Here is a 284,552-nt window from a genome sequence, read left to right as displayed (position 1 = left end):
ATTTTATAATCATAAGGAGACATTTGCCTGTCATGGACTTTCTTTTCTTCGTCTTTTGTGCTCTCTGTCTCTCTCAGTTAGCTGCCGGCTATTTGTTTTTCGTTTTACGGTCGCGTCTCCTTGTTTCTTTACATCCTAAAATGCTGACGGACTACGGGACCATTACAAGTCTCCACTGCTCAGCACGAGGTGTAATTAGTGCTTTTCCCATCAAAATTAAGCCCCAGATACCAAGTGTGGATTTATGCTCCAGGTAGCAGTAGTTTAACCTGGCTATTTTGGGCCTTCGCAGAGACAAGGCTGAATGAGTTTCCCCAATTATCTAAGCTCCTAGCACAGCACCCTTTAGCCTGCAAAACAAGGGAGAGACAAAGACAAAAAGAGTGGGCTTCAGGAGGGGGCCGAGAAAAAGCCCACAGTGGGAAAAAGAACACGTGAGGCAAATGCAATCGCTTCTTGTTTGAATATGAACGCATTGCATTGTGCAAAGGAATAAAAAGCTGTTTGCCCTCGCTTTGCTTTTCTCTTGCGTGCAAACCAAATGCCACCTAAAGAGCGAGACACTCACCTGTGCTGAAAGATGGAGGAGCTGTCCGTGGTACCGAAGCCAGGAAGCACCAAGGACAGCAACAGGCTTTTCTCTTTTCAGTGGGAATCCTACATTACACGATCACATTTACAGTAGCTTATACTCTATCCTGCAGACACCATGTACATAGTAAAAGGATTCTGACACCTGCAGATTGAAAACTATGACCTCAAGCCAGCGATCATAATAACATGACATGGTATTTCATCCTCCTATAGGAACAAAATCAATTTTTTGCTTTTACAGAACATTTGTAGTTTTTTCCTTCAAGGACATTATACCTTTAGTTCCCTTTGTTCCCTCTTATGATGTTTTCAGGTCCCAAAGATTTATGTCAATCTGCTGAGGCTTTTAAACCACACTCATGAGGGCTTGAAGGTGGGTTTCCTGGCTCTAGTTTAGTCTTTTTATAGTCTTCATAACACTCAAAATCAAGTGGCCCAACAGAGCACATTGGTGTATAGGTCATTATAAGAACACGCTGACTAGAAAATGCAAACCCTGTTTCCAGGAATGTTAGAAAGTTAAGTATAATATGAATAAAAAGAGAATGCAATTATTCATAAATCATTTGAAACCTAGTTTATAGTACAAAAACATGGAAATAAATGTTTAAACTGAGAATGGTTATAAATATTCTAATTTTTGAATTCAATCCTTGCAACACTAGAAAAGTAGTGTAATGCTTAAAACCCTGATTAGGTATAAAAAGAGCCTATAGCAACTGAAAACCTATGTGCATTTCTCAACATGAAATTGCAAAGAATGTGAGAATTTCATCATCTACAGTTCATAATATAATTAAAAATATTCAGAGAATCAGAACAAATATTTACAGACAAGAAACGAGGCAGAAAAAACAAAAAACTCAACCCTAAATGGCTGCACTGCATTAAAAACAGATATGATTCTTTAGTAGAAATCGCTGCTCGGACTCAGGAACACCTCTGAAAACCATCATCTGTGAACATCATCTGCTTCCAGAGAGTCAAGGTAAAACCATGCCATGCAAAGAAACAACCACATATAAACAAGATCCAAAAACACAGCTGGGCTCTCTGAGCCTGAGCTCATTTAAAAAAGTGGACTGAGTTCAAGGGGAAAACTGCAGTCAGACAAATCAAAAAACCTGAAATTCGGTTTGGAAATCACGGACGCTGCATCCTCCATGCTAAAGAGGAGAGGGAGCATCTTTGGTATAAGGGCACAGTTCAACAACCAGCATCTGTCATGCTGTGTGTGGTACACATCTTTGAAGGAACAATTGATGCTGAGTAATACAGTTTATACATAAGCAACATTTGCTGCCATAACAAATATTCTGGTTTGAAATTAGTGCAATTAGTCTCCTCAGCTCCTCACTTACACAGTGTTGGTAAAGGAAGTGGTAATGTAACACAGCGGTAAACATGCCCCTGTCCCAGCTGGTTTGAGAAGTTTTGCTGGCATCAAATTTTATCAAAATGTTCAGAAAACAACCTTTAATTAGTGTTAGCATTTGATAAGTTATCTTTGTACCATTTAAAATCAAAAAATAGGTTTCAAATAACTTGCACATCATTGCATTGTTTTATTTAGCATTTTAGAAAGCAGCCCAACTTTTATGGAAGTGGGGTTTGCATTTGTATTTTGTTAAAATAGCTCCAATGTCACTGAAGTAATAACAGAAAGTGTATTACATTATTATTATAACATTTAAGGTATATTAGTTTATCTATCTTTGTATCTTGGGTATCTTTGTCCAGCCATCATACAAAGAGCACAGAGTCGCATCACTTCACTAATGGCAAAACACAGGTTTGTCTTTTTGGACATGTTTTACAGGAAAAGGTGTCTTACTAAAACTGCAGAAGTGCTTACAGCCATAAGTACACAAAAGTAAAAGTAAATTACCTATACCCTGGAAATGTATATTGAGTTATGACAGTTTCAGCGCTAAGTGGTAAAATCCTGTCTCTCTTGGCTGTTCACAAAGCCCTTTAGAGGAGCCTTCACAGGCTCTGGAGCACAGGAAGGGGGATTGTTGTCATTCACCACATGGAATAAAGATCAGAAAGCCTTCGAGCCGAGTAAAAGTTGCAACTGCAGAGGATTTATAAAGCCGTCCAAATCATACAAGAATCATTTTGATAAACTATTTTATAAATTACTTAAAACACTTTTTTTTTTTTTTTTTTTTTTATGGAGGGTGGGAGTTTTGTTAGTACACTGCTGTTTATGCCTGCATACAAACAACACATATTTTTCAAGGACCAACCTCTGAAGTGGTTTGAGCATCAGTCCCCTTTCTTTGCTGAGCGGCCTTCATGAAATATCTCTGCAGCTGCAGTTCTCTGTCTCTCTCTCTTAGTCTTTGTAGTTGTTAATGCACAGGAGTAAAAGGAGTAATTTAAACACTGTAAGCCACGTCCACAAACCCTGAACTCTGTTTGTCTTTTCTCTTCCGAGTTCCTACAGAACATGCATTGCTCAGGATGAAAGAAAGAAAGGTTAATGCTTCCAGTTGAATTTCTGAAAATGTTTTTGTGAGAAGTAAAATCGAGTGCAGCAGCTTGGTGTTGTGTGCACCGTGAGCTAAAATGAAGCCAAAAAGAGAAAAGCTGAAAACAAAATGCAAAGATGAATGGGAGACATTCAGTTAAAAAAATAAATAAATAAAAAAATTAAAAAAATCTACTCCTGCACTTTATATGCACCCCCACCCACACACCGCTCCACTACACTCTGCACCGTGACAGCCCGGACACCTGAGCAGGCCGGTTCCGCCCCCTTCTCCTCCCTCCTCTGCACTCGCCAGTCGACGCATGTGGTGTCACCCCGGCCCCAAAGACGCACACATACGCGCCCTCACACATGTATGCTCAAGACCACCTCCAGGGCCCCTCTTTGGCAGGGCCAGCCCCAAGGGAGAGGTTAGTATGATGGATGTCTGATTGGTAGCCCTCCCTTAGGGCCTCCCTCTCCGTCACCTCTCTGCGCTCTGAATTAAAAGGCCGTTTGTCTCCTCCGAGTCCTCAGCTGTAGAGCGCCAGCCTGCAATTTCACAGCACTCAGAGAGAGAGAGGGGAGACCATTACAGAGGAGGTTGTCAGGGGAGCCATCAGAGCCTGGACATGCCTGAGGGACTCTCTCTTTCCCCTCTATCTTGCCCTGCTCCCGTCTCCACCTGCTTCAGCACCACCAACACCTCTATCCCACTTGGGGCAGCCAACCCTGCACTCCCAAATATATAAATATTCATGGCCTCAGCTTGCATTCAAGCATGTGTGCACCTATATGTACCTAAGCACGCACACATCGATTGGATTTAAATCCAATGTTCTCTGCTGGTGCTTAAACAAATTAACACACCTAAAGTTAAAACAACAAGAAGAAATAAGATATTCCACTTTATAGAAACAAAGACCTGAATTCATAAGCAATTAAAACACACACTTGCTTGTATACACACACAGGAGATTTGCTGCAGCTGCCTTGTATGACCAGTAACTGTTGTCTGCAAACTTGTGTTGCTTTGATTATGACACTTCACTACTGTTACACAAGGCTTTTCTTTTGCACAATCGTGGCCACAGTGGCTGCTGCTAAGCATTGGTGGCATGGGCCAGATTGGAAGGAGATCTATGTCCAACAGAATATAACCAATAATAGAAGGTGTTGATATTTGTTCTGAATAAGCACAAATGAATGTGTGAATTAATTCCTCCTCATGTACAGCTGAAAGCCTTTAGTGCAGTAGATCTCGGGCTCGGCGGTGGGATAATGGTGCATACTTTTAGTCGCTGTCTGGTGGAAGTCAGTCCCGGTGTCGCACTCACATTTTGTACACGCACAATTGTGTGAATAGTAAACACAGAGCATTGAAGGAAACTAGCTGCTGAAACTTTTTCAACAGTGAGCTCCGTAATTTGGTAAAAGGAGGTGCAGATTACTCATATTTGTTTTTAATGTGTTTTAGTGAGCGACGGGGGCCTGGTGCCTCAGTGGTAGAGCATTGGGTTGGGTTTGAATCCCACCCCACCAGGGGTGTCTCCACCCAGCCACAAAAGGAGACCTTATAAAACGGCCCCGATAAAATGAGAGGGTTAAACCAAACTATTAACAATCTTCCTAGACTCTAAATGTTTGCCTGGGTTGCTTCTCCTCATGGTACACTTACATTTTAGCTAATTCTCAAATACCAATTGGCTTCATTGCGGCTTCATGCGATGTTTCCAGCTGAGCACAAAATGTGATGGACGCTGCTTTGTTGCTATGGAGACTAACTCCTGATTCCTGCAGTTAACTTGTGTTGCAAATAGAGCCAACATGTATGTTTTACAATTATTTGTTTTAACTTTATTACAGCATGTTTTAAATATTGGACTTTCTGTTCTTGCCCTCAGGACACATTTCTTTCTCCAAGTGAAATCAATTTATCTCAGGAATAAAGGCCATCCTGCACACATCCACATTTACAATAACAAAAAATGCAATATTTTATGTGCATTACCAAATGCACACAAACAGCCAGTTTCCATGCAAACTCAGTTGACATGTCATTAGGTCATTCAAGTGTTTGTATCTTGATACAATATCAAATCATATAAAAAAAAAACATATCTTCTAATACACAGGCTCTTATTTGATTCATTTTTTCAAAACAGAGGTGTATTACTCCATCTTTCTGTTTCTAGCACTAGGTTATGACCTGAACACCTGAACAAGAACAATGACCTTACTTACTGCATACTACATGTTTTTGTCATCCGTGTTATTGTCCGTGTTTGTTTTCTATTTGCAGTGCATTTCTGTATTTTGTGGTGTTTTCTGGATTTAAAGCAGCTGTGCCATCTATCAGCGTGCTGCACTGTGTCGAGCTCTCAGGGCCACAGTCAAGCTCTGTGTGAAGTAACCTTTCACCCTGCAGTATTTCACATGCTTTTTCCAAGCAATTTCTTCGTATTTTGAATTTGCAAGTCCACTGTTTATTGGCCACAAAACAATTTTCTTTCTCCTCCAACGCATCCAGATTTTCCCTTTCACCTTCATCTTGTTAAAACCTACTCCGAAATGAAATGTGTGCATGGAATTATTTTCATGTGAAGCTTTTTTTGCTCAACACAAATCTGCACTTGTATGAATAAATGTCTTGTGATTAGAAGGACAGGCACAACGTGAAGCTGTCATCAGGGAAAACAAACATGGAAGGAATCTCAACTGGCAAACATAACCTTCTAAATTTCCCAGCATAAAGGCCCAATTCAAACAACCAGGTTCACCCTTCACCTCATGAACACAACAACACTCATAATTCTGTGCACAAACAAACACATGCAGACAAATACCCGATGCTGTCCCGTGTAGCACTTGTGAATACATAATTGGAGCCTTATTCAGCCTCGGGTGAACGGGAGTGACAACTTGCTGCATGCAACTGTTCATTGGGCTGAATTTCCTTCCTGCAATCAACTGCTGGGTAAAGTGGTGTGACTTTATGTGGAACAGTGTAAAAAGACAGGTGGATGGGATCGGGGTATTTGTAGAGAGTAAAAGCGTGACTGGATAGCTCACACTGTGTTGAGTTCAGCTCCTGTCATTGAGATATAATGAGGGAGATCACCTTTCAGTGTGGGCCATCCTAATGAGGTAATGAATGGGGGTGTGTGTTGCACCTTTGCCCTCACCTACTCTATTAATCAGAGTAGGGTCACACACAGCTGCCAGTACCCAACCTCCTCCATGTGGCAGCACTAATGGACCAAACGATGGATTGAAGGTGCTTTTAGTTAAAGAGCTCTGCTTAGTAACCAGGAGAGGAGAGGAGAGAAGAGGAGAGGAGAAGAGGACAACTTCACTTCCCGGGGAGGAGAAATAAACCGAACTTGAATCGTCTGACTGGGAGAATGTTTTACACCTCGGAGGCAGTAAGAGCAAGGAGTGTGTGCGACGTTGACCTCTGGCCTCATCTCAGCCACCTTGAGGCAGGATCAGGAGGGTCAGCCCACTATCTGGACTGCCCACGGCCGGATCAGCAACTGACAGGCAGTCACTGTATGAACCACAATGAAGGACAGTAACATTGTGTTGTATATCTCAAGGCAGAAAGTTGGCTGCGGTGGTGGATCGAGTACATTTCACCATTCTCTGCCCTTCGAAGCCATAAAACAGTAACTTCATAGTAAAGTCGATATTTAAAAATTGAGTTGAAAGCAGAAAATGATTATGTATTACCTTCTTAGGGTTCCACTGTGAGAAGAGAAGAGTGGATCAGTTTGACTGGCCTGAATGTCATGTTTGTGTCACCTTAAGGTGTCATGAGGCTCAGGAGGTACTGTAGACCACAGTCAGCAGCTCCATCCCCATCTCCTGCTGCTCATGTCAAAGGTGCTGAACTTAAAACTGCCCGAGTGCTTTAAATAGCAGCCACACTACCACTGAATTCCTCCATAGAGATCAATAGAGTGTTTAAAAATTAACCTTAGCTAACTCACATTTTTAAGCCAACATGGGAACGCGTGTCTTTAACTGGCTGGAAAATATCCGCAGTATGAGGAACATGAATTTCTGGACAAAATGTCACAGCAATTCATCCAGTAGTAGTTGATGCATTACCCTCTGGGCCAAAGTGCTGGAACGACTGCCATGATTTTCATGAATTGACATTTCGTATACCAGTTTGTCATCCCGCACAACTACGTGAAATCGGATCACGGTGGAAAAACTGCTAAGCTAGGCCTACTGAAAGGTAGCTAGACTCCGTTGGAAGAGAATCGGTAACTGCTGCCTTTGCTTTGGGCTCTAGTGTAAATCACATAAGCCAATGTAAACTACTCACCATAATGTCTGTATATCACCTGCTTTAGCTTATTCATCTGTATTGTACACTTCTAGTGTTTATCAAAAGCTATTAAAAGAACATCAGTGAGCCACACTGGAAACGTTTCCTAATGGGTTTTTTTATTTTTTATTTTTAAAGATGGCTTCATAGTGTCAGTTGTTGCTCTCCGTTTCTCTCTCTTGGCAGATCCCTGTTGAAGATTTTGGCTCAATAAGTCTGTGTAAGTCTTTGCTTGTACTCTAGACTCCTGCCTACAGTGTAAGTTTGTCAAAAAAGCCTAATCCAAGTTATGTGCAACATGAGGGAAGCAGAGTGATCTAAACAGGGCGGGCAGATCGTATGTATGCACAGATGAGTCTTTCGCAACAATGGGGCTAAATCGGGGTCTGAACTTGCAAACATTGCAGTGAGCACATGCATTTCAGTGTTGGTTTTAGTTGTTTTATTGGATGTTTCAGAAATAACAAAAACGTGGTAAATAAAAATATCTAAATTATTATAATTTAGATATTTTTTTTACCATGTTTTTGGGTTTATACAAAATGGTTTAAATGCACAAAAAATGCTGGAAGAACTATCAACACAGGCTCCACAAAACAATCTCTAAAAAAAAAAAAAAAAAAACTCTTTTAATCAGCTATTTGAAGGTTGTTTCCTTCAACTGAATGCCAAAAAATGTTCAGTGTCAAAAAAAAAAAAACAAATTCTAAATTTCAGAAAGAATTTTCCATCATTGGAGATACTTTAGAAATGGGTTCCTACGTATCCCTCCAAGGCCGAGTGGACAAAGATTCAGCTGGATTACTACTGGTTGCACGGACAGAATGAAGATGACATAAGTGCTGCATAAAATGTAAACAAACATCACAGAAATTATTGCACGCGCCGTATTAATCGTTGATTTTGCTGTCAGATTTCACCTATAGCGAATTATTCAACAACCTATGGTCAGCAGCGTGCAGACGGAGAGGCTTTGTCGGTGAACTGGACGGCAAACTGAAGGCTGGGCTGTAAAAGAAAGGAGGAGGCAGAAGGGAAGGAGAGGGCTGGAAATAATCTCGGCTATGTATGTGTTCTCAGCATCCAGTACTCCCCTGGCTAACCGCACTGGCGGCCACTTGAATTAGCAGCAGAGGATTATGGGCAGAGAGCCTCATTAATCTGGGCAACAAACAGTGGCCAGTGTGTATATTTGCACCCAGAAATTGAAAAGATTAAGTCCTATTTGACAATGACTGGCAGGCTCTGTGCAGCAAGAGGCTACTGTTAAATATTCATATCCTGGACTCCTTCTCTTTCTCTGTCTGCCTGACTCTTGTGTCTGATGTTTCCTGTGCTAATGTTTAAATGCAAGTGTTGTACATAAATAAATGAAGTTCTGGGACGGCCGCCATTCATTATGAGCAATGAAATTGAATGTTTTAATAAGAAATTGGCAAAACAAAAAGATTCGCACATTTTTGTGACCAGCAGAAGAAGAATGGGGCGACATCAATGGATCTCTTTGCAGGAATATTCAGAGAACGCCCACCTCTTAAAAACGCATTTACGCACGCACGCACATTAATGACCAAGAAGATGGGAGGGGGGTCCGCTGTGACATCCCATCGTTCTGCCTGCCTTGTCAGCCTGGCAGGAGATTCTCTCCTGCAAGCACTCAGCAAATACACCTGCTATTCATTTCCTACAAGGCAGAGAAGGCTCACCAGACCTGACAAAGCTATTTACCCACCTCCAGCCCAGCCTGTGCAGACGCTATCGCTAATGTTTTCCCTTCTGCAGGAGATCAATATGTTTGGAAGCAGACAAACAACCCTGCCTCTGCCAGGCAGGCTCTTCCCGTTTAGCAGGCCACCACTGGGGGCCCTGACAGCAGATGTACACAGCCGAATCAACAAGCAGTGCTTCCTCAGAGTCAACACTGGACACAATCAACAGTGCAGGATCTACAGTGCTAAGAATTAACACCACAGCCCATATGCGCCATACACAAAGATCAACACTCGTCCTTGCCAGTGTGCCAAGTTATGTCAGCTTCCAGAGAACGAGCTCACGGAAGGAATATTGATTCAGGCACGAGGAGGGAGAAGCTGGAGGAATAAACAGGAGCCTGGATACTAGCTTGTGAGCTGGATGGCTGCACAGTGCCTCATGCATCCTTGAAGCTTAAGATGGTCAAAGCAAAAAACAATTCAGAAAGACTCAGAGCAGCAGACAACTTTCCACCACATAAAATAGCAATATTAGTTTGAGTAAACAACAGCAAGCACAGCAGACACTGCAAACAGAGAGAGTGAGACTAAACCAACATTCAGGTCCCCTGATCTTCTCGTCTGGATAAGCCCTCGTTCTCTCCAGGGCCTCTCTCCTCTCCTCTCCTCTTATTTCCTCCCCCTCAATTCTCTCCATCTCCTCTTGTCCTCTCCCCCTATTGTTTTCTCCCCCATCATTTCCTACAGGATTTCTTGCTTCCTCTTCACTTCATCATAACCACTTGTTTCCACTCTTATTGTATCACCTGCCGGTTCCCCACTCGTCTCCTCTCCTCATTACCTCAATTGCAATTCATATTTCATCATTTAAGCAACTTTGTGATGTTTTCATCCTTTCAACACAAAAACAACAGAACCACATTTTAACTGGAAATTACATTTTATATCTGCAGGAAAATCATACTTCTGTTTGTCATTGTTTGTGTGTGTTTTTTTACGATGGTGAATCAAAGGTAGGAGGATAAATGATGAGGAGATAAGCGTAAGCAACTAATTTGTGTGTGCGCGTGCTGTCGAATTGCTCTGATCTAGAGGAAGAGATGCAGCGATCGAGTCAACGTATGCGCATTTGAATATTCCTTTTGATGGAAGAAGCCGTGAGCGAGGGTGTGTGCACGCACTGAAGGTGGCCACAAGATTTTCTTTTTTGGTTTTACGTGCACGAGTTTGAGTTTGTGTTTGTGTGTATGTGTATGAGGGGGGGGGGGGGGGGGCGCGGGGATGACGTGGTGAGTTTGTTAAATTGTTCTGTGTTGTGTAGATAACACAGGATCACTATCAGCTGCATCAGGAGGCTTAAGACCCCAATGGGCGTGAGGGGAGAATGAATTTTCCTCACTACTCTGCATATTACAGGATTACACTGCACCTTTAGATATGCTTGGGCTGAGCCTATCTCTGCCTTATGGCTATATGCATGTAGATTATTGAAATAGACTGTCAGACAGTGAATGAATTGAAGCATCACCATGGGGACTGCACCGGGTCCTGAAATGAAATGCGCCAGAGTGAGATAACTGTGATAGGATTTGGGTTTTTTGACATTGTTCGGACTGAATGGTGTTTAATAATCTGGGTTCGTAAGTTTTTTCGACAAAAAAAAAAAAAAAAAAAAAAGGGGGGGGGAACAAATGTGCATTGTTGTGGCTTTACTTTGTTTAAGCTAAGAAAAAGAAACAACATTGTTCCTGTAAATGTAATGTAAATGCAGACCTGTACTGCAGCCCTGTAAACAGCACACTGTGGCCCCTGAAGCTGAACACATCTGCACTCACAGGTATATTCAAGACGCCGAAATCCTGCTGTAGGCCCCCTCAGTCATTCAGTCCCCTCACATACGCAACATGCAGAGGAACAGAGCAGACCTGGGTTTGATGGCATACACGAAGGAGGAGGAGGGTGGCAGAGAGCAAAGGGGGCACATCTTCTCCTTCTCTTTCCCTTTCTACACATCCTTCACTCAGCCCCATCTCCCCCCCTCCCCCCCACCAACACCTCCGCGCAGCCTCTGGCTAATTACTCCTTTTTTCAAATGCAAAGCAGCGGCAGAAAGTGAGATGATTTCTCGGTGGCTGCTTTAGGGAAGAAGCGAGGAGAGAGGAGAGAAAGAAAGCCACGGCAAGAAAAGAGGAATGAGAAGAGACCAGAGAGAGGTTGAATGGAAGAAAGAGGTGACTTTCTTTCCTCGGCTGGCAGGGACCTTTGAAGTTGGGCAAGATGGAGAAGGGAGGGGGGGGGGGGGGGTCTTTCTATGAGGGGACAGAGGTAAGAAAAAAGCGAGGGAAGATCGTGTTAACGAGATGGCCTCTAAAGACGAATTAAATTGTGGGAGAAAAGAAACACGATCAGGCCTGGCCCTACTTATAGACTCCTCACAGACTCACTCTTTTCAGCACCCGCAGAGGTGTTTCCAAAGCCTGAATTCCTTAGCTCAGCTCTTTAAAAGGCTTGGAGTGTGGGGTGTGCGAGCGAGGGGCTGCATTGGGGGCAATAGGGTGTGTGTACGAGTGCAGATGTGTGTGCGGGAGGGTCATTCGTCCTTTAGTCACACATCCCAGCCCCTCAATGGGGAGGTCAGGGACTTACACACCGATGGAGGGTCAGAAGTGGCAGGGATTACACGTCTGCTCTAAGCCCCCTAGATCCTAGTGTTTTCACTCCCTCTTGCTGTTTGTTGTTTTGTGGCAGAGCAGACGAAGGAAAGAAAAGGAGACGGTCGGGGAATTAGTGTAAAGCTCGGGAGATGAATGGGCATCTTATTCGCACCTCTTGTTGGCTGTTTTTCAGCCCCCCTAAAACAGCCCTCCCATTCCTTGTCGCAGTGAAAGCGCGTTAGCGGTTGCCTTTGTGCGGACAAAAGGAGACTCCCCTCCTGGCTTTCATGCTCCTGGTGGAGCAACAAGAGGATTTGGCCCGCCGCGCAGCACCCAGAGCTGCTCCAGCTTTGATTGGACATCGGCGGGAGAGAGCTCTGCCTCTCTTTCTTGATTAATCAAGTGATTCCAGTGCTCTCAGTAACACCTTCTCTTTTTTTTTTTTTACACTTGTTCTGTGTCTCAACAGTCCTGTCGTACCCCTCCGAAACACCCCACCCCGACAACCCAACACGTATGTCTTTTCTCCCCGAAATGAGGAACATTTTGTCATGTGATTTTTTTTTCTCCCTCTTTTTGCATGTCCCTAATGTGACTTTGTGCTAATCTGATGTGTGGGTGTTTTTATTTCTACGTGGTTATCACCACTGACATATGAAAACATTAGTGGGACTAATTTAGAGGGTTTTTTTTTTACAAGAGTTGACCAAGAGTTGACCCAGTGTGTCATTCAAAACACAAGTGCCTTCAACTGTTTGATTTTGGATCATTATTGTGAACAGGCCTGTATTTTTATTTCTGTAAACAAGAATCCAGGGGTTTGAGATTGTTATTGGGGTGTTTTAAATACAAGTCCGCTCGGCTCATGCATTATTCTGCTCTTGTATATGATTTATATTCATTGAAATGTAGTCACACTCTAAAGATCATTCTTTTATTATTACTGATGCCGCATCAGACCACCAAGCACATCCAGTTCAATTCAATTAAATTCATTTTATTTCAGTTCAATTCTGAGGCTAACACACGCCGTCACCAATCATTTGCTGGTGTGAACAGTGTAAAGAATAAAACAGGGAGGGCTGAGCACTCAAAGCTGCAAATCATTTTTATTATTATTAAGTGGCTGACTGGTCATTGTACTTGATCTGCTTGAGCTACAGCTCTCGCAGGTGCAGAGAATAAATGTAAAGAATATGGTAAATGTGTTACGCCTAACATTGTGAGATCTGATTTTGGGATGTGAAATCATTCGCCTCGTACTGTCAAAACGCAGGGAGGCTGGCTGTGAGAATAATTGCAGAGAATTAACCAATATACTGGCAATGTTTTAAACACAAGCATTTCAAAATGTGTCCACATGTATTTCCTGGAGCTCGGGCTAATGTCAACAGTCGAAAGGAAATAAACTCGGACGCAAGCTGCTTCCTAGCAACAGAATTTCTGCTAATCTATTACCACTCAGCTGTTGAGGGTGGAGTGCTTCGCTAAAAGGAAACAAAATGGTATTTGTTCATCTTCTGCATTAAAGTGATAAATAAATGTTCTGTGGAAAAACTGTCGCCAACACACCTCTGACCAAAGCTACTGGTCGGGTTCAGTGATCCAAAAATACAGTGGACTGAACAAAAAGTACATATTAATAAGTATATTTGACGAGTTCAGGATAAATCATCAAGACTTTCGTAATGTTTTACGTGAAAGGGAAAGGATGTGAATTTTGGTGTTCAGCAACATGAAAATATTTTTATTTTAATGTCTTTCGCAGGAGTTGCATCACAGTATTGTAGTATACCAGTCTACTCTGAAAGGCTGTGAAACACAGTGTTCCCTTTGTGTTGAGATTGGGGTCCAAATACCCCTTCTGCAAGTTGAATGCTAATCTTCAAACCACTGTGCAAAGTATGTTGATTCAGATCATTTTGGGAAATTTTTTTTTTTTTTTTAAACTCAACAAAAGGCAGATGTGAGTCTTATAGCACAGATGAAGAAGCTACACCAGGTTGCAGACTGTCAAACGTTACAGATGATAAAACATTGCAAAAACAAAAGCAAAAAAATAATAAAAAAAACCACAGATAATAAATGAAACATATTAAGGCTGAGGTTTAAAGTGAAGTTTCACTGCAGTGTTGAAAAAAACAAGGGGAACCTTAACCTTACAAGTTTTTACTACTTTAAATGGAAATGTGTTTAGATACATGTACTGTTAAAGCACGATATGAACTGACGTGAGAAGAGCCATGACGTAGGTCCACTTCCATTACACGTTATAATCAGACTTTTACTATTACACTTTAGGGCCAAGTAGTATTCAACTGTAGAGAATATACACAGCTTACAGAGAGTTTCAGGAAAAGACTCTCTCTTCTAGACAAAGCCTAGAGGCACAGTACCATGTAGAAGTCAGACGGGGGGGGTTTCTCCTGTGTGTGTGCAGCCGACTAAAACGGCTACTTTATCTAATATCAGCGCTGAATATAATATATAATAACGCCTAGAGACAACGTTGACTATTCAGACTTAATAATTCTAGAATGATTGGGGTGATTTTGTAGGTTAATGTATCTGTTGACAAATGCACTCCAGGTTCCTGCTGCATTCTGTCTTTCTCCTCCTCCCTCGGTCTCCACCTCCCGTAATTCATTCAGAAATATGAAACGTCTCAGTTGTAAAATTCCGACAGCGCATGAAGCATCGCTTAGACGTGCAATGCGGACACTGACTGGAGCTGTGGAGTTACTCCCAAGCTAACTAATCCAATTCGGAAGCAGTGTTTACTCCAGAGAGTAAACAGTAATGGTAGCTTCAGATGCTAGTGTTAGCAGACTGTGCATGATGTGTTTAATTCATTTGACTTAACTTGACGTTGCACATCCTGTGATGAGGCTATTGCGCATGCACACATGGCGCTGATGACTTTCGACCATTCACATCTGTGTTACTTCAGGTTTTATTTTATGAAAGTGTTGCTATCCATTTCCACTTTAGGTTACTTTATCCTGTTCAAACACAGTTTCATCTATTGTATTATAGTAGATCTACACTGCGCTACAAGTGACTGCAGCTTGAGAAATCAAGAAATTGAAAGGCAAAAAAAGATCCCTATGCAGCGAACCATGTCCAGATGTTGCCATCTTTAATCTGATGCCCTGCCTAGTTGTCTTAGGGTCACAGTGTTTCCAGTCTGTCTTAAAACAACAGTCAGGTGCCCGTATGAAAACTAAACTGCCCCACCACTTCCATTCTAAGGGCTTCTAATATTGTTACCTTTCCCAGTTCGGATCCTTTTAATTTTCAGACAACAAGCCAGTTTTGTGGTAGGCTTTCTTTAAAAACGGCTCAAAACAAACCGAACGAAATGAAAATGAGATTAAACATTAGCAAAGCGCTGATCCTCCCATTAGACAGATAAACAACACGTAACTGTCAACCATTCACAGTTATCCAGCTGCCTTAAAACACACATGCAGCATCTTACCTGTGCCTCACTGCGCTCACTCCCTTATAGTGTATAAGCCCAACGCCTGTTCAGCACGATATCACTTTGTTCTCAACTCTGCATTGTTGGCTCAAACATTTCTTGGCCTTATCAGCTCAGCAGCTTTGTATCTAGTTGGGGGATTTTCAGCATGTAGGTGGGTGGCTGTTATAGATGCTACAAAGACAAGAGAAAAACAGAAAGAGGGAGAGAGAGAGAGAAGGGGGTGAGAGGTGGTGATAAACAGAGTTGGGGGGGGGGGGGGTGCCTTGCAACGATAAATCAAGTTCCAGACTAATCTATTTAGCATGCTCTCACCATTATCCTGTCAGTGAAACAGCTAATTAATTAACTGATTCCACAATGAAGAGGTTTTGAATGAGCCCATTTAGATAATTACTACAAGGAGCCGATCGGGCCAGTCATTTACAACTGTCACGCAGGTTCCAGCGTTGGCAGCTGCCCTTCACTCTGGCCCGGTCCTCGCTGTCACAAATACTCATACTGCATGGTGACGCCAGCGGCGATGCCGAGAGGTTTACACGTCTGAGCAGGGCGACGGAAACCCTGAGCTCGTTGTATTGGTGGATTTTTGGACGACCACAACAGCATCTTTTTGTCGACCTATTCGAGACGATATTCGGCAGGTTGCTCTTTTATTTGCGTGTTTTTCAAAAATCGAGCAAAGATGAGAGAAACAAGGCAATGCACTGCCAACGGCATCAGACAGAGTCTAGTTAGTGTTGTCTTTAGGGGACACGGTATCAGCAATAAACTGGTAAGAGAATCAGGTGTGGTCCTGATCAATGAATTCTCAGAACTAATTTTCCCAGAAATGTTGCAGTTTAATAAACTAACAGTTGTACATTTCATCTGCAGGCAACAAGGGAACGTACCGTGTACACACAGCAACACTTCTGGGATTACTGATGAATAAAGATAATGAGGAAAAAATACAAAAGCCCCATAATGAGTTTTCCTTCTACCAACGGTGGCTGTGGCAATTATCAGCATCATTGGCTGCAAAGTTAATAAAAGCTGTTTAAATCTTGTTTTAGGTAAATTTCATTTCACAACACGGTGGTTGGAATGGCGTATGGATTTGAAAAATTGAATAAATAGAGATAATTCTTTGCTCATCCAAAATGACACTGATAATATGTGATTGCTTTAAAGTCACATAGTGATAGAAGTGAACATTTTACATTAAAAATCCCAAGCTGAAATCTGTTAAATTTACAACCGGAGAAAGACACTGAGCCTCCTCAAAATGTGGATGTGAACATGACTGACTTCCACAAGTGACAAACTGTACTGCGTGGTCTAGAAAGACACATACTTGTGTTGGCAAGGTCTCCGTGAAACAGTTCTGGCAAGGCAAGGGTATAAAACTATTTCTAAAACATTAAATATTCCCAGGAGCCCGGTGACCTCATTATTTGTGAAATTGGAGAAGTTTAAATCTACCAGGACACTTCATGTAGTCAGTCATCCAGCCAAAGTGGGCAGCTATCACCAAGCATCACTCTAACGCCGGCTTCAGACTATGCAATATGCTATACTGTCAGTTGGAAGTGGGAAGTGAACTGCTGTCTCCCACTTGAAAGTCCTCTGATTTCATGCCCACCCATCCATCTGGACCTCGTGCCTCTGCAGACTTTCTGTCTTTAAAAAAAAAAAAAAAAAACAGTCACTCTTACTTCTTGAATACCTACTACAGCAGACAGATTTTGTGTCTCTATCACATGTCTTAAAAAAATAAAAGGCTCCCCACTGAAGATGACTACAAGGTGACACAGCCAAGATGAAACTGGGGTGTCTTTGGGACAAGTCCCTGTCCTCAACTGGCCAGATATAAACACCACAGAACATCTGTAAATAGACCCGGAGATTGCAGTTCATTTTTTAAATGTCCAAATCTTTTCAAATTATGTGTCATCATTACCGATCGGTGATTATCAGAGTGATGAACAAAATGACACTTTTATCCTTTAAAACTTAGGTCTACTACTCAATAGACTGTGCAGCAGTGAAGGTGTCTAAATAAGTTCTGAGGCCACTGTATAAACAAATATATTAAATGCTCTATGCACTTGACTCGTCTAATCTGAGTAGGTCAAATCTCAAGCGCTCATAAGGAATTAAAGAAAAAAAAAAACTAAACATCCATCATAGGAGGTTAATTCGCTTTGTGATGTCAATACTTAAGCTAAACAATTACTTGATCAATTCTGTTTGATTAAAGAAAAATGATTTGCACAGATTTTTCCCTAAGTGCATGGCAGCTAATTACTAATGTGGATTATATTTAGAAGCTTTGCAGCTCATCTTCCCACAGAGTTGGTGTAGTCGTAGGTGGCTCAGTATTTGACTCCTGTGCAGCCTGCTCGTCTTAAAAAACTAGTGTCTTTCTTATTAAGAGTGAGAAAATAAGTGCCGAGAATCACTTTATTAAAATTAAATTACAGGTATTACTTTTTATAACTTTTTTTCGTACATCCTAATTTGTATGCATTTTAATATTGTAATGAATTCTCAAACTGCAGCCAGGTCACTGCGCGAGTGTCCCCGCTGAGAGTGAATGAACCGTCAGCCTGCTGTGACCATGTGAGCTGATGAGGGGCACCGCTGCTCTGGATTCACAGGTCACTGTGGTCACATCACCCCTCATTTCACACACACCGTCCAGCCCTGTTCATAGTGTGGGAAAGCCCAAGTTAAATCCAGAGCACCAGTGTGAGCACAATGCACCAAAGGTGGTTGTCTCATCGCCTGAGTCACTGATCAGGGTTTTGTCTTGTCACCTTTTTTCACCCCAACAGCAGCAGACAGCTCAATCCACTCCATCAGATCAGAGCTCCTCTCTCCATATCTCCATTTTCCCCTCCTTTTCTTTTCCTCTCTCTCTCAATAATGGTCAATCCCACATCAATACACAAGGCCCCTTTCACGTTGTCTATTACCAGAGGTGGCCTTATTACCCTAGGGCGTTTTGTTTGTTTGTTCCTCCGTTAAAGAAGCTGAATTGAGCAGCCGGCAGGGGTGGACTGTAGTGAGAGGAGGGAGTAAAATTGTGGCTTCTGGGGGAGAACAAGGAGCAGAGGACATGGGGGTCCCCATTGCTCTGAAGCGAGCAGCTCAGCAATCGTAGGCCAAGAGCTCGTTGCTGCTAATGATTGCATCAGTGATGATGATGATGACGATCACAAAAAAGATGCCACTTAAGATAATGGAGGCAGTGACGGTGACTTTTGTTGTATGTTCTGATTAGTTTTCAGTTTTCATTGAAAGTGGCTGCATTGAAACATCAAATTTAAGCTCGCCACTGTTAACAGGTAGACTGACACAGTTTACACGCATGTCTGCACAGATACACACACACACACACACACACACACACACACACACACACACACACACACACAACCACTCCAGACAATTGCTTTGCCATAGAGAGGCTCACCATGCCAGCCCCATCCTGCAATTCAGCCTCCGAGCAGCAACCGGGGACCACTGCCAAGGAGTCCGTGTTATCAATCTAAGAGCCGCCTGAGTCGAACCACCTTAGCCTAAATTCTCCACCTATCAGACATCTGCCTACTCTAAGAAATCTGCACAGAGGTAGCTTTCACAGCATGGCCATAAGCATAAAATAATTATTCATCAAGGCCTAACACTGATCACCTGATCAGAGTCACTTGTGTTAGGATACATAATTCATTCATCACCAATGACCAGTGTTGGGCTCGTTACTCAATATACGTAAAATGCTACTCATGAACCGCTCCAATAAATAATAGTACTATAGTTATTAGGCCTGCTTTGTACTGCTTTTTGTAGCATCTTGCCTCCAAATGTAGGCGCCTCCATCTTCCACGCCAGCTGCACGCACAGCGACCATGAATATTACATGTCAGATTTCAAATCAGTCTTTGCTGTGGCAACAACAACAACAGTAACATTGTAAGGATGTGTTTTTGGAGCAAGGAACTGCAGCGTCATTACAGAATGGTAATTTCTTAATTTTTTTACCCCACGACCGGGAAAAGTAACAATATTAGGACAGTAGCATGTTTTTAGTGACGCATTACGGCGCAGCACTGTCAATCATGCAGCGGCCGGAAACGGCTTTCAACACGTGACTGATACAAACTATTAGCCCAAAAGTAACATTTACTCACCGATTAGCGTCCAAATTCTTGACCGTGCTACTGTGAGTGTAGCCCGTCCACAGTCTTTCCGTCCCATGCTAGTCCTTGAACACGTCTTTAGCAACCTGAAACACGGCTTTACTAATGAAGCTAATGTTAGCTACCGTTAGCCTCCAGCCGCCTGCCAACGCTGCTAGCTAACGTTAGCAATCGATGTTTGCTCGGTGTAGTTGTTTACTCATCTCGTTCCATTGTCCTTCCTCTCCTGAACATTACTTTTGGGTTTGGTCTTGCTACACACAAAGAAATAATAAACTAAATTTTAAAAAAAAATGGTTAAACTGAGTGTATCCCAATCAGGAGAAGAGGTGAGTGTTCGAACACGTGGGCCTCTCGCAGCACGTCTTCATCACCTGTCTGGTCTGAGAAGAAAGCGACCAAATGCAATGGGTGTTAGACATAAAGGATATTTCCTTTTAATAAAACACGCACCTTTGGAACAAATAACAACAACAAATACATAAGAACACGCTGGGTGTGAAGATGGTGTGTTCACATCTCATTTTACCGTAGTATAATGTATTATACTTGTTCTGATGTATTATGGGAAAACACATTTTTGTTTTATGGGAAAACACTTTTTTTTCCCTCACACACAATCAGCAATTATAATTTAACTGCATGTTTTATGCAGGGTGATATTACTGAATTACATTGCTTACTTACTTACTTACTGCACTTTCCTGCTAAAATGTAGATGCTAAAATCATTTTTTATGTGCTTGTTATAACATGAAGCAATGTATGCATGAAGCCAGTAGTGGATTTGATCGGATTATCGTAAAGAAAGGAAATTGGGTTGATATTTTGCTTTAATAAACTTTGGTAAACAGGTCTGTAAAATCTTCACATGCATCCTGCAAATGATTTTTTTAGACAGTCCAAGAAAATCCAAGATCCTATTTTCTTTGATGACAGCTAATAATTTAATCATTTTAATCAACTCTGGCAATTAATGACTGCTACTTAGGAATATTTTGCAAATTACATTCTCAATGAATCAGTTTAGTTTAATCAATTTAAAGCTACAGGATGAATGCAACTTAAGCTGGAAGTAGCCCTAAGCCTGCTCTGCTATGCACTTCTACAATCAGCACAGCCCTTCAGTTATTACTCATTATAGGTTTGCTGTAAAGAAGAAGCTCCAAACCTCAATAGTTAGACAGAAATAACTGAAATTCTTTGATTGGTTAGAAGGGTGAGGCTCGCTCAGACACTTCTACATGTGATTATTATGAAGTTAATGATGTGAAACAACATGATTCTGGATGAATTGTCTATTCAGCAATTAAGCGACTGATCTGTGCAGCTTTCATTTACAGTTTGCATTATTTGTAACTTTTGTTATTTTTAACTATTTGTTATTTTACATTTCTGGACTTTTGTTTCTACTTCATACATATAATTCATACATTGGGGAATTGATACTTTTACTTTGGTGAAAATGTGACTACCTCCTACAGCACTGAGGAGAATTTAAAATTCTAAGGTCTGTGTTATGTGGTGCAAGAATTCTCAGCCCAACATCATATTTCAGTGACCGATTCCCTCTTATTCTTAGGATTCTGAATAGAGAATTACACAGTCATACCCACCTACACACACACACGCGTGCACACACACTTTACACCTTGTGAAGGACACACAGGCCAATTAATTACTAGGAGCAGGGTGTTTTAAATCTGGCGGAAGGACAGCCTGTTGTTCCTGCAGAATGGGTTGTAATTAAAGAAAGCTGAGCTGCAGCCGAGGAAAAGGCCACACATCAGCCCCTCATGGGCCTGGACGCCAGTGATGGAAATTTATGGTTCACCCTCGCAAGTGTACGTGCTCACTGTGCGGCTGCACGCCAGGCATTTTAACTTCAAAATGCAGCCGCTCGCAACACGGAGTTAACCGTATGTGGACGCAAAGAAACTCAAGGGTTTGATGAGCACACTTTGTGAAAAATGTTACGAAATGTTGGCTGCTCGTGTCACGCCGAAGTAGTATTTAGGAGAGGTTACTGAGAGATCATAAGCAGCTACAGTCAATGGGAAGCCACGAATCAAAGCTCACATACAACAAGAAGTACAAATTTGGAATAGACAAATCGAAGCGTGCTCTCTTCCCAAACAAAAAGTGAATTGATTTTATATGACTCCTCTTCAGCAGAGGGATTTATTTGAACAAGCTGAAAGTGTCTACTTCACTAGGCAATGAAAATACCCCCCTACCCATATTTAACTACCCTTCTCTCTACCCCCCCCCCCCCCCCCACCTTTCCATAAAAATGATTTCATCTGCTTTTCCTCTTCCTCATTTTCCACTTTTCTCTCACGTTCTTCATCACCGCGTTCGGTCTCCTCGCCCTTCTCACTCGTATATCCTGGCCTGTGTGTACGGCTGCCTGTTTTTACCTCTCTGTGCATTTTTACACCTCTATCCCTCTCCGGTGCTGTCCGCTTCCTTTCCCTATCGCTCCATAAAACACTCCTTCTACCTCCTGCTTTCTGACGTCTCTCCTTCCACCTCCATCCATCTCCTCCTCACTCTCTCCCTCCCTTTCTCCCTCTCTATCCCCTCAACGACACCCCTCCCCAACCACCACCACCACCACCACCACCACCTCACTCGCTCTCACAGACGTTCACTCCATTTTTCTGCACATGAGATTTGCCTAACAATAAGTGGCTCTGCCCAAGGTCAGATAAGAGAAGCACAGCCCAGGAAGCCACAGCCACTGTTTCTTTCATCCCTTTTTTCCCCTCTCTCTCCTCGAAGCTTTCGAATTATCTCTGCAGCACATAATAATAATTACTGAGGACGGCAACATAGAGATAAGAATGCAGCAGCTGAAATGGCGAGAGAGAGGGAGAGAAAGGGAGAGGAAGTGAGAGAGAAGGGGGACAGGTTAGAAAAACTATAGAAGCAAGAAGGAGCCCAGTAAAGGTATATTAGAGAGAGACTGTGAGCCATGAGAGAATAAGGGTGGAAGGGAGAAGGTAGACGACAATATAGAGAGAAAGGAGAAAGAAATAGAGCTGCGGAGAAAATTGAAATTCTAACAGTAAAACACTGGTGTTGTACAGTTTTCCTATTCAAGAAGTCAGATGCAAAATCAACTATATCTGAAGTAATAGTGCAACAAGTTATGTTGTGTCTGATTTGTGATGGTTTTGTCTGATATACACTTCATCCCATGACAGTACATGCGCCTTGGATGTTTTATCACTAACCTCCTCACAATGACAAGTTGCTATGTGGCTGAATCTGACACACTTCACTTATCAAATGATGGTAATTAATAAGTGATAAATACAGACATTACATTACCTACAAAAGGTGGGGACAGTAGGTTTTTAAAAATGTGCTTTTACTGGGGATAATAAACATATGGATCCCGGATTTACATTAATACTGGACTTTGAATCCTGCCTCTATGTTACACACCAACACTGGCAGTAACGTGTCTCATATGACGCCAGGAAATAAGTGAAGATTCTTATTTTTCCGCTCCTCGCCATATCCTTTTCTGTTAACCTTAACTTTGTTGCTGCGAATAGTTATTGTAGAGAGCAAGAATTAAAAAAAAAAAACATTGTTATTGTTTAATCCAGGGTTTTGTAGAACCATCTCTCATCTCAACATTCTTGTCGGGAAAAGATAATAAAACAGCATGTCACACACGGATATTGTCCTCATGTCAAACACGAGTCTGTGTTTGTCTGTGGCGCAGGTTATTCCAACAATTAGTTATGTTATAATAGGTCAACATTTTAGAAATGATAGTAATATTAATATTAAGTAACATTAAGTAATATAGTATGACAACAAAGGGAAACAGCGGCTGGAAACCCTGGCACATGAGACAGGAGGCTCAATGCAATGATCAACACATACATTATATGTCACTTTTCAAAGCGGTTGTTTGTTGAGTACAACTTGTCCATAAATGGATTCAGTGTCTTGTGAGCAACGCGTTCACGTTAAAAGACGTTGGAGGGACAACAGCGTAATCTCAGGTTGTTTCGCTGTAGTCCACACCGGAACGTCCCCCTAAGAAATGATCCCTGGTGTCTGGTCTCACAACAATCAAAACTTTGCACTAACTCTCGAAGCTACATTTTCCCTTGTATATTAACAGTGTTTGTCACCACGTCCTGTGGAGGAGTAAAGAGGAGGTTATTGGTGACCCGGGGGGGGGCGACTCATCCTGAATCTTGAATAAAAGTGTCTTATGACATGTGCAAAGGACGGGAAAGTTGCGTGACAGTCAGGTCAGGAAGGGTGGATGCGTAACACAACACCAGCTTTTAAAAAAGGAAATTGATGTTTGATTCTACTCTAAAACAGCATGACTTCTTTCCACCCCCTTAAAAAAATGACAATTGTTGCAGCAAATGCCCCCAAATGGCATATGTTTATATTCAAGTGACAAAGATTTACTGTAGTTGTTTTGATGGCTACACTTAACCAAACCATAACCACAGCATAAAACCTCTGCAAATGTGATTCTTAACCGTCTTCGAAGGCAAATGATGTCGGATCAGATGATAAGCATTGCTGTCTGGAGGGCAGTTGCACACGGTTTAGTCATTTAATTTGAAGCGCTTGTTGTTTAAAAGTGAACCAACAGGAATAATGACAGTAAATGTGCATTTTTTTTTTTTAAAGCTTATATCCTCGTATACCCGAATAAAGATTGGCTGAGATAATAATTTTTGACAAACTTCAGCTCGGTGTCATTAAATCCCAATGTGAGAAAATGTGAGTGGACGCCAAACAAAGGAAATTGCTTTCTTCCTTTTTAATGCTGGCATGCGGCTCTGTAGCATTTCTGCACCTGTGACAATACACCGCTCAATGTCACATCAGACCTGCTCTCTGCAGGGGTCAAATTGCCATTTTGCTACAAGATGAAGTATCTACTGAATTGATTATATTTCCACAATCACTCGGGGAAAAGGGAGAAAAGAGGAAAATTTGTCTTTATGAGTTGTTACACCTGTGCACACGCTCATCTGCTGGGCCGACTGCTGTGAACTCGTCTGTAACCACATGCAACCTGCAGAGTCTCAATCGGGATACACATATTAAGATTTTCAGAAGTTGTGATTACACATTTTGAACAAAGAGTCCGTGGATGGAACATACACTCGTGCAGCTACACAAACACATGCAGCAGTCCTGTGTTCCTTTGCAGCACACTGGCCGTGCTGCACCACCTAACCCCTGACCTCCATATCTGAGGGAGCAGGGTAAGCCTCCTAGTCCCTGAGCCGCTGCTCCCAAACGTCTACACACACACACATACATACACTCACCCCCACCACCTCCACCCACCCATGTCTCACCCCTCCGTACTCCACCCCCAACCCCCAGAGGATCTGCTATCAGCTGGGCTGAGCCCTTCTGCACCAGCCTGATATCCACACAGGATTGGAGGGAGGGGCAGCAGCTGGGTGGAAGTACAGAGAGCTGTGATTTACAGTGAGAGACAGACAGAGAATAAGAAGCAGGCTCTTTTCTGTATTTGTGTTTGTTGTTCCTGTCTGTCTGTCAGTCTCTGTCTTTGTGTGCAGCACCCATGTGTGTATGTGTGTGTCCTTCTTCTCTCTTTGCATGTAGTGATGATTATCACTAATGTGTTATTACTTCAAACGATGGCAGATTAGCCCCCACCGCCACCGCTCAATCCCTCCCCTGTTTCATCCCATCTCTCCATCCAGCCACCGGCCCAGCATCACCCTCAGCGTGTCGGGTGTGGTAATGCCATTCTGGTCTCGTCTTATCTCCCAACTCAGGCCCTGTCACCTGGGTGACCCGTGAACTAACCATCAAGAGGGGAAGAGGAGAAAGAAGAGGAGGAAGGGAGGTGTTCAGGGAGGTTAAATGGCTGACTGGAGAAGCAGACAAGGAAGGAAGGAGAGGATGCTCAAAAAAGGCAGATGAGGAGAAGAAGAGTGAAAGGCAGAGTGAGTGGTTTTGGAGGGAGGGCAGCTTCTTCTGTCCAACCTTGGATCCGTCTATAAATATATATATATATATATATATATATATATATATATATATATATATATATATATATATATATATATATATAGAGAGAGAGAGAGAGAGAGAGAGAGAGAGAGAGAGAGAGAGAGAGAGTCATATTTTGTGATAATGATATTAATAATGCTGCAACTGTGCATATTTTTTTTAAAAAAGTGTGTTTGGATGTATATAAAGTAATAACTTTGAAGACTGAATCTGCTGGACGTGTGTCTTCTGAGGCAGCTGATCACTGACATCTGACATCTGACAAATGTGTTAGCAAACAGCAGTGGCGAAGCAAAGTTAGAGTTGGGTTTCTGATGACATGATGCATGTCAGTCCAAAATCCTCCTCGTTTGCTCTCTATTTGTGAGAAATTCATGAGTCCATTCAGACCCTCGCAGAGAAAACTGATGCCACAGATACAGACGTGGGTACACAGGTACTCTGACTGCTGTTCGGTGCGCAGCAGGTGGTGGGTTTTTTTGGGGCTTTTTCGCTGAAAGCACCGGCCCACAGCAAAAACGCGGCTGTGACAAGGAACTCAAACATAACAAAAATGACATTTCATCCAACGTGGATGATAATTCTAGGTCCATCACTATGTTCGACACACTAATAACATGAACAGCATTATTTGTAAGCCACTCCCCGAAAGACTAGCTTGCTTAGACGGATTCCCACTATACAGTACATTTTGTTCAACACATCATTGAAATGAAGGGGCTGCATTAGCTGTCTCTGTTTCTTGGGTCCACTTGAGGTGGAATGACCAGCACAGCAATGGGTAGAGCTGCCACCTCAGCTCGCTGATTCAAATCATGTTCTCACGTCACGCAGCTTCAGCTACAGCTAAAGGAATATCACAAACTGTTTGTAGTGGTGCTTTTCAGGACAGTAACCAGTTGAGCTATTTGCCAACGCATGTGCGTAGACAACGGCAGCATGGTTGGTCATTGGTCATAATTCATACACTTCCTCGCATGCTTTGGGTACGTCTGGAGGATTTAAAAGGTTTGCCATGAGGGGGCAGACTCGGGCCCAACTGTCCCTGACTGCCATTTCTGTTCCTTGAACTTCCGCTTTTCTACAACATGAACAGAAGCCTCGGCAGCACCGGAAGAGGGAGAAACCATCGGCGACAACTTAAATGGAAGAAATGCAGATTAGTGGTGGAGAAACCGACGCTCTGTGAAGCACTGTTGATATTGGTTCGCTGTTTCCAAGCACGCGACACGTGAATGGGCAAAACAAATGATGCAACATCTGGTCAGGAGACAAGATGTTTTTCTACTGTCATCAGTGCGATTTTGTTCGATAAAGCCTGTTTTGTGATCTCACATCACATTAGAGCAGACTCTGCGACTCTGAAAGAGCTGAATGAGAAGCGTACTCACAAACACCAAGACACCTCTAATGCGAGTGTGATGTCACGAAGCCTCATTTGACATCTTTCTGCTTTGAGGGTAACATCACAAATGTAACAGTGGGAAGTTCGGGACAAGATCACTAAGTTTTTCCCTTAAACTTCCAAACTTTCTTCGAACGTTGTGGTGATTCTGCAGAGGATTGCATATCATGTACACACAGCATTACGTTCTAAGGATGTGCACAACTAGATTTATCATCAGCTTAATCATGTCATGATAGTGATTGCACCTTATTTGATATAAGCACAATATCCATACGGTGCTTAAAATGTCTGCACTTAAAACAAAGGGTTAAAAGGTAATGAAAAAAATCTGCAGGTGAAGAGACTGTGTTTATGTAAGGTCTAAAATTTTGAAGCAGATTACATGAAATAATTCAGATCTGTCCGCAATGGCACAACAACTACTTCCCAGGAGAATTACCGCAAATCAGCTAATAACAAAATTGCAGTGGATGTGTTCAGAAATCATCAGGCGATTGTTCTTACATCCTATTTGCATTTTTGCACGTTCCTGTCTGATTTGGGGGGGGGAGACCTTATCTCTGTGTATTTTAGCTGGAAATCTGCCAGACTGTTAACCCTTCAGAAATTCATCATTTGGCCGCATTGATTAAAAGATGACTGAACTTATTATGCATTAAAGCGTCATGTCAAAGCCCTGGCACGACGAGATAGCGGCCTTATCTCTGCTCTCCCTGATAAGAGACAACATGGGAGGGAGACAGGGCAGCAGCGGCAGGGTTGGGGTGGAGGTGGAGGTGGAGAGGTGTGATGGAGAGGTAGGGAAGGAAGCAGAGCAGGGGGAGAGATACAAGACGGGAGGAAGGGGTAAAGGGTGGAGGGAGGTGGAGAGGTGGCGGCTGAGGACTTGTAATAGGGAGGCAGAGAGAGGAAAGGGAGCACATTTAGAGCAGAGGGGAGGGAAAGAAGAAATTGAGAGGGATGGCAGAAGAGATGGGAGACTGTGCTGGGGCCTCCATCATGGCATCAGCCTTTCTTCATTCACTACGCTTCCTTACATTGGCTTTCTTTTTTTTTTGCCTCCATTTGCATTTTTTCTCCATTTTCTTCTTCACTGCTCAGTGGTCTATCTCACTTTTTCTCTTTTATATTCTTCTCTCTCACTCTCTCCCCGCTCTCCCTCTCCCTCCCTGGCTGCTGCTCCCTCTCTTCGGTAGGTCTTTGAAGGGAGGTCATGAGGGAGACAATGCAAACACAGGCCCTCTGAATAGAGAATGGGAAGAGGACAGCTGTTGGAGATGACAGCGATGGCTGTTAAAACGCAATCTGTCTCTCTTCCCACCGGCCTGTTGCAGAACACACACACACAGTTGCACACATATACATAGGCTGTGGCTGACGTCTTTTCACAGAGGCCGTAATGTCAAGGCGACACTCCCAACTGTCAAACACAAGTGTGAGAGCACACACTTACAGGCATGTGTCATCAAACACACATATGTAAATGCACACACGCTGCATAATGCGCAGTATAGCTGCATGAACAATAAGCAAACGGTGAAACACATCTGTGCAGAATAAAGTGTTGTAGAGATGGATTCCATGTAGCGCGGCGAGGAAAGAAATGTCCACGTACTTAAGGAAAATGTCACACTGAGAAAATAAACGTCACAGTGCAGCACATCACGGAATATTTTCTACAGATTGTAGAAAATATAATGTTTGCGGTTCTATACAAAATAAAAGGCAGAAAAACGACCTATATCAATACTGTGACTGTCACTAAACTACTAAATAGTACATTAATATGTAAGTAGCATTTCAATGTATTCAAAAAGAGTCACTTTGTTGTCTTAATATGTGGGCATGTACGGTGGCCTGTAGGTGGACAATACACCAACATTTCAGAAAGCACATTAATATTTCAGATGACAGCCCAGGAACAGCACTGCTTGCTCTTGATTGGACAAAACTAAAGTCAACCAAGACCTGTCTGTCCAATCAGGATCAGCCAGTATCGTCCCGTGTTGTAGCGGGGCTGTGATTTTGCACCTACGGGCCACCATATGCAGGAGAGACGCTGAGATTCTTTGCCCACTTGGAGGCAGTGGACCAAGCGGGGACACTGCGAAAGCATTAGCAAACCGTGGCTTACTGACACTTTAAGGTGTTTAGTGAGTCCAGGGTTGCGTTTAAAGGCATTTAATCCAACCAAAAACAATTTATTTGAAAATTCACCGACTCATAAGTCCAGTACCGATTCTTTGTTTAGCATATTGAACCTTCTTTAAATCCCCATTTTTGATGCTATAAATATTTGACTGGACACCACCCACACTCAGCACCCATGTTAAAACATTTTCAGAAATCTGAAGGTCACCATTGGCTTTTTAGACAGAAGCAGCTTCCCGTCTGTTAGATGGCGAACCACTGCACAATGTGCTGTTCTGTCTGCTCTCGGTTATATTGTGTACGTAGTCTCTTCCTCCACCTTAAACCTTAAACCTTAAACCTCGGCGTATCACAGCGCACTGTGCTTCATCACAGGAGACGAATTCCTCAGTCCACATTGTTTCTTTTAGGAAAAGATCGGATGCTCCTCTTTAACTGAAACAGGTCAATGGCAACATATGTTATTTACTTGTACCAACCTGGTAAAACAAAGGATTATTAATAGTATCTGATTTTATGATTCAATGGTTTGGTCTCTGTGGAATACATTTAATTTAGAAGATGACGTTATTTGAAGTCCAGTACTGCCATGTGCGGATGGAGAGACAATGAACCCCTGGGCCCAGACAGAGGAAGGTCCCCCACACTCCCACCCTTTCTTTATTGGCTGGTTGTGTCTGTTTTTTGTTTTGTTTTTTTTGGTCATTTTTTTGTCCTCTTTGAACATTGTGACTATTTAAGCCATCTTTTGGATAGATTTAGGTAATTGTTCAATATTTTTAAGTCGTTTCCATGTTCCAAGTCCGTATTTAAATTTAGATTAACACTCATATCTAAATCAAAAAATTGTAAATTGTAATACTAACATTACCTACATTTATTTTGCTTTTTTAAAATAGATCTAAAAGGATTTTCAAAAAACAATTCACCAAATAACTGCACCTGTGTGCAGAGGAACAGCAAAAACCTTTTATTATTCAATACTCTCCATTGAAGAATTTGAACTTTATGTTGTTGGGTTTTTATTTTGTTGTTGTGGAAGTTGTATCTTTGTGCAATTAACTGAATAGTTCTAGTGTCTTTTAAGTTGCTATGGCAGCAAACATACTTTCAAGCACACGGGCTTTTATAAATGTATCTGTTGTTTTAATTAGGATTCATACACTTGTGGTGTGGTCTCATTGACATTTACAAAGAAAAGCAGCCCTGTACAGAAATAATCTCATTTATTCTGATACTGTACATTTCTAGTGATTTCAGGTGCACGTGCACCAATAATGTTTGCATTAGACTAGGATTTACAAACTTCCCTGCATTTTTTTGGGGATTACAGCACAAATAAAAATACATTTAGCAGATATCACGATTTTTGTAACTCAATATTATAATAAAATAACACAACTAATTGTCTATTGAATAATGCATATTCCATCTATAAACCATCTACTGTGGTCTCCATTATCATAGATGTATCTTTCAACACATAATGGGGTGTGCAGCAACAACATTTTGGCTTTTTGATATAACAAGGCAACAGAAGAAAAATCCCAAACACCTGTGATAGCTAGCAGCTATTATCTTGTTTTTATCGAATTTCCAATTGCAAGCTTATAAATTTTCATAACAACCATGCAAAGCTGTGTTGTTTTCCAGCATGCACCACGCGTTAAAACAGAACATACACAATGCAGCAAATTTACATCAGGCAAACTTAAATCCCATGCAGACAAATGTGATAATTTAGCTTGTTTGCGCATCGAACGAATCATTTTTAATTAGAAATGTCCTTAACTATAGAGAGAAGGGAAAAGAGAGGGGGAGAGACTGGTTTAAAGTCTATTAGTTAACCACAGTAATCAGCACAAACAGCTGAATGATGGGATTTGGGGAGGGGGGTGGGGGGGGGAACAAAGCAAAAAAAAAAAAAAAAAAATGGAGAGGTTTGCTCTATCTCTGGCCTCCACATCCCCCCTGATGGAGGAGGAGGAGAGAGGGAGAGGATGGGGGGATGCATGAAGGAAGACGGCAAGAAATCTCAGGTAACAACAGCCCTCTGTCGTTCGTGTTGATGGCTGTGTGTGTGTGTGTGTGTGTGTGTGTGTGTGTGTGTGTGTGTGTGTGTTTGAACATGTGAGCGGTATCTCAGGCCCCATACTCCACTGACAGCAGGAGATAAACATAGGCCTGTACCACTGACCACATGATTTATCAACATGATTTTCACCCCCCCATCCACTATCTCTCTCTCTCTCTGTCGCCCTCCTTCACTTTCTTACTCGCTCTGTAGACTCAGACACAAAGCTCCCATGAAAACACACACACACACATACACACACACACTAGTTCACCCATTAACTGTCAAAACGCACTAATGAGGAATAAAGAGATTATCGAGGTCTATTGGATGGAGGTGAAGGAGCAGCATACCAGCAGATAGAAGAGAAGGGAATAAAACAAAGACAAAGGAAAGAAAGGAGGTGGCAGACAAAAAGGAAAATGTCAGAGAAAATATATTTCAGCACGATGGGATTAGAAAAACAGAGTGGGACTCTATGCAGGTACATTTACTGCTGAATTCATGTAAAAGTTAAGTCTAAACAGTTATGAAGAGATATCTAAAACCATAAAGAGATGCTTGCATTGAAGCTGCTTTGCCTTTCAGTGAAAGAAATATTCACAGCTCCAGAGAAAGCCTTGATGCACACACACACACGCACACACACACACACACACACACACACAGTATTATGCATCTATGCACTCAGGCGCACACACCTTACAATTAGACGGTTCCCTCTCCTCGGTTTGTGCGAGGGGGCTCTGGTGTTGAAAAGGGTGTTAACAACTTGTCTTCCTTCCTCCTCGCTCCTTCCTTCTTCCCTTTATTTCGCTTACGTTACCCCTTCGGCTGAGCTACCCCCACCCACCCCCCCCCAGTCGAAGCTAGATTTGGGCAAAAGGTGCCAGACACCCAGAACCAGACCAGAGACTCACTCTGCTGGAGATGGAGGTGGAGAGGAAAAAAGAAATAATGATGTAAAGAGGGCTGGAGGTGTGTGTGTGTGTGTGTGTGTGTGTGTGTGTGTGTGTGTGTGTGTGTGTGTGTGTGTGTGTGTGTGCGCGTGTGTGCGTGCGTGTGTGCAGGAGTGGTCTTCCATGTGTCTGGCTCATAAAAGTGTTAGCTTGTTTACTTATTGTTTGGACCCTGTTGATTGTCCCCCTCTAACCTTGCTTTGCTTGATCAGTTTGACTTTACAAACGTGCTAACTAGCACCCAGATGCTTTACTACGATAAAGAGACCCCCCCCCCCCCACCCCCCAAGCTGCTCTACTTCGTCCCCTACTAGTGATTAACCATTCAGATGTACCCTGACCTATTTTGTCAAAACAACTGATGATGATTTAAAAGAAAAAACACCAATTTGCAACATAGGAAAAAGCCCTTTACTGCAATTCATTTTATTCCTCATATCATATTAATTGATTGCAGTTCCTTTATTTGCTTCTATATTACAGACTCATTTCTGCTCACGTTCGCATGCATGCGATATATGCGATATATATATAAGTCAAGTGAACCCATTTCCATGTGAATTCCCCTACACATATTTTTAATTCTGCATACTCGAGTACAGTTAATTCTTTGCATATCCTATATTTTAGTGTCATAATGCCAAACAAATGATGGCGCAGTGCAGCATCAGCCCCGGTTAGATGGCAGATGTGTCGGTGTGTTTGCAGTCTTCACCTTTTGTCCGTATTTCCACCCAGCAGTCACCGCTATTGACAAGTCATCACTGTAAAAACAACAAAAAAGTCAAGCCGCTCTATTTTTGGAGCTTATCCCTTTCTGCACACACTGTGTATTGATCAGGGCTGTTTTTAACAGACTGCTGTGAGGTCCATTAACCTGCGCTGATGACAAAGCATTAAGAGACTAATGTGTCCCTGGGGTTTTGAGGGGGGGCAAAGAAGGATGAGTCGGACAGTTCAGCAGACAACGCCACACTGCTGCTTTTATTCAAAGTACAATGAGTTTGAAGTGATGGTTACAGGCTTAGAGGTTGTGATGTACTGTTACGCAAATCTTTTGTGCACGTGTTTGTGTAGCATTGCAGATGCACTGACCGACAAAAGTCAACACTGGTGCAACTTCCACTTTTTACGTAATGTTACCTGCATTAAAAACACAATGGCTGATCTGGTCATAACTGGCAAATGAGACTCAGCTGTGAACTACCAGGGAGCGATATCATCTGTCTTTGCCAGGAACTGCAAAGAACATTATAAGTAGACGACTATGTTCTGATGCGTCAGGCTTTTTTTCATTGAATGAAGTGTTAAGTTTATTTGGTTAAGGTTAGAGAAAGATTGTGGTTTGGTCTACAAGCAAAATGCCACACTGTGTTAATATGCTAACGGGGAAGAGACTCAGTGATTATAGTGTTTGGCGAAGGGGGTCCGACTTCTGTTTTAAGATGTCGACGGTCAAGTGGATCTGTCTCATCGTTTCACTGAGCTGATGGTCCTGTGCTTTCATGAGGATCGTCTCATGATGGTGGATCGCAGACGTAGGCTCGTCGGTGTGAGGCTCTGCTGTCTGCATCTGCGGTCGAAGCGTGGATGACTTCTCCAGTCCTGTCCTTTCACATTCCCACGCCAATTTAAGGGTCTTTGCCACCGAAGGTTGCCGCAAAATTGTCGGTGAAGATTCTTGCTCATTCAGGTTTGGTTATCTGAAGATTGGATCGTGTCAAGTGAACATTTTGCTACTCATCCAATCGTTCTCAGTCTGACCCAGATGGATTTAATGCTGCGAGTGTCCAAACACGACCATTAAAACGTTTAATACAGCTGTTGTCACAAACACTGGATGTTATACTGCAGGGCTGGATGTTCTGGCTGAGAAATACGTATAAGTTCAGTTTTAACGTATAATGTTGCAACTTGCCATTTACATTAGCTGTCAGCATATCGTCATTGTGTGAATTCAGCTGCAATAACACAGAGATGTATTAGGCTCAGGAGGCAGGTGTGTCATATACATACAGTAAATTTCACCTGTCTCCGAAATCGCATTTATATATATCACTAAGTTGCAACAATGAAAACATTTTGAAGGAAAAACTGATGATGGCTGCATCAAAATTTGTGTCCCTCTAGTGACAGTACGGCTTTTACGGGCACTGACAGCACTAGGTTGACATTAAGGAAAGATTGTGGTCTTGTTAAATATTCAGTGACTCGACATTGTCCTGATGCACAAGGCAGCACACGTCTGCTTTGCTGACTTCAAGCCCAAGTCCTACTCTCACTTCAGTCTCCTCATCTGAATCTCGACTGCTTTCCAAAAACATCAAACTATGGCCATGAGCGACTGTGATAGATCAGCTACAGTTTGACCCTTTTGCCTTCAAACAGTCAATGAGTCTTTGGGTTTTTTCGAATGAAGGGATCTGTCACCCAGTAAAGCTGCATTCTTTGCTGATGTGTTTTCAATAGTTTTTGGATAACAATGGAGCCTCAAGATACAGATGAACAAGCTACTTAAAACTGACAACTAACCAAACTCGAGAAGAGAAGATTCCATGTTGGTGTCTGTGATTGTGATCAGAGACTGACCGAATTTATTTTCGCATTTTGTGATTTTACGCCCCACTCACTTGGTTTATTCTATCTTTTGCATGTCTTTAACTAGATCGGGTCACTAGAAGAGGGAATATGAAGTGAAGTGAATATGTATGTGTTCGGTAAGAGCTGGGCGCGAACATCCACGGCCACTCTACCAACTGAGCCAATAAACACCAATAATCGTCCAAGTGTTCCTTAGTTGATGACGAGTGGACGAGTCATGAAGAAAGAAAACAGAGCTTTATTCTGTATTCAATGATCCTAGTTTTTATTTGTTTGTTGTCTTTGCCCTGATTTTTAATGAACCCGTCCTCCTGCCATCCACTCTCCTTTCATATTTCATGCTCTGCTAGGAGGCCATGTTGTCTCTGTGGCTGTATGATCAGGCATTCGATCAAAACATCTGCTCTTACTTCAAATTACCTCTTTCCATGTTTTGTTGATTACACTTGTGAGAAACATGAGAAGATGTGCAGCGATCGCAAATCCTTCCCATCCTTTCACACTTTTATTCTTTTTTTTTTTTTTTTTTTTTACTTAGCTCGGACTCCTTTTTCAGCCTCCGCTATTTCCTCATCAGATTCCCTCCCTCCATAATTACCACTTATTAATTTTAAATGAGAGCCCTAACACGTTGCATGGTTTTAATACAGCCTGTTAATATGAGAGGTAATTTATGGGGTGTGTGTGGGATGGAGGAATGATGGAATGAGTGTCGTCCATCACAGAAATCATTAGAGACTGGAAGCTCACTTTCACTCTCACTCTATCAAAGACACTCACTGGCTGCTACTTAACATGACACACAGGTGAGTGTCAGGTGACCCTCAAACAAACACGAACTTGGGGCTGTAACTGAACGCAAAGCCTTAAATTTAAACATTTTATACAGTAGGAGCATGTTCAAGTGGGAGTGAAGCAAATATATTCCTCCGTCTCTGCTTTCACTCTTTCTCTCCTTCTCCTTCCCATTTTCCCTTTCTTCTCCTCTCCACTCCTGTCTTTGTGTTGTGTGCCCCATTTCAGAGGCTTTTCAGGGGCTGAAGTGGCGCTTGGCTATGTTGAAGTGTCTGCACTGCTGTGCCTGAGCCTGCAATTCACTGACTGCATGTGTGTGTCCGTGTGTGTGTGTGTGTGTGTGTGTGGGTGTGTGTGTGTGCCCGAGCCTGCAATTCACCAATTTCACCGCTAATTAGCCCACAAAGGCTACCGGCAGGGAGGAGCAGAGGAGGAGGAGGGAGGAGAGGGTGGAGAGGGGCGGCATATGCGGGAGGTCCAGGCCTGAGGAGTTTGGGGGCGGGGGGTGGGGGGGGGGGGGGGGGGGGGGGGGTGATGCTGGCACAGCTGAGACACATGGCACGGGACCAGACAGACGCCTTTGTGTGTGTGTGTGTGTGTGTGTAGGGGTGTGGCAGTGGAGAGTGTTTCTGTGTATCTGTAGCCTGTGTCAGAGCATGTGTCCCACGGACACTCTCTCTTGCTCTTACGATGACTGGGTTGGTTGCAGCTGTAGTTCAGCGAGTCTTAACTCCTGAGGCTGGTCCCAGCATGCCCAGTAGTTTCACTACACCCACTGGCAGAGACTGCTGGTCCTCAGCCATCACCACCTCTCCCCCTGTGTGTGTGTGTGTGTGTGTGTGAGAGAGAGATTCACATCCCTTTTGCCAATTGTTTTACTACGTATCAGACAGGGGCCTTCCAGGGAGACAGGCTGCCTGGCAGTCAGCCCACAGAGCTGTGGAGTTTGTCCAATGTTTTGTTTTGCTTTTTGTTTGTAGCTATGTAAGCCATATTTACATATATACACACTTTCACATGCATATGTCTCCCTATATACTGCATGTATAGACAAGGCAATTGGCTATTTACAGCGTGTGTATATGATATCATTATTTATACAGTATATATATCTATATATAGATATAAAGATATCATTATATACATATATAATGATAAGCATGAATAAGTATGCATATACACACATTTACGTATATACAATATAGTGTACACACACATCACAGTATGTGCACTGAATATGCTTTGTCACTCGTTATATACATAGATTACATAAACTTCAGAATATTGTACAGCGCATGTAAAACATTTCCTAATAATAAAAACAAATCAATAAATGTCCAAAATAAACACTGTGCATATACTTTTATGCACCTACATATGTCCATACTGTACATATGCATATGTAAAATACAATATATGTCAATATATATAGCCACACAAAGACACAAGCTGCTGCGTATATATATGCTGAATGTACAGTTTAAATGTATATACAAATAGTTTATATATTTACAATTTTATATGTATACAATTACACAATTCAGCATAAATAAATACTAAAACTTTTATATACATAGACTGCTTAACACACATGCACAGAAATGTACACAAGCATAAATACAATATATATTTCCATACTGTGAATATACAAATATATTTCCAAATGCTATTGCAAATATGTACTGTACATATGATGTAATTATACAACACTATGCAAATACTTTGCACATACTTTCACATATTACACATGTAGACAATTACATAATATTAAAAGTAAGTAACAGTGATGTACCTACAGTATATGCATGTATAAATAAAATGTATTCACCTAATATATAGCACACAAATGTACATGCTTTTACATGTACTTTATATATTCAGTAGTGTCACTACTATACACTATACACATGCATGTGCTTTTTTATACATTAACTGCATGTACACTGTTACTATACATACATGCTATACACATACTTTATACATATACATAGTTTGTACATGTAGACAATTACACAATGCTAAGCAAAAATAAATACAGTAATACACATATACATACATCCATTAATATATATATGCTTATATGTGTATGTACACATATCTATGTGAACATACACATGTACTATTACAATTCATTATTGCAAACACGCTATGGTTACTGCAGGTACGGAAATCCATTTCTTCAAATAGAAATTGTTACAAAGCATCATAAACCTGCAGACAGACACATGTGGCTGAATAAAAAGAACTTTGTAGATTGACAGTATTCTCCAAATGCCCATTTAGCCGGCTGAAGTAGGAAGGAGCTCAGGTCTGTGTGTGAGTGATGGCTTCCTTGCCCTGTCTCTCCTCCCAGCTCACCACTGATGGATTAAAGCTCTGGACAGGTTTTAGCCCTATTGATCTCACCTGCCATGGCTGCTCACGTCAGGTGGTGCAAAGAGGGAGGGGGGGTGAGGGGTGGGGGGTTCAGAAGGAATAGAGAGCACGAGCACTTGGCCAGATTCAACTTCTTAAGTGAACTCAGGATGCTTAATTCACACGTTGCGTCAGCGTTACGTGACAAACATTGCACCTTTTGAACAAGGAAAATCCGAAAAGGAAATTGGAAAAAAGAGAATTTGATGCTAATTATAAGGTTTTCAGAGGGGATGGATGGAAGAGGTTTACTAATAAGAGGATACATTTGTTCATTCTCTACATTACTGTATTATTACTGTATTAAAGCCAGCACTGCATCTTCCACACTCATGTTTGGTTATTTGTCAGCCTGCAGCCTGAATTCATTCATTCATTCATTCATTCATTCATTCATTCATACCATAGGCCTCCTTGGAGTCTCTGGGATTCCACCTTAAATGTTGCGCATGTGCAGTTTACTGCGATACAAGGAAGTGCCGAACCAGAGCCGGTTATGCTTAAGATGAAATAATTAGCTTTAAAGTATTTAAAGCACAAAAAGTAAAAGTGGTCTTTATGCACAAGGCCTCATTCGCCATCAGTGAATATGATATTATTTGAATTCATTTAGTGATGCATTCATGTGTCTATCACTTTAATGTTACAGGTAATGAAGGAGCTGATTTTAACAACCGTGCACTACATGTTGTTTTGCATCGAACGATTATAAATCTTTAAGTTCTTCTGGGTAGCTGGTGAAATTGCACCATAGATCAATAAAGTCCTGTAATTACATTCTGTTTTGTTTTATTAAGCAGATTCTTTTTCTATTTGCTTCTGAAATGAAGTCAAGTCAAAGTATAGAAGAGCAAGAACTGGAAATACTCAAGTAGAGATCAATCATAATTGTACTGAAGTACAGTACTTAAGTAAAGCAGTTTCTTTCAGCCTCTGTAGCTGATAAAATGCTTCAGTCTGGACCAAAGTGCTGCACTAGTCCAACTTTTCCACCGCTGGAGCCACACGGCTAAAATAAATCGACAGAAAAACAGAAATGTCATTAGAGCTGGGCTGAGTGAGAAATATTCCCAGCAATCCTCAGTGACGACTCCCTTCCTCTCGCATCACTTTTCTTGGCCCACATGAAGATAGCTGAGTTTTGTGAGCGCACGTGAAAACGCGCCCCGGGGGGCCGTGTTTTGTCACTGTAGATTCAGTATCGAGACTCATTTTCACGCGGTGGACTATCACCATCTTCCATGCCGGCTTATCTAACTAACTGATAAATAACACCGTCTGTCACAACGATAACAAGGTCAATTCAATGGGCTGACCAACAGCAATGTTTTTCCTGAAGCGTCGAGCGGCCGCCTCTGATGCCTGCGCTGACCTCCATGCTAATGAACAAAACACAGGGAGAGAGAGAGAGAAACACAGAGCAAATGAATATGAATGAAAGGCAAATCTATCAGAAACACGCCTCCCTTGAATAACCCCCTCCCTCGCTCCCCTTCCTCCACTCCTTTCCTCGCGCTCCCGCCTCCCCCTCCCTCCCCTTCCACCCTGTTATATTTTATTCTCCAACGTATGGTGAATTTAATAAATATATGCAAATGTGTGCTGTGGAACATGACGAGTGTAAATCAGGCGAGGATGTTCTTTGAGCGCTGCCGAGATTGAGGCTGAGAGCTGACCCCGGGTTAATCATTTTTCACTTCCCTATCGCATTCAATTCTGCTGCCTGTGTGCGTGTATGTCCACGTGTTTGTGTGTGTGTGTGTACATACGTGTACTACAATGTTGCATGCATGTGTGTTTGTGTGTGTGTGTGTACGCGCGCGCTGGTGGAGGCAATGCACAATTCATTATAAACTTTGTACACATGATTGGGATAATATTTACTTTCAAATTTATGCAAAATGTGTTGTCAGCTCTCTAAAAATGTTAAATCAGAATTTGGAAGTTTTCGTTTCGATTTCCGTCTTTAAGTGACGGCTGCTCTATTTCAACTGCATTGAGGCCGTGATTTCAAAGGGTTTCAATGCAGCAATCAAAGGTTAGGACATCTAACAGCGGCTGAACTAATCTCGTCCCAAAGCAGCCGGGTAACACGTTGAATAGACGGAGATATTTATTTAGACCCTTTGTTTGTTCCCTGTTTGTTCCCCTGTAGGTAAATGAGGTAAACAATCGGTGCTAACACGCTATCGGGGCTTTAAATGGACCAGGTGTGTAATGACGGCAGCCTCCTGGACCAGTGCATAATTACTTACGTCTTACAGTGCAAACCTGCAAAATGTTCACACATCGCCTCCCAGTTTGACAGTGTATAGTGTGTCTCACCGCATGTTGAGTTTGCTCCAACATTTACATGTCAACTAGTAATTTAAATGTGCCAGTGGCCGCGGTAGCAGCCGCATCCTACGAGTAGGCGGCTTGAATATTTGTCCTCCTTTGTATAACTCTTGACGACCTGCAGCCGGAGTTGCACTGACTGTGAGGTCAGTTCTGGAGCTTTGCCTTAAAGCTGCGATAGCCGAAATTTGGCTGCTTGCTCGGAACACGCCACCAATTCACTTGTTAGCAGACAGCGGCCTATTTACGCATGCGGCAGACACGTAGCCACATTAGCGTTCATTTGGACGTGTGTTTGTGTCCAACCGATGAATGCACGTCTAACATTCCCTCGCTTTTTAGCTCCTTGTTAAGTGCTGAGGGAAACACTTTAGCCGCTAAAGGCTCCATTTTGTTCAGCAGCGTGTTGCTAACTTTGTCTGCTGTCTGATGGTGGACGGGTGGAGTCTGTGAAACCAGCTGACTGCTACACTGTGAAATATGACCTGCTGTTTCAGCTCAAACAGTCTAAAGAGGTAACTGCAAATGTTATGTTGGTCAAATGTGATTTGGATTTGCTAATGTACATGTTTGCACTCACACATTTGTCAGCTTCATTATAACTTTGGGATTAGTTCATTTTAACAATTGTTAAGTTATTGGAAAATTGTTGGTGGTTCTGTAAACGTAGGTGTCAAATAGATGAAAGTCTCAGTTCATTTGAAGACGCTGGTAACGCTGGTGATTCAACGTTAACCAGGACTGTTTAAGGCTCACACACACCTGTACACATGACTGTGAATGGGATTTGATTATGACAAGATTCGAGTCCTTAGTCTGGAGACCAAGGTTGTGTCGGACATCACCCCCTACTCACTCAGTCCCTACTCTCCATCTAAGGTGCACTAAGTAGTTCACTCAAAAATGAGCAGTCGGGTCAAGATATTGCGTCATCACTCACAGCTGTAAATTTCTCATCTCTAAAACGGGGAGCGTTGCATTCTGGGATTGTCACCAGAAAGTAGGCTACATGCTGTGTATTCTAATTTTCTGGCTGCGTTGTGGGACACTTTGGGTCCATAGTAAATAGTGGATAGAGTTACACACTCAACATTGGGACACTACTACAAAATGGCGAACACACTATATAGTGAGGAGGGGGTGACTTCACAACCAAAGTAGACCTACAGTAACTACAACCTTGTTTTATAAAGTTACTTCCATCTTTGGGCTCTATAGTTTACACATCCATGATTTTGCTGCTTTTTTCCCTCAATGCATGTTGGGAAGTCTTTTTTTTTTTAAAGCAGCTTAATTAAGATGAGTTGAGTGAACTTTTATTCAGTCAACTCATCTTTTTAATTTTAAACACTTGAAGTCCGAAAAACGTCTGTTCTAACATTTAAAACAAGCTTCATATGTAACGGGTGTATATATTTATATATATTGTAGTTATTCATTGTTGCTTACATTTTAATATGAATGTAATGAACTAAGTAACTGACTGTGTGGCAAATCATTTAGTTTTAATTAGCAACTTTTAACTATAATAATTGTAATCGTCCCATTTCTGTACTGATGACATTGTGGTTCTGGCCCTGATTTATCATCATTTTCCCTCATGTTTAAGGAATTTCTTCTTCTTTTTTTTTTTGCCTCATCCACGACAATCAAAGGATTGAAACCAGCAAACGAAGAACATTTGTAAATTTTTAATAAAAGCAGTTTGGCAGTGTGAGTTTCGACAACATTTAAGGCTGTGGTTGAATTTAAAAAACTGGAATTAAATGGATTTTAATCTTGCAAACGTGGCCCGCATGTGGCCCACATGATAATAAACCCAGAAAGAAAGGTTGTGTTTAGAGGTCAGCGACGTTGGGATTTTGCTGCTAATAAAAGCCTGTTCTAACTTTTCAGTTCGGATGAATGAAGCCTTACTGTTCTGACCTCTGCCTTTTTGCCATGTCGTATTTTTGGAAATGTGAGTCTATTCAGGTTCTTGATTTGCTCCTACCACCTGTTCAGAGCCCAAAATCTGCAACCTTTATTCAGAAACAAGTTATGTTTTAGTGGTTAATCTTGTGACAGCTGCTGTTGCGATGCCACGGCAAACTGCTATCTTTGTATTTATTGTCAAAAGCATATTGTAAGCTTCATTTGTAATAGTTGTATTTACATTTAGGTTGTATTTATGATGCATTTTCCTGTAAGTCCAGACAAAAGTTCAATTGAAAATCTTTTTTTTTTTTTTTTTTACATAAAGTCGATCATATTTTCTGAAAGATAAGAGTGTTGGAGCATGAAGCTGAAAGACGACAGCAGCATCCCTGTCTAACTTAAAAAGGTAAAGACTTACGCATTGTGGGCACGATGTGCTATATAATATTGTGTAACTCCATTGTTGGTTGATGACATGCAGAAATGAGCAGCACGTTCATTCTGTGCCAGATCACTCTGGTCCCTCGCTCATGGTTTGGGACATTTCACCACAACTAGAACTGTTAAAGGAAGCTACCTCTTTCAGTCCAAAACCAGCAAAAACCAGCTCCTCCAAAAACTATTGAAAACCCTGTTGCACCCATGAGATGTTCCTCGATCCCATGAACACACATCAATCCCACATCCACCATATTTGATTTAGTCACTAGAGCATCTCTGTAACATTTGCAGCATCCACCTGTTTTTTAAGCTGTCAGTAACAATACTGCAGCGACAAACATATACAATAGAACCAATTGTATAATTTTTTTTTTTAAAGTTCGGTGACGACTTTAACCTTATTTTTGTAAGTTCTTTAAATACATGCATGCACATACATTTCTTCTTCCCTCCTACCTCCCAGATGACTAGTAAACAAAAGCTGTTCACACACACACCAAATAAATAGCTTTACAGTATACAAACATATACAGTTACGTATGAATGGTTTACAGCACAGTATATTGCAGTTGTAAGTGGATAAATGTGGGCATCCATGCATTTGTCAACACATCCTCCTGCCACCCATAAGTGGAAGCTGCTCCATAAACCGATGATTGATGATAATAAACATAGTTGTAATAATCACAAAAAGCATCATGTCGCTCTTCTTACACGTATCACCAAAATATCCCCTGAGCTGATTTTGATTAAGGCTGTGACGCTTTGCAGCACCCAACAGAATTAAACCACACCGGGTTTGTTTTTTTGTGGCCTGAAACGCACTCTAGTGTTTCTTCAGGTAAACATTACCACTGACAACACTTGAGGAAACCCTTAAGAGCCACATCTGTCCGTTTTTGGAACCTCTGCAAGCAGCGCATTCCTGCCGTCCGTTCGTCGATCGCTGGATGCGTCACCACTGGCTTTTTCCCTGCTCTTTTTCAAATAATTGAGCTTCTAATCAAACATAATTTACTCACTATCTCAGCCCTCGCTGCAGCCCTCCTCACCCCGCTCTCACTCACCCTTACCCATCGTCACCCCTCCTGGTAGCCCCCTAGCCCAGGGCTTGTTGCCAAGGCAACCAGCATCTCATTTCTAAAGTGTCAGTTTTCATTATTGTCTTCACGCTTTCCAGCAATAACCTCTTTCTCTCTCTCTCTGTTTTTTTTCCTCCCTCTCACTCACACACACACACACACACACACCCTTTTCTCTCTGTCTCTGGTCTTATTGTACACTGTTTCTCCTTTTCCTCTCCACCGCCTTGCACTTTATCATTCAGCTATTTTTTTCCCCCCAATGCTAGCCACTTGAATTCCCCCACTCTCCCACAGAGGCAATGCAACACAAACAAAACATCATGCACAGACCTGAGTAAAATACTTTAGGTTTCCATTTCCAACATGTATGTTTTCAAAAATGTGTGTCATAATCTATATTGAATTTGGAACAACAGTACGTAACTTAAAACTGTGGCCATTGTGTAATTTAAGGAAAACGAAACGGAGATAAACGTTAATGCATCGGTTTAACTTTAGGAAACAACATTTGACAATTAGAAACAGACCTAAAACACGCTAATAAGAAGCGCATCAATCAAATGGGCGATTTATTCTCTCTGTGTGTTTTTAAAGCAAGATGGTGGATCTCAAGACGTTTATCCTGAGGTGATAATCAAAAATATGTCCATGCTGCACACTGTACACTGTACGTGCTTTTGTTTAGAAGGTAGTAAAATACACTTCATGCCAGTGTGATTTAAAGGTTATGTTCGTCTATGTCTACAGCACATAGCCTTAAAATGAGCCCGAGCACAGAAATGATCATAAAAGTTATCAATGCATTTGTTTAAGATGATTTTAAAACTATTGACTTACACGTGAGCGGTGTACAGCTGCAGCACTGTTCAGTGTGTTGAACAAAATGTTGTGTACATCTGAAAGTACAGTGTGGTCCAAAGCAACACCACAAAGATGCCACCGAGTTCAGTCAACACATCTGCTATAACAGTACACAGGAAAACTGGACTGAAGGCGTTATTAAGGAAATTCTACAGTTTAAATAGAAATGGTTTTACCCTCACATGTAGTACTTGCATTGATAGCCATGTTCTTTTTTCACTTTTCGTTAAATAAAATTAAAAAGTCTCTTGCAGACCATTCGTTCCTCACATGGAATTTGATGTTATCTCCCATATGATGAAGCTTTTTTCTTCTGTACAAGCTGTACAAGCCATCTTCAGGCTATAATGTGATGTGTGATATTGGGAGCGGAAGCATGTGCCTAGACCTGCAGGATTCAAGTCTAGGCAGGACCCCAACATCACTTGCTCACATCCAACTCACAGCTCTAAGGACACAGCACCCTCACAACTCCAGACAGCTCCAGCTGAGCATTGTTTGGTCCACTGTCCTGTCGTTTTCTGTGACAACACACTGTGGCTCCAAACGAGTGAGATGATCCTCACCTCCACCTCCAGCCACTCACACTGACCGAGAGGTTTCTCTTATTAATGTTTAGCATCATATTCAGCATCCTTCTTTATTCTGGGATAATAACGGTATTTTGTCATTTTTTTTCTCATGAAAGCAAACAAATTATTTTAGGAAATCAGTTCATAAATTCGGGAAAATGAAAAGGTGAGTGCATGTGGTAGTTGTGATGGAAAAATTCAGAAGTGGGTATAATTAATTTTCTTTCATGGAATACATGATTTTAAAGAGTAATTCCTGTTTTGTAATTTAACTTTGTATTTATTAAGTTGTTTTGAGCATCTACACTTAAAATATGCACGAGGTCCACCACTAAATATTGATGGGAATATTCTACATCACTTTTCTTAAAAGCCGCTTTAGTTTCACCCAACTTCTTGTACATGGCCCCTGGACTGGGCCACATTTTAACTTTAAGGAATTAAAAAAAATGATCTAAAAAATGTATTATTTCATCTGAATGTTGTGAGCAGTTGTTGCAGCTGTTTGATCATGATTCTTATGTAAGCTTCAAGATTGACCGAGGGGTGGCCCCCTCACCCCTTTGAACCACACTTGCAGTGTCTAGTTTTTAGAGCCTTTTCCCTAAAAAACTGGAAACTGGTCAGAACTGAGAGTAAACCAAACCAGTAACGCTGTTAAGACCAAAACAATAGGCTGAAAGACACTATAACTGCAAAGTCGGGTGATAATTCTCTGAGAACTTAGTGATTATTAATTCGAAGGGCTAATTCATTTCAAGCGATTGATTATTAATATAAATATATTGATTGCTGCTCTACCATAAGGTAGAATTAGATTCTTACCAAGCCACATGCTAAACTAAAAAAAAATATGCTCTTAAAATTCTTTTATACCAACAGCTAATAAATAATTTCAGTGCTTTTCCTAACTGGAAGTAAAGTCTATTAAAAAAAAAAAAAAAAACCTGCAAAAGGATGAATGCAGTAATTAGGTTCAATGCAACAAAAATGCCAGACATGTAGATATGAACCAGAGTCATACAGGCATTGTGTGTAAGTATCACCAAACGTAACGAACAAGCACTCCCCGGGTGCGTGCTTGAACATCGCGAGGTGCTTCCGCAAAGTGAGCACCAGCTCATAAAACAGTTATGTAAAGTGGAGTGTTTTTGAAGGTCTTAAATGAACATTACCTGTGATCTCATTCTCATTAGAAACTGAGAACATTGTGAAGTGTTGATAGTCCCCGCAGTCTGAAGATGCGTGTGAATGTGTGAGAACGTGTCGGATGTCACAGGGAAGAAACACGCCGGCTCCACACATCAGCCGCCGAGAGGCAGGCAGGAGGTGAAGGAAGCAGGAGGAGAGGACCACTGCTTTCCATGTGATGCGCGTGACCCGTGTGGACACAAGTGAGAACGCAGGGGAGATGCTACCACAGGTTTACGTTTGGTTTATGAAGGTTTTCCCGGCCGACTCTTTCGCAGCTGGAGCGCCAGGTAAGCATCTGGTTAAAAGAAGCACGTGACCAATAAAACACAGCATAATAGTTGAAGTCACACAAGATGAAAATACTAATATACTGATTTAAATACACTTGAAAACTTGCTTTTCTGAGTTGTGTGGAAATAATAACGTTGGTGTTTACAACAACTTATTTTTGTGTGTCGTGTAAACTCAAATGTCATGGGTGTAAAATTAAACTTTATAAAATGGACTTGGTAACTCTTTGGGGGGCGGCTGTAGCTCAGCTGGTAAAGGCAGTCGTCCACAGACCACAGGGTCAGCGGATCGATCCCCGGCCCCTCCTCCATCCACTTACTGTGTGATATAGGATCTGCTGTATGTGGCACAGAGATTTAAACATTTAGAGCTAAAACATTAGAAAATATGACAAACTATGATACAAAACAGGGTTATTGACATGCATAATATAATTATTTCTGACAGTGATGGAAGTACTCAGATCTGTATCTATCTAAGTACCACAGTATAAATAAGTATTTAAAAGAAAACAAAGTTGTTGTTGTTTGCTTTAATAAAATGTCATAATTTAGTTGTCGATTACATTTGTAATATTATTCTGAAACCTAAAATTTTAATTAAATAAAGCGGAGTCATAGATGCAGTGGTCGCACAAGATTCCCTTGTGAAATGTAGTGGAGTTTTTTTTAATATTCAAGTGCAAATACGTCAAACCTGTTGGGTTGGGACTGACAGGCCTACAGTCTTTGAAAAAAGTACTTAGTTACTTTCTGCCACTGCTTTCTCTGTAGTAGCCAGTCAAAATAGCTTGATTGTTCCCAGTTTGTTCTGCTTTGAAATACTACTCTACAAATCTGATACGGTCGTTCAATTTCACTAATGGACCAATAATTTAAACTTGAGATGTTTACACACAGATGTCAGGAAAAGTAGAACTTTCCCTGTAAAACCAGTTGAATAATTTCGAAGGCTCGGACAGTTTGTAAATTATCAGCAGTTTAATGAAAAACATGACAAAACTATGCTGGTTGAAAACAGGAAGTACTGAAGAGATGTGACCCTGGACTCTGTCCCTCTTCATTTTTCTACAACATTTTGGACATTTTATACACCACACAACTGGATGAATCGACGAACGAATCAGAAAAACAGCTACACTTTAATTTATGTCCTAATGACAGTGCTGTTTATCATTTACATTATGATTTAAATGCAATTTACATTTACATGCACAATAATGAGCTGGAAAAAGTAAAAGTTCTCCTCATGCAGAGACATGTCACGCAGTTTTATATGAAGTGTTATATAATTGGATTATTGTTGGTTGAGATGGAGCTTTTTAAATTATTGTAAATGTATTTAGATTAGTAATGCAGTGTATTTTTAAAGCTTATTGTAGTTTTTGTCTTCAGTCTAAAGATATCTACATGTCAATAACTCAAAATTGCGCAATAGTAGAGGATTAAATAAAACATGAACTTATTGAAGTAAGTTATATATGAACACAATAGTTATAGCTTTAAAGCAGCTTCAACATAAAAATAATTTGTGTTGTTAAGACTCTTTCCTGTACTGAACAATATCAAAGTGTGGAAAGTAAAAGTCCCTCGTCACAAATAGTCCTTAAGTAAAAGTATCAGCTCAAAAAATACTTTGAGCTACCAACAGACTTTATGCAGAATGTCCTATGTAACATGAGTTTACACGATTTATTAGATTATAAATTGAAAAGCATTGTGTTCCTCACTTTAATGTTGTAGCTGGTAACGATTGAGCTCATTTTATTTACTTAATTCACCGTTTTTTATGACCTTATGCTTTGAATCTAATAATCAATAATGCAAATTACTTCACATACTGCTGAGTACCTCGTAAACTTCCTTGGTAAGTAAATGTTGATAGCAGGACTTTTAATCTAAACGTACTTTGAAACAGTGGAAATGCAGCTTTTTCGCTGTAATGATGTAAATACTTCCTTCTGCCCCCTCAGCCTGTGACTAATCTGCTGCTGTACACACAACCTGTCTTTTTTTTTTTTTTTCACTTGACAAATAATTGATGAACACATTAAGGTGAAGCGGTGGAGATCTGGCAGTTGTGTCTTTATGGGAACCACGTACGGTTTTTCCCCTATGATCTCAGCTCCGTGGCTCCATCCAGGCCAGCCAGCCCGCAGCTGAGTCATCCGAAGCCTCCCAGGACCTGGAAGGTTAATATTTGAAGGAAGGATGGTCCATAAATATGAGCAAAGGGACTTTTAATTAAATAAGCACTGCTTAAATATTCTCCTGGGCCTGCTGCTTTTGTTTAAAGGTGATTGATTGACTGCTATCACTCCAGGCAGGACCATTAGTTTCGCCACTCCCCGCAACACTCCATCCCTCCCCACCTTTTTTACTATTTCTCCAGCTCTGCCAACATCTCTCCCTTCCCATTCTCTCTTTCTGTCTCAATTACCCCCCCACCCCCCCACCCCATCTCTTTTGCCTCCTCTATGCGGCTGCTGTCAGTTCTCCTTCCTTTTCTCTTTCCATCAGTCCACGTCCCTGAGCTTCTCTCAGGAGGCCCATATTTCTCCAAACTCATGACAAGGTAATGAGGCCATGCTAAATCCTACCACGCCCTGGGGCTACATCAGAAGGTGGAGGGGCAGGGAGGCAGATCTGGCCTGGCCTGGCCTGGCCTGGTCTGGCCTGGCTCGGCCTGGCCGCACGCCTGTTCCATCCACACTGTGAGACATCTGTTATTGCCTGTGCTCTAAATAAAACTTTCTGAGCTGCTGAACTATGCAACCAAAGACACTCAAATTAAATTCTAGCACTTTCAGTTATTTCTCTCCTCTTTTTTCTTTTGGTTTTTTATCTCCTTTCTCTCTCTCCTTTCGCCTCCTTCCTTCAGAGCTGTGCTGGAGCAGCAGTCTGCCATGCTCTGCTGATTTCTAGCTGGAAGATCGGGATCGGCGGGGGAGCTCAGTCTGGCTGTGGACAGCTGAGCCATGTACAACACACACACGCAGAGAAACTATGTGAGGCACAGGAATCACATGAATTGTGGGTGCTAGGTGTCTGTGCACATTTGCATCTTGTCATCTTGCAATTATTACAGCTTCCAGCATAGGCTCTCCTTGTGTTTGCAAAACTATAAAATATTCTGTCTGCCTTCACATTGCAATCAGGTGGGAGGACAGTATATCAGGGCATTGAATGTCATATTTATTCAATTCTTTCATTTAATTCTTGATTCTACATTGCAATTTGCAGCACTGAGGTATTTCTTTCCTTGGTGAACACCATCAATATGCCATGCATTCCTTTTATTCGTCACCTTGAGGTAAAAGAAAGACTTGCATTGATGATCGGCACTTTGCAACAGAACAGAATTCCATTTTGCTTTCTTTTCATGAGAAGCAAATACAATCATTAGCATTGCAAACAGACATTAGTCATAGCCAGTTAGGAACTTTACATTGTGCTGAAATTAATTAGGGTGAAATACAGTATGTTTGTGATTTCTGGCTGTGGATGCAATTAGAAAGAAAGCGTGCAGAACAGTAGGGAAGACGTTTGTGAGGTTCTGCGGCGCACGTACGAGTAAAAACAACTACAATTCACTTGATATTATGTGCAAATTATATCTCGTTTAAAATAAAATCTTTAAAAAAATCTGCCGCAACAGCTCACTGTGCATTCGTTGCTGATTACAGGAAGTGAACCGCGTGTTTACCAAACACTTTAATGATACTACGGAAAAGTGACACGCAAACAGAGACGTTGACATGAATTGGTCCGTGTGTGGGATGGAGCGACACTCCACAGAGAGGAGGAGAGCAGCGAGAGGAGGCAGGAGAGGTGATGGTGTGATAACGGAGGCGGTGGAGAAAACACTCGGAGGCTGCACAGAGGGATATAGAGACGATGGTTGCACTCCAAGTATTGGACAGAGAAGCAGGTAAAGTAGGCTGCAGGTGAGTGGAGGAGGGGGACTGTGCATTTGAGTGAGAGAGTGAGTGAGTGAGTGAGCGAGAGAGAGAAAGTGAGGAGGGGGGTAGGCAGGCATATTAAAAATGCAGCAGTGGGGAGCAGGCCGGGGATTCACAGTAATTAGATGACAAAACGGCAGCGGGCTGGAGATGAGAGAGAGGGGTCACACACAATGCCACTGCTGCCGGGTAATTTGTAAGTGTCAATCACTAGCCTGCCAGGGGAAATGCAAGAGGGAGAGAGGGAGTGGGAGGGTGAGGAGTGGAGAGGGGTTAGTGTATAGAAGGGAGGGGGGCAGAGATAGAGGTAGTGCGACAGAATATGAGGGTGCTAGCGGGCTGCAAGAGACAGGATGGGAGGGTTTTTTTTTTTTTTTTCTAATGGAAAGTCAGAGAAGACAGAGTAAATTTAAAGATAGAGAGAGGACAGCGTGAGAGGAAGAGACAAAGAGAGAAGTGACATCTGGGCTTTAATATCTAATATTTGGCTTTTTCAAAAAAAAATAAATGAGACTCCTGAAAAGTGCTTTGTTATTTCAGTCATTATAGACTATTTTCAAAAACAAATACACACTTTCAGACAACAGTGTGTCATCATACAGTACACACACACAAACTACATTAAACCACCTATATATACACCTTAAAGACTCAATTCACCCAAAAGACGAAAATAACCAAACACATTTTCTCACTCACACTCTTAAATGTCTGGACTGTATGTGTTAGAAGTACTCAGATTATTTACTTAAGTTACTTTTTATTGGGAATGGAACCATGTACGATAACTTCCACAGGCTTTAAACACGTCACCCCCATGTCTCTCAAACTGCTTCAGGATTTCAGTACCATGAAGCAGGAAGGTGATCGAACATGATCACACTGCTATGTTACTAAGGTTTGTATTGACACCAGTATCATAAGTTCAAAAAGACATGTGTGATTTTTGAAATAAATGTTCCTTCATCTTTATATACTCTATGTATTTTTGCAATAATTGATCCACATATTAAATGGTAAATGGCCACATATTTTCCCCCCCAAATCTGAAACCTTTTTTCAGAAAAAAAAAATTACACTCCAGGATTGAAATGTAAAATTATTAATTTAAAAAGCATTTCAATGAGTGGCCCATAAAGGATTAAAAGGATAACATCATCATTTTGCAACTTGCTTTCTATGGCTTTAGGTTAGGAAAAACTCCTCCAGGTAATGTCATCTGGAGGTGCTTTTCATTATTAAGAGTTCAGATGATGTGGAGGAGCTCTGCTAAAACAGGTTGACCGTGATTACAAAGTTCGTCGTGTGAGCAACGAGATGACGTAATCTGAACTGAAAGTACCTTCAAGTGATGTCATCTCTGTCCATTTTAATATAGGGAAGTCAGAATGATGTTTAATGATATTTGTGTACATGTACTACCCAAACTGGAACCAAAAGAACCAGGTTTATTATCAGCGAAGGCGTCCTTTAAAGAAACAGTACATTAGGGTAGAAATACTCTTACAAGTAAAGGACCAACAGTGAAGACGGGAAAAGTACAAAAGTATGAGTAAAAACAAACAAAAAAAACCCCAAACAAACACACAAATGAACTGAAGTATCAAAAGTGTGAAGTACTCATTATGCAGAATGACTAATTTCACATCAGTGAATATAATATTGATGCAATAATGTGATTATCACTTCAATGTTGCACTTGGTGACAACAGAGCTGATTTTAATGACCTTATAAGCTGTTTTGATGATCGCGTTTCATAAAAACAGTTCTGTAGACACCATTTCTGTAAAGTAGTATGAGCTGCTTTGAGTTTTATTCACCTGAACTATATTGGAGTATTGGAGGCATGATTAGATACGGAGAAGTGAGAAAATGGAATACAAGCACAGAGAGAGCAGAGACATTCCTGTGGATCTGGGTGCACAAACCCTTGACCTTTTGTTTCCTGTTCGAGCTGGGCACCTTTGTTGCAAGTCGTATCCCGTCTCCCTCCCTCTATCTGCCCAGCGTTAATAAACACTACGGTCACTTAATGCTTTGACGCACCAGGATGCATCAACCTTTATCAATGAAAGTCTGCAACTGCAGACGTTCAGATCCAGGCGCAGCGGCGTGGACGAGCTGACATTAACCTCGACGGGGTCGGCAACGTATGTAAATATTCATCGCGGTAAAGCAGAATTGTGTGGCTTTTACCACGTGGCTTGACAGACAGGTAAAAGGCTGTATGCGTGACAGATAGAGAGGCCTTTTGCTCTTTCGTGAGTGGGTACAATAGGGTAGTTGTTGGCACGCTTCCAGTGAGCCAACACAATGGGCCAGCAGACAGCAGTGTGTTGGGGAGCACAGCCAACACATGCATAAGACACTGTACTGTATGTGCATACACACAGTCACATGGAGCAAATAATGTACATAATCTGTCTTTACACATGCAAAACAGCCATGCAGGTATTGTGTCGGGGAGTCGGGGCAGTGACATGACATGACACCGATGACATATAATAGATTCCTCAGGGGGATATTGTCCTGCAAGGCCACTGAGCTTTTATTTTGTTCATTCATTTTTGTTATTTTTTTTTAATCTGCAGGCCTGCACACACCTGGAGAAGCACAAACATGCATTCACACAAAGTCGTGCCCAAAAGGTTAAATTATAGCACAAAATTAAAAAAAACACTCTTACAGATAGTTCTTAGACAATAAACAATAATAACAAAAAACACAATAGAGGACTAATAAATAAAAAAGCAAACTCGCAAAGCTCTTAATTGTTATTTGTTCTTCCACTATTGGTTCACATCCCATATGCAAACAAGAGTATTAAAAAAAAATAAAATAAAAAAACATTATAAAGCCAGAAATGATTCATCAGGTTTAAACATTCATAAACTATAAATTGAAGGTGTACTAATTAAATATGAATAATTAAAGGCAATTAAAATCTTCATAGCTGAAACACACAGGACAGAAAATTCAGGAAATTCAACCGAGACAAAGATAGACTTGTAACCTCTGTCTCCTCCTTAATTAAAGGAATTTGGAGAACTGTAACACACACATGAACACAAAACACCTTTGGAAGAGCCTTAATTGGGAAATGATTAAACTCCTCTTTTCTTCCCAGTTTATTCTTTAGTCAACAATTAGCAGCTTGTAATCCAAAACACTGTGATTGTTACTTCTTCTTTTAGCAGCTCCAACACTTATGCTTCCTGGGGTGACAATGCACTTTAAATGGATTTCGTCAAGTATGTTTCAAACTCCTTCGCACCGTCTCAGGGACAGAGCTGAAATTTTAGAAATACAGAGGCCATGGTCGCTCCATACACCCCTCAGCACTCTCAGAGGTTCTTTCACCAAAATGGCTTCAGGTTTTCCAAATTCAATGGGTTCTAAAGTTATAAATACTCAAACCTCAGCCCACACACAGTTCAAGATTACAAATAACATGAGAACTAACAAGCCATAATAACTTGGCGATTACTGTATATTTTTTTATTACCAGTCTGACTTTGCAAAGTATTATTGATCAAAGATCACAGCATTGGAGTAAAAATGAAGTAAAAATGCAAACTGTGTATTAGCATAGAGAATGTGAAGATGACTTTATTCTATGTTAACTGTATGCCGGACGCAGGCGCCATCTTGTCAGATTTCCCCTGACTTTCTGTTGGCGAGTTGGAGGATGTGTTGTCACTTTCTGTCGTGATCCTGAAAAGCATCACTGCAGTGGGTCAGTAGACGGGGGCGGCTTCACCTATGTGTGTACATCTGAACTGGAATTAACCGACCTTGCACAGGGTAACGGAAACTTCTCCAAATGCTCAAAATTCTACGAACCATACTCGACAATGACATTGTGAGAGAAGTTTGTTAGAAATCTTTGCAAATTTATTAAAAATAGAAAACAAAAAAATGAATAACAAGTGCATAAGTATTCATGGCCTTTGCTATGACACTTCAAAATTGAGCTCTGGTGCTTCTTGTTTCCACTGATCATCCTTGAGACGTTTCTACATAGGGGGGCGGCTGTAGCTCAGTTGGTAAGGCAGTCGTCCATGGGGCACAGGGTCAGTGGTTCGAACCCGGTCCCAGCTATATGTTGAAGTGTCTCTGGGCAAAATACTCAATCCCCAACAGCCCACTCTCAACCCCAGCTGTGCACTGATGGTCCAAGCCCGGCAGAAATTGGGGAGGGTTGCATCAGGAAGAGCGTCCGGTTTAAAAACTTGCGGACAATGATCCGCTGTTGCGACCCTGAACTCATGGGATAAGCCGAAAGGACAAAAAATAAATGGATAAAAAAATCCTTCAGATGTTTCTAAATTTGATTGGAGTCCACCTGTGGAAAGCGTTCAACTGTCTATATAAAGTCCCACAGAGCAAACGAAAACCATTAAGAAAACCATTAAGTCCAAGTGTGGACAATTGTATGGTAGAGTGGCCAGACTGAAACCACTCCTCCGTAAAAGGCACATGACCGCCCACCTGAAGGTCTCTCAGACCATGAGAAACAAAAGTCTCTGGTCTGATGATGTAGAGATTGAACTCTTTGGCCTGAATTCATGTCTGTAGGAAACCAGGCACCACCTGGCCAATACCATCCCTACTGTAAAGCATGGTGGTGGCAGCATCATGCTGTGGGGATGTTTTTCAGCAGCAGCCATGCTGCAGCCACGCTTGTGGCATCATACTCAAAAAGACTCGAGGCTGTAACTGGTGCTAAAGGTGTTATGTACATGTCATTTATTTCATTTATTTATTTGTAATAAATTTGCAAAAAGATTTCCAACAAAATATTTCAAATTGTCATTATGGGGTATTGTTCGTAGAAAATAATGAATTTAATCAACTTCTAAATAAGGCTTTGACATAACAAAATGTGGGAGAAGCACTGGGAATACTTTCTGGGTGCACTGTGACGATCAGCTCACAGCAAACCAGTCGTCACAGGCTGCATAACTTTTCTCTAAAATACGAAGTTGCACCTGGTTCAGCACCCAGTCACACGTTACACAGTGTTAATATTAAGAGCAGACTCTTAGAGGCACCTCCCTACTGTAACACTGAGCTGCAGCCAAAGAAGTGATTTCAGAAAACAATTAATCTAAGACAGAACTCTCAGGCAGCTGTGCGAAGGTGCATGAGTGTTTATGGGTGTGCAGGCGTGTGTGGAACCTGACAGCCTGCCACACAATAGGGGTCCAAGTGAGTGTGAACTCTATTCGTTCACACAGCTGCCATTAACAGACGGGATGAACAGCCTCTTGCTAATAAAGTGAATAAATACAGTGCATAACGCTTAAGAGGCTGTGTTTACCTCCTCGGTCTCTGTCGATTAGTGCTTTTGGTTTCAAATTCTCCATTTGTGCTTAAATGTATTTGTCTGTATACGCAATCATGCCGTTACTACTGGGACTATGACGACATTAAGATGGAGGAATTAAAAACTGCTTTTATTCCAAAACGACATGCAGCTACACTAGCGTTTCAGCTCGTTACAGCATGTTTATCCCTCCAATCCGCAAACAACAACAACAACAACAACAACAGGTAATCCGGAGGCCCTGGTTGCAGACCAATAACGGTGGACTGCGACAAGCCAGAAGTTGTTGATCTCTGCAGAGAATGAACTTCATAACATAATTGCATTGAGTTCGGGAATCGGGTCTTGGCTCTAAGCCCAGAAACATCCTAAAAAAAGCCTCCAGAAAAAGTTGACAACTTCCGGCCGACCGGGTGTATGGAGCGACCATGGCCTCTGTATTTCTAAAATTTCAGCTCTGTCCCTGAGACGGTGCGAAGGAGTTTGAAACATACTTGACGAAATCCATTTAAAGTGCATTGTCACCCCAGGAAGCATAAGTTACACTGAGCAGGCTGCAAGAATTTCAGGGGATCATCTGATTTGCAGCTGCATCACACAGAAAGCGGAGAACAGTATTTGGGAAGGAAAAGCAAAACTGACTTCTTTGTCAGTTTCAAAGCGTGGAATGCCGTGCTACTGCCACCAGCTGTTCGGTCACTGAAATAACCGTCGCCCCAAACACCACAACACGAGCCAGCGCTTTCAGATTCACACACTTCGGTCTAATAGTCTGGGTAAAGAGCTAAAACGGGGAGTCAAGATGTGAATACAAACACATCTAGCTTAAGGTCGACATAACGTAGTATTAATAAATTACACTGGAGCAAAGGTAACTAGCCATGTTTTTAAATGTACGATAACCAGCAATGCAAAGTAACTGTACTTGATTATTTTTATTTTATGACACTTCTGTTAACTCTACCATAATATTGTAGTTTTACTCTACTACAGTTATTTGACAACTTTATTTACTAGTGTTTGTGTTTTTTATAACAAGTAAACTAATAATTTATGATGTATATTTATTGATTACCCAGCCGTCAGTACATAAAGTGGTTAAAGCTCCAGTTCCACCACGGTAACATTAGTAAGTTCTGTACATGCATCAATAAATATAATCAAGTAATGCATAACATACACACACACACACACACACACAGAATATTACTGTGCATAAAGACTACTTTTACTTTTGGTATGTTTTGATACTAACCAACACAAAGAAGGGAGTCAGTTTAGATATTAAAGATACTTATGATCTTATGATGAGGCCCACGTGGAAGAACCGTGGTTTTATTATTCTTTCAGTCAGTCAGATTGATGCCCAGAGATTTTACTTTCTCACTTAAGTACTTTTGAGTACCTAAAGTAAAAGTTAAAGCATAAGTACTTCTACTAGTACTTGCACTGAGTATTGAGTTCGTGTACCTCTGGTGACAGCGATTTATGTGGGATTAAACACGATACAGTGTGTGTCTGTGTGGGTTCAAGGTAAAAAAGGAACATGTCAGCCAACAATGCCACTAGGATCATGTCAGGCTTTGAATGAACAATACTGGTTAGTGGGATCGAGTCATTGTTGGTTGTGGGATTCGGTGACGTGAAAATCGAATAATTCACTATAGGTTTTTACATTTTTAAGCTATGTAGGTCCTTGACATGACTGTTCAGTAAAATGGAAAATACGCAACGAGGTATTTTATGATCACGCATGGTATCTGAATGTTTTAAATGTATTTAAAGATACTGCACACTCAGATTTCTCCCCCTACTTCAAAGAAAAGTGAACTTCTTTGTGGTTTTCACATTTAGAGCTGTTGCAATTGAGGAACACTGATGTCCCCGTCCCTGGGAGGTACTCTGGTACTTGGGTGTTTTAGTGACCTCCAAAGTCTACGTGTAGAAGTATTTTTTGTAAATGTAGAGTTTGAAAAATGCTGTATATTGTAAGTCCATAATTCTTCCTTACATTTCTTTTTCCCTCTGAAAGAGCATTTAGCCTAATAGGAAATAAAGTAGAAACGCTCAAATTTAATTCAAGTTTCTCTCACTACCTTTTTCGGAGTAGTGCATTGGATGATGTATTTTAATCTTTTTTCCACATCTCAGGCTTTTTTTTTTTAAATTGTGGAAATACTATTTACCTAAGTTGTTGCCTAGAGTCAAGCATGTAATCTAACTACACTAATTATAAAGTAATTAAAAACAAAGCTGTATGCCATTTTAGCCAACAGCTTGTTTAGTTGAATTGAGTTTATGAGACAGATTTCTTACTATAAATAAGTTGGAACAACTAATTTAATAAATACGATGAGATAAGACATCAAAAAATTAAAAGGGTTTGGACATTTTTTAACCTCAGAATTTGGTCCCACTCACAGCTTTAAAAAAACAAACAAACTACATTTTAGAAATTAAACAGAAAAAAATCATTAGAGATCTGAACAGTTACTCTAAAGACTCATATAAATACATTAGTATAAATTCAGTACTGTAAAAAAGGTACAAGTAAGTAAATATCACCTTTTTCAACACAGCCTGGGCTGCAGTGATGTCACATTATAACTTCACCAATCTGGCATAACATTATCACCACCTGTACTTTGCAATGTAATCTAATACAGCAGCTCTGCCATGAGTTCTACTTTTACACTGTTATCATTTCTCCCTTTTTAGGTTGGAATAGTCAGAAAGGTGATAATTCTACTATGTGTTTAATACTGAGGTCAAAGTGGGCAGTGCAGTTGGACTGGTGTGCAATATAAAGAGGTGGTTCTAATGTTTTGGCCCCCTTTTTGTAATTTCGGTGAACTGACCCTTTAAGGATGTTGGCTCCATTTCTAGCTTTGGAAGAAATAACAAGAAAGAATTAAATTGACATTTATGCCGTTAAAGATGCTGATCCAGCTGCAAGAGGAAGAATGATGGAAGGAGGAGGATCAGGGGGAAAACATTTAGCTGCTGGTTGAAAGACTATAGTGCGTAACAGAGTGGAGAGAGAGTGAAGATAGAGACAGAGGATGGAGGGAGGAGGTGGCGGTGGTGGTGCTGGAAAGGAGGTGCAACAAGATGGAGAGTGACTGCCTGCACATACTGTCAAGGCAGTTAATATAAGGTGTGGAGATAAGGCCCCACAGACAAACATTGACCAAATCAGGCATTTCAGCAGCACAGCCCAAGCTGTCAGTCAGCCTGAGAGACAGACCAACAATCAGCACTCTACCTCTGATAAGGGCTCTACTGGGCGCGTGCAGGAAATAGCCAATCTGCAGCCAGGCTGGCAAGGAGGGTGATGGCGGGGGAGAGGAGGGGAACGAGAGCGGTGTGATGATGGAGGGAGAAGGCGTTTAGAGCAGGGGGCGAATGTAGAGAGACAACAAGTGCGGGGAAAGTGGCCTATAAATTTAGAGAGAACTAAGAGTTAATACCCAAGAGAAAGAGGCAAGAAGGAGGGAAGAGAAAGAAAACAGGGTGATATACCTCCGCACCCCACCCGAGTGCTCTCACAGAGAAAGAGATTAAGAAGGGAATATAAGTGATGGTAGTAAAAAAAAAAAAAAAAAAAAATAGAGAAAGAGAGGTGTGACATCAGCTCTTAAAATAGTGTCTCTCCCCAGTTTTTTGTCACCTGGGAACAGCTTGCACAGAGAGAGTGTGAGAACTTGGTTTAGACCAACACCTTACATTAATGATTTGCCAACAGCTTTGACTAGCTCATTCTTCAATGTGCCATTCGCCCTGCCTCGCACACAATAGCATCATTTCATTGTCTCTATTGATTAATGGTGCATATGGTGTGTACATGCACGAGCACAAATTCACATTCAATGAGTGTGTGCGGTGCATCTGAGAGCAGGATAACACACTATTTAATAGAAGAGTCTGCACTGCCTATGAAATTCCCCCATAACAAAATAAACACATCGGAAATGCTGGAAAGGATGCCAACGGAAGTCTACGGCAGTGGAAGGCCACGTTGGTACCTTGGATCCACACTGGCCCCTACGGTTCATATTGGGAACCACAGTCTGGCTGCAAGTTTGAAGAAATAAATTCCCAGCCGTTTACCTTTGTCAAACACATTTAGGCTCCTCCGAGCAAAACAGCAGAGAGCACTGACAGCTGGCGAGTATTTATTTTCGGAAGTGGAGTCAGAGGGGTGTCTGCAGCTTCCTTGATCATGAACCAAACTGCCATTACCATGACCACTGATAACAGTAGGATTCGTAAACAAGCTAATCACCGAGGGCCTGTTTGTATTCACATTTGTGTTTGCATGCACTGATGTGCAGGGGAGGAGGGCGCAAAGACCGGAAAGACAGACGAAGGGTGGTGTGTGGGGAACTGGAAGAGACATGGATGGAGGGTGGAGGTGGGGTGTGTGTGTGTGTGAAAGGGTTAAGTTTCCTCCCTGGTTGCATGCTGCTTTCCCTTGCTCTGTCAAGCCCCATTAAACCTGCTACACCACAGCAATATGGTCCCATCAATTACAGGCACGCTGCCATCAATGCTGAGCGCAGAGGAGAGGAGAGGAGAGGCAAGAACACATAAACAGGACAAACGGCCACATAAAAGACCTGCAGCTACATAAAGTCCTGCAGGCTGCCTCTAGACACACACACACACACACACACACACACACACACACACACACACACACGGTATCTTCTCACTGTGTGTCTCTGCATCACCAAGTACTTTGCTGCTTTGTTTCAAATACACACAGTAGAAAATACTAAATGCATGACTTTTATATTCACTCTCTTTCATTCATGCAGATCCCCCCCCCAAAAAAAAATAAATATTTTTTTATATATGAAAGATGCTCCAGCATGCTCCAGTTTAAAAAATAAAAACTGGAGCATGCTGGAGCATCTTTCATATATAAAAAAAATAAATATTTTTTTATATACATTTATTTATTTTTTTATATTTATAAAGGCACACTACAACCTAAACTGGAGCATGCTTCTACTGCCCCCATGTGATAGAAGTCGAACAGAGGTATGATCATCAAATTTTCGAACTTTTAAAAATACATCTTCTCCTCACACCCACACATCTTTTCCAAAGCGCAGGAGAGAGAGACAGAAAAAATAAAAATAATAAAAAAGAAATCAATGAGACCATGACAGTTTGAGTGAGATCAATAGCAACGAGTATTTCTTAAAAGTGACACATTTTCATCGCCGCCACAGAACAACGTGCATTCCTCAAGGTTTGATTATATTATCAGCCATTCAAGAAGAGAAAGACGAAAACGCCGCAGTCACTCAGTGCCAGACCCAGAAGAAAGACAAACTACCACTTCGCTGAGATGGTGTCAACTAGCAGAGAGAAAGAAACGCGCCATTTTTTTGCCTATTGATATTGTAGCATCTTAAAAGATTTTTTTTGTGTGTGTGTGTGTGTACAGTAATGGTGATCTGAGCCAAGATTCTCTGAGCAACTAATCAAATAACCGAATTTTCAAAGTATCTAAACACTAAAAGCAGCAATGGCAAATCAGCATCCGCTCTGACAATGACAGGATTCCCATGCCATGACCCCTCCCCATTAAATACTGTTTTCTTTATAGAATGTATTTTTTATATATATATATTTTTTATTTAGCAGAAATAATAGAAGGGGAAAAAAAAAGCTGCAGACTTTCCACCCAAGGTTAAGCATCACAGAAACCCCTGGCCTCATTTTACCTTTCATTAAAAGTATTCCATTGACTTTCACACATTGTGGAACACAGATTTTAAAGCTTCCACAAATAAAAAAGAAAAGAAAAAAAAAAGTGTTGCTTCAATGTTTGACCTTCACTCTGCACAATGATGTATGATCAGGGTTTAACACTAGAAGGCTGCTTTTACTTTCATTTGCTGAAAGGAGATTTTCTGTGCTCACCTTAAAACAGCCTGTAAGACATTTTCAACGGATATGTGCGGATAAGGTTTGGCAGCCGAGTCCAAACTTTCCAAAACACTTCAGGGTACTTTTGTAGTGTCCACCACAATTCCAATTCTTTCCTGAAGCTGAATACATGCTCTAACTGTCCTCCAACTTTAAACAACTTTACAAAGATTTTCTGGGCAGCAATCTGACTGATTTTAAATACCGTTGAACTTGATGCTGTACCTTACTTCCCACCACTTTTCGAGTGCAGTGGAAACCAGCTGTGACCATAATTTACCGATTGAGCAGGCAGTGAACCGTGAATTTTTAAAAACCTTTTTTTTTTTTCTGAAAATGTTTACCTGCTGCAGAAGACACAAAAGTCACAATATTTCTATGTATTTTCACGGATTTGGCTTTTTTTTTTTTTTTTTTTTTTAAATATAAATGAGGGACCGTGAAATAAATGTTTAAGAATTTCTAGCTGAGCTTGACATTTTGTGTGGACAAATAACAAAAATCGCAAGCTCTTATTTATAGCAGCATATTTAAAATACTATCACTACAAAGCAAATTCTGTAAGTATTTTTTCGTTGGGTTTATTAAAAGATTAATCATAATATAAATACTGCAATTTCAATACAGACATTTTCATTTTTACACGTTGAATCCTAACCCAGACAGACTGGAGACTTTTATCACTTGCAGTTAACATCTGCCAGACAAAATCTGAGGTGGCACTTCGGAAATATTAAAGAACGGCTTCACCCAGATGTTAGAAAAACATACAACTGTATTCCGTCTAGAAGATGTGTAGCTTTTATTTTATTTTCCAGGTTTTTGAGATGTGTCCCTCATCACAGACCTCACTGTAAAAGGTTTTCATTTATACTATGATGAATTTAAAAAAAGAAAAGTTTACACTGAGATTATATGAGGAGGTGACAATATTCTCAAAGCTACAGCAAATACATTTTTTACCGAAGATGAGACTGTGGGTGAACCAACCTTCCTTAACAGGTAAAGCAAACACGTTGTTTAAACGTCAAAAAAAAAAAGAAGACATATTTACAGATGGTCTCACATGGAGTTTTATGTTGAGTTTATCTGCGAGGAGGAACTGCTGCTGCCGGAGCTCTTGGTCTTTTGTCCTCTGGTGGCGCTGGGCTGCCGCTGCACTCTCTGGCTGGAGGCCTCTCTACTCTTTTCACCGTGGCTCGCTCCGGCTTTACTGCGCACTGCTGACAAAGTCGAAAAATAAGGTAAAAGGAGGAGGCAAATGAACTTTAATGTAGCCTCACACGTTCCAAGCACCTTGGCACTTTTAATGGTGCAAATGGCGATGATGAGGAAAAAGCGCAAATGAAAAGTCAGAGGACTCTTTCCTGTCTCGTATCCTCTTAAAAGTACCGTTAATAACCTTGCACAGTGACTAGAAGGAGCTTTTAGCAACTATAAACTTTGATAATTAGTTTCTTTGGTCAGTTTTGAGACAAGAAACAAGAAATTGTTCCTCATAGAAATTATATGTTTCATGAACATGTGATAAATAAGTGAAACTACTAACAGACTTTAGATGCATATTGCTGTGTAATTGACTCAACCAGTTGAATGATTTTATGGCTACTGTTACAATATGCTTCACTATTAAACTATAGTTTTGATTCGTAGCTGCTGCTTAATGAATAAACACACAATCAATTTAGGGTTTTGCTGCTACTGCTTAATTTTGTTCCAGCTGATATTAAAAGCTGCTCTGTTTAACAAAACAAAATTAACAAAAATCATCATCATCAAAACCCTTAATATGTCAGTGCCCAAAAGAATGTAGCAAGACACTAAATCCAAACAGCCCACATTGTACTTGACATGATTTGTATTCCCAATGTGTTCTAATGTGCTGCTTTTATTAAAGATCAGGTTTTCCATGCTGCTGCACGTTTTGGTCAGGAGGGATGATGATGTCGTTATACACGAAACGTATCATTTGTTAATTCATTCAGAATCTATTCAAGTTTTCCTTAACACATATTAAGTCCACAACATCATCTGATGGTTTCTTCACCAACTTTCTAGACACACAAACAAAAAAAAATAACTAAATAAAAATCAATCATGCAGAGAATATGTCCACACCAGCACGCAAAGGCAGGATCTTTCTAGGCCACACATGCATGCATACACACACACACACACACACACACACACTTTCCACTCGGCTCATTTCACAAGTTTCCTTATGAAAGGGAGAAAGCACAGCAGGAAGTCTTGGCACGTACCTGGAGCACATTAAACACACACAACACTTAGTAATAAGAAAAGCAAGCAAGCAAACAGATGGACGTGTAAGACACAGTGCACCAGAGGGGACCTTGAGCGTGAGGAGAGCTACTGTCTTGGGGGCCGTAGACCACAATCTTAGTGTTGACTCTTGTGGCTCTGGGGCCAGACGCTGAAGGGGGAGCGGCAGGAGGCTTAGGGCTCTTTCCAGAGACCAAAGAGTCCTCTTCTTTAGGAAACAAGAGGCACAGAAAAAGCAGAATTCATTGGGGATAAAATAGGAATTACAAAGAACCATGACAGGCGCACAGTGAAGATCAGCTTCTTTTTTTAATGACAGTCTACTGTATACGCTTAGTCTTCAGGTTACCTCCACTTAAGTGGAAAAGCTCAGTGTGGGGTGAAGTGAAGAGGGACTTTAGTGAGGGGGATTAGGTGGCACAGAGTGCTCGACAAGAACCTCTAGTACAATATGTACAGTACTGTATTGGAGCCATGTGAATACTTCACATGCTCAATAAGGGAGGGGAGAAGCAAAGAGCAGAGGGAAATAAAAGACGGAAAACTGAAAGGTAAAGCCTGAAAAAGAAAACATTAAAACATTCTGAAAGGTATCGTCTATTCTACACTTTGTGAAAAGCTGGAAGTCTATGCTGTGCCGACCTTGAGCTCTTTCATACTGCCCCACATAATGACCCACACATACAGCCAAGTTGGCATCGCATCAGACATATACCTTATACTTTCGATTTACTATAATTTGTTTTTATACTGCATAAGTCACCGACATAAATTAGTGAAGCTTTGGAGCATCTTGGTAGGCAAATGGTTAAAGCGCATGTCAAAACTGCAACATACAACTTCATCTACTGCAGAGATGCACTGCACTGTATCTTTAAGTGATACTGTTTTTCCGAGTTACGGTACGAGAAGTTATTAGCAGGAAATGATAAACTACTGCTGGAATGAATGCAAATCTTAAGAACTCAGTGTACAAGTTGGTTTTGTTTGCATGGTGTTCCTGAAATAGTTTAGTAAGAAATTTAAGTTTAATCACACTGTGGGAACCATGTTTCATGAACTTAACACAATTTCCAGAGGTGACCACATTTTTCTTGCCCGCAAATGTAGTAAATAAGCAGTGTGTGGCACCCAGACCAGGAAATACCGAAAAACACTAGGACGACTTTGTTGGTAAGTTGGTTAAACCTGCTCTATGCTGACATTCATTTTTTGTAAATGCAAAAATTAAAACAGAGTGCTGTTATTTATCCAACCTTAATCAAGTCACTTCAGGCCTCTTTGTTTGCTGTTGAACTTATGAAGGCTACTCAAACTATTCATAAACTCACAAATCGGAAATTTCTAAAGACAGTTTTGTTCAGTTTGGTAAAGACCATACAATCATGACATAAGCAAGTTCAGCTTGTCATTTATTTAAGTTAGGAAATTAATGTTGGTTAACTATAGCTGATCTGACCTTCTGTTTGACATTTTACCTGGAAACACTGGGACACTGTGGGAATATAATAGATATAGAAATAGATATTTTTAAAAAAAGTCTTAACGCTCCTGACCTTTAAAATTATCTATTGATGACAAAGCCTGTTCCGAGGCAACTCGCCCAAGTGGGGAACCCGCAGGGCACAGTGTCTGTCATGTTCGATATTTAAACTAAAGCCAATAGTTTTGCAAACCGACGACAGATATTTCTGTCTTTTCAGAGATCATGCCTGGACTGTGTGGACATGTACTATACAGACAATGTTTTAGTGCTATTGTCCTGTGGAATATATTGCAATTGTTATACTACAGAGTTGTGAATTTATTGGCACCTATAGGTCACCATGAAGATTTTTGGAATTCTCAGACCGTGTTAACTGTTGGAAGACGCAAGCACAATCTTGGGATCTAGGCTCAGATCGTTTTTGTTGTTCAAATCATATTCATTTGATGGACGATGTGACATCGACTTAAAAAAGCTGAAAGTCAACCTCACATTCTCAGTGCAATACCAACATGATCCAACTTCAGCCTGGGCCTTGTAATCCACCACATTAATGATAAAGAGCTCAGAGAGTTTGCAGGGCCTCTGGGTTAAAACTACATTGTTCATGCTGCCTCCCTGTCTTCAGACACTAACCTCTGGCCTCTGTAGGTGCTGGGTTGATACTAGTTGTCTGGGAGGCAGATGAAGACTCCCCAGTGTTGCTCTCAGCTAGTCTCTGACCTGCACACATTGCCTTAAGAGTCTGGAAAACTGCTTGAGGGGCCACATTCATCTTCAGCAAGTCCACTATGATCCTAGAAAGCAAAGAAGAAGGGTGTGGGACTGAAGCTACATTATCTCTGAGGGGAAATCTGTTTATGCAGGGAGGCAAAATACATATGAACTCTAGCAAAACATAATTTATATATAAAAACACAGAACTCCAAACACAAAAATATTAAACCAGGGGTACAATGTGGTAATGATTACTTCAGTCAGTCATCCAGTAAAACATAATCATCATATCAACTCAAGATGCAAAACTGAATCCCGTCAAAGTAAGAGAAAAAATAACATTTCATTTTTGGCACTTTCAGCATCCATGCGAAGGGGGAGTCAAATTAATCAGTCATAATTAGTCTTCTTCAACAAGGTGTTAGACAGCTTAAGCATTTTAACTAGACTGTGCCATCAGTTTGCCAAACATCCAAACCATATTTTTTAAATAGACTGTCACAGTTTTCTCGTTAAAATTCAGCTTACATTTTCAAAGATCAACAGCTTTTGGCTTGTCTCTTCAGGGGGTCGCCACACTTGGTGGGATTCGAACCTGGGGCCTTCTACATCCCAACCCAATGCTCTACCAGTGAGCCACCAGGCCCCCAGCTTACTGTCTCAAAGCAATTTATCAAATTCAAATCCACTCAATGAGTTCAAATGATTTCAAAACCTGTATAAAACATATCTTAATCCATTACTTTAAAAACCTTTATTTCACATTTTGCAGAACTAAAACAAAGTGTTTTGCACAATATGAGATATACCTAATAGTTTAAGAGCCAACCTGTTTCTCCTCACAATAATGACACATTTGGTAAGTTTTATTATGATATAGACCAACCAAGCGTGACACTGAAACTAATAGCCAAGACAATAAATAGCTATCAGCCTAAGTTATAGACATTCTGCTGAGAAGACAAGTCTGAATGCTCCGGGACATTCATTGACCCTGTTGTCTCCTATTTTTCTCCGCAGTGGGCTGTGCTGCAGCTCCACATGTAAAAACAACACAGAGAAAATAATGTCAGTTCTTGTCGAGTAAATGTCAAGTAAAGAATACTGCTGACTTTTGCAACGTTCACTTAATGTTACCTGAAGGTGATCTAGTTGTTACACTGCTACAGGTGACAGAAAACTCACAATGAGTGAATCAGTCATCATATGTAAAATAAAAAAAAAAAAAAAGGTGAGCATTAAAACACACATCACGGTCTGCTTTCTGTTGGTTACGCTTACTTGAAAACTTCTTGGTCTACTGTGATCCCTGCAGCCTGGGTGAGTTCAAACAGCTCGGCTTCCTCCGCACTAAGGACTTTCTTCTTCTTAATGGCATATTTCTGCACGTTTGAGGTGACGACCACCGCCGGAGAGTCGGGGGCGGAGGGAACAGTTTGTTGTGGTTGTTGAGACATCAGAAATTGATTTCTAAGAGGATGTGCAGGGACAGAATAAATGAGATTAGATTGGCTAGTTGACGTTGAATGAAGCTGTAATGTTCCAACACTGAGCTGCCCGCACAAAATGAAAAAACTCACTTATTCCGCACTCATGTTTAAAACATTAACGAACACATGACTAACAAAACTAAATATTGTGAAGCTACAAAACATGCGTTTATTTCAATAGAAACATCTACCTTTGAATGATCAGTGAGGAAGAATAACCATCACAATCGCTTCCAAGTGAGGCGCGCAAAATACACGTCATTACAAAAAGACACCGCGTTGCTTTTTGGGATTTGTTGTATTAAATAATAGAAATATTGTCCACAGAAAACTTTAAACTAGGCTCATGTGCAATTTATAGCAATTTTTTGGGGTATTTGTGCGACTTTTACATTTCTTTTTTTTTTTGGCCAGTTTGCGTTTTTTTAAACGTCACGTTTCGATTTTTGTTATTTTCCAACCGTTTTGGGTTCATTTGTGTTAGGTAGTCATAAGGTAATGTTTTTTTTGTGTGTGTGAGTTCATTTTATGGCAACTTGTAGTCACTGGGTTTCCTTTTTTTTTGTCACTTTTGGGCAATTTGTCTGTTGTTCATTTTGAACCTGTTAGTGATTTTTTTATATGTATTTATTTATTGTCATTTGTATTTGTATCTGGATATAAAAAAAATATATGTTTGTTCTTTAGTACTTCAGTAGACTAACATGTGACATTGTTTGTTTTTAATTATTGTATAAAATTGTAAAAGCTAAGACAACTATTCAAACTGCGCTTGCGCTGTAAAAAAAAAAAGGAACTAGTTAAAATTGTTCATCGCTTGATATGTTTCCAGCTAAACGTCTAGTGGCGGCAACTCCGAATTATGTTACATTATTTTTATTGTGTCAAAAAGCCCGTGACACTATTATAATTATCGACGTGCTCTTATTGAAAACACAAATAAGCTGCTTTATTTGCTAGTGGTCCTTAAAGAACGCATCCGGAAGTACTCGTGGGATTGTCCTCTCGCACCTGCTCCGTCGTCCCAGAATGGCCGCTGCTGCAGCAGGAATAAACAAGCAGGGCGCTGTAGCGACGATGGAGCCCGGTATCCGACACGGGAGGGGAGCTAATGGAAGCTCGGTTAAGGTTGTGATGTCGCCTCTAAAATACAGATTTGCGTTGCTGTCGCGGGGAGAGTGTTGCTCGCTTAGCTTTACGGAGGGTTGACAGCAGGGTTTGCCTTCGTGGCTTCTGATTTTGTGTGAAGGTTGCTGCGTTGGCGTTTGGCAGTAGATGCCGAACAGTGTTCAGAATTGGATGAGGACTATGTGTAAAGGCCTGTTTAGCGCTCAGTATGAAATCAGATAGATCTTTGTAGTATTACGAGGGGGGTATTTGCGCCTGCACTATGCTAACAGAGCTGCGGGGGGCGGGGGGCGGGGGGCGGTTAGCAGCCCTTTATAGCTGTGGCTCACTGCAGCTTCTCTCTGGTAACATAATCAGCAACACGATCGGCTTTAAAAAAAAAAACACACTGCACCGAGAGCGTGCAAGTTGGAGCATGCGTCTGCTAAAATACTGTTTACCAGACCGACTGTTTTTAAGGATCCCAAACAGGAGCTTATTCATCTGGAATAGCAGAGTCAAAGTGACTGTTAATGTGACCCATCAGTAAATTCCTTTACATTACAGCAGTTCAGCAAAGTTGATAATAGATGCTTATAATAGATGATGAGTCCCGAACATGCTCTGGCATCTTGGAACACCCCTGTACCACCCCAGCATTTAAAGATTTCTGCCCTCTGTCTACAGAATTCTCTCCCCAGCAGTGACCAGCACAGACGCGGGGAGGGTTTCTGGCAACTAATGAAGTTTTCATTTCCAGGTGCTGGAGTGTGGCGTGTGTGAGGACATCTTCTCTCTTCAAGGAGACAAAGTCCCTCGACTTTTGCTGTGCGGTCACACAGTGTGCCATGACTGTCTTACCCGGCTGCCCCTCCACGGCCGAGCGGTTCGCTGCCCTTTCGACAGACAGGTCACTGAGCTGGGTGAGTACCCGGATTTCTGTTACGTACTTTAGTAACATGAGAAAAATATGAGTTCCATCTGAAAAACCCGCAGTTCTAGTCCTAACATGTCATTTTGAATGGGGTTATTGGCCCGTCCTTGCAGCTTTTCTAAGCAAATGTCAGACAAACCTTGTGTTTTACAGTGAAAGAGCTGTGAAATAGTGTTAAACAGGTTTATCTCTCCATGAAAAGGATTATGTTGAGTGATGCATAAGAGCTTTGGACACAGAGAAAGACTGAAAGTCCCAAAACTAACCGAGAACCTTGAAACTAAATCCCAGGGACCTGTAGGGTTCTTTTTCTTTAAATTCAGCGTAGTTACTAAGCAGAAACTACTATGCAATTATCCTGATTTTCTTGGGCTCAACATTTCATGCTTAAGTCATGTGTGCGACAAAGATAAAAAGCTTTTCTGCTCCAAGAACTGATGATTTGATGTCAGAGAAGCACAAACAATAATGTTTGCATGGAAAGATGTGGTGTTATTGTGTAGGATTGTAAAGTTGATTGCCATTGCTATAGAACACATTTCTTATTTTTCAAGGTGGGACTTCAAGACTTTTGTATTTTCTTGTGTCTTAAAGTGTTTTCTTTTTCCCCTCTGTTTAGGTGACTCTGGAGTTTGGGGTCTGAAGAAGAACTTTGCTCTGCTTGAACTTTTGGAGCGACTCCAGAACGGAGCCACCAACCAGTCGGGGATGGCTGAGGATGCTCTGAAAGGGATGGGAGAAGTAAGGGAACTTGCCTTTTCCCTCTGTTAACCAATATGTGACCCTCACACCTGAGCGCCTCTCATTCGCAATTTTATTTTCCCCCAACTAGTGTATAATCCGATGTGATGAGGATGAGAGCCACACTGCATCTATGTACTGCACAGTGTGTGCCACCCACCTGTGTGCCGAGTGCTCCCAGCTCACTCACTCTACTCGCACGCTGGCCAAACACCGCCGGGTGCCGCTGGCAGACAAGCCTCATGAGAAGACTCTCTGCCCGCAGCATCAGGTCCACGCTATCGAGTTTGTCTGCCTGGAAGAAGCGTGTCAGTCTGGGCCTCTCATGTGCTGTGTGTGTAAAGAGTATGGCAAGCACCAGGGACATAAGGTAGTAAAAACCCATCAGAGTACCTCTTTGTTAGATTTCCTCAGCCCACGAGACACGTTCACGTATTCTCCAACTTCCTTTATAGCATGCTGTTCTCGAGACTGAAGCCAATCAAATCCGTGCGTCCATTTTGGATATGGCCCACTGCATCCGCACCTTCACAGACGAGGTGTCAGAGTACTCGAGGAAGTTGGTGGGCATCGTGCAACAAATAGAGGGCGGAGAGCAGATAGTAGAGGACGGAGTTGGCATGGCACACACAGAACATGTAAGACACGACACAAAATGTCTTTTTAAAGAAAGAACAATTGTGGCAGTTGTGGGCTTAACATCTTCTCCACGTCTTCCTCAGGTCCCTGGCACAGCAGAGAGCGCCCGCTCCTGTGTCCGAGCTTACTTCGCAGACCTCCACGAGACTTTATGTCGGCAGGAGGAGATGGCGCTGAGTGTGGTGGACGCTCACGTCAGGGAAAGGTTGATCTGGCTGAGGCAGCAACAGGAGGACATGACCATCCTGCTGTCTCAGGTCTCCACTGCCTGCCTGCACTGTGAAAAAACACTTCAGCAGGTAGGAGACATCATGAATGCTGGTGCCTTGACACCCCCACCCCCACCCCCGAGAGTTTTTGGGCTGATGCACACAAAGTCCATTGTTAGGCCTGATGTTCGTTCTCCTTGTCACCCTGCAGGATGACTGTAGAGTTGTGTTGGCAAAGCAAGAGATCAGCTGTTTGCTGGAGACACTTCAGAAGCAGCAGCACCAGTTCACTGAGCTGGCAGATCACATTCAGCTGGATGCTGGCATCCCTGTCACCTTCACCAAGGTACACACAGTCCCACTTACTGTCAACTTTGGACATTTGCGTTGATGAGCAAACGTTCGCTCACTGACATCTGACAATTTGTTTGAAAATGCCTGCAGGACAACAGAGTCCACATTGGTCCAAAAATGGAGATCCGCGTAGTGACTCTTGGGCTGGACGGAGCTGGAAAAACCACCATCCTCTTCAAGCTGAAACAAGATGAGTTCATGCAACCCATCCCAACCATCGGTGCGCTTCGTCCACAAGAACACAAATCTCTTCTGTAGTTTTCTCTACACTATAACTTGTTTTAATCATATGTTCTTTTTTTTTTTCAAGGTTTCAACGTGGAGACTGTTGAATACAAGAACTTGAAATTCACTATCTGGGATGTGGGTGGGAAACACAAGCTCAGACCCCTTTGGAAGCACTATTATCTGAACACTCAAGGTAGCGTCTGTGCTCTACATACTTCAAAAAGTATCCTATTTTGCTGACATATTTAACAAGCTTTGCTGCAGTGTTACCTTAGGGAAAATTGAATTGAATTACATATTTCTAATACATGTTTTCCTGTTATATTTTTAGTATCTTAAATCGATTTTATAAATTGTATGTATCTTTACTTTCAACAAGCAGTAAACGTTTTTTTTAATTTCATGATGGTTCGATTCTAGTCATTAGTGTATTTGAACTAAAGCTCACTTACATTCAAATAAAGCTCCGCTGTTATGTGGTGAGAGGAACAAACGTAGGATTAGATTTTACCGGTTATCAAAACTCAAAAAAGTTTTTTTTCTAACTATTTTTAAATAGTGTTTAGTACATTGTGCGTATGCATGTTATTCATATACACTATTTTAATCCTGAAAGTTCTCTTTTTGCAAAGCTTATATATTTGCAGAAATTTGAGAATATTATACAATATGTCCCACAGTGACACCATATTATTTAGTTCCTCCAGGATTTTGCAAATCTACTTGTGAATGTTGCAGCCTAAAAGTCCTGATTTTGATACAACTTTTCTTCAAAACAAAAAAAAAATCAAGGGATGCAAGTTGTGATGTCTTTATGATGTTTTGAATTGCAAGGCTGCCCAAAATGTAAGAGGGAATTGCAAATTCACTTTGCAAATTCCTGGAGGGACTGATTGTTCAATGCATGTTCAAGGACTACCTGCAATGCTTTCATGGACCCCCAGAGTTCAGTGGACCACTGGTTGAAAATAGCTGTAAATCTCTCGCCTGGCTCTTGTCTGTTTGCAGCGGTCGTGTTTGTGATTGACAGCTGCCACAGAGACAGACTCATGGAGGCTCACAGTGAGCTGGCCAAGCTGCTGACAGAGAAGGAGCTGAGAGACGCCTTATTGCTCATCTTCGCAAACAAACAGGTATAACACAGTGCGAAAAATGCACCATTACACTGTAAATAATAGCAATGACCTCAGTGGATCATCAGTTTCCCTGTTGTCCCGTCTGCAGGATGTTCCCGGCGCGGTCTCTGTGGAGGAGATGACGGAGCTCCTGAGTCTACACAAGCTGTGCTGTGGGAGGAGCTGGCACATTCAGGGCTGTGATGCCCGAAGCGGGACGGGTCTTCACGAGGGGCTGGATTGGCTCTCTAGACAGCTGGTGGCTGCTGGCGTACTGGACGTAGCGTAAATGCCAACTCCCTGCCTTCAGTAACTCCCCCGTACCACCACCAACTGAACCCAACCCCCAACCTCTCAGCCCTCTTCATCAATCGACTCGAATGACTTCCAAATTTAAAGACTGTGGCTTTGAGCTCTCCATCATTCCTTTCTGCTCTTTCTAGCTTTAATTAAAAAACAAACTAGTTAACATATGTGCAACCAATTACGAAACCTTCCCATCCTCCGAGATGAAACCCGAGTCAAGACTACAAACTCCCATCCTGCTTCATCTCTAAGGCAGCTTACACACTTTACGGCATTTTAGTTTTCTTTGGTTTAACCACTTCCGCACTAAAAATCAAATCCAATGCTAGAGATGCTTTTTGTGTTTGACAGAATGGACATTATCTGCATTTTTGATTACTCTTGACAACCACCTCGTGTGACAGTGATCTCCTGTAAATGTATTGTAATGACTGTTGACACACCTTCTGTTGCTTCAGTAGAATTCACACAAATGCCGAGAAATAACTAACTACATTCAGCAAATTCAGTGTATTTGCAGGTGAGGTGGCACAGAAGTATTCACCCGATGGACTTACAGTAATGGTCACATGCTCAGATTTCGGCTCAACTTTGCCTTGTCATCTAACGTAAGCAATAGCAGTTGATGTTCCACGGGGTCTTTAAGTTATGTGTGCTGTTTTTTTGTCTTTTGTTGTTTTTTTTTTTTAACTGTACGAACCTATTTAAAGCCACAGCTGGTCTTGGAATGGCACACCAGTATAGTTTTGGTTTGAATGTAGTGTTTTCTGTTACAGAACAAACTGTTTACTGAATTAATTTATGAGCAAGGAAGTGGACGTTACTTTGATACAAGTCAAATATCACCGATTCTGCCTCAGTGTTCGTGGAGTGTCCTGCACGCAGAATTTGTGAGATGCACTTATTGGCTGCTTCACTACCCGTTTTCATTTGGAAGCAAATCTGCTGTTTGTTAGTAGACTGAGTATTAACCTCACTGAGAAATGAATAAAACACGTCTTGTGAAACTATTTAAACATCCCACAAAGCTTTCTTGTCTGCTTACAAGATGGTGCACATTTAGTCTTGAACTTCTAGTAATGTAATGTGAATCTTAGTGAAACATTAAACCTAACACTGACACTGGTTATCAAGGAACCATCATTTGATTTAATCTTTACTCATTGCTATGTAATGTTTACTACTTGTACCCATGTATAAAAGTACAAATTTAAAAAAATGCACGTGTAAAAGGCCTTCCCTTATAGTTAGTAAAAACATCAGTTTTTGAAATGTAAAAGCACAATGCGCATTGAAGCCTTTGTTACCAGTGGACTTGATAATTGCTTTTGTAAATTATTCATGATGTGATGCTGTAAAATAAACAAAATGCTCCTATTTGTTTGCCTGAAAGCTTTTTTTGTTTCTTTGCTGCTGGATTGTGCTGCTTTTTGATCTACAGGCGGTTCAGTAATTATACAAAGGTTGAAACTGCGTCCTGCAACTCACAAATCATCGCTACAATCAAAGCATTCTTTAATAACTCAGTCTGGTAAAAAAAAAAAACATCACTGTACAGGACACGATAGACGCACAATCACTTAATGGTGATGTTGATAATGCTGATGTCTTCGTACGGTTTGTCGGTCTTGGGGTTAACTTTCACATTGGAGATCCTCTGGACTGCCTCCATGCCTTTCGTACACCTTCCAAACACAGTGTGCTTGTTGTCAAGCCAAGGCTGAAGGGAAAGAAAAGAACATTTATTCAAGTTATTATTTCTTAAAGGTTAACTAATCATTGCTGACACATTTCATATTTTAAAAGCCCATATGCCATGTTTAATAAGGTCACAAACAGGCCCTAAATTGTGACTGGCCTGTTCAAGCACACTTTTCAGCGATAATGAAAAATGGCAAATAGGGACGAGGTTGTCTTGGGTTAGCATAAAGACTGCAAACAAGGGCATAAGAATAAAATAAATGAATGCTTAAATCATCGGTTCTGACATGTCGTTTACCTGTTTACAGTCTTTATTCTAGGTCAAGCTACTGTCTGGCTCTAGCTTCATGCTCAACAGCTGCTCTTTTTGCGATGGCTGTTGTGAAGGTCTAATGAGGCAACTTACAGTGGGTACAACAGTGATAAAAAACTGGGATCCGTTGGTGGCGGGGCCTCCGTTTGCCATGCTGAGGGTGTACGGACGATCGTGCCTTAGCGTGGCGTGGAATTCGTCTTCAAACTCCCCTCCCCAGATGCTCTCGCCTCCCATGCCTGTGCCTGTCGGGTCCCCCGTCTGGATCATGAAACCCTGCACACAAAAGGAAGATTGAGGCAAAGCAGATGATGAAAAGTTTGGTGATATCTAATCAGGTTTTGCCTCAGTAACAGATTAAAAATGTACCTTAATCACTCTGTGGAATATGTGACCGTTGTAGTAGCCATTCCTGCTATGGACGCAGAAGTTCTCCACAGTTTTTGGGCATCTGATAGCAAAAGGGCAAAGTTCTTTTTATATTATGTAAAGTGATACAGGAGATTTATGATCAAAGCTATTGTGTTAACAAAAACCTACTCCACAGGGAAGAGTTTAATGTGGATGTCTCCCATTGTAGTGTGGATGATGGCGCTGTCAGACACTCTCTTTGGGCCCTCAGCCTGCGTGGCAGCCATCACTTCTTCCTTTGAAGGCTTCTCGTTAAAGATGTCTCTGTCCGAGTCTGCACTCTTAGTATCCTCCGGTTCTCTCTTCGTGAACTTACGTACAGAGGAATAATAAAAAAAAAAAAAAAAAAAAAAAAAAAAAAAAAAAAACATTAATATAGACGCTAACACTTTTTTGGCCCTTTTGGCTGATCCTGGGAGCTCAGGGTCACCACAGCAGGTCGTTTTTGTCCACATGTCGATTTGGGACCGGCACTGCACGGCTGGGGATGGGGATGGACTGTTGGGGGTTCAGTGTCTTGCCCAGAGACACATGTGGTCAGGAAGAGCGAGGGAGCGCCAACCTCCGACCCTATAGTCAGTGGATGCCCACTCTACTAATGAGCCACTGTCGCCACAATATAGATGCTAACACTAGCATAGCTTTATTGTTTTGACCGGATGTTACCTCACCATGTAGAAGCGGTTCTTCTTGAATGCAGTGCAGAATATGGTGGGGTCAGGCTCTACGTTATCTAGCGCGGGGTTGTCAGATGCCTTCATTTCCACAGTGGGAGCTGCTGCTGCCATTGCCTTTGCAACCCCCTGGAACAGACTTAGCTGGACCACACGAATGTTCTCCTGCTTGCCGAGGATTCGCACACACCTGAGGAACAACATCCAGAAACACGTGTTAGATATTTGCCTTTGGAAGTGGGACAAACAGACAGGATACGGACTTTCGGGTTTGATTAATCAATGAATGCTTCATTCTAGTAACCGTTCGGTATATTCCACAATCTACTTGTAATGAGCAAGACACTGTCCCGTCACAGAAGTACTAGAGTAGAACCAATAGTTAGATCCAAGTGACCTGGCAACCTACTCTTGTAATACTTCATCTAAATGTATTTTTCTAATACATATTAACTTACCTGTTGGTCTCCACATTGATGACCTTGATGCCCAACATGGTACCATAGAGCACAAAGTGTCCGGTCTCATCAAAGATGATGTTTGTCAGTCGAATACCATCCACCTTCTCCAGTTCTCTCTCTACAGCCATCCTCCTCCCGAACTCCATGTCGGGCAGCTGCTGCCTCATCTGCTGCAGCTCTGTGAACATCTAACATATGAAGCAGTTGTGATCAGCATGAGAAACAGCAACATCAGTAAAGAGATGAAGACCAAAACGATGTGTAAGGACTTACAGTTAAAGATTCATCAAACACTCTCATCAGTTTTCCTGTTAGAAATCGGAAAATCCTGACTTTCCTGTCAGAAGCAATTGTGGCCATTTTCTTCCCATCAGGAGAAAAGGCGAGGCTGGTGGGGTACGTTTTGTTTTTTGCAAATTCATACAAGTCTGTGTCCGTTTTGTATTCCCAACCCACGTGTTTGGGGAACTTGAATTCATTTGGGAGGCCAGTCCAGTATTCCAGCATTCCTGCTTTGTCAGCTGAGACAATGACTCTAAATTTGGGATTCAGGCGGATCTGGGACAGTGATGAAGAGTGCATTTTGTCAAAAATGTGGAGGGGCTTGTTGCATCCTCTTCCGTCATAGACAAATATCTTCCCAGTTGATTTCTCTGAACAGGCAACTGTGGAAATTGCATCCCCAGGATTGTAGATCCACTCACACTGTCCTGGATGGAAACTTCAGAGAGAAGAGAAACAAAAGTTACACTGGGAGCGGTATCACTGCAGGTGTCCCCTGTACACTACAACTCTCTAATTTGGACTCACCCTAACTTCAGCATGTTGATCATGTCAAAGTTCACCACATCAAAAACTTTCATGGCCTGATCATCACCGACAGAACAGAAGAGGGCTCCTTCAGCACTGACAGCAATGCTTTCTATCACACCTGATGACACAACATAACATAATACTCATCATACCATACAACATAGGCTATATGTGTGCATACAGAGTCATGTGCAAACGCTTTAACAAAATGTGAACTGATCATTTAGAGATTATGTTAATTTAAACACGTACCAAGATGACTTCTAAAGTGTTTAACAAACTCTATTCCCTCCTGCTCATTCTTCTTCCAAAATTTGACATGGCCATCCTGGCTGGCTGTGAGAATAAAGTCTGTCCTGAAAGGAGGACAATTTCGTTTAATGGCAAACGGACTGTCCTTAGAAGCAAATTTGTAAATTTAGTCTATGTAAATAAAACTCATTATATTTATATTGTTCAATATATTAAACACATGACCCTCTAAAATATAGTACGACTTTAAATATAGTCGTGAATGTATTTCAAACCAACTATTTTAAACTTACTTGGAACAAACTATGTGTGTGATAAGGTCTCTGTGCATGTAGCTCCGCTCATACATCGCAGCTGAAGGAAGGTTGTCCAGATAAACGCGCTCATAATCGAGCACTAAGACAAACAAAGCAAAAACAACAGAAAGTTAGCGGGAGTTCGGTTAGCACTGATTAGCATCCATGTGCAACAGTCACAGAAGGACGAAGATGTGATGATGATGCTATTCATTGTCAACCAACCTTTCCGTTTCTTGGACTTTGTGGCCTCGGTTGGCATGGGTCCGACCCATTCACTTTCTTCTTCAGTTCCATCTCCTTCCTGATTAACATCAGCTTTTCGCTTCAGCTCCGCATTATTTTCAGACGCCGCCATTGCTGCCGATTTCCCGTGTGGTCCTTTCCTGGGTGCGTCACTTCCGTTCGGTGTCTATAAAGTTTACTTTTGGCTTTACGTTTTCGCCGTAATACTCTATAAAAAGTTCTTAGAAACGGCAAGTTATTTATTTTACGATAATATTTAGGCATCTGTACGTTTAGAAGTAAAACCGTTCTCTTTACTCGCCGTAAAACGCAGGAGCACTAATAACTACTAATAAATAGTATTTTACTTGTCTAACGAAAATAAATGTTTCAATCCAGAGCTGCAATAGTCTAGTTTGGGTTTTTAAAATATGTCTGCATGAGGTTTAAATTATTTTAATTGATCTATTGCGGAAGTATTTTCTGCCATGGAACGAACGTACTCTATTGTTTCTGGGAACCCGATATCATGAAACACTTGGATTGACCCAAGCGTCACAGTAGGGGAGTCGATAAAATTGCTTTTTGTTTCTCACTGGCGTGCTTGTTTGTTAACTGAAAACCAGCTAATTGTTTAATGTTTGCGATTTTAATAGTTTAAAAATAAGTAATATTTTTTTGAGAAACCCCCTCACGTATTCGCAGGTAAACATTAGCCTCACATCCGCAACCTGCAATATGGCTGTTGGCAGAGAAGTATGAATGTTTGGCCGTTTACTGGTTAACGTTATATTTCTCAAGGAGTTCAGTTCTCACGCTGTGTGAACATTTTCTTTTTCTCGCTCCAACAAAAACCGTAAACCAAGAGGCAGAATGAGCAATATTTACATTCAAGAGCCGCCAACAAATGGAAAGGTAAGCGCCTGTTCTCTGCATCAATTTCTGTCTCTTTCTATTAACATTTGGATTTCATTTGGGCGTTAAGTTAAGGACGTTCATCTACGCGGAACAGTATGAAAAAGCATCAACGTAAATTAATCACAAGTTGCAAATGTGATTAAAACCTTTGATACACTATAACTTTACCATCATTATACGTCCTACAGCTAATGTGATTTGTTTCAGGTGAAAAGTTTTGAGTTGTGGACCAGTAATTGCTTTACTTACTACGGGTAAAGGGAAAAAATGTGCTACGTTATGATCATTTCTTAGGTCCTTTTGAAGACCTCAGCAGGAGATATTGACATTGAATTGTGGTCCAAGGAGGCTCCCAAAGCATGCAGGAACTTTGTGCAATTGTGCATGGAAGGTAAGAAGAATCACTGCCAATTAGTTGACAACTGTGATACACTGCGCAACATGGAAAAACAATGTCGAGCCTTGTTGTTAACGCTAAACTAGTCACCTAGCTGTCCTCCAGTTTGGAAATAAGTTAGCCTTTACACTTTGTGTCAATACGTGTCAAATGTACGCAGGAATATTTCTGCTTACACGGTGAAATTAACCAAATTACCAACATTAGGATTAATTCATTTCTTTTCCACATATCTTAGAGCCTATGTTATTTTCCAAAATTACATGAGCATATGCATTTATTACATTGAAATGATGGTACAACAGTAAGGCTAAAATGTACGTGTTTATTCTTTCACAGTCATGAGTGGTAACATTTCAAACTTATCTTTTATTAATAATGCTGTCCTCAGACTATGGCTGGCTATTATGTGCCCAAGTTCACCAGCAAAAGGAGTCACTTTAAATCTATTTCAAGCCTCCTGAATATCTGACACTGCGGAAAATGTATAAGTGAACCTCTTGGGCTTTTATTCAAGTATTGTTGCCCTTTTCTCTAGGTTACTACGATGGCACAATATTCCACAGAGTGGTGCCTGACTTTATTGTTCAGGGTGGAGATCCCACTGGACTGGGTACAGGCGGAGAGTCCATTTATGGCCGTCCATTCAAGGTGAGACTGTTTTTCAACTTCCTTTTGGTTGTTAGGCTTAAGTATAATAAATATTCAGATTAACAGGGTCATGATGATTAATACTTGGGACATAACAACAAACTAATCCATCTTCCTGGTCTAGCTATTGTAGCTTAAAGTGAATTCTCAGCTATAAAGAGCTTAGAAACTTACAAATGAATATCGCTCTTTTTTTAATCTTTCAGGATGAATTTCACTCCAGATTGCGCTTCAATCGAAGGGGCTTGGTTGCGATGGCAAATGCTGGGCCACACGACAATGGCAGTCAGTTTTTCTTCACTTTGGGACGTGCAGATGAGCTCAACAATAAACACACCATTTTTGCCAAGGTAAGTTTGGAGTACAGCAAGAGACATATGTGTAAATTCAGTTTTTAACTTTATTTTCCTGCAACTAAAATCTTTTTTTTTTTTAAAGTTGGCACAATGTGTAATACCTAAATAAAAACAGAATGTGATAATTTGCAAATCTCATCAACCATATTATATTCACAACAGAATAGAATAGAATAGAATATCAGAGGTTGAAACTGAGACATTTTATTATTTCATGGAAAATATGAGCTCATTTTGAATTTGATGGCATCAACACATCTCAAAAAAGTTGGAACAGGGTGATGTTTACCATCATGTAGCATCCCCTCAGTTTAACAACTGTCTGTAAACATCTAGGAAGTGAGGAGACCAGTTGCTGGAGTTTTAGGAGAGAAATGTGGCTGCTAGATTTTTATTATTTTATGATTCGCCAGATGCTTTCATTCGGTGAAAGGTCTGGACTGCAGTTATCAGCACAATTTTACATCAAGGAACATTTTTCTGAAATGGTTCCACGATTTTTAGATGCAGTTTGTCACAGATTGGTGAATTTACATTCTGGAGGCTCTGCCTCTCTGAAATGCTCCTTTTTATACCCAGTCATGTTACTGACCTCACACCAATTAACCTAATTAGTAAAATGCTCCTCCATTTGTTTTTTATATGCAATTACTTTTTCAGCCTCTTGTTGCCCCCGTTCGGACTTTTTTAAGATGTGTTGCTGCCATCAAATTCAATATGTAATCATATTTTCCATGAAATGATAAAATGTCTTAGTTTCAACATCTGATATGTTGTTACTGTTCTATTGTGAATAAAATATGGGCTGATGAGATTTGCAAATCATTGCATTCTGCTTTAATTTACGTTTTACACATCAAATTGTCCTAGCTTTTTTGAATTGGGGTGGTGGATTAATTACTATTTATATTTTTTTCACCTCTGTCCAATTGTAGGTCACAGGAGACACGGTTTATAATATGCTGAGATTAGCAGACGTTGACTGTGATCATGATGAGAGACCACACAATCCCCACAAGATAAAAAGCACTGAGGTATTTTCTTATTTCCCTCTTTTTTTTTTTTTCTTTTTTTTTTTGTATTCACTTGTAATTTTCTGGGATTTAGGCACAGAGATAAAAACTGTGTCTGTTCCAGGTGCTTTATTCTCCATTTGATGACATTGTACCTCGTGAGATAAAGAAAGCCAAAAAGGATAAAGACAAGGAGGAAACAAAGAAATCACAATCAAAAGCCACAAAGTGAGTTAGACTTCAGCTTTCCTTGTAATAAGTCCGTTGTTCTGAACATTCATTATCTGTGTTCTTCATCTTTTTGTGCTGTGTCAGTTCATCTATCTGAGAGGTTTAATAATGGATATATGCAATTATAAAGTCCAATCATATATTTACATGAACCTCACTAGTACCTTCCGTATTTTTTAAATTAACTTACAGAACACTGTTAGACAAACACGCCAGCCTTGCTTTATTTTGGTTTATAGAGATGAAACGAGGACAAATTAACCCCAAGCAAAACGGCAAGATTGTCACAGTTCTGCACATTTTATTTTGTCAGATTCTCTTGCCCGAATATCTTAAAGAAGCCATGTTATGCAAATTTGTCTTATACTTTTGAAATAGGAGTTGGATTGGTCATTAGAAGCTGAAGCCTGCTGCCTCCATTGCTAACTTTAGCCACAGATGTAATATAAAAGCGGGCAAGTTTTTGGACCCAACACCAAAGTCCAGACAGCATCCAGTGACATGAGATTTCGTTTTTTTCGGTGATTTCTTTGACACGCGTTCAGCTGATGCATTGTCACATTGGTATTGTTTAATATGGACACCCATCATCGCAACAGTTGAGTTGCAGTTATATATGCAAACCGTTCCCTCTGCTTCACTGAGCAGCTCACCCCTCGCATAGAGATCCCCATGTTCCCCATGTTGCTTTTGTTTCTACACCAAGACTTTACTTCTTTTGCTGAATGATTGAATTCAATTTTTGGGTGAGTATCATTGTTGCAGATGCTTCAAGGCCAGTGTTATTTATTTTTATTTGTAGAAACTTCAGTCTGTTATCATTTGGAGAGGAAGCTGAAGAGGAAGAGGAGATGGTGAATCTAGTCAGCCAGGTACCGAAACAACTCTTTGTCAGATCTACCATTAAAACCTGGTTAGTTTCAAAATGTGTAAAATCAAACTCAGTTGCTCAGGGTTGTTTATGTCTCTTTAGACATTAAAAGGAAAAAGCAAAAGCAGCCATGATCTTCTGAAAGATGACCCCAGGCTGAGCTCTGTTCCAGCGGTTGATAAGTAAATCTAACAACTAAATAATATTTATGCAATCAGCAATTTGACTTTTTAACCATTAAACTGTGTTTCTTCCACTTTAAAAGGAAGCAAAAGAACGAGTCATCAGGACACGCAGCTGAGGTAAAATGGACACAGTGAGGAAATAAATTCCATCTCTTCATCTTTTCCTCTCACCAAAGCTGCCAGTTGCTCTTCTCTGGGTTTTAATCTCTGTGTGTTTGTGCAGTCAGACGATGAGGACATTGATGATGACCTTGAAGATGACAGGCTTGCAGATGAAGACTGTGACTCGGATAAGAAGGTGAAGATGAGAGAACTCATCAGTCAAAAACTAAAGAAAGACAAAATCACAGAGCCGTTTGATGAAGAGCGAGGAAAAAAGACCACCCGCAGGTATGACTACACCCTCAGTATCATGCAAGGTTACTGTAATTTAGGCTCCAAAATATAACTTTTTAAAATATATTTGTAGTAGAAATGTCTTTCAAATTTTATTGTGGAAAGTTCCTTTTGATGGCTTCCATGACTCTGAGAACATCTCTTGCAATACTGCAAAGACTCAAGCTTCTAAACAGTGAGAGAATATCAACAGTTTGTACTTTATTAGTACCATTATCAGTTTCTAATTTATTATACTTAATAATGGCTAATACCTGAAGGGCTCTTAAGAGCTTTCCTGGTGCAGAGCAGGGAGAACGAGGCCTGTGATGAGCAGATTGGACTGATTTTAAATCTCGTAAACTGAATTTAAAACTAAATTCCTATGTTATCTGCTATGTAACATATAAAGCAATGTTTAAAAATGTAATAAAACTAAACTGAAACTGACTGATGCAGTCATAAAGCAACTGAAATTAAACCAAATAAGAATTAGAAGTGGGGAGAAAAATAGAAATTAATAATAGTTGTAACTATAATGAAACTTTTCTTGCTTCAAGTAGAAATAAAAACTACATATTAACAGATGGCAGATTTCTGCTTGTAATACAACATGACAACCTGTCGGGGGAGCTGTTGGACAATATAATAACAGTAGACGAGCCAAACGTATCTATTGTTGTATTGTAACAGTTTCTTAGAATCATTTTCTTTTTAACCCTCAAACTAAAGGAGCACAGTGAATGACTGTTCTTAACTACACCACTTGTGCATTGAGCTCTTTGTATAATGTCCAACAGTAAGTACACACACACACACACACACACACACACACACACACACACACACACACACACACACACACATCAGACACGCATACCTACATATGTATATTCTCATACAGCTATTTTTAACCAGGCATGTAGGTAAGACTCATTAAATGACAGGAGATTCAGAAAGCAGAAATAGCTTTGTATGAAGTTAGTGAACTTAAAACAAAGCCCTCAGTAAATCCACATGTCAACATACATGACAAAAAGGTCTTCAAATGCATTTTTCCTAAATCCCCAAAACATTCTTTTTAATGGTACATATGACAACGCAAAGCAACAAATCCACATATTTGAGAACGTGGAGAGCAAAAAAATGTTTTTAGTTAAAACAATCGGTACTGTTTAATCGTCTGCAGATTAACGGATTGTTTCAGCTCAACGCTGAATTACTCTTTTAGGACTTGTGTGACCACAAGAGTCAGGAGTGACATCACAACAGATCCACAGAAGATCACAATAACTTATGTATTACTTAGACACTCAGAGCGTCCAGACACACTAAAAACAGTCATTAAAATGTTTTAATTATTGCCTTTCTGCAGCAGCAAATCCCTCAAGAACAGTGATGTTTTGTTTTCTGTTGCGAGGTTGGGGTTGGATTGACAAAGTAGTCTGAAGAGCAAATTGGTGTGAAGTTTGAAAGTTGTATGCAGATTTTAAATGCCACAAGTTGATCCCAGAATATGAGAACGCAGTGTGAAACCAAGCACATTAGGTGTAAAATAGATTGGTTTATGGTGGAAAAACTTTAATAACTTTATCAGCTCTATGTTAACATTATGTGAGAAAAGTAATTCTGATACATTTCAAAAAATGCTAATGAATAGAAAAATCTAAATGTCAGGTTTGTGGATCTTTCGAACCCTTCTGCCAAAACTTAGTCGATATAAATAGTTAAACCAAGGATTTCCCTCATAAATCAGTGTGCTGATTATTTTCTAAATCCTTCCCTTTTTAATATACTGAAAGCAGCATATCCTCAAATCTTAGAAGCTGTAACCAGTCGACGTTTACACGCGTTTCTAAAAAAAAACAAGTGACTTAGCAGAATACGTTCTTTTGTCAATCAGCTGATCTGTATTTTAACTCCACCTATAGCTCGTAAGTTGGAGACATTTTTAAAAGAAAGAAAGGTTAAAGGTCCAAACTGAAGCCAGAGACTGAGGTTAAAAATATGGATCCTGAATTCCTCATAATGCAGCTCAGTCGCAAAGTTTCTTTCAAACCTCACTCCCCCGTGTTGTAACGCAGGCCGTTTGTGAAAAATGTAAAGATTCAAGCCTGAAAAGACGTAAGCACAATGGCACCAGGGCTCCACACTTGTCAAAGTGATTTTCTCAGACTTCCCAAAACCTCCTCCAGAGACGCAGCCGACACAACTGTTCTTACAGGCCGAATACCTCTACACGATGAGCGAACTAAACTTGTGTAACTTTTTTTGAATGGCTGGGTTTGCATCCAAAGTTTCACTGTTGGTACAGACACCTTGACTTTGATGCAGCTTCCTGAACTATACGTTTGTAATTTATTTGATCTATTTATGTTTTTTTTAATTTGATAATCTTAAGTGTAGCAGTGGACAGGAAACAATAGAGGGAAAGTGACATGCAGCAAATGTCCCCAGCCACACTGGACATGGACAGTGTGAGCAACATCAGTGGACTATTTGCAATTTGCGCTGGCACTCAACACAAATTACTATGCTGAGGTAGAAGCGAACAGTTCGTCTGTCTGAGCCAACCGCCTGAGTGAAGTGAAGGTGAGAGTGGAAGGTGATGGTGTGCGAGACAGCATTAGTATGAAAGTGACCCACGGAAAAAAGGGAGGGAGCCATTTGTCTTTCATCTGCCTTTGATGCTGTGGGTTTGGCCAGTTACCTGGGTTCCACATACACATAACAGGTAGCTATCAACACACATAATCAACATACCGTTCTCTCATAAGTGCTAATGGGATAAGGAGCAGTGTGTGTGTGTGTGTGTGTGTGTGACTGACAGCCAGCCCAATGGAGGCAGACTGTAGTATATTAAACACAAGCGCAGATTGTTTTGCTACAAGAACTGTAACCCAACACATTGGTTTGTCTTGGCAGGGAATCAAAGAGCAGGCTGGTAGGTACAATGCAAGTCCGGGACAAAGGGGGCATTGTTGCAGAGTGAGCTCTGCTCTCCCACTGTTGCTTTGCTTTGGGCTTTCAGTCACTCTCTGCGCAAAGAGGATCACCAACTAGTGTCGGGTCACGTGGGAAAAAAGGGGAGAAGATGTTAAAAGCAGCCACTGTTTGCAGTTCTGTCTGATTGACTTTACTGAATTTTGTGTTTGATCTCTAATTCGCCTAAAACCAGATAAGCTGCGTGTGATTACAGTGAGAGAGAGAGGCCTCCGGTGTCTGCAGGGCTCAGTCAGCAGAACAAGTTACTGTATCTGTCTTTCAGCCTTAAAGCTGCTAAGACAACCCTGAACTCAAGAGTCTCCCTGAAACCAGAATAGTTCCTACATCAGGTCAAAACTATCTGGTGCTTCTGTCCAGCAGCCAGATGATATTGCACTGTAGTACTCCATGATTGCAAAATGCTTGGAGTTGTTAACATTCAGGGGCACATCGCCAAATTTAGGACCAAGAGGATTTTAGAGATCAGCCACAATCAGTTTGTCTCCACTTACTATGATGTTTCATGTTGTTAAGAAATCTGCTTTTCACACTTTGACACCTTGTGTATGACTTTTATTTTGTTACTATTGATCAAATGTGCTTGTGCTGTGAATTAGGCCTCTATAAAGGGTGGGGGGTTGAAGCGGGGGTGAGGCGCTTTATAAAAGACGTTACTGAATGAAGTCCCAACAGCAGTGTATGTGGTAGTCTCTACTTTAGTTAAACCCGACGGGTCCCATGACTGGGAAGCAAAACGCTTCCATACGGTTGTGGGACACAGTGTGAGCTGTGGCCTGGCTGCCTGTGCTGTCTCTGCTAATCTCTGTTCAGTTACTGCAGGCTGAAGACAATAACATATCCTGGTATTTACACTTGTTTCACATGTTTAGGAGGTGTTCACAGTACATGGCTCCTTTTTGTTGTTTAATAATTAAGGTGAAATGAATTGAGGTGAGAACACAGTTATTACATCAGCTACAGGGTTTCTCTATATGATATGCTATATGTTGTCCCATTCTTGTCTGATGAAGGATTCTAGCTGCTCAACAGACCTGGGCCTTTTTTCCTTTTTACTCCTTAGGTTTAATAATGTGATTCTGAATGACCAGGATTTTTTGTTTTTATGATGAGCCAAATGTTTTCAGGCCAGATCAGCACCTAGACTCTTCTGCTATGAAGCCATGCTGCTGTGATGGATGCAGTATGTGGTTTAGCATTGTCTTCCCTGAAAGAGACATTGTCTGCTCACGCCACTGGCACAAATACATCCCCATACCACCAGATATGCAGGCTTTTGAACTGTCCACTGATAACATGCTGGATTGTCCCTCTCAGGCCATTTTAAGTGAACGTTGGCCCAGAGAACACGTTGGCATTTGTGGATCGTGTTCCCATCTGGCTTCTTCTTTGCATGATGCAGCTTTAACTTAAATTTGTGGATGGCACAGTGAACTGTGTTCACAGACAGAGATTTCTGGAAGTGTTCCCGAGCCCATGCAGTGATGTCCAGGAGAGAGTCAGGCCTGTTTTTAATGCAGTGCCGCCTGAGGGCCCCAAGATCACACACACACACACACACACAGTTTTGACCTTCAGCCTTGTCCTGCTGCCATCAAATTCAAAATAGCTAATGGCATGAAATGGTCAAATGTCTCAGATTCAACATCTGATACGTTGTTTATGTTCTATTGTGAAAAAAATATGGGTTGATGAGATTTGCAAATCATTGCATTCTGTTTTTTTTTTTTTTTTTTTTACACATCGTCCCAACTTTTATTGAGTTGGGTTTGTACTTATATTGCCTAATGATTAATTGACTAATCACAGCATCTCTAGGCTTAATCTTGTTGTTTCTGGTTTCTCTTTCCAACTCTCAAACATGCACAGCGCTTTAAGAAGGCATTATTTCAGCCTTGTGGCCAACTTAAATGGGACATCAGACACTAATTATCCTGACCAAGCAGCCGTGCCCTAGATGCCGTGTGGCTGCGTATTAATTGGCTGCACCTGTCTCTCGTCATCGGTCATAACCCAGCACGTTCTTGGGGAAAGGTTGCAGAGATCAAGGAAGCATTCAGCACTGCTTTTGTGCAGAAAACTACTTGAGATAATCCAGTTCTTGGCCGCAGGATTGTGTATGTTTTGGAACCGCCAAGTTTACACATCTCAGGCCCACTGTAGCATGTCTGCCCCATATGGGGCGCTTGCTCACTGGAAAGACCTCGAGACAGCAATGCATGTGTAGGACAAGGTTTTTTTTTTTTTTTTTTTTGAAAACGGATAAAAAAAAAGTATGTGACAGTTTGCACATTTACTCCCAAACAAGCAAAGCATTTTGTATGAATGGAAAGATTCTTTACTTTTTTTCCATCATGAGTAATTAACAGGATGGAATCAATAAGCGCAGGGCAGATGGACCCCTCCAAAAGAGGAACCTTGGTCCACTGCCTGGGTTATGTGTGTCTAGGTCACTCTGCAAAGTCATGCACATTCCTGTGTTGAGGTTGGATTCCTCCACCACAGCTCACAGTTCTCCTTGGCTTCTGACCAAGCCATTGAGTGCCCCCTGAGGGGAGTTCACCCAGCCATCTTGTTATTCCAGCACATTCATCCACATCACTTGCTCACTCGTTAGACGGGGTCCACCAAAGCAGGGAGAAGCTGTGGCTGCCATCCCTGCAGTTACTCTAAATAAGGCTTCGTTGTTACATTATATTAGTATTCTTTAAAGTCCCTTGAAGGCTGGAAAATGACAATGCGGAGAAACCCCAAAAAAGGCAAAGATGCCTGCTCGTGCATTGTAGAAAATGATGAACCTTGCAGTCATTACGGTTCTGTTTTTAAGGTTGTTGAGTTCCTGTGTCTCAGCCTCAGACTCCTGCCAGAAGCAGGAGGTTCTGAAACACGAGCAACTTCTTGGCCTACTGCCAATCACTTCATATGCTTACGTTTTCCTAACGAAAGCATATGATCATCTGCAGCTTTTACCTTTTTATTTTTATTATTTTATCTAAATAATGTCTATAAAGGTGACCGTAACTGGCAGCACCCAGGGAGACTTGAGCCCCGTGGACTGGTAGGGACTCTCCAGACAAATTAGTCTTTCAGTTTATTCGATCGACAGCAGCTGACTGGCGTTTCGATCTCTCCTTGGCTGTTTATCTTCTCTGTGGCTTTTTGGTTGGCAGCTGTAGCTCAGTTTGTAAGGTAGGGTCACAGGTCCGCAGGGTCGGCGGTTCAGTCCCCGGTCCCGGCTACATGTAGAGGTGTCCTTGGGCAAGACACCGGACCTCCTTGCATGGCAGCCACCACCATCGGTGTGTGTGTGTGTGTGAATAGGTGAATGAGAAGCAACATTGTAAAACGCTTTGGATAGAAGAGGCCATTTAACATTTACCGTTTTCTAAATCTCCTTACATTCAGGATTGGACAATCTGTTGATCCTATGTCATTATTGTCTCTTTAACCGTGTTTGTGTCAAACTCTGAGAAATGTTAAAATATCCCGAGTTTAGATAAACAGTCTAGTGAGTGTGTCACTGAATTACTACATAATAATTTGTAGTGATGTTATGTGAGGGTCTCGAGAGGAATTTTCTGAGCCTCCAGCTGTGTCTTAACAGGTGGTGTTGGGGCTTTTCCTGTCCTTTCTGGCCTCCCTCCCTCTTTATTGGCACTCGGGTTGTGGAGCCGATTGTTTGACTGTTGCCTCGGATACGTCTCGTATTTGCCGATGGCAGCATGTCAAGGCAGGCAGAAAATGATCACCGAGTCCAAGGTGTTCCTCACTGCAGAATACAATTCTGTGCAAAAGTTTACATCCCCAGAGTTGTTTGAACATTTAGTTGGTACAAATGTTCAAGTGAATTAACCTCCAAGTTCGTTTTAAAACAATTTAAAAAGGGGGATGCAACTTTTGCACTGATATAATTGTCATTATCATAGTATCATTTTTTTCTAATACACTTCTCAAACATTTTAGTATAAAGTAAAAAGACCATTATTTGTTTCAACATGGCTCTAAAACAGGTTCAACAAAAGCAGAACATTATCACCTTCATGAAGCAGGATGTGTTGCCGGACAGTACTGTCAGGCTGTATTAGTCTTCGACATCTTTACCTAATAATCCTGCAGCTGTGTGTGTGTGTGTGTGTGTGTGTGTGTGTGTGTGTGTGTACATAGAGCCATAACAAAAAGCTGTCTAAATACAATATACAGTAATGCAGTTGAAGACATCAGGCATGTTATACTGCAATTATGAAGCTTCTGTTGTGCGCTACGTTATTTTTGAGACTCAGGCGTAAGATTATTTGTGACCACTAATCACATTAGACACCTGCTTGTGACCACGGCTCTTTGCAGCTGGAAGAACAGACGTTTTGCAGCTTTTTAGATTCCTCGCTCTTTGGTGACGTTTGGTGACTTGTAATTGTCTGTCTGTACAGCAGTCTTCAACCCTAAACAGAATAATATAATGTTTGGATGGATGTAGAACTTAGGGAAATGTATTTAGTTAGTAATTAAGTAATGGTGTCACCGTAAACGAAGCTGCATTTTGGACAATCCTTCTTAAAACTGACAAATGCTGTTCATCTACTTTAGTGGGTATTGACAACTGTGGACTAACTTTCTAATTTTGATTTATAAAGGTAGAAAAAGAGAACAAATTATCGCGCATAGTGAGTTTAGCTGCTTCTTTCACCTGAAATTCCGAAAGAAGGCGATGCTGTTTGAATTATGGTGTTATTTTGCCCACCTCCGCTCTGTCACAGCTGACTCACGTCACCGTCATCACCACGCTGTCTGAAAAATGTGTTTTACAGAAATGAAGGTTTGTTGTCATTGCTTCTAGACAGAACTGAGCAGGCGACTTCCTCACGCAGGCCAAGTCTGTCTGTGCCAACCAGCTCTGCTCTTGGCAACTCACTCTTGACTCAGCTGCAATAAATTTTCTTAAAAAAAAAAAAAAAACCCAAGAGGACCAATAACTGTTCAGTTGGTCTGACTGATTCCTCAAGTGTGTCCCCAGGAGCAGCAGGGAGGCTAATGAGGAAAAGACATGGAATCCAGTCACAGCTATTAATATTTGCTGAGCCACTTACAGTTAAAGTGTCCCTCAGTGTGATGCCTCGGTGCTTAGCCACAGCGTCTGAGAATTAAACAAACGGAACGTGAGTGTTGGAAGCCTCCAAACAGATGAATGAAAGTTCCAGCTAAAGCAAAAGAAAGGGATAGAAATGAATGTGAGTCCAGGGATGCAGATGGAAGACACAAAGGCAGCCACAGTTTATGGAGATTCCTCTCGCCCAGACTGTTCAGTTACCTGTGCTTTGTGACTTGGCTAGAAACTTCAAAAAAATCCAAATACTCTCTTTGTGACTTGGAAGTTGCTTTGTGACTCATTAGTCTTGACTTCGGACTTAATTTGTGATTTGTTTGCTTGAGTTCGGGACTTACTAGTCTTGACTTTGGTGCAATTTGTGACGCATTCGCGACTTGGGACCTGATATACGCGTCTCCTCTGTCTTAACTCGATTTGGGGTCTGTTGGTCTTAACTTGTTTGTCTTGATTTACGACTTGATTTTAGGAACCTTGGTCTTGATTTGGACTTCATTTGGAAGTTGCTTATCTCATCGTGGTTCTGGCCAATATTATATTGGAACCTAATGGAACTTGTTGGTCTGGACTGGGAACCTAAAATTCAACTTACCTTTATTAACGTTTGACCTGCCTGTGTTGACTTTGGACTTGATTTGTGATTTGTCTTTACAAATCTTAGAGTTGTTAATAATGTGAAAAACAACCTCTGTGCTCACGTAGAATAAAGTCTACAGAACAGCTTTCTCATTCAACACATGTAATAGTAACTTAAGGGAGCACTATGTTCTTAAACACTGCAGCCACATGTACGTTTACGTGCTATTATGGTAGGTTTTATTAGCATTTTCTTTAAAATGTGTCTCTTCATTCCCACCAATCAGTCACAGCATTTAGATATTAAAACCTCTTTGAGACTCATTCTCTGTTCCTTTTCGTCAATATTACGAGTTCTGCTTCAGTGACAGTTACTCATCTCTGAACAAGAAACGCTGATATTTTCCGAAGTCAAGTCTGCTAAACCTCAGGCTCCCGAGGAGCCTGGAGGGAGAAACAATCATTTTATTACGGCTCCATTCAATTTATTGGAATAACACAAGCTTTTAAGGCGCATTCTTCATTCTGACACTTGCAAAGAGGGCATGTTTTATGTGGCTACACAATTGCACATGAACATAAAAGCTACAGAGGAATAAAGGCTCAGAACAAATGGTTTGTAAAGAACAGCAAAATTTAATGTATTTATGCATATTTTTTAAGTCAAGAGCCAGTGAAGCCAAAAGCCTGTCACTATTCTTGTGTTACAGGTGTACATCTTTACAACAGTTATATATGTTGAGTTTCAATTCTAAAAAGCTTGTTTCTTCCCTCAAAGTGATGAATTGCGGAAAGAGGTGCGGCAGCTGAAGAAGGAACTACAGGCCATAAAGCAAAGAAAAGAAGAAAGTTCTAAACCTGCCGTAGATGAAGCCAAGGAGGGTATGTGAGCAGCTTTTATTCCCTTTTTATTTATTCATTGTTGTGTTTTACTCTTGCCCTTTATACTGTATATTTATTGGTGTGTGATAATATACTGTGCTAGGTACTGTTTAGAGAGGAAGAGAACATATTTTTCACAGCACAGCTCCAAGTATGAAGAAAGTCTCAAAGAGGGTGGTCTGGGCTACATTCTCTGCTAATGGACACTAAGACAGTCAAACCTCTGATTTTGTCAATTAGTTGCAGACGACGTTCTTTTTTTTTTCTTTTTTTTTCCCGCCTCAAGGGTTTGCATTTTTGTGTTAGCACTCACAGATAATTGTGTGGGTCAAAATTGTTAAGTGGCCACCACAGTTGCACATCAAACCCTAATGTAATGTTTGTTAGTTTGCAGCTTTGGCAAATGGGATTCTGTAAAAATTGGCCCCCACGTCTCCTCTGGCCTTCACCACATTGCACTCTATCATATTCCCGTCAATCTTCTGATTTTTGCTCGTGCTTAAACACATTTGTATAAATTGCAAGAACCGCTAAAGCACAGAGGCTAACTTGAGGTTTTGTGCATATTGTTGTGCAACAAAACAAAATAATTTCAGGGCATTCTGCAGGGACCAGCTTAATTGTAGGATTACCACCAGCCAAAATTTATAAATGACTATGATGGGCTTTTGTTACTCAAACATTGTTTTTGTCTCCACAAACACTGATGGTTTTGCGTTTTTAAACACAGACACTGAGCCTAGTCATGACTTGCTTGTTCAGGAGTTTAGGTTAAAGAGCAAAGAAATACAAACATGACATTGTTCTAAGATTAGCTGAGATTGTGTTGGTGTCTCTTAGTTTGTTGCCCTTTGTCATGTCTGCATAGAGATGGGCTGTTTCTACGAACACTCTAAGAAGAAAGAGGCTTTGTCTAGACAGTTCTAAACTCAAACGTTGAGTCAGTATCAGCCCTGCATTGTTATACCAAGTGGCAACTGGAATCTTCCGTGTTTTGTGCTTCTCCGGCATCCAAGCCAGAGGCAGGAGCTCCTTTCAAGAGTTCCTCATTACATTTCTGTGTTGGAAGCTAAAGTTAATTCCATTAGATGTCATGGCCCAGTGGCTGCTGCAGGGGAGACGGATGTCTGCTCATATGCTGTAAATCCTAAAACTCAATTCAGCCACCAAAGAACATCGTGGTGAGGCCTCGTTTTATCTCGTCCCCCCTGGAAAAGGTGTGCAGCACTTCACACTGACACTCAATGACTTGTTCTGTGAAGGTCAGCCTCACTCATGTGCCTCTAACACAGGCAAAAGTACGTTCATGTGGTGGTGGGAAATATTAAATTTCACAGGAGTGAAATATATTTGGCTATGATAATATGGCTATAGATAGATAGATATTCTCAATTCATAAATGTCCAACATGTAATTCATGCATTTTTTGTAGAATAAATTATTATGCACATATTATGTTATATTTACCATCATCTTCTACAAATCAATCAAAAATCCAAACAATATTTATATAGCGTCTTTTGTACAGATGTAAGCTGTACAAAGTGCTGAACAGATGATTGAAATGAGAAAGACAAATAGCCATTTTTGCCATCTGAGAGGATGGCAAAAATGGCTATTTGTCGTGGGTAAAAAATGGCTAAAAATGGAATTTTCCTATTAAGAATTAAATTAGTTAATTGATGAATTCGTGCCAGTTACTTTTGCATTTCTGAAATAAGTTTCCGGTTTGAAAGTTTAAATTAAAAATGTATGATTAATATAAGATTCTTTGATTCTTCAAATAAAATCTTCAATGACGATGATAATCTAGCATGTACAAGTCGTGGACAACAAATAAAGGTTAACTTTTAAACTACATAAGAATATTTTTTTTAAAAGTTTTAGAAATAAATCCTCTTCACTCAGCCCCTTCTCTCCCTGCTTTGCTTTGCTATCATCCACCCAGCCAGCCCTTTAGGAATTATTATTATTATTATTATGAAACTAAAACAATTAAGAACCTATCAAACTTACCTCGTCTGACTGCTTTGAAGGGCAAATCTCATTCAAGAACCTCTGCACTGCTGCCAGTGCCGTTCCATTAGTTGGGGTCACAGAAGCAACTGACAGAACCTCTCCACAGTTTTGGAGCATATTCTGCTGGTAAATATTTTCAAACCATGAGGCTTAGTTACTACTGAAGGTCTGTGTAAAGGGTTACTACAAACCTCAGCCTTCAGGTTTCCTCCTGCTAACAGAGAGTGTAGGACAGAACATTTTTATTCACCAAAACACAGCCACAAATCTTCCATCTATGTCGTTCATAACTGCATTTGCAGCCATTATCTATAAGTACGTAGCCAAATGAGCCATTGAGAAGGATCTAAAAAACTGAAAAAAAACTCGAAAAGTGAGCCCCACAACAGGCCACACCGCTTCTGAAATGCTCCCTGCCGGGTGTGAAACAGTGCACAGGATGGAAGGAAACCCGGTCACAGATGCCGCGCTGCTTCAATCATTTGTCAATCATTTTAAAAATCTATTCATCGTTCAAGCTACATTTCCATAAATGTGCTTGTTTTTTGTCTACCACTGTAATATTATTTGGTATAAACAATCCATATTTCCGCAATAAATCACTCGGTTGCCATTCTTCACCTTCACCCACCCTCGGCCTTCCACACGGCTGGCATGCGCATGAAATTACACTTATTTTACTTAATTGCAATAATTAATAAATAGTTTACCGTGAGCTTAACCAGCTTTTTGTTAAACATTTTTCAATAATTTTTTTTTCCCCCCATCAGCAATCGCTTTAGTTTTCATCACATAAATTATAGTGTGTTGCTGTAGTCTGGTTTTCTCTTTTTTGGCATGACCCAAGAGAAACGGAGCCAAAAATAAGAGAACCATTCTGAAACCACTGTCCATTCAATACCCACCCTAAACAATGTGGCAACAGGCTTTATCCCACTTAGGTATTATACAGGTTATGTCTGTGTGCTCCGGGTTTTTTATTACACTGGTGCCTTGTCAGTCATATTGTTGATGTTGAACAAATGTTGCAGCAGAGTGATATTTGAAACTCCAATTACCTGTGATTAAGATTAGCATGTTATTTTGTCTACTCATTGTACCATTTGACAGTTTCTGACCAGACTGGGTGTTTTTGCTGGACACACACTGGAGTTTGTTCCTACGTAAACCGTTCGTCTTGTTGCATGATTGAAGACTGATAGTTGGTGTTGACCTTGAAGCATGAACACAAATCGCTGCCGATGTGTGTTTGATTAATGATGAGCAGCAATGTGGCCTCACAGCTCACTGCCGTGACTTTTCTTGAAAATCTGCTGATTGCTTAACAGAAGAGAGACGACCTTTTATCCTATAGAAGAGACGTATGTCATCCACAACAGCCTTCCTGTTGCTCTAACATCAGCAGCTTGATTTGTGGCTCTTTTGAGCTCGAGGTGACAGGAGAGGGCAGGAATGTAGTTAGAAAGGCCATCAAACTGAAAGATAGTAGTTAGTGACAACAGCTGGAGAAGGTGGTGTGTGTTCTTTGTGTAGGACCTCAGGGCATCATCAGTCAGCATCCAGCTTGTCACAGGGTGCAGCAGGGAGGCAGGGGGGAGAAAGGGGAGATGGAGGGAGATCACGTGTTGGGCTCATAAATCAAAAGAAAAGGGCATCAGAGCAGATTGCCATGTTGACACTGGGGGAACTGTTTGAACTGAGACTCCCGGGGTGTTTCGAAACTCCAGTGCAAGTTGGAGTACATCTCAACGAAGCACTCGTTTTGAACAAATGAACTTGCTACGCTTAAACCGAAGCTTGTTAATTTGAAAACAAAGCCTTTAGTGTCTGCTTGAGCATAAATATTGGAAGCTTGGCTGTGTGCAAAGGTATAATTTAATTAATTCTACAGATGAAGCTAAAAGTGCAGCTACCCTTACACCTCATTAAAACACTGTTTGCTTATTGTACAGAGATCCAGTAATTGCCTGAACAAATTACTGGTACCTCGTGATAAATGTGTGGAGGAAGTGAAACAACTGCTCCCAGTTAAGCAATAGCACATAACTTGGTGCAAAACTGCAACCTGTCATTTTGACACTTTGGCCTCTGCACAGATTTTGTGCTCTTTGTCATCTTTATCCTGGCTGTTGCTTTATATTTACCAGACAAACGCGAGGTTCCTTTTGTCGTCTCATGTAGTTCTTTGCAATAAAGCAGATGCATGTGGATATGTTGATGTGTTCCATTAGTATTTGGGTGTTTTGTCCATCTCTAATGTTTTAGTACATGACGGTGGCTTTGTGTAAAGAGACGGAACTCGACCTATAATTTCTTCACTGCAGCATAAAGGGCTTTGTTATTATTAAAAGATACACAAGTGGACTTGTGTATTTATAATAAAATCGGTTTGTCAGTTCTTATAATTTTTTGGCTTTATGTAAGCAGAATAACAGATGACCTGCATGAAAAATGACTTGTCTAAAGATTCTGCCTTTCTTAAATTATTAATTGTTTATATTCACATATTTCTGCCTAATAATGTTTTCTTTGAGGGTTTTTTTAAGAGTCCGATGTTAGTGGTGCAGCCAGTGCAACCTCAGGTTAGTTTTAGAATAAACAGTTTTGGTCTCCTGTGTTTTATGTGAAATCTCTTCTCTAATTTAGTGATTGTTAGTAGATCTCAGTAAGCACTTTATCTTTTCACTGTAAAGTCCTCTGAGCCTTTATGGCTCGTGATACAATATATAAATAATATCACATTAACTCCTAACATTGCAGCTCCTCATAACTGTTAGCATCAGTGTTTTTTTTTTTTTTATTTTTTTTTTTTGCTCTTACCTAATTTATTTGGAGCAGCTAAATGTGTCAGAGCATCCAGCACAGCTTGGCCAGTGAGGTGGCGCTTTCCCGCCGCTTGTCGAGTGTGTAACGCCACATTTTGTAGTGGAAAGAAAGTCTCTACCAGCCAGCAGACTGTGGTCTCTGCAACTGTGTGACTTCACAGGCTGCGTGTCTGAGCCGAGAGATTTACAGAAGCACATTAACTGCATGAGGCACCAATGTCAGCACACCGATCGTCTCCTCGTTCATTCCTGATGAGAGACCGTTTCACATGTACTGCAGAGCAGGACTGTTTGGTGGAAAATTATTCCCAGCATTGCCGTCAGCACAGCGATTTTACTCTCCGTGCCTAAATCTGAATAACACACGGGTCAAACCTCATTATTAACAGCGCCAGTCTGCTGTAGTCCAGGTTTAAGACCTTGTGTTTCAACTCAAACCTCAACTAATGTTTTTTTTTTTTTTTTTTTCATCAGTGAATTCAGTTAATTCTTTTCTGGAGTAATATTTGCACCTACGTAATGTCAGTAAGTGCTGTGACACACCGAGTCGAGCTTTTGTATTGTGTCCTGCACTGTCGAACCTCCATCCACAACTTTGCAGCCAGTTAAGCACGTTGAACCACCATTGGTTCCCTTAGCGAGAGGCTGCTGTGATTGGATGTTCGACTACGAGAATCAGTGCGTGAGAAGAGATGACGGCATTAAAAACGCCTCCAGCACCATTTATAACTTCAGTTACAAGTAGTTGTAATAAGTTTGTTTTAAAAACTTCAGAAAGCGAAAATTGTTCAGGATTTGTACGTTTTAGGTCGTCTGCTTGGTGCGTCACAGCTCTAAAATACACAAAGCTAGTCACTTTTCTTTAAATGAAGATTTTGAAAACAGGACAATATTTACAGTAAAGAAGCTGGAACCGATTAATTTTTACAACGAGACAAAAAGCGCTGCTCAAATTGCATGAGCGCTTCCCTAAAGTAGACGAGAAACCCATGGGTTTTTCAACAGGCTCTGAAGTTTCCTCCCATAGTGACATTGATAGCTTCAAGTTGCTCTCTCTAACTAACTAACTCATGAAGACCATCCTTTGTGACAGATGTGCACCCCTCCCATGGCCTACTGAATAACTCAAACCCTACAAAAAAACTTTTTTTTTTATTTTTTTTAGATGTATCAGAATTACACGAAAGAGAGAAAAATTTCATATTCGGTCCAATTTCAGCTCCTCTGTCAAGTGCTGCACAAATTCAAAATGTCATCTTTTAACACCGGGGAACTTTCTAACTCCATCCTGATGCAGCATCTCTCCAAACACTCAGCTTAATTATAAAGAAGTCATTTTAAGTGGGAGCTGTTAGCTGTGACTAGGTAACAAAAAAGTCTTTAAAGAAGAGGACTGAATTTTAATCTTTTGATTTTCAATGGCAAAATATTTCTTTAACAAGTTTGCTCCCAGTGTCAAAATGTTGTCTTAGAGAGTGAAGAAACGTTAATATAAACATAATTTACTGGTCTTAGAACGTTATTTAATACGCCTCTGTTTCAATCGAGCTTGCTCTCATCATGGGTTCAGATTGTGGCAAACATTTGTACGCATTTGGTAGCTGCCAAACAGTGTTTATGACACAACACAATTATATTTTTTTTTAGCAGCAATTTGTTGAAGCGGTGATCTGTTTGAACAACAGCATGTGCAGTGCAGGTGTACGGAACTTGATGTACTCAATAGATCGGCTTGAATGGTCCCAGCTATCAAGTATTTAAAATAAAAAGTAACAAGTAGTGATGTCGCTCTTGTCCTTTCAGTGGATAAAAAACCATCCAGTGAGGCTGTTGCTGAGTATCTGGAGGGAAGAAAGAAATACGAAGAGCTCAGGAAACAAAAACTGAAGAAAGGCTCAGGCAGAGAACAACAGGTGAAACATGGTCTTGACATGGATGTGGTTTCAGCCGAGGATTTCTGTCTTTGCTGACATGCTTTTTTTTGCTTCGCAGACGCTGGCTCTTCTCAGTAGCTTCAAGTCCAAGTTGTCGTCGGCCATCACTGAAGCTCCAGAGGAGGAGGAGGACGTGGAAGAGCTGGCAGAGGATGACGACAAAGGATGGCGAGTAATGTTGTGTAGCAGTGCATTGTTTTGACCATGTCTGTGGTGAAATATTTAAAAAGCTTAAGCTGGTGCAGGCATGACGGCCCACTCTGCTTCGCCTCGCGCCTCCTCTCCCTGCTTTACCGTCTGCTACCCTCCACCACACTCGGCGCAGTCTTTCAAGTATGAGTCGTTATTAACAGACAAAGAAACAGGAACTACAGTAAGACGAGTACAAGCCCCAGAATAAAAACCTAAATCCAAAATTTGGCCTTTGGCCTCCTAAACATTTGCATTATTGTACAATGAAGAAAAAAAAGAGGATATTCTGTCGGTCAATTGACTGTGTCCCCTAGCAAAGGACTAGTAGAGAATCAAAGACGGTTTATTCTCTACGCTTTGAACACTAGTAGGCTTGTGAGCCCACCGCAGTTCTTGTTCCTCCTCAAGAGTTGAAGAAACATTTTGGCACTTACAATGTTTTGTCGACAGTGAAGTTCAAGCATGACAAGTTGGCACAAAAAGGCCTTTTCATTAGCCTCCGCTGGGTTTACATTGTGTTATTCTACTCATACACCGGCTAAGAAAAGATTGTGAGAGAAAGCTTTCGTTAATAATGGTAAGATCAGTGCAAATGAGACCTTAAACTGCTCAGCCTCTCCAGAAAGATCCACAGAAAAAGGATGAACTTGACCCATTGTCAGACCTGAAGCTCCCGTCAGGTTCTGATAAGTGATGTGAAAGTTCAGGTTGTATGCATGTGTATGTCAAATTAGGATTTCAACCTGCAGCCACCAGATTGGCCATCAGGAAATCAGCCCTGACGCTGTGTTTTCCTCTCATACTCTCTTTTTCACCAAAGATCTCAAAGTCTAACGACACAGAGTGAGAGTTTGAAATGAATACCATGTGTTTGAATTGGAGAAAAGTGTCTGCGCGAGAGAGTTTTAGAATAACAAAATCTGTAGTTGCTATTAGTCTCAAGAAGCCCCCTTGAAGTGTAAGTCTTTCTCTGTGTGTGTGTGTGTGTGTCTGTGGGGTGGGGGGGGGGGCTAATGAATTTGCCGTTTGGAGTCTCTCCAAGCTGTAGACACCTCACTGCGCTGCCCCCGCCAGGTAAGGTGAGGCGGGAGGGACAGGGGCAGTAGCATAGACGTCCTAGACAAACACTAGTGGGAAATCGGTGCCAGTCTAGCAGCACCGCGAACAGAATGTGGGTTACAATAGGTCAGACATTGAAAGTCAAGTCTGGGCCAGAGGAGGTAAACTATTCCATCTGTGTCTGTGTCTACATATTCTGACTCTCCCTTTTCAGCCCCCCTCCTCTTCCTCTGGGTCTCTGCTAACACACACAAACTCAATGCAAAGGGCCTGCCCTCGCCATCCCTCCTTTACTCTTCAGTCCCCCCCCTCCCCTGAAAAAAAAAAAAAAAAAAAGACAAAGAAATGTAAACAGAGGAAAGGCTTCTGTGGTCTCACATCATGGCAGCACATTGTGGTTTCGATAAGCCCTGAACGCCGGGCTTCCACACATTATGCCTGCGAGGCAGCCCGGCCGGCGGGCTGTCATCGCTGACACTGCTGGACTAATGATCTGAGGTGGCCCACTCGCACAGCAGGAGTCGTCAGGGTCTGCCAGTCTAGCTCTGACTTTCTGGATGAGCTGTCACAAGTCCTGTCGATTTCAAATGAACACAGGAGAGAGTGCAGAGCAAACACGCAGCCAAACTGTGTACCCAGCCAGAGACAGACGCATACCACATGCTATACATCAAACACAAATGATTTTTAAGTACACAATGGAGAGTATGCAGTTTCTTTATTTAATACCACCAGTTGAAACACATTGCTACACGTGAGTCCAATCTACACACCCAGACATATTTAACACGAGGTCATGTAAATGTTTTCATTCTGCAGCAGATAAGAAAGACCTGCTGATCATCAACTTTAAAGAGGCTTTGAAGCTTGGGACAAAAGGCGCCGTGCAAACCCTTAGGCACTAAATGCAAAGTGACTTTCCCATGTTAAAATATCTAGTCCTCCGGATGACATCACTTGGAGGAACTTTCAGTTCAGATTATGTCACCGTGTTGCTCACACAATGGAGTTTGTCATCATGGTCCTGCGTTTGCAGAGCTCCTCCAAAGGACAGGCTCTGGACTCATAATGAGTCCTCCTCCGGATGGTGTCGTCTGGAGGAGAGGCTCAACCTTTTCTCCCCGGGGCTGCCGCTCACCTTAAGACCCAGTGCCCCCTCTGACTTCCGTGATTATAAAAGCGTTCATGCTGTAGACTTGTCACTCCTGAAGACGCAGAAACCCTTTCAGTGGGGGGAAATGTGCAGTGCCTGACAGGGAGGACCTGGTGCTTCAGTCTTTTTGGATTTGAGGAAAAGGAACTGACTGGGGAAATGAAAGACACAGTAGCCTCTGTTCTCTGGGGACTTAGTCCTTTTCTCAGGACTAATGTCATCATACTGTATTTCTTACTTTTCTGCTTATGTAGCACTTTTATCCAAAGGGCTTTACGATGTTGCTTCTCATTCACCCGTTCACACACACACACTCACACACCGATGGTGGAGGGGGGGTTCAGTATCCTGCCTGAGGATACTTTGACACGTAGCCGGGACCGGGAATCGAACCACTTATCCTGAGCTACACCAGTCTTACTTATGCTGAAAGAAATCATTAAAGTACCTGTAATTCTGTGTTGTGTTTTTTTTTTTTTTACTGGAGATTAAAGTCCATGAGTTTTAATATAGTAGTCGACTGCCCGTCCAGATGCAACCATGTTGTTGGCCACGTGTGATCCTGTGTTTTTAAATTCCAGCAAGGCTTAAAATCTGTGTGTTCAAAACACTCTGTGTGACTTTGGCTGAACGTGGTTGTATATTAGCTCCCCACAGGCAGCAATATAGAATATTTAAAAAATATTTTGGGTTTAGTCTGCAGGACAAAGTTCAGCCAATAATCATACACCCATATCCGTTTATTTATTCTTTCATTTACTCCGGCTTCCTGTGTTCTGCTATTATTAACTTTAGGCTGCACCAGTCAATATTTTAATGTAGTAACGGCCTCCTCTGCTGCTCTTAGCTCTACAAAGTGGTTTAGCCTCTTTTCGTGCATTGTTTGCAGCTACAGAGCTAGTTATTTTCAGCAAATTAAGAAAACGACAACTGATAAACCCACTGAGCTCTACCTGGTAAAAAGACTGTGAAAGTAGTGAAGCATCTGAAAATGACTTCTCTTCTGGAGATTGTTGGAGCCTCAAAGGAAGTGACTGTTTATGCTATAGGTCTGTAAGCTGTGTAAATTGTTAACTTGTTTGCCGACAAAAGTAGTACGATCATTTTCTGTGATGTGTTTTCACCTTGTTTGCAAAGTGCCCAAAAAACTATAAATGCAGCTTTGATTCTGAATGTTGATAACATTCAATTAATCAGACATATATTCATAGTAACTTTCCAGTCACCATTTCTAATGTATGTATGTAAATATGAATATGCTTTGGTACCTGCAGAGAGTTCACTGCCCAAACCGATCACACTTATTATTCATAAACTTGGCTAAAGTGAGATTTTTTTATTTTTTTGGATTTCATTATCAGTTTTAATTCATGGAAAATGGAGCTGAAAAAAAATATATGAACTACTGAAAAGTTAATACCTTAGTTTTCAGCCTGTCACCTGCCGACATGACAGTCATAAAGTAATGCATCGATTCACGGCACAGGCCAGTGTGCTACACTGTTTTCATTCCTCTATTGTGTGATGGTTGTTTTTTTATTTCACATTAAAGGCCTTAATATTCAGTTCCAGTGTTTTAGTCAGAGCCAGTGTGTTTTTAAGTGACATATATCTGGCTCCAGTGTGAACAAAACCCGGATTGTGCCATCTAAACATGTCGTGTGAATGTAGCCGGCGCACTAAGAGCAAAGCGGGACTAAGCTTTAGTCAAAGGTCATCAGCTGTGTAGACATCACAGCAGATGATTTAGTTTGTCTACTGCTGCTATGGTTTAAAATCTATTCCTCCTCTCTCCGCCTGATTTAGGATGGGCCATGTTCTGCAGTTTGATGAGCAAAGCAGAAAAGTCAAGGATGCCAACATGCAGGACGAGGACACCTTTGAGATCTATGACCCGCGCAACCCCGTCAACAAGCGGAGGAGAGAGGAGAGCAAGAAGATCATGAAGGAGAAGAAAGCCAAGAGGTGAGCGCAGGAAAACTGAAGGTCAGGTCCTGTGCAAGCCGAGTGACTCGAGAACCGCTGGTTCCGCTTTCTACAACAACCGTCCTGTGACTCAAACATCTGGACTGAAGATGCTGATCTGAGCACATACTATCCCTGTAATTTGTGATGGAACGGCTTCTCCACGCGGAACAGCTGCACCCAGACTAAGCTCAGTTATTGATCAGCATCACCACTGTGGCCATGGTAATGACTGAGGCTGTGATGTGATTACTTGAGAAGTTGTTAACTTTTATATGCCGGTTATTAACGCCACTTATTTACTCCTCTATGTGCTTTAATGCGAGCAATAGACTTTGTCAGGACAATAAATTACGTTTGTTAACAAGTGATGATTTGACTTCACACTGTTTGCTTTTAATTGGGGAGACCTGATTTAAGTGCATTGTCCTTCTCCTCTCTCATACATCCATCAGGCGAACAGAATCATAGTAATACGATTCATTATGATGCTGTTCAGTTCAACAGCTGACTGTCACCTTTGCGCTAAATCAGCTACAATATAACTGTCATAACAGCTAAGCCTGTTTCAGGTATGAACTCTGGATGTACTACGACATTGTCGTACTAGAGGACACATCCACCCCCTCCAGACAAAGTCAGGAGAAAGTCAGGATTCCAGTCCATGTGTGAAAGGGGCTTTAGCCATCAGAATTTCATTGCATTGGTGACCACAAAGGGACCAGTTGCTTTAAAGAATGTATTTCCAAAGTCACGTACTTGTATGCTCCAAATTAAACACGTTTGCTCCATAATGACAAGCGAGTCGAGATTTGTTGACGTGAATTATCATTTTGTGCCACGAATGACTGGTTTTAGTTGTTGATTGTGTAATGCCGTTTTTGCAGCCCCCCACGTGGGGAAGCATTTGTTCGAGAGGAATCATTTCCTCGCATTATTTTGGCCAAATTTTTGCGTCCTGTTCCAGATGCTATAAATACTATCTGCCACAAATAGTTTCTCTGTTTTTAGACCGATTCAATCAGAAGAACCATCAGAACTCTAGGAAACCGAACTGAATGAATGAGACCAACCTCGTCTAAATCGGACAAGAAACGATGCCTGTGTGTGTGTGTGTGTCTGTGTGTGTGTGTGTGTGTGTGTGTGTGTGTGTGTGTGTGTGTCGGAATGTAAAAGTGTTTTTTCATTAGATTAATCATTCAGGTTTTTAACTAAACGTCATTGATTATTTTTCATTATAGACCAGACACTGCTGCAGATGGTGTCCTCTAAAATACTATTTTACCCTGAAGCAGAGACCGAGGGAAGTTTAACACCCTTCATGTATATGTGCTCCCAAAACCAAAGCAAGCAAGGGGGACTCTCCCTGTCTGCGCTGCCACATTCAGATTTTAAAAAAGAAAAAGGACATAAAATGCACTTGTGGTGACTGGAGTTGTATTTCACACATACCATCAGTTTCACAGTGGACCACTCCTGTCCCAACCTTTTTATACATTAGCCTATATTTGTCATGTGGGGGAAGCAGTGCGAGAACGAGTGGTTTGTCAAAGTAGAAAAGCAGCACTGGTTACTTCTATATATAATATGTTGGAATAACCGAAGCGGAGCAAAGTGGTATCAGACTAATTATAGAAAACAGGAGGTTAATGACTGGCCTGGAGCATCCTCTCATCTCTGACTCAATGTTTGGCAGATATGAGGAGATTATGCTTCACAATAGCAGTTTTCCATCAGATTAATTTCATTTAGTTAAATGAGAAGATCAATACCGTTTCTTTGTGTTTCTGTAAACTAGAGCCAGGAGCTTAGCTTAGCGTAAACAGACAGAAAGCCAGGCTTTGTCCAAAGGTTCAAGTGCTGCAGGATCTCCAAAGTTCACTTGTTTTAAAATTGTCTTTTGATATTTCAATAGATGCACAAATCAAAGTGTAAAGTTATTAGCTGTGAAGGGAACTTTCCTTCCTACTGATTTCCAGTTGTTATGCCGGGGTAAGTTAAACAGCATCATAGTTTTCATTTAGCTCGCTCGCAAAAAGAAATTAATTAAGCAAAGAATAAAATTGAATAATTCCTCTAATACTGATGCAAAAATCAGTCATGAACTAAGTAAATATCTTCCACACTGTGCTGCTCACTTTACCATGGAAGCAGTCAGAGCTTGTAAAAAATGTAAAACTTTACCTCACTGGTGGTTTTAGGGGTTAAATGATCTGTGTGTGTGTGGCTCCGTTTCACCAGCAGCACACCATTGCACTTCTGGTATTATGCTTAAATGTTCATATGGAGCAGGAAGGAGAGTTAATATAACATTATGAGCCCCGCTCGACCCGAGCTGCCGCAAATCTAAACCAGGTGATACGGTGATCTGACTGTGGGTTTCTGGGCCCGGGTCAGGTTCAAATGTGCCACTGATGCATAACTGGACTGAAATCTGCAGCACTTACTCTGTTCGGAAACGCATCCTAAAATGCAGGATGCATTCGGGCGCGTTTTTGAAGGTGCAGCATTTTTAATCTTCAGATTTTTTCTTTTTTATGAACCAAACGCGCTGTTTGCTGAAATAAATGTGTTTGAAAGGCGAAGCAGGGTGACGGACATCTTAACCTTTGTAATATGTCTTTGAAATTCAAGCCTTCTTTTGCGACAGGGATTAGTTTCCCCCTCTCCGCTTTCTACTCTCGTGTCACAGAACCCATATATTTCCATTTAACTTTTAACTCTAAATGGTGTTTTGGTTGCTGTAACTCATGCAGCATGTTGGCCATGAATCCTGCGTCCGCGGGTGATTCCCCAGGGAGGGCGCAGAAGAAGAGAGCTCGCTAAGTAACACGCATCCACAGGAGGGATACTGATGAGTTTGTGAGATCAAAGACGAGAGGGTTTGGACAGGCACCACACATTTTTATGGTTAATGGCTGGTCACTCCCAGATGTCAAAGGACAGCGCAGAGGGTCCATTTGTCTGTGCTGCAGGTGTCCTCAATGCCTCCCAGCTTCAAACCACATTAACCTGTAGGTGCAATTGTTCCACTTTGAAGAGAATCCTTCCTGAAGTAACTTCAGTAAAGTAAATGATGGACACTTTTCGTATTCGTGTGATGCAAAGTTTGCAATGGCGTTTGCAAGGCATTGTGGGATTCCAGGCACAGCAGGACAGAGCTGTGGGGGGGATCAAAGAGAAGCAGTCACAACTTTCAATAGTTTAACTTTCACTTCACGGATTTACGTTGAATGTTTGCACATTTTAAGTGTATTTCAGTGGCGAGTGGGAAACCGGTGGCATTTTTGCTTCATTGTCAAAAAGGGGGTCCGATTTCAACAGAGCCGGGCTTCGTACATGGGCAGCCCTATTTAAGCAAGCGCTTCACTGATCGGTACGAGGGGGCTCACACTATGGAGGTCAACCTGCTTTTCCAGAGCTCCCGCGGATGACATCATCTGTACTCCTAATGATGAAGTCCTAGTGATGTCATCTGGAGGAGTTTTTCAGCTAGAGGCAGAGAAATATTTTAAAATAGGGACGTTTATTGTACACTTAGCAAGTAAGTTGGTGAAGTTGCCCTTTAAATACTGGAGAATTCTCTGCTGTGTCCACACATCCATCTGTCAATCAATCCAGACTTACTATCACCTTTTGTACAGATTAATCAAAGGGCTTTGCAGGTTATTAACTTTATACAAATTTACCAAACAAAGACAATAGAAGATTAAAAACAGTCAAGACAGTGATAATAATGCCCACTTAAGATGATTTAAAACAAATGAAAATTAAATTAATAATAGTTGAGAACAGCACAACAAAACAAGAGCAATAAGAGCATGAGACAAGATTCAAGATAAAAATAAATGGAAAAAAGTTCCAGTCAAGGAAAAATGATAACACATTCAAAACAACAAATAAAACCTAAAAATAATAATAATAAGTAAAAGATCAAATATATCACACGTACATGAATGCACACATGAGAGTTGTTAATCCAAAGCCAGGCTACAAAGGTGGGTTTGAGGTTTGAGGTTTGCACGTGGCCTCACTCGCACGTTACCCGGACTTTCGGGTTCATCTGGCCTGGACTCGTCAGTACCTGGGTCAGGTGTGTTCAGTCGAGCAGAAGCTGGCAGAAAGTGTTTCAGGGACACACTTGACAAATTGAACGTTCTCTTTAACGGAGGGTGAATCGAGGCCCCTTACTCCTTTTTAATTTGCTTTACTTGGATAAATGTCCACATGTCACTGATGATATTTCACAGCTACTTTATGAGATTTATTTTCAATGCAGTCCCACAATATTCTGCAAAATGTGCTTCTTGTATTACACCGGTGAAAAATTAACCTCTGTTAGTCCGAGATGATAAAGTCGTACAAAGACGTCTTTGTGTGGCGCCGTGATGTGAGTCCCACCGTGAAAAATGACATGCCGGTGCAGAGAGATACCAGCAGAGAACAGCCTGGGTTCTAGCACATTAACAATGATGTATTCAAATCTGCTACGTCTGGCCAAACGTGAGTTCTGAGCAGTGTTTGTCCATGAAATTACCGACACCACAGAAAGCGGACGGGACCGACCGGGAATGAATACGGTGCCTCAAGAAGTGAACACGCAGACGGAAACTAGTCTAAACAATAAATTAAGCCCAGGACTACGACTTAGACCAAGGTTAAATTCAAAAAACAAACCTCAGAGATACTTTACCTCAAACTGAGAGAATATTTAGCATTGAGTTACATGGAAGGCAATTCTGGTCGGACTTAAAAATCAAATATTTCCTTTTAAGGTCTTAGGGAATGTATTCCATATTGTGTGACAGCTTATTAGAAAAAGACTGTGGTTTGGCTTTAATGTAGTCGCTGGTGCCAACCGCTCATAGTAGCTATACAGTAAATGTGGTCATTGACGAACAATGAGAATGTTCTATTTATTCTGAGGCCTGGAAACACACTGCACACACCAGACACAGACACGTTCTCTGAACAAGCCCCTACAGATTCTGCTTTGGACAAGTGGGTACGACTGGAGGTCAGTGACCGAAGCGCTGACCTGCCCCTCGGGCAAAGTTCAGAACAGTTTCAACCAGTTCAGACAGACACTCGCGTTTACAGGGCACAGGTCAACTTTCTGCGGAGTTGGGACCCTCTGTGTGAGGGATGTAGGTGTAGAAAAACCTCGAGCGGCAGGTTTCACCTCTTCGAACAGCGTGTGCTGCGTTCATTTCACTTTCATCGAGACCATTCAGTCTGGTAATTCGGTAAGTTAGTGACTCTCGTCGTGCTCTCCTGGACGTAGAATCTGAAGGGGGTTCAATTTCATCAGCCGGCTGCAGTCTTTCTGTGCAGACTTTGCATGTTCTCCGGGTGCTTGTGTGGGTTTCCTCCAGTTGCCCCCCGCAGTCCAAAAAACGTGCATGTTAAGTTGACTGGTGACTGAATTGTCGGTAGGTGTGAATGTGAGTGTGAATGGTTGTCCGTCTGTCTGGTGTTAGACTGGACACCTGTCCAGGATGGACCCAGCCTCCCCGTGACCCTTTAGGGTCAATTGTAATTGTGATTTAGACGCCAGACAAGCAAGACAACATTACTAGAATTAACTCCACCAATCAGACATAATATTACATGACATCATGACATTATGACATTGTGACAGCAGCTCTGCCATGAATTCTACACTTACAAGGTTATAATTTCTCAGGTGATAACTGTACTTAGTTTATTATTGAGGTCATAATGGGAGGTGCTGGCCATCTTCTTCCTTTTTAAATAGAGTGTAAATCGACTTGGGTCGCATTAAATTGCACCAGTGTTCATAATGTTCTGCCTGATCGACGCGTATGTTTAACATTCAGACCAATACTGTGGACATTCTGTCATGACACAACAAGTGTTTCAAATTTTGTTACCTCGTTGCTGATGGAGTCAAAGGAGAAGGGAATAATATGCGAAAAGGTAAATCTGAATAAAAGTTTTGATTATTTTTTATTTTTTTGGGCCATAAAGTTTAACAAATCCACATTAGCCACCTGGTGACATCTGCTTTTTGTTGTTGTCCCCCCCAAAAAAATTCCCATCCAGACGCTAAAGCAAACAGTGACTTATCTCTGCTCAGAGTTTAGGGCCTGTCAGTCCGCAACCTGGATTAACCTGTTTTGTCTGTGCTAAAGACCCCTGTTGTTGTCCAAAACTTTTAAAACATTCCAACGCTAATCCGGGTTGCAGACATTACCCATGAGCAGAGGCAGTGCATTGTGGGTATCAGTGTCTGTAAAATACAGCTCTTTTAGAAAATGATTATGCTTTAAAAAAAAAAAAAAACAGTGTAGACGGTCGTTCACCTGATGTTTCTCATCTCACATTCTGACATAAAATCAGCTGAATTATCGCCGTGTGTGATGTCGATTTTAAAATACGTCAGAGACGAGAGTAAGCAGAGACAGCTCTGTTCTCAGGCTCCTGAACTGGCTGATGAATCATTTCATTAGGAGGAGACAGTGGAGAGGGTCCACCAAGGACAGCTAACGCACACCATAAGTTAGGACAACTTATTCCTCCATAAAAAACTTCATCTCCGAACATAATTACAGTTACAAGCTACTAGGAGAACATTTTTTTTAAGAGGGTTCACATTACCGCAGACCCTCAATGTGCCTCTTCATGTCCTCAGTACATCCCCGTATTATACCATGACTCACCTTTTTTCCCTGTCCAGACTGAAGGACATGTTGGCTGTGAAATGGAGACGACGTTACTGAACAGGCTAATAACCAGGAGCCTTGTAGTGTTCTGCACCATTATCATTTGTCCTCATTAGCCCACCGTCATTTATCTGTTGTGGGCAGTTGGAGCTGAGGAGGTGAAATCACAACATAACTCATTCTTGATGGGTTTCATAATGTCCTGCGGAGACGTCCTTAAGTGTGCTGTGTACAGGGAATGCTGATCTAGAGCCGCGTCCACCCAAATGATGACACACGCTCAATATGATCCAGTCTCATCCACAACCAAGCAGAAGCTCCTGGCCCAACTCCATCGGCCTAAGTGATTGGCTATTGATTTTTTTATACACTCAATCCACTTACCTGCTGTCTTTCCTGCTGACAGACGATATTATGGAAACAAAGCAGCATCTCTTAAAGGTGACCCAGCTCCCCGTTGAACCACAACGCGAATGGTAGCGACAGCGTGAAGATTTCAGTGTGTTTGAAAGCAATAAACACTTTGTGGACGACCCTTCCGAGGACTTTACTTGAATGTTCCTCATCTTGGAAGGTGTTGTGGGAAAAAATATAAAGCACATTGCACACATTGTCCGTGCACGTTCAGCTGTGGGAAAGAGCAGCGGGGCTTAAACAGGACAGAGCCCTGTAGATAACAGGTGCCGGAGTCGCGACCTTCCAGTCCCAGGCCGGCATTCCTGCCTGTCAGACCTCCCCGGCCCTGTGCATGCATCGTCTCCAGCCACACCATCTGGATGCGTTTGTCCTGCTGCACTGTGTTCAAAGCGTCCGAAGCACTTCAGCCACTCATCGACGACTCTGCGGTACCACAGCATCTTTGCTTAAGAATGATAAAAGCCCTTAGAGAGCTATGTTGTTCGTCGCTATGCTAATCCTCACACCTCCCACTTGGATAGTGTCCATTGTCTTTAGGCTTAGAGCTACTGGATGCCCTCAGGGCCCCAGCCAAGGCCCCGGGGCTTCAAAAGCTGGAGGGAGGCAGATGATCGCAACACAAGAAACTCAAATGTGACATTTAACATTTTGCAAAAACGTTTCCAGCATTTGAGCACGACTGCCGTTTGTGCACGCTTTCATGCATCCTGCTAATTGTGGCCCGATTGCGGCTGCATCTCTGTTTCGTCTTCTACCTTGCTGATAAGAGTACTGGCCGCTGTGAGTTTCCATTTCCAAGTGCAGGATCCTGGAGAAGGGAAGAAAGCTGTTCTCCATCTTCTCTACACCTCACAGTGTGTTATCACACTGCAGCCGGTGAGCTCCAGGTCTCAGGGACTTGAAAGACTGGGAAGTCACCGTGTCACTTATCTGTCAATAACACTCTTCAGAAGTCTTGGTTTTAAACAATTCTTCTGAAAGTGTCGCACTTGAATTTAAAGGTCCTTGTCACACCGGCATTTAAAACACAGGTCGTTTAAATTCTCCACGAAGGGATCAAGATTTGTGGATTCACTCGTGGACGTAAATTAAAGCCCTTTTGCATCAGTTGGGTCCACTGTGTTGGAATTTGACCCCCCACCATACTCCAACAGCAACCCGTCAAGATGGTGCTGAAATGTATTTTTGACCAAAATGATAGGAAGGAGTAAACAGAACAGTAGCGAGTACTACATTTCGCTGAAGTTTACCAGCAAGCACTGTGAGTACACTCATGTCACCTCCAAGAAATATACAGTTTAATTCAGCCTAAATATGCTCGTTTGCATGTAAGAAGGAAGGAAGAAAACACTTGGCAATTCAGAGATAAATACCAATAAATGCTGTGACATGTGTTTTCATAAACGTGATCTTCCTTCCATCCCTGCATATCACCTGGATGCCTCTTGGCTGAGCGTACAGGCTCTGCACTTCCGTTTGTCAAGAAAAACCTGATGTTTGTGTGTTTAGTTTACAACGAGCTGTCGTCAGCATACGCGCAAACACAAACGTGTTTTGTGTAGAGCCACTGCAGATATGGGAGCCGTTGGCTTAAACATCCACCTTCCCCCTTTTCTCTCTTCGTCTCCCTCAGCTCTGCAGGTTAGGACTAATGTAATCACAGACCCCTGTAGATGGCCCAGCGCGGGGAGACAGAAGCGGGGCCAGACGTACAGGTATTCTAAACTGGTTACATTAGACCAAACAGGCCATTTGTCTCCCTCTGTAATTGGACACTGTGGATTAGAAGGAGACGGGAGCATTTTCCAGCCAAGCGGGCTAGTTACTGTTTATTTGGAATTAATTACCAAGGAGAGTGGAAACCTTGCAAACCTTAACCTAAGAGTAATCCCAGACCCTTGAGGCCGGGACGAGAGGAAGGAGAGTACCGCACACTGTGGCGTCAGAGCTGGGACAGTGGGGTAATGTGTGTGACACTGAAGTCCAATGCAGATTTGTCCATTGGTGAAACTAAACAACCACTGCACCAATGCATGGCACAACGCAGGAGAGGTGCTTCCTGGAACCACATTGGGAATGATATGCTCAATCCTGACGCGGTTTCATAGTCCGACAACACACATGAAAGTGGGATGGGACAGCAAAGTGACGACGACTTAAGGACCCCGTGACAGTGTTTATAGGCCCGTCTTTCCAAGCCAGTTGGTCAGAACTGATACAGTCATCTGGGTGAAAGGGGACACATCTTCAAAAACTACAAGCAAGTCCAGTTGCCACTGAACAGAACTTCATCCACGGAGCGTCGAAGAGGCTTCAAGAAGTGTTTGGACACCTTAATGAGTCCAAGTCCAAGCCAGACTCATCCTGGCTACATGTAGAAGTGTCCTTGACAAGACAACACACCCAGAGTTTCCTAGGTGGGTCAGGTGATCACCTTACATGACGCTAACTACTGCCAAAAGGGGCTTCTGCACATGGTGGGAGCAGAAGCGTCTGAATGATTTCGGAAATGAGAAAATTCAGTTGTTTCCCTTGTCCTGATGGGGTTTTAGCGCACATGAATTTAAATCGACACAATAACGTGTCCAAAAGGCCAGAACAGCTCTTACTTTAGAACTTCTCCGATTCAGTCACTCTAAACAGAGAGCGAATGACTGAATGTCTTCAGCAGCAGTGACGAGTATCGCGGTGCGATGCCATTAGCTGTTCTCATGCGGTGGACGCTTTCCCAGAGCTGAGTGAAAGGACAGGGGGTATAGATCCCCTTAAAGCCTGTGAGAACAGAGCATCCGCCCTGGCACCAGCACTTCTCATTTGATCCTTAGCGTAGGTTGAGAGGGGTTTCTCCCCCCCACCCCCCCCTCCTCCTCTCTCTCTCTCACAGGCATCACCGTGATCCTGCAAAGTTGCTCAGACATGTTTTGATGCCTTTGGACAAGACGGAGAAAACAAAATAAATGAATCCACTAACACGGAGTCCTGTTAAAAGCTGCTCTTTTATTGTATCTACTTTAAAAAAAAAAAAAAAAAATGTTGGTGAAGGGCTGTATCACTGCATTTTTTTCACTATGCTACACTTAAAAGTTTGCATGCAGTGAAATAAATGTACAAGTGAGACAATGCAATAAATTAGCATATAATTTACATTTGAAAAAAATTAGTAACAGTGTACCAACATTAATACTGAATATAAAATATATGCAACTAATCACATGATGCTTTTCATTTCTTTTGCACTTAAGGTACAGGTATAACCAATGTGACATTCAAACATCCAAGTTCACAGCAACGAGTACCAGTTTGATTGATTTCACGTCTCTCTTTCTGGAGGCTCTTTATCCCACAGCCAGCAGATAGGTTAGTCCAGGCAGTGACAAATGCTTCCCGGTGTCCACTGTCCTTTCCTAACTGCTTCAAAGTTGTGTAACCGATCAATTCTGCTCGACGTTGTCACACTGAAGGTGGCTACGAAAAAGTAGCAGCAGCAGCAAAATGAGAAATGAGTTGTTAACAGCTTTGATGAGATCCTCGCACACTCCTACATTGTCTGTCAGATTTCCTCCTGTACCTCCATAACAAGTCCCTTTCACAAGCCCCAAACCAGCACAAATGGCAACTGGGTAAAGGGATCAGTGAAAACTGGGTGAGTGTCCAGTTTGTTGGTACTACAAATAATATGCGTTTAACAATGAATCTTCCCAGTGTGAGGTATAAACAGATACAAACAAAACAATAGCATGACCAGCATTTAGAAACAGAGATATTGACAAGGATAGTATTTCATATTGTTTGGACCCAGCCTCCCTTTTATGCACACTGGAGAGGGCTGGGTAGAAGCACCCACTCGATAGCACCAGAAGCCTGGGAAGGCCGTAACCCTTGGAGCAGAGCAGGAGGAAAAGAAGAGGTAAACACAGTACTCCATGGAAATCAAAAAACACGAAAATAGAAAAGGGTGGAAAGCACCATTCAGTTGGCTGTTTGTCTTTTCGCAAAGGGACAAAGATGATGAGAGTAAGAGGAAAACGGGACATTGGTAACTTTATCTGAATAGAGGGGGGTCTGACGTCCAGATATGTGGACTGGCAACAAAACCGTAATAAATGTGGTGTGTGTGTGTGTGTGTGTGTGTGTGTGTGTGGCACTAAACCATTACTCAAAACAAATAGTTTGACATTGTGGGACACATGCCTATTCACCGACTTGCAGAGACTTCGATGAGTTAAGTCTGTCATGTCTGAGGGAAGCTACAGCCGGGAGATGTTGCTTAGCCCAGTAACTAGTATCTGTAGTCTTGTTGAAGCTTTCAAATTTAACGGATGGGTTATGTGCCAAACTATTTACACCATGACTAGTCTTTATGTTAAAGCTAAGCTGCATTTGCATATTCAGAAAACATGACTAATATTTCTCTTTCCAAATAAAAAAACTGTCCAAAGCATCCGACTAGTCCCTTTGAACGCTCATCAGTGCTGAAACCATGGAAACGCAACAAGCGGTTTCATAGAATAAGCTCCTTCAAAATGAATCCTTCAATAGTGAACTTAAAAGCTCAGAACGGGCCTGTTTAGTTCCCATGTTTCATGCAGCCCGGGCACCGTCCCACTACATGTTCGTACTACTTTGGACAATGGGTTCAATCTTATTTGCCAGTTAGGAACAAAGGCATCTGTTTGCGGAAAGACAAAAAAAAAAAAAAAAAAACACAAGTTAAAATCCTCCTCGTGCTATTTTCTGGTTCTGGATTAAGTTTTATATATATTATATGAGTCCTTACAGTATATAAGGGTTTAACATATGTTACAGTATGTAATATTTTCATTCCAGCACAGAGACGCTGGAATTCCATCACATTCCATTCCATGACAGTAGGCTACTATCTGACAAAAACATGACACTGTCTCAGATCCGTTGGGAATTGTACAATAAATATACAGTACACTGATGGGGGTTCTCTGTCGGAGTTTAGCTGTAACTTGGCCCAAGTATTTACATGACAAAAAAGTGCACCGAAGTTAAAAGTCTGCCTGCCAACAGCACCGTCATGGTTGTGCCGACGACAGGAATCCGACTCTTAGCTCCCACCCCAACCCCCTTCCCCTGCTCTGTTTGTCCGTCTCCAGGGTACATCCTCAGCGAGCGGTGTGTCCAGCACTTTGGATTCATAAAACAACAACAAACACAGAAAAAGACTAACAAAGATACCAATAATATTTATATTATTATTATTATTATAATAAAAAATAACATCACTAACAAATGAACCTCCAAGTTCCACTTCACAGAAGTGAAAATTTAAAAAAAAATTAAAATAAAAAATTGGGTTTTGCGTCAGCATTTCGAGCTGAGCAGTGGTTTGGATTCCACCATGATGGAGGGCAGGAGGATCAGGTGTGAGAAATCTGGGAAATCCGAACTTCCCACACCTCTTCCACCAGCAGATCCTTTCGCCTTTTACTGCTGTTTTCAGTCTGCCTTGTTTTTTTTTCTCTCCTCTCCCCCTCAGTGCTGCGTCGGCCTCCCTCCATTTTTCTTGCCTTTTCCACCCCCACCCCCTCCTCCGTCTCGCTCTCGCTACATCATGCTCCTGGGCTCCAGCGGTCAGTGTCCCTGGCAGGTCTTGCAGCACATCTGTCTGAAGTATGCTCTGCTGCAGAACTTGAACTTCAGCACCAGCGGGCAGTAGGCCACTTTGTTTACATCTTTGCATTCTGGAGAGAGAAAGAACTAATCTGGGTTAAACAGTAAAGAACTTTATTATGTTTGAAAAAAAATGCCTGATGTTTTTTGGCATTTCCTTTTAAGAGCTGACCTGCTTCTAGCCCCAGTGCCTCTCACATCACTGCATTTTCTTCTTCTGCATGCTGTGCTTATAAACCTTTACAAGATAAACTTTGTTTTATCTCGAGTTTGTTTCTCTTGTGTCTCTCAGGTCCAGTTTTATGGTGTTCTGTTTAATTGTTGTGAATCAGTGACGTGTGTAATTATATGATACCTATCTTATGTTGCCATTTGGCACAGCCGCTCTGTGAACAGATACCTTATCCCAACACTTCCTGGTTAAAGATGAAATCAAACTTCTAAAAGAAAGTGTATTAGCTTTGCATTGGAGTCACATAGCTAAACATTTGGTTTTCTGGTGATATTTAAAGGCCGGGAGGTTGTTTGAAACGATGCAAAAATATTTGTCCGTTTCCATGTTGTGACTAAAACTATTGGAAATTGAAAGTATTAAAATTAAAAGTATCAGCTATATTAGTATTAGCATTTCTGCAGACTTTTAAAGACCTTTTCAATACTGCAGAGAATGTAAATTAATGCAAGATGTCCAAAACAAAAAGGCATTGAGGGCCATATGAGAATTTATTTATTTATTTAAACTCACTTAATAGCAGTACATCATTCCTAATGATGTATTTAAACTGAATTACCACAATGCAGAAAGACAGCAAAAACGGAAAGTGAATTAAAAGTCATCCTAAATTGACACAAATTGAGCTTCTGGTTACTGAGGTGTGTCTGCAGCACAACTTCCAGACACAACTGTGCCTAAACTTTTGCATTGTAGCGGTGTATCATCTCTCACTTGCCTGTAATTTGACACAAAATCTTTTTCCGACTAATATCGCTGCCTCCGGCATTAATAGCAGAATTATTTTTGATACAGACGTTTCAGGACTTGCAGCTTTTTACGTTTCTGTCCAAGATTCATACAAAACTATTTCTGCTACCTTGATCAAGGAAAACAATTGTAACATCATATTTTCCAGCTGGTTTGTTTGAAGTTTCTTCAGAACTAGAAGTTTAGTTAAATAAGCTTCTGGGTTTGGTAACACGTTAAGAGGCACAAACTGGGGCTAACCTGCTACATTAGGGCTGGTGTATCTCCCTGTGGCCTCAGCAGAATAAAACTCTGCAACTATACTTGGATGCGGAGGCTAAGACAGATCCTGGCCTCGTTCACTAACTGGGCTGTCTGCCATCTTCCCTACGATGCATACACACACACACACACACAGCCTGCTGGATGCTGGACAGGCAGCGCTCTAAATGCCTTATCACGATCAGAGTGTCTTCCCTTATTAGGCTTTGGCCCCTGCGTCCACAGAGCCAAATGAAACGAGACGTTGCCTCACTGCTGTCCGTAAAGGAACAATTAGCCTACAGCTAATCCCATTAGCCAGCCTGTAAACACTGCTCACGTTTTCCATTCAGGCTAATCGAAAGGCCCTTCTCTGCGCATCTGAATAGCCATCCATCATGTGTAAGTGTATATGGAGGGCTAAGCTGTTTCGATTTGACCAGGAGCCAACTTCACTGGAAAGATTAATGTAGCTGGCAAAGTATAGAGGAATGTGTCAACCAAGCGTGTTTAGGTCATAGCAGAACGGTGAAGATGAAGATAGAGACACTTTGTAACCTCTTCAACCGGCGCTTTGTGTGAAAGCGCTGCACATGAATAATCTGCATTTGCATTTGAAGGAACGACAGGTTTAAACAGTAGTCTTCAGGTGACAAGCCAGCGACATACAAATGTGATGCCGGGCTCAGATCAGCACGCGCCATCCGCCACATTTCATCATCTTACCGTCGCCATTTGCTATGGGGGTGGCATCACACTTGCTCTCGCACTGCTGCATGTTGGTGGGTCGGAGGGCTTCTGCGCACTCATTAGACACCTGCCCGGTGTACAAGACACACTGCACAATCCTCATCTGCTGGCCCAGGCCGCACTGTGCTGAGCACTGCAACAGAAAACATCAGAAGGAAGCTTAGTGTCGCCGCAGGAGAGTAGTTAGGCCTAAAAGGTTTCATAAATGAGGACCGTCTTTTCTTTGTGTCCCTGAGTGCTGGACTGGGAAGCTGTCTTCAGTCCGTCCCCCAGATACACACTCAGCCGTTGTAGGTAATCCCTGCACATAAGCTGCACAACCTGATCCAATCATCCAATCTTTAGGGCACAGACTCTTTTGTCTGATTCAGCTGGCTGCTACTGTGTCGCCCCAACTATGACTAACGAGGTCAGCTGTTGTTCACTGGTTTTTTTTTTTTTGTTCTGCACTAAAGAGAAAGATTAGAGAGGAGAGAAAAAGAAATGGAAAGTTGCCTTAATTCCTCACAGACTAAGAGCTGAAATACAAACATATTGGTGGCAGCGCGGGCAAACGCAGACAGGCTGTTACTACAAAGTAGCCACAACAGCAGTGGAATGAAGGAAAAGAAGAACGTCTCCAAAGTGCAACAGAACAAGTTCCCAAAACTTGTGCATCACACATTCGATTAACATGTTTGCTTTTTTACTGCACACTTTATTTTTAGATACTTAATTTTTTTCACGACCCTTTATCACGTTGGTGTTGACCTTGAGCTTTCAAAGTCTGACTCAGTGGGGGCCCCCTCAGGAAAGCTTCAGACAACTGGTTGATTTGAGGGATAATCATGCTCTAAGGTTTGAAACCACAATTCCCATAATGTGGGGCTTTGGGAATGTAAGCAGGAAGTATAACATTGCCATTAATTATGTTGCGGGCTATAACTTGAGCCTTGTGTCAAACCTATATTTGTTTACCTTTAGACAAATTGGCCCCATTAGCCATTAGCAGTTTGTGTTTGCCGTGTTCCCACTGATGCACCGACAACCATCAATGGATTGCTTTTATTGAAGGAAACTTAAAGACGTGACTATTGTGAGTCAAGTTCTGGAGTTCGGATTTGTGAATGTTGGGAGTGACATCACGGAAAATTTAAATTAAACTGAATGTGAAAATAATGTTCATCTGTATGAGTTAGGACTGCAATCTACTTCCAACAACTGTGCATTGCAACCACTCCTGTAGCGCAGTTAGTAAGGCAGTTGTCCACAGACAACGGGGTCAGTGGTTCGATCCCCGGTCCCACCTTTGTGTCGAAGTGTCCTTGGGCAAGACACGGGTGGGTCAGGTGAGCACCTTGCGAGGCAGCCACCACCATTGTTGTGTGTGTGTGTGTCTGTGTGAATGGATGAATGAGAAGCAACATTGTAAAATGCTTTGGATAAAAGCAGCCAGTTACCATTTTAGACTGTCTGCAGCTGCTGATTGTTAGCAGACTCAAAAAAAAACACTAAGCGACTCATCTTCAAATTAAAGGACCAAGCAGAATAAAACACACGTACCCTCCTCTAACTGAAAATGTTTTTCATCATTATCGGATAAACTGTGAACCAGATATAGTCACAAATTCATCATACATTCATTCATAATATCAAAGTTGCAGTAAGACGCTAACTTTTGTGCTTGATATTCTCTGTTTCGTGGGTCTTACACCGAAGTTTTTTCGAATTACCAGGGGCAGATTTTGAATTGAATATATGTCAGAGTATACTGAAAGATTTTTTTGCAATCAAAAAGTGACTTAAGATTCCTCTTTCACGATGGTTCACAAGTTTGTCTGGTATTTTATATAAGAGAAGAAGCAAAGAATTTTAACAAAATCGACTATTCGATGGACTTGACTACCACATTTGCACCACATTCAATCTGCCAGTTGTAATAAAAACTAAGATTGGTTCTTTCGACCTCCAATAAAGAGCAAATTCCTTTGCAGGAGAAAATAAAAAAGGGATGATTGCAGTAGGTGCCAAAACACCCTCAGCAAAACACAAGCCCCACATTAAGTTGATACCGTCATAATTTATCCACTTTGGAAGCATGAGGAAATAAAACACCTGTGTGTGTGTGTGTGTGTGTGTGTGTGTCTGTGTGTGTGTGTATGCATGAACCCAAAAAATAGCCAGGCCCCCCCCGGACAAGAAAACTACCTTTCGGCTGCCTCAAGATCTGTGAGCCTGCATGTCATCCCTTCCTAATTAAAGAGTCTTTATAAGGGCCCACTGCCAGCCATGACAGATGGTCAACGTCTATGGTGTGACTTAAGTGGGATTTGAACCAGTGACCTTTTGGCCAGGGAGACTAGGAGCTCAGTAGCTGGCAACAATCTTCCCTTTCTGACGCCTTACCTTTCAGCTGGTGAGGGGCAAGAGCAGTAAGGGTGAGGCTTGTAATCGCAGCCCAAAAAAATACAAACTCACACATCTCTGCAGTGCATGAGAAAGTGCTGTGTAAGACCAGACGTCAGCTGCTATGAGGCTTTGACCTCAGCTCAGGATGGCGAGGAGCCCGCTCTTTGATGAAGCAAACTGAGGTTATCAGTCAGCTCTGCTGTGTGTCTTGGCACTGATAGATAGTAAAGGTGTGTTACTGAAGTTTGTGATCACACAGGTGGCCGTTATAAGGGGAAGCCAGATGTAAGCTGCAATATAACCTGCTTGACTCCTGACCTTTAACCTCTGACCGTAACGAAAACGATCTCAAACCATGACATCAACTCCACCGGAGCACGGGAGACCCACACATCCGTCCTCTAAACATCAGCCCACACTGTTTAAAATTCCACTTTTACACAAAATTATGAACAAATCCAACAATAACAAGACATCCTTCTTGGTAGATACAACTTTCTGTGACGCACGTTTTTTTGGCGCCCGCTCACCAACATGAGTCAGCTGTGTTTTAACGCGTTCAGCAGCTTTTGCCGCGCACCCTAAGTCACATCGGGGTGAAGCCAAGAACGCTATTCCTCGCTCTTCCTCTAAATCGTGTTCCTGGAAGTGATAGAAGTCTGGTCTGGTCTGAGATAAACTTCAAACAGCCAGGAGGCTATTACTGCCACTGATCACACATTCCAGGCCTGTTCGAGCACTTGGGCTCGTAACACACAAGCACATCCTCTATGCACACATCACAGGCCATGTCATGCGTGTGTAAATTATGTTAACCATTCGCCAACACACCAATCTCTCTGTGCAACATTCAAGCCACCATTTAAAGAATTACTCTGCATGCTGTTTTTTTGGGAAGTTCACTCAAATCATGCACGTTAAAAGTCTGTGTGTGGTCAGATCAGGCTGCTAATTAAAGGAGGTGAAACTCTACCTGTCCCCATTCACCAGCCATCCAGCGAGGAGGAGGACAGCGCCCTAAACTGCAGCGCATTCGGACTGGAGGTCTGGTGTGGCTCGGGCAGTGGGAGAGCGGGAAGGTCTTGGTCAGGTCGCTGCTCTTGCATAAAGCGATGCGGTGCTTATTGCCAGGGCCACACTTAGGTGTGCACTAAAGGAGGAGGAGACGGTATAAGAAGAAAACCTCGACAGCACAGCTAAAGGGAGCAGTTACTTTCGGCATGTACCTCAGACCAGTCCAGAGTGACCCACTTTGGCGGGCACGACTGGTTGTTGCAGGATTCTTGTTCAATGGGCCGGTGAGTGAGACAGTGGGTGTCCTCCAGTGTCTCCTCCTCAGCAGGGCCGATCTTCCTGATACACAGGACGGTCCTCGTCCTTATCCCTCCGTCACACGTCTTCCCACACTCCGACCAGTCGCCAATAAACCACCTAGAGGAGAGAAGCTCGAGTTAAAACAGAAGAACCAAAGCCAACAGTTCTGTACAAGAACTGCAATTTGTGTCACAGTGGTTACTGCTGTGTGTTCCTGTAAAGTCCCTCTGGGTAATTGATTACACTCGGGCAAAGTCACTTACAAGGTGAAATCACATTAAAGTGACTTTATCAAGGTTTAAGTTACCTTTGCATTTCTCAGAGTTAATTTATTTTGTGGGCATCCTATTTAGGACAGCTGAGGATAAATCTGGGCATCACCTTACAAACCTTCAGACTGACTCCAGCTGCCATCCTTTAAGTGTCAAACCTCACCTGTATGACTAAGATGGTTCTAAAGAGATGACTAACGTTTTGAGCCCCTCGTTTATCCAAGCAGGGCGACCAAAACATTAGAGCCACCTCTTATCGTGCACCCCAGTAAGACTCCAGCACCCACTATGACATCAATAACAATCAAGAGTAGAATTATCACCTTTCTGACAGTTTTAACTTAGAAACTGAGAAATTATGAAACTGTAAAAGTAGAAATCATGGCCGAGCCCTTAGACTGTAGAGGTGTACGTGATTAAATGTCCACTGAGTGTAGAACTCAGCCTATTGAAAGTGTTACCGTATTGTCACTAATGTACTGATTCCCCAAATGTTAAACATGAATGCGTCAAAAGCATGTCTGCTTACATAACAAACATATTTTGGTTTTAACAATATTCAATTTGTTTCTTAAACTATGAAATGGACCAACACCTGCGCAAAGAGTCTTGGTTTGTACACTATTATTCATTACAATACGAACAGGATGTTTACTGCTCTTTAGCGTGCAGTGCCGGGGCATGACAGGCAAGAAAATTAGACCCAGGGTAGTTTAACCTCCCGTCGACGCACTTTAGAATTAATATAATAAAACTGCCCAAACAACAGCCCTCTAAACACATCTAGCCTTTGAGATATTACATCATCTGAAGGAATGTATACAGAATTAACAATATGCTCAAACATCTGTGTTAGCTTTCATTACTCCAGCCCATAAAACCCTGGCTACTCTAAAACAATTGTGTTTACGTGCTCTGCTTTAGTCGGCCTTTCCTGAGGCTGGAGAGCGGTCGTGTCGATCCCTAACAGACACAAATGCCCCAAAGTGTTTTACAGTAACTCTAGACACACACATGCAATGCAAAAGCAGTCAAATACTATAAAAAAAAAAAGAAAAAAAAGAAGAGGAGATGCCACAAGTCTGCATCAACTGAATACAGATGTGAAAATAAATAACCCAAGACTGTAGTTTGAACTAATGAAAACATATTACCACTTATACAGTAGATTTATGAAACTATCAACTTCTTTGGCTGAAGCGTAGCTGGAAGACACAAACACTCACTCTCATATACAAACAGCTGTCAGTGTGAAACTAATTAAGCCGATGCATTTAATCCCTCTTTTTCCAGACATGATTGAAGGGAGTCTGGCCATGTTTCCAGCCCCAGTGTGGGGTTTACGGACACTTGGCCACCACCCACATGTTCATATTCCACCTGTATATGTCTGTATTACCCCTCGAGGATCAGTTAAGAAGCCAAAACAATCAAACACAGGTGGTCATTTTCAAGACTCTTATGTTTGGCACGAGGCAAACACTGAAAATAGTTAACATACGAAGTGATAAATCACTGCATTTTTATTTTATTATTTTCTTCCAAACACATTTTACAACCAGGGCTCATTGAAGGTGAATTAATATCACGACTCACAGTCTTTCTTTTGAAAGCATTGGGTTGAAGCTGCTATACCCAACATTTTAAGGGAAGAATAGATCAAATGTCCACGTGTAATGTGGAAGGTGACTATGACAAACGTACAGAGAATCATCTCATGATGCAGTTTTTAATCAGCTGTCTCATTTTGGTTTCATAGCAAACAGCTTTTTACTGGTGCTGTTTTACTGGTCTCGTGTTTCCAGATGCTGCAATAAACAAGATCTAAACAACCCAGTTGGTAGAGATCGAAACAGAGCTAAATCAGAGTGAATTCGTCCTATGGACAGAGTCACTGAAAGTGAATTAACTAGCTTTTTTAATACTTAAATATTTTGGAATCCTTTCAGTTTCAGTATGAGGGACGTGTATTTTATTTTCATTAGGCTGGTAAGCTTGATGTACTGACTGGCCCTGTGTTTACTATGCCTACAGATACAAATGAAAAGACTGCGTGATCAAAGCTGAGCTTCGGGAAGGTAAGAGATATGGGTCAGGATGAGGAGGCAGAGAGAAAAACAGAAGGTGATGGAGAGGCATGATTAACCCTTTGTCCCAGTGCTGTTCGCCACGGAACGGAAAGCCCATCACATGTAAACTATGTACTAAAGGTCTAATTACCAGAGCAACACAGTCAGTACAGTGGAACCTATGGTCTCAATTTAACAGGACAAAGAGTTTGCCATCTTGCAAAGGTGCATAGAGGTTAGTGAGGTTGGAGTTTGCTGTGGGAACAGGTCTGTGGCGTAATATGCAAAATACCCTTTTCTGGCCTGTACCAGGCTTTTCATAACTAAATCACATCTGTGCAACAGACACAGCCCTACTTTTAGGGGTCGCCACACTGTTTGCATTCGTACCATGTGAAAGAATGCAAAGCGCTGTCCAAATGATGAGAAATGTTCCTTTAAAGTGTGTGATTTGCAACATGATGAAATAGCATTTTGTCATCTTGCACCTACCCTAAGCATTTATGTCACTTTGCAAATGCAAAAACTATATGGGTTAAGCGAAACTAAAGAGCAGGCCCTGGGGAGAAAAAAGGAAGAGAGAAGCAGATTTTTCAGTAAACATAAAGATTAATTTGATCTTTTTATGTCACTTACGAAGCAAAAGGGCCAAATATTCTATATTTTAACTAGGAAATGTTGAATTTTGTGCTTTTGTCTGAATTAAAGTTTTTTTATACACCCTTCAAAACAAAAAACAACCTGTTGTCAACATGGTTGGAAAAACCATGTGATCTGAATAAGTCACTTGGGCCCAGGGAACTAGTGAATTGACTAACGGGCTATTTGAAGCAGTTTCCCACTCTTAGTAAAGCAAACAGTCGACCAGTGGATCAATAAGCAACGTACTGTTACATACTCTGGCAGACACGGCTCAGTGTTGCAATCTCTCTGGTTTTCTGGAGGTTTGCTGTCTGGGTCACAGTAGCTGTTTTGGACCACTGAGTTGTCGTCGAGCCTTTTACACAGCACCTCCTGTTTCTGGGAACCTGCAGGGGGGGAAAAGGATGATTGATAAGGCAGCACAGTGCTCAGCTGATCCTGCACATTTAAACCCTTTTCAGAAACATGGAAGCCAGTGTCTTTCTTGTTGAGTACTGCTTTTGAACAGAGATGGTATCGATTTCAGTCTGTAGTAAATCCAGGCATAAATTCCTGATTCTTTGCAGGATAGCTTGGCAAATCACTTTTACAGAGCACGGAGCTCTTCTTGTGGAGAAAGCAAGGGCTGGTGTGTGCGTGTCTACACCAACCCAGAATAGTCGGTTTGTACCCTCATGGGACGTTTCCCACAGCAGACTTGTCGCCCGGCAAATGAAATGACATATGGATGTGTGCATGTGGCTACAGAAAATCCCCCCTTATGTGCTTGAAGTGAAATACAGCGTGGAGGACCATGAGGTATAAGAGTTTTATTTCTAAGGTTGTCAAAAGGTGTTTTTCATGGCTTTTATGACTGTGCTGATATATTAAACAACACTCCATGATTAGCTGACCTGGCTATGATTAAATAACATTTTACTGATTTAAAGCTTTGTGGGCTCAGAGACACACCGTAGACACAAATTAGATCATTTGGATCAACAGTGTAAAGGCATGTTTATGACACAGGAAGGCCCCGTGTGCCTTCTCGTTTAAGGAATACCTTCTGGACTTGGAAATCCTTCCTCAGAAAAACCCACATGCTTATTCAGTCATGCTTTTACAAAATATTACAAACCTGTCCAGGCCGTTCTTGACAACTGGGAAGAAACACTATTTACTGTTACATGAAACCCATTGATTTTGGGCTAAAAGGTTTGGTTTAGCCATTTATGAGGCCACGGTCAACATTTCAGTGCGGTTTCTGATTCTGAATGTTTAACTCTGTAGGGCAAGCATATGTGTGCAGTGCTGGTAAACCAGAAGCTATGCAGAGCAGCTCATTCACAGAAATTATACCATATTCATTACTCTGGCTAAAATATGGAAAATATACATATTGAATTTATTAGAGGGGATAATTCTCTGGGCTATAAAGTAATGATTTTGGAAATCTCAAATTATGATACTGGGTTTCCACACACCGTTCCTCGGCATTTGTGGAATTATTGGTTGGGGAAGATTTACAGAATGACACACATGCACACATAAGATATGAAGTATTAAATACTTGAGAAGGTTAGAAATATTCAAAGAGAATTTAAACACCACAATGCGTTGAGTGCTCTTTTTTTAAAAGGCAAAATACAGACGGTTGACACCAAGACAGTATTTTTTCGTTCAGTGAGCCCCAATTGGAGGTTCATTCGTACTTAACAAGTCCCAAGTTTAAACACACAATGATCGCTTGCAAGGCTTTTGATGCTCACTTACCTCCAGCACAGGTAGCTGAGCATTCAGACCAGGGGAGGTGGTGCCAGGAGAATCCCACTTCATTGTCGCCACTTCCTGTGCGCTGGATGGGCACGTTGAACGTGTAGCTTATCCCCAGGTTGTTTTCTTGGAGGAGGACCTGCAGAAAAAGCAGCAAATAACAGTTTGAGCAAGGAAACATTAGTGGAATGTCAACGTTCAATAATATAACAACTCAGAAAAAGTACTTTTATACAATGCTATGGAGGAGGCAGCTCTCAGCATCATCAGAAGCTGTAAAAAGTATTTGTACTATTTGCATCCACCTGAAAAATCTCTAGTTGTGTTTTGTTCCCCATCGGCTCCTCAGGTATAAATCTACACTAAGTGCCCCACTGTTTGTCTCCCTGAATTTGGGTTTTTTGCTTTTTTGGTGCCAGGCAGTCAGATCGTAGCTGTAAACAGAAAAAGTGCAGTTTTGGACTACGAGCTAAGAGATGCTAAAACTTCACCAGCATCAGGTGCTAATTTTCTGTGGGCTTCTCACCTTTTTCACATTACGGTCACTTGATCCACTGTTAACATTCAAGGGTTGTTCCTAGCAGCTGTTAATGCAGTTTGAAAAGTCCAGATCAGTGAGGCTATAGTGGGTTTATATTAGTCTGCTGAATGCAGAAACTGGGGAAGTCAGGCAAGCCACAAAGAAATGGCTGGTGGTCGAGTGGCCACTTGATTGTCTATTCCAGTGGTGCTGTGTGGTCTGGTATTTTCAGCATTCATGTCAAGGCAGAAACCACTGTGTGTTAAGCGCGAAAAAGCTTCATTGCCTCACCTCAACACACAAACATTTCATGAAAGTCATATATATATAGATAGATATAGAAAGATAAAAGTTCTTTCATGCCAACATATTTATGGTGCCTTGCATGCCTGTGGAAACTCCCATACAATAACATACAAAAACACACAAAGTTATGTCTTTGTACTGAGCCAAAACATTTTTTTCCAAATCACCTTTATTTATATAGCGCCAATTCACAGCAAACCCATCTCAAGGCACTTTACAGAATAAAGTCAAGACTACAAAGATGTATAGAGAGAACCCAACAATCCCCCCTTGGACAAGCTCTAGGCAACAGTGGAGAGGAAAAACTCCCTTTACCAGAAGAAACCTCCAGCAGAACCAGGCTCAGGGTGGGCACTGGAAGCTGGTTCCACAAGAGAGGAGCTTGATAGCTAAAGGTCTGCCTCCCATTCTACTTTTGGAAACTTCTGGGAACCACAAGTAGGCCTGCATTCTGAGATTGAAGTGGTCTACTGGGATGATATGGAACTATGAGATCTTTTATATATGATGTATCTTGACAGTTTAGAGCTTCATATGCAACAAGCAGGGTTTTAAATTCTATTCTAGATTTAATGGGAAGCTAATGGAGAGAAGCTAGTTGGGTTTTGATTATTAGTAGGCTTTTTATGTAGTTACTGGGGCATCCTGAAAGTAGGGAATTACAGTAGTGCAACCTAGAAGTGACAAATGCATGGAATAGTTTTTTGAATCACTTTGAGACAGGATGCTCCTAATTTTGGCAATGTTCCATAGAGGAAGAATGCTGTTCTAGAGATTTGTCTTATATGTGACGTGAGTTAAAGGACAAATCCTGGTCAAAAATAACTCCAAGGTTCATTGCAGTAGTACTGGAGGCCAGACTCATGCCATCTTCTTTGGGCAACAATGTTGCCTAAAGGAGATATAAATAAAAAGTAATGGTTCTAACACAGAGCCTTGTGGAACTCCATAGCTAACCTTGTGTGCATGGATTCATTAACATGATGAAATTGAAATCTGATAGATACGATTTAATCCAACCTAGTGCAGTTCCATTAATCCCAGTTTCAAATTCCAGTCTCTGTATTAAAATGTTTTGATCAATGGTGTTGAATGCAGCACTAAGCTCTAACAGAACAAAGTCTAGAGACTAGCCCGTTATCTGAAGCAATGATAAGATCGTTGGGGACCTTTAACAATGCGGTTTCTCTATGAACTCTAATTCCTGACAATGAGTGGGTTTATTTACATTTTGGGAAAAGCCAGTTGAATCTAATAATGAATTAATTACAGTGTTGAGGCATTTATTGTCAGCATCATCATGGCTGTTAAAGTAACCCACTAATCTGTACTAAGCACTAAATCAGATTATTTAAATTACATTTATGATCACTTTATTCATTTAACAGATTTAGACGAGATCGACCTGATATTTAATAAGCCACATTTAATAGTTTTTGGATTCTGTTGTGGGGAGTAGTCTTAACTTTCATTAGGTTATCATGATTAACTCCTTGGTTCATTTTTGGATTATGTAATTTAGTTTGTTGGGGACCAGACAGACAGTCTCTAGGTATTTGGGAATTGTGGGGGGATGGTGACTGTAAGGACACTGCAGAGAGGCGTGTGGGACTGGATCTCTGCATTCTAGGCTCAACTCTGGATTGTCATACTTTCGGTTGTCTAATGAAACCAGCCATAATTCTGGACAACAGAGCTGCATGGATGCCGAATGGATGCCGTCTCTCCTAATCCACCAAGGTTTTCCCCAAAAACCAATTATCTATGTACCCCACGTCATTTGCTGGACACCACCTAGACAGCCAGCGGTTTTTCCATAACTACTTATAAATTGTTTAACCCCAAACAACTGGCTGAAGGTCAACTAAGTTTATCACTCAGATGCCATGTGAAAATGGACTGAGACAGACCAGCAGCACACAGAACTGGACAGGGCTACCAAAAACATGTCTCCATAGAGTTTCAAACTGATACAAGTAATTTCAGGTTAACATTGTCCTGCAAATACAATGTTACTGTACATGAGTTGTAGAGTGTGGACATGAAAAACTCAACAACAGCCAAGGATGTACTGTAAATTGCAAAATATCTGGTTCTTGATTAATGTAAAAAAATAAAATAAAATCTTGCCTGGAAGGAAATACATTTTTGCCACTTGTGTTAAAAATTTCATCCTTTTGGTCAGTAGCCAGAGCTCATGACCATAGGTGAGGGTTGGATCACTGTACACTTACTGGTAAACTGAGAGCTTTGCCTTCTGGCTCAGCTCCCTCTTCACAGCAACATTCCACTACAAAACAATTGCATTCGACACATTTATTAGTCCTCCTGGATACATTCAGTGTGTGTCTGCCTAAATACGGACATCAGTGACTAAATATGTTGTGAACATCTCATAAATTAACGTTTTGTTCCCAATAAAGTGCTTTGGTGATGGCTGAGGCTCATGTGCTACTGTAGAATTTAGAATCAGCAAACCGATGAGAAGTTGAGATCATTCAAACTTGTGTTTACATCACACGGATCCATGTGATTCAACCATGGATCCTGAGGAAGATTGAGATAATCAAAAGAAATCTAAATGGAATTTACAGGTGGGGGCGGCTGTAGGTCAGCTGGTAAGGCAGTTGTCCACGGGCCAAAGGCTTCGGCTCCCGGTCCCTTCTGGCTAAATGTTGAAGTTTCCTTGACCAAGACTGCGAACCCCAAGTTTTTCCTTGTGGACATTGGACATTGGTGTGTGTGTGTGTAAGAAGCAACTTTGTAATGTTCTTTAGAGAAAAGTACTTTTTCTTTAATTGTGACGCAACAATCTTTGGTGGTTCGATACATTGAACAGGTTTTTTTTTATACTGACAGCTGTACAACAACAAAACCAAGTTACCATGACGACCAGGTTTTCAGTGGTAGCTCCGAGTGCCTCCAGAGACTCAGGTTCATCAGTAGGCCTCTTGTAGTGGAAGGCCGTCCCGGCAATGTCAAACTTCCTTGGCCAGTCGATGGTCCACGCTCCGTTGATGTAATAATAATCAATTTCTGATTTCAAAGCTAGATAATCACAAAAACAAGAAATACTTTTAGAAAGCTAAAATCAAAAGCAGACCCAGAATGGTAGCCGTCATGGCAGGTGGCGACAATCATTTGGCGTTATCTCATCGTCGTTTTTGGCCTCCCCAGTGTCCCTGACAACTTTCTAGCTCTGGACAGACTGAGCGGAAGCATGCACACACACGTCTGTGCACACTGCAAATGAAGACATTCACGTGCACAGACATGTATAAACTGTATGTCTAATTTAGGAAGAGAAAGAAAACACACCTCAGGTGAAAGCCTGGACAAACCTCATGAATAACACTCTGTCTGGTTGTCAAAACAAAAGTTGGTCTCCAAGCACAACAGATCTGAAAATGTCCACTTTTTCCTGCATTGAAATGGGGCCAAACGGAGGAGAAACAATCCAACTGCTTGCTAGTCTGTCTCTTTGGTTTGTGCTCTGCAGATTCCCCACTGCAGCATTTACGTAGATTAGATGAACGATAGTTTATTCCTCTTTAAAATCACAATGCCTATTCAATAAAGTCATTTTCAGCACATCTGGCACTGATTGTGCGCATTGCTATTTTGTTTGGACACTGCCATCTTCAGAAGTACTCTGCGCCTCAGTTTTAGCTTTAATAAAACTTGCTGATCGGACAATGATGCAGTACAACAAACAAAGATTGTCTTCATCACTGTACCTAGAGATTACAATTTTAACAAACAGCATCTATCCCACACAATGGCCAAACCTGCACTGTTTAAACTGTGATATATAGACATCATATCCCCCATAATCCGGGTGGACCAGGCAGCTGTCACCACGATCCTATAAATCTAATACCACTCTCCAGTTCAAAGTGTAAGTTAAGTCCTCCATCAACACTACCCACTATAAATTCAACACTCTGTCACATGTCCTCTTGTTAATGAAAAGACACAGAACTTTCCTAATTGAATCCAGTTGTTTGATTGTTTTGGTTCTGCCGGTGTTTTGCCAGATCGTTTTTGTTTAGTCTGGAACAGAACAGATAAGGCTGGTGCCAAGACAACTTTGCAAAGATTCAAGGATTTTTTTTTAAAAGACTATTTTATGGCAAATATTAGGCAATAGATCAAATAAGGGTATCTTCTAATTTTGTCTCGACAAAGACCAAGTGAAATAACTGGAAATGTGGTCGACAAAGAACTCGAGAGATAATATGAAACAGCTTGATGTTGCATATCAGAATTTCATCACACTGTAATGAATTACAGGGTCCACCACGACCGATGGATTGATAGTGGAAAACACTAAGCATCTCCAGCCTTGTCTCTGAAAGTTTGTACGTTAGTGTATTGACTAGACAGTTGTGTTTTGAGCTAAATGCTAACTTTAGCATCCTAAAATGCTCAGCTTCAATGCTAACACTGATATTTAACAGGTAATATTTACCTTGTTCCCTCTCTTAATTTAAAAGTCAGAGAAATGACCAAAGTCATTAAGTTTCATATTCTGGAGAACTTAATAGCTCCACAAATGTGTTTACCAGTCCAACTGTAACACTGGATGACTACGGTTTTCTATCTTTATTTATGGCACTAGATGAAAGGCAACCAAAGTCAGGAACCATCCTCCATGTCATGTCAATATTCATGGGATATTTTTCGACCAAATAACGCGTTAATTTCACTAGATGAAGATCAGTATTTAAAATATGTCGGAGTACTCCACAAAACTTTATTCACCATACATTTTCTGCACACACTAAAAAACGCTAAACTACATTTGAGGCAGTACTCATTCCAGGCACGGATGCCTTCAAATGCTTAACAAAGGTTGTCCTCCCTCCCCAATGCCCGACTGGCCTGCCCTCAAATTGCCGCTGCAACGTTCGTCCTGCGATGTGACGTTTTGTGTTAAATATTTAAAAAAAAATAACAAAAAAAAACTCACGACGTCATAGCACTGCAGTTCCATGCTTGGGAATGTTTTAATGATCCCACTAGATGCATAACGTGCCATAGTTCAAGTAAACTGTGCCCAAGCCAACCTCTTAGAACAGATCAGACACGGTACGCTGAACCATCCTCCAGCATGCTATGGAGAAACAAACAAAGTCAAACAAACTGGACACCGGGGACCAAACGTACTCAGGCACAGTAGGGACCATGTGTTGTGAGTACTCTTATGTGAAACGGATTTCCTTTGAGATAGACACTACTCTGCAACTGGCTGTGAGGAAAATTAGAGCAATATAGCACTAAAAGGAACATCAAGTCTTTAGGATATATTTTCTGGGGGCCACGAGCGTCCTAACTAATAAGTTGACACACACCCTAAAACCACAAACATCCACTTACTGGTCACAGGATCATATAATATGTTATTAAAATATTTCACAACAAAAGTTTGAACCTGCGGGTGTTTCTAGATTAGAGGATCAAAGTCCATTGGCTCCTTCCCCTGAATGTCTGTACAGAATTCCATGTGAATCCTTCCAGTAAATATTTCAGCCTGGACCAAAGAGCTCAACAAGCAAAGAACACCAATTGCTAACTAATAAAAAGAAAGCTTACATACATGCGTATTGCTCAAATTATTAATATGACTTAAATCATTTCACTTACCAATGTAATTCTTGGAGATGGTGATTTCTTTTATCTTGATGTGAACTGATCCTTTTGGGATATGAACCACCTCCATGTAGCCTGGAAGACACGGACAGGCATAATTAAGGTGGTATTTCTCCTACTGACCCCTTGCCACAACTCTCCTTTCTATGTGACATATTTTAAAACAGAGAGAAGACAGCAAGTTAAATATCATAGTACTGCAGGTGAAACCACATATGGTATAGAATAAATTCCAAATCACCCAAAAAGGCAAAGCAGAAGAACAAAACAACCTCCTCTTTTTTTTATTAGACGCACACAGTATTTTTAGATGGTTTACTAGACATACCATAGAAGGAGAAATATGTTTTCTCTCCCGCTCCTCACCTCTATAGATGACCTGGGGCTGCATCCAAGCATTATATGGGAAATATTACACATCATTTCTTGATCAATACTCTGACAACACAATCCTGAACACCCCAAACACATGCTTTGTTGGTCTGTGACAGCAGCAAAACAATCCACCTTTCCATGAAAGACTATCTTCTTGATTTCAGGGATGTGTTGGATTTCGGACTAAAGCTGCTTTGCCAGAAGGGACTGTGAGTTATTTTGTTTTCTTCACGCTCATCTCTGGTGACTTTATGCTGGTCACGTGTTCCTCAAACCCAAACAACCTTTCTCTGCATCTCCTTTTCACAGTGAGTGAATCAAGGAAGCCTGAAAGCTGCTGTTACAACATATCAGTGGAGATCCAACAGAGACATGGGGTGACAGAATGTCTAAGCCTCTTGTCCTAAATGGCTGGAGTGAGACATGTTTTTACCTCCTCTGGGTAGAGACTCATTGAAGAGTCCTTCTGTGGCCTCACAGGTGCTGCCGTCCCCTCCACACACACGGCACCGATCTTCTTTTGCATCAGAGCCCAAGATCTTGTCACAACCCACATGCTTGAGAAAGAGAGTAACCACTGTTTTAATTAAAGAGTGAAAAATAGAATCAGGATTTAAGTCATTCACATTGTCCTATGAGAGGACAGTTTCTTACAACTCTGCTGAGGAGCTATTTCAGAGCACAGGCTTGTGGCATTTAAAAAAATAGTTCCACACTTTCTCTTTCTGTAATTATTTCGGTATATTAAGGAGCCAGGAGAGGTGACGGTGAGAGGAGGGATGATAGAAAAAGGTTTGATTAACAAAAAGGCAAACAATTAGAAATTCACTCCAAGAGGAAGACAAGGAAAACACACGTACTAACAACTGACTGTCTGAACAACCAAAAAAGTTAATTAATAAACAGTAACATCCAGGACTGAATGATAAACTTAAAAGTGCCAAAAAAATAAACAGTATAACCTAATAAACTCGTACAGTGGTCAACAGACAGGGACATGAACAATTCAATCGAATGCCTCACGAAAACTGACATCCAGGAACAAACTAACCCAAATGTCTAAACTGAAAGCGACTAACGGTGTCAAACAGTGAACCTAACTAACGGCTGAACAGAAACACACACGGGACCAAAAAGTCCCACAAGAAAAAGGGGGATTAAACTAAAGAGGGACAAATGAAGGACCAAACCTCAGACAAACACAAGCGTCCACACAAGACGAGCGACGTTGGATGGCAGAGTGTCTGCTTGGCGGTGAACGGAGTGAACCAAACACGACGCGCTGGCGGGGAACTCGCGGGAGAGCTGGGTTTCTGTACCGAAAAGACCCGACACGGGACGTGGGGCTGCTACGAGCAAAAAATGCCTGTGACAGAACGCGGAGAAAGGAAAACAAACAACATTCCTGGGTAATGACGCGTTAACGGCGTGCGTATTGCGTCACTTCCGGTTCTTGCGCACTCTCGGGTTTCTGCAGGAGGACTGTTTGCCGATCAACTGCAGCTCTTATTTTTCTTCAATGGGTGATTTTTCTACACAAGAGTTGCTGCTTGACACGTGACGTACGCGTGTATTACACAAGCACCAGCTCTTCTAACACATAACCCGCTAACGTTATCTCATTCCGAAGTTTACCTCTCTTAGCCTCGCTAGCTTAGCAGTGGCTTCTCTGTCTCTCCTCCTGTCACTTGATTAGTGGGTCTCATGTCCAGTTTTTCCTCTCCCCCCTTTGTGATTATGGTATATGTAACTATTGGAGGTTATTGGAGAGATGGCATCCACTTATCCAGAAACATGGCTGGTTTTATTAGACAACCTAGAGTTGAGCCTAGGATGCAGAGATCCAGTCCCACACGCCTCTCGGCGGTGTCCTTAACAACCGTCATCCAAACTCCAGATCTCCCAAATACCTATAGAGACTGCGTCTTTTCCCCGACCAACTAAATTACACAAACCAAAAATTACCATAAGAGGAGTTAATCGTAATAACCTAATCAAAGTTAAGACTACTCCTCTTACAGAACAAAACCCCAAAACGTGCCTCAGCACTGCGTCTAATTCATAATTAGATTCAATTGGTTTTTCCTAAAATGTCCAATATCCAATCTCCTCTTTATTTCTAAAATCCTCGAAAAAGTAGTTGCAAAACAGTTATGCGACCACCTGGACAGGATACCGTTGATCCCAGCATTTTACTACAGAGACTGAAACATGAAATTGGGATTAAAGGAACTGCACTATGTTGGATTATATCCTATCTATCAGATTTAATCATGTTAATAAATCCATGCAAACAAGGTTAGCTATGAAGTTCCACAAGTCTCTGTGTTAGGACCGTTACTTTTTCTTTATTCCTCTTTTAGGCAACGTTACTAGAAAACACTCCATAAACTTCCATTGCTATGCTGATGATATCCAGCAATATTTACAGTGTATCTATGGAACCAGGTGAAAAAAATCTGTTAATCAAACTTCAAGCATGCCTACAAGACATAAAGGCCTGGATGTCCCACATTTTTTTACTTCTAAACTCAGACAAAACTGAAGTCCTAGTATTTGGGCCCAACAATCTAAAAAATATGATGTCCCACCGTATTGTTACTCTAGATGGCATAAGTCTGGCCTCCAGCACTACTGCAAGGAACCTTGGAGTCATTATTGACCAGGATTTTCATTTGCCTCACATAAAACAAATCTCTAGAACAGCCTTTCTTCCTCCACGGAACATTGCTAAAATTAGGAGCATCCTGTCTCAAAGTGATGCTGAAAAACTAGTCCATGCATTTGTTACTTCTAGGTTGGACTACTGTAATTCCCTACGTTCAGGATGCCCCAGTAACTCCCTAAAGAGCCTGCAATTAATCCAAAATGCTGCAGCAAGAGTGCTGACTGGAACTAGCAAGAGAGATCATATTTCACCTTCACTAGCTTCTCTCCATTAGCTTCCCATTAAATCTAGAAACGAATTTAAAACCCTGCATATAAAGCTCTAAACTGTCAAGATCCATCATATATAAAAGATCTCATAGTTCCATAACATCCCAGCAGACCACTTTGATCTCAGAATGCAGGCCTACTTGTGGTTTTCCAAAGGTAGAATGGGAGTCAGAGCCTTTAGCTATCAAGCTCCTCTCCTGTGGAACCAGCTCCCAGTTCAGATTCAGGAAGCAGACACCCTCTCTACTTTTAAGTCTTGGCTTAAAACCTTCCTCTTTGATAAAGCCTATTAGTTAGTTATAGTCATGCTGCTATAGGCTTAGGCTGGGGGGTGGGTCCCCCGATGCACCGAGCTCCTTTCCTCCTCTTGTCTGTCTCTCCTCTCCTCTCACCCAACAATTGTCACCACTGTATGACATTATCTTTGTGTGTTCTTTCTCCCATAGCTGTCCTTCTCTGTCCCCCTCTCTCTGTCCCTCTCTGCAGTTGTCTCCGGCTTTGAAGCTGTGTGTCTTCCACCGTGCAGCTACTGGTCCTACCATCCTGCCTGCTGTTTTGTTGTTGCTTTTGTTGCTCTTTTTCTTTTCTCTCTTCACCTTCCACTCACCCCAAACGGTCAAGGCAGATGGCCGTCCACCCTGAGCCTGTGTTTTGCTGGAGGTTTCTTCCGTTAGAGGGAGTTTTTCCCTCTCCACTGTTGCCTAGGGCTTGCTCCAGGGGGGGAATTCTTGGGTTCTCTCTAAACATCTTTATAGTCTTGACTTTATTCTGTAAAGTACCTTGAGATGACTTTGTTGTGAATTGGTGCTATAGAAATAAAGTTAGAAATATATTTTATAGAAATAAAGGAGGGGGAGGGATGGCTGGGCCGAGGGCAGTGTATTAAAATGGGTCTTCTGCTAGATTAAATTGTATTTCATGGTTTTAATATTTGTTTTTTCAATTACCTGTGCAGAAACTTGATACTTTATTCAGTGTTATTCTTTTTGTTGACACATCCCAGAAAGACAAGACTAGGTTTAGTCCAACATAAAGATGATAAGAGTAAAGCTGAACTGTACTAATATTGTAGAATTTGTCCTTCACTTGCTGATTCCCTTTTACCTATAAACACTAAGTCTCAAGCAAATAGATATTTCTGACAGATATCAATCATTATTCCTCACAGATGTACAGTCAGACAGTAGTAATGTTTTGCATCTATTAAATGTCACACACACTAAATGTTGGAAGTTTCTGAAATATTAAACTGCCAAAGAGGAGAGATTAATTAATTAGTCCATCAGCAACAAAAAAGATTTATTATTTTTATTATTTTCAAGCACAATATACCAAAGATGTCATTGGTTTCACTAATATTCTCAGACATAACATTTTGATGGTATCAACTACTGTAAAACATGATGGGAATTTTTTCCTATTTTCTGACATTTTATGGACTTTGGTCCTAGTTGCAGTTTGTAAACTGTGTGATAACAGCTTTATCAACCTAATACACTGTGTGACAATACAACTGGGAGGACTGCCATCATCACCAACACTGGGTTCTTTCTTCTCACTCTCTCTCGCCTCTCTTTCTGTCATCTGTAATCTCTCTCGCTCTCTCTCTCTCTCTCTCTCTCGCTTTGTCTCTCCAGCACATGTGCAACACTTTTGAGTGTTTCTGAACGCTTTCCAAGCAGACAATGTTGCAAAGATTTATCACAGTGTGGTGGAGAACCCACAGGGCCGGCCTCTGAAATGAAACAACATGCTGGATTCCGACTGGAAATAAACCTGCAATGCTCCTTTGGTGGGGAATGTTCCACCTTGGAGTTCTCTTCCCATTAAAGCACACATCATGTTGTGTTTTTATACACATGCACCGACACTGCGTTTCCATGCCAAACAGGAATCAAACTGTACGCTCAGGTGGAAGTCAAAGCAAATGCCTAAAGCATAGATCCAAAAAGTTAATTCAGCTGCATCTCAGAAAATACACAAAAACCCTCATCGGTACTCGTACACTCACAAACTGTACAAAATGATTTATGCTCATGAAAACAAAGACAGCGCTAACTGCCAGATCCTTTCAATAAAATGTTATTTTGCCTCGTTATTTAACCAGCCTTTTCAAATATCTAAAATCATTATTCTATCAAAACAATGATTTTTGTGTTTTGTTTTTCACAAAACAATCCTGGTCGAGGCTGCGGAGCCCTGATAAGAGCAAAAAGGAGCAATTCCAGTCATCTGATTCTAATCACTCAAAGGCCTGATTGTTCTTCGCTGCTGAACAGTGCAGTTTTTTTGGGCTTTGGCAGGCTTGTTTATGCATTTGGTACCTAGCAAACGGCAAACTGCTATCAAAGATGAAAATTCAAGGCATAGAGGCTTTAGCAAACCCTAATGTAGTAATTGTGGTCATGCCTAAAATGTCCAGCAAATATAAGAGTTAAACAGCCACAATATTCAATCACAAGAGGACGATGTCATACTACGTCATCCATAGTGTGGATTATTACATTATTTCAGAGCAAAGAAAAATGCATCTGACATGCATTTCACATGTAAATTGATAAAAATGCTATTAACGTCAGCTCCTGCATCAATAAGTCATATTTATGCTCTGCAATTCTGCCTGATGTGCTTTGATTAGAAATGGCTGGTCACATAGTTCTATTTGAAAATAATTGATTTGTACTAAATGATCTATAACGTGTTTTCACTTTTAATCCTACGCATTAGTGTGTGATTTTAATTTTGTATATTTGACACAAAAGGTTTGTTCTAAACTTTAGAAACCAAAGTAGAATTACTGAGTTTCTAGCCTTTGCTTCACTAGTAACACTGGATGACTTCCCTTTAAAGAACTTGTTATTCCCAGGGGATAAATTGGGTTAGATGATAGCAGAACCAACAGTTTTGCCAAATTAGTTCTTAATTCATTTTCACATGAAACCATATGCAATCATTTCACAAAGGATACTCAGGAGTACACAAGGAAGCTTAAAAGAGGAAGTCAGTCTGTAAACTCTGATTACTACAGTTCAGGTAAATGCCTTTTTTCCTCTTCTATATAAGTTTATGTAAACTGAGGGTCTGTAGACAATGTGTTCTGATGTATTTCTCGTGTTGTATTACTTTGAATAACCACATTGTAGGGCTATATTTCTTATCAATGACACTGCCAGTTATTCATTCTGTTTGTAGAATATCAGATAATTGTGAAAAATCCACTTTTTCCAAAGTTTTTCACTATGTTTTTTCTTTTTTCTTTTTTTTTTTTTTGAGGGGGCAAACAGTCCAAAGCCCCAAATATTCACAAACAAAATTGTTGGCACAAAAGGGAAGCTTAACCTAGAGAACAATTGGTATTTTGGTTAAGAAATATTTCAACAGTGAATGCCTAATCAAAACAGTGGCTGCTTGTTAATTCTTAAATGTCTCAGCTCCGACTAGAACAATGTTATGATACTTGTTAGAACCCAAACGAAGAATAACACAAAAATTCCAAATTTTGGATCATGTGGATTTTGGCCATGAAGACCATATGTGACAAAACCCTGCTTGCACTTACCTTGCACTCTCCATTGATGCAAATATCCAGAGAGTCAGCCTGACACCGGGTGCCATCTATAACGGCAGGAGAGCGCTCGGTGTAGAAGTTATAACCCTCTGCCAAGCAGTTCAGCGCACAGGGCTTAACACCACCTGGGTAACAGAAAACACACAGGCATACGTAGTTCAGCCTGCGCAACATGCCATGAACCCTCACAGTATCTCCCAGGACTTCCAGGCCAGTTCTATGATCCTCCTTTTGACTTGTTGATAATAATAATCATGGATGAAAGTCAGCAGTACCAAATCTAAAGCCCAAACCCTGACGTCACTGTAACACTAACAGAGAAAGCACTTGCTGCCAACAACAATTACATTGACATCTACAGGCAGGTTATCTGCTGTTTTTACATGACAGCTCCCAGCTCCCAGAGCGCTGTGAGTGAGGAGGTGATGGATTTAACAAAACAGACAACTGTGATAAAAGAGGTCTAACCTGAGCTCTTCCATCCTCTGAAGGAAAATAAAAGCTGTGTTTGCATGTTTCAGACTGTAATCACTTTTACTTTGAGCTAGTTGTGCGTTTGGTAAAGTGGATATTTTCCATGATCTGCAGGCATCAAGGGGGAGGACTTACGGGGAGAACGACACGAGGCCTGTACTCCTAAACTCCTGCCAATAACTGCAATCGCACTGTAGCACTTCAACCTATTCTGGCTCAGTCAGATAACTGTTGATCCAAAATAGACTGAAGAGGCGGCTCGTGTTCTTCCTCTGGGAGTTTCTTGACATGATATGTGTTAGGATATGTGTCCAAATTGTAAAGTGTTCCAGGTTGGATGAGCCGCAGATCCAGAAGACTAGAAACACAGCACAGTGTACAAGAATGTGAAGAATTCTCTATCCATGAAAGACACTGCTGGGGTTAACTGAATACACAAGACAGGACGGGCTGTAAACTGCCATTCGTGATGCAAGAAGGATGACGGGAAGGTTTCACAACACGGCCGTTTTTAACGGCCGTATCAAACATTCTAGGCTGGTTGGAAAAGCTCTCTTGAAATGAGTGCAAGTGAAGAATTACAGTCTTTTTACCGCACAAACTAGTTCTCACACAGGGATTATGACTAAACATTTACAAACAAAGAGCAAAGAATGAAACATGGTCAGAATATTTGACCTGACAATGGATCAGGTGGTCCACAAAAACTAGTTTTGACTCTAAATAGATATTAGTTGTTAGCCTACTAAAGTTTTACTATACCAACTTGTAGTTGTTGCGGAACGCGTTCGGCTGTGGCGACCCCTGAAGGGACAAGCCGAAAGCCGGTTGGGTTATACTATAACTATAACCCAAACAAACCAACGCCTGAAACCTTACATTTACCAAGGACTAACAGTTAAGTTTCATCTGTCTAACCAGGGCTTAACGTTAACACTCTCCAAACTGCCAAAAGTGGTTGGATCTCAGCAGTGGCGGGTAACACCGGCACCCCCACTCACTTATCCACTATTTTATAAACGTATTTTCTTAATTGTAGTCTCAAACGTCATCTGATATGAAGTGCGATCAGTACGATAATCATACAATTGATTGAATATTTATCTGTACCTTGAACTCAGGACGGTAGTTGAAATGGACACTTCCTCTGTTCTTTTGTAACTGGACTGTAACTAGATCATTTCCCTTTGTGCGTACGATTTTTGTTAAAGAAAAAACTTCATCTTCATCATCATCTTCTGCCAAAAGCTGCAGGGCTGCAGGTGAGGTGCGTTCAGGGACACTAAAAAGTGCAGGTCATCTGTGCTTCGGCAGAAAGTGGCACTGTGCAAGGTGTTGCACGCAGTTAAGCGACGGTGCTTTAAAGTAAATCAAAATTGTGGCCAGGGAAAATGATTTGGATTGATTTTGTAGAAGGTGCTACAGATTTTGTAAGTTATTACTTTTTACCAGCCCAAAAATTCCATAGGTTTTAAGGTTAAAATTGGAATGTGTCAAGCTACAATGAACACACAAACTTATTAACAGAATCACAACTAGCTGGTGTAACTCCTGAACTCACCACCGGTGTAAGGCTTCCAGTTGTAGTACTTCCCACGGAAAGGCATGTTATCAAAGTCAGCACACTGCTTCTCTCGGAAATCCCGAGACCCTACAGGGCAAGCCTGTAATTAAACAAGTCAACATTAAAGATTATTTTAGAATCTGAGACACTTAAGAGACTTAAGTTATTGCGTCTTTACCATTTTGTTTACAATTTGTAGAGTCAGCTAATTACATAAATCATGTGGGAATTAAACTGAAACCAGTGGATTCCTGAAAGAACACAAACACACATATCCAAAAATCGGTAGCATGCACTGAAATCATCCAAAAGAATTCATGTGATTTCTTTAAAGATTTTTAAGAGGCTAAAACCAGCAAAAATACTATTATGGTCCTTTGAAATCACAGGATGCAGGCTGGCATGTTATTTGAATAAGCACACTTTCTAAAAAAAAAATTTTTTAAATCTAAAAAGTTTTTAATTTGCATAGACAGGAACATTATTAACAATTGGACAAACTACATTTCAGACAGACACAAACATATGTTTCTTGGAATTTCTAATGAGGAACAGTGTGTTTTGTGTTTGGAGGCATTTTGCTTTGTTTTCATGTGTGGATTTATGATGGCTAGTTAATCACTTCTTCGGGTGGGTAATTAGGAACAGGCAGAGGAGCTCGAAAACCCAGCACGGCTCGAGCTGGTACAAACCATGTGCAGGCGCGGATTCTGGATAGACTTATCTGGGATGGCACTGGGATGTTTTTCCACTAAAAAGGGGGTAGAAAAGTGGAAAGAAACACTTTACTGGTGTGAAAAGGTCCTCGGAAACCCCCGAACACTCTCCCCCAGGACAAATAAAAGCTCTGAGGTCAAAGCTGCATTTCAACATGCTGAAAGTGTTCGGTGTTGGAGCAGGCCACGGAGAGGCTTTCACGACCACTCAAGTGTTCCGTTGCCAATATGGCAGCTTCAAACTTGCACATGTAACATGCAAATTGGGTGAGCGACAGAATAATATTATCCCAAGTGTATGTTGAATTGGCAACAAAGGGCCATGTGAGATTTAGACTAGCGCGTGTTGGAAAGAAACAACAAATGTATAATATTGCATTAGGGAGACGGCATTTAAGAAATATTTTTAAATAGAAGATAAGACCGCTGATTATTTTCTGATTAATAGTTCTCAAAAATCATTTTTAAAAAGATCCCGAAAATCATTCCAGTGCTCAAGTGAGCTCTTTAAACCTACAGAGAGAATCAGCAAATCCTCTCATTTCAGCATCTGGTACTTTGGCTGTTTCTCAGTGCAAGTTAAATCTGCCTGTGACATTTTATTCATCCAAAGTCATATAGATTTCCCTCAACCCATTTTTACAAACTCCAGCGATCCTTTCTTTGCTCTAAAGCAAGCTGTTTAAAAGTTATTAATAATTACATTATTCATGACTCCCTAACCTGATTGGCTGCCGGTGTTGGCCTCAACATTACCCCCAGCCAATGGGAACACTCCCTAATTAACATTACATATTCTCTTATGGTGCAGCTGCGCCTACATAAATGCCAACTGCTGGGGATTAGACAGTATTTATACAGCAAACTGGAAACTGGATTTTAATCTTGAATCTAAAGAGAAGGAACTGGTGTTGCCTCACACATTCAGTGCATTTACATGAACTTAAACAACCTGGTTTCCTCTAGAATGCTGATTTCTGATAAGAGGGAAAGCTGGTTAGTGAGATTAGGGTTGGGGACTAGAGAAGCCTGATTTCCGCAGGTAGATTTCTCGCAGATAATGAAAATTTCTCAGCCAGGCTTCAATTCCGCTCTCTCCAACAGCACATGTGCATAACAATAGGCTGCAGAAAAAGAGAGATTATTAACGCTCCGCACATAATCCAATTTCAAATTTAACCAACAGAATTGCCCTGTAGGAGTCAGAACATCAGAAAGCAGCATGTTCTATCACTGTGCAGTTTAAATCTGTGAGCCAGTCTTCCGAAATAAGTCAGAGGTGGAGGAGAAATCAGGTCATTTCCTCTGAGTAACCTGGTTACTTAAGTCCATGTAAATCCAGTCGCTGAGACTTCAACAGGATGTCTCACAACATTAGGATTCTGGTTAACAGTAATTTATTTCCAAACTTAACCAGAGGCAGCTAGCTTAGCTTTAGCACAGGCCTTTTGTAATGGAGAGAATGTTCATAGCTGAGTGTTTCTAGATCCCTTCCAACACTTTTCCTCGCTCCTCACAGAGCTGCAATGCAAACTCAGTCCCGCACAACTTGGTTTACCATCAGCGTAGTTGGGGACAGGGTTTTAACCCCAGTTTTAACACCCCTCCCTCTCCAGGTGGAAAACTGTAAATAACATGGAAACACCGAGGAGACAAACTCCAGGAATTTGACAGTGCGGCACGGCCCCCGGCCATTTACCTTAATCCAGCCCAAAGCTTTTTTTTTTTTTTTCATCATACCACCTTTAAGCAACCAGAATCATCATGTTTGACATTTAATAAATCATAAGTAATTCAAGATTTTGCTGATTTAATGTTTAATTGTCTAACGCCCGGCTGCTGCAGCATGTCCTCACACTCCAGTCTCTAAAGTTAAAAAGGGACCTCCACTGATTTTACGTGTCAACAAGTCAAATGACTTGTTATGAGAAGTATTACACAACCTGTGAAAACTGTTTCATAATGTCTTGTGTGGCCGTAGAGTAGATTTGTCAAGTCTGTGAAGTCTTATGAGTAATCTCATTTTTGGCTGGAAGACAGATTTTTAACAGAAACTCTGCTTTATAAATGCCGTGTGCGGAGATGCGGGTGATTATCAAGTTGCATCACGCCGCACTTATTTATTTTTTTGGTGCATGAACCAAAAAAACAGTAGGGGACTCAAGACACTGCATTGAGTTTGACCTCCGCGCAGTTCACCACTTGGGTCCGGAGTCCGTTATCTCTACCTAGAAATACTCTGGTGTTCCCCCTGATTTTCTGCATGTAACGGCTCGACAACTATTGGGCCGTTTGCCATAAAAGTAACACTATTCATGTCCACCTCACGATAACTGGTTATTGGCTCTTGATCAAATATCTGCAAAGCTATCTGATATTACTTTGTTGTCATTGTGAGCATGCGGATGATTGCTTTCAGCTGTGTTTCGCAGCCTTAAGGCCCGTAGCGAGGTTGTAGACTCTTAGTGTCTCCCACAAGTCCCTCAACTGCAAGTCTGTGTTCAAGCCAAATGACTTTACATCCAATCAGAAGATGCCTCCTTCTTCAGTAGCTCTGGCAGTGGGCATTATGCTAATACAAATATTAACATAAAGGAAGCTGCCAAAGGGCGAGAGCGAGGGCACCATTAATAAATTATATCTCACTACCGACCACTGTGAAATTAGCTGGGATTCTATACATCTAACGGCGCATGTGTGAGTGCGCACACACATTTTCTGCACGAGGTGTGGTCAGTATGATGAAACAGCTGCTAGTGATGTTGTTTGTTTTCCAAAGAAAACACTCAGTGCTCGCTCGCAGCCTGTTATTTTTAAGACTTGCGGTTTAATATCCACAGAGGGCCCTAACAATTTCAATTTTCACCTAGTGAAAAAAGAGGCACCTAGAAATAGTTGAACAGAGATCTCCACTTGCAGCCATGTTAAATATTTGTTTAAAGTGTTGCTCCAGACCTTATAAAAACAGCTCCGTGTGTTGCTTTTTATAAAATACGCTCTGAAACTGTCATCATCGTTGACTCAAGAGAACTGTCACAAACAATACAGGAACTTTAAAGTGACAAATAAGCCTAAAGTAACTAAGGGAATATTAAATCACGGCCTGTGCTTTTTTTTTTGTCATCATGTGTGATCCGTTCCAGGAATAAAACATGTCAGAAAGCTTAAGGACGGTGTGATGCTGCAAGATGATCTCCGTGCTCCTTGTAAAGTCTTTCCTGAGATAACATGTTCTGCAGGAGAATTGCGGCGAAGCAGTCACACAGTAGGTTAGAAGGCCTCAACAGACCAACTCAGTCCCCGTTAAAAACAGGAGCAGGAAACACCATCAAGAGGACAGTTTGGTTTCTAAGTCACTCCAACTTCCCGGTTTCCCTAAGTAACCAGGCTACTCAAGGGCATGTAAAGTGGGCTGGTGGACACGTGCACCCCCTTTCCCATTTGTAGACTTGAAGTAGCTCTAAAAACTAAGGAGTAAAAGGAAAAAACTCACATCCGTGTTACAGGATCTATACCGTTTCCTCTCTCCAAGACAGTACTTGCCGCCTCCAGTCGGCCTGGAAGAAACAAAGAGAATTAAATGAGCAGGGAGGATTCAAAAAAAAAAAAAAAAAAAAAAAAGAGCAGATCTTCAACAACGTATCACATCACAAATTATTCCCAGTGTAGTCTTATGGGTGTAGTGGGTACGTTGGAAGCTTTGGGTGACAAAGAGTCAAGAAAACAGACCTGAAAAAAAAAAAGTCTCTGCCAGAGCACAAAGTGTGTTTGTGTGTCTGCATTCGCTGCTTTGCCAGTGATTCATTCATGAAATCCAAGCTGCTTTAAGAGCTCTTAAGTGTGATGTGACATTTAGATTTGGGAGCGAGAGCCTGTAACCTCAGAGTGCTTCTCCACTCGTTTCGTTTTCCTCGTCTACTCCATCTCTAAAGGGTTAGTTTTTCTTCTCTTATCTTCTCCCTCTCATTCCTCTCATCTTCATTAGCCTCCCTCTCCTCCAGACGCACTCTGTAATGAATGCGTTACAGGCTAGTCTGGCTGTATTTTCTCTGCCTCCCGCCTCCGTGCACCAATGCCTGAGCGGCCACGATCACCTTACACAGGTGTTTCACATTATGCTGGTGCCTTCTCCTCTTCCCTCCTTCCCCCTTCTCTTCCTTCCCTCTTGTTCACCCTGGATCTTTCTCAGGTCTGATGTGTTTGATGTAATATCTAGCTTCCTAAACAAAGGAAAGTCGGGGATTGACGGAGAATAAATGTCAACTGAGGAGATGCAGGTCGCCTCAAAACACAACTACAATCTATGCTTTGATCTGAACTCTGAGGCAACATTCCCGTAAGGCTTGAAGAGAGCAAGGTAATCATGGGTGTTTTGCTTAAATAATAACGTCGACAGAATTACACTGATTCTTTTCCTACCTATATTGTTCGGGAAGAAACCGAAAGTGTTTATGATTCCACAATCAGGAAAACATTAAAGAACTTGGGTGTGCGTGCCAGAGCTGCAGGGAGGAGCCACTGCTCTCCAAAAAGAACCTCGCGGTGCAGCAACAGTTCGCTCAGCACCATGTGGGTGAGACAGAAGGCTGTTGGAACAACGTCCTGTGGACAAATGAGACCGAAGTACACTGCTTTCCTGCATAACGACCTTCTGGCGGTGGCAATAAAAGGACTTGGGCCTGCTTTGTTGTCTCTGCCCCGGGACGGCTTGCTGTCAGGGAAGGAGCCATTAATTCGGATGTGTACAAGCAGACTCTGCATGAAAATGTCAGGGCATCCATCTTTGAACTGAAGCTCGAGAGAAAGTTGATAATACAAGACAACAGCCTAAAACATACACTCACTTAACCAAAGAAAGCGGATGAAACTGAATTGCAAGGGTCAAGGAAACCCACCAACGTCCCTTATGTGACACTGTTCCAGGCCATTCAAATTGGGTTAAATCCCCCCAAGCCAATGTACAGGGCTGATAAAGTAAATGCACTAAATGTATCGTCAGTGCTGCACTAGAGAGTGGGACAGCAAAGCCCATCCAGTACGTTGTCCTCCTTCCTATCTGTTCCTATCAAAAGCCGTGTCTACACGCTTCTCTGTTGGTGGCAGTTTACCTGTTTCAAAAGAAAATACATCACATTTTAGGAGCAAGGACACTTTTACTGGGACATTTGCAAGCAGATCCCGGCGGAGCAAGACACACACACAAACAGTGATGGCATTGTGTATAGATTTTCTATCATTTTATATCACAGGATAATTTCTGTTCCTGTTTGGCTTCATAGATCTGCACCCTGATCCCAAAGGTCAGAAAAGGCTTAGTAGTCAGTTCACAGGTTTGAGTAAAGGCTTTGTAAGTTTTCAAAAAAGAAAAAGTTCTAGTGAGAAAAATACTTCAAAGTAAGCTTTAAAGGACAAGCCGTTAATGTTTTTCCAACAGAAGGAGACATTACTGTGTAAATGTTTCCCTTCTGAGACGGTCTAATTATCTCCACACACACACACACACACACACACACACACACACACACACACACACACACACACACACACACACCTGTAGCCAGGACCTGGATGTGTGTGTTCAGCTTGCTGTGGCTTACTTTGCCTACTTACGCTGGGCTGTCACAGTGCCTCATGGAGGACGATACACCACCCCCACAGGTCCTGCTGCACTCCCCCCACGTGGACCAGGGCCCCCAGTCTCCGTCCAGGCTCTGAGACCAGGTACCGAATGCGACACAGTCCCCCTGATAGCACCACTGGCCGGGGAGGAGCAGAAAAAGAGAGACACGCATTTTAGTAAAACATTAAAATAATTACGCAAACCTGCAACTTAATACAACACAGAATAATTCTGCGTCAGTTTTACAGCTTTTACAACAATTATCAATTATTGCATATGAATGTAGAGCAATGTAAACTAAAAATAACTTTACTGATCGTCCTCTCTCTCCTTCAGTCTCTTCATACACAAGGACTAACTTGTGATTACACCATTACTCACCCTGTCATTTCATTTCCACATTAGTCCTGTTATTTCCCCTCTCTTACCTGTTATTTTCCATTTTGTTATTGCTGTCCTGGTTTCCTCCTTGTTGAGGTTTATTGTTGCACAGTTTACAGGATTCAAATCAGTTTTGGTTAATTTCCTACCATTAAAGGTAAATGGTTCGACACATTTCAAATACGATTGCTTGCTTTCTTTCCATGATTGGATCCCCATCAACTTCATGTACACTACGCAAGTCTGTGCAACATTTGAAAAGAGAAGAAAAATATTCTTCCTTATGAAGTGTTAAATTCATTTATCATGTCATAAACTTTAAACTCAGTAGTGTGGGCTCAATCTCACCAGTGGCTTATGGGGGTGACAGTTACCCAATAACAGCAAAATAATAATAATGACATCTTCATGTGAGGTGGATTGAGAGGCAGGTGAAAGACGGAAAGCGCTGTGCAGTGTTTCAGGAGTGTCGTACTTTAAGCCTCGCGCTAAGCTGTTACAGGTCGGAGGGACGAGGGGATCAGAGATTCTCTGACAATGTGTCAGTAGGTTAAGAACCCAGAGAGACTGAGGCAGTCAAGGTCAGGGCTCCGTAGGGCCACTGTCCTCTTTCTCAGACACCCAGGTCCTGAGACGCTGTCTCAACAAGGTTAGCAGTGGGAGAGAGGAGAGAAATGGGGAGAAGGATGGAGGGAACTGGACATGGACAGCGGGAGGATGACATCTGCACCAGCATTGGGGAATGTGTCTGTGAAACTGAAACTGTCTACATTACAAAGTCTGTTTTGGCCAGCTTCGGCTTCTTTCCCACCTCCCTTTGCCCCCACCCTCAGCCTCTTTCCTCTGCTCCTGTTGGAAGGGCCTCTCTCCATTACACGCTAGGTGAGAAATGGCTGACATTCATATTCCTTTGAAGCTGTCCCCGGCAGGGGCAGACAGGGTGTGCCACTGGCTCTTCTAAAGCTGCTCCGAAAGCTGTTCCAAAGCCCCCCAGGCTCAACTTGGGGCCCCCTATGTTGTCCGGGGCCCACGGACTGGGCCCCGGCCCTCAAAGGCTCCACTGAACTAATGGTAATGACGGGTGACAGCTCGTGACGCTCTGCTATTCTTCCCTTTTAGACCTCGGACCATCCAGTGACAATGGATGCCGTAATCCACGTTAAAACTGGCTCCCCTAACCTGGCTGGCATCAACACTGGACTAATGACATAAAGCCTGGCTTGCTTGCTTGCTTGCATGTGTTTGTGTGTGTTTGTGTGTGTCTGGGTGCGTGTACGCGCACCCTAACACACCCACGGCATGAGTGGACATCGGGGAATATCCCTGGGTTTGCACAAAGTGGCACATTTGCATGCTGAGACAGTGAGGTACCAGTAGCTGAGGCTTACTGCTGCGCGCGGATGAGCAGTACTGAAGTACTGAAATCACCAGGTACTGAAGTACCTGTGCGCGCGATGATTAAAGGGTTTGCTTTGCCCAAATTAATAAAAAAACATACTTCTAATGATATCAAACCAAGACCCAAAATGTAATAATGCATAAACCGATTTTCCATAAAGAAAGACTTGATCTAAGGAGGACCTGAGAAAAACATATCCAATCCAAAACCCAGAAGACTCAAATGGAAGATCACCAACACAGACAGCAGCATAAAGCCCCATCAGTCGATTCAGTCAAAGCAGCTGCAGAGGAAAAGAGCAACGGTATAAAAACAACAATATCCCCAGAATTAAATTAAAATTAAACATTTGATCACCCATTTGAGTGCCAGGTTTAAATCATAAACACATAGAGATGAAATATCCAGCAAGGTGACAGGTTAACCTGAGGGCCAGAGAGACATTCACAGATAGACAACCATTCACACCGTACCAGTGTGATTGGAAGGACTCACTCAAGGTTACCACACTGGTTATGAAGGGCTTTAAAAGTACGAGGGAGGATTTTTGAATCAATATAATACTTGATGGGAAGCCAGTGCTGCTGTCTGAAGTCAGCAAGAGCCAAGTTCTCCACTGTAATTATGGTGATTCGCTGCATTTGGAGCAATATTCTTACAAATATCTCAACCAAGTGTTTTGAAATGAAGAAACATGTCACCCACTGGAGTGTTTTGTGTGTGTGGCTGATGTGTGTGTTTAATCATTTTTATGGACGCCGGCAGAGGACGACAGCACAGAGGGATAAACTAATCTAATCAAAGTTAGTAACCTAAGTTATGGTTTCTCCACGTATTGTCAAAGTATTATTATCAAAGTATTTCAGCTCCACATTTGCAGTGCAACTTCAATTTATTTTTGCCTTCAATGTATACAGAGGAAAGCTTTAACCTCACACAACACTCAATTTCAAATGAATTCAATTCAACTTTATTTCTTTAGCACCAATTCACCACAAAGTCACACAATAAAGTCAAAAGCTATAAAGATGTATAGAGACAACCCAACAAATTCCCCCTTGAGCAAGTCCTAGGCAACGGTGGAGAGGAAAAACTCCCTTTAACGGAAGAAACCTCCAGCAGAACCGGGCTCAGGGTGGACGGCCATCTGCCTCGACCGGTTGGGGTGAGTGGAAAGTGGACAGAGGAGAGAACACAGGAACGAGAAGTAACAAAACATTGGGCAGGGCCAGTAGCTGTGCACTGGAACGTAGATACCACTTACTTTTACAAGTAGGGCAATTTGGGCAAACGCAGGGTGACTTACCCCTTTCTCGATGCTGTCGGTCTGGCACAGGGTCCCCTCCGCGGCCGGGATACTGTTAGTTACACAGCGGTTGCTTTTGCTAAGGCACCAGAGCTCTCTACAAACTTCCTAGGAAAGAAGGCAAAAGCAAGTTGGTCAGAATAAATCAATTCAGCAGACGGGGGGGGGGGGGGGGTGATTTATCAGTAGCCTTTGGTTGTTTTCCTCTTAGTGTTGTTCTTCTCTGACGGCTGTGAGAAAAATTAAGAAGGGCACAAGCAGCATGGTAATTCATCTATAAATCTACACGAATCCAGATCAGACCACAGGATGCGTGGAGTTGATGAGACCACAACACGACCACGGTGAGGCATTTAGCTTCTAGAGCCCATATGCTTTGGATAACAGTGCATCTTGAGCAATATGCCAAAGGTCGTGAGATGCTCTTAATGTTCTCTTATGAGAAATGAAGAGTCAGCTGGATCAACACCATGACTAACGCTTGCTCACGTTCACCTCGGGACCACACGGGACCGTGACATCAGTTCAAGAATTCACATTGCTGCTTCTTAGGGGAAATCAAGAGTGAGCAATTGGCCTCCCAAGTTTAGATAAAGATGACTTGTCAGTCTAACAAATATCTTTAGTATTACCGAGTGGTCTGAATAAACATCATATCTCTGTCTTCTCCTCCTCACTCCTCAGTCTGGGACATCAGGAGAATCCATTTAAGATTACTAAAGGGAGGGAGTGCGTGTGAGGGAGATAGCGGGAAGACAGTACTAAGTTGCCCCCAAATAAATAAAACCATAAAGGCAACACATGTTACAGGGACAGCGCTGCTCAACCTTGCATTAGATTTCCCATTAAACCCAACTGGGTCATCTCCCATCTCGACTTCAAAGGCTTTACAGGAAAATTGTGTACAGCAGAAGAGCAGGCCAATGAAGAAGAGTTACGATCCAGCGCATAGATTCTGACCCCCGGGGGTCAGTAAATATGCTACAGCCCTGCAGCTCCCTGAACCAACCCAGATTAAAAAAAAAAAAAAAGGCAGCAAACGGTCACTTTGTGGACAGGAAACCTTCCAATATAGCTAATAAAGCTCTTTTTCATTCTATTCAGGCTCACGTTTGTGTGGTGGTGGCTATTAACACAGACTGAGAGTCTAACTGAGAGGTGGGAGCTGGTCACTGGTACCAAATTATTGCTGTGAATTACGCCCACTTCCTCTCTCGGACACAGTGTCAAGCTGTAACTCAAAGTGTGTGGAACCCATCTGGTCGGAGCACCTTTCAAATGTTTAGTTAAAGCCGCTGAAGAAAGTAAATCACTTTTACTTTGCTCTACATGTGTAGTTCCCCAAACTTGTCTGACGAGAATTCCTAAATACAGACACATAGATTTTGGTTTGATCTGCAACAGTCTTTATAAGGAGACAGAGGAGTCTCCAAAATTAAAAAAAAATTAAAAATAATAAACACGATCACAACGGTCAACCTGATGGGGGCACTAGACGAGACATCAGGAGACCATCATCAATAGAGAGAATTCAGCAGATGTCTGGAGACACTCGACGTTTACACATTTTAATGCTAGTTTCAAACAGCCCAAAGTTTCACCACCTGCCAAAACACATGCTCGTGTAGGATGGTATTAAAAGTCTATTAGTAAGGCACCTAAATGAATGGTGAAAAGGTAATAGATCAAAGAGTGAATTAGCTCCTCTACTTGATCAACGTCTATTTAAAGTTATTTACCTCCTAACTAAAGCATAATAATGCAATTTTTGATTTTGATTTGGCCCCTTTTTCACGGTGGGCGGCCACTGTACCAAGTGAGCCACTGCCACCCCAATAATGCCCCTTTAAAAGAAAAAAAACAAAACAATATTTAATAATAGTTGTTGTTACTAACTCATTAGTCATGTGACTGAATTTCTGCAGATGTTGCATTAATTCATGTATCGTTATTGCAATAAAGTATGCATGAAATACTGCAAGTCTAGCCGTGATATAGAAGATGAATCTTTAATTTTCATGCATAAAGTCACAATAATTCAAAGTCTTAGGCAAGTCATTTTACCTGTGACATATTAAAATTAATTAATGTATTGGAGAGAAACTTTGAATAGTTCTGGGTCCACTTTCGTTCTGAATTATTTTAGAGTACGGTGCATTTAGAAAATATGCATCCAGATGTGGAAAAGTTCAGCAGGTTATGGCTGAGACTCAGCTTAAGAAACCACACTCTTCCAGTCATTAGAGCTTTTATCCATTTCGGCGGTTTCAGCTGTCCTGTAAGTCACAGAGGGCATCTCTTCCACAGATGGCTGCGTGAAATAGATCTGATCATCAGATGAAAAACTCTGATCTAGCTCCATCGAATCACTGCTGCTCATAAATGTGTCTTTCATCCTGATCTAAACCCACAATTATGAGCTTAGGAGCCAAAATAACAAGGCTTGATTTGGGGCCTGTTATAATCTGCTGTCAGATATTTCTTTCAATGACATGAAATAACTCTGTGATCTCAGCCTATCTCTACAGCTCCCCCCCCCCTTTTTTTTTTTTTAAAACTAGTTTAATTTAATATAAAACACTATCACATTATTGTTCGTTAAATCTTTGAGGACTCATTTCACCGTGTGGTTGCTGCTCGTCTTTCACTGCCTGTGTCGCTTCATGTTCTGAAGTTTTCTCATTACTTGGACGAGTGGGGAGGGGGGGTCACTATCATTACAGATGAAGGGAGCGTTGACTTCAATCCTTCATCTCTTTGTTTTGGAAGTTTATAGATTAAAAAGAAGAATAAAGCCACGTGTGGACAGACACCTCCACAGCAGCTCAAGGTGCCAGACGATAATAGAGAAAATTATTTTCCTCACATGTTTACCTCCTTTTAATGTAAACTTGAAGAAAACTGGTATCATTAGCTCAGATAACATGCTTTCAAATAACAGATGTGAGGATCCAACTTTAAGCTCATCCTGTAAAAGCTGTTATGTTATGCACGGAACTCATTCTCATTAGACAATTAATTGATTGCCAACCATTTTAATCGTTCATTGCGGCGGTAATGTGTTTACAGTATCTGATCCCAGGTCCTCAGATGTGAGAATTGCTTGTTTTAACTTTCTGTCTGCTCCCTTACGTTTGCTTGCCTTCAGCATCGCGTCACGTTCGAAATCTCCAAGTTCACGTTCATGTTTTACTTCCCAAGAACTAAAGCCCAGGAACTTTACCTCTGGTAAAAATCATTGAGGGAACTGTGATTTGCATTTCCTCAGCAGGACCAAACTCACGGGAATGTTTAATGATGTCAGGTCCGTATAATGCTTTGTGGTGTTTCACCACTCATGTGACGGTCAGCCCCGGTAGTGCCTGGACCTTTACAAAGTACTTCTGCTGAGCGGGGACTTGTTTGAACTATGACCTCTGAACTAAATTTAGACCCTGGGTCCTGCAGTGGAAACACAGGTATTTTAATTAAATTTAATTACGTAAAATGTTCCTGCAGCAGCCTAAATAGCTGCATTCCGAGCTGCAGGCTCCATCTCAGTAGTTTCTGGACCTTCGGTAAAACCTACATGGACAAGGAAATTTGAGGGGGTTAGAACTATAGCCTCAGAACTAACTTAAGACCCTGAATCCTCTGGTGGAAACACTGGACGAGGAACTAAACTCTTCAGATGGTTCCTGGTCCTAGGAAAAGTTCCTAGTTTCCTAGTGGAAACAGGCTTTACATACAGCAAGGGGGCCAAGAGTATTTGTTTTGTAAATTTGACCTCTATGAGAGTACTGAGACCACAGGTGGTAATGTTGTCGCTGATTGGTGTATAATCCTAAAAAAAATTAGTCCGAATAAACATTTATGACCCATATCGCATCTCCAATTGAACTGAACATTCATCATTTTCAAAGTAAATAGTCAGAACTCAGGTTTGTGAAGTAGTTCTCTCCTTGAAACTGTACACGAATGAACCCTAACAAGCCCTGAACCTTTTGGATTAAGGTTTATGTAGGACAGACTGAGAATAGCTGCAAATTCCCAGATTTGAGAACCAGGATGCATTGAATATGAAAATACCTGCCAATTAGTTTTCTTTCAAATGATTAATCAAGTAATTTATGCATTTATGTAACGTCTAAGAAGATTAATGGCTGTTTGACCTTTTTACTGGGCATCATACCGGCTTAGAGTGTGTTATCTATGTTGATCTGTTGTCTCTGGTTGAGCGGGAACAGATAGAAAAGGGAAAGAAGCTGGTTCCTTACCCCATACTTGCATTGGCGTGACGAGGCTCCATACTGGAAGCGGCACTGCTCGTCTGCGTCGTACACCTGCCCCGGGGCCACTGTTGGGTACAGGAAGTCTCGTTTCAGAGGTTCATTGTCCAGACACGTCCCCCGACCTGAGCTGTCAAAAAACAAACCCACAGTAAGATTGTTTCTTACACAAAGGAACCTTTCTACGCTTTGAGAGAGGCTAAAATGCTGAGTCGCCCTCTTCGTTTCTGGTGCTGTTTGACTCATTCATTTTACCGCATAGTGTTGTAGAAAGCTTGTCAAAGACTGATATTAGACATCCGCACCCTCTCATAAAAGCTGCTGTTGAAGCACAATCAGAAACGTTTCAGCAGAGAAGCAGAGGGCAGGCTGATCTGAGTGTCTGAAAACACCAAACTCACTGAATATGTGGCCCCGTGCTCCACCGTCGCCTGTGTCGGTGCTTATGCCGCATCCACAGTGAAGCCAGTAAACTGAATGAGAGCAGGCAAAGGAGGAGAAAAGTCTGAGGGGAGCTATGTCTTATGACTAGAGATTTGTTTAGTCTGTTTTGTCAGATAGAAATATGTGCACTCACGAAGAACTCAAAGGAAAAGTCGAACGTGCAGTTTTGTACCCTAGTAGCTTAAAAAAAGAAAAAAAAAAAAACACCAGTCAAGAAGCTTCAGAGTTCCATCTGTTGATGCAACTGTCTAATGTGAGTAAAGATGCTGAGCTTGTGTAACTATCTGCGTCGCCGTGTGCATGCTTTTCCACTCCCATCTACGAAAGCCAAGAGAATAAAATCTTGTTTTATTCTTTTGACCTTCTGACAAACTTGTAAGACACTAAAATCATACTGAAGACGAGTGCCAATATACAAACACAGATGTATTTCATTTAGATCTCTACCTCCTCTGCTTCTACGTGAGTCAGAGGATTTAACTCAAGGCAAAATATTACTACGACTATTTACTATAACACTGACTTCTCTCCAGCTGTGGCAGCTGCAGTGTGCAGTGGAATGCTTCCCATCCCTCGAAAGGAAAAGTGGGCCTGGTGACAACAATAATGCAGAGTAATTGAAAAGACTAAAACATGGGCTCGGAATACGAGAGAATAGACGACCGAGGACTGAAACTAAAGGAAGCGCACACACTCAGTTCCCCCAAATTGGGAAAAACATACATTATCCAGATTTTGAGATATCTGTCTATTAGCTTCACCTTACTGGAACCAATGCAGTCCAACTTTGTACTGCAATGAATTCCATCTTAACGAAGGTGGTAATTGTCAGTTTCTGTTCAAAGTGTTTTAAAGAGGTGTTTATTCAAGTGCATGCTCCAACATTTACTATACAAAAGTACAAATGCTCCATTAGGGAATTAATTTCTCTGGACATCATTTCAATCATCACATAAATGTAATTTTGCCTATTCACAAATCCTTGACAATAAAACAAACAAACAAATGTATACACACCAGTAAAAATGAGCTTTTTAAAAAGTTTTAAATATTTATTGTCGACCGATTTAATATCTGATGTTGAAATTTCAAAATGTGGGAAAGAAACATTATTACTATTAACAAATAAGGATCAGTGTCAGAGAGCAAGTAAAGGTGGAGCTGATTTTACCCACTTTACGTGCTGACAGTGCATCATCCAGAATCATAGAGCTGCCTTTAGTATATTGATTATGTTGTTATTAGGGATCGGAATCTGCAAAGTACTCAAGCGGCAGCTGAAAGTAGGGAAGTAAAAAGTACGTCTAATTTGTACTTAACCACAGTACTTGAGTAAAATTTCACTTCCCCCCACTGCCACTGGAGACTGGGTTAAATGCAGAGGTGGAAAGTCACTGAGTAACAGGAACTTCTAGTTTACCTTCCTTTACTCGTATTCCACTACAATTAAAAGTGAATATTATACTTTTTACTGTTTCAGTTAATCTGCTAATTCTCATACTGTAGATTAACCAGCTGTAAGTACATAGAGTCACGATCTGCAGCCTTAGTGATGCTGAACCGTGAACACGTGACACACTCATTATATTAAAATAATATTATATGCAGTACAGGCAGTCGTCCAAGGACCACAGGGTCAGTGGTTCGATCCCCGGTCCAGGCTATATGTCGAAGTGTCTGTGGGCAAGACACTGAACCCCCAACAGCCTGTTCCCATCCCCATGTGTGCAGTGCCGGTACAAGCCTGAAAACCTGGCGTAAAAACTGCCAAATCAACATGAAGACAATGATTCGCTGTGGCGAGCCTGAACTCAGGGGGACGAGCCGAAAGGACACACAAAAAAAATACAGTATTCTGCACAGTAAGTACTTTTACTTTTTTACTTAAGGTATATGTTTATACCTTGGACTAGATTTTGGATTTTAAATTTCTGCAGGAACTTTTCGTGGAACAAACCTGGACTTGAATGGGATCCAAATAGTGTTACACTAACTTTCTTGTCAGTAGAGATCAAGTTCTTAGTGGACCACATTCACTCACGTCAGACCTAATAATGGTGGCCCTACTTGTAGCGGTGCACGTGTTTACATGAGTATTTGCACTTTTACTTGGGATTGTGTTCTTCTAAAGCCCCTTCATAAATGACAGACCCACCTGTTGCTGAAACTAAGGCTCTAATAGCAAACTGGATGGTCTGAATAATAACACACCTTATACATCTTTGGACAATGTTGAAGAAACTCAAACACGCACATCCAGTAAAGGCACTTTGTATTCAACCCACAGAGTAGCAAATACAAAGTTAAACCAAGAGGACTAAACTCTTTCTTCCTCCCTTTTCCCCCCTCTCTACTAATTTTATCTAGTCTGTCTTCTTTCCTCAAGCCCCTTTTCTGAGTTAGTGAATGGAATAATCCCATTTCTTGGCTCTTGTTCCTCAGAGGACCCTCTCACCAAACAGAGAGCCTCTGAGGCCCCCGCACTCCCTGCGCACTAAGGGCAGGCAAGCTTCACTATTTATTGGTTTGGAGAGAAACAAAATAGTCAAAGTTTAAACATAGAGGCTATTCTTTGACATCGTCGCAAAGGCTTCCTGCCCAGTGCATTCAGCCAAATTCATTATGCTGGCCGGAAATATCCTCTAATAGGCAGGAACATCAGTTAACCCTGAACTCTAACTGCGGTCATTCCTGTCAATTATAACCAGAGCGGATGGGATCAAACCAGTGGTGAGACAGCAGCATGATTAAATCTGACTTTGTCTAACAATTATCAGAGGGCAGACGTTACACAAATCTTTTATCAAATTCAAGGGTGCATGTTGTCTTTAAGAAGCAGTGGTGGATGGAGTACTCAAAACCTGTACTTCATTAAAGTACGAATATGCAAACAAAGCTTTACTCTAGTGAAAGTACCCACCGATATTTCTACTTAAGCAAACGTAAGTACATGATTTCAATTTTTACCTTTCAAAAGTAAAAGTACCTTACTATCATTTTTCTCCCTTGTCTTGTTCTAGGGACCAGTGTTGCTTTATGTTTTTTTTTTTTTTGAGGGCTGACACTTTTTCTGTTTAATGGTAATAAACATAAATGATAGGTTGAAGCTGTTTTATGATCTGATACCACTTTCACTTTTACTCATGTTGGACCGTCACATGTTGACAGTAAGGATTTACGGCTCTTACTGCAATTTTAAGTATAAAACATTAATACAACCACTAAGAAAATGTCCAGGGAGCTGGACACAAGGTGAGGACGCACAGGATTAAATAGTTACAGAAATCCCTTTGAGTGTAAAGGTCTGGGCTTCTCCTGGAGCTTTATTTTGCTATTTACACCTACACCTACAAACAGTGAATGGTCACGTACTAGGAGAACAAAACAAAAAAACAAAAAAACAAAAAAAAAACACCTCAGTCAATCAATCATATTAATGTAGGAATCAGCAGGGACCAGATCTGTCCCAGTCCTCAGTGTCCAAACGCCAAGTAGTCGCTTTGCACTGCACCTTCAGTGGCAATGCGATGTTATAGGACTTTGACACGGCAGAGTGACAGCGCGGCCGATAATCCCCATTTAAAGGCTTTATTTTTGCATATGTGTGTTTCTGTGCAGTTAATGCAGATCTCGGTACACAGGCCAAACTCAGCAAAATAACCGCGTTACTTTCACTGATACTAATTTGTCTTTAAATAAGACCACGGAAGGAGTAAGAGACACTGTGCCTGCCTGGGCCTGGTTTAGTGAAGCGATTCATATCTCGGTATTGATTCGTTTTCGTTACAAAATAGAAAAAGAGGTAAATTATGAAAAGTGTAATGAATGTGCAACTTTGAAATGTAATGGAGCGAAAAAAGTATAGATATTCACTCTTAGCCATTATTAAATCTACTTAACTAAAGGACAGATCGGTGAAAAATGTACTTAAGTACAGAAACAAAGTATTTGCTATTCATTACTTTGCACCACTGCTGAGAATTTAATGGACCCAAACTAAGTGCCTGTTAACATTTATAACAAACAAGCAATGCAGACATGGGAGAAGTGGCCCTGCCTGGGCTGAAATGTGAGTGCATTCATAAACCAGTCCTAAAAACCCCCCAAACAAAGCACTACATATTGCTCAAGCAATACTGCGAATCTAGGCCAACACCACAGCCAAAGTTGTTTACTTGGCATTGGGAAGCGTGTGCGATATCCAAAACTCTGATTGAGGGAGAGAAAAAGGAGGACAATCAGAGTTTACAGACAGAACCCTTTTGTAAGACACATACAAGCTAAGGGCAATAAAAAACGAAATAAAAAGACACAACTCACGCAACAGACTCGCACAAAGGGTGGTTTAAAAAAAAGCTAAGCAGGAGCTGCTACAAGAGAGTAACCTTGTTTCCTCGGTCACCCTCGGACACTTGAGCCGGAAATGGACGGGAGCCCGACGGAGCATCAAAGAAGTGGCTCTTTGTGTCCCAGTTGGAAGCTGGCGTATGATACTGTCATCTCTGTCAGAAGAGCTGTTCACTATCCCTCCCCTAACAACTTAGGGAACTTAGGGAAGCCAGAAACATCATCTGACAGCCACAGCCGCTATTATACACTTCCTTGGAAGCCTCGCTAACTAAACACAAACACAAAAACCAGACACATGCAATGCATCCAACCAATACTCCAGGTCTTAGCAGTGAGCCATTAGGATTGTTAGTCCCAGGACACATGCACCAAAAGTGAAGTGGATAGAGAAAAAGTCGTGTGGAGACTCTCCCCGGAGACGCAGCTGCAAACTGAGATTTTTCTTCCTATTCGTTTAAGGGGCAATGACTGTGTTGTTGTTCTGAATCCATATAAGGCCTAACAAACAACGAACGCTGCTAGAAATCATGCAGCTTTTTATGCACAAACTGGACAATAAGTGCAAGTGAGATTTCTGGACGACCCTGCTTTGAGCTCCCATAACTGGCCTCTCTTACACTGAAAGTGTGACCTCTGACCTCTTGTGTAAGGCAGGTAACAACAGCTGCTCACATTTGCAATTTTTCTCTAGTAACTATGTTCCTTTAGACTTTTTTTAAATTATTGCTGCCCCTCTTTTTTATTCTGTATTCGTCTACAATAGCCATTCAATGACTTCACAGTCATTAGCGGTCTCATTCATAATGTCACATGTTAAAAGGCGACTTAACCAGTTTTCAACTAGCAACAAGATGATATACTAAAAACTGAAGGTTCCTCCAAGTGATGTCATCTGGAGACATTTTCAGCTAGATGTAGAGAGATATTTTAATACAGGGAAGTCAGAGGGAAGTTTAATAGCATTTATTTACATTTACCCCCCAAACTAGAGTTAAAGATCAGTGAAGGGGTCCTTTAAGTCTCACTTTTTAATGTACTGCTAATGTAACCGAACATCCCACTGCTCCACATTGAAAGCGTGCACCCTGGGGAAGCACAGGGAGGCTTTTATTTTGTAGCAGCTGCAGAAAACGCAATGTGCCGTGTGTCACAGATGTTAGCAATGACTGGAGTGGTTCCACCACACAAAACACGTTTTGTCAGTAGATGAGCTTTAAATATTTCAGGGATTCAAATCATGGTTGCAAATACTTTGAAACAGGGCCTTTATTTGGTTTGGCTGTGCTGTAAACAGAGAGAAACAGCAGATCCTCTCATGTTTTATGACAAAGTAGCTTCTTAACTGATGTTTGCTGAGGCATTAGCTTGCACGTTCTTTCTCAGACTCACCTGAACTGAAATCTTAAGGATTACAAACTTTAACCAGCAACCAAACGTGTACAGCAAAAACATGAAGCTAAACCGACTAACTTGACTTCCATTATGATGATGATGCAGCCAGTGTGTTCAGGTCAGTAGCATTGTCCTGATATGAACTTCTGAACGTCCAGCTTATTACTTAGCCTTCTTTTGCCTGTTTTCAGAGTTTCAATCACTTTTGCTGCCTGTTCTCCTTTAGTCTGAAGGAAAATGTAATAATAATTAATAATACAGTCTTGAGCTACTACAATGTATGTGACATGAGGTCGTGATCAATACAACTGTCTGTTTTCATTACACGTGCATCAAATTTCACTTGCAACGCGACTGTGAGAAATCGGGGCCAAAATGCACGGCGCTCATTCCGTGCACGCTAAAGTTCACGAGCGACTCATTGGAAAACTTCTTGTGCTCCCTTGATGGTTCCTTACTGATCTGCAGCGCAGAGATATCTTCTACCACTCACGTGTCGGTTGTTAATGGAACACCTGGCTTTTTACTTCACAAGCCGTGAGCTGATATATGATAATGGATGTATGGACGGACGGATGGACTGATGGACAGGCGGAAGGATATTTTCTGTCCACTTGAACTCAAAAAAACTGTGATTACAGAATAGTTCTGTTAACTAAACGAAGTGCCAGTAACCAGCACATAGGACCATATGCCGAATATGGTCAAAAGAAAAACATACTAGCAAAGTCGTTTACATAACTGAAACAATGTGTGGAATAACACTAAGGGCAGCTGCGCAGCAATTACAGAAAAATGGTACTGACCCACTTGCATATTGGGTTCTGCATGCTTCCACAACACAAGGGACCTGCTCTCTGTACTGACCCTGAACCCCTGCAACACACATACAGGAAACTGCTGAAAGGCCGCTTACGCTGCAGCTTGTCTGAACCGTTGACACATTTTATTTCAAGTCCATCATTCAGTCATTTGAGTTTTTCTCTGAAAACAGCTGCCTGCTGCATCTGGAAACAGAACCAATATAGTTGCACAATCGGAACAATAGGCTAAAAGGATGGCACGGATCTTTTGAGCCAAGAGGAACCGCAGAGTTGAGAGTTATAATTCTCTCCGGGTGTGGTGCTACAAATAACCACAGTTTACACATTTAAGTCAGTGTTAAGATAAAAATATTGATTAGAGCACTAATTTAGAACTGTATCTGGCATCTCTCCACAGCATCAGCGTTTGTGCACACCGCCCCTGCTGTCCTCACTCTCTCTCAACATGCTTCTAATCCGAGTGTCGGACCAGTTTCTGATGGTCATTCCTACACATGGAAACGTTTCCAACGGTGACTGTGTATTCCCAGGATCAACCATTAAATATCGCCTGATGCGGTGATTCCCTTTTGAGTGTGTAGCAATGTAGTGTCCAGCAGCTTCAGTTCGGCTGTACTGGGATCAGACCCGTGATGAGCACGGGTCACGGGTATCGGTTTGCAGATACCTGTGATCATCTGTATTCTAGATGTTTGCTTTGGCCTTATCTGACTCAGCACTGGAAATCCCATGCCAGCCTGGCAGGCTCACATTCACTGCTGCACTCACTGGTTTATTTGTGCACTCTAAGACTTTTGTCTTCTTTCCCCAAACAGTGGATCAGTGGTGGAGCAGCAGCTGGCCTACACATCACCACCAATGACTGTATAAGCTCTAACGTCACCAGCCTTGTGGTGCAGGGATGGGAGAATGGAAGGCACCCGGTTATCATGCACAGCCACAAAGAGGTCTGGCAGGAGTCTTAGTGATGAAACGGATGTGAATAAGTGGGGAAGGACTTGCATATAAGACAGCCTAGCGGGTCACCGCAGGACCCAGCCAGTGTCGGCGGCTTGTAAAGCGAGACGGCTGCAAGTGAGCAGGAAAACAGGCGTGCACCTTTTTATCTGCCGCACGCGCGCACGCATGCACGCACACACATGCATGCAAGCAAATCCAAACACACTCAGACGGTCCCAGAGGGAACAGCCATCATCCACTTACTCGAGGAAACTGGTGATGTAGTCCTTGCTGCAGGCAGACCAGGAGAAAGGGTTGGTGTTGGCTGTTATATGAGCGGCCATCAGTTTGGCTGTTTCGTGGCCTTTGGTGCCGCAGGAATTTCCGATCCCATCGTGGTTCATCCCGAAACTGAAAAACAGAAAATAAAATCTGGAATTAATGTACATAATGACGATCCACTGGTCTACACGGTTTGAAGAACAAGGCTGGTTGTTTCCTTTATTTCTGGTGTTTTCCCTCATAAAGAGCAGAGATGAATTTGCATCTACTATCCATGTCTCTGACTCCACTCCACTCCAAAACTATTAAAAAGACATCAATGAATTCCTTCATTAAAAATGTGCAGTCCATCTTTTTTAGCATCAGCTGCTGCTAAACGATATCTTTTTGTTTTTTATGCTTCCAGACTCTTGCAGACATTGTATGTCAAAAAAAAAAAAACATCATAATCCAAAGTTATGTGTAGCGTGAGAAGCTAGCAGGGGAGTCTGAATGGAGCCGAGATCCGAAACATTTGAGTCTCACTTCTGAGACTGTAAAAATCACGGCTGTTATCAGCTGTAACAGCTAGTTTGTCAAAAAAAGACCTTCATTTTTTATTTTTGCGTTAAGGACTCATGTCACACAGTGCAGCTGTGTGGCTCACTGTTGCGTTTTCAACAGTTTTCCACAGCACAGACAAACAAGCTAAAGCAGCTCCTGGATTCACCAAGGCTGCAGCACGTACAGACAACACTGGACACTCCACGTTGCAGATTCTCCCTCCGTGTCTCTGGCTGGAAACAGCTGTGAGCAGCAGAGCCAGGGGTCAAGGGTCAAACTCTCTGTCTGGAGCTCGGCAGGAACAAAAAAGTTTTAATCACCACTCTGAGTGACGCCTGCCTGTCAATCACCACCTGCAGGTCTGAGCAGGCCGTGAGGGGGGAGTCACCGCAGACTGGAGTGAAGACATGACTTTTTATTTATTTATTTATGCTCTGTTCAATCTCTGTTCCAGAATACAGAAAAGCTGCTTTAGTCCACAAAGTGAAAAAACTAACAATTGTATACTAAATCATTCATTTCATAAGAACAACTTATCTGTCTGGATAACATTTAAGAGAAAATCTCCCGTTACAGCAGGATATCTAAGCTTCCTTTTCCTTACGGGCCAGGAGCACAAATCAGGCCTAATGTATATAACAAACCCAACCACATTGCACAGCCTGAACCTGTTTTTCTAAGGCTGGCGTTTATGACATTATACCCTCCTCTAGAAATAAATCAGCTGGTTGAAACCCTGCTGCAGTGGGTTTTTTTTGTACATCCTCTAGAAGCAGAGACTATTTTTACAACAGGCCCACGACAGAAGCAGACATGAGACATAATAAAGGAAATGGCCATCTTGCTGAACTCTCCAGAGGGATACGTAGACTAATAGATCATCATTATTTTGCTTTACATTCAGGAAGAAAGAGCCAGAGCTATGTGGACACTGACATTTGCATGAGGGAATATGTGGAGATGCAGCTCAAAATGTTCACTGGGGAAAAGAGCTGCATGCAGGCCGTGCAAACTCAATAATTAGGTGAAGTTATTAGAGTCTTTCTGAGGAGATATTAGTATTATTGCTTGAAAACCACAAAAGTACAAACAAATTAAGATTTTGACCTGATTATCGGGCCGGATGAACGATCGGGACTGCTAAGGTTGTCACACTGCATTCGGAGCAAAACGGCCAAACTTCCAACTGCTGCTGAGATGCAAAACTAAAACCGCTCCTTTCAACAGAGGTGGTATAAGTACACAAAGCCAGCACTCAAGAAAAAGTGTGACTTCAAGTTCCTCGCACAAGTTATTGAACCAAGTAACTGCACTAAAAGTAACTTTGACGACAAAACTACAAGCTCTTCACTAAGTGAGTGATTCATCACTGCTGGAAACAAAGTATTTACACATTATTATGCTTGATGCTGTTGATAAGATGAATGTACAAGTCTAGTCCAGATTTGTTACACATGTGCAAATGGGAATTTTGCACAAATCTAAAACGTTCAGCTCTCGAACAGTTTAATTCACAAACAGATTCAAGGAGAGAGCCACTTCAAAAACCTGATTTATGAGAATTTAATTGTAAAAAACATCATCAGTCATGAGCGCAACTGGAGGAAATGTGTCAAAGTGTTAGTAGAGACTCTGGCGAAAACAGCAGCTGGTAAAGGTGGAGCTGATTTTAAACACTTAATGTTACGAAACGCATCTGTAAGTGTTTTATATTGAAAATGTCCAAAATAATCAGTAACAAAAATACTTCAAAATGTACTTTAAGTACCGTCCTGAAGAAGACGTGCATAATTACTTTCAACATATTGAGCACTAGCTGTTCGTGTGTGTTTGTGAAAAAAGAAATCATTAAGACAGTCAATGCCCCAGAAATTACTACAGTACACAAAGCTGCATGTTCCCGTGTGCTTGTGTGGTTGAATTCATTCAACTGTTACTGAAGAGGAAAAGGGCTGTTCTGTGATAGAAGATAACAAGGGAAGTATTTGACACTACAAAGATCCCCAAAGCAAAGACGTCCATAACCTGATGAGATAAGAAGCGCAACAATCTCAAGGCTGCGCAATGAAACTCAAACAGATGAGGACGTCATACAATAACGGAGCCTGAGATGTATGCAAATAAAATCAGAAGGATCTACAAGAAAAATACATAAAAATTAGTTAAAAAGTCCAAATGTCAACTCTGTAAAAAGTGTTGAAATAGCGACAAAACTATAGACTATTGTTAAATGTCTTGTTTTGTCTGACCAAGAACACAAAACCCAAAAACATTCAGTTCACTATCGCTGTCCATCTCGTCCGTCACGGTTCCTGTCTGTCCTCCACATTCTTCCAACCACTAGCTGATGATCAGCCTCCTTCTGTTCATTGACTAAAAGCATATCCACTAATCAGAGCAGCTCTAAACATAGTTAAACTCTAATTTCTTTCATTAGGGAAAAAAACCTCTCGGGTCAAACAAGACCTTTTTTTTTTCCCCAGTGCGGAGAACATTTCTTCAGAAACTGGGCCCCTGGGCACAGATGGGGGGAAGGACCCCACTCCCTCCCTTGTGTTTTTTTTTTTGGTCATTTTTAGTCTGTTTGTGGTCTTTTTTACAAGTCTGTTTTTTGTCACTTGTACTTTTCAAAATAGTTTCATGTTAAGGAAACAACTTGCAATGCAGGGTGTTTTTGCACCTTTTGTGATCATTTTAACCCAGAGGCTCGGGGAGGGTTGCTTATAGCTCCTGGGTATCCATCTGTGCGTGAATCACTGGTATGTGCAACCCTAAAAGAAGCATCTCTTTGTATGAGCAGTTTCTGCAAGGGGCCCATTTACTTTGTCCAAAATCTGCTATTTGCATCAGAAAAGTAACGTCAAGTTTTATATTTTATATTAGGATCCTAAAAGTCTTAAAACTCACTTGTGGCCGATCTCGTGCGCAATGGTGAAAGCAGAACCGAGGCCGATGTCTTCATTGATGCTGCAGCTCCTCTCCGGTTCGCACATTCCAGCCACTGAGGCCAAGCCTGCACACAAAAGCAGACACATGCAAGACAAACACGGGGTAATAAAACGGGGATTGCACCTGTTTACAGCTGTGCTCGAACACAACCTCAGCTGCACATTCACCTGTTTGAGCGTCAGCGCTCAAACCGCGTTTTTATTCCTTGTCGACTGCAAAGACTGCCGGCCAACGTCTAGACAAGGGTTGGATGTATAGATTTCAATTCAAGTAACGAGGGATCGGGAAAACCATGAGCCGAGAAAGGGAAAATAAGGAACCTCTGCACAAAGGCTGTGCCCCATAGGAAACCTGTCCGAAAAATATAAGTGTTTTCCTCATTTTGAAAACTGGAGAACGAGTCCGAATCAGGGGGGAGGGGGAGAAAGGGAAAGGAAAGGGTGTTTAAAGTTAAAACCTCTCCACAATCCAGGTGTCACCGGGCCTTTTTTCCTAAAGCCTGACAGGTCAGATAGAGGAGACAGGAGGCAATTCTTCACAGATTACATCTACAGGTGACTGGAGAGGGGATTATATGACAGCGCAAAGCAGGTGTGTGTGTATGTCTGTGTGTGTGTGTGTGTGTGTTTGGGGGGGGGGGGGGGGGGGGGGGCATTAATGCACGTGAAGGAAAAAGCATTTTAATTATGTTGTTGTAAAGAGGAAGAGCTGTAAAAAAGTCTTCTTAAAACTTAAAGGGTCTCACATATTCTCTGCTCAACCGAGCAAAGCAGACAGATATTGTAAGTCTCTGCAGACTCTCAAGTATAATGGGAGCGAATGGCGTTTCATTTGTGGGTTTTGCATCAATTAAACCACAGTAACCCATGATACTGCCCAGACTTCATTACCCAATTTCAGTCCATATTTAGCACAGATTTCTTCAAGAGAAAATGCAAATTAATGTATGTTACCCTCCACTGATTCTCCACTCTGTCATTAAACTATTGCAGAAGAACACAATGTACAACCCTATTTTAGATTTCTGCAGAAAACTTATTTATGAGGCACATGTGGACCAACTCCGGACTAAACTTGTACATTTATGTGATCAGCAGCGTCAACTTAAATAGCTTTTTAAAATGATTTGTTATCGATAACTAAATGTTATCATAACCTTAGTAATTTTCAATACTTGAGATTTTTTTTTTTTCCTGCCACCTCGGGCATCAGTAAACACATCTACATTAATCAGGTTCTGGTGGACAGCGCAGCTTCGGGTCAGCTTGTATGAGTACTCAGCCCTCTTTCTAAAAGTGGCGTGGCTTTTGTATCCTCTTCACTAAGAGGCTAAACAAGAATAGACTCGCAAGTCAGGAGGCCGCACTGAAACGCTGCCTGCAAGCAGAGAGGGAGCCTGAAGGTGAAGAAAGAAAAAAAGGAGGGAGGTAAAGAAGGAGGGTGGCTACTCTACGATTAGTTTAAGAATGTGTGTGTGTGTGTTGTGTTACAAAAAGTAAAGTGAGTCCGTGTGTGCGTGGGTCATAGGTGAGCGCACAGACACCCACCCACACACACACACACACACACACCCTGCATTGCAAGTTGTTTTCTTAACACCAGGGTGGACCAAGCATTATCTCCAGCTCTGTGATTACTCGGCGACCCTAAAGGCCAGCGATCTGACCCCGGGAGCATGATCCCCGAGAGGACGGGAGCAGGAGCGGGAGTCTGGGGGTGGGGGTTATTTGTGGGGGGGGTAGGGGGCGAGACAATAAGGAAGCCAAGCAGATGCCAGGGCAATTAAAGAGACTGGCGGGAATGTGACGAATGCGGTCAATCTGTCAAAGCGCCCCCGAAGTCGCGATATTACCTCCGAGATATACTGTGGTGCCTGCGGGGCCTTTACAAAGATAAGACGGGGAGAAGGAGAAGTGCTGGCTGGGTGAGAGCTCTGTCACAGTTTGCTGCCCTTTATTCCACCCCCAATACCACCACAACCAGCATATCACCCACTCCATCTATCTCCCGCCTGCATTCTCCAACTCTCTAATTGTCCTGTTCCCCTTCCATTTTCCTTTCAACTCCTTCTCTTCTTTTTCTCCTCCATCTCATCCTTGTGTCACTACCCCCCAAAGGCCTTCCAACACATACCTTTTCCCTCCTCTGTTTGAAAAAGCCACCTCCCAACCCCCCCCCCCCCCCCGAAGTTGGACGTGTAAACATGATCTCAAGCTGGTAAAACCCGAGGCCGTGTGAAGAGGAGGTGGCCACGGCCGTCCGGGGCTCAGAGCGCTTGGCAACTGAGGAGCAATGATAACATGAGTGAAAACATCCTTCTCATTATGGCCCACGGGAGCCATCAGGAGACCGCGAATGTTCCTAAGTAAGGTTCGTCTCAGGGCACGTCAAGGACAGGTTCACCGTCTTTCAAGTTAAAGCAGCATTCTTTGGGTTTTGCTTGCCTTCCTGAAGACAGTTAAACCGAAGTGATGGACGACAAAATGTGCAAACATTTATTCAAATGTGTATCTAAATCAAACGTTTGTGAGACAATGGCTCCCTGCACGGCCACAGACCTCTAAAAGGCCCCGAAGCACATGTTTAAAGAGCCACTTTTGAATATTTTTTTTCCCTTTTTAGTTGTTCAGTTTCTCGTTGCAGTAGTTTTACTCGGGGGCCTGTGCTCAATAAGCCTGTTCAGTAAGTCATCTATAATGTAGTTACAGCCCGTTGCGCTTTGCATCTCATTTTCACATTTGACTGAATTTAAATTCTGTATCTTTCTGTCTCAGGTGTTAGTTTCATTGCACCAGAAAACGCTGCGACTTAGCCAGCAAATCACTTATAGGACGGCTTCACCAAATTCCAACTTGTTTCCTATAGCTTTAGTTTGGGGCGAAAATGTACATTAAGGCTTTGAAACCTTCCTATTTCTCTGTTTCTAGCTGAGATTTTCACAGAGGAGTTCAGATTATGGCATGTGGAGAAGCTCTGGAAAAGCAGGTTGACCATTATCACAAACTCCACAGTGTAACAACAACATGACCTAATCTGAACTGAAAGTTCCTCCAAGTGATGTCATCTGTAGGCGTTTCTCAGCTAGAAGTAGAGAGATATTTTCGAGATAAGTTCAATATCAGTGAAGGCCTCCTTTAATGAGACTTTTAATGTTTTACAATAAATCTTCCCACTTGTGCTTAAAGCATTTCTTGGATGCATCTGCTTAAGAACCTGCATAAACGGGAGGAACAGTTAACTTAAAAAACTCAACTTAAAAAAAAACATGTAGTAATCATCTGATAATACATGTTAACATGCTGGATATAAATTCGGCTTTAGCCCACTCACCTAAGGTACCACAGGGTTTGTTCTTGTAGGTGCAGATATCATACCTAAGAATTAAAAGGGGAAAGACCACATACAATTAAATTAACTTTTTTTTTGTCTTCATCCATAGTATTTTCTTCCACTGGCTCTTTGCCACTCCATTCCTTCCATATTTAATCACACAGTCGGGTGAGATATAATCTCAAACTTTAGCATAACAATAGCATGTAATGAAGGCATGAAAACACCTGGTTCTTTTCTCCATCTATAAAATCAGCCTTTTGCAAAATGTCATGCAGCTACCACACATTGCTCGAACATGAAGGTGAGTAACGGGAAAGGCTTCGGTCATGCTGTGTCCCTAGTGTTAACCCCCCATTGCTCACAATCCAGTAGAGCAGAGGCCAGAACGCCACAGTGGCTCGAGAGCAAACCATACGTTTCTACAGTGAATGATCTGATCCAATCATTCCCAAAGCTTTTAATCTATTAAATCCAAGGGCACAGCAAATTTAATTTCTCTCTCCTTCCCCTCCCTCCCTTCCCTCCCTGTAAACTCTTCCTCCCTCCTTCTCAGTGGAGCAGCTCCAAACCAGTGAGGTACAATCATGACCTCGTTCAGGAAGTCTATTTATTTTGATTTATTTCCCTAATTTCCCTCGGTGTCTTTTTCCGAACGTGACAGACCACATTCCAAATATCCCCCCCCCCCCCCCCTCCAAAAAAAAAAAAAAAAAAAAAAAACGCTCCTGAAGGCGAGATTGACAAAGGAGCAACAGAGTAACAAAAAGTCACTTTTGATGAATGCAATCGTGTGAGACATAAGAAAACAGTGAAGAATTCCAGTCACGTTTTCCTAAATTCCAAGGTTTACCCAGAGATTTTCAGTTTACAATAAGAGACAAGTCATATCCTCACGATGGTGGAGCTGAAACCAAAGAACCGTGGTTTGTTTTGCATTAGAACTTGCATCGAACTAAATGTCTGTTCACGGGTTGATGAAAGGGTTTGATCTGTGCGTGCATAAACATTTTAAAGGGAAAAAACCATCCCCTCTCAGCTGGGCTGCTGCGAGCACCAACTATCTTCAAATCATGCTGAGGTGCATTCCACCATTTCAAGGAATGTCTGTAGTGCTGCTGCAGACACAGTGGTTAGTAAGGACTTTGTCGTGTCTAACATCAGCTATTTATACCGTGTCCAGTGTTAGCATCTCTGGGCTCAGCTGGGGTCTCCTTCCTGCAGCTTATTATCCCATTATGTCTCGCCTACACTTTGCCTTGGTTGCATTATTTATCAATACTGTATTTATCCTAAAGTTTCCAACATCCCATCGTACGGAATGATGTGAGGCAACTGAGGTAAATTATGGGCTTGGCTACAAATCAGGAAAAGAAAACAACAGCCGTGTTGGTCTGCACAATAAAGCTTCGGCAATATTTATGTCTGTGCAACCTGCAGCCAGCGGGGAAAACTGCAGTTTTTCCTTTGATATAATGTAGACGCGGTTTGTCTGTTTTGAGGGGCTACATTATAGTAAACGACTCCTAAGCAAAACTAGTTTAAGAATCTACAGCTATGGGGGGCTCTGGGGGTCTATGCTGGGGGACAGAGGTGATTTGACAGTGTTCGTGTCAGCACGTGAATATACTTACGATGACACTGCTACTTGTGGATGATTATACATTCACAGCCTCCGTTTGTTGTATCAGCTGGGGCTGATGGGAATGTAATTAGTTTGGTAAGTTGAACCAAGATACGAGAGTGATGCTGGAATGGGAAGCAACGGTGTTTGTCAAACTGCGTTACTGAAACCTCCACGTTCATTTTATGACACACACTGCTCCAACCATCATAAGAAAACAATAAAAACATCGACGTAGCAAATGTTTTTACCATAATCCGTTCAGTCTAATCTAATTTGCAACCTCTAGTAGAGCCACTGGATTATTTTCTCGTATCCCGTTAACGTGTGCGTGCTCTACGGGCCCATTTATTATATATATTAAATATATTTATTTCTCCTAGGACACCAAACTAAATGAAGCATTACCACGAAACTTACATTTGTCCTACTTTGTCTTTCTCTCATGCAGGTGCAGGATGGTGCAGGTCACTGAGTGGCCGGACTCTTTACAGTGTGTTGAAATGCCCCTTGTCAGTACAAACTAAAGACGACGACGTTGTTTCTTTTGCAGCTGGTTGTTTGATGTCACCTTTGTCTGGAAATGTTAAAATTACATCCACTGTAGGTGGCAACGGACATCTGCAATTCTAAATGGCTGCTGCTGTGATTTTCCTTTCATGATCGGTGAAACCGTTGGCATGTGGAGGCCGGGCTGTACATTTACTATGCACCTATACCCTTTCTGGACTGATGCTGAAGCTTACGCAGCGAAGCTTAAAGAAATGATAAAAAAGGAGGCATCCTTTAATGCCAAAGGAGCTGGACAACATCAACTGACAGACAACAACCTAGAACACAGTATTGACAGAAAGGCTGTTTTGAACTGAGCCCAGAGAGTCAAAAGTCTTGGCTTCAGCCCATGTCAATCATAGTAAGCTATTGTCTGTCTTGACAAAACCAGTGTTGGTGGGAGGGTGGGGGTGGGGGGATATACACTGTAGTTGCTAGGTTATGTGGCCAAAACTATTTTGGCAACAATGAAGTCTATTCCAGGTAATGACAGAGTTTTGCTGTTTTATGGTAACACCCTTGACGTAAATTGCAGTATGACAGGTACAGCCCTCCTGAAACCGCTCGATTCATTTTCAGCACTGAGGTCTTTATTCCCATCAGAGATTTTTAACAATTACAGGTAAAGTATGTGCAGGACATTTAGAGGAGTAACTGCTGCAGCTGCTGTCCACTTCTATTAGCAAACGCACACAAGCACAGCTTTTAAAAGGCGGCTGCACCGAAAATGACCTGCAGGCTGTTTGCTCAAAATGAGAACGTTGGCACCGCTCATACTGAAAGCAACTCTTTGAAATATATGACGCCATGCATCCGATTGTAAAAACTGCTGCCTAGGCAAAAAGTGGCCCCTTTTTCCTAGACGTGAGCTCAAACCTACCGGGTGATTAGGACAGCGTTGTCATGATGAGCCATCCCATTTTCAGGAATACTGTTGCCATCGCCATGATGAGACAGGATGGATTTCTGCCACTTACAGAAACTGTCCAGAGACTTGTCAGCATGGTGGTTAATCTCCAGATTTGGCTGCAAAAACAACACGGATGTAAATACAGTGCAATATGATATTTAATACTGTATTAGAAAAGCAGTATAAACGATTGTATACTTTATTTTAAGGCATAATTATACACACTATATGATACGGATGGTATCACACATGATACTATATATTAGTGTGTCACAGCGTAAAGTGCATATTTTACTGTATCATGTTATAACATGTCAAATTTTACAGTACTGTGTTGTATCTTTTCGTATCAGATGTTAATGTATCATGTTGTATTGCAGTGTCTTGTTTTGTATAAATCTATACTGTATCATACTGTGTCCTGACTCCATATTAATATCCTCCATATTGAACTGTACTGTATCATGAGTTGTTTCGTATTGTCTTGAACTAGTACTCTTATCATTTTATTGTTTTTCCTGTTGATCAGTGTCATTTTGTGTTGTGTAATGTTGCATCTCTACCTACCGGAGTGTGTTTTATTGTATCACGTTGTGACTGGTCGTGCGTGGACCATATCACACAAATTGAAATGTTTGTTTGAGCTGAAAGAAGCTGGAATATCGCCTAAACCGTAAATTACGACCCTGGTTTGATCACAGTCGTGGACTTTTGTTGCGTGTCCATACCTCTACCTCTCCCCTCACCTCCCGTCTGCCTCCACTGTCTACTGTCCATTAAAGGCATAAATGGAGGGGGGAAAAAAAGTGACACTGAACTCAATGCCACGTGTTGACAGTGCTAACCGATGAGCCAGCGTGCCGCCAGAGTACGACGATTATCTGTATGAATTATTTGGAGGAGGACTGTACTGGGATCAGGGGGAGGATAGATGTTCTGTTTTTGTAGTAAAGGTAAAACCATTTATAGCAGGGGGGAGTTCAATGAGTCAGAGGAGGAGTAGAGTAGAACAAGGCACATGCACAATTAGAAAAAGCAGCAGAAGTGGAAAAATGAGCAGAAGGACAAGTTGTAGTGGGGTCTGCAAAATGCATCTGCTTCCATGAGTTGTTATCCTATGGTAAACCGCTACATTGCCAGCGGATGTTCAACTTGAATTATTAAACCACTGTACTGGACAACACATCAGTGATTCACTTCCACCGTCCAATGTGTTTTTTGTTTTATAACTGTACTTTGTTTTCTGCGTATCCCAAACAATGAATGATGGACTAGTACTTCCTTCCGACTGGATAAAAGTTGCATTTCGACTTCACATTAAAACCTACTTTCTCGACCTGATGCCACATCAGGAGCCGCGACAGCCCTTTAGAAAAGAAACCAGATGATAGGTGGACGCTGTTTCTCTCATCACACGTACAAACACATGTACAGTTGCATGCAAAAGCCCTCAATAGAGGCTCCCTCAGGGAAGATGCCTGAGCACATCTTTCATCGAGTGGTGGCCATATGGTGAATAGTCTCTCTTCTCTCTCCCCTTCGGCCATGACAACAACGTAAAATAGTGCAAGGCTCATACACTCACTAAGTGTGAAAGTACAGACATTAAAAAGGGTTATGCAATAACCGAAGCAGTACTACACCGTCAGATCCAAGTAAATTCTTACCTGATCTTCAGTGAGAACAATCAGCCGGGTCACAATGATGTTCACAACATTTCCTAGGCTGGCATCACGGTAAAGTTTGGCAACCTGACCTCCAGAAAAGAAGAAAAGACACAAAGTCAGACAAATTGGGTCCATGTGCCACGACAAACCCGTCTGCTCAGCAGTTACAGCAGCTCACTGTGACGACAACATGAAAAAGTAGGATCAAACTTACAATATTCATCACTGACAAGATGTAGTGCTCGATGTCTTTGCGCCCGTGGTAACCGACCATCATTTTATCCGCAACCACAAGCGTCTCGACGAAGCGCTCGGTGCTGACAGAGCGCCTGCGCCTCTGGGCGCTGTTCGACTGCCCGCTCGTGTTTTGGGGGACAGGGGACGAGTGGACAGGAGAAGGTGTGCTAAACTGGCAAGGTGCACTGCTTTTGATGAGGTCTATGAACAACACAGAGGCGACGGCCGGTCAGAGTAGATTATGAAATAACAATCTACATCGAAATGATGATGCATTATCTATTTGGAAGAGCTGGTTTGTCTGTGCTAGACGCACATAGCGGAATCTGCCCCTTTGAACCTTGCAGCTAAAGCCTTTGCTTAATGACCCAGATGCTCTGGGAAGAAGCTGTAAGGTGGTACATGTTGGGGCATGCTTCCAAGCGATGACAGCCTTTGCTGTTTCTTATAAGACCTTGGCCCTAATACATAAATATCCACCTGGTTCTTTTTCCAGTTCGTCATATCTCAGCAGACAGACTATTTGGTCGGACCTAAGCCTAATCTTAATTTTAAAATCTGAACATGATTGCTAGTTCTATAAATAGGATTTGTGCTTCCATAAAAGTAAGAGCCAAGTGCTCTTTATGCAATGAAAGGCCTTTTATGAAAGCTGGAGCGAGCCTTTCTCTTACAGGTTGAAAGGTGTCCAGGCCAGGAGCAACTACAGCACACAAGAGGCCCGGTCATGTCTGCTAGGACTTGGGCCTAGAACCAAACCAGCACTTCCTCTAACCTGCTATGTATAGTTATTCATTTACGTCAGTTCCACCCACACAGAGTCCAATCCAGATGGAGGTTCACCAACCTGAAATGCCACAGCTGAACTCCTGGCTATGCCCTTGTGGTGAGGGAATGGCAGACATTTTATAAATAACATGTTGCTGTGCTTCTTCCAGGTTCCATTCACTGGAGGTGGTGGAGGATATGTTCTTTAATGGCTCTATTAAATACTGTTCTTCCTCAGTTGTTATAACACCGTGCTTTTTGGGGGGAGAAAAAGCAATTGAACAAACAGGTTACTCAACACAAGCAAACATCGATGCTAACGTTCCAAAACTTTGCAGCGTCTTAACATACAGAGCTCGGCTTATGTGCGACTGGACGGTCGGACAAAATGCAAAGCTATTTTTGGGGACTGGGCAGAGAGAAAAACTGCAGATGTTTTATGCAACGGCGATTGCAGCCAATAAGTTAAAAGGTACTCGAGAAGAAGGAACACTCTCCATTATTTCGGAGAGAGCAATGAAAGTCGTGCGGAATGAGACGGTGCATGGCGTTTCGGAACCAGTTGGAACATCTCGTGATTACCATCGGGTGCATTTCCCTGGGGTAAGCGTTGGAGAACAATGTGCACACATGCGGGGGGGGCTTAAGGAACCTTGCAGATACCTTCAGGTTGTTGGATTCTGGAAAGACTAAAGAAACAACAGCGACTATTAATATCAAACAGGACATTAGCTGGTGTCTCTCCACTGTCCCATGTTGCTAGATGTTGCCTAGTTCCAGCAGGTCTCGTTCATAATAACGATGTTCCACGTTGGGACTTTTCAGAGAGCTGACGTTACAAACTGTGTACAAAGTGTTTTGGTACAAATACATAGAAATTCTAAAAATAACTGCACTGACTTTGCATTTTGGGAAATGCACGATCCAGCATTTTGGGAGTTTGAGTCCTTTTACTATTTATTATAGAAATATATGTATTGTGCCTCTGTCACATCTCCCGACTTAATGGACAACACTAAACAGCTGCAGCACCCCATGAAACGACTAATATATCTGATTATATACCCCCCCCCCCCCCCCCCCCCCCCACCATGGAGCTGAGACTTAGCAATTAACCACGCATGGCACTCGCAAAAGAAACATTTTCAACTCGGGGTTTTAATAGTGTGTGATGATGTCAAGATCTCAAAGTGTCCAGACAGCTGATTACATTAAAGCGCAGACACCGTTTTTTTTTCCATTTTTGGTGCTGTTAGAAAAAAAAGGGCAAACACTAATTCAATTTATGATGCTCGCTGTAGGTCTTGCCAACACATTTGGCTACACGTTTTCTCAACATGATTACATTTGCCAGTAAGAAGCACAGCCTTTTGTTTTCCATCTTTAGAGTTATCGTGAAGGATAAGAGGGTGAACAGCTATTAAACGCTAGTCCAATTTCTTGATTAGCAAAGAGAAACTGGACTGCCACACAGTCTGTGGATAAAAGCCTGAGGACTAAAAGCTTAGACAGGATAATTAGACATCTTGTTAGTGCTGTTGTTAAACCAGAAAAAAAAAAAAATTAAGGGAGCAATATCTCATTTTGACTGTTAAACACACTATTTTAAAGATCACACAAACAGTCGGCCGGAGAAATGTGATTACAACTACCGAGCCTTTTAAAACCTGTGCATAAAAACGTGTTATTCAATGCACAAATAAGGGAAAAGAGCTTCGGTTCCTACCACGAACAGCTTGCAGCGATGGTGTGATTTTTCTGCATGGGCATAACCTCACGGAGAGCTGCCTGCGGACTCAGTGTGCCAAGTGGAAAGAAGCCAAGATTCTGTTAAGTGAACTACAATTGGTGTAATCCTTTGGCGCTGTGTGTGAAGGATTGGCTGACATGAGAGCAGCACAGGCTTGGTATACATTCTGACATTAGTATCGAGGTTTGTTTGAGGTAACCGGGGTGAACTCTTGGTGACTCAATGGGACATTAATAGAGTGTGAAGCGGTCGCATTTAATAAAAAGGCCGCTTTGTACTCACCAGGCCCTTGCAGTTGCTGAGCGCCACTCTGGTCGTGCTTTGCTGATTTTGCAGGAACCCAACGTAGTGACAGTTATCGACGATGCTGTGGCGCCACTCCAGCCCTCCTTTGCCCCAGTACTCCACTGTAAAATGTTTCGACACCAGGTGGGGGTTGAGCGTCAGGTTCAGGTGAAAGTGCTTTCCGTACGCCGACAGTCTGTAATACAGCCGGTGCTCCGGAGGGTCTGGGTCCAAGGCAGGTGCCGGCCCCATTACGGGGTCCACTGCGCCCCGTCTCCGTCGGCCCGGCCGGTGTTGCTTCACAGTGTAGCTCAGGAACTCGCCGTTCTCGTCCACCTGCACAGGGACAGTCAACTGGTAGTGCTGCAGGTAGGACAGGAACTCCTCTTTCATAGGTGAAAGTTAGGAAGAGAATAAAATAGAGGACAAAAGGGTGTAAGAATGGACAAACTCTCGGTTACCACATATGCTTTGACATGTTTCTGTCCACCTGTCTTCAACATACCTTGAGAGTTGTGCGAAAGTCTGCTGGTGCTTTGAAATTCAGAAGCAGCCATAACCACCAGGCTCAGGGTCCAAGTCAGTGTCTTCCACAAAATTTCCATCATTCAGGCCAAGATGTGACATGGGGTGGGGGGTAGAGGGTGCTACGAATAGGTTAAAAGCACACGAACGGCCCACACCATAACAAGCCCATGGTTCGTCTCCTTAACTTTAACGTTCTCACTGAGCTCATTCGAGTTTCAGATTTCTCCTGAGGACGAGTGCTTCCACATCTCACTGGCTTCTAAATTCATGCCAGCAGCTCATAGAAAAAAAAAAAAACATAATCCATCAGACACAGTCACTCTCAGGTGTAACTCCGAACAGGAAGCTCTATAATGGGAACTTGTCTCGACCGATCCATCCACTTTCCTGTGGAGGAAATCAGCCAGAGGTTAAACGACCTTTCATTTCTTATAATTTCTTGGTACAGTTGAAACAGTCACTCAATGAGCTGGTTAGTTGCACTGTATGAACTAATATAACAGATGATTTTGTTTTTTTAAAACACAAATTGCAGAAGTGTCCAGTTGGTCAAGTATGAGGATTTTGTGTTTTTATCTATTCATGAACGTGATTTGTGGATAGTTTGGCCAGACAAAATGACCTCTAGTTCTCTAGTTTAATCTATTGACCAAATGACAATTCATCTTCCAGTGACTTGCTCAACAAAGTGCCTTTACTTTTGCAACAGTCCCACACAGAAGTCTACAAACTCCTGGTGTTATCTGACCAACACATAATTCCCAATAACACGAAGCAGCGGACTCTCACATTTGTGAATTTGGAATCAAGAAGAGATTTGATGGTCACTGATGATCCATCTTACATTTCTGCAGCCAGCTTGAACTAACTTTTGCAGCTTTAAACAAAATGAGTGTCGTACACCGACGACAGCACACCGCGCACTACATTACCTTTCAGTAGGACTCGTAATCAACACGTCACGTAAATCGAAATAAATTACAGTTTGTGGGATAAATGAACAGGGATGCATACATGCGCACGGTGCAGACTCTCGGCCGTTTGATTTCTGCAGCTCGTGGTTTTACGCACGGCGTCTGCGAACGGCCCCGCTTTCCCGGGTGAAAGGAGATGACAGCGTTTAGAAACGAAAACTTGGTGTGTGTGTGTGTGTGTGTGTGTGTCCTTAGCTCTGGAGCTCCAGCGGTCCAGACAGACAGACAGACAGACAGACAGACAGACAGCGCTACCTACTTGACCCAGACAGTTGGCAGCCGGCCTGTGTGCATTACACCGGTGTTGCAAATGCAGCCCCGAAGGAGCTTCGGCGACTCAAAATAAAACCTGGTTTTGTTGCAAAAGACTAGACGTTTTCTTAGTTTGTCTGAGCAGCTACAGAGAACTACAGACCCGCAACTGTGCTGCATGCACAGCCTGCCGATGTAGTTGCACTGCGTAAACGTTGCCCAAACTACACTTTTTCTGTGCAACTGCTCCCAAGTAAACTGGCCGTGCAGAAATCCGAGCAGCACAGCTGGCTAAAGGCTGGTGTGTAAACACTGGCCGCAGCCCCGAGAATCTGACACGAATCTGCACAGACAAAACTGCATGAAAGAAACCGACCTATTCTCAACACACGGGAAGTGTTAGGGAGATAGTTACCGCGCTCATCTTCATTGTCCAGCCCAGGTCCAACTGCGCAGAGCTCAGGACAAAAGAATCAAAACTCCCCTACTCTCCTCTTTTCATCTTCTTTCGGACGCTGCCATCCTCAGAAGCTGCAACGTGATTCTCCTCTTCAGACCAGCAGCAGTGTCTCAGAGCAGACACTGGCACAGAAAGTCAAAGTGCCGGAATTCCTCAGGCAGCTCAAGGATACAGATCCCAGCCTTTTTTGTCGTCTTTATAACGTAGACTTTGTGTTCTTGCTGGTGGCCTTGAAAAGTGAGCTGAGGTTGCAGCGGGTAATTGTGCCACCTCACAGCCCGCCACAGCAGACTTGCTTTGCGGGAAAGTGCATGCAGACACCAGCAAGAGTTGGCTTGGAGCTGCTCCTCCTCGCTACATTGCAGAGACCCGGTATGTCCCAGTCCCGGACAGCTTCAAATTGGCAGCTTTTTTCATTGGGGGGGGTGACGTCAGTGCAGATGTGCCGCTCTCCCATCAGCTGTGCGCATGTCAGATATCTGAAATAACACTTCAGCTTCACTTCACTTCACTTCAGTACAACAGTGGTGGAAGAAGTGTACAGATCTTTTACTTGAATAAGAGCAGCAGCACCACAGTGTAGAAATACAAAATGTACTTTACTTTAACACTCATTAAGTAGACTGACTCATTTTCCCATTATTGTATAGAACATTACTGGCTCATAATTACTGATGCAGTGTGGAGCTAATTTGAATAACTTTATGTACTGCTGAGCAGGTACGTCTTCTTAGATTTTCCTCTTGTGAGGAAGAAAAGGGGAAAATTGTACAAACTTAAAAATAAAAAAATGGACCTACTTTCAAGTATTTACATTGTAAATTAGAGATATGCTCCAAAACGTTTTTTTAACAAAGAGAGGTGCCGACGAGGCCTCCTGTGATGGCAGCAGTGCAAAACCATCCTGCCAAGCAGTCAGGGAATTTCAATTATTCCTGATTGATTGGTGCATTTTTCAGCGTTCTCAGTTATTCTAATTTCATAACAATGACTCCCAGAAGCGCTGGTCAGAGTGTGCCAGAGCATGCAGACAAATATGTTGGTACCCTTCCACGAGAAAAACGTTCAAACTGTCCAAACCAATACGGAAAAGAAAAAAAAAAAAAAGACACATTAAAAAGTCAGGCTTCACTTTTGATTTTACATTCAACAAAGTGTTTGAAATCCTCAAAACAAAAGAAAATAGCAGGTCTCTCCGTGAGACTTCTGCACCTGCCAACAGGTAGGTCTGTCCTGTTCTGCTTGAGCAAACTGCTCCCAGACTGATTAAGCTCCTGGATGGATGGATGTTTAATACAATTCAGATCAGGACCTGCAGATTTGTCCAGGGTCATTAACCTGTTGGAGAGTGACCCTCCAACTGAGACACAGCTGTCTCGTCAGCTGTCAGAGCTGATAGTCTTTACATTTCATTGTGCCGTGCAAAGATTCAGGGCACCGAGTGCCAAAGGCGGCAAAGCAGCTGCAAAACAAAACTCCTCCGTGTGTCACAATAGGTAGGGTTCCTCCCTTTGAAAGCTTTTTTTTTTTTATCCGAACATAGAGCTGATGTGACTTGTCAAAAAGTTTCAGTTTTGTCTTATCTGTCCAAAGGACAATGCATGTTGACAAGCACTGCGGTTTGTCAAAATGCATTTTAGCAAAGCCAAGTTTGGCCTTCTTGATCCTTTCTTTCAACAGCGGAGTCCTCCTGGGTCTTCTTCCAGTGAGCCCACTGTCACTCAAAAAGTAACAGCTGGATCTGGAGCTTGGACTGTAGCTTTGTACTGTATCTCTTTGGGACTTGTCCTTGGCTCTTTGTCTTCCATTCTCACAATATTGGGGCCAATTTTCCTCTTGTGGACACATCCAGAGAGACTGGTCACATGGAGCTAAAAGAACCTTAATAATATTTGCAACCTTAGCCACAACAACATCAAACTGCCTGGAGATGGTCTTATAATCTTTACTAGACACGCTTGTCTATCATTTCCTTTGTGGCGTCTGTCTTTTGCTTTCTCTGGTCCATGTTCACTGTGGTGACACAATGAGTCCAAACAGCATTACTACAATACAATATACTGTAAGTATAAGACGTGAAATCGAATCAAATACCATCCATCAGAGGTATTAAGTGGGATAACGTGGTACCTGAAAACTGTACCGACTGTCCACCGTTATAATGTCGTGATATTCTGCTACGGAGGATGATGTGGGAAACAGTAGATGATCACCCTGCAGTTTTGAATGAAAACTACACTTCTATATTTGTGACAAGGTTTGAAAGTCTTACAACACGTTTTTCGAGGGGTCTGCTGTAGCGCAAGCTGAGGGCGACCTCGTTTCTTTTAGTGTAATTCAGCCTGCATTTATCTCTAGTTAGTCAGATATTGGGAATCCTGCTAATTCCTGAGCTGCAGTTGCAGCTGCTCATTATGTAGGAGTCTGTGTCATTACAGTGGGGTTTCCATTACACGCAGCACACAGCCTGAGTTTGTGGGAAGCAGCACCACCGTGTGTCTGCATGGAGCACATCCGAGGTGTCAAATGGGTTCAGGTGAATCTATTTTAAATGGATTTGTTTTTCATGTAATTGGGACCCTGTTCTTTCAGAATCCCCGCGGGTGAATCAGGACAGGGTGCGTCAACTTTATGTTTACAACTCAGATAAGTTGTGCCTGTACAATAAACACGTATCACCTCTTCGACTACCTTTGGTCAGTGGTGGAAGACTTATTCGCTGCGTTTACTGCAGCAAGAATAGTAATGTCAGCCTGTAAAAATAATCAATTCAAAGCAAAAGCCTGAAAATTAAAAAACAGAGTAAAAGAATGCAAGTATTGTTATAAAACCTTTGACTGACTGCAAAATGTATATCAGTAATTATTAGCCAGTAATAATTACTGATATAAATTTTACAGCCTTTAACGCTGTATTTGGCAGAGACAGACATGATTATTCCGTTGATTCATTTTACAGTATAAACAGAGGTGGAAAATGTATCGTAGCAGTGTATAAACTTTGGCAACGCTTGGATATTTTATTTTATTTATAGCTCTAATTTTTTTGTTTAGTTAAACTATGTTGAATTTCCAAAAACATAAACTGATAAAGTCAAGAATAAAATGTTCCCTTAGCTTTTAAATTAAATAAACTATTTACGGCAGTTAAATGCTAAAGTTATGGTAAAGAGTTCATGTATAAATAGCAAAACACTAAAAGTGATTATTTTTGGTACTTTAGTCATTATGTTAAGTACGTTGTAACGTTAATACGTTTGCAGTTTTATTGACGTACATATTAGTAAAATTAGACGTAAATGATCAGAGTCAGGAAAATAGCTCATAGCTGTCACATAAAAAACTACAATATTTCCTATTGAAATGTAGCAAACTAGACATAAGTTGGAATAAAATTCGAGCACCCAAAGTACCGAAAATGTACTTTAGGCTATTTCCCACCATTGTATGTTGTGTTACATGATATAAACTGTTAAATAAATATCATTACAATGGTACTAATAATAATCAACCATATTTATGGCTAAATTGACCTTCCAAAAGAAACCGCAGGACTAGAAATGGCTAAATCAACTAGAATACTATGCTCTTTGTTTTGTTTTGTTTTTTGCTGTTAGCTGAACTTTGACATACTGTAGTACGGCAGCACAAAACAAGTCTAGAAATAAGAGAATCCCTTTAGTGCTAATTACATGCATGACATGAATAATTCAAAACACCAGTTTAACATTGTTTCATATACAATTATTAGAAATATGATTTAAATTGCCCATGTTCTGTCCTTTTTTTGGGGGGGTCCTTTTTTCTGTTTTTCCCTTTTAAAAGCACCAGTGGTGGAGTGAAGCAGTGCTTCTGTTTTGAATTATGTTTGTTGGTACTATTTCTAATCTCGCTTGCTTCAAATATAGTACAATTTACTGATAGTTTCCTGAGGGTGAGAACAAATAGAGTATTAACCATCACAGGTTTATTGCAGTGTCAAGGTGTGTTTAGGTGACTCTTGTTTTCCAGGAATCTCTCGGTGCTATAAAACAGTAATAAACTCTGAAATCACACTGGTGGCCTGTACGATTATAAAGACTCACGTTTCCTCCTGGTCTCAGTCTGCTGTGCGGGAGCCTTTGTCAGATTCACTGTTCTTCAATTGTCCAGTCATTTGGTAAGTTTTAGTTTTAAAAAAAAAAGAGAAGAAAACAGATATCTTCAGTTTTCATGTTGTTTCATGTCCAGCAAGATGTTTAACTCCTACTTTTGTCTGCTAGGGAAGACAGAGAAGTAATAGTCGCACTAGTCTGCGAGTGTTTTTGTTTAAAGCCCAAGAACAGCGTGAACAACAAACATCAGTGACACTCTTCATCTGATCATGGCCGTTACAAACCAACCAGGCCCCTATCAACCCTCTGACTTCCAGACCGGCCTGTGCGACTGCTGCGACGACATTGGAACCTGTGAGCACTCGCACTCTCCTCCCGTCCATTAAAACGGGAACAAAGTTGAGACTAGCACTGCATGCAACGTGTAGAGTTTGTACTATCACTGTGGCACATTTTTAAATCGCCCTCTTCCTCAGGCTGCTTTGGACTCTGGTGCTACCCCTGCCTGGGCTGCTCCATTGCCAGTGCCATGGACGAGTGCTGCCTGTGCGGTTTAGGAGTCCCCATCCGCGCCGTCTACAGGACCAAGTACAACATCAGAGTAAGACTGTAGAACAGTTTTGGAGCGTCCTGCTTTGAACAGCAGAGTTTGTTACCTCTAAGTATGAGAGTAATACTTCATATTGTTTTGGATTGAATGTGACAGTAAATTATTTGGGAGCTAATCACATCCCTTTTACTTCTGAAATATTGCCCGAAAATGTCCAAGATTTGTAAAAGTATTAGCCTCAAAATGTACTGAATTAGTACCAAAAGTACATCCTGCAGAAAAACATCCCTGTGGACTAAAATACTAAGAAAATTTATTAAATTAAATAATAAATGAAATTTAAATAATAAAATGCTAATACTGACACATCAGTGCATCAGCAGTATTTTACTGTTGTAAGTGCCTGAGGTGGAGCTACCTACTATAGGCAACCTACTCTCCAGTCACATGAGAAATCAAACGGGCTTGAAGTTCTTCTACACAGATTTGTATTTCTCATTCTTTAATCTTTTGGTGGAAACGTGTGAGGAGCACCAACTACACATGGCTTTTTTTTTTTTTTTTTTTGTTAGGGATCACAACTCAACAGGTTGGGAATCGCTTGTTTGATTTCTTTGATGACAGCTTCCATTCGAACTTTTCTTTTCATTCTGAAGACTCAAATAACAACAAATATTTCATGGAGTGCAATTACATTTTGTTTCCATGAAATGTAATTTTTAATGACCTCGCTGATCCCCCGACTGCTAGTTCCAGCTCAGTCACTAGGTCATAAATGTAATTTGTGCAATACAGTCACTAATTACCTGCAAATGACACTCCCATCACTCAGCAGCGTATCGTGCGTCACACTTACTTAAATTATTTAAAATTACTTAAATAAGTTAATACTTAACAGAGGAAACTCCCCTCCCCTCCCCTCGTATTTACTAGGCCACTTGATATGACCCGATTCTCAAAACACGATATGCGTAGTATGGTGTCATTCTGAATCCTAACTTCACTGATAACTGACCACTCGGCCGTTTGGGTTGCAGGGCTCACTGTGTAACGACTTCATGACATCCTGGTGCTGCCCAGTCTGTTCCACGTGCCAACTGAAGAGAGATATTGTCCGCAGAAAGCAGCAAGGCATTTTCTGAACGGGTGAGGCCTTGGCTCCAGTACACCCACCACACCACAATGACTTCTGTTATCTTTAGGTTTATGGATCTGAAACCATGTGTTTGCCTTCTGCCTTGTAGATCCACAATGACATCGGGGAAGTTGTAAACCTGCTCCACTGCTGTGGTCCTGAAGCCCTGATAGGTGCCATCTGCACTCTCTTTCTCGTAAAGACAGTGAATTGTTTTTGAAGGGGTTTACGGTAAAATTGTCTTTATTAGTGTTTGTTTTTTTGGGATCAGTTACGTTGCAGTGAGGGAAATGACATTCATATCTTTAGGGCAGTTGAACTTTAGCTGGGGGGCAGTGTCATGATTTACTGCTGTGGTCTATTGCTCTCGGGGTTTTAGGTGGACACGAGGGGGGAAGAACATCGGTGTTGACTTAAACTGCAACTAGTTAGATAGAAATATTATGTTAGATATTAACATGGCATGTATTGAGGTTTTATTAAGTCCGGTTTGAATATCTATTACAGGTGGACTTTACGTGTATAGATGATACGTACAAATCTAATTTTTAATAAAAGACTGTTAATTTAAAATTGCAGAGGCTCTTCATTGTTTTTTCTCCTTTGCTGTAGTGTGAATACTCAGCCTCCTGCTGACTGACAAAATCTGGTGTTAGGTTTGTGTTTTTTTTATTTGTTGCAGTATAACCATTTTTTAATAAGCACCTACCAGCACGGATCAAGAGCAGTGCTGACTTTCATTAATGATTCAAATTCATTTCTCGGTTTCAAAGTCCAAGAGGAAAGTTTCAAATTGTTCATTTTGTCCAAACATCATTCACCGAATAACATTCAGTTTGATGAAGGATTGAGATAATGAGTGTTTATCATAATTATAAAACCCTTTAAGAGACCGAAACCCACAAGTACTGTTTGCGTAGATTCTGCTAAAGTAAACATGCTGAATGTAGTAGTTAAATCCTTTAATTCGTCCGATCCTCTGGGATGAAGCCGCCTGCTTACACGTTCTAGCTTTGCCACCAGTTAACAATAGTTCACTATGAGGTTTAGCTTCAAGCATGTATTGTAATACAAACTGTAAATGTAAACTTTGATTCAAGAATTTGGATTTGGGTCATGATTACAGTGTATACAGGATGTTTAAACAGCATTGTAAGAGAGGAACATCCATGAAGTACAGACTTTCTAAAGTTCTGTTATTATGCAGTTTAACATAATGTCTCAAACAATGGGTTCTGCTTTAGGGAGATATGAGCTTCTGTAATCACCAACAACAATCACACAACTTCCGTATATCCTGTTGCACCACAAGACACACATTTTGCAACGCTTATCTCTTAAGACTAGATATTAAAAAAAAAAGGGAGGTTCCACTTATCTTTTAAATCTGTGTGCATCTATCACCCTGCGGAAACTCAAACACAACAAACTGCTAGAAGCAGAAAATAAACGTAAATGACACAACCGCAGTGCTGAACACTTTCTCTCCGCTTTGAATTTAATCCATTTTTTTTTTTTTTTTGCTGAAATATATTGTTAATGTGGACTGAGAGCTGCACACAATGCAATAAATCAAGAACCACTTGACATATGTTGCTGGGTCACTGTGTTAATTTAAAAACTGGAGAATACGCTGGAACACAAAAGCTTAAACAGAATGAGCTTGTATCTTTACATTTACATTTACGGCATTATAAATGTACTGTCAACTATCACCATAGCTCAAATGAGCGAAGGTGATACTACACAGTTCTCTCTTCCATAACTGGACTCAAGTATGTTGTTGTTGCTGAGGAGGAAGACAAAACTTAAAGACAGGCTGAGACATTGATTTGGGAGGAGTGTGGATGTTTACTGGGTCATCTGGGCTTCCATAGCCTGGGCGGCCCACTCTGGAGCGGCCTGACGGATCTTTTCGAGGAGGTTGTTCACTTGGAAACACAGAGACTGGATCTGTTTGTCCCAGGTAGGAAGGGGTTCACGAGCTGCCAGGGGTTAGAGGGAGGCCAAACAAACAAACAAACAAAAAAGAAGAAGAAGATGAAGAAGACCTCAAAACACTGGTCTCCCATCCCCCTAACAGTAAACAGGGCGTGACACGACTTCATATTCTATACCGAGAAAGCTTTACGTGATCAAACTAAACCATTAGATCCAAGCAATATTCTACCCAACAGCATGGCCACGTAAGAGGTTTCACACATAATGACTCTTGTCTGTGGCTAAAAACAGTGAACTACACTAGTTTATTAGTTTTAGTGAGCTAAACCTAATGCAACTAGTTGACATTCTCTCTGTATCTGCAGCAAATCCTCTCTTTGTGAAGGTGACAGCTTTGTTGATTAGGTGTTAATTCAAATAGCTAATAATTTCAGGGGCTAGGGTTTATGCTGCCGTTTCCTTTTATTGCATTTTACTAAACAGGTGTGTCGTCTGTGAACTGCTCTTTCTGAAGCCCGTGTATAAGTAAAAACATACAAAATGCACTGGGTGGCATTACTCACTCTCAAAGTGTACAATTCCATCTATTTGATCGATGAAGCCATTCATGCGTCCTTCAGTGATCATCTGAGATGCAATCTTCTCAGCCTAAGACAAACACAGAAACTAGGATCTTGAAGTACAATATGAAAAAAACAACCCAGCTGTACAAAGGGTAATTTGTTACAAGCAGCATATTACTAGCACGTGTATTTTAGATCCAACTAATTTCATTGTGAAGCAAAATTGTTTTTTTTTGCATTTGCACGCAAGTATTTAAATTGATAATGCATTCATTGTCTCACCTTTGCTGGGGGGATTTCCAACAGTGCTCCTAATTCTTCAAAAGTGATGTTGTTGTACAGTTTACTAGCAGACAGGAGGTTATGTTCAATCACAGCTCTATCAAGGATGCTGGAGCCTGCAACAGAACAGACAGAGGGAGGACAACTTTAAAAGCTATTTGTTCTAAATTTCCTGACTTTTCTCGAAATGGTTTGCTTGAACTGCACAACCTTGCTGTAAATCACTCGTTTCAAATGGATGTATAGCTGTTCCAGAGGAGCTGCATGCTCCTGAGATTTATAGAAAAGAGATTTGTAGAAGCTGCAGTAATGAAACGTGCCAATACCACCTCTCCTCAGATGAAAATTTGACCCCATCACCAACCCAACAGTTAATAACACCGGGTGCGGAGCCCACTCTCTCCACTTACCATCTGCTGTGGTGGCTTTCTGGTGAGGCATCAGCATGGCGGCAAACTCCTGCAGTTGGTTTCCCCTAATGATACGGTCCAAATACATTTTCTCCAGAATACCGTAAGCAGCTAGCTGCTGACAGCGCTCATCCTTAAAGAGAGTGGCTAACATACGAGAGCGCTGCTGCCCTAAAACGAAGAACACACAGTATTTTGCAATTATGCGAGTAGAAAAACACACATTGGTCATTTACATAATGTTAGAATGATCGAAATACATCATTTTTGTGTGTGGGTGTGTGTGTTGTGGGGGTTACCTGCTGAGGCCAGTATGGTGCAGTTAAGGGCATGTTTCAGTGCCTCTAGACGTTCAGTCTCATGTACAATAGACTTATAAGACAGCTCGTTGTATCGTTGTGCAGCTTCAATGAACTTCCTCCTAAAATCAAGGACTCTTGCGTAGCACACCTAAGAGAGAGACACGGCATGAAAAACGCATCTGCACAACTACAGACACCGTTTAATTGAACTCAATTCAATTAGATTAAAAATCCCTTTGATTGCTTTCAATCGAGCACCTTATAGTGTATCTGTAGCTGTTCGTTCGAGGACTCATTTTGAAGCAACGAGGCTCGGTTGATGTAGGCCTCTGCTTGTACTGGATCATCGTCTTCTAAGTAGAGACGGGCAATTTTCAGGTATGTATCCAACTTATAGTCGACATTATACTGCCTAAAGGGGGAACAAAAGAATATTTAGAGACTTGGGAATGTCACCATCATCAAAGGTTAGGAAATACATCCGCAAATAGTTTACTCACTTCTGTCCTGTCTCTAGTGGAATACCAACTAAAACCTGAGCAGCGTTTCTCCAGTCTCCCTCCTTTTCATAAATGGTTGCTAAGTGCTGTCTGATTGAGGCTACCTGCAGATGTGTGACAAAATCTTTTCATTACATATTTCAATAAACAACAACTCCTCCTCACGGGGGCTGTGGTAGAGTTTAAATGCATTTACTTGTTCCTCAAAGGAGATGACTCTTGGTTGGATCTTCTCCAAGGTAAAATGATACACAGCTTTAGCTGTGGCATCCGGCAGGCTGGGCAGATGTGTGCAAAAATCAGTGAGTAGTTGTCTCGAGATTACAAGACTGACATTTTCATTGACCACTGTAAAAAAAAAAAAAAGAAGATTGTTAGATATCCTGTATACATTTAAAGATACTAAGCATCTAGGAAGTGCTGATCACATAAAAGAAATCATGCATACTTGCTTCAACAAAGGCCTTCAAGGATTCCAGCTGATCCGCATCTGTAAATTGAATGGCCTTCTCTAAAATTTGTCGATATCTACAAAAGTTAAACAAGAAAACATTTTGCTGGAGGTTAGTGCAACTGATTATTAATCATTTAAGGCAATAAACATTATATGGAGTCACTGGCCACCTAATAAAGCACACCTGATCAACTGCTTGTAAATGCAAATATCTAATTTGCCGATCACATGGCAGCAACTCAATGCATTTCAGCAAGCAGACATTGCTAAAACCAAACTGCTGTAGTTCAAACAGAGCATCACAATAGGGAAGAAAGATGATTTAAGTGACTTTGAATGTGCCCTTGATGTTGGTGCCAGACCGGCTGGTCTGGCTATTTCAGAACCTGCTGATCAAAGAAGTCCTACAACAATGTTGATTCCAGAGGTCAGTGGAGAATGGCCCAACTGGTTTGAGCTGATAGAATGGCAAGAGTAACTCAAGATCATCTCTAAATGCACATGTTGAACCTAGCAGCAGATGCACTACAGCAGCAGAAGACCCCACCCGGTGTCACTTCTGTCAGCAAAGAACAGGAAACTTGAGGCTACAGTTTGCAGTAGCTCACCACAATTGCTAACCGTGTCCATCCATTTATGACCACAGTGTACCTATCTTCTGATGGCTACCTCCAGCAGGATAACGCACCATGTGAAAAGGACAAAAACGTCTCAAACTCAATTCTTGAACATGACAATGACTGCACTGTACTCAAATGGCCTCCACAGTCACCAGATCGTATGCCAACAGAGAAGCTCTGGGATGTGGTGGAATAGGTGATTTGCATCATGGATTTGCAAATATGCAGCACTCAAATGATGCTATCATTAGGATTAGGACCAAAAGTCCTATGAAAATCTTCCAGTACCTTTCTGAATCTATGGCACATTGAATTAAGACTGCTTTGAAGGCAAATTGTGGTCCAACCTAGTACTATCTAGGTGCACCTAATAAAGTAGCAAAAATAAGAAAACACACGCTTTATGCCAAACAATATAAACAAACCTTAAAGGCATAACATTAAAGCACATTAATTTGTTGTATAAACCCTCCATCAAATGCCAATTTACCATGTTGTAGTGTTTTCCATGTATAGCAACACAGCACCTGAAGTCTTAATAACGTCAGTATAAGTAAATGTTTAATCACGGATCCGGTAACCAGCAAACGTTCAAACTCTTTTAAAGTTGTTCCCTGCATCAACTGTGCAGCTAGAACACAGTAACATTAATATTAGTTAGCTAGCTGTTAGCTATGGACTGGAATCATACAACAGTAAGCTAACGTTAGCTGTTAGCTTAGCTTGGCATTTTGCTGCTATCGCTCACTTAAAGCTGCTGTAGCGTCACGTTGAATATCCACATTTCTGTTGCCACGTGGTTATTGTTAGCAAGAAATCTGGTGTTACATACTTGGCAGCAAGATCCTTGTGAGATCCACTTGAGTTCATCAGCTGTGCAAGCTCCTGCCTCACCTCGGTCGCCATTGTCGCCAGCGAAGTGTCAACAACCGCGACTTCCGCCTTCAAGAGGGAAACTCGTCTTAGTTTGTGTCCCGCAGACCGCGCTCGGTCCTCCAACCGAAAAGACCCGGCCTGCAGACAAGGCTGGCGGAACATCGACCACGAATGTCAACCGTAGACAGGAAGTCACCTGATGCGAGCGCCTAAAGAACAAATACAAACTAACATTTTTTCTAAAAATGGTCTAAATCCGAACTACACTACAGAAAACCAGAGAAAGAAAAAATACATGCGAAAGAAAATATAGACAAATAAATGTCACTAGTGGTGGAAAGTAAATAGGAACAATTATTTAGGCACTGGCCGTAGTTACATCTTTAATCCACTTTTATTTCTGTTCTTCCTTTTTCATCTATTTCACATTCGGGCTTTACATTTATTTGACTGGAACTATTTGGTGTAGTTATGAGTTGTTTTTCAGAGTCTGATTAATAATACAAGATTGAACCTTTGATGAGCCCAGTGTGAAGCTTACAACCAACATGTAATCAGAACTATGCACAGTAATAAAGAAAAGTGTTGTCTATTACAGTATTTAGAAAACAAAGTAATGAATGGTAATGTCTATTTAAAATTTTGGTTTGGATTGAAAACATGTAATTAGCGAAACCGCACATAATCTAGTTTGTTTCTTTATTTTTGAAATTGACAAGGGAGATATTCAAGTGGGACCCCAGATTTTCAATTCACACATATGTGCAAGTTGAAAATCGGTGGCCACACTTGAATATGCAATATATTAAGTTCCCTCTGCTCTCAATACATTAAAACATCTCTTCTTGACTCCTCTGGATGTCATCTGGTAATGTCATCTGGCTGCTCATACTACAAAAACTATATTCTTGTTCAACTTGTTCTCCCAGAAGTCGTTCACATGATGTCAGTCAGATATATTATATATTACCCTCAAACTATGTAATCCTCAAACTAGAACCATAGGAAGCAACCTGAAAAAGAGGCCAGCCTTTAAAAGCTTTTAGAAAATGATATGTACTATGTACTATATACTAGTATAGTAGTGGTGGAAAGTAAATGTACTTAAGTACAAGTACTTTGTTAATTATCTGTACTTTACTTAAGTAGGTTTAATTATGGCTGCTTTGACTTTTACTTCACTACATCTAAAAGTATATATTTATGTTTTTTACTCCGCTACATTTCTAATCCATGTTGGGTTACAATGATGTCACTTTACACATTTCATAATAAACCACTTTTTCCATTTTTTTTTTTTTATGAAAACGAAATACTAGAGAGACAGGCAAATTGTATGCAGTAATTTTACTCTTTGGCCGAACTTGAACTTGGCGTTGCCTGCCTCTTCCTCTCACTCGACATGAGTAGGTCAGAAATAAATCTGATCATATAGTTAATCAGCTTCAACACATCATTTATATCCATTACCATTAATTTGTTAATGTCGCCCCAAACATGAAGCAGCACTGGCCCAAAGAATAGGACAGAGAAAAGAAATAGATAAGTACTGAAATAAAAAAACTAAACGAATATTAATTTAATTAAAAAAAGTAGAATCAATTGAAAACAAAACTAAACTGAAACGAATGGTTATTCCTTTTTTTTCAAGCCATTACTGTTGTATGGTGAGGTACCTTTAAGTGTTACGTAGTCGTGACGTATGCCACAGAGGGCGTGGCCGGTCTGTGAAATGTCAGGGAGTAATGGCGCTCGGCGCGGTATTTTGAACAATCGTCTTTTCCTTTCCTCATTTTATCTGGAAACGCTGTTCAGGGTAATCATATCTGGTAAGCATGACTATGTGTCGGCCCAATCTAGGGTTTAGGACACTGTGTTCAGCGGAAAGCCACACACTTAAGAATGTGTTTAATGTTCAGGTATAATGTTGTGCTAGCTAGCTCGGGTTAGCAAGCTCAGCAAGTTTGCTAGTACAGTTGTCCTGCCCGCTGGGCTTTATGATAATGATGATGATGATGATGATGCTTCTGATAACGATGGTGAAGAGTGGCCAACTATAATACCTACATCTATTTTCTGCTGCCTTACTGGTTAATTACAGTAAACCATGAGCTGAAATTAAGTTGTAAAACAATTTAAAAGCATGTGGTTTAAGTATGTGGCGAACAGTCTGCAAGATTCCCTGCAGATGAAAAGTAAAAGTGGCTGAAAGGAGTTGTTTTGACGCAGGATAACTGCTCATTTCTCTGTGTGCAATCACAATGATAACAGTGCAAGTCAGCAGTTACTTTTGCTGCCAGTTGCTTAGGTGTTATTTTCGTGTTACCATTATATTGCATCTGTTTTTGTAGCTAGGAACCTGTTTCGTATGTTTCCTGTGTCAGAAATACTTGACGTTTAACCAAAATATCATAGCATTTCTTACTGGTTAGGCCACGCTAACCTGACTTCTAGCCCCCAAACACGGATAATAAATGTCTTTATTTAGCTACGTGTATAGTTGGGATTGCAGTATGTGCAAAATCTTGTTAAAATGTTCTGTTAATCCGAGTCGATATCTAAAGTGACAGTAGGAATTACAGCTAGCATTGTTTACGTTCTCAGACTCTGCTAAAATAGTTTTTTACTTGCTAGTCGCACACAGTCACCGGTAAATATTCTACTTGTCCCCCCGTGTATCTGTTGTATTTTGCAGGGCAATTGCTGTGGGTACGGGGGTTACCTTTGTGTAGCTGAATAATAATCAAATGCATTCTCTAATCCTGCATAGCTCAGTGTTAGCCGGAACGCTAACTGAGTTGATGACGAGGTAAAAATGGCGGATCTTTCGAAATCCAACCCCGGCCTGAAATAGTAACGCACCCAGCAAACAGCTTGTCGCGTTTTCTAAGCCTTTTCGTTAACCGAGACCTGTTGTCAAGATGTTTCTGTACACATTCTTGGAGCTCAGCAGGGTTTGTCTTGGTTGCTTCTATCTGGGGACGTGAAAACAATTAGAGCAGCCCCTGTGTGTGTGTGTGTGTGTGTGTGTGTAGTACGGAGTGTGTGAGGTTCATATGTACGTTTCGCTCGATTAATGTTGAGCAGAGAGCAGCGGGGCAAAGATGCGGCCTAGTTAACCCTGCATCAGCTGTCAGCTTCTGTCAAAGTCAGCACAACTCTTAGAAACCTGCATTACATGACGTGTCAAGTGATTCCCGAAACATATTTACAGGTCTTAAACCGGGCGTTTTGCGGGAAATTAGGATACATCGCTAGCTTTTCTTTTGTGTTGTGTTTCTGGCAGTGCCTCTAGCAAATCGCATTATTATCCAGTTAGAAACATTTAATTTTATAGAGTAGTGATTTTTAAAATTAACACAAACTTTCTAAATTTAGAATTTGTGTGCAACAAATTAATCTAGTTAAATGGGCATATTGTATGGACACTTTTAGCAACATTACTAGGACACCTGCACAATATAATAATACCCAATGAAACTTTTCTGGCATAAAGTCTAAATTTAAAGTATCTATAATGTTTAGTTCTTTTTTTTCCCCCTTTGTATGACATCAGCCTTTATGGCTTTATGAAATGATTTGTTTTAGCAGTTAGTTCATTAGAGCAGGACAGATAAATCAGTCAGGCTAATGTTAGCAGTATTAGCACATATTTATCTTCTGAAATATGTGCGCCCTGGGGGGCCGCTGTAGCCCCGGGGGGTGGCTGTAGCTCCGTCGGTATAGGCAGTCGTCCACGGACCACAGGGTCAGTGGTTCGATCCCCAGTCCCGGTCCCGGCAATATGTCGAAGTGTCCCTGGGCAAGACACTGAACCCTAACAGCCCATTGCCATCCCCAGCTGTGCAGCGCCAGTCCAAGCCCGGTAGAAATCGGGGAGGGTTGCGTCAGGAAAGGGCATCCGGCGTAAAAACTGTGCCAAATAAACTTGCGGACAATGATCCGCTGTGGTGACCCTGAACTCATGGGATAAGCCGAAAGGACAAAAAAATTATTTTTTTCTGAAATATGTGCTAACAAATTGTTATTTCAATCTCAACCCTTAACACGGATAAACATTTCTGGCAAGGTTCCCTTATATGTTTTGGTTTTTTTGTTGTTGTTTTTTTATCAGTTGTGCCCAAAAAATAGTTTAGTTTAGTTTTCAAATACTCGAATATCATTGTTTTGTTGACAGATCATAAGTGGTGATGTCATTCCTGGATTTATATTGTGTCTAATATTCTGTCTCATATGTATGTAAATAGGAAGGACAAAATATTATTTACATAAAATGCATGTCTTTGTACTTAAACAACTATTAAAATCTAATAAAGACATTTTTAGATGGGGCGATTTTAAATAATTATGCTATATAAGTGTACATAATAAAGTGCCCACTCTGGGTATTTTGTGCACGTTTATGGATTTAGTGCCGAAAAATCCCTAATCATATTTAATATATAGTATGAAAACACTTCCTGGTCAGTTCCACCTTTTGTTCCCTCAGTTCAAACAGGTACACATCTTAATTTTGCACATCATACCGTCTTGTCCTTTCAGGATTACCCACCCGCTGAGACTTCACAAACATGGATGTGGTGTCACCTGAGCTCACCAGCCTCCTCCCGGATGAGATCATGGACACAGAGGCAATTCAGGACATCCCGCAGTCTCAGCCTGACAGGACCACGGTCTCATCAGATCCTGGTGACAACACATCAGTCCCAATGGAAACGGATACACCTGTAGCTCCAGAGAATTTGGGCCTGTGTTCCGATGCCCCAGAACAAATCCAGGCTCTGACCACCTCTACAGACTCCGCTCTCAACATCTGCTCCGAAAGCCAGATTCCCATCTCTATTACCAGCACAGCCTCCCCTCTTCTCACCCTCAAACCAGTTTTGACTACTTGTATAGCCACTACCAAAACTACAGATAGTGTTACGGGGACTATTGTCACTACCGGTGGATTACAGAAGCTCTCTGCTCCATTTACCATCTCTCCTGGGAACCACCAGATCATTCTCAACAAAGTGGCCTCCTCCCAAGCCACAGAAGCAGCAAAATCTGTAGGGACGTCACCCCAGATCATCAAGCAGGAAGGACAAAAATTGTTGGTTACAGCAATAGGAAAGTCAGGGCAGCCTATAGTGCTGCAGTTACCCCACACAGGCACTAAGCCTGGTGTTTCACAGACTTCAGGAGAGACTAAGTCTCAAGCTCCGCAGTTTAAAGTAGTTGCTGTGGGTGGGAGGTCAGAGCTAAAACCTGTAATTGGAGGTGCTGGCAACCAGGTGACCACATTACAGACCCAGCAGCTGAAGACTGTACAGGTAATACTGATTGTTTTGTGTTTTAGTGCAGGGTTATTACAGATCATATACTAAAATAAAAGTGTTAGTATCAGAGTCTAGAAATACACTGGTTTCATACACATGAATTTACACATCTCATCTGTACAGGACACATGCAACTTTGGGAGCTGAGAAAGGGGAAACTAATATTTTTTTCTTTTCTATAGGTACAATTTATTGTTTGGAAAAGACTCTCTGCACATTTTGTTACAGTAACCTAGTAGAGGAAGCTGGATCAGATACAACTTGCTTTCTAGTGTTTATTAATTTGATCTGTACTTTTTTTTTAATCTGGGCACTAAAAACAGTCAAGTGTTGGCAAGCTATCTTTTTCTTTACATTTGTATCGCGTTATAGCTTGACCTCTAGAGTTAAAGGGCACACTATGACAAAATGCATGCACGGAGCTGTACAAATGATTAAAAAAACCAAGAATTAATAAAGATTTGTTTTAGGTATATTTTTAGTTGGCTCTGAAAATTAAATAAAATTTGATTCATCCATATCCAATCCATCTACCTATCACATAAGGTGCCCAACGCCGTTGTCATTTGGCGAGAGGCGGAATACACTCAAGTCGACACACTTAAGAGACACAAACAATAAAAACAAAAAGGCAATTTAGAGTCGCCAGTTAATCTTAATGAGAAAAGCCAGTCAATGCACTTTATTCGAACTGGCTGACGTCTAGCTGTGAATTGCTATGAAATAAATAAAGTCAGAAATCCCTATACCAAAATGTGAGGTGTTATTATATACTATTATTTTAGAGATCAGTCTGGCTGCATGTGTGATTTGTGGCACGTACTGTCGCAACAATTGATTAAATCTCCAGGGACCTGAAATGTAATTTTTTTACCAATTTGTATTGTAGAGCCCAGCCAGCAAGGTCGATATTGACTCTTTGTCTATATTTAGAATAATCCAACAACCAGATTTCAGATACCAGATATCAAGTTATTATGATTTCTAAATTTAAAATACATATTAAGTTGGTGTGAAATTGATGCTAATACCAATTTCTACTATATTAGAGCTAGATGGATCAGTCGGCAAGGTGCACATATTGGACCAAATTTGTGATTGCTGATATGTTATCTGTAAATGTGTCATCCAATAAATCAGTGGTGAAACAGATTTAGTGTGGGAACTGACCCATTGATTGTGTATCTTGAGTTCTTATTTGTTAAAACTATCAAGGTTGATTGTTTGCTGTAATGTGTTAGCTGCAAAGTCAACCAGCCAGATTTTATGTAACAAAGTCAGGATTATGAGATAAAAACAAAACAAAACACTCTAGAAAATGTCCATCATGTTTCCTGTCAAGATTCCTTTTAGTCAAGGGAAATATTTGGATTTGAAAACACATTTTAGAAACACGTTGAAAGCCGGGCAATAAGTTATGACTGTGTGAATTTTTTTGAATGTCTTTACAGATTGCTAAAAAAACCCCAGTCTCTTCTGCAGCACCAATCAAGTTTATCATCACAAAAACAGTCAACAGCAAAGGCCTAAGTCCTCAGACATCAGTTCCACCTGTTATCGCAGGTATGTTGCTGTGAATAAACTAAACTACCTTTATCGTCTGTAAGTATGTAATTGAAATATCAAGACCTGCTCACGGATACTGTTGCTGCTCCAATTAAACCAACCTTTCTCAAAACCATCTCTAGGACGGGTCCTGACACAGAATTCCCCAGTGATGCCCCCTAGGACTATTGGTCTCTCAGAGCCTCACAACACTAGTATACAAAGCATCTCTGGCAAAAAGATTGCCATTTCGCCCCTTAAGACCCCCAGCAAGGTAACATTTACATCTTGTTTCTGGTTTTTCCCATTGACGAGTGCAATTCATTACATCACATTCATTAGTATTTTATTAGGTAACAGACCTATCGGACAACACTCTTGCTAATCCCTGTCAGGTGACCGTGGTGTCTGTGGCTTCCCCGACCTCCAATGCCTCTCAGAAATCTGTAGCGCTGCCCGTCAATGTAGCACTTGGCCAGCAGATTCTCACAGTCCAGCAGTCCACCTCTGCTTCTCCAGTTAAGCTGGCCACCAGCCAAACCACAGCTCAGGTGAGATTTATTGACTTTATTGTCAGCTGGAGCTTTTTTTTGGTCAAAATGTTGGTCAAACAATATAAGACATTTGAAATATAGAACATTTTCTGTTTTTTTGACATTTCAGATAAATAAATACTTCATTAATCAAATGGTTAATTATTGGCCTTTGTTCTGCACCTATTTTTATTAAGGTTGGCAATTGTTGTTCTTCAGGCTCCTCATGAAAAACAGTTTAAGCACATTAAGAACAATTTAGCATCATTACTTTATCCTGCCATTAGTATTTTAACCGTTGTTGTTCTATACAGTGCCTTTCAAAAGTATTCATACCCCTTGACATTTTCCACATTTTGTCACAATAAAATTTTATTGGGATTTTAAGTGATGGACCAGCACGAAGTGGCACATAATTCTGAAGTGACAATAAAATTATAAATGTTTTTTTTTATTATTACAAATACATATCTAAAAAGTATGCTGTGCATTTGTATTCAGCCCCCTTTACTCTGATACCCCTGACAAAATTCCAGTGAAACCAATCGCCTTGAGAGTTTGTTAGAGAACATTAGTGAACAAACCGCATCATGTGGTCCAAGGAACACACCAGACAGGTCAGGGATAAAGCTGTGGGGAATTTATTGCAGGATTTGGGTTATAAAAAAATATCCCAAGCTTTGAACATCTCGCGTAGTACAGCACAATAAGTACCGTGAATAAGACCTGTTAAAATCTGTAAAAGACTTGAGACTGGTGAGGAGGTTCACCTCCAAACAGGACAACAACCCTAAACATACAGCCCGAGCTACAATGGAATGGTTCAGATCAAAGCATATTCATGTGTTAGAATGACCCAGTCAAAGTTCAGACCTAAATTCAATGCAGAATCTATAACAAGACAGTTGCTGTACACAGATGCTCTCCATTCAAACTGACTGAGCTTGAGCTATTTTGCAAAGAAGCATGGTGGAAAAGTCTCACTCTCTACATGTGCAAAGCTGGTAAAGATAAAGCCCTAAAGACTTGCAGCTGTAATTGAAGAACAAGGTGGTTCTACAACGTATTGACTCGGGGCTGAATACAAATGCATGCCACACTTATTTGATATTTATGTGTAAGAAATTTGAAAACCATTTATCATTTTCCTTAAACTTCACACTTAGGTACCACTTTGTGATGGTCAATTACATAAAATCCCAATGAAATAAATTTACATTTGTGGTTGTAACGTGACAAAATGTGACAACTTGATCTTCCTGATAATTTTCAGAATATTAAACCAGTGCAAACTGTGGGAGGAGTTCAAGGTTCCCAGTTCAAGACCATTATCCCACTGGCCACCCAGCCGAATGTGCAGCAGATTCAGGTGCCAGGTAGCAGGTTCCACTACGTCCGCCTTGTCACAGCAACGACAGCGAGCAGCACAGGACAGCCCAGTGGTCCCACCACCAGCTCCTTACAGACAGGTGACTCCTAGAGCTGTTTTCTTTCGGTAATGTTTAGTAAAGGCAGTAAAGGTGACTTACGTTTTTTAACATCCTACAGCTAAACCTATGGTGGTCAGCACGGGAGCCGTCAGGATGTCTGTCCCAATCGTTCCAGCACAGACCATGAAACAGGTGACCTTTAGTTATTTGTACATGGTGTTTTCTGTGAAGTGTTCCACTAGTTTCATTCATTAACTTATCCTCCCTGTAGGTGGCACCGAAGCCCTTAACATCAGCAGCACAAGTAGTAACCACCACTCAGACCCAACAGCGCCTGATCATGCCTGCAACTCCACTACCCCAGATCCAGCCCAACTTCACCAACCTGCCTCCAGGCACTGTCCTGGCACCGGCTCCTGGAGGAGGGAACGTGGGTTACGCAGTCTTGCCAGCACAGTATGTCACACAGGTTAGTGGTGTTTCTGATGCGCTGTTTGTGTTTTATTTATTGCTCTTTTTTTAATTTCACATTTTCCATTGTGTTTTCTTCCCTCCCGCAGCTCCAGCAGGCACCGTTTGTGACCCTCGCCAGCAGCTCAGGTTTCCCTGCATCCACAGGTATCCAGACTCAGGCCAGGCTGCCTCTTAACGGGTAAGAAAGGAACATGAGCTCTCTTTCTTATGGTGTGGACAGAGAAACAATAAAATTATCTTCCATTTAAGACAGAATTCACCAAACTAAACTAAAATAGAAATTGTTCTTATTCTATTTAGGTTTAGGTGGATAAACATAAAACCTTACAAACCCAGCTAGAAATGGGACCTTAGTAATCAAAAATGTGGCAGTGCAGATATTGACTATTAAAGCATAACTTTAGTAGTTTTCTAAAACATATTCTTAACAACCATAACTATAAAAAAGAAAAATAAATTTCCTCTACTCAAAGGGAACTTTTGTCTAAATTTCAACCGTAATGGGAGGCAATTCATTATTTGTTTTAGAGTCTCTATGGAAATGGATAAAAATACAGCTACTTTTGAAAATTTTCCTTTTGAAATGAGCTCTTTTCACGTTGTTGACGTTCTCCAACAGTCCTTTCTTTCTGTTTCTTATTTATTTGTTTATGCAATGACTAAAATCAGCTAGTTTGTCTCTATCATATAGTCAATTAAAGGCAAAAAAACAGATTTAAGATTAGGATGTGCGAGTTTTGTAACTGTGAATGGTTTAAATTTATTAATACTATTCATTGGCTCGCAGCTTGTCAACATCCGAAACGACATCAAGACCAAGGAAACCATGTAACTGCACCAAGTCGCAGTGTCTCAAACTGTAAGTCCCGCAATAATCAAGAGGAGTTTGTGTTTGTCTGCTAGAAATGTGTAGATTTAGCTTGACTTTGTAAACACGTATAATTTACGATTTCTAATCAAGGCTGAAAGCAATTAACTGCTTAGTTAAATGATCTAGTTATTTGCAATTTTTCCACCAAAATGCTAAAATACACTTGTTTCTATTTTTCAATTGGTACAGTTTATTGAATTTGATGTTTGCTGCTAATTTTTATTAAGGAGAGCTCTGTTTTTTTTTTCTCAAAGATACTGCGACTGCTTTGCAAATGGAGAGTTCTGCAATAATTGCAACTGCAATAATTGCTTTAACAACCTGGAACATGAAACGGAACGTCTCAAAGCTATTAAGGTAAGGTGGAAGTTCACTTTGGACAGAGTTGCTGCATGTCAGATGGATGAATCAAGGTAAAAATGTATTTTTCCAGACGTGTCTTGACCGGAATCCCGAGGCCTTCAAGCCTAAAATTGGAAAAGGCAAAGAGGGAGAGTCAGACCGCCGACACAGCAAAGGCTGCAACTGCAAGCGATCAGGCTGCCTGAAAAACTACTGCGAGTGCTACGAGGTGTGTTCTTCTGCTACTCCACTGTTTGCTGCAGCTGTTAAATGTAACTTTATTTAGTTTGAAATCCAAATTTTGCTTTGCTTTTTATTAAAGGCAAAGATCATGTGCTCGTCCATTTGCAAATGTATCGGCTGCAAAAACTTTGAGGAGAGCCCGGAAAGGAAAACACTGATGCACTTAGCTGATGCAGCAGAAGTGAGAGTACAGCAGCAGACTGCAGCCAAAACCAAACTGTCCTCACAAATCTCAGACCTGCTCATGCGGACGACACCTATTATTTCAAGTGGAGGCGGGAGGTACTGTAATGCTTCTCAATGACATACATCATTTCAGATGTTAATAGAAAAAGTTATTTCTAATCATGAGCATTTTCCTAATGCCACTAATTATTTAAAACAACCTTATTAGCCTTCTCGGGTGAACTGGTTTCTTAACGGTCATGTGAATGGGAATCCTGGTTTCTAAATATGAGGAGTACAGGACGAGAGAATCCTGATTTCTGAAGTGAGATCTACTTATTACAAACACGTCAGACTCAAATCTAAAGCTAAACAAAGTCTTCTGTGTAAGTTTGAATAAGTTGCTCTCCACTTAATACTTGTTAAATTCAGACAGTTGGTGCTTTGAACAGAAATTATAGCATTAAAATGGAGAATGTAAAGTAGACCTGCTGTGTTTGGCTTTTGTTTTATGGGCGATCTTGTGATTTACCCTGGTCACTTTGAAAAGTGTTAATGTGGTACAGCACAGTAGGTTAGTAGTGGAGTGCCAGCTTACCTTTCCGAGTACGACTGCAGTCTGGCATTTTGTCAGATTGTGAATTGGCAGATTTTGCACTGAGCCACTCAAACTGGTCAGGTTTATTATTTACTATTATTAGTTTTTCCAAATACTGTTGTTATTTCTCCAGGTAGGATAACCTCTTCTTTCCCACCATCTCCATTTCCCATTCTTCCCATTTCCATCAAACAACCTTTTAGCCAAGCAAAGATTTCCATTTCACCATTGCAACCACTTTAGCAGGAAACAGGTAAACGGTGGATAGATCAGAGAATTACGCTTTGCGTCCTTAGCTTAGTGTGACGTGGCTTCACATTCTCTGTATGTGAGGGATACTTCCAAAATATGTCAAAAGTAGAGGGGAAATCAGGTTTACAGTAACTAGGTTTGTGATGTTTTTTTAATACGTAATTCCAATTGCAAAAACACAAGTGAATTTAAGGTCATTTAAGGCACCTACTCAGTCACCACATTTGCTAATAGACAATAAGAACTTACAACTTGGAGGCTGATGTGTTTATTCTCCTCGTGTTCCTTTCCACTGCAGGCTGCCATATACGTTTGTAACCAAGGAGGTGCTTGAAGCGACATGCGAGTGTCTTCTGGAACAGGCGAAAAAGGCGGAACAGACTCATCAGCCTCAGGCTGAAGCAGAGCGGATGATCCTGGAGGAGTTTGGACACTGTCTCATGAGGATAATCAGCTCGGCGGGGAAAGCCAAAGCAGACTCTGCTTCCATCAGCTGCTAGTCCGAGCGATCTGGCTTTTTTTTTTACCCTCTGACACACCCCAGCTGCAGGGGTCTGAAAGGCATTGATTACTCTGCACTCTGTCTCAAACTCCTGGGGTTTCTCTCCTGCAGGGAAACAGGTTGCCGCCCTCATCAAAAGGCAAAACAATGACCCAAATGTAGATGGATTCTTTGCCTTAGCCAAGCTAAGGCCAGCTGGAAAAATAGACACAGAGAAGTTGATTGCACTGTTTGCCACCTCTCACTGAAGGACACATGGACACCGCAAATTCTGCCTCTGGTGGATCTGCCTTCAAAACTGTTCTCACACTCGTTCACCTGGCTGTGATGGACAGAAATGACTGAGCAAGGTAGTGAAGAAATGGAAATGAAATGTTTCTCCACTTTATTTTGTCTATCAAATCTTTTTTTCCTCTAAACTTTAGTTCTTTCATTTTCTATGTTTCTGTCTTTTTCTTTCTCTCCCATTTTGAGGTTATTGGGGGGGAAAAAAGCCTGCAAATTTTATGTAATCAGTATATTTGTGCTTACAGTAGGCAAACGGAACATGTATCATTTTATATTTATTTTGACATGTATTTGTAATCATTGTGAGCGCTAATGTGTGGGTTCTATTGCTGCAAAGTGTTAATTATTAACCACGGCTAGGGTGAATTGTTTCAAAGTGATTAGAGGCAATTTTAGGTTCTATCCTAGATGCAAGTGTATGATGAATGCACTCACATAATGCATTATGCACTCTCAGACACACACACACACACACACACACACACACACACACACACACACACACACACAGAGCACTGCTGAGAAATGTTGGAAAATGGCTAATCTGGTTGAGGTGCAAATTTCTTCTGGTGCTGTTTTCTGTTTTATTAGTCACATGCTTACTGTATTATTAAAATATCATTAAGTGAAAAAGAACGGAAACCTGTTACATGATGCTACTAACCTGTTAAGAATCTGAAGTGAGCAGATTTATTAGAACACGAGAACAAAAGGCTGATTACAGCAACCTGATTGGCCCAAGGGTGGTATTAGGTGGGGCGGGGGGCAAATAAGGGTGGAAACACCCATTGTAGCATTTCAGAGCAGGAAAAGCACATATGATATTAAGAACAATTAAAATGGATTGAGATCATTTTTACATTTCTTCAAGGATCGTGGCATTGTGTTTTCTGGCTCACTGGCACAAATTATCTGTACACTCCCACAATTTCTATTGGAGCGTAAGAAAATTCCCAGTTCCCTTTGATTTTTACGAACTTTATTTTGTTGTAAATTCAGTTTTAAATAGTTAGAAATTGTCATTCACTTGCCCATTAGTCTGTACTCGGTAACCCATAATTACAAATGTTTGCAATGGATCTTGACTGGAGTCCACTTGTAGCAAAATGAACTGACTGGACATAGAATAGAAAGGCACAAATATGTGTATAAGGTTTCATAGTTCACACTAGAATCTTCTTCTTTTCCTTTCAGCTGTTCCCTTTCAGGAGTCGCCACAGCAAATCATGTGCCTCCATCTAACTCTGTCCTCTGCATCCTCTTCACTCACACCAACTAACTTCATGTCCTCCCTTACTACATCCATAAATCTCCTCTTTGCTCTTCCTCTAGACCTCCTGCCTGGCAGCTCTAACCTCACCATCCTTCTACCGATATATTCACATTTTCTCCTCTGAACATGTCCAAACCAACTCAATCTGGCCTCTCTGACTTTATCTCCAACACATCCAACATGAGCTGTCTCTCTGATGTCCTCATTCCTGATCCTGTCCATCCTCGTCCCTCCCAAAGAGAACCTCAACATCTTAAGCTCTGCTACATCCAGCTCTGCCTCCTGTCTTTTCTTCAGTGCCACTGTCTCTAAGCCGAACAACATCTCTGGTCTCACCACCGTCTTGAACATCTTTCCTTTCATTCTCGCTGATACTCTTTTATAACACAACACACCTGACACTTTTCTCCACCCGTTCCAACCTGCCTGCACTCGCCTCTTCACCTCTTTTCCACACTGACCCTAAGTACTTAAAGTCCTGCACCTTCTTCACCTCTGCTCCCTGTAACCTCACTGTTCCACCTGGGTCTCTCTCATTCACACACATGTATTCTGTCTTGCTGCGACTAAGCTTCATTCCTCTGTTTTCCAGAGCAGACCTCCACCTCTCTAGATTTTCCTCCACCTGCTCCCTGTTCTCACTACAAATCACAATGTCATCAGCAAACATCATAGTCCAGGGAGATTCTTGTCTAACCTCATCTGTCAGTCTGTCCATCACCAGAGCAGACAAGAAGGGGCTCAGAGCTGATCCTTGATGCAGACCCACCTCCACCTTGAACTCCTCTGTCACACCTACAGCACCTCACCACTGTCTTACAGCTCTCATACATGTCCTGCACCACTCTAACATACTTCTCTGACGCTCCAGACGTCCTCATACAATACCACAGCTCCTCTCTCTGCACCCTGTCATACGCTTTTTCTAAATCTACGAAGACACAATGCAACTCCCTATGACCCTCTCTGTACTTCTCCATCAGCATCCTCAAAGCAAATACTGCATCTGTTGGACTCTTTCTAGGCATGAAACCATATTGCTGCTCACAAATGTTCACCTCTGCCTTTAGCCGACCTTCCACTACTCTTTCCCACAACTTCATTGTTTGGATCATCAGCTTTATTCCTCTGTAGTTGCCACAGCTCTGCACATCTCCCTTGTTCTTAAAAAATGGTACCAGTACACTTCTCCAGTCCTCAGCATCCTCTCACTCTCCAAGATCTTGTTAAACAAACTAGTCAGAAACTCTACTGCCACCTCTCCTAGACACTTCCATACCTCCACAGGTATGTCATCAGGACCAACTGCCTTTCCACTCTTCATCCTCTTCAATGTCCTCCTCACTTCACTCTTACTAATCTTTGCTACTTCCTGCTCCACACCAGTCACCTCTTCTACTCTTCGTTCCCTTTCATTTCCCTCGTTCATCAACTCTTCAAAGTTCTCCTTCCATCTTCCCATCACAATCCTGGCACCTGTCAATACATTTCCATCCTTATCTTTAATCACACTAACCTGCTGCACATCCTTTCCATCTCTATCTCTTTGTCTGGCCAACCTGTACAAATCCACCTCTCCCTCTTTAGTGTCCAACCTAACATACAAGTCTTCATATGCTCTTTGTTTGGCCTTTGCCACCTCTATCTTCACCTTACACTGCATCTCCCTGTGCTCCTGTCTACTCTCTTCAGTCCTCTGTGTCCCACTTCTTCTTAGCTAACCTCTTTCTCTGTATACACTCCTGAACTTCCTTATTCCACCACCAAGTCTCCTTGTCCGCTTTCCTCTTTCCAGATGACACACCGAGTACCCTCCTACCTGTCTACCTGATGAAATTAGCTGTAGTGGTCCAGTCATCTGGAAGCACCTCCAAACCACCCAGATTCTGTCTCAGCTCCTCCCTGAAAACTACACAACATTCTTCCTTTTTCAGCTTCCACCACTTCGTCCTCTGCTCTGCCTTAGTCCTCTTCATCTTTCTCACCACCAGCATCATTTTACACACCACCATCCTGTGTTGTCTGGCTACACTCTCCCCTACCAATGCTTTACAGTCACTGATCTCTTTCAGATTACAGCGTCTACACAAGATGTAGTCTACCTGAGTGCTTCTCCCTCCGCTCTTGTACGTCACCCTATGTTCCTGCCTCTTCTGGAAGAAAGTGTTTACTACAGCCATTTCCATCCTCTTTGCAAAGTCAACCACCATCTGACCTTCTGCATTCATGTCCTGAAACCAAACCTGCCCATAACAGTCTCATCACCTCTGTTCCCTTCACCTACATGCCCATTGAAATCTGCACCAATCACCACTCTCTCACCTCTGGGGATGATCTGCATCACTTCATCGAACTCACTCCAGAACTTCTCCTTCTCTTCTAATTCACATCCTACCTGTGGGGCATAACCACTCACAACATTGAACATCACCCCTTCAACTTCCAGCTTCAGACTCATTAACCTGTCTGATACTCTTTTCACCTCTAGAACATTCCTCACAAAATCCTCTTTCAATATAACTCCTACTCCATTTCTTTTCCTATCTGACCCATGGTAAAACAACTTGAACCCTGCTCCTAAGCTTCTAGCCTTGCTACCTTTCCACCTGGTCTCCTGGACACACAGTATGTCCACCTTCCTTCTCTGCATCATGTCAATCAACTCCCTATCCTTCCCTGTCATAGTACCAACATTCAAAGTCCCTACTGTCAGTCCTACATTCTTAGCTTTCCTCTTCTCTCTCTGCCTACGAACACACCTTCCTCCTCTTCTTCTTCGTCTTCGACCAACAGTAGTCCAATTTCCACCGGTACCCTGTAGGTCAATAGCACCGGTGGCGATCGTTGTTAACCCGGGCCCCGACCGATCCGGTATGGAAGTCTTTGTCACGATTCGCATGTTTGATTTGGCATGTGTTTTACGTCGGATGCCCTTCCTGCCACAACCCTCTGCATTTATCCAGACTTGGGACTGGCACAAGAAGACACTGGCTTGTGCCCCTTTGCGGTTGCATAGTTCACACTAGAATGTCAGGATAAAAACCAAGTCCAAAATGCTTAAGGAACTCACTTTAGACCTCCATTAAAAAGGTTTGGTACTCAGAAGTAAATCAGTGCAAGTTAATAAAAACATTTCTAAAGCTTTCCATTGTTCCCAGGATCACAGTGGCCTCAACAATTGTGCAATAAAATAGTCTTCAAACAACCAAGACTCTTCCTAGAGGTGGTCATCTAGCCAAACAGGGGAGGTGACTAGGAACTCAGTGGTCACTCTAAAAGAACTTCCTTTGCAGAGATGGTGGGGAAAAAGCTGCTAGACCACTTTGATAACACTCCAAAATCCAGCTGTGCAAAGCTTGCAGACTTACCTAAATAGAGTGAAAGCTGTAATTAAGTTTCGCATTTCTAATAAATTTTCTAAAATTTTGTTTTTTTTACTTTGTCAATGTGGATTATTGGGTATAGATATATGGGCAAGTACTTTATATTTTACAAGATAAACCAATGTCCCCTTCAAAACCTTTATTTACCACAACTGTTTGCTGTCATCACGCTAGGTGTAGCGAGAAGTAGAAGTAAGGAGTAATTTTAAAAAAAAGAAGTTTTCATTAAGTATTGAAACTTTGTACATAAGTTATGGAAAATCATGGTGATGAGCCACCGTTAGGTGGCAGTAAGGCACAGATGAAACAGTGGAAACACCAGAAGAAGAAGAGAAGCTGAGGGGAGAAGTAGAAGAAGAAAAGCCGGGGGTGTGGGAGAAGAAGAGAAGGTTTCGCGGAGGCTGGTGAAACATGCTGAAGAACCTCATAAAAGGTGCTGTATTTTATTACAGATTAGCTAATCGTTTGGAACCTTAATGATAATCAGTCATTATGTCAACTCGGTCTGTTTAGTTTGCTGATCTGCTTACAACGTCTCGCTCGCTATAACTAGTATTTTGAGCACGTGTTTTTAAACGCGTTAGCTTGAACCCAACCTAAGGAACGAGTTCCCCAATTTGGTAACCGTACTGTCGCTTGCCAGCATTGTTGTTTGCGTTGTTAATGTGTTTTAGACAGTACAGCGAAGCCAATCGGCGTAGTAACCCCCCCCCCCCCCCACCACCACCACCACCACCACAAGAACACGTGCTGTGAAAAAGGCAACGGGTTCAAGATACGTGCCACGCCAAACGCAAATTTAAGTGTGAGAGCTGGTGAAGGTTCGCTTACTCATCCAGATTTAGAACAAACAATTTAGGACAGTATCTTAAATTTCAGCACCAAATGTGGAAATCGGCAGAAGGTTTTTTTGTACAGTATTTCGCTGAGCAAATGATCTCATGTTTGTACGTAACTTAATTTGTCACCATCTGGCACTTAAATTCTGAAGATCGCGTTTTTTTATTTATTTATTCGTGTATTGTAAGGAAATGCTACTGCTTCCAACACGTGTGATGTTTAACACAGAAATCTGATAAAAATATCTTTTTTTGGCAGATCAACCGAAGGTAGGCGCTGCAGTGTAATGGGCTTTGCGGACCTGATATGCCTGCATGTATGTATTTTTCATCTTGTGTAGTGAAGTGAAAAGCCATCCCAATGATTATATCAATCACTACCCATCTGACCCATTCATGTGTTTGGGGAAGATTATTAATGAGTTTACAAATGAGGGTATTGGCATTCATAATCCACATAAATTGCCTACCACTGTTCACTGGAGAACATCTGTGCCAAAGTTTTAATCTTAAATATCATCTTTGTTCTTTCAGACTCGAACAAGTGAGGAGAAAGTTGGAATTAGATGATTACTTCACACTACTACATCTACCATGAGTTCATACTGGGTTTTATTTTAACTTTGCCAAATAAATACGAACTGAAGCAAAATCGGAGTTGGTGTCTCTTTTTTTATGTTAGTGTATATAAAGTATAATTTATGTATTCTAATGTGAAACTGAAGGAGTAATACGATATTCTGAAAGTCTACTGTTAAAATGCATTTTAAAAAAAGCATAAAGTATTAATAACAGTCATAAACCTGTTATTAAGTCCAACCTTTTTACATGTTTAGTGAAGTGTAATGCAGGTGTTGGTGTGTTCCAGATGTGCACAGTAATTAAACTTATTGAACAGATGTACAATGACCATATTTCCTAATGAATTGTAGTGGAATAAAAGTGTAGTCAAATACATATAAAATGGAAAATTATTGCATCTATATATATATGTTCTAAACAAATGGAGTAGGAAACACGAGTACACGAAGAAGTACCTCAAAGTACAAGAGTCGACGTACATAGTTACTCTGCACCCCTGAAGTCATCATCATAATTCAGTCAAAAAGTAAAATGTGTTTTCTGCGCGTTTCTGCTGACATCTTCGTTTTGGGGGAATTGAAGAAATGTTAAACTTAACCAAAGGCAGCTGGTGTGAAGTTAATAATTAGTAATCTGAACGTTAGCATGGTGTTAGCATGGGGGGGGTACGTCGCCGGAAGTTGTTCTTCTTCGTGGCAAGAGGAGTTGTGTTGCTTAGTGCCACGTTGATGGAGACCAGTGGAGACGTGGATTTCTGTCTGGAGTCCACTGCTAGGACCCGGTCGCCAGCGCTTCTTGTGCGTTTCACGGCTGTTCGCCTTTGAGCAGAACGGAGAGGACACATTGGACTTCTGGAGGGTGTCTGTGTTTGTTTTGCAGTTTATGCGTGCGTTCATGTAAGAAGCAGCGAAGAAGAAAAGGTAAGTGGAGAAATTAGATCTCTGTGTGAAACACAGTTATCACACTGTTCTATTTCATTTTCCCTGCAGGCAGCTAGCGGGCTACAAATCCCCTCGGAGCTATATTAGTACGTGCAGTACAGTGTCTTAGTAAGCAAGTACAAAAACATTACATTTCATTTCTTGTACCCCGGAGGCTTTTGTTGGCATTGTTTCTTCCTTTTTCATCAGCTGTTAGCTTGCCGCTAGCTTGCTAATGTTAACCAATGCATTTCTGAAAAGTGCACCCAGTTTTCTGGGGACTTAAGTACATAATGAATTCGTAATGATGTCCAAAGTCTTTTAAAACACGGATCTGGGTGTTTTTCTTCATCAGAATGCGTTCAAAGCCATTACATTTCATTCAGAAAGGTCTTAAACGTGTTCTAGCCTGATATAGGCAGTAACGTTAGCTAGAGCATAATTTGAAGATAATTGTTATTTAATCTGGCTGGGAAACCCACGACATGGATGTTACAAACTCTAATTTTAAAACAATACGATATTTTACGCATCAACTCATTCACTTATTATTTTTGCTCTTTGTCCATGTCATGTCTAATGGTTGATCAAGTGTATTATTGGGAATATGCCAGAGATTCATGGCAAAGACTCTTGAATGCCCCTGCTTTCCAATCCAGTCTCCGTGTAGTGTTAATCAAAGTACACGTTCGTCTTTAACACTGTAGTCAGGGTTATTGTCGTAGCACAGCTGAATGAGGAAGCTGCTGCATACACGGTAGTAATTACTTGTGTATAAACCAGGGCCATATAGTTAACGTGACTGTCGGCCATCAAGCCTGTTTTGGCGCAGTACATGTACATTGAACTGGAGGTGAAGCGACCCAAACCTAATGCGAGTTCAATGAAAGTGATTGAGGTCAAAGTTAGTTATTGTTAATTAAAAGTGTACTGAAATCGGTCAATACTCCCTTAATTTTGAGTTATAATCCAGTTACACCTAGTTACAGGTGTTTGATGAACCTTTGTTTTCTTCATGAGCTGTAGTAACACAGGGCGATTATGACATTGAAAAGACTGTAATTTTGAAAGGCATCCTTCTGCTATGACTAAGTAATGCAGAGACGCTTCCCCTGAACTGTGGATTTGTCTCCTAAAAATTGTGTGTGCGTGTGTGTAAGCTGTGTCAGAATAATTTTTATAAGTTACTGTAACTGCATGGGGCTTTGAAATCATCCTTTATTTTTTCTAGGATGAAACTCAAAGAGATCAACCGCACAGCCATCCAGAGCTGGAGTCCTGCACAGCACCACCCCATCTACCTGGCCACAGGTACGGGCAAGCACCAACCAGCACAGGCCTGCTGTCTCTATTGCTGCTGCTGCTGTTATCTGCGGTTTTAATCAGCTCATTATGTCATTTTGTCAAGATTTCAAGCCGTTCATGGAGCCACTCACACATATCAGAGTCATGGAGCATCTCGCTTGTTTACCTTTTTAGTTCACTTGCAAATGACAACAAAAGAGAAAATGATGCTGCATTTGATATTTGGAGAAGTACATTTTCACACACTTATACTACGTAACACGACAGATGGATAAAACACAAAGTCACAAATGATTATTTGCTTTACTGGGTAATAAAAGTAATTCTTAACACTCAGCAAATAATTCTCACTCCTTAGCTGGCTTTTTAATAGGTGAGTTTAATAAGGCAACGTCATTTATAATGGGAGACATGTTTATGTTTTGGTTTTATTGGGACTAATATATAGCATGAATCAGTTCTGCATATTACAAAACAAAAGTAGACCTGCAAAAAATGGTTAATCTAATGTCATTAACTGCTTTTCTTTTTTTTTTTTTTGGCCAATAATTTCAATTCTTAAGAATGTGTAACTTTCAAACATTTTGTCCCTTTTGCTTGAAAAATGGCTTATTAGAAAAATAGTTTGTACTGTGACTGAGTGTTGTAACAAAGGTTGTTGTGTATTCTTTCTGCAGGAACATCAGCCCAGCAGCTTGATGCCTCCTTCAGCACCAATGCGTCCTTGGAGTTCTTCGAGCTGGACTTGGCTGAGCCTTCCCTTGACATGAAATCATGTGGCAGCTTCTCCTCTGCTCACAGGTAGAACAAGCTCCTCACCACAGTCGTGCTTATTTCCATATTCATGCCGCCTTGCATACATGGATGTTTTCCTCTCTGCAGATATCACAAACTGGTATGGAGTCCCTATGGAATGGACACCGAAGGTCAACCCTCCGGCGTCCTTATCGCAGGAGGTGAGAATGGTAACGTCATCCTGTACAATGCTGCAAAGATCATCGCTGGAGAAAGCGACGTGATAATTGCTGCGAGTGACCTGCACACGGGGCCAGTGAGAGCCCTCGACGTCAACCCATTCCAAGTATGATTCACTTAACTGCATTGCTGGTGATGTCAACATTACGTGATTGCACTCTGTTTGAAATTGCTGACAAATGCACGGACTCATTTTGCATTTCGTCCTTTTTTTACTGCAGACAAACCTGGTTGCATCAGGTGGCAATGAGTCAGAAATCTACATCTGGGACATGAATAACTTTGGCTCCCCAATGACACCAGGGCCTAAAACTCAGGTATGTTTAAATATTATAAACTACATTTTATTTTCTAGTATGTTTTGTAAATCTCTGTGATTTATTTACAGGTTCATTTGTTCTTCACAATTAGATCATGTCTGGTTTGGTAATGTCAAATATTTAAAATGTACACATAAATGTACACATAGAAACAGTTTTAGATGTAAATATTGCAGTAATCAATAAATAATTAATATTAAACTTAATCTTTTTGTCTTAAAGCCTCTGGAGGACATCAGCTGTGTGTCGTGGAACAGGCAAGTGCAGCACATCTTGGCCTCTGCCAGCCCGAGTGGCCGAGGTTCGGTTTGGGACCTCCGCAAAAATGACCTCATTCTTAAAGTTAGCGACCACAGCAACAGAGTACGTCGTTCTTTCTGCAGTAAAAAATGTTTTGTTTTTTTTTACTTTGTTGAACTAAATGTTGAACTAAAACAGGCTAATTTAATGTTTGTGTATTTGGTTTTTAGATGCATTGTTCTGGGCTGGCCTGGAACCCCGAAGTGGCCACTCAGTTGGTCTTAGCCTCGGAGGACGATCGGATGCCGGTCATCCAGATGTGGGACTTACGCTTTGCTACCTCTCCCCTCAAGATTTTAGAGAATCACACACGGTAAACACACTTGTCAGTGTGACCCTAAGCTAAGATTAAGCTGTCAGCTTTGCTTTGCAGCCTTTAAGGATAAGCCTGGTGATATTTTAGGTTTTCCTTTTAATCAAGTAGTCCCATTTCCAAATTTTCATATAAAAATTGCACAGTGCCTAATTCTGGATGATCTGGTGCTGTGATATAGGTTGAAATCCTTCTTTAGAGCTTCTTTGTAAAACAGCACTTGTCACGTTGATCTAATGCAGTTTGCATCTTCAGTAGGATGCACTGGCTTTGAAGCTGAGAACCACAGATTGGGTAGGGAAGTGGTGGTAGAACTGAGAGAATAACCTTTCAAAGGATTTTAATAACATTAATAAAAATATAAAATTTCGCCAGCCTCTTTTTTAATTATTAAGATGTACATATATTATGTTTAGATATAACTGTACTGCTTTTCACATTCAGGGGCATACTGTCGATCGCCTGGAGCTTGGCTGATCCTGAGCTGCTCCTGAGCTGTGGGAAGGACAACAGGATTTTGTGCTGGAATCCAAACACAGCAGAGGTAAAAGATTTACTGTAAATTAGAGATGAAATGATACCACTGCAAGTACGAGTACTTAAATGTGACTGCTCTCAAATACCAAGTACTAATGCAGGTACTCAATGATTGTGTACTACATATATTTTAAAAATGTAGTTGATATGGTTGCCGTAACTTTGGAAATCTTGATAGCTTGAACAAGAATTCAAATCATTTTCATCTACACATTTCTGCAGACTGATGTTCATCAAGAACAATTTCCTAAATTGCTCATACACTCTTTATAACTATTGGTGGCTTTTGTTGCTCATATTGAGCATTGTTGTTTCAAAGAAAATCCAAGCTTGCCATAAAGTTTTCCATAAAGTACATTGAAGATAGTTTTTATGAGTACGAGTACGCAAGCTGGTAGTGGACCGATACTACAACAGTAATTTTTTACTTTATGAAAGCAGATTACACCGAAAGGAAAATCTCCTCTGCCCTCCAGTGTCATAAATTATCCTCTTGTATCATCAGGTGCTGTATGAGTTACCGACCAGCAGTCAGTGGTGCTTTGACATCCAGTGGTGTCCCAGGAACCCTGCGGTGCTGTCGGCTGCTAGCTTTGATGGACATATCGACATCTATTCCATCATGGGAGGCAGCAGCCAAGCGCAGAGCCAGAGAAACGCTGACCAAGTAAGAACTAAAAAAAAAAGTAAGGCCACCGTGACAATCAGTCATCAGTGATCCTTTTAGTCAAGGGATGGCAAACTTCAGTTCTCGACAACTGCATCTCTGCTTGTTTTCTGACTATACGTGCACAACGCTTGTCTGCTGGCTTCTGATTAACTGAACAGACGTGATCCAGGTCACCAGCTGTGTGAAGCGCTAAAACAAGCTGGGCCAGCTTTTTGGGAACCACCATTGACCACCCCACTTTACACTTATAGCAAAGTACGAGGATAAAATGGAATTCGTTCTTTTTTATATATTGCAGCTGTTTAGTTGTTGTGTTTGATGCCTTTTCAGATGCAGTGTGATCAGTGTTTTGAAATTCGACGTCTGTTGAACTCAACCACCTTTATCAATACCTTTATCCGAGCTGCACGTTATTTCATCTGACTTTGTTTTGGATTTTTGTTAAAGATCAGCAATTCATTTGGGAACATGGATCCTTTTGGAACAGGCCAAACGTTGCCACCTCTGCAGCTGCCCCAAACTACTGCCCCTCCAGCTCCAGTGAACCCCCTGAAGAAACCACCCAAGTGGATCCGCAGACCTGTGGGAGCCTCATTTGCTGTGAGTCCCATTTTTTTAAGCTTTTTTTTTTTTTTTTTTTTTTTTGACATTAAGAGTTGTGTTTCTTTGTTTTCCCATTTCTAGTACTTAGATGTTTTTGCGTTTTGTTCAATCCTAGTTTGGTGGAAAGCTGGTATCTCTGGAGAACACAAAGCCGAACCCTCAGCAACCTCAACTGCCCACCTCACATGTCGTGCACATCAGCCAGGTTGTCACAGAAACAGCCTTTTTGAAGCGCTCCGATCAGCTGCAGGCAACTCTGTGCGCAGGCAGCTTCGTGGAGTTCTGCCAGGAAAAGATGGATGCAGCTGAAAACGAGTTTGAAAAGACTGTTTGGTCCTTCCTCAAGGTATGAAATTCAGAAGAGCATCTTTTTGTACTGCGGATTCAAATCAATAGCAGTTGCATTATTGTCTTCTGACTGTTTTGTGTTAACAGGCTAATTTTGAAAGCGATATCCGAAGCAAGTACCTGGAACTTCTGGGGTACAACAAAGAGGAGTTAGCTTTAAAGGTGAGATGTGGTTTCTACAGACATGGGTGTCATTGTTTGTACCCGTGCAGGAAAAGAAAAAGAAGAAACCCACAATTTTCTTTGAAATAATTTGAAACTGACAAAAGAAATAAAAAAATGTGGCTTTGCATTTTATTTTTGGTAAAACTGTCTATTTTAATGATACAACAAATGAAAATGACCAAGACAGATTTGTTAAAATAGATTATAAATAATGTGTGTGTGAAGCGTTTCTTGTAATTTGCATTAACAGATCTTTAATCTTATAATCAGTACTTTTTAGCCTTTTTAAATTGGAGAATTCTTGCATTGCTCTTGTCATTTTCAAGTAAAAAAATAATTTTGTCTATGTCTGTATAAATGCCCGATGTGATGCTAATTATATATGGGTTTAAAATATGTGAATAGGAATCTGGTGTTTGTCAGTCCATCTTCTGAAAACCTCACTACTGAAATGACTTGTTTAATTTTTAAAAGTTTCTTTAAAGCTTATGATCGATTTGATCGATAGTATTGCTGTAAATTTAATTTGTATGTACTGGATATACGTATTTTCCTCAGGTTTCTCTTGCAAAAAATATCTTAAAGTCAGCGAGAGTTCATTTCAATACTCATTTATCAAAGAGTCACTAACTAACTAATTGTTGTTTTTGTGGTCAGATTTCAGCAGCACTAGAGGAAAAGGCTGCAGATTCTCTGAAGGTAAGTTTGTTCCATGCAATACTTCATAGCCAATTTAGAAAGTACTTCCATCGCAGAGAATTCGATCAGAAATCATAAAACGGAGAACATGAAAACTTTTCCTATTGGCTAACAAAACTCAAAATGTGTCAAAACTTAACCAATAGAAGTTCTCCATACATGCTTTTTCATTCTCTGTCCACCATCTAAGAAACAAAGACCTCCGTTCTGCACATGTGGTATCCATTGAAGATGGCAATATGAAGGTATCCCATACATCTAGGCTGAATGATTTAGTAAACTTAATGGATTCTGATTTTTGTTTTTTAAAGAACAACATTGGAATTTAACAAGCAATTATTTAGAAGAGTTCCTCTTCTTCTATAATGTTTAATGCAAACAATTTTTTAGCAAACTCAGCAAACGGGGAGAATAGCTTGCTAAAGTCTGTCACAGACTTTCCTGTGTCTGTCCAGTTAGAAACGATCTAAATCAGCAACTGTCATTAACAGGTTGAATGTGTGTAAGTTGAAATCCTTTCAAATTTACCCATCATCACTCTCAATTCCTATAGATTTATTCCCGCTTACATTCTTAAACTGATGGTACAGCAGAACTGACCACTGTAGACAGTCAGTTCTTGACTACTCACTGTAGCCTAAGTTTTACATTTTGCAATAAGGAGGTGGTGAAAGTAAAGATAAAGCCTCAACTCAGTACTTCTCTTTTTTTTTTTAAACTGAGGAAGAGGAAGCTGGGAAGGGTGTTAACATACTTTTGATTGAAGCACACACTATGAAACGCTTTTGTCTTGATCTGGAAAGTCTTCCCACAGCAAGGTGCCAATGTGTTTGTCTGTCCATAAACCTTTTTCCTCCTCTGAACTTAAACGTGAGTCAAGTAACATGTTAAAGCCAAACTTTATACCGGCCGCTGCTTGAAAAATGCCTCCAGCCGGAACTCTCATCGCATTATTTTCCTCATCTTCATTAGACCAAAGAGCTGATCCTGACCCGTCACTAAATTAACTATTGTCTTGAGTCAATCCAGCAGTCATGCAGCACCAACGACCCTGTGCACAAATCCAGTGCATACATTACAAACACATTTATTTTTATTTTTATCATCATGTAATACAAAACACATCCTGACCAAAGAATTTATACATGACCACTGTTTGTGGTCCACATTTTCTCTAAAGCTCCACAAACTGCCTGCATATTAAATATTCACAAAATGTGCCTCCCTGCATTTGAAAATTCACTTATCATCTCTGACTGAATCCACATCACCCCTCTTTGTTCAGGTGGATGCACCTGCTCCAGCTGTCCTGCAGCCTGCAGCTGACTTAAGCCTGCTGCCGGCCGCCGACACTCCTGAGGCAGCATTCGACATGATCGCTGCAGCAAACCTTCAGCCAGCAGCCACTCTTGACCTAGATTCGCCTGCTGAAGCAGACGCTGAAGAGCTTGCAGAAGCTGATTCAGAGGGAACCCTCAGCAATGAACCAGAAGCCAACGTGGACCAGGTTCTCCCACAGGAGGAAATGGAGGAGGAGGAGATCCCATTGGAGGAGGTACACCTTCTAACTGCCTTCCTTCTGGAAGTCCATTTGTTAATCTTCAGTCGAATATAATCTGGAAGCTTTGGGTTGAGGTTGAATACTAATCGTTAGGGCTTAATTAATAGAAAGGGAAACAATTTAATAATCATTCAAAAGTTGTTATGGTAAAATAAAAATAAAACAGATTAAAATTGGAACAGTTTCACATTACAAACAAGAATTCCACTGAGCACATTTTCTATTTTCAGAATCAGAATCAGGAAAACGGTTTATTGCCAGGCACAGTTAAAAACGCTTAACACTACTTTTGTCCTGGTGTCAGGTGCATTCACATAATCTAGAATATAAAGTTAGAATGCAAAGTATAAAGTATGTACACAGAGACAGAATAAAATACAATAAAAATAAAATAACAAGCCCTAATGTGCTTACAGTCTGACATTAGCTAGAACCAACTGAAAAAATATTTTGGTTGCAAGCTTTGCTCTGACAGCTTATTAAGGAAACCAAAATGCCCCTGTAGTCTAGTGGCCCATTTGAATTGCTTTAAAAATCCTGCTTATCATAATAAACACACACACACACAAGTCATTGAAATTATCTTGGTTGATTAAACCTTTTCTCAGGACTGTGAACACACACAGACTGGATCCATCCCTGTATCAACACCTGCCAGTGTCTACAGCCTGGTGGAGTGAGAAAAGGATTCAGGACTCACTGTGCATGACGGACGTCTCTCTGAATCCGTGTTCCTACATTAAATCTGAAAAGACGTCCAATCCAGTAATTGACAAGACCTGTGTGAAAGCCAAGCGGATCGTTGGTGTTTTTAGATCCCACACTCAATCCAAACCGAAAAACTATTAGATGGACTGTAAAAATAGTACAAACAAGAGAGTTTCTTTGTTCTCCACAACCATTTTACTCCTAAATTGTGGAGAGGTAAATGCTGAATTGTGTTTTATTTTTATTTTTTTTACTCCATGTGTTTCCTACACTCTGAGCCCTCAGATCTCCCTCATCCCACCTCTCGAACATGGTTCACTCGATGTCTGTAAGACATTCATGGTCCAAACAGAGCATTGATCAGTTGTGTTTTGGAGTCATTGTAAGCTAAATGGTGAGGGCACGTTTCCCTCTGTTGCCCAAACGTTGAATCCTGTTGATGGTGGTCACCTTTTTCGATTTTTAATTTCTAACGCTTGCTATCATGCAGAGCTTGAGGGAAGTAAAAGACCAAACAGTAAAACCTCATAAGATGTTCTCCGGTGTTTTAGGAGACCAAAGCAGCAGCAGAGGAGGAGCTAAGACCTGCTGAGACCTCAGCTGGAGTTCAGGAGCCCATGAGGGGCACAGCTACAGCCCCTGCCCCTGCAAGAAGAGTCAGTCTCAGCATCAGTCAAGGTGACAGCTGTTTCAGTGCTACATGATGTTAGTGAAGCTGATGGTAGTTTTGTGTGTGTTGTTTGCTGTGATGTTCAGATTTACAAAATGACTTATTATTTGTTTTTCTTTTCATGTGAGATGTGGATGGGCTGATCACTCAGGCTCTGCTGACCGGAGACTTTGAGGGAGCTGTTGAGCTCTGTCTCCACGACAATCGGATGGCGGACAGCATCCTCCTGGCAATAGCGGGGGGGGCCGAGCTCCTAGAGAAGACCCAGAGGAAGTATTTCACGAAAGCACACGGCAAGATAACTAAGGTGAGTGATAACCGTAATAAAGACAACCTTCACTGAGCTATTATGAGTTAAGAACTGTAGTTATCAGTGATAACATTGTTTTGTCCTGCAGCTGATCAGTGCAGTGGTGATGAAAGACTGGCATGACATCCTGAAGACGTGCGACCTGCAGAACTGGAAGGAGGCCCTGGCTGCCGTCATGACGTACGCTCAGCCGCAGGAGTTCTCCTCCCTCTGCGGTTAGCTCCCATTTATATTACTGTGGGACATCAGTACCTTCGTTGTATTTAATCTCTCAGCTTTATTCTCTCTAACTGAACTTCTCTGTTTTTCAGACCTTCTTGGGGGAAGACTTGAAGCAGCTGAAGATGCTCAACTGCAACCCCAGGCCTGTCTGTGTTACATATGTGCTGGCAATGTAGAAAAACTTGTGTCTTCGTGGACCAAAGCGCAAGATGGACACTGTCCACTCTCTCTCCAGGTGTGTGAAGAGAGACACTTTTGCTTAATTTCCCAAACATGAAGTCACATATATTTTGGGGCCTCTTGCATGAAGCATCACATTGTTACGTCTTTGGTCTTTGTGAACTCCAGAGAAAAAAAATCATGCATAGTTTCACATGCATATACCTGCACACACGCACACACATATATCTACACCAATGACCGTGTGCCGTGTCTCCATCACTCTAGGACCTGGTGGAGAAGGTGGTGGTGCTGCGGCGCGCAGTAGAGCAGACACAGGGCTCTGGTCCTGCTGCTGTCGGCGTCCTCCTGGCCAAGAAGATGAGCCAGTATGCCTACCTGCTGGCGTCCCAGGGCAGCATGTCCACTGCTATCACCTACCTGCCCGACAACACCAACCAGGTGTGTAACACAGCTGCCTGCGTAATTTGCTGTTTGAAAGTTACACTTTCATTTTTGAAACATTTTCCGAAGCGATGCCAGTACTTTGACTTACAATATCTGACCTGCAATACCAGTTTTATAAAGTTTATTTTGAAGACGATTATGCTGTATTTATCTTTAGTTTGATTCACTGGCCTTAAACAGAAATTGTATGTTTCTCTCCCTTTTTACCTGAATGCTGCAGTAACTGTGAGGCCATGTGTCTGTTTACTTACTTCATGGTGAATGTTAAAGTGTGGGCTTCTCTGAGACAATCACAAAACACGAACTTAAGTCCACCTTTCTCTGTTACTCTTCCGTCCAGGTTGCCGTGCAGCAGCTTCGCGATCGTCTGAGTCGAGCTCTGGGGCAGCAGCCGGCGGCTCCTGCCGCTCCAGCGCAGACCCGGAGAGTACAGTCGCAGGCGCCTGCTCATCAGGCTCAGCACGGCCCAGGGCATCAGCGCCATCCGTTCACCCCTCTCCAGCCCACCATGGTGCCTCAGGCCACTGCTGCAGCTCCGCCACACGTGCCCACACCTGCCTCTGCCCCATCACAGCCGCAGTATTACCAGCCAGTACGTTCCGATCACCTGTTATGTTTTTACCTGTTTGTCACTTTCGGGTTCCAGGTTTCCATTTCAGTTTTTCAACAGGTTTCTAAAGCTGCAAATGCACCTAGTATTGTTTTCACTTATGGCAGTGTCATGTTGGAACCAGGTGCACAAGCATAATTTCCACAGTGAGACATAAACGAACATGGATACAGTACATTAGTAACATTAGTAACATTAGTAACATTACGTAGATCTGCCTGTGGCAACAACCATAAAGTAGAAGTACAATTGTTTTAATCCACGTAACGAAAACCGCAGCCATTAGTTATGTTATTACTGTTTGCTTTAGTTCACCACAATAATCATTGTTCATATCAATATTTGATCGCATGTACTTTACCTGTAAACCGTCATTGGCTATGATGTTTTAGTCATTTCATAAAACATAAGTCCTCAATAAACTTTACAAAGTTTTTCTAAGTATATTAGTTATACATAAATATTACATAAATGTACATTTAATTTGGGATTTGCAGAAAATTGTATATATTGCACAACTGGATAATTTAGAAAGGTTTTATAATTCAACCTAAACCTATTAACAGTGAAACTGTGTAGGTTTGTCACCTTTTTATTAAACTGCACACAACTTGCTTTGATTTAGTGGGAAATACATTCAGCCTGTTTTGTTGAAACTTTTTACACATCAGATTTGTTTTAACTTTAAAACTTTGGTCTTTTGTTCCTCTACAAACGTCGCCACACCGTGAACTCTATACACACTCTGTGCCTCACACAAATATTTATGCAGGGAGATTAATTCTACCATTGTTTGGGGTCTTTCTGCACAAACCTTCCTGTTAATCGAGCCCTGTCCTCTCTGTACATTGTGGCGGTGTGTGGTGTTTTCCCTCCTGGTACTCCGGCCATCATTCGTATGTGCCGTGTGTCTGTGTGCCTTAGGTCAGGGCTGCCTCCACTGTCACCTCCTGGAGTAACCAAACTCCCACAGCCCTTCCCAATGTCCCTCCTCTTCTTCAAGTAGGCAACACTTCAGACCAGCAGGTATATATATACTTCAACACCCACTTTGCTGTTTTCACCGATAGTTTGGCACAAAGATTACGCTTATTATTTTCACTGATCGAACTGATACATCAAACTTCTCGTATCTACAGTGCTATGTCTGTGGTAATGCCTTACCCCATCACCACCCAACCTATTGTTGATACTGACTGTTTCATCCGTCCCCTGTGATGCATTCACTGACTCTCATTTGCTCTGCACCCTGGGTATTAACACGATTATTGCATGACTGCATAAATCAGTTATCACTCTCTGCGTGCACCCTGTTCCCGTCTGAACTGCAGTGGTTACATTCATTGTATTTGTGAAGTTTCCCTCTGCAGCTAAACGTGACTATTCTCCCCTCTGTGTGCATCGCTGCTCACAGTTCTTCTGTTGATCAGTGGACACAGTGGATCTTTTTCTTAGAAACTTGGCTTCACTTTTCCTTTTTTTGTTTTTGCAGGTGGAGCCTTCAAACTCCATGTATGGGATGCCCGCCTCTGGGATGGCTGCTGCACCTCCAGCCTCATCCCCTCCTGCATTCCTGTACTCCCATCAGTACCAGCGTAAGTTTCACCAACTCTATAAGCTACCGAAGCCAAAGAGATAGATTTGGTACCAGAGAACTATTATCAGCAGCAGTTAGTTTGCTGCCATTTGAGCAGTTTGTGTTAGCGTATACAATCATGGCCAAAAATATCGGCACCCCTGCCGATAATTAAACATACTTTAAAAAACCTGCAATTTTGTCAGAAAATGCACCCGTTCTCTCAGAAAATTGTTCCAATGTTTTGGTATTTACGTCCTTATTGATTTTGTTTGCACTGGAACAACACAAAAAAACCGAGAAGAAAAAGTCCAATGTGATACAGTTACACACAGAACCCAAAAAATGCACTGGACAAAATTATTAGCCCCCTTAACGTAATATTTGGTAGCACCTCCTTTGGAAAAAATAACTGAAATCATTCGGCTCCTGTAACCATGGAGGGTTTTCTTACACCTCTCTACTGGAATGTTGGACCACTCTTCTTCTGCAAACTGCTCCAGGTCATTCAGATTTGAAGGAGGCCTTCTCCCAACTGCTGTTGTGAGATCTCTGCACAGGTGTTCTATGGGATTCAGATGTGAAGTCACTGCTGGCCATTTTAGAACTTTGTTTGGAGCCTATTCTGAGAGCTTTTTGAAGTGTGTTTTGGGTCATTGTCCTGCTGGAAGACCCATGTCCTCTGGTGGAGACGCAGCTTTCTGACACTGGCCACTAAAACTAAAGTTCTTTGGTAATGATCAGATTTCATGATAACATTCACACAGTCAAGGCTTCCAGTGCCAGAAGCAGCAAAGCAACAAAACGTCTTTGAACCTCCACCATGTTTGACTGTAGGTACTGTGTTCTTTTCTTTGAAGGCCTCATTCATTTTTCTGTAAACAGTGAAATGATGTCCTTTACCAAAAAGCTCTACTTTTCACAGTCCACAGTACATTCTCCAAGAAGGATTGTGGTTTTGGCTCACACATTTTGCCAAACTCCAGTCATTCAGATGGCAACAGACAGCGCGAGCTGACACTGTTGGACCCTGTGTCTGCAGATCAGCTGAATTTGTTTGGAAGTTATTCTGGGTTTTTTGTTTTTTTTTTATCCACTATTCGAACAATCCTTCATTTTTTGCTCCTCCGTCCACGTCCAGCTACAAGTTGTCAAGTTTGACTTTTCTTCTCTGTTTTTTTTGTGTTGTTCCAGTTCAAACAAAATCAATAAGCACGTGAATACGAAAACATTTTCTATGGGAACAATGTTCTGACAGAATATAAGCTTGATATTTTTATTTTGAAACATAGGTACCACTGACAGACAGAATGCCATACTAGGTATAAGCGGCTCCTTTTTGCAGTGCATCTGTGGTTGTACAAACAACAATCACTGTATTACTCACGCAGAAGAAAACTTGATTAATTTGTTCAGCACCTATAAATCTGATTAGAATTTTTTTTCCTTTTTAATTGCATGTATGAAGACTTGTCCCTATTTAAATTAAATTAGTGCAAAAGTTTTTGTCACCATAACAAATTATTTAGAAATGACCTGAAAAAACAAATTATTTTTTGATGAAGGAACATTTGTACTAACTAATTGTGCATTAAATATTATATTGTTGTTGCCATTTGCCATTTTAAAATAGGAGGATGCTAATTTTAGACCCAACTGTAAATGCGTAACCAGGTTTCCAATGGTGTTTTTGCAAGTGCACATGTGCAGGACCAAAGGCTGCAGGCAAGTTAGAAAGTCAGACTGCTGTAAACTTACAATCTGAGTCATGCTTTCAACAAACGCCAAGGATAGAGGACGAACCAAATGACTAGTCTGTGGCATGTAAATTTAGATTTACAGTAACTAGGTTACTACACTAAATAGGGAAAAAGTGGAACCACGTCTTTGTAGGAGACATGGTTCCATCCAGATGTGGCACACAAACATCACACAGCCTTTCCCATCTCTCTTTTTTTTAACATGCAGACAAGCATTTCCCTTCAGAAATGTTTGACTCCGTCATATTTGATCTCTTGTGTTGTTGTACACTGTAACAGTCACTAACAGACGGTGAGAAAAGCATTTGTTGAATAACTTCTTGTTGAGTAAAGTTTAGCATGCACTGTGCTCTAACTTGTGTTTATCTCTGTCCTGTTCCACGATGCAACTTTTACAGCATGCAACAGTTTCTCACTAACAGCATCTGTTGTTTCCTGTGTGACTCCCAGCCTTCCCCCAGGTCCACCAGTACCCACCTGGAGCTGGTGGGGTCCCTATCTATCAGCCTCTTCAATACTCCTCCTCTGCTGCTCCCCCTCCTTTTCACCCGGCAGAGCCCTCGTCTCCCGCTCAGCCCCCTGGCTTTCTTTCTCAGTACACACAGTTTGTCCCCTCTCAACCAGTCCCTTCAGTCTATCCCGACCCACCTCACATCAATCAGTGCCCATCCTCTTCTGCTCCTTTCTTTCCAAACTCCTCTGCTTTTCCCGCTCCTGTGTCCTCGGGAGAGTCTTTCCAGCATGGCGGGCCAGGATCTCCTGTGTCGTACATGCCTCTTCCTCCATCGAGTGGAGTCTCAGGTACACAGCTTGACCCTAAGCTGATCCCGGCCTCTCAGAGAACAGGTCTGCATGGCTCTAATCAATCTTTACTGTGATTGTTGTTTTATACTCACTCAGCCTGAATTTAAACACACATTTAATTTCCATTAGTAGATTTCCGGCAATAACACTCTGTTAAGTTTATTTGTATAAAGCTGCAGCTGGTAATTTAGCACAGTGCTGCCTTTGAGTCGAGGCAAACATTTCCCATCCTTAAGATTCTACAGAGAAATTAACCTGGTGTTTATTTTCATTTCCGATTAGTGTTTTCTATTTCATTTTACCGATTATTTTTAGATTTAATAAAATGTGAGAAAAGAAAAAGGTGCTTGCAATATTTTGCAATACTAAAAGAACAAATGTTCTTTGTGCCTAATCAGTTACCAAAATCACAGATATATTTATTTAACTCTTAAAAAAACTTCACATTTTAATATATGGCTCTTGCATGGCTATACTGACATAACAGGGGGAGATTGGGATTATATTTTAAGTTTAGAATTGTTTATGGAATTTTGAATTGAAAACAAATCTTTCCAGGTTTTTCTGTTTGAAATCACTCAGGGGCTGATGGACCGAATCGGTGAACTTTAAGCTGCAGTAAAGATGACATTAATGTCATCGCGCTAAATTACACAACATTTAATCCGGGCAATGTTTAATTATCATTCAAGGCGGCTGCTTAACAAATCAAAAACATTCCTGCAGACTTTACTCCACTCCTGAGCATTTATTTGCAGTATATAAACCCTGAATAAATGGTTTATAACATATTAATGTGACGTTGTAGGGTGACATAAGTGTTTATTAATATGTCTGTCAATACCCATAACTCCTCCTCTGAGCACTCATGAAGAAATGCTGCTCTCCGGACACAAAATAAATGACAATATATTAAAGTATTATAGATATTATAAAATGTTCAATCGTTCAAGAAGATGTAACTGCACAAAACTGTTGTATATTAATCAGTGGTGGTATGTAAGTTGGTACATTTACTCAAGCTCTGGACTTACAAGAAAAATTATAAATTAGTACTTTAATTTGCTATTTTGCTACTTTTAATCTGCTACAATTCCGAGGAAAACCTTTTCACTTTTAACTCCGCTACGTTTACTGATACTTTAGTTACTTGGGACAAACACATTGTTTTTAACATATATATATATATATATATATATATATATATATATATATATATATATATATATATATATATATATATATATATATATATATTATATATTATATATATATATATATATATATAATCACTTAATAAGTGTTGATGTGTTACTACGGTTCAACCTTAGTACATAAAGTAAAAATCAAATCTACTCAGCTGATGTTTTTTGTTCCACACCAAGTCTCTACAAGTCTCTCTTTGTCCTTGGTTTTTGTTCATTACTCCAAATAGTTTTTTTTGTCATATTTTTCACCATTGAAAGTCAGTTTAAATTACTCCCAATAGATATTTTTTCTATTTAAAATGTTGGCTTTTACTGGTGTATATTTGCTTTTTTATCAGTATTTAAATTATGACTTTAGGTTTGGAAAAGGTTCTCTCATGAAATCTGAAACTTAGATTTCTGCAGAAACCGTATTTGTGGCACATGAGGAACAAATCTGGACTGAACATGTACATTCATGTTATCAACAGCTTCAAGTTTATTAGTGTTTAAAATTATTTGCTTTTAGCAGTAACTTAGTCGGCTTGATGTCCAGAGTAATTGGTGCCTATGTTTTTTTTGTTTGTTTGTTTGTTTTTTGTCATTTTTTTGGCAAATACTTTTTGGCAAATAGTATTGAGTTTGTGTACTTCTGCCACCACTGCCATTAATGACCACTTGAATGGATCTAGATTTACTATATAATGTTACAAACCATTTATTAAACAACTCCTAAATGCCACATGGGGTGGGCTAAAGTACCAAAATAGAAAGTGGACTCTATCCAGTTCGTGTGAGTGAATAATTAGGATTATTTTTCTACTATTTTTCTGCAGGGCCTCAGAATGGCTGGAATGACCCTCCGGCCCTGAGCAGAGCACCAAAGAAGAAGGTAACTGTGCCGACCAGAGTAAAAACCTGCATTCTGGTTTAATGTGCAAACACTTATTTTTTTAGAATCAGTCAAGCTTTCTTCCATATTGGTTCTTATTTGATTGTTTGGGTGATTAAAACATATAAATAAGATAATGGGGGGGAAATGCAGCTTCAGGAAACGGGAAACATTATGTTCATCTATATTGTGCTCATCTTTCTGGATCCACATGGCAAATGGAGACAAAGATGAGGATGTTTTAAATGAAGCTTGTGTCTCCTTATTAAGCAGGTTCCACAGAACTACACCCCTCCTGCCCCTATCACTTCTCCAATTATGGCTCCGCTGGGCGCTGACCCTCAGGCACAGCTGGTGTCACCTGGGGTCCCTCAGGCCATGGGTCAGGGCCCACACAGTGCCCATGTTCCCTACACAACCATGCACCAACAGCAGCAGCAGCAGCAGCAGCAGCAGCAGCAGTTCACCCCTCCATCCATGAACCCTGCAATGCCTAAGACCAGTATGGAAGGTGCACCAGGAGCTCCCACTGGAGACGTCATACAGGTACACAGATTTAAAATATCCTCAGTTTTCTGTGTTTTAGGTGAAGAAGTAGCGATTAAAACGGACTCCTTTCATATTTTTTTCTAGCCTGCTGCAGCTGTTTGATTGCCCAGGTTTCACTGCCCCCAGAGACAGCCCTTTAAAATGTGCATTATATGCTGTGCCAGAGTAAGCAACAAGGGCACGGTTATTTTTATGCCACCATGTGGGTGACAGCTGTAGCTGGAGGCATCATGTTTTCTGGTTGTCTGTCCGAACCTCCAATTACTGTGAATGCAATATCTCAGAAATGTCCTGATGGATGCATGTAAACTGCAACGTCCTTTGGTTTGCAAAGGTATACAACCGCAATGCGATAATTCTAGTTTGTCTTTTGCCTTTGTTAGATAGCAGGAAACATGAGGGCACAACATTACAACCGCGGCCATGTGGCATGCACAGTAATCATTCAGCTGACAGGGACAAAGATGCAACAAAGAGTTTTCTTAAATCAAACTCACACCCACTAATTGCTTTTGTTTAACCCTTTTAGCCCCTGCAGTCCATCCCAGCTGAGAAGATCCTGAAGAAGCCGATACCAGATGAACACCTGGTCCTGAAGACCACATTTGAGGGGCTTATCCAGAAGTGTTTGGCTGTTGCCACTGATCCTGTGAGTTCACTTCATCTAACGAAGACAGCAATTAAATATTTACTTACCAAGGTGGTGCATCGGGTATGATAACACTCTTTGTTGTACTCATTTTGACAGCAAACCAAGAGGAAGCTGGATGAAGCCAACAAGCGCCTGGAAGCACTTTACGATAAACTCAGAGAGCAGACGGTGAGTTTGATTTAAGATGCTCTCACAAGACCCAAGGACACTTTACATGATGACAACAAGTAAAAGGCTAAAGTCACACAAAGAGATTTATTCTTAATTATTATGTACATATGAGCTTGTCATGCTACACTCTGTAACATATGACTCTGCCCTAACACCCTTAGATTGGAAGGAAAAACCTATAAATGGGGGAAAAAAACAGGAAGGTCGTAACAAAGGCTTTGATAATATTTTTTGGAAAAACTGGCTGGAAAAGTTTATAGAGGTGTTATCCCACACCTTTCTGCAAATATAAAATCTGTATTTATCAAGTGTGGGTCATGTTTAATTAGGATTAATTCAAGATATTTTAAAAGCTATTAACAGTTGGTCCCCAGCTTTAGACTCTTTTTGATCGTATGCTTCATGCAGGCCTGAAAAGTACCTTCTCTGGTGTTAAAAGACTCATAAAATGTCTGAAATTGCACTTGCAGAACATGCAGTAACTTTGTAAATGCATAAACTGTATCTTTATGCTGGTGCTGTGATTATTTTGCTATTATTTCACTTGCACATGGGAAACTCAGGTGTTTGGGTTTCTGAGGAGAGAAATTTCCCCACATCGTTCAAAACAAGTGTTTTGTAAAAGTTCACGAAAGAGCAATTTGACTTTTAAGTAACACTTTGCTGTTCTTGTCTCCAGCTTTCTCCCGCTATCATAGGAGGACTGCACAACATAGCCAGGACCATAGAGTCCCGATCCTACACAGAGGGCCTCAACATTCACACCCACATAGTCAGTAACAGCAACTTCAGCGAGACGTCAGCGTTTATGCCTGTGCTCAAGGTGGTGCTGACACAAGCCAACAAACTCGGAGTTTAAATTAGAAAACGTCCCAGCTTCTGAGTCTTTGACCGGAGGACCGCAGACTGGACAGTATCACCGCAAATATAAACTGGTCTTTTGTTTCACGGAAAGCTCTAACTCCTAGTGATGAAGAATTCGGAGATGTGTAAAAATACTGCTAAATTCTTTATTGTGCCATTTGTGTTTCCTGAGAAAACTCAAGCCATCGTCTCAGTCGCACTCAGTGGTGAAAGTAAATCCTGAGCCCTGTAAAGGCAAATGCACACAACAAAGGGCTACAGACTGACACTAAATACTTGTTTCTAATGAAGCCTATAGCCATAAGGATGATCTGAATATGCAAAAATCCTGTTGAGAAGTAATTTAAGTCAACAAGTACTAGGACAGAACAGGTTGAGAATATTGGAAAATGTACAAACTTCATTTGGATGGTTAAAAAAATATGTTGGATACCCAGGACTGAAAACAAATCGCAAATGGGAGATTCAGGAATTTTAGAGGCTTTTCCAGCTGATTGTTTTCAGATTATTAAAATAATAGTACTCAGTGTAAACAATTAAGGTTTTGTTTTTTTTTTTTAAAGAATACTGAAAACTGTTGTTAGGGCAGTGCAACATGCTTTTGGCACAACCACGCAATCATTTAACAAATGTTAGCTTGTTAATCTTACTGTTTGTGCACAACAACAAAGCTCGGATCCAATATGATCCATATGTAAACACATTTCTCTTTAAAAAACAAGACCATGCTTTATTTCTACATATAAATGTATCATTGCTTGCTTGTATTTTGCAGTAGATCTGCCTTCCACATTGATTTAACATCAGGAGATAAAATATGGATTGATGACACGTGATATCAGCTTCATTTTTAGACTCTCACGAGCATTTAAAGCAAAATGAACGCTTGGAGTATTGTATTTTTTTTTTTTAGGTACCACACAGGACCTTTATTGGTACTCTAACCCCGTCTTTCTGCTTTTCCTGACTTACTTTCACCACTGGTGTCCCTACATCCAACATGTTGGACCAATATGTTGTCAGTGTGTGGGATATGTCAATGCAAAGCAGTGCAGTCCTATTTGTCCAGGACGTTTTAATGTGTTTTTTTTATTCTTTGTTTTTCTTAGTATAATCACGAGGCTCAACAAAGTGCAATGACACCTTTTTAAAACAAGACTTTGCTTTTATGGAAATTTGAAATGCATGCTTAAATAAAACGCTAGCATTCGTCTTTAATGGCATTCGAAAGTTATTAATCCGACCTCACAAAGGAAACTGGAAGGAGACTTGTACTTGATTTTCATTCCAACTACAATGAGGGCATTAGTCTGAGTGGTCAACCTCCATTTATGTTGTTAATAAAACAAACCAAGCCTTTGAATACATGCAATATTTTCAATAAATAGTATTTATTTGATGAGTTCTTTTGATTTGAGTTGCTCTCTAGACTATTTTAAAGGGGATCTTTGTTTCAGGTGGATTCCGCCCTTATTACAGTCATTTGTCAATGTATTGTTTACACTTTGCTGAAATTGCAGCTGTCTTATTCAGCAGCCTTCTGTTCATCAAGGTGATCATGTTCTCTCTTTTAATCCAACTGCAGGACTGGTTCAAGTGCACTGATGACTTGTTTTAAGACAGTAGTTCGTAGCGATTTCTCTGTTTCGTCTCGCTCATGCATATAATGTGACCAAAACAACAGAATACATGTCAGTATAGTGCAGGTCAACAGCAGTACAAACTGCATCTCCCAAAGTGATCACACAATTGATTCAATCACTCTCTAAATCAGACCCTGAACATCATCGCCGCCATGAAGGGAGACTTATTTCAGGGGGTTTAGCTTGGCGTACCGACAGTAATGGTAATGGAAAGTACTGTTACACATGTTTTACAAGTCAGAACCGTTCCAGCAGGATTGTATTTGAGTGTTTCCACTACAGTTCAAAGGAAATTGTGTGTTTTAGTCCACTACATTTATCTGACAGCTTTAGTTACTTTGCACATTTAGCTTAGCACATTTTGACATTTTATTGATTAAGTGCCTCACAGCATAGAAAAAGATGTTAGAATTAGCGCCATGTTTAGCCGCTGCAACCTTAGTGATGTTAACAATTATAACCCATTCTTGAACTGGAGCATTTTGCAAAAAGAGTACATTTACTTTTGCTACTATAAGTGTTTTTGTGCAATCAATTCTGGTGGGTGGGTTTTAGTTGGTTAAGCAGTCATCACAGGGTCAGTGGTTCCAATCCCAGGCCTTCTTGGTTTCACCTCTAGTGTATAGTGCAGTGGATGTGCCACAAATGAGCCTACTGAGAAGTGAAGGCCAGTGTCATGGCAAAGAAGTGAAGTGAAGTGAAGCTTAGGAGCAGGGTTCAAGTTGTTCTACCTTGGGTCAGATAGGACGAGAAATGGAGTAGGAGTTATCCTGAAAGAGGAGTTGGTGAAGAATGTTCTAGAGGTGAAAAGAGTATCAGACAGGTTGATGAGTCTGAAGCTGGAAGTTGAAGGGGTGATGTTCAATGTTGTGAGTGTTTATGCCCCACAGGTAGGATGTGAGTTAGATGAAGTGATGCAGAGCATCCCCAGAGGTGAGAGAGGGCTGATTAGTGCAGGTTTTAATGGACATGTAGGTGAAGGGAACAGAGGTGATGAGACTGTGATGGGCAGGTTTGGTCTTCAGGACAGGAACGCAGAAGGACAGATGGTGGTAGACTTTCCAAAGAGGATGGAAATGGCTGTTGTGAACACTCTCTTCCAGAAGAGGCAGGAACATAGGGTGACATCTAAGAGCGGAGGTAGAAGCACGACATTTGTAGTCGTTGTAGACGTAATCTGAAAGAGATCAGTGATTGTATTGACTGGTAGGGGAGAGTGTAGCCAGACAACACAGGATTGTGATGTGTAAAATGACTCTGGTGGTGAGGAAGATGAAGAGGACAAAGGCAGGACAGAGGACAAAGTGGTGGAAGTTGAAAAAGGAAGAAAGTTGTGTAGTTTTCAGGGAGGAGCTGAGACAGACTCTGGGTGGTTTGGAGGTGCTTCCAGATGACTGGACCATTACAGCTAATGTGATCAGGGAGAGACAGAATACGTGTGTGTCAATGAGAGGGACCCAGGTGGAACTGTGAGGTTACAGGGAGCAGAGGTGAAGAAGGTGCAGGACTTTAAGTACTTAGGGTCAACGGTTCAGAGCAAAGGTGAGTGTGGAAAAGAGGTGAAGAGGCGAGTGCAGGCAGGTTGTAACAGGTGGAGTAAGAGTGTCAGGTGTGTTGTGTTATAAAAGAGTATCAGCGAGAATGAAAGGAAAGGTGATAAAGACGGTGGTGAGACCAGAGATGTTGTTCAGCTTAGAGACAGTGGCACTGAAGAAAAGACAGGAGGCAGAGCTGGAGGTAGTAGAGCTTAAGATGTTGAGGTTCTCTTTGGGAGGGACGAGGATGGACAGCATCAGGAATGAGGACATCAGAGGGACAGATCATGTTAGATGTGTTGGAGATAAAGTCAGAGAGACCAGATTGAGGTGGTTTGGACATGTTCAGAGGAGAAACTGTGAATATATCGGTAGAAGGATGCTGAGGTTGGAGCTGCCAGGCAGGAGGTCTAGAGGAAGAGCAAAGAGGAGATTTATGGATGTAGTGAGGGAGGACATGAAGTTAGTTGGTGTGAGAGAAGAGGATGCAGAGGACAGAGTTAGATGGAGGCACATGATTCGCTGTGGCGACCCCTGAAAGGGAACAGCTAAAAGGAAAAGAAAAAGATATATTGATAGATATAAAGATATAGATATATAGATAGATATAGAGATAAATAGAAATAGAGATATAATTTTACCATTAGTCACACATGATCACCACTTTATGTTACAAGTATTTTTGTGGTGTCTTCACTTCACTTGTATCTTCCTAAATCTTTGTATTCGGTTAAATGTTTAATTTTAATAACGATGTGTTGTATGAGGCGATGTCTTCAATAAAAGTGTTTCCTGGTTTAAAACTGCGCGTTTATTTTGAAGGACACAAACCGGAAACCTTGTCTTGTCCACGGGCGTTATTTGACAGCAAGATCCACCCGTCTCAGTTTGTCCACTATCTGTTAGGACCAGCGTCAACAGACCGGGAGAATGTAGACGAAGTAAGTGTCCACCTAGACACGTTGGACCGGGGAGACATCGTCCACAGGACGGACAGGTGCGGTGTGTTTACTGCCAACAGGAAGAGGGAAAACGGAGGGGAGGGGGGAGTATGTGCACATGGAGACGTGTTGTGTTTAGTTGTTGTCTGACAGAGTTACACCACTACCTGCCTGTTGTAACGGTTCGTGTAAAACCCAATCAAGGAATTATTTATGAATGGTGACTAAATTCAGTTTTCTAGGCCGGATCATGAAGGGATTAGTGAACCGGGAACGGAGGCGCCTCCCCGTCCCCGCCACGTACTAACGGTCTAACGGTCAGACGCAGAAGGAAATCAACAGAAAGAGCCACATTTGAGAAGCGACTGTACAGTTAGAGGAGACACGATGTGGAATTTCAGCCCGTGGGCTCTTCTGCCTCCCATCTACTCCGCGTGCACAGCTGCTGGACTGTGGCTGGTGTAAGTTCTGTTGATTGCGGAAGTGTTTGTGTTGCCTTTGCTGGATCCCTGAACACACCTACTGCACACAGGCCAATGGGCCCCAAGCGAAGACTATTCAGGGTTTTATTACTGTATTTTTTTTTCTCATATTCCAGCTACATCAACACTATATAGGGTTCTCCATGTACTTTTATTTCTGTGCACAGGATTGTTACTATGGATACTACTCGTAAAGCTGTGGTGCAGTTTTTGAGCCAGCAGCAACGCCTGCACGTTCTTTTTCAGTTTGTCACTGACATATGGACACAGTGACTACAGAGAGCTGCAAGTAAACTTTGCAAAGAGGAAGTAGTGATGAGACAAAATGACACACAAATCCAAAAGATTCCACACTTCAAAGTGATGCAGCAACAAAAGGTGCAACAGACAACAATGCATTTACTTTTAAATAGTAATAGTGACTAGACTATGACCGTGAATAGGTGCAAAACAATGACAAGTGCACACACGCCTCCAAAAAGCCTGAAGTACAAAAGAGACAAAACAAATGCAAAAGAAGGGAAAAAAATGGCACAAGGACATAAAACAGCTGAAGTGACACAAAACTAGTAGTAAAGGTAGAACCAAGATTTTTTTATTCATAACATGAATATTTGACATAATATTAATGCACACTGAGCTAGTACACATGTTCCTTCATCAGCAAAGAAAGTTAATTGCAAACTTTGACACTATAAAATTGTATACACTCCTTGACTATTGTTGTTACACCTGATGATAAAAGAACATTTCTACTAGTTAAATCTGCATTATTATGATGCTGTTTAAGGTTAAGTTTGCATCCCCTTCAATGCCATTTCAGTGAGGGGGGGGATATATAGTAAAATAAAGACAATTACATATACTGCAAGGGTTTACATGATAAATTAAAAACAATACTTTGAAATTGCATTTACTTTCTTAAAGTTAAACATTGTGCATCAAATATTATGTGGATGAGAAATATTCTTTCCATTTCAAAATAAGAGGACAAAAAAACAAAAAAAAGACTTTACATAACATATAATAATAAACGTGTATTTTGGTGCATGCTAACAGATACTTTGTCGCTGTTGAGAATAAGAAGATAGTTCCCCTGGGTTCACAGCACTGGTAAGAATTAAAGTACTATTCTGTACATATATTGTACAAGTATTTTCATATCTCAGTAAAATTATTCTTTTTTTTTTTTTTGGTTTGTTTTTAGGAGAGGAAATGGATCCTTATATCCTCCATTCATTAGGTAAACACATGACATTTGTTTTTAACAATGGAAGCATATGTTTCTCGTAAAAAGCAAGTCGATTTTTTTTTTTCTCTTTGCAGCATTGCCGGTAACTCTCCACCAGAAAGCTGCATCTTCAGCGAGGTCATGAACCTGGCAGCATTTGGGGGTAAGAGCAATGATGCCGGAATTAGATAAAGTTAGTTAGTTTTTTGTTTTTTTTTTACAGCAAAGATGTCCACAGCTAACATGTAAGCAGGTGGTATTCCAGCTACTGTAAATATTGTAAAGATTACTTATGAGTAAATTGGAGAACGCTGTAAATTATTTAAAATCCCACTGTAGGTGGCGTTTAAGAACGACTCTGTATTTGCCGGAGGCCCACTGTTCCCGAACCACATGTAATGAGATAATTGGTTCCATTAAACCAGATCTTCTTTACGTGTTCTCCGTTGGTTCCTTCTCTGTTTCAGGGTTCATTATCGCTTTCCTTAGATACTTTCAGCTGAAGCACAGAATCAACGTAAGAGGGCTAAACATCACCAGTCTGGTGACCTTCTCCATTGGATGCTTTGGAATGACACTCATTGGAAACTTCCAGGTAACAGGTGCATCAATGACGCGCTTCATATTTTATGGTTGGATGGCAGTTTGTGGATGAACTTGGAAGGAACTGATCTTTAGTATTTTGGTTTTAGTTATTCAGCCAGAAGAGGACTCATAACGTGGGCACCTCCATGACATTTGGACTGGGAACAATGTTCTGCTGGATGCAGTCGTACCTCACCCTGAAAGCCAACCTGATGAACGAGGGGAAGAAGGTCGCCATCATTCGTTTCCTGTTGTCTGGCTCCGTCACTGTCTGCACAGTGCTCTGTATCCTCTCACTCAGACCAGACATGAACACATTGCTGTACATTACTCCGGACGTGTTCTACACAATGTCAGAAAATATTGTAAATCAAAACTTCCCGAAGTCTAGGGTGATGTCATCAAATTGCTGTTTTTTGAAAATGCCCACATTAAGGAGAGCTAGTTTTACACATGGGGAGTACTGGCTACTGCTGGCAGTCAGGGATTAGTACTAATATATGGTAAATTGCAGTAGATTAGTACAGTGTAATTTGTGTGTGTGTTTGGACCTCGAAGGCTAAGGAACCTCACTGTGTCTCACTATTAAACTTGTAGTGAGGCACAGATCAGGACGAGGACCATTATCAGGATTTGAGTGTTACCTTCAACATAGAGTCTTTAAAGCTGGTCAGATGAGAAGGATGAATGTAGCCAGACAAAGAGAGACCCTCTATGAAAACGTGCCACGGGAAGCTTGAGACCTGATACTGGGGTGACGGTCTTATAGCATGATGCTTTCATTGACACGTTCTCTTTTCATGTCCTGTCACTCATTCATTTTCAGTTCCACCTTAACTCACGTGGTTCAGACCCCTTGCTGTTGTCTCAGGGCGTCCGCATGCCTGCAGCTCGATGCCAGTGGGCGCTGGTCATGTTCTTCCTCATCTTTTTCAGCACTTTCGTCGTAGAATTCCGTCACTACCGCTTCAGCGTAAATGTAACGTGCACAGAAAACTCTAGACATCCAGTTAGCACAACAAGAACCTTCTCTGAGGTGTCCGGATCTCAGGTGGACCAAATGTAGGGATGTCTCTCTGCTTCACATTTACAGAGCTTTAAAACTTTCCGATGCCAGTTACATTGACTTTACTGTTAGTGACACATGATCACCTCTTCATGAATGCATGTTTGAATGTAGCTTCATTTTAAATCTGCAAGTATTCAACTGTTTTATGAACCTAAAATTACTATATTGTAATTGTTAAATGCTGCCTTGCACATTTTGCTGTCAGTATGTGTAAAAATCCAGCACTTTTAGTATTGTGCTTGTGCCTGACTCCACGACACGCACCAAGTTGTTTGATTGTGTATTGAGTTTAATGTTTGCTTTGGTTTTATATATTTCATAATGATCTTTTTGCTATTAACAGATAGTTGTTAATTGGCAATACTTTTGATACTCCGCACGTTGATTTGCCATAAGTTTTTAAGCCTGATGCCCGTCCTGCTGCAACCCTCCCAGTTTATTTGTCCGGACTCGGGACCCGCACCGAGGAGGCCCTTAGCGGCTGGGTGTGGCCACAACTGGTGGGGTGGGATTTGAACCCGCCTTCTGCATCCCAACCTTAATAAACAGTTATACAATATTCAACTGAGACTCTGTCTTCAATAAAATGTTCTTCCAGTAAAAAAAATCACTTAAGTGAAGTCTGAATTATTCATGGCAACCAAAACATTGTTTTGTTAAACATATAAAAGCTGCAGTTTTTCTTTCCACATCACCATAAATCACTGTTTGAGCTTGAACTTATTTACTTTGTCCTTAGTAAAATTAAAAAAATAAATGTCACTCTTCTATTCAACCATTTAATGTGAAACTAGAGACTGAAAACAACTTGCTGTGTTTGTTCTACGGTTACATTAATCAATTCCAACCCAGCAAAATTAATAATTAAACAACAGAGTCAGACTCAACCAGAAGTAATGTCGGCAAACAAAAATGGTAGATTGCCCTGTCGAGACTTTTTGCTTTTACACTTTTAACAAACAGAAAAGCTGCTGCAGTGCATCAAAACACGCAGTAATTAAAAAAATAGGTTAAAACCATGCAGGCTTTAAATGACTTGCAAACGTTTGCAAAGAGAAGGTGCATCTGCTGCTTTTGTTAGAGCTCAAACAATTTCACTTGGATAGATGTGACTCACAAGTATTAAACCATAGTCTCTTCTTCTGAAGGCAAACCTCACAGTGTTTAGGTGCGAAGACATCCAGATTTTGTTTTCACCTCCTCAAACGACATGAATACACTTCAGGTTCTCTGTCATTAATATTATTTTCTTTTGTCAGTAATTTATTAAATGTCATGGTGGTTCATCTCAGCTGGTGCGCTGAGCAACACTGTTGTCTGTTGTACCACACGGATCACAAGTATCAGATTTTACCTACATTTTATTGATATTGCCACAGACAGATTTTTTAAGTGTTTTATCTACAGTCTTACAGTACAAAAAGGAATTCACATAAATGTTTGGATTATAGTCCCAAAGTTAGAAGAGCAGCATCAAAGTAAACTAATAAATTCCTTTTACTGTTGGAAACTTGGCTGCGTCATGTGTTTACTGTGGCCAGATGAACCTGTTCTGGTGCCCCAGGACATTTGCTTTTGAACCATTGAGTCCTCAAAGGAAACACAGCACACTTTACAGCACTGAGGAACCAAAGACTTCTTTACATTTTTGTCTGTTGATTTGTTTTTTTGCCAGGTGCCTGCTAAAGTAGGACGCTCAATTAGCACTAAGAGTTCAAAGCGCCATTCAGTTCTGCCCCCTCCCGAAGTGGTTTTGTCATGCAGCAACAAAAATGTGAAAATGTGGGTGCAGGAATTTGCAAAATCATCCTGCAAAAGTCGTAAACTTTGGCAGAAATTCCAAAAATACTTACTCTACTCTAGCATTTTTATTTTAAGTCATTTCTTGAATACAAGTAAGAGGAAGATCAGCTGAGATATCTGTGAAACCAGAACCTGATTTTAGCCAATTCATCCGGGGTATAGAGTAAACTATTAAAAAACACTGAAAGCAAAAATAATAATCATGTTTTCATTATGTGCATTTGAAGTGTTTTCCTATATTTTGTCACATCAGAACTTTGTATTAGTTCTTGCAACCAGGCAAATTATCCCACCAAAAGATGGATTTTAAAAGAGTTCATTAAATTAAATTAAAAAGAGTTCTAGGCGGTAGACTACATAAAATACACATTTGCCATATTTCTTACACTGAACACTTTATAAAAACATTATTGTTATTATGCAGGTTATTAAATGTGAAAATATAATCATTTAAGTTTAAACTGAGGCTGTGCCAGAGTAAAAAAAAACTAGATCTGACCCTGAATAGCAGCAGCTGTTCTTTGCTGTTTTTTTTTTTTTTAAATATATGTTTATATGTCATCGGGGATGTTTGGTTTGTTTGGTTTGTTTGTTCGTTAGCGAAATATATGTGAGGCCATTGGAAACAGCGCCCCCCACTGAGCTGGAGGCTCAACTGACGCGTCCCAACGTGTGTGTCGCTGCTCCTTTCAGTCTAACGTTACCCGCTGCTGCCGTGGGATGGGCCGGATAGTTGACTAGTCGCCGACAACCAAGCAGGTGCTGCATTGTTCTCGCTGCTCCGACCTCTGCTTTGATTTGTCGTCAGGTTCGTCGCCTTGGCCGCACACGACCTGCGGTGCCTGCTCGTAGTCACGCTAACGCCGGCTAACCAGACTGCCCCCAAAAATGGCAACCGTTTCGGTTCGTGCTTGTACGACTGCACTCTTACTGGATATTGAAGGCACCACCACACCCATTACATTTGTAAAGGTGAGTTTTATTCGACACAAAGCGTCTTATTGTTATTCGCCGTGAAATTAATATTCGTTTGCTCGCGTTGTTAGCCAGCTAGCTAACGTTTCCCCGGCCATGCTAACACGGCTGTCACCCGAGAAGCACATTTATGTGGATTCTCGATCTATTTAAAACAGCTCGTCTTTATTCTGTTCCTGTTGAAAAGCTCTCGAGCTTCTCGTTATTTGTTTTACATCAGATAACACATTACATCAAATTTAACCAGAAGTTAATTCACATTAATTCTCCTAACAGCAGTGATCATAATAAGGTTGCGTTCAAGTAACTTTGGGATTATCGTAACTTTGCCTTCTCGCTCTGAAAAACTCTTCCAGGTGGCCAGAAGTGGTAGTGGTAATCTAATCTAAAAGGGCCAAGTGCCAAAAAGTACTCTGCTACAACGTCGTTGACCCAAATTGAAGACCATGCTTCAAATTTGACCAAGTCTTCCAAGTTGCTGATTTTAAAAGAACAACAGTGATATGTAAATGTAGTGTAACATGGCTAGTAATTTGTATTGAAGTTGGCATGTGCGTCATAAAAAAAAGTTTTCTTTCATTCACAGATTAAAGGTGTTTAATTTGAAGTCTCCTCATTCATTCAGTTCTTCTAATTTAAAGAGGAGCATAGTAGTTTTAGTTTTAATGGTGTGAATAAATTGTGCAGACTTTGTCTCTGGAGGGAGCTTCTGAAGAGTCTGTTGTGTTTTCCAGGATATTTTGTTTCCATACATCAGGGACCACCTTGAGGATCATCTGTCCTCTCACTGGGAAGAAGACGAGTGTAAACAAGATGTTCACCTTTTAAAGAAACAGGTAAATGGATCCTGAGTTTTCCACTGAGTGCGATTAGCCACTAATGAACCAAGGTGATGTTCTAAGACTGGATCAGGTCGTGCGTTTATGTCGGTTCTTCAAACCCACTTCAGAAAAATTAGATTTTATTATTTGGGATGACTGCGCACACTTGTGGTTGTTGACTAGACCAGTTATACCGGCACTAGAAACCAGATCAACAGGTTTCCTATTGGCTACATGTTAATGATGAAAGACAGTGAGAGAGAGAGAGAGATAAGGGATATTTGGATGTGGATGCATCAAAAATGATAATGCAGTATACACACGATATATACACAATACTATATACATACATACAATGCAAAATACACGGTTGTGAAGTGACCTGCAGTTATAATTAATAGTTTAAAATTTTCTTTGTCTAAATTATCTAGACAAACTGATTTGAATATATCAAATACGCTTGGCAACAACCGTAAAATAATAACTGTTTATTTATAAAAACTGGAATAACTGGTTCAGCGCACATGATGTGCTCCCGCTATATGATGACTTTACATCCCGATCTAACCATTTCTGACATTACGCCATAAAACTCAACCCATGCTGTCACGCGCTCTAATAAATAGCCTGACTGCTCTGACAGATTGAAGAAGACATGAGACAGAACCGGGCGTGTCCTGTCCACGCCGTGGACCAGACGGTTCACACAGATGAGGAGAAGGCCATCAGGGAAGTGGTGGATAATGTGCTGTGGCAGATGGCAGCAGACAGGAAGTCAACAGCACTCAAACAACTACAGGGTCACATGTGGAGGGCGGCGTATGCTTCTGGGAGAATCAAAGGCGAGTAAGTACACCGATCACTTTCCTCATGGTAAAATCCAGAAGCTGGCTTTTTAAATTATGTAAGAACTTCGGGAAATGCAGTCAACATGAATTATGTATACTCCCAAACAGTTCATTAACCCGGGCTGTTTTGCAACATCCATTAGCCTCAGTATTGCATTTATTTCTGAATTACTATGGATAAATTTCCTGTAGTCCGCGTAATGTTTATGTTGTTGTCTATGTGTCAGAGAGAGATCAAAGGCTATTAAATTTTACTTTATTGATGCCTAATGAGGAAACTTGTTTGGTCACATCACTGCACAGCAGGACAGCTGCTGACACATACAAAACGATTACACCACATCTAACATTTTCAAGAAGAACATAGTGAAGTTCTAGAATTCAACAACCCATCAAATGGACTTCAAGCCATAAATTAAATGATTTTCCAAATTGGAAGCAATTGGTAACGCTTCACATTTTTATTGAATCAGGGATATTAGTAATCAAAATCGCAAATCACATTTGAGAAGCTAGAATCTGTAAATATGTTCCACATTTGCTTGTAAAACCACTTGAATGATGAATTGATCTTAGAATAGTTGCAGGCTAATTCAGTTGATCCACCCATTGATTTTTGCATTGTTGCATTTCAATTTTTATTTAAAGTAACAGGTTTAAAATATATCTATTTCTATATAATTCATTCTGAAAACGCTCTTAGAAATAGTAGTAAACCATTTAAATGTATTTATTGCAGATCTTTGATTTAAAGCGATGATAATTTGTGGGGCTTTGACACATTAAAACAGGGTCAATAAGCATTGTAACACTTTAATAATTTTTATTGTATGATGTTTGTTTCAAACAGGATTTACCAGGATGTAGTTCCATGCATTAAAAGATGGAGACAACAGGGATTAAAAGTCTACATTTACTCTTCTGGAAGTGTGGAGGCACAGAAACTTCTGTTCGGGCATTCGGTGGAAGGGGATGTTTTAGATGTAAGTACAGCCTTTCTCATTTTATTACAAACATACTGATGGTAGGTGAACATCACTAGGCCACAAGTCAGATTCACTAAACTCTGATTAACCTTCCTGTTTATGAGGAGCTGCCTGTCTGTGAGAGTTGATAATTACCATGAAATCCCTCTGATTCTGTTTTGTTTGGATGAAAGTTTCATTTTATTTTTTTTTTAAAGTCAATTGGGACCAAAGACATGTCACATGTCAGCGAGGTGCAATCAGAGGAGCTGTGACACTAAAGACTTTCTTTGGTTTTCTCTATCGGATGTTTTCGCTCTTTTCAGTTATTTGACGGCCACTTTGACACCACCATAGGCGCCAAAGTAGATGCAAAGAGCTATGAAAGAATTGCAGAGAGGATCGGATGTCAACCTGAGGAGATCACTTTCCTGACAGACGTCACTCGAGGTAACTACGATTGCCAGGATTTGTTCCCTCTATGAAATTGTTTGTTTTTTTTGAAAGAAAGTTTGTCTGATATTGTGCTTAAATTAGGTTTTTATTTACTGATATTCATTATGTTAAAGACCCCAAAAGCCAATTCAGCGTGATAGCTGTAGGTTGGCCTTTTTTTAAACAAACAAGTTACATTTATAGTCACTGTCACACATACACATGTATATTATATGCATATAATGAAGTAGTATAACTATTAATTATTGACTCAAGTGTTGCTCTAGTATGTCCTGGAGCTTTAATAAATGCATCAGATTCAATTCCTGAAAACAATAGTATTTTAAATCAGTTTGTAGTCGTCTTCATCGCTGCCTCTGTTACCTAAAGAAAAATAATTTAATCTGGATGTATATACAGAAGAATATGGAGAGAAATGTAAAGAAATATGTTTTCTCTCAGTTTGTCTTGTATGACAAAATAACAGGGGGAAAAAAATGTCGACAGGGAACCTTGAAGGAAGCTTAGAGCCTTTGTGGTTGAACAGGCACATCACTGAAACAAGTTTGGGGATGTGTGTGTGGGGGGGTGGGGGGGGGGGAGAGAGAGAGAGAGAGATTAAAGTGGAAAACATACTAATATAATTTTTACAGCAGTTTTTGGGAAGTTGGCATTTTCTGTCATAAGGGACAAATGTGTCCTCTTAAGGGTTAAGAATATATATATATATATATATATATATATATATATATATATATATATATATATATATATATATATATTTAGAGGGGGGGGGGGACAACCCAAGTTGGGCTGGAAATTATTGGTACATAAAGAGGTGCTTCCTGGGACAATAAAGAAATGACATCACAGTGTGCGGATTTAGTTTTTAAGGGTTAACTAGAGCACGAGAATATAAATATTTGTGTTCTGAAATCAGCAGATCTGAATTCTTCGAGACACCACTAAGATTAGTGTTAGGTAAAAAACCTCGTGCAGCAGCTTCTTTTCTCTGAGAATGTGTGAAAGCCATTGATCTTTATAAATGATGTAGTCATTTGTGTTTTATTCTTATTATTTTATATCATTTATTTATTGAAAAATAAAAAAAGAGCTTAATGAAAAAATGAATAGATGAATTTACCTAAAACAAACCTCTTCCCTTGCAGAGGCTAAAGCAGCTGAAGAAGCCGGGGTGAACGTGGTGGTGGTGGTCAGGCCTGGAAACATGGAGCTGACTGAGGAGGAGCAGTCCCACTATAACCTCATCACGTCCTTCGTCCAACTGGAAGTGACGGGACGTGCTTAACACAGCGTGGGGCAGCAGAGAGAACTTCTCTGACTTCATCATGACCTTTTCCTTTTCTTCCCTTTACCCAATGTCTGGTTCACAGTCACAGGTGCAGGAGGGGCTGCTGGAGCTACAGTTAGCCAGCCTCCCAAGAATTCCCCCTCCCCTTTTTTTGCGGATGGCTTTCTCATGCATGGAAGCAGACTTACGGAGTGTTAATAGGAACTCAAATGGAACATCACTGTCTTTGGACCATTTGACTGGGAACATAAAAGCTGTAGTTAAATGGTGCTGCACATGACCTGTGAGGTTAACGTAACCTTTTTACCTTTTTAGATGAACTGTATTCTGTTGCCAATCCTACAAAATTGTGTGTGAGAGCTGTCTTTGTCATTGTTTTGTTTCTTCCCCTCTATACATACAGGTGTGTGTGCGTAGCTGTATGAGGCTTTATCCAGTAACGGAGCAGTAATGCTTTAGAACGTAGATGCGCTCAGCAGACATCCTGCTGACAGGAAGTTTGTCTTTGTTGGAACGTCTTAGAAATCCCCTCGCAGGTGATTTGTGTCTATTTAAATGTTCCATCCTCGATGTTCAGCTGTGGTGTAAGTCTTGGAGCGTTAACTTATAAATTGCCACATTGATGATTTGTGTGAAATCGTTTCGGCATATTTCAGGAAAATGACTTCCAATAAAATGCCTTGTTTCACTTAAAGTCCTGTCTGCGTCCAAATGTTCCGCTAGATGTTTCCTCTCATAAAAAAAAACTTACAATTTCACTCCAAAATGCTAGATGGTAAATTCACACACAACCTAATTGATCCAATGACTCTCTTACTGCCTTTGGTATGGACCTGTTCACATACATTGCCAACAAAAGTATGTGAACCCCCTTAGACTTCCCTGATTTTCTGCTTTAAGTTCGTCACACAATGTGGTTGAGACTAGAGGTTGTCAATCCTGGTCCTTCAGGACCCCTGTCCTGCTTCTTTTCTAGCCATCCCTGCTGGAAGCTGCAAGATCTTCCACCTTATAATTGTTTGAACAGACCTGACTTGGTGGGGAAAACAATGTTCTTAACCCTTAAGAGGACACATTTGTCCCTTATGACAGAAAATGCCAACTTCCCAAAAACTGCTGTAAAAATTATATTAGTATGTTTTCCACTTTAAACCACCTCAGCCTGAATTGGTTTTTAACCCTTTAAAAGCCATTATGTTTACATAACTCGATATTTCAATCAAAATCAAATATGGCTGCCTCAGAGAAAATACTTTGGACACACACACACACACAGGGCCAGTTTTTGTCGCTGGGATCAAATGTGTTGTTTTTTTTTTTTGTGTGTGTAGCTTAGCCATTTTAGGCTAATTTAAGGAACTGAAATGACAGTTCTAAACTTTAAAAAAAAAAAAAATCATATCCTCTGGCAAGTTTGAACTCTATTCATTCAACAGAGCCAAAATGGCTCGAGAATAAAAAAAACTAAAGTGCACAAAATGTTCACAGGATCCCTTAAGGGTTACGTGAATAACACAAACTATTATAAAAGTTCATGTTTTTATTGAACACAAACATTCAAAAGGTGCTGGTGAATCCCTCAGGCTACAGATTTAAAAACAGGCCTGGAGAAAATTGTCGGTAACCTTCCACGAAAAAACAGCCACCTGTAATTTTCTCCTGAACTAACTGACAGAAGTAATTCAAGAATAAAATGGTAACTTAAAATTGCTTTTACTGCAAACGGCTGTTGGGGGGTTGTTCTTTCTTCATCCATGCCTGTAAAAGCTTATTGGAGTTTTGCAAACCTGGAGTCTAATCAATGAAAGCAGAGAGTTTCTGCATGCTGTGCAAATGTGCATTGAAATAATTATAATCTAGCATTCGGATTACAAAAATAATCTAGATTCATTAACTATACAAACTATACATGTAGAGAAAATAAATATTAATAATGGTAAAACTACTATAACCGGCATCAGAAACATTGACAGCTTGTTGATTTAGATCTGAGGACCTTTGACTTTGCTCCACAATAACCTCCCTACATTTGGTTCAGCTCAGGCACCGTCACTTCAGGGAGACTTTCTTGCAGCCGGACTGGATTTCCGGGGTTTTCTGTGCACTCTAAGTGGAAACGGTAGTGGCGAAACTCAACGGTAAAAGTGCCGAGGAAGACGAGGAAGAACATGACGAGCGCCCACTGGCAGCGAGCTGCGTGGATGTGGATGCCCTTAGACATGAGAAAGAAGGCTGCACCAGGTGTGTTAAGGCTGACGCAAAACAAAAGATTACAGCACATGAAGACCTGAATGTAGTTTAATCGTCTGAGGTTCTTCCATGGCTGCAGAGAACATCTGAAGCTCTGCGACCAAAGCTTCCACCATCATGGCCACTTTTCTTCTGCAAGAACTAAACCATAGACTAAACAGTTCATCACAAAATAATCACCTGGTTATTTGATGATGAAAATAATTCTGAGTTGAAACCCTGTTTTTTTACAAAGAGCCTACTACTGTGCATTTCTGACGCTGGTGTAAGTGAAAGGATACTGAGGATCATGCAGACTGTGATGGATCCAGACAACAGGAAACGAATGATGCCGACCTTCTTCCCGTCATTCATCAATTTCGCCTTGATGGTCACGTAGGACTGAATCCAGCAGAACAGCAGGCCCAGTCCGAATGTGGAAAACATGCCCATGGTGTGAGTTTTGGTCAGTGCTCCAATCTAAACCCAAATTTAAAAAGAGAGGACGTCTGTGGAACTTTTCTACAATTCTGCATATTAACAAAGACATTTCTGTAGAACGTTACCTGGAAGTTCCCAACAACGGTCATTCCGAAACAGCTACCAGAGAAAGCCACCGCGCTGCTCATGTTCAGCCACGGTTTGTTTACCCTGTGTTTCAGCTGAAGGTATCTGAGGACGGCTATAATCAACCCTGAAGGGGACAATTAAGAAAAAGGAACAGCGGGTTTTTACCAAATCGTATGGCACAACGTTGGCGTGTCGTCAGGCAACGATGTGGCCATTGATTTTCACACACACAATCCCACATTTCAAAGACACGCATGTTAGGTTAATGGGTGACTCGAAATCGATCATGGATGGATGGATTTAGTTTTTTAATTCGTTGTAGGTATTGTGCAGCACTTCCTGTAGCATAAATGGCTCAAATTTGATGGGCAAAGACAAAGCAGGACTCCTTTACTGACCCACTCTGGCAGCAGAACTGACCGAAATGGTGGCCGCACAGCAGAATCATGCAACGTCTGGAGTCAGTACACAGCTTCCAACTCGCCAACAGAAAGGCAAGTGGGGTCCTCACAAGATGGCGCACGAAAACGAAACCTTTAACGCGGCGTGACTTTAACTCGTTCTCTACAGACCATGCTGTTAATTCTCAGGGTAACTCTGCTTTGCTGTTTGCTTCAAATCAATTAATCTAAGCGTGTTTGCAGCCACCTCAGGATTCATGTTGATTAGAGTGACCCCGAGTCATTGTTCCCCTCTAGTCTGCAATGAAATATAGGTATTAGGTGCATATTTCCCCTCTAATACTGACATTGTAACACATACTGTACATTTGCTTGTGCAAACACCCACAATTGCAACAAATGTGGATTAATCCACTGCTGAAAATAGTCCCCAAAAAAGTGCACAATTTACTCCCTACAGCGCCCAGACGTTCGGGTGGGTTAGTCAGCATTTTGGCCCAGTTTATAATCTGTATCAAATCACTTGTGTTGGATTATGAAGCCGCGCTGCTCTTACCTGCGAATGCTGCCAGGTTCATGACCTCGCTGAAGATGCAGCTGGCGGGCGGAGAGTTACCAGCATTACTGAGAAGAGGAAAAGGGAGAATTCTGCGTTTGCTCTTTGCTCTCCAATGAAACACAGTGGCTTTTATTATTAAAAGAAAACAAAGAGTATGCACCTGATGTACGGAGGATATAAGGACTCATTTTTCCCCCTAAATACAAATGTGAAAATTAGATTTCTCCGAAGCGATTTTTAGTTTATTATTGACAGATTATGGATTTGATTCTTACCACTGGCGTAAACCCAGCGATGCTATCGACTTGTTTTCCACAGCTATTAAGTATCTGTTAAAATGACAAAATGTACAAGAAAAAGTACTGTTGAGGATGAGTACAATTCTGACATCACCTGGTACAGGAAGAACGTGTGTGTCTGTTTGTAGCTGCAGTTTGTGCAAACTTTTTTTTGCACTTTGTTTTATAGTCATTTTTTGTGACATGTTGCACATTAACCATCACGTGCAGGTGTGTGGAAATACATCTGCTGAAAACTAACTCAGCTCTGACAAATCTGTGTCTGCTCGCTCCGAAACGCTCACCTGCAAACTGAGGAGCATTCAAGGTTTGTGCACTGTTGAGGATTTTGGCCTTGATCGGCTTCCATATTTGTGCTGCCAGTGTCCACACTGACATCAAACTGAATAGTTCAGAACCACTGCACGGATCAGGTCATGTGGGTTCCACGTTTTTCAAAAGCTGCTTTTGCTGATTTAACAGTATCATGGTTCGGTGTTGATAGTGGGTGGCAGCCAGCTCCAGCAGCTCCTCTCTTTGTTTTGTTTCTGTGTTGCCGTTCTCCCAGCAGGTCAATCTGCTTGACGTGAACTTACTTCTGATTGTCTGCGCTTGTGTGTGAGCGTTCGGTGACTGTGTCAGGAGGCTCACGGTAACATGGATACAGCCCTGTTTACACGCGGAGACAGTTGGGCTGCTCCCCGGTGACAGAGCTGAACTCCACCAGGAGGAAAGTCGGACATGATCTCTCTCTCATAAAAATGGAAGAGTCATCAAACGGGGACGCAGCTGATTGAACTCGGTCCTGACTCACTGTAACCAGATGGTCTCCAGCAGGTAAGGACGGACATAAAAAGGAGGCCACTCCTGCTGCAGGCCTCTTGTCCCTGCTGCCATCAGACTTCGGTCTCCATCAACTTGGACAACTGCCGACTGATTTGTGAATTTGGTGTCACTGTTGCCTGTCACAGACTCACAGACTTTAACTACTGTATCCCACCTCCCTAACTGCATATAATTATTAGGCTTTTTAAAAAAATCTATAGTCTAGATTCATTCTGTTTAGCTGTTTTTAATTTCAATTTCATTTTTAGTTTGACCTCATTTCTTAACACACTGACTGTGTTCAGGAATCCTTTGGGTAACACCCAACTTAATGAACAGAACTTACACCAGCCACAGTCCAGCAGCTGTGCACACAGAGAAGGTGGCAGGCAGAAGAGCCCACGGGCTGCAGTTCCACATCTTGGTCTGCTCTGACTCTACAGAAGAAGAAGATGCCATGTTAGTTTGTTTGAAGGATGTGTAATGTGTCCGCCAACATTTATGGAGACATCTTTCTGATTTACAAGGAATTAGCTGCAATAATGCTTAGAATCTATTAATGAGAACACGTTTGGGTTGCCAGATTGTGGAAAATTCTACTTCTGCATGATCCTTTGCTTGTCTCTTTAACTCTTTGATTCGTCAGGGACACCTCTCCACTGGACCGACTCTTCTGGAAAAAATGTTAGGTGGCCACTTCCTTTCTCTCTGTTGCTGGTTTGCATCTCTGGAGTCATCTCACTTTGCAGACATCTTAATGTTATTTTGAGAGTTTGTGTATTTTTTTTTTTTTTTTTTTTTTTGGTTTGTTTGTTTGTTTTTTGTCATCTCCAGGCCGATATTTTGTCTCTAGGCGGCTGTTTTGGATGTTGCGTGTCTTTGGGGACATTGTGCAGCTCTCCTTAGATGCTCTTCATCCAATAATGAACTACTTCACTGAGCATTTGTTAGATCTGCTTAATTTTTCTTAAATATCAAACTCATATAACGTTAAACACTCAAACAGCAGTGCGCTGGTAAGCCCTGTTTTTGGTGGTTTGTAGAACATACCTGTCCTTTCCGGAGGATCAACTCTCACTGGTCCAACGCTGCGAGCTTCAGGTGTGGATGCAAACTCTGCAAAATCTCCTCCAGTGATTGTCTGTAAAGCTCCGATAAATGTCACCTCTTCAAGACACCGCTAACGGTGGGTGACGTGACGGGATTATGCAGCAGGTGTGAGGAAAGCGTGTCTTGTAACGTACAACTTCCGCTTTGGGTGCATGTCCTTCACAATAAAAGCACGGGCTTGTAATGAAGGCACCCTGGTGTCTGATGCGCTTTGGGATTTGAGTGGACCGAGAGAATCAAATACTGTTCTGTTGTTGCTCTATTTCACATAGTAGCCTCGACTTTTGAGGCAAGGCTGGATTAACCAGCTACCGGCCCAAAACCTCAACATTGCCTCCATATGTTTGCCTAATTAATTGATTTCTATTCTTTTCATTAGATATGTTCTGAATAGCAACTTTTATTATTGTTTAAAGTTGTGCCTTATCAAATTGCTTTAATGTTTTTCTGTGTAGCCATGTAGCTTCTAGGCACATGCCAAGGGGGCTAAAAGGTCAAGGGAACATGAGCCATGAGACATAATTTTTGTTTGTAATGACGTGGTTACAAGACACACAATGAACACAAACATATGCAAAACAACTCATAAATATTGAAGAAATACCTGATGCAGATGGTGGGGTTCGCCTTTATTCATCTGTGTACTACTCATCAAACCTTGTGCACGGTAGAGATTGTCTATCATGTGACTACTGTTAGTTGGAGACTCCAGAGTTGGTGAGAATCAGAGTTATGACACCAAATCATCACTGCTGCACAAAACAACACATGAAAGCATCTCATGAGCCGTAAGCAAATAAAAAGTTCTCCACATATCATGATCAGTGATGTAACAGGCATCACACCGTGGTGGTTTACACAGCAGACTTTTTGGATTATCAGCATAAAAGAAGCACAGGTAACACCTTTAACGACATGCAGCAACTGTCAGTCAGCAATCCTGGAAAGGAGGACATGCAGTGACAGTCGATGGTGTTTGTCCTGCTGTGACAAGACAAAAGGACGAAATGATGAAAAAGCTAACAGCTAACATACAACCGTTAGAAAATAATCTCTTGTGTATGATATAGACGACAGCTCCACGGAACAAACGGGTCCTGCAGTTTCACACGTGGCCTGTTGAGGGCGGAAACGCGCCTTCACTAAACCTATTGTGCTGCAAATTTCAACAGACGAAGAAGAAGTGACTGCGATGAAAACAAAACGACTCTACAGATCGTCCCTAAAATTGTAACTCAGCAACAAGGACACATTTGGTCGTATTGAAACACATTTCGCCTAAATTCATACTAACACCACACTTTCCTAATCACACAAAACAGCTAGCGTCCCTCGATCAGCGGTAATATTTCAGTTAACGTCATACCGTTAGTAGATTAAACATCTTCGCTAGCAGCTAGCTAGTATTAGCTCCCAGCTAAGTTAGCTCCACCGAGGAACTCTGGAGTAGCTTGAGTTTGTGTTCAACTTTTGTTGGAAACTAGACACGAATAAAGCCGAAATAACATGTCGGAGGATTACGAATTCAGCGATGATACCACCATGATGAGAATGGAAGAGGATGGAGAGGCAAACAGCGATGACCCGATGTCAGCGGCTGGGGACAGTGGCCTGATGGGGGGCGAGGCCGAGGGATCGATGATTGACGCCAGTAAAAACGAGGAGGATGAAGGGTACGGTCATATTCAATAGTTAGACTCATCTGAAAAACACTTTAAAAACAACGTATATCTTAACTGATTCCCTTCAGATACTTCATATTTAAGGTGTACGTGGCCCCTTCTCTGTCTTTACGCACAAAAGCTGCAGCTTGATATAAACACAAAGTGTGTTTTGTCTACAGAAAGATGTTTGTAGGAGGACTCAGCTGGGACACGACTAAGAAAGATCTAAAAGATTACTTCTCCAAGTTCGGGGAGGTTGTGGACTGCACATTAAAACTGGACCCACTGACTGGACGGTCAAGAGGATTTGGCTTCGTGCTCTTCAAAGAAGCTGAAAGTGTTGAGAAGGTATTGTTGTTGTTGTGCTCTGTGAGGGAAACGCCGGCTTTTGCAAGATTCTTTTTGGTTTTTGGTTTTGACGGGTCTTGGTCTTATGTTTGGACCCATTGTCCCTGCAGAATAAATTGGGACTGATCAGATTCCTCCCTGATGAACAGGGTGTGCATAACCCTAAGCATCTAAAGTGCCTAAAACTTTCACAGAGTAATGTGAACCAAGCTTATATCCAAAAATATGTACGGTACTGAGTTATAATGTAGAAATGTTGTGGTGAGAGGAAGTAATGTCAGAATCCCTCCTCACACAAATCTTATTACCATTGCACCAGTGTCACAGTGAACTGAGCATTACACTCTTATAAAATGAAATACATGGTGATATTTGATGGCTGAATATCACCTATTAACATAAGTTATTTTTAGAATGATTAAAGATAATTCTAATCATATAGATGGAGAAATATTCTCTATGATAAACCAAAAAAAAATATTTGTCCCTAGTTGTTCCTAATCCAGGAAGCTGTAAATTACACATCTGTACTATGTATGTTGAAAACAAGTAAATATAGTAATTTAAAACATAAAATACTTTCATAAAAAATAAAAGTATATACTACTTTATCTGATAATACAATTTTCCCATCGCCATTTTTGTCTAGATTAGGACGACAGATTCAAACTTTTTTTTTGAATGTGCAACAGACAGAATATGCTTTTATCAAGATGACGGAAGGAGCCTGGAGCATTTTTGTCATGCGACCGAGGTTTTTTCAATATCATGGCGTATTTAAGAGAAACAAACAAAAAAATGCTTGGGTCTGTGAATGTAAAATGTAATAGATGGTGGCACAAACGGGCAAAATCACTGTCAGCAATTAAAATTGTGAATGACTGATGTGAAACTGAAATAATTAGTCAAAAAACAATAATCAATCAACAATAATCAATCATCAATAATAAACTAATAATTGCTTCTAAGCCAAAAATGTCAAACAGAAATTCTGTTATTTATAGCGTTTTGTTGCCTTTCTCTGATTTAAAACATTCGAAACAGTTGCATTCGGTTAATTTGGACAATATTCGCATATGTCAGTTTGGGCTTCATGAACTCATGCTGGGCATTTTTTGTAACATCTGAAAAAAAAAAACAGTCAAGAAATTAATCAGCAGATTAATTAATAATAAAAGGGCTGCAGTTTTAAAATAACATGATGATTTGATTTTCTGTTTCTTAACAACCTGACATCTTCAGCGCTGGTCGCAGATTTATCATCACATATGAGAAACTGAAAGTTGACTTTAATTGTTTAGAAAATGATTTATCTATGTGACTTTTGTGTCCTTTAATTATATGTGAAGGTCGCCTCACAGAAGGAACATAAACTCAATGGCAAGGTCATTGACCCAAAGAAAGCCAAAGCCATGAAGAGCAAGGAACCCGTAAAGAAGATATTTGTTGGCGGCCTCTCTCCAGACACCCCTGAAGAGAAAGTCAGAGAGTACTTTGGTGCCTTTGGAGAGGTACATTTACCTTGTAACATAACGGACATAGCTGTCAGCTATGCTGTAGGTTGTTGGACAAACTTAACCTACCCATTCTTCTAGACACATAAAATTCAGCAAGGCCGCTGTTGGTTTCTTATTAATTGATGCTGTGAACAGGTAGAGTCAATTGAACTTCCCATGGAGAACAAAACGAACAAAAGGAGAGGCTTCTGCTTCATCACGTTCACAGAGGAGGAGCCCGTTAAGACGATCATGGAGAAGAAGTACCACAATATTGGTCTAAGCAAGGTACATGCTGTTATTTTCTAAATACATCCAACTAGAATCCCAGATTATTTGGGATTTTTAATGACAAGTGTTTTCTTTAGTGTGAAATAAAGGTGGCGATGTCTAAGGAACAGTATCAGCAGCAGCAGTACTGGGGAGGCAGAGGTGGATACTCATTCAGGTCTCGAGGTAGAGGAGGTGGTAAGTGGTGAATACATCAATGCTTTCACATTTTGTGTGTGTGTGTGTGTGTGTGTTTGTGGGAGAATGTGTTCCAGGTTCCACTGAGTGTTTCAGAGGTAAGAGACAATAGAACCATACTATCTGTTTCCATTTGAAATCCCTGACTGACAAACGTTACACAAATAATAAGTAAAACCCATGTGACAGTTCCAATTTAGGATGTTGATTTTGATCTATGAATAAACACTTCAGTCACATTCACGTGAGAGTCAAAGCAGTGGTCTCATAAGCTCTGGCCCCATAATGTTCCAGTCAAATCTCTGAGGTCTGGACGTAACACAAATAGATTTATGTGAAGATTGTAGCAGCACAGAGAAAAATAAAAAGGCCCAAGTTCATGTGGCTGTGCTGGCTGCACAGAGGAGCACTTTCATCCAGAGACCGATGAGTCAAGTGTTCCATCAAACAACACAGGAGAACCTTGGTCCCAGTGGCCTTTAAACTGTTCAACTCTTCCCTCTATTGTAAAAAGGAGCGGGACTGATGGTCTAAATGGACCAGCAGTATTGTTTTCATTTCATTTTTAACCTTCTAGCTGGGTTTTTTTTTCTTACTTATTGATCAGTAGTTTGTAGTTGTACTAGTTCTTTCCTTTCTTTTCTACTTTTTACGTGGAGAGCAGCTGTAACAAGGCAGCACAGTTTCCCTATGGGATCAATAAAGCTGTTTGAATGTTGAACACGGCTAATATTGTTTAGTTTTATTTTGCTGTCTTCACCTGCTGCGACCACCATTACTCCAGCTTGTTGAGTAAAAGACCAACACTTGAGCAGGTTTCTCCAAGAGACCAAGAGTGACATTACTGCTGTAGCTCCAGAAACTGCTGCTGCCATTAGAGTAACAGCACGGGAAGCACTTTATTTAAAATAAATGTATTTATTTACTTAGTAAGGCATCATTGAAATACAAACATTTTATGTAATAATTTTTTTTAAATTTAAAGCCAAGAGGTTCTATGATGATGACAAGTCTTTTATTTAAATTCTGTTTCTTTTCAGGTCCCAATCAAAATTGGAACCAGGGTTATGGAAACTATTGGAATCAAGGATATGGAAATTATGGCAATTATGGTTACGCTAATCAAGGGTATGGTGGCTATGATTACACTGGATACAACAACTATTATGGATATGGTGACTACGACAGTGAGTAAACACGTCTGTGAGCCACACTGACGAAGGTCCTTCCGTCGTTTGACGCAACGAAAATCAACTTTCGCCTCACATTTTTCAGATCAATCCGGTGGATATGGCAAGTCGCCACGTCGTGGTGGTCACACCAACAGTTACAAGCCGTATTAACGAGGGAAACCCCCATCTTCAAGTAGGTATGTCGCAACAGAAATCCACACTCGCTTACTTTAAATTTAAAGTAGTTATATTTACTTTGATGTCTTGGTAACATTATGAATAATTTCTTTTTTATAAATTTCTTTTTCTCAGCACCCTCAAGTGCTTTACAGTAGTGGTAAATAGAGGCTACACTCATGTGGCGATTATTTTAGCAGCCGGCCTTCTGCTGCCTCTTTTGCACCTTTTTTTGTTTTTTTCTTTTAAACTGTAAAGTTAACAGGTAAAGTACTGCTACTACAGTAAAATGGATGCCAAAGTTAAGGATGTGCAAGGAAAGAAAAAAAGGAAGTATGTTGTCTCCTAACTCTGACATACCTTGTTTGTACCTGCCAGCGGAACTTCCTTGCAGGCCATGAGCTGACTCCCAGATACTCTCAGGGCCCGCTCAATGCGGACCGGGTATGAGAAGCATACGCTCTCGAATGCTGCCATTTGGTATGGTCTTACAACATCCTGTATCAGCATTTCTAAACTAAAACAATATGGGACACGTCCAGCTTTGTCATCTTTCTTTCCATTTTTAATTTGTTTGCAACTGTTTGTAATGTAACAAAAAAAAAAAAACAACAACAAAACTTAAAATATACACATGTAATTGTCATTTTTTACAGGCCCTTACTCCCCCACAAGTAATGATTATTTAAAAAAATAACTATTTGCTTTTCAAAGGATACATACAGCATTCTCTGGACTTTCCAGTTCCTATTTGTAATATATGTATTCCTAATCTTTACTTAAAATGCTTGTTTCTTTATTTAGTTCTTGTAGCCAAGAGTCCATGAGCTAAAACCTGGTTTTGGACTCTACTGTGTTGGGGGATAAAGTGCTTTACTTTGTGTACATGTATTGTTCTGTTTTTTGTTAGTGACAGCGATGGAAAAGACTCCTCTTTTATTAATTTTCCTGTAACAAATTTTCCTCTTATTTGTAAAACAAGAAGAATCAAAGTGTCACTACATTTCCAGAAATTTGCATGTTAATGCTTTTCTTTATTAATGTGTATTTTTGACCAATCAAAGGTTTCTCCCATTTAGTCTTTTTGGCTTTCTCAGGACTAACTTTTTTTAAACCTGTTAAAATGTTAAAATAATTGTTCTCAGTTTGTTTTTCCTTATTGTTTTTTTTTTTTTTTTTAACATTGGACATTATAAACACGGGGATTCCTAATTTTGATGTACTTTCTACAGTGTTTTGTGCATTTATAGCTGATTTGTGTTTGTTTGTTTTCCATAGGTTTCAGAGCGATGAAAGTCTGCTGTGAGCTGGTGGAGCGTTGGCCAGAGAGATGATCCAGCACTTAGCTGATTGTTTAAAAAAAAAAAAAAAAGGAAAAAAAAGAAAGAATAAGCACTATGACCTACAGTACATTTCCTCAATATTTACCGGAGTATTTGTTTTATCTTTAATCAGGTTTTGATGTTTTGGATTCATTTAGAGTTCTCCAGAGTTTTTGTAGTCGCTCGTACTTTCTTATTTGTATTTAATGTTTTCAAATGCTATTTGTGAATTGCTTGAGTTATTCCATAACTGAAATGTTAGATTGGTTGGAACAGATCACACATTTAGACAATAGTGTGGTAGCAAAGATATAAAACGCATTGTTACGATTTAGTCTTTGTCATCAGTCATATTATACATATGTTATTACAGAGTTTGACAGTCATAAACATATAATATGTATATACACAGTGTATTGGACATGAAGACTTACAGCAAAATAAAAGTATTAAAGACTAATTTGGATTTGGCGTCCTTTGAAATATTAATAAAGTGGTATTCACGTTCGTGGAGTGTTAAAGGATGATTTGCAGCCAACTCTTTTTTTTTTTTTTTTATAAAGTCTGGCACTTTTTAAACTTCACATCCTATTTGAGAGTAATTAAAATGAACAACAGCAGATGTTACAGTATCTTACAAACATATTTTGATCTTCAACCAATAAAACCGCTCAAATCATCACGAGAGAAATTAAAAGCTACAATGCGTAATAAATGTCTCATCCGACATCTTAATCGTTGTCAGACCTGGGCTGTTCCGAGGACCTAGATAACATTAGTGGCAGCGAGGATGATGAGCACAAGGATAATCGCCACAATTACACCAATTATAATCATCATCTTAATGTTTTTCCACCAGTATTTCCTGGCGACCCGCGTGGATGTTCTTTGGAACGAGTCGGCCTGAAAAGAAACAAACCACATTTTTACAAAAAGGTGATGGTAAGAAGACTGAAATTCGTGACGTAACGGGCATCGCCACCTGTTTTACAATTTAAACTGTGATTTACATGTGTTGGGGTTGTAATGCGCCACATAAGCTATATGCAGGAGGATTCAGATACCAGGCCTGAGAGGTCGGGGGGCCACGTCCTCTGCAATTACTGTTCATAGTGTTTGTTTGAAAGAGAGCTGAGTTAAAAGGCACGAACTATAACTGTAAAATTATAACGATAAAAATGCAAAGCCACTCGTGAATGATGAATCTAAAACTATCAAAACGAGGTGCAAGACAGTTTCAAACAGACAGACCCACCAAAATAGCCCGTGCATTCACGGGGAAGGGGGGACAAAAGTTTTATTCATTCACGTGGTTGGATTATTAGGAATTGTGCGACCGTGTACACTCCACCACACGTCCCTGACACTGAACGAGAGCCAGAAGGACCACAAATGTTTTGTTACACATCTGGTTTCTAAGTGCAGAACCCTCTGCCCTGTCCCCACCCACTGTTGATTACCTGGATCAGGTGTGTCCAGTCAGTCAGATGTTGGAAGATACCAATCTGCTTCGTCTTCCCCACACACTAATCTGTGATGGTACCTTCCAGCTTCTCAATGCCTGAACACACCTGATTCATTCAGCAGTCAGTAGGACACTGGTTGGATAGTTTGAAAAAAAAAGAAGCGCAGGGGGTTTCGGCGAGGACCCCTCAGGACCCCTGGGCCGGTGCTCTGTAAGCAGTAGTCCATCTATTGTGCAGATAACGCTGTATCTGACACTGTTAAGTCCAGTCTGAGCCGTTATGAGATGATTAATGAAAAAAGCTCCACAAATCTGCCTTCATTGTTTGGCTTTTTTTACTTTAACCTAATCTCTGTTTTCTGAAACCCTGGACCGTTTTACATGTTTGTCCATCTGCGTTCTTGCGAGTAGAAATGTTCCTCGATCACAGGCCCAGACTGGGTTTTTGTGAGAGCTCGCAAGTCAAATAAATGTATGCAGTTACAGAAACTAGTTTATTCCAGAGATTTCAACCTATTATGATGATGTGGTTAGAAGGAAGCAAAGAGGGTAAATGTCACTTTCAGTTTCATCACAAGGGACCAGCAAAAAAATTTTTTAGAAACCACAGGTTTACAGAATTGCAATTCATAAGATTGTCATGTTTTTTTATCCTAATGTTTGAAGTATCTATTCACTAAAGATGCAGTGTGAAAACTACAGCGTTTCCCTCGGAAATGTAGCAGAGAAGCATAAAGTGACAGTAAATCCAAATTGTACTTAAGTACTTGGATGGAATTTTTTGGGGTTCAGAGGATTTGCATTAGGAAAAGTCCGCGTGAAACGTTAAAGGCCTGAACAACGGGTTCAGTACTTACAGATGCCTGCAGGTCACCGGTCTTGTCGATCAGATCATCTAGTCTGTCCCCCCTCTCCAGCACTTTGTTGATGTTGTCCTTCAGAATAACTTTAACCTCGTTGACTTGGCCTTGCACTTGATCAAGTTTGGCCGACGAGCCGGAGGCTGGTGACTGAGGGTTTGTGTCAGCCTGCGAAAATTGGGAGCAAATGGGTCCATTTAAGAACCGTCAGTCCCAGTTTTTTTTAGTTCTACATTTTAGTAACACATTTCTAGCTATAGGGGTTGGCAGAGGTAAGCGAAGTACAAACTCAGGTAAAGGTTATTCTGCAAAACCTCAAATAGAAATTCAACTTTAAATTCTGGAAAAAAAAAACAAATAAACAAAAAACTTAATCAACAAAATAATACGTCATCACTTATTAATCGATTTTATTTTCTGCAAAGCGACTAAAGATGTCAGATTCATGTAGGGAGGAGAAAAGTAAAATGGAAATACTTGTGTAATCTACAAGTACCTCTAAGTTCCCTCAGAGAGCAGGTGGGGGATTACTGCTTATTTACTCGAGTACCAGTAGCTGTACCTCATTCTAAAAATACTTGGTTAATAAGTTTGTGTATTTTCTTTGAACGCGGCTTCAAACTCCTTCTCAAGTACATGTCGGAGGCAAATACATCCACCTGCCGATTTCAGTTACTGGTGAAAAGTGTTTGCATAACAAATTCAAGCTTATAAATGTGACGCTTTGTCATACGTCAAACCTCAGGTCAACTTTAAGGCTTTAAGTCAACCGACAGAAATGTGTTCCAAAATTAAGCATGAATGCCAAACTTTTCATTCAATTATTTCAATAATTTCATTCATTTTATCTTTAATTTTATGTGTGTGTTTTTAAAGCTCAACCTGTGAGCTGCAAGTTGCCTTTTTTTTTTTTTCAGGATGTAAATGCTTGATCATTTGCACAAGATGGGAAAGCAGAAATGAGTGAGGGTTTTTTTTTTTTTTTTTTGTCACAATGCATCAAATTGCATCACAATAGGGAATCAGTCCACACCACACTGAATATTAAACAGAAGTGAATACAATAAGCACAGCACTACATTAAATGTACATATGCAGTTGCTTTCCACCACTGGCCACCAATGAATTTGTGCATCTGAGCGTAGGTGAACACCAGGCCCTGTAATCAGTATTTTAATGACCGAACCTCACTTCCTTGCAGCTGTGTTAACAGGAAGGAGCATTTATCAGTTTACTGAGGCCTGTGTGATTGTCACATGAACACCACCAGCTCACTAGTTACAAAGTAAACTGTGTTAACGCCATAGAAAACAACCTGAGGGAATTAACAAAGCAATGGAGGTGTTTTAACATAAAGCCTGAAGTTGAAGCACTCACCATAGCAGCTCAGTTTCTCAGTCACAACCAGCCAAAAAACAAAAAACCAAAAAAAAACTCAGCTTCAAACAAAAAAAAAAAGAAAAGAAACTACAACAAATCTTCCGCAGTCGCAGTGTTATCCAGTCCTGTGTCTAACAGCCAAACGCAGAGCTCGGAGCTTCGTGTAACTGCATGAGTCATAGAGAGAGAGCTGAGCAAACGTCTGCTGAAGGCTGCACCTCCTATGTTACACATTAACTACCTGTTGCCTCAGTCCGAATGCCCATTGGCTTAAACCACAAACAGGCACCATCACTGTAAAGAACTGCATGTAGTGAGATCACGAAGACACGGCACTTTGAATTCCTGCTTTTCATGAACTGTCCTGCTGTCAAGTATAAGTATTTAAGCCTCTGGATACATCATTTAAAAAGGATGCATTCATTTTCTTTAGCTGGCTCAAACTGTTCTTTTAAATCCCAGTTCTGTGCGAGTTAAATACCATCAGCTGTCACAGCAGCAGATACAGGCCAGCGTGGAACTGCTGTGTCCGGGCAAAGGGCTCTGTGTGTTTCACCAGAGGGATATTTACAAGGTGATAAAAGATTTCAGTTGCTTTATTTCATTTCCTCATTCTGCGCTTGTAAGTTCAGCAGCAGCTGCTGCTGCGTGACCGTGTCAAATTTGCCTAATTCGTGCTGTTTTTTAAAGGAGAGTTCGGCTCAGCTTCTGCTTTAGTTGAAAGAATCTTACAGTAACATAGAGTAAGAGAGATGAAGTTCTCTTTATGCAGAACGTCTCGTTTCACATCAGTGAATTTGATATTATCGGAACATACTGCAGTTACCGATGCATTCATGTGTTCTTGGCTTTAATGTTGCCGCTGATAACGATGGAGCGGATTTCTACAAACTCATAAACATGTTTTTCAGTTATGAAGTAGCAGAAAATGGAGATTGTCAAGTACATATAGAAAATATGTCAAAGTTTACTTAACAGACACCTTTTGTTTGGGCCATAGTATGTGAGCAGAATCAGGAAAAGTGGACTGAAGGTATCAAAAGTAAAAATGTATTCATGTGTAATTTTACTCAGTGGTGGAAGAAAAACTCAGGTGTGTTTACATAAGTAAAAATGATAATACCAAAGCGTGGAAATACTTTTGCAGCAAAAGAGCTTTACTAAATCTTCTTAGTTACGTTCTGTCAATGTTTTAACCCTCAGACAATCCCGGGAAGTTGTGAAGAGCAGCAGAAATCTCCTCACAATGAAGATATCAAACTGAAACACACATACACACCAGTAGTGACCGGTTGACAGGTGTACAAACAAAAGACCTCCCCCACACTCTCACACTTATCCTGTTATGTTTTAACGATAGTACTGTTGTATATTTTCTTTTTCTCCATTACTGACACATGTAGTGTTTGTTCACTGAGTGACTGTGTCCTCTGCAGTTTCTCTTTACTGTTTGCTTATTCAGTACTTTAGTTTTTATGATTTAAATATGTATATAATTCAGCACGACTGTGTTTTGTGTCTTTGGCATTTGGCAGCTCCTCAAAGTGCTGCACCCTCCCTGTGTGCAGTTTGTATGACTCACACCCAGATCCTCTTTATCAGGAAAGAACGTCTTCGGTTCACCAGAGCTATCGAAACATTTCTAGACTTGTTTATGTTCTAGACAATCAATATATAGATTTGTGATGTATTTCTAAACAAGCTGAGCTGAACTGGGGCTGAGAGGTCAGGGGCCACATGGGTCTGAATCCTGAAGTAACAGTTCATATTTTTGTTTGAAAGAGCTCAGTTAACAGATGCATAAAGACTAGAAAGAGATGCACAACAACCACAAAATGACCCAAAAATGGTGTGAAGCGACATGCAAATATGACACTTAACTAAAAAATATCTCAACATGTGCTTTTTACTGGACAGGAATAGTGAGAAAGTTTGTAATCTGAAATAGTTTTATTTATTCTTTAAATAAAGTCCATCATGTCGGTCCCTTATCGACCTTAGCTGCAGTCCCTTGACGTGAACACGTGTCATCACATCTTTTGAGAAAATGTATTTGTCAAATTAGTTTTACACATCTTTTCTCTTAGTTATGTTTTATGTCTAAAACACTAAGACACACTACAAATTGTTACTTATTATTTATCCACTACTACTACTCAGTGTAAAAAATGTGGTTTGTTTTTTAAATGTCCTACAATTAACCCATCGTAATGTTTTCCAAGTAAAACTGACTTAGTGTCCCACTTTGCTATGACACTTGTACAGAACGGTTCCGGGGGACACTAAAAAGTGACGGACATTCAGATTTGGAACTGTATTTGTAGCTGCTCCGGGAGCCATTTCCGGTGTGTTGTCGCTTCCTGCGCCCGTGTTGTCACGTTAGTAAAGTTGTTTTTGTGTATCTGCTTGTGTTTAGTCTTTTTGCACGTTTTCTCAACTTGAGGTGCTTTGAGCTCTCGGGGCCACCGTAGTTGCGCTTCACGTTAAAGAGTTTGCCGCTAGATTTTATGGAGTAAGACAGAGTAATATTAAGGGGTTTTTTTTATATATATTTTCAGCTTTTAGAACTAAAATAAATAAATATAAAAAGATTTGCTGAAAGTATATGCGAGTATATGAGTATAATCAGCTATTGTCCCCAAGTCTTAAATGTTAAAAAGTGGCACAATTTTACCAAGTTAGATATTCAAAGATACCTTTAAACAACTTTAAAAGGAATTTTATAAAACCTGTTTTTTTTATAAAAAAAAGTGCCCCTTTTTAAAGTTTTGAAGAAAAAGTTTATTTTCTAAATGTCTTCAATAGAAATTAACGCCAATATGGAGGCAAAAACCCATTGTACCAATTTGTGTGTGCCGTAAATCCATCTATCACTTTAACCAATTTTCGTGTTCAGGGTTTTATGGGGAACTGCGAGCAGCTACACCCTGGACAGAACATCTGAGTCCATGTCCATTTACAGTAGCCATACAAACAAATACTACAACAGTAACAGAATATTGCTGGGAGAAAAATCATTTATGTTTAACACAGTACACGATGTAATAGTTTTATGACCTCTGTATTTTCTGAGGAGCAGTTTAAAGAAATGTTCTGCTGAAGCTCCCTGAAAAAGACTAAGAACTGAGTTTTTTGTTTGTTTGTTTGTTTCGAGAGAATTTACATTTATGGATATGAAATTATGCCAGTGAAATGAGCAAATTAGTGATAAACGTCTGAGCCGTGCAAGTTGCAGTTGCTAATCAGCCAAGCGGTACATTTTTTCCCGAAATAAGGCAAAAGTTACCTCAATGCGGGTGTTAATATAAGTACAAACATCACAAACTCCAACACGTTTTTTGCGAATGACCAACGCCAACAAAAGTTTAGTTTTGCCGCAAAAAAGTACACTACGTCAACGTTTGTTTGTTTTTTTGTGTTTTTGCAATATGTTTTAACTGGGTTCACTTTACGAATGAGTCTGAAAGATGTCTCTTTATCTTTGTTAGTTTTCAGATAGCGATTAGGTAAAAACCGGACCTTTTCCCGTGATACGTAGCGGACAAGCTTCTCTTGCGCCTCACGCTTTGCGCAGCAACAGCGACATCTGGTGGCTGCTGCCTGCTGGACTGTCGTTCACCCACATTCCTCCTGCAGCAAAGAAACTGGCAGTGGATTGGAACAGTCACATTGGGAGCAGATTCCCGCACATCTGGCTGCCGTTGTTGTGTGTCCGCTTGTTCTGCTGCGGCTGCTCGTGGCTGCTTCACCCTCCGAGTTAAACCCTTTAACCAGCGTCGGCGTCCCTGCACCGCCACGTCCGGCCGCGTTCACTCCCAACTTTTCTGCGCCGATCGACAGCTGAAGATGAACCCGAGCAGCGGAGCACGCAGCGGGAAGACTTTCCTCTTCACATCCGAGTCTGTTGGAGAAGGACACTCTGGTACTGGATTCACTATGTTCATGCATTCGCAACAGTCGAACCCAGCATGGACATGTGTGGACATCTGTCGGTTTAAGTGTTAGAACAATTACAAAGGATTTAGGATTTAGAAAACACCGTTGTCCTATTAACCCCTTCAGTAGTGGAATTACCGAAGAGTAAACTACATCTGCAATCATAAGTCTAATAATGGAGTCTTTAGTGTATTCATATTATCAGTTTATTATTTTAATCATAAATATCTGGGGTCCAGCTTTTGAAACCCCGTTTTTTCATTAGTCTGGTACCGAATGCATGGGCGGATTTAGAGGAAATGTGCCCCCAGACCTGCTTTAACCAAGGCCCACCACACCAACATGTGGTGGTCCTAGGTGGTCCACCACACTAACAGAGATGCAAAAGATGCCATCAAATGTTTTGAGGTCATTTTGTGTCTTTGTGTGGTTGCCATTGTTGTTATAGGGGTTCTTTAGTTAGATTTTATGACTACATTGATAATTCTTTCCGGAACTTTTTCTGTTTGTAGTCACTTGCTTTTATTCTTATTCATTCCTAATTTTATGGGGCCATTTTCTGTAACTTTTTATAGTATAGTGTTTTTTTTTTTCCTTTATCTTTTTGCGATAATTTTGTATCTCAGCTATTTGTCTCGCTGAAGCTGTGGCTTCATCTCTAACTATGCAATTGTGAAGGTGTTGAACGTGGTAGGTAGTTTGCAGCCTACTGAACCATAAGTATCCCAAAGATAACGAGGGATTCATTCAGCACTGAGCGGCAGAACATCAGAATTGTCCTTGTTTAAGCCTGTTTCACTCAGACGCTGATGAAGTTAAGTTAGAGAAACTGAATCTTATCAATTAATATAATTATTTTATTTACCTAAATCAAAACAAACTTGGATTGAGTCTAAAAAGATTTGTGTCAGTCTAAAACAGTGGGATTTACGTTTTTTTAGGTTTGTAGCCAAATAAAAACTAGTTCCTAGAAAGATTATCAAGAGTTCAGTTCTGTTCATGCTGTCTTTAAAAACCATAGACTTCTCTTTTCCATCTGACTTTATGTTTACAGATAAAATGTGCGATCAGATCAGTGATGCTGTTCTCGACGCATACCTGAGTCAAGACCCCGACTCTAAAGTGGCCTGTGGTAAGTTTCTGTCTTAAACATGCACTTATAAGTCAGGTTTCCATCCAAACAGTGCAAATTCTACCAGAATTCACAGAAAAACAGCACAAGAAAATGTGAATAATGGCCTGTTTTACGTTCCATCAACTACTGTTTTGTGAATAATAGGAGTTGGGTATTTAAATATAATTATCAAAATTAGAAGATTTATCTAGAAAGGAAATTTATATTTAACTATTTTAATGATCATGAAAGTAATTTTTCCTGCAAAAAAGTAAAATATTTGATTGTTTCTGCTTCTCAAATATGAGGATTTGCTGCTGTTTCTTTGAATGGTTTTAATTTTTAAACTCAAAGCATCAAGAAACTAATGAGGAAATTAGAGTTTGGTATTAGTACTTCTCCAGCACTGGAAAATAATATAGCTGTCTATACTCACCACTCTAGTGTCAAAGGTTCTCTGAACTAATAATTAAACAGCAAATTGTTTTACAGTAGGTTAGATCAGCATTTGCCCTTTAGACCAAAGTTCAGTGGTGAACTTTGTACGCATCAAGCTTCTCATTACATTAGGCAATAGAAACTGCAACGTAAAACCAGAAAGTTAATGAAGAACATGTACATAACAAAGAGAAACCTTCAGAATAAAATTTACATTTACATTTAGTCATTTAGCAGACGCTTTTATCCAAAGCGACTTACAAGTGAGTGAAAATACATATTGTTGCTGCATCCGAGATAGAAAAAAAGTCACAAAAAAGGAAGACAAAGCAAAAACACGATAAAAATGTCGTAATGTCACTTCACCATGAAAACACACAAAAAATATGACATTTGTTTGTTCAACGTGTTAGATAAATGCTACTGCAAGCGCCTGGATCCTGTTCTTTGATTTTTAAAACAACTTGTTACAGAGTGTGTGGCAAAGACAGGGATGATTTTACTGGTCGGAGAAGTGACTTCTAAGGCCATAGTGGATCTGCAGTCCGTGGTCCGAAACACTGTGAAGAAAATCGGATACGACGACTCTTCAAAAGGTTCGGTGGGATGTGACTTGTTACGACTTCTTTGAAGCATGAATTTAGGATGCGAGTCACGGGCTGCTGCTGATTTTGTCCTAACTTGTGCAGGTTTTGATTATAAGACGTGCAATGTGTTGGTGGCTCTGGAGCCGCAGTGTGTTGAGATATCGGACTGCGTGTTTGAAGGCAGGGATCAAGAGGACATCGGTGCAGGAGACCAGGTTCGGCTTTTAAGCGCCAGCCTTATCCAAACCTGCAGTACAATTGATTTGCTTTATTTGGGGCAGTTTCATTCAGACAGCATCATGATAAGAATGAGCTTCTGTCTTCATCAGGCCGCTTGTCTCTTCAGGGTTTGATGTTCGGCTATGCCACGGATGAGACTGAGGAGTGCATGCCCTTAACCATCCTTCTGGCTCACAAGCTCAACTACAGGATGAGGCAGCTGTCACGCAACGGGGACTGTCCTTGGATACTGCCAGACTCCAAATCACAGGTGACATTAAAGCCAAAGCAAAATGCGAGACAATGAACTGCAGACTTCCCAGTTTATCTCTGACCTTCGTTCGAGGGTTCACCTGACCTCGGACCCCCACGGGTACGTCAAAATATTCCCAGAGACACATTCGGCCCCCCCGGTGAAGTTTTTAGTTTTTTATGTTGTGTATTTTCGAGAATGGCCATCGTTTTTACAGTCTCCGAAGAAAGATTTAACAGTTTTATAATTAAGAGAAATTAAATACTTTAAGTAAAGTATATAAGGAAAGGACCGGAAAATGTTGAGCTGCATCTCCACTGTGTCTGTAAAAAACATGAGACTCTTTCTCAACTCTCTAAAAAAGTAAATACATTCATAACTTTAACCTGACAAAAGTAATAAAAATTGCTTTGATTTTTAATATTTAATTACCATAAATGCCAATTAATCCATTAACAAGACTTTTCATTTGTTTCATTATTTTAAATATTTTGATGAATAAAAAAAATCAAAAACAAGCCTTTTTAGTTTTCTCAGTTTTTCATTTCAGAGAAAATTTCGATTTTCTTCTTGTTTTCGGTGAAACGGTATCACGTCGTCCATGTCCGTACTTGGAAAAACATCCTGTGCTATAACCAGCTACTGCCTCCTCTGCAGGTCACTGTGGAGTATAAAGACAACATGGGAGCCATGGAGCCACAGCGTGTTCACACTGTGGTCATCTCAGTGCAGCACAGCCCCAACATCACCCTGGAGGAGATCAGACGCAGCCTGATGGAGAAAGTGGTGAAGGTCGTCGTTCCCGCCAAGTACCTGGACGACAAGACCATCTACCACCTGCTGCCAAGTGGGAAGTTTCTTATGGGTGGCCCGCAGGTTGAAACCACTGTAATTAAAAAAATATACATTAATGTGGTTTTGCGTGAGCTGACGGATGTTTACCCGTCACCAGGGTGATGCAGGACTCACGGGGCGGAAAATCATAGTGGACACCTATGGAGGATGGGGCGGACACGGAGGAGGGGCTTTCTCGGGAAAAGACTACTCCAAAGTAGATCGCTCTGGAGCCTATGCTGCGCGCTGGGTGGCCAAGTCTCTGGTCAAAGCCGGCCTGTGCAGGAGAGCCCTCGTTCAGGTGAGGACGTTCAAAGAGGTGTTTTAAATATGAGTCACTGCTGAATCCACAGCTCCCAGATCGTTATAGGAGTTTTCAGCGCATTTATTAGTGTCTGAACTGTTTGGATTCTCTCTCACTGCCATTATTTTTTTTTCTTTAAAGAAAAAAAACTCTAAAAAGCCACTGTATGTTGCACTGCTAGGTGTGTAAACGTGGGGCAGTTTGCCCACAAGTGGATCTAAAATGTGGTGATATGCTTTTTTTTCCCCCAACTGCTTCAAAGTGGTAGGACAATCAGGTATTGCAAGATTTAAAAATAAAACAACTAAAAATAAGTTTTTGGAGGTAAGCGTAGGTCATACTCGCTGTCACATTGATCTGTTTGCACTAGCTGCAGTTGACATGTCCACGTCACCACGTTGGCTGTAATATGTGCATTGTGCGATTAGTAACAGTTTTTCCATCATCGTTTTCCTGAGGTTTTCATCAGCTTATCAAGAGCTCTGTTAAAGCATAACTTTGGTCATTTTCAGCAATGAATTGTCTGTCTCTGCTCATGGGGAGTCTCTGTGAGGCTGCAACCTGGGACAGCATGTTTGTCTGTCTCATGCTCCTCAGCGATATGGGACATTTCATGCTTTGGCATGAACAAACATTTCAAGGCAGGGAGGTGCATATGGCTGATGTGTTTTTTATTTTATTTTTGGTCAACGAAGCTAAGAGTTGTCAGTTTTTTGTTTTCTGCTGAAATGAGCAATTTCCAGCCACTAACTTCTTCCTGCTGATGTGGGTAGTCGGCCATCTTGGTCTGCAACCTGACACTCATCGTGGCCTGGGAAACAAAAAGAAAAAAGTGGGAGATGGATCACAAGAAAACTCACATTTCTATTTCTCTCCCGTTTGTGAACAAAACCTTGCATCCACCCAGTTCACCGAGTAGATGGTAGATGGAGCCAGTCAAAAGGACGGGCACATCCTGGACAGGTTGTCAGTGTATTAAAGGTCTGACACATAGAGACAGACAGCCACACTTGCATTCAACCCGCTGAGAGCCGTGGTGTCTCTTTGTTCTAGATCTCCTACGCTATCAGTGTGAGCCGTCCACTCTCCATCTCTGTCTTCCACTTTGGCACGTCGAGCAGGGACGAAGACGAGCTGCTGCAGGTCGTACAGAAGAACTTTGACCTGAGGCCCGGAGTCATTGTGAGGTACGTGTAGTTTCTCACCGCTGCAAACATGAAGCCCAGTGTTTGTGAGTTAACGGTGTTAATGCGGTTTGTTTTCCAGAGAGCTGGGTTTAAAGCGGCCGATTTACCAGGCCACTGCTTGTTACGGTCACTTCGGCAGAGCGGAGTTCCCCTGGGAAAAACCCAAACCTTTGGTGTTTTGATGGATTATATTCCCGTCGACTTTTGATAATCGAACAATCGAGAATCGAATCTATGAGTATAAATATATCATTGTGTCATTGTAAAATTGTAAAGGGAATGAGTCATTGCTGCTTTTATTGAAGCATGAAATTTGATGTTCATTTGTCCAACATAACAAACAAACAAAGATTAAGGTACTGTTGTGTGAGAAAATAAAAAAAAAAGTTTTTATTCAAAGCTTAATGCAATAATTATTATTTTTTTCTATTGTCACATTTGTAATAATTCTACTTTGTTGCAATAAATGGCTTTTAATTAAACTCCCTGCATGAAAAACACACTGTGGTGTTTTTTTTATTGTGTAGGTCATTTAAATTCTAGCTATTAAATTCCATTTCATTCCAAACTACCAAGTTGAAATAAATATAATAAGCAACAGTATTCTGTATTAACAGCTCCAACATTAAAGTGATGAACACATAATTATCATCCCGTAAAATAATATTAAACTTAAGACTTTTTAAACAATGCAGTTTATTTCTTATTACACGCATTTATATTGCTGTTATTTAAGTAAAAGATCTGATTATCTTTCCACGACTGTTGAGCTTTTACTCAATTATAGTCAATGTACTCAGTCCACCCATATACTTCCACTTTTTTACATATGGTATTCTACTTGTTCTGAATTGAATTCTATTATTATTAATATTATTATTATTATTATCATCACGTGTAATACCCAGCGCTGCCACTGGATGGAGTTCCAGGTATGATCGTTACAAAAGGCATTTAAAGAAGAGTTGAGCTGCTGCCCCTTTATCTCTTACGGAGCCCGGGAAGGTGCGAGAGAGAAAGGGGGAAAAAAATACAAATGTTTCACTGTAAATATTGAGCTCAGAACTGAAACATTTGCGGAGAAGTTAACTTAGCGACACAACTTGAAACCATTTTTTTTTTCTCCCCTTTGTCGATAAACGTTCGCGGACTCCGTACAACCTTCCACCTTTTACCAAGAAGGAACTGATGCATTGAGCCTGTGTCGTGTATCAGAAAGACATTTGTGTACAGTTTGTGTTCACTTGATACCCGAGGAGGAGCAGGAAGCTCAACGGACGCAGACGTTGTTCACGCAGGTGAAAACCTGACGGAAGAAGAAACGGTAGCACTGTTTGTGTGCGACCTTCTTCACGCCGTCACCGACAGGTTGAACCGTCTTCACTTCGCGTTCGGATTATTTCACTTCGAAGTCTGAACGAGCCGGTTCACAGTTAAATCAAGTGGAAATTGTGCGGGAGTGTGGGCAGGAAGACGTGTCCGCGTTTGGAGATTCACTACCAAACTCTTTTTGTGAGTCACCAGAGCTTTTTTTTTTTTTTTTTCCCCCAGTTCTTTCGTTTTTTTGTTACGTGTTGTTGCGTTTTGGATAAAAGTCCACGGGAGAGTGTCACAGACCTCAGCGGCATCATGCTGGGGACCAGTGCAGCGTGCGCTCTGAAGAGCCGGAGGAGGAAACCCGTTCAGAAAAAGTACGTTTTCATGTTTCCAAGCGTTGTTCTTCATTTTATCACAGTATACGAAGTAACTGTTGCCATATTGTAGCTCACCACACCTGAATATGCGTATCGGGGCTGTGGGTCAGTCCATGTTTCCATCAACACATGACTCAGACAGGCTGAGCTTTTTTTTTTTCACTTTCCTTGTGTGATTTTATGACTTCCGGACTGGTAGGCGACTTAAAGATGAATGACGTCACGAGTAGTTAAGGTGAGTCGCTATTATGGCCAGGTAGTCAACAACCTACAACCAGTGGTACTAGGTCCTTTAGTACTTCAGCTTATGTACTTTCAATATACTTAAGTATTTTTATTTCATGTTGCTTTTTTACGTTTCCGAGGAAAATTGTACAGGTTTTATTACTTTTAAATTAAAGCTGCAGTTGTTTTGCAGAATCTGATTGTTAATGCACAATATAATAAATGAATCAGTTGTAATGCAAGATTATACAATGAGCTTGGGCATTAGCAGGCTACTAGGGAGGTGAACTTTCCAAAATGGCAGGCGGAAGAGAGAACACTCCATACATCACCCCTGACCCCAAGTGTCTGGAGCTGGTTAGCACTACTAAGAAACACACACACACACACACACAGCTTTTGGCTTTTCACAGTTACCCATGTGACTAAAGATAGCTGAGTTTTATTTCACCGCGATGGTCCCTCCTACACACCACACTTTTCCCCACGGTGCCCACCAACACATAGGTGACATAACAAAAACAACTAGCAGAACCAGAACAAATCATCACCATAACTCATTCAACACACATTCAACAATTTTAACGCACAGAAGTATTTACTCGTGTCTACCCATAGTGCCCCCGGCGCCCACTATGCCAGTCCGCTACCTGGTTAGCAACATGAAGTAGCAATACGACAATATGAAGTAGCTGTAAGTATTTGCAGTGACAGTGGATAAAACGGGGCCCGTTAAAAACTGTATTTGGTGTGATGTAAATGATAAAAATCTAAATATCTTTTTAATAAATAAGTGAATATCAGATTTAAACATCTGATTTTAACATCCAACAAAGCTGGTAACACGAGACACAAAGTGAATCTACTCTGCTACACCCAGCCCTATGTCTCCCAGCCTCCTCCCAGCACTTTAGGATGTTGTCATTACCAAGTTACTGTCTCAGTATTTATGGACCCAACAGTGCTCTCTGTTTTTGCTGTAATAATAAAAAAAGGAACCACACTTTCAGTCTCTGCAGGATTTTTAAGGTTATTTGGATGCCGGCCGACATTGTAGCGATTTTCCAACTGATGTATTGTTTTCATGAACAGGAACAGTGAGGATGTCAGCGTGACACACAGGGCTCATAATAATGCCGCACAGAAGTTCAGCTTCACCATATGGGCTTGTTAAAGAATATGAAAAAATGACTTTGGTAGTGTTACTCAACATGTTCTGTCTTGTTTTCAGTCCAAAACTTCCACAGATGAAGACCAATCCATCTAAACGCCACCGGGACCGTCTGAACGTGGAGCTGGACCATCTGACCAGCTTGCTGCCGTTCTCAGAGGAGGTCACAGGTCACCTGGACAAACTGTCGGTGCTGCGCCTCAGTGTGGGATACCTCAAGGTTAAGAGCTACTTCAACGGTCAGTGATGGTTGTTAGATGTTTAACTGAGATTAGTTTGGGGTTGTGTGTGTGTGTATGTGTGTCAGAGGTACCATGATGTGTACAGTACCTTGCAAAAGTATTCTTCTTCTTTTCCTTTGGGCTGTTCCCTTTCAGGAGCCCCCACAGCGAATCATGTGCCTCCATCTAACTCTGTCCTCTGCATCCTCTTCTCTCACACCAACTAACTTCATGTCCTCCCTCACTACATCCATAAATCTCCTCTTTGCTCTTCCTCTAGACCTCCTGCCTGGCAGCTCCAACCTCAGCGTCCTTCTACCAATATATACAAAGTTTCTCCTCTGAACATGTCCAAACCACCTCAATCTGTCCTCTCTGACTTTATCTCCAACACATCTAACATGAGCTGTCCTCTCTGATGTCCTCATTCCTGATCCTGTCCATCCTCATCAATCCCAAAGAGAATCTCAACATCTTAAGCTCTGCTAACTCCAACACTCCCTCCTGTCTTTTCTTCAGTGCCACTGTCTCTAGGTGAACAGCACCGGTTGTTAGCTCGGGCCCCGATCGAGCCGGTATGGGAGTCATTTTCGGTATGAAAGTCATGATTCGCTTTTTTTAATTTGCCATGTGTTTTACTGTAGGTCGGGTGCCCTTCCTGACATAACCCTCTACATTTATCCAGCACAAGAAGACACTGGCTTGTGTCCCCTTGCGGTTGCATTCTTAAATGTCTACTTTTACTTGATTAAATCCGTGAATGCAGGACTTTCACCTATAACTGCGTATTTTCACAGTAGTAGTTTTCACTTCCGCCTCTGATTTTCGCGTGTGTGTGCACCACGGGCAGAATGAATCCCAGGTGATGATGCTGCTACTGGCACGTCCAGGTGTGGAGGTTACCATGATGAACCACATCACTGCAGCAACAGAGTCTGAACTGAATTCTGGGATGAAGGGTTATCTTGTTTGTCTGACGAGCTGGTTGCTCACGTCTGTTTCCTGTTTGTTGATTTCGAGGTGCCAGTGATTTTAGTGCATTTGTTAACTCCAGCGTATGTGCGTCTGCCTGAATACAGTCTGCATTACAGATACTTCTTGCCTAATTTAGACATTTGTAAGTATTTTAACGTTACTTAATGAGGCTGAAAATAACAGTAGCACAACCCTAGAAAATTCCAATTCCAAAATAAAAGCCCTTTTAAAATTCTGAAAGATTTAAGCAGGTAAACTCTTCTTCCTACGGAGCATAATAGTTCAGGCAGCACGGTGATGGAGTGGTTCTCTCTGTCGCCTCACAGCTCGAGGGTCCCTGGTTCCAATCCAACTGCTGGCTGTGGGCTTTCTGTGTATATTGTCCCTCTTCCTGCATAGGTTTAAAAGTCTGAAAGTACCTGAATAAATGTACTGAATTAGATTATGTCCAAGGTTTAGGATGCTGAAATCTGTGCTTGCACTTAGGCATTGCAGAGAAAATTAGGGTTTTTTTGCTGTGTTTTGCAGCGGTGTTCCAGAATAACACAAAGTCAGCTCCTCTTAGTTCTGCAAACAACAAAGATGGACCGTCCCTGGATGGAACCAGTTTCCTGGAGGAAGAATTCCTCCTCCAGGTACAGAAACAGAACCAAGCAGGACGACATGTACACACCTGTGCTTGTAGGATGTATCCAAGTCTAATTCTGTTATTTCTGTAGGCTCTGAATGGGTTCGTGTTGGTGGTGACAGCTGATGGCACCATGTTCTACGCCTCCCCGACGATCCAGGTCTTCCTGGGCTACCATCAGGTAAAACTGCATGAAACAACACAGTGTAAATGCCTTTCTGTGTAGTGTGCTGAAGAAAAGCCGAATAATCTTTGTTGTCAGTCCGATGTGGTTCACCAGAGTGTGTATGAACTCATTCACGCTGATGACAGAGACACGTTCAGATGTCAGCTCCACTTCGCCCTCAACCCACAGGAGACAAGCTCAGACGGTAAAGATTTTACTTATTAATACATTTTTGTTTTTTTCCATGTTTGTTTCTTCTTCTTTTTTTTTTTTTTTCTGAGCCAACGAAAGGGTCAAGTCGGTTTTTAAAAATATAAGTGTCAAACAGGTATTGTTTGCTGTGTCCATCCTGGTGTTTTAGCTTTAGTAGAAGCGCGTTCGTTACGTGTAACAACGTATCCTGTGGAGGGTCTCTGTGGGAGCCTATCCCAGCTGTCATAGGTCTGAGTGCCAACACAGACAGACAGACAACCACTCAGACTCAATCCAAAATCCAAAGCTAACATCCTCTTACTTCAAGATTCCTTCTTTGTGTTTCTCAGGACCGTTTCTCCTGAGTTTCAGTGGAAGGATAAAAACTGAGAATGTGGTGCAATAAAAACTTAAGCGAGGACTATGTTTAAAGTCCATTAAGAAAGGATCTTACAGAACATTCTGTGTGATTGTTGATTGATGGGCACAGATGGCATTTTTATCCATTTAACTTCGTCAATTGAGAGGATTTGCTTCTTTTATTTGTTGTGGGTGACCGAAAACTGAAAATCTTTGGGTCTTTTAAGATAAAGTTTGTTTCTCTGCAGATGCACAGTCGAGCGATAAAGCTTTGAGCAGTTCTCAGAGTTTGTTGGAAAGAAGTTTCTGCTGTCGTCTCCGCTGCCTTCTGGACAACACCTCTGGATTCCTGGTAACATAATCAAAGTGTTTGTTAACCGAGCTTTTGTGTGTGTGTGTGTGTGTGTGTGTGTGTGTGTGTGTGTTTTGAGCTAAATAGTAACATCACCCTCTCGAAAATAAGTGTAGATAAAAATTAAAAAAAAAATGTAAATCACAGGAAAATCTAGGTGTTCAAGGCTGTAGTTCTGCAAAATACTAAATAGGGACATAGTTTTGTTTAATTTTCTCTCAAGTTGAAACAAAAATTGTCCCTTTAAACAATTATTAGGCTGATACTGATTATTTCATGTAAACCTTCATTCAAATGGGAAACGTGATGTAACTGCTCCACGTCCTCTCCAGGCTTTAAACTTCAAAGGTCGTCTAAAGTCCCTTTTGCAGGGACAAACCGGGGCTGAAGGGAACGCGGCTCCTCAGCTCGCTCTGTTCGCCATCGCCACACCCGTGCAGCCTCCATCGGTCATGGAGATCCGCACCAAGACCCTCCTCTTCCAGACTAAACACAGACTGGACTTTGCCCCCTTGGGCATAGACAGCAGGCAAGTAGTGGGGATGGTTTCAGTGATTCTACTTTTGCCTTTTTCTTTTTTTCTTTTTTTTTTTTTTTTCTATTTACCACCTGATCAAAGTGTTCTGCCTCCAACACTGTGTTTGTTGTCTTTTCAGAGGGAAGCTGGTTTTGGGTTATACAGAGACAGAGCTGGTCACACCGGGCTCTGGTTATCAGTTCATTCACGCTGCTGACATGATGTACTGCGCTGACGTCCACCTCAGGAGTCAGTTTTCTACAAGACAGTTTCACTCTCTTCTTTCTGCTCTGTCCTATATCTATATCGCTTCTTGAAGTGTTTTCTTACTGGCCAACATATTTATTGTCAATTTGCTCGATTATTCTTTCACCCAGGTATATTTAAAAAAAAAAGAAAAAAAAAAAGAGTTTGTAGCAGCAATGGACAATCCCAGAACACATGATAGTGGTTTATCATCGTCTGCTGTCACGGGGTCCAACAGACTTATGACCCCGTGGAGCTCAGTGATCAGATTTGCCATGATGAATACTGGGCCTTCATAGGTTTCCTCACCCACATTTGACTGTGTACTAGTGCCAAACGTTGGTCGTAAGTCTCGTCAGTCTTGTGTCCTCTTGCTGTGTCCTCAGCAATCAAGACAGGAGAGAGTGGCCTTGCATTCTTCAGGCTGTTGAGTAAAAAAAGACAGTGGTTGTGGGTTCAGGCCTCTGCCAGGGTCATCTTTAAGGAAGGGAGACCTGACTTCATTATTGTTCGTCAGAAAGTCCTCACGTAAGTGCTGTCTAACGAACTTATGTATGGTTCCAAAAAATATCTTGGACAAATGTGTTGCATTTCCTCTGAGTGTTTCACAATAAAAGTCAGCCAGTGTTTTTAGCGAATTAAGCTTGATTGTTTTATTTAAACAGGAATAAACCTGTAGGCTCCTAATGTATTTAAACTTTACAAGATCTTCAAACTCTCCTGTTTCATGTTCCGGTAACCTTGTGCTTGACATTTGTTATACCTCCGTAGAAACGAAGAAGGAGAGGAACACTTGCGTCAGAGGAAACAGCAGATCCCCTTCAACCTTGCCACTGGTGAAGGTGTCCTGTACGACTTCTCCGTCCCAGGTCCCCCTGGCTCTGGTGTGCCAGGGAGTGGTGAGTCCACAACAGAGCAGCCGCTGAACCCGGCATCTGTTCTGGAGTCCCTTCTACAGCAGGACCACTCTGTTTACACCCATCCGCAGGAGCCCAGTCCCCAGCTCCAGATTTTCTCCCAAATGGAGGACCCGAATTCGGAACAACCTCAGCCACCTTTGGAGCAAGGCTCTCTGGACAGTCATGCTCTCCTCAGTGTACCTGGTCATATCCAGACTGCCAGAAAGGACCTGACATCGGAAGCAACTACTGATTCGTCGGAGCAGAGTTTGGGAGATATCAGAGATGGGGGGTTAGACGGACTTGAGATTGAGGAGATGGAGCTGAGAAACTTGGAGAAAGCACTTGTCATAATGAACAATGAAGAGATGAAATACAAATCAAGGGAGCTAAATCAAATCCTGGCTAATGATGTTTTCCTATATGCAGGGGAGGCTCTGGAAAGAGAGCTTGGTGGATTTATTCAGGGTTCAGGTCAGACTGGACCTCACATTTCTGGGAAGATCCACAGTTTATTCATTGAAGGACGGAGGCCTGAGCTTTCAGCTAGGACTTCTAACAGGAGTGGATTTGCAGAGCAGATTCATTTGGGAAATATTCCTGGGTATTTGGCTGAACCGAAAGCTGTTTCTGAAAGTCCGACACACACAATAACATCCTCACGTTGTGGCAACACCCAGCAGGGACACACATCTTTGTGTCCCCTCAGCCACAGCACTCCCCAGTGTGGGAACCAGATGATTCCAACACAGTCCAACGTGACAAGTCAGTCCTGGCTTGCCAACATGCACAGCAGCCATCACTGTGTCTTAGAGGTGACGGACTCTGGTTCACGGCAGACCAACGTGGGGCCACAGCTTCAGGGCTCTTCAGAATGGAAGCAGCAGCAGCTGTCACAAAGGTTTCTTTGTCGCTCACTCAGAGCAGGCGGCATCAACTCAACGGCTCAGTCATTCTACCCACAAATACAACCTGGCAGCTGCATGTATGAAGAAAGAGAAGGTCACATGCTAAATGCTGCTCCTGTTACTAGCACACAGACAGACCCTCATCTGGAACCTCCATGTTCCATAGCAAGCGCGTATGTAACTGGGAATGCTCCTCACTTCGCCCTGTCCCATCCAGGATTGGAAGTCGCATGCATGCACCAGGGGGTTATGCAGCTGTGTGAGCCCAATGCTAACATGGCTGCAAGTGCAGATTTGGGAAATGTCAGTTTGGGTCAACTTAGTGGAGGCAGCACTGGTCTGGGAACAGCTCCATCAGATTACAGTCCTGAAAACGGATTGTTGCAGTCGTCGCTCTTCTGCTGGAACAGTGGAGCCCAGGTAAGACTTGTGCTTAAAGTGTTTTTGTAAGAAAGAGAAGTTCAGCATCTGTTAAAAAATTGAGCGCGTAATTATGAACATGAGCCTGACTCAGATTTCAGTTTGTCCAGATGGTTTTAATTTGTCTTGTGCAACACGTTATACAGGCCCGGTTCTCACATTGTTTCATGAGCTTCCGCTCCATCACAGCTGTGCAGCTAACAGTTGAGGTTCCCATTTGTTTTCTGCATATCCAGAACCGGATAACTTCTACGCCTGAGATGGGACTGAGATGAAATGTTCCCTGTTTAGTTAGTGCAAATGTTAAGCAACTCTGTTGTTGTTGAAAAGACAATTTTACCAAAAGTAAATTTTATTAAAATAAATAAATAATAATACATTTTTCAAAGTAAAAGTACAATACTATTATAACACTGTAAAGAGTAACTACAACTCCCAGGTGGTCTCAGGTCCCACATTGGGTTTTATTTCACTTTGCAACAGTCCGGATCATCCGATAAATCAGTGTTTGTACAATATTAAACCTGCAGTGATGTTAAATTCTCGTCAAATTGGGAGTAATAGTGAATATTCAGGTTAATGATGAGATGATAATCAGCCTTTCTGCACTTCCCTCCCACAGATTCCCCTGTAATAGTGTTGACCTTCCTACTCAATGCATCTGACTTTCCCACTGCACCACTGTCTGGGAAAGGTCATAATTAAATGGACTGAAATGACTGGTGGTGCTGGCATAAATAACCCAGAAAGCCACTGGGAGATTATTCCTATGGACAATTGCTCCTATTGCTCATTTCATTCTAAACGATCTCTGCTGCTACACAGACTTTTGATGATGATGTACATTTCTACAGATATTTCCAGACGCTCTTATGCCGTAATTATGTTGTTTGTTACACATATAGAATGTGGTTCGTTCTGTCAGGAAACTGGAAGCAGGGTTCAACAGGATTTAATGTGAGTTATCCCTTTATTTATGTGCATCTTTTGTAGAACTAGTTTCTGTGACGCAATGCAGTGTTTCATTCATCAGCCATTTCAGTTGTCTGTGGAAAAAATGAATCATGTTCCTGAGTTTTAGTTTCCAAATTCTAAGACAAACCTGCTCCACTACAGCATACGGTACAACATTTAAACTTTAATATTGGAACCACCTTTTAATATAATACTCTATGACTCTATTAATATAATACTCTGTTGCCTCACTAGTAAACAGAGAGTAGAATTATCACAATCAACTTAAAGGGCGACTTTACGTAATTTCAACTTGCTTTCTATGCCTTTAGTGTAAGGTGTAAATGTACATTTATTGTCTTAAACTTCCCTAGATCCAAATATATTTTCTGCGTCTAGCTGAAAAACTCCTCCAGATGACATCACTTGGAGTATTTTTTCGTCATTAGGAGTTCAGATGATGCCATCTGGAGGAGCTCTGGAAAAGCAGGTTGACCATGATTACCCCCCTTTCGTGGTAAGAGCAACGACATGACCTAATATGAAACCAAGGCTCCTTTCAAGTGATGTCATCCGGAGGAGTTTTTCAGATAGAAGTAGAGAGATTTTAATACGGGGAAGTCAAAGGAAATTTGACATTGGTTTACATCAACTACCCAAACTAGAACAAAAAGAAGCAGCTAGTTCAAATTTAGTGAAGGCCTCCTTTAAAAACTGAGAAGTTCTAACATTTTAAAGGTAGAATTCATGGCAGAGCTGCCGTGTTGGTTTCCATTTCATTGTACAGGTGGACCTGCAAAATATGAGTAAAATATTTCCTCCACAGTGTTATCGAAGGTCTAGTCCCTCATTAGCTCCCGAACCACTGGTAAACAAAACCTTTCTGGACTAAAGGACTTTGTTACTGTTGCTCCTCTAACATCAATCCCTGATCACTTTCTCATATTGCTGCTGTTTGTGCTTGACGAAACAAATGCAATTTACTTTTACACGTGATTTATTTTTTTTCAAGATCCAAACAACTTCATTTATCCCATGGGGTATTTGCGTTGCCTTGTTAGACCTGCTCTCCATGTGAAAAGGAGAAAAGAAAAGAGAAAAAGCTCCACCAAAGCAAGACTAAAGACAAGTACAAACTACTTATATAAGTAAGAAAAAACCCAGCTGGAGGTTTTTGGGTTTTTTTTCTTAGCTAGAAGCCGAGAAATATTTTAATATAGGGAAGTTAGAGGAAGGTTTAACATATTGATGTACATTTACACCCTAAACTAAGGCCAGAGAAGTTGCCCATAAAGTAAATGTTGCTGCTAATAAATGGGTGGGTTGTTTTAAACTCCTGTAACTGCTAAATTAAATCGCAGCTTAACAATAAATTAGTGGCAACCAATTTTGTGTCCATGTCAACTTTATAAAAGTTTTATTCATGAACTAAAATGCACTTGGGGCATTAATGCCATTATATTCTGCTTTTGTAATTCTGTGTAGTGTTTTACTCTGTTGCTACTTTGTAGGTTTTCTGTACAAAGTATAACTTTTAGGGTCCTATTTATTTGGCCATTAAAGAATTGTGACCCTCCAGTTGGTCTCATGTCTTCTTCCCTATGCCAGACCAGGAGCTTCAGTTCTGGTGGAGTTCGTGTGAGGACAGCGATTGTTTTCAGACTGGGTCCTCTGTCAGTCTCGGGCATATATGAGCAGGTGTGCGGCTCCACCCAGCTCCAGTGCCAACTTGTGTACTTATCTGTGTTCTTATCTGTGGGCATGGTGGCACATTCAGGGTTTTTGTTCCAGGCTTCCGGCTTCCTGCTCCCTCATCGTAGCTCCTCTGAGATGCTTGTTCCCGAAAGCGATTATGTAACCGCCGGCAGCCTCCCACATCTGTCTGCCCCAACAAAGCACATTCCCCTCAGTCATCATACATGTCTCTTCTGGACAGGACTCTGTCTTTGACTGGATATAAAAAAACAGAAAAAGACTCCTGCTGCAGTCATGTTAAATACATAAAAATAACGTGTTAATTATGTGACAGGCCTAAACATTGTGGTTAAGTCTGAATAAAGTTTCAATAATACTTTAGTCGTCATAATACAGAGCTGATGTGACGAGAGTCTTGTGGTTTTGCATCTGTACCCGTTCTATATTGGACCCACACATAAGAACAGCAACAACAAAGCCTCATTTTTGGTTTTTGTATTAATTCATCAATAAAATAAAGTTTTACCAAATGTAGAAACCGGTTTAGACATCGTCTTTACACTTATTAACATAAACGGGTGCAAAAACACAGAGAGGTTGCTCTGTAAGGGAACTAGCCATCCCTTAACTTTCCCCTTAACTACCAACGCTCATGCTAACTTCAGCCTCATCAATAAAAGAAAAGTATAAGAAAATAATAAATACATGAGATCATGGTCACAACATAAACACGTAGCTTTTTTTTAGTATTAAATGTGAAAAAACAAATCCACCACATTAAATGTACATAAACCCACTAATAAACACGATTCCATATTA

General features: G+C 41.3%; 16 protein-coding genes across 57 annotated transcripts; 10 read left to right on the top strand and 6 right to left on the bottom strand.

Moving 5' to 3' along the window:
• Window positions 1-47,842: 47,842 nt before the first annotated feature.
• On the bottom strand, window positions 47,843-68,148 carry mzt2b (mitotic spindle organizing protein 2B). Of its 7 annotated transcripts, none has more exons than XM_067483800.1 (6): window positions 67,993-68,148; window positions 67,593-67,781; window positions 66,231-66,391; window positions 64,179-64,316; window positions 62,892-63,048; window positions 48,635-48,775 (listed from the first exon to the last, which is right to left on the bottom strand). In XM_067483800.1, exons 1-5 carry the CDS (start codon window positions 68,061-68,063, stop codon window positions 62,900-62,902), a joined length of 708 nt encoding a protein of 235 aa, XP_067339901.1. In that variant the 5' UTR covers window positions 68,064-68,148; the 3' UTR covers window positions 48,635-48,775; window positions 62,892-62,899. The 7 variants fall into 7 exon arrangements, with proteins under 7 accessions (XP_067339903.1, XP_067339901.1, XP_067339902.1 ...); XM_067483801.1 differs by lacking the exon at window positions 48,635-48,775 and adding an exon at window positions 49,881-49,897; XM_067483799.1 differs by lacking the exon at window positions 48,635-48,775 and having other exon boundaries at window positions 62,252-63,048.
• Window positions 68,149-68,633: 485 nt separating this feature from the next.
• On the top strand, window positions 68,634-74,811 carry trim23 (tripartite motif containing 23). Its single transcript, XM_067483798.1, has 11 exons — window positions 68,634-68,929; window positions 69,669-69,831; window positions 70,462-70,583; window positions 70,675-70,953; window positions 71,039-71,221; window positions 71,306-71,521; window positions 71,643-71,777; window positions 71,876-72,005; window positions 72,096-72,206; window positions 73,022-73,146; window positions 73,238-74,811. Exons 1-11 carry the CDS (start codon window positions 68,831-68,833, stop codon window positions 73,415-73,417), a joined length of 1,743 nt encoding a protein of 580 aa, XP_067339899.1. The 5' UTR covers window positions 68,634-68,830; the 3' UTR covers window positions 73,418-74,811.
• A 114-nt stretch (window positions 74,812-74,925) lies between these two features.
• On the bottom strand, window positions 74,926-78,734 carry ppwd1 (peptidylprolyl isomerase domain and WD repeat containing 1). Of its 2 annotated transcripts, XM_067483796.1 has the most exons (11): window positions 78,581-78,734; window positions 78,353-78,455; window positions 78,060-78,163; window positions 77,805-77,925; window positions 77,268-77,715; window positions 76,992-77,182; window positions 76,531-76,723; window positions 75,989-76,170; window positions 75,818-75,899; window positions 75,542-75,724; window positions 74,926-75,154 (listed from the first exon to the last, which is right to left on the bottom strand). In XM_067483796.1, exons 1-11 carry the CDS (start codon window positions 78,711-78,713, stop codon window positions 75,011-75,013), a joined length of 1,884 nt encoding a protein of 627 aa, XP_067339897.1. In that variant the 5' UTR covers window positions 78,714-78,734; the 3' UTR covers window positions 74,926-75,010. The 2 variants fall into 2 exon arrangements, with proteins under 2 accessions (XP_067339897.1, XP_067339898.1); XM_067483797.1 differs by lacking the exons at window positions 78,060-78,163; window positions 78,581-78,734.
• A 364-nt stretch (window positions 78,735-79,098) lies between these two features.
• cwc27 (CWC27 spliceosome associated cyclophilin) lies at window positions 79,099-105,080 on the top strand. The gene is made up of 14 exons (XM_067484735.1): window positions 79,099-79,495; window positions 79,793-79,889; window positions 80,434-80,546; window positions 80,753-80,896; window positions 81,838-81,936; window positions 82,040-82,143; window positions 82,949-83,018; window positions 83,120-83,199; window positions 83,283-83,319; window positions 83,426-83,592; window positions 93,036-93,139; window positions 99,787-99,896; window positions 99,976-100,085; window positions 104,128-105,080. Exons 1-14 carry the CDS (start codon window positions 79,454-79,456, stop codon window positions 104,288-104,290), a joined length of 1,440 nt encoding a protein of 479 aa, XP_067340836.1. The 5' UTR covers window positions 79,099-79,453; the 3' UTR covers window positions 104,291-105,080.
• Window positions 105,081-114,411: 9,331 nt separating this feature from the next.
• Window positions 114,412-181,945, bottom strand: adamts6 (ADAM metallopeptidase with thrombospondin type 1 motif, 6). Of its 6 annotated transcripts, XM_067484151.1 has the most exons (25): window positions 181,540-181,932; window positions 179,876-180,285; window positions 179,368-179,756; window positions 177,415-177,589; window positions 176,545-176,768; window positions 176,331-176,414; window positions 174,634-174,779; window positions 171,578-171,621; window positions 168,206-168,311; window positions 164,738-164,884; window positions 156,513-156,654; window positions 152,257-152,364; window positions 149,161-149,306; window positions 147,044-147,107; window positions 142,832-142,934; window positions 140,788-140,921; window positions 134,725-134,848; window positions 133,911-133,991; window positions 131,149-131,312; window positions 127,439-127,577; window positions 125,943-126,072; window positions 122,616-122,820; window positions 122,363-122,539; window positions 118,978-119,134; window positions 114,412-117,100 (listed from the first exon to the last, which is right to left on the bottom strand). In XM_067484151.1, exons 2-25 carry the CDS (start codon window positions 179,976-179,978, stop codon window positions 116,991-116,993), a joined length of 3,402 nt encoding a protein of 1,133 aa, XP_067340252.1. In that variant the 5' UTR covers window positions 179,979-180,285; window positions 181,540-181,932; the 3' UTR covers window positions 114,412-116,990. The 6 variants fall into 6 exon arrangements, with proteins under 6 accessions (XP_067340252.1, XP_067340253.1, XP_067340254.1 ...); XM_067484152.1 differs by lacking the exon at window positions 122,363-122,539 and having other exon boundaries at window positions 181,540-181,938; XM_067484153.1 differs by lacking the exons at window positions 114,412-117,100; window positions 118,978-119,134 and adding an exon at window positions 119,141-119,450 and having other exon boundaries at window positions 181,540-181,938.
• A 3,649-nt stretch (window positions 181,946-185,594) lies between these two features.
• LOC137103952 (placenta-specific gene 8 protein-like) lies at window positions 185,595-187,937 on the top strand. Of its 2 annotated transcripts, none has more exons than XM_067484727.1 (5): window positions 185,595-185,742; window positions 185,846-186,031; window positions 186,154-186,278; window positions 187,265-187,373; window positions 187,472-187,937. In XM_067484727.1, exons 2-4 carry the CDS (start codon window positions 185,947-185,949, stop codon window positions 187,367-187,369), a joined length of 315 nt encoding a protein of 104 aa, XP_067340828.1. In that variant the 5' UTR covers window positions 185,595-185,742; window positions 185,846-185,946; the 3' UTR covers window positions 187,370-187,373; window positions 187,472-187,937. The 2 variants fall into 2 exon arrangements, with proteins under 2 accessions (XP_067340828.1, XP_067340829.1); XM_067484728.1 differs by having other exon boundaries at window positions 185,624-185,742; window positions 185,851-186,031.
• A 372-nt stretch (window positions 187,938-188,309) lies between these two features.
• On the bottom strand, window positions 188,310-193,461 carry cops4 (COP9 constitutive photomorphogenic homolog subunit 4 (Arabidopsis)). Of its 3 annotated transcripts, none has more exons than XM_067484724.1 (11): window positions 193,267-193,461; window positions 191,809-191,888; window positions 191,557-191,708; window positions 191,361-191,464; window positions 191,119-191,272; window positions 190,858-191,008; window positions 190,559-190,729; window positions 190,359-190,418; window positions 190,149-190,264; window positions 189,867-189,951; window positions 188,310-189,347 (listed from the first exon to the last, which is right to left on the bottom strand). In XM_067484724.1, the coding sequence occupies exons 1-11, from the start codon at window positions 193,338-193,340 to the stop codon at window positions 189,214-189,216; spliced, it is 1,281 nt and encodes a 426-aa protein (XP_067340825.1). In that variant the 5' UTR covers window positions 193,341-193,461; the 3' UTR covers window positions 188,310-189,213. The 3 variants fall into 3 exon arrangements, with proteins under 3 accessions (XP_067340825.1, XP_067340827.1, XP_067340826.1); XM_067484726.1 differs by having other exon boundaries at window positions 191,813-191,888; XM_067484725.1 differs by lacking the exon at window positions 190,359-190,418 and having other exon boundaries at window positions 193,267-193,456.
• Window positions 193,462-195,012: 1,551 nt separating this feature from the next.
• lin54 (lin-54 DREAM MuvB core complex component) lies at window positions 195,013-212,021 on the top strand. Of its 2 annotated transcripts, none has more exons than XM_067483438.1 (16): window positions 195,013-195,139; window positions 197,853-198,625; window positions 200,083-200,194; window positions 200,320-200,450; window positions 200,572-200,727; window positions 201,983-202,178; window positions 202,258-202,331; window positions 202,411-202,608; window positions 202,700-202,791; window positions 203,401-203,472; window positions 203,739-203,841; window positions 203,918-204,055; window positions 204,149-204,351; window positions 205,383-210,963; window positions 211,629-211,686; window positions 211,904-212,021. In XM_067483438.1, exons 2-14 carry the CDS (start codon window positions 197,882-197,884, stop codon window positions 205,582-205,584), a joined length of 2,421 nt encoding a protein of 806 aa, XP_067339539.1. In that variant the 5' UTR covers window positions 195,013-195,139; window positions 197,853-197,881; the 3' UTR covers window positions 205,585-210,963; window positions 211,629-211,686; window positions 211,904-212,021. The 2 variants fall into 2 exon arrangements, with proteins under 2 accessions (XP_067339539.1, XP_067339538.1); XM_067483437.1 differs by having other exon boundaries at window positions 200,530-200,727.
• Window positions 212,022-212,655: 634 nt separating this feature from the next.
• sec31a (SEC31 homolog A, COPII coat complex component) lies at window positions 212,656-233,487 on the top strand. Of its 8 annotated transcripts, none has more exons than XM_067483432.1 (28): window positions 212,656-212,871; window positions 214,103-214,182; window positions 214,854-214,977; window positions 215,059-215,257; window positions 215,373-215,468; window positions 215,694-215,834; window positions 215,942-216,084; window positions 216,529-216,628; window positions 217,127-217,288; window positions 217,739-217,891; window positions 218,010-218,240; window positions 218,330-218,404; window positions 219,065-219,106; window positions 220,392-220,661; window positions 221,927-222,053; window positions 222,174-222,352; window positions 222,444-222,570; window positions 222,667-222,812; window positions 223,025-223,198; window positions 223,545-223,796; window positions 224,739-224,840; window positions 225,307-225,409; window positions 227,601-227,951; window positions 229,978-230,033; window positions 230,307-230,579; window positions 231,112-231,231; window positions 231,331-231,402; window positions 232,085-233,487. In XM_067483432.1, the coding sequence occupies exons 2-28, from the start codon at window positions 214,104-214,106 to the stop codon at window positions 232,262-232,264; spliced, it is 4,077 nt and encodes a 1,358-aa protein (XP_067339533.1). In that variant the 5' UTR covers window positions 212,656-212,871; window position 214,103; the 3' UTR covers window positions 232,265-233,487. The 8 variants fall into 8 exon arrangements, with proteins under 8 accessions (XP_067339533.1, XP_067339531.1, XP_067339530.1 ...); XM_067483430.1 differs by having other exon boundaries at window positions 227,601-227,996; XM_067483429.1 differs by having other exon boundaries at window positions 227,601-227,996; window positions 230,304-230,579.
• Window positions 233,488-236,277: 2,790 nt separating this feature from the next.
• Window positions 236,278-240,314, top strand: LOC137104025 (transmembrane protein 150C-like). Of its 5 annotated transcripts, none has more exons than XM_067484826.1 (8): window positions 236,278-236,388; window positions 236,623-236,849; window positions 237,930-237,983; window positions 238,078-238,113; window positions 238,197-238,264; window positions 238,569-238,696; window positions 238,794-238,971; window positions 239,538-240,314. In XM_067484826.1, the coding sequence occupies exons 2-8, from the start codon at window positions 236,776-236,778 to the stop codon at window positions 239,750-239,752; spliced, it is 753 nt and encodes a 250-aa protein (XP_067340927.1). In that variant the 5' UTR covers window positions 236,278-236,388; window positions 236,623-236,775; the 3' UTR covers window positions 239,753-240,314. The 5 variants fall into 5 exon arrangements, with proteins under 5 accessions (XP_067340927.1, XP_067340928.1, XP_067340929.1 ...); XM_067484827.1 differs by having other exon boundaries at window positions 236,278-236,444; window positions 236,631-236,849; XM_067484828.1 differs by having other exon boundaries at window positions 236,278-236,444.
• Window positions 240,315-242,186: 1,872 nt separating this feature from the next.
• Window positions 242,187-247,602, top strand: enoph1 (enolase-phosphatase 1). Its single transcript, XM_067483317.1, has 6 exons — window positions 242,187-242,530; window positions 243,268-243,369; window positions 243,998-244,200; window positions 245,053-245,185; window positions 245,494-245,617; window positions 246,772-247,602. The coding sequence occupies exons 1-6, from the start codon at window positions 242,447-242,449 to the stop codon at window positions 246,909-246,911; spliced, it is 786 nt and encodes a 261-aa protein (XP_067339418.1). The 5' UTR covers window positions 242,187-242,446; the 3' UTR covers window positions 246,912-247,602.
• An 847-nt stretch (window positions 247,603-248,449) lies between these two features.
• On the bottom strand, window positions 248,450-254,070 carry tmem150c (transmembrane protein 150C). 5 transcript variants are annotated; one of them, XM_067483314.1, is made up of 8 exons: window positions 252,827-254,070; window positions 252,123-252,213; window positions 250,949-251,002; window positions 250,834-250,869; window positions 250,671-250,738; window positions 249,710-249,837; window positions 249,446-249,623; window positions 248,450-249,146 (listed from the first exon to the last, which is right to left on the bottom strand). In XM_067483314.1, exons 2-8 carry the CDS (start codon window positions 252,194-252,196, stop codon window positions 248,938-248,940), a joined length of 747 nt encoding a protein of 248 aa, XP_067339415.1. In that variant the 5' UTR covers window positions 252,197-252,213; window positions 252,827-254,070; the 3' UTR covers window positions 248,450-248,937. The 5 variants fall into 5 exon arrangements, with proteins under 5 accessions (XP_067339415.1, XP_067339416.1, XP_067339414.1 ...); XM_067483315.1 differs by having other exon boundaries at window positions 253,491-254,070; XM_067483313.1 differs by having other exon boundaries at window positions 252,123-254,070.
• A 322-nt stretch (window positions 254,071-254,392) lies between these two features.
• hnrnpd (heterogeneous nuclear ribonucleoprotein D) lies at window positions 254,393-259,603 on the top strand. 8 transcript variants are annotated; one of them, XR_010911412.1, is made up of 9 exons: window positions 254,393-254,559; window positions 254,730-254,898; window positions 256,248-256,409; window positions 256,551-256,682; window positions 256,763-256,862; window positions 257,903-258,049; window positions 258,138-258,227; window positions 258,590-258,691; window positions 259,490-259,603. XR_010911412.1 is itself a non-coding variant. In XM_067483311.1 (8 exons), exons 1-7 carry the CDS (start codon window positions 254,393-254,395, stop codon window positions 258,203-258,205), a joined length of 945 nt encoding a protein of 314 aa, XP_067339412.1. In that variant the 3' UTR covers window positions 258,206-258,227; window positions 259,490-259,603. The 8 variants fall into 8 exon arrangements, 5 of the variants coding, with proteins under 5 accessions (XP_067339412.1, XP_067339411.1, XP_067339410.1 ...); XR_010911411.1 differs by having other exon boundaries at window positions 258,138-258,231; XR_010911410.1 differs by having other exon boundaries at window positions 258,138-258,691.
• Window positions 259,579-263,554, bottom strand: si:ch73-234b20.5 (uncharacterized protein LOC449923 homolog). Its single transcript, XM_067483318.1, has 3 exons — window positions 263,236-263,554; window positions 261,856-262,026; window positions 259,579-260,436 (listed from the first exon to the last, which is right to left on the bottom strand). Exons 1-3 carry the CDS (start codon window positions 263,236-263,238, stop codon window positions 260,299-260,301), a joined length of 312 nt encoding a protein of 103 aa, XP_067339419.1. The 5' UTR covers window positions 263,239-263,554; the 3' UTR covers window positions 259,579-260,298.
• A 38-nt stretch (window positions 263,555-263,592) lies between these two features.
• mat2al (methionine adenosyltransferase II, alpha-like) lies at window positions 263,593-272,627 on the top strand. 2 transcript variants are annotated; one of them, XM_067483305.1, is made up of 11 exons: window positions 263,593-263,812; window positions 264,442-265,616; window positions 266,727-267,160; window positions 268,229-268,306; window positions 269,200-269,322; window positions 269,416-269,528; window positions 269,660-269,803; window positions 270,443-270,661; window positions 270,738-270,920; window positions 271,977-272,110; window positions 272,190-272,627. In XM_067483305.1, the coding sequence occupies exons 3-11, from the start codon at window positions 267,085-267,087 to the stop codon at window positions 272,290-272,292; spliced, it is 1,173 nt and encodes a 390-aa protein (XP_067339406.1). In that variant the 5' UTR covers window positions 263,593-263,812; window positions 264,442-265,616; window positions 266,727-267,084; the 3' UTR covers window positions 272,293-272,627. The 2 variants fall into 2 exon arrangements, with proteins under 2 accessions (XP_067339406.1, XP_067339407.1); XM_067483306.1 differs by lacking the exon at window positions 264,442-265,616.
• Window positions 272,628-272,844: 217 nt separating this feature from the next.
• LOC137103208 (aryl hydrocarbon receptor-like) lies at window positions 272,845-284,225 on the top strand. 3 transcript variants are annotated; one of them, XR_010911409.1, is made up of 12 exons: window positions 272,845-273,801; window positions 275,261-275,439; window positions 276,925-277,031; window positions 277,116-277,205; window positions 277,287-277,395; window positions 277,991-278,094; window positions 278,427-278,623; window positions 278,751-278,860; window positions 279,244-279,385; window positions 279,629-281,084; window positions 281,707-282,041; window positions 283,647-284,225. XR_010911409.1 is itself a non-coding variant. In XM_067483303.1 (11 exons), the coding sequence occupies exons 1-11, from the start codon at window positions 273,740-273,742 to the stop codon at window positions 281,716-281,718; spliced, it is 2,568 nt and encodes an 855-aa protein (XP_067339404.1). In that variant the 5' UTR covers window positions 272,845-273,739; the 3' UTR covers window positions 281,719-283,637. The 3 variants fall into 3 exon arrangements, 2 of the variants coding, with proteins under 2 accessions (XP_067339404.1, XP_067339405.1); XM_067483303.1 differs by lacking the exon at window positions 283,647-284,225 and having other exon boundaries at window positions 281,707-283,637; XM_067483304.1 differs by lacking the exons at window positions 272,845-273,801; window positions 283,647-284,225 and adding an exon at window positions 273,909-274,039 and having other exon boundaries at window positions 281,707-283,637.
• The last annotated feature ends 327 nt before the right edge of the window (window positions 284,226-284,552 follow it).

This window comes from Channa argus, chromosome 18, assembly GCF_033026475.1.
Source record: "Channa argus isolate prfri chromosome 18, Channa argus male v1.0, whole genome shotgun sequence".
Taxonomy (NCBI): Eukaryota; Metazoa; Chordata; class Actinopteri; order Anabantiformes; family Channidae; genus Channa; species Channa argus.
The sequence above is the reverse complement of the archived record's forward strand: the minus strand, read 5'-3'. Positions and strand labels throughout refer to the sequence as shown.

Bases quoted from the DNA above. Each gene is read 5' to 3' on its own strand.
- mzt2b (XM_067483802.1), bottom strand. From the start codon at position 68,063: ATGACGTGTATTTTGCGCGCCTCACTTGGAAGCGATTGTGATGGTTAT. The intron at 67,782-67,992 runs GTAGATGTTTCT...ACATCCTCTTAG, and splicing joins TCCTCACTGATCATTCAAAG to AAATCAATTTCTGATGTCTC. The intron at 66,392-67,592 runs GTAAGCGTAACC...TTTGCTTTCTAG, and splicing joins GTAGACCAAGAAGTTTTCAA to GATCATAGTGGACTTGCTGA.
- trim23 (XM_067483798.1), top strand. From the start codon at position 68,831: ATGGCCGCTGCTGCAGCAGGAATAAACAAGCAGGGCGCTGTAGCGACG. The intron at 71,222-71,305 runs GTAAGACACGAC...CGTCTTCCTCAG, and splicing joins GCATGGCACACACAGAACAT to GTCCCTGGCACAGCAGAGAG. The intron at 73,147-73,237 runs GTATAACACAGT...TCCCGTCTGCAG, and splicing joins TCATCTTCGCAAACAAACAG to GATGTTCCCGGCGCGGTCTC.
- ppwd1 (XM_067483796.1), bottom strand. From the start codon at position 78,713: ATGGCGGCGTCTGAAAATAATGCGGAGCTGAAGCGAAAAGCTGATGTT. The intron at 77,716-77,804 runs GTGAGTCCAAAT...TTCTCTCTGAAG, and splicing joins ATCAACATGCTGAAGTTAGG to TTTCCATCCAGGACAGTGTG. The intron at 75,725-75,817 runs GTACATTTTTAA...TTTTGTGTGCAG, and splicing joins TATTCCACAGAGTGATTAAG to GGTTTCATGATCCAGACGGG.
- cwc27 (XM_067484735.1), top strand. From the start codon at position 79,454: ATGAGCAATATTTACATTCAAGAGCCGCCAACAAATGGAAAG. The intron at 82,144-82,948 runs GTGAGTTAGACT...TTTTATTTGTAG, and splicing joins TCACAATCAAAAGCCACAAA to AAACTTCAGTCTGTTATCAT. The intron at 100,086-104,127 runs GCGAGTAATGTT...CGCCTGATTTAG, and splicing joins GAGGATGACGACAAAGGATG to GATGGGCCATGTTCTGCAGT.
- adamts6 (XM_067484151.1), bottom strand. From the start codon at position 179,978: ATGATGGAAATTTTGTGGAAGACACTGACTTGGACCCTGAGCCTGGTG. The intron at 147,108-149,160 runs GTAAGTAGGCAA...TGTTTCTTCCAG, and splicing joins AGGCACTGTGACAGCCCAGC to GCCGACTGGAGGCGGCAAGT. The intron at 127,578-131,148 runs GTAACTTGGTTT...CTTTTTCTGCAG, and splicing joins CTGAAAACCTGGTCGTCATG to GTCCTCCTCCAAGAAAACAA.
- LOC137103952 (XM_067484727.1), top strand. From the start codon at position 185,947: ATGGCCGTTACAAACCAACCAGGCCCCTATCAACCCTCTGACTTCCAG. The intron at 186,032-186,153 runs GTGAGCACTCGC...CCTCTTCCTCAG, and splicing joins CTGCGACGACATTGGAACCT to GCTGCTTTGGACTCTGGTGC. The intron at 186,279-187,264 runs GTAAGACTGTAG...TTTGGGTTGCAG, and splicing joins GGACCAAGTACAACATCAGA to GGCTCACTGTGTAACGACTT.
- cops4 (XM_067484724.1), bottom strand. From the start codon at position 193,340: ATGGCGACCGAGGTGAGGCAGGAGCTTGCACAGCTGATGAACTCAAGT. The intron at 191,273-191,360 runs GTGAGTAAACTA...TTCCCCCTTTAG, and splicing joins CCACTAGAGACAGGACAGAA to GCAGTATAATGTCGACTATA. The intron at 190,730-190,857 runs GTAACCCCCACA...TCTTCGTTTTAG, and splicing joins CACCATACTGGCCTCAGCAG to GGCAGCAGCGCTCTCGTATG.
- lin54 (XM_067483437.1), top strand. From the start codon at position 197,882: ATGGATGTGGTGTCACCTGAGCTCACCAGCCTCCTCCCGGATGAGATC. The intron at 202,792-203,400 runs GTAAGAAAGGAA...ATTGGCTCGCAG, and splicing joins GCCAGGCTGCCTCTTAACGG to CTTGTCAACATCCGAAACGA. The intron at 203,473-203,738 runs GTAAGTCCCGCA...TTTTTCTCAAAG, and splicing joins AAGTCGCAGTGTCTCAAACT to ATACTGCGACTGCTTTGCAA.
- sec31a (XM_067483429.1), top strand. From the start codon at position 214,104: ATGAAACTCAAAGAGATCAACCGCACAGCCATCCAGAGCTGGAGTCCT. The intron at 217,289-217,738 runs GTAAGAACTAAA...TTTTTGTTAAAG, and splicing joins GCCAGAGAAACGCTGACCAA to ATCAGCAATTCATTTGGGAA. The intron at 223,797-224,738 runs GTACGTTCCGAT...TGTGTGCCTTAG, and splicing joins AGCCGCAGTATTACCAGCCA to GTCAGGGCTGCCTCCACTGT.
- LOC137104025 (XM_067484826.1), top strand. From the start codon at position 236,776: ATGTGGAATTTCAGCCCGTGGGCTCTTCTGCCTCCCATCTACTCCGCG. The intron at 238,265-238,568 runs GTAAGAGCAATG...TCTCTGTTTCAG, and splicing joins GAACCTGGCAGCATTTGGGG to GGTTCATTATCGCTTTCCTT. The intron at 238,697-238,793 runs GTAACAGGTGCA...TTTTGGTTTTAG, and splicing joins CACTCATTGGAAACTTCCAG to TTATTCAGCCAGAAGAGGAC.
- enoph1 (XM_067483317.1), top strand. From the start codon at position 242,447: ATGGCAACCGTTTCGGTTCGTGCTTGTACGACTGCACTCTTACTGGAT. The intron at 242,531-243,267 runs GTGAGTTTTATT...TGTGTTTTCCAG, and splicing joins CACCCATTACATTTGTAAAG to GATATTTTGTTTCCATACAT. The intron at 243,370-243,997 runs GTAAATGGATCC...CTGCTCTGACAG, and splicing joins TTCACCTTTTAAAGAAACAG to ATTGAAGAAGACATGAGACA.
- tmem150c (XM_067483312.1), bottom strand. From the start codon at position 251,166: ATGTGCAACATGTCACAAAAAATGACTATAAAACAAAGTGCAAAAAAA. The intron at 249,838-250,670 runs GTAAGAGCAGCG...TGTCCCCTTCAG, and splicing joins GAACCTGGCAGCATTCGCAG to GGTTGATTATAGCCGTCCTC. The intron at 249,147-249,445 runs GTATCCTTTCAC...CACCTGGTGCAG, and splicing joins CACAGTCTGCATGATCCTCA to CCTTCTTTCTCATGTCTAAG.
- hnrnpd (XM_067483311.1), top strand. From the start codon at position 254,393: ATGTCGGAGGATTACGAATTCAGCGATGATACCACCATGATGAGAATG. The intron at 254,560-254,729 runs GTACGGTCATAT...TTTTGTCTACAG, and splicing joins AAAAACGAGGAGGATGAAGG to AAAGATGTTTGTAGGAGGAC. The intron at 258,050-258,137 runs GTGAGTAAACAC...CACATTTTTCAG, and splicing joins TGGATATGGTGACTACGACA to ATCAATCCGGTGGATATGGC.
- si:ch73-234b20.5 (XM_067483318.1), bottom strand. The intron at 260,437-261,855 runs GTAAGTACTGAA...GTTTCTTTTCAG, and splicing joins CCGGTGACCTGCAGGCATCT to GCCGACTCGTTCCAAAGAAC.
- mat2al (XM_067483306.1), top strand. From the start codon at position 267,085: ATGAACCCGAGCAGCGGAGCACGCAGCGGGAAGACTTTCCTCTTCACA. The intron at 268,307-269,199 runs GTAAGTTTCTGT...AACTTGTTACAG, and splicing joins CGACTCTAAAGTGGCCTGTG to AGTGTGTGGCAAAGACAGGG. The intron at 269,804-270,442 runs GTGACATTAAAG...CCTCCTCTGCAG, and splicing joins TGCCAGACTCCAAATCACAG to GTCACTGTGGAGTATAAAGA.
- LOC137103208 (XM_067483303.1), top strand. From the start codon at position 273,740: ATGCTGGGGACCAGTGCAGCGTGCGCTCTGAAGAGCCGGAGGAGGAAA. The intron at 277,032-277,115 runs GTACAGAAACAG...TTATTTCTGTAG, and splicing joins AGGAAGAATTCCTCCTCCAG to GCTCTGAATGGGTTCGTGTT. The intron at 277,396-277,990 runs GTAAAGATTTTA...GTTTCTCTGCAG, and splicing joins ACAGGAGACAAGCTCAGACG to ATGCACAGTCGAGCGATAAA.